The 288,358-nt window shown below is 38.6% G+C and overlaps 11 protein-coding genes across 15 annotated transcripts in view; 7 read left to right on the top strand and 4 right to left on the bottom strand.

The window, feature by feature from the left end:
* Positions 1-3,453, bottom strand: part of p2rx2 (purinergic receptor P2X, ligand-gated ion channel, 2) — a 6,868-nt gene extending 3,415 nt beyond the window's left edge. Inside the window, exons 1-4 of the mRNA XM_066688762.1 lie at positions 2,677-3,453; positions 1,334-1,658; positions 1,114-1,189; positions 543-639 (exon numbers count right to left, since the gene is read on the bottom strand). Of these exons, the coding sequence (XP_066544859.1) occupies positions 543-639; positions 1,114-1,189; positions 1,334-1,658; positions 2,677-2,816 (638 nt within the window). The 5' untranslated portion in view covers positions 2,817-3,453. The remainder of the gene's footprint in view (positions 1-542; positions 640-1,113; positions 1,190-1,333; positions 1,659-2,676) is intronic.
* A 789-nt stretch (positions 3,454-4,242) lies between these two features.
* pes (pescadillo) lies at positions 4,243-13,680 on the top strand. Its single transcript, XM_066688760.1, has 15 exons — positions 4,243-4,382; positions 5,144-5,223; positions 5,475-5,628; positions 5,745-5,854; positions 6,205-6,376; positions 6,606-6,695; positions 7,075-7,191; positions 7,385-7,462; positions 8,954-9,043; positions 10,634-10,764; positions 11,213-11,338; positions 12,133-12,317; positions 12,438-12,589; positions 12,756-12,923; positions 13,086-13,680. The coding sequence occupies exons 1-15, from the start codon at positions 4,359-4,361 to the stop codon at positions 13,164-13,166; spliced, it is 1,758 nt and encodes a 585-aa protein (XP_066544857.1). The 5' UTR covers positions 4,243-4,358; the 3' UTR covers positions 13,167-13,680.
* A 3,064-nt stretch (positions 13,681-16,744) lies between these two features.
* Positions 16,745-27,882, top strand: gal3st1a (galactose-3-O-sulfotransferase 1a). Its single transcript, XM_066688761.1, has 3 exons — positions 16,745-21,388; positions 24,582-24,717; positions 25,552-27,882. The coding sequence occupies exons 1-3, from the start codon at positions 21,328-21,330 to the stop codon at positions 26,702-26,704; spliced, it is 1,350 nt and encodes a 449-aa protein (XP_066544858.1). The 5' UTR covers positions 16,745-21,327; the 3' UTR covers positions 26,705-27,882.
* A 2,691-nt stretch (positions 27,883-30,573) lies between these two features.
* Positions 30,574-42,953, bottom strand: lztr1 (leucine zipper like post translational regulator 1). 2 transcript variants are annotated; one of them, XM_066688887.1, is made up of 22 exons: positions 42,843-42,953; positions 42,375-42,684; positions 41,990-42,052; positions 41,849-41,905; positions 41,628-41,707; positions 41,313-41,421; positions 38,585-38,668; positions 38,401-38,458; positions 37,950-38,089; positions 37,645-37,846; positions 36,853-36,897; positions 35,590-35,700; positions 35,406-35,498; positions 35,145-35,240; positions 34,814-35,000; positions 34,403-34,572; positions 34,093-34,249; positions 33,687-33,813; positions 33,349-33,498; positions 33,016-33,121; positions 32,693-32,773; positions 30,574-31,617 (listed from the first exon to the last, which is right to left on the bottom strand). In XM_066688887.1, the coding sequence occupies exons 2-22, from the start codon at positions 42,542-42,544 to the stop codon at positions 31,501-31,503; spliced, it is 2,403 nt and encodes an 800-aa protein (XP_066544984.1). In that variant the 5' UTR covers positions 42,545-42,684; positions 42,843-42,953; the 3' UTR covers positions 30,574-31,500. The 2 variants fall into 2 exon arrangements, 1 of the variants encoding a protein (XP_066544984.1); XR_010804820.1 differs by lacking the exon at positions 33,016-33,121 and having other exon boundaries at positions 33,422-33,498; positions 42,375-42,890.
* A 2,816-nt stretch (positions 42,954-45,769) lies between these two features.
* On the top strand, positions 45,770-47,338 carry cldn26 (claudin 26). Its single transcript, XM_066689295.1, has one exon. The coding sequence runs from the start codon at positions 45,847-45,849 to the stop codon at positions 46,495-46,497; it is 651 nt and encodes a 216-aa protein (XP_066545392.1). The 5' UTR covers positions 45,770-45,846; the 3' UTR covers positions 46,498-47,338.
* Positions 47,339-54,723: 7,385 nt separating this feature from the next.
* aifm3 (AIF family member 3) lies at positions 54,724-80,788 on the top strand. Of its 2 annotated transcripts, XM_066689549.1 has the most exons (21): positions 54,724-55,458; positions 59,932-60,048; positions 61,240-61,454; positions 63,294-63,510; positions 64,295-64,404; positions 64,609-64,718; positions 65,398-65,442; positions 66,511-66,607; positions 66,718-66,830; positions 67,419-67,505; positions 67,593-67,684; positions 71,411-71,541; positions 71,778-71,893; positions 74,196-74,267; positions 74,645-74,708; positions 75,368-75,444; positions 75,946-76,063; positions 76,208-76,306; positions 76,706-76,781; positions 78,432-78,536; positions 79,546-80,788. In XM_066689549.1, exons 3-21 carry the CDS (start codon positions 61,424-61,426, stop codon positions 79,586-79,588), a joined length of 1,803 nt encoding a protein of 600 aa, XP_066545646.1. In that variant the 5' UTR covers positions 54,724-55,458; positions 59,932-60,048; positions 61,240-61,423; the 3' UTR covers positions 79,589-80,788. The 2 variants fall into 2 exon arrangements, with proteins under 2 accessions (XP_066545646.1, XP_066545645.1); XM_066689548.1 differs by lacking the exon at positions 59,932-60,048.
* A 429-nt stretch (positions 80,789-81,217) lies between these two features.
* On the bottom strand, positions 81,218-96,056 carry LOC136712591 (uncharacterized). Its single transcript, XM_066689245.1, has 12 exons — positions 95,904-96,056; positions 93,591-93,702; positions 92,575-92,668; positions 91,525-91,579; positions 87,526-87,666; positions 86,776-86,936; positions 86,436-86,534; positions 84,940-85,085; positions 84,396-84,567; positions 83,888-84,000; positions 83,668-83,755; positions 81,218-83,544 (listed from the first exon to the last, which is right to left on the bottom strand). The coding sequence occupies exons 1-12, from the start codon at positions 96,019-96,021 to the stop codon at positions 83,488-83,490; spliced, it is 1,356 nt and encodes a 451-aa protein (XP_066545342.1). The 5' UTR covers positions 96,022-96,056; the 3' UTR covers positions 81,218-83,487.
* A 4,051-nt stretch (positions 96,057-100,107) lies between these two features.
* Positions 100,108-109,008, top strand: slc2a11b (solute carrier family 2 member 11b). Of its 2 annotated transcripts, none has more exons than XM_066689530.1 (12): positions 100,108-100,228; positions 101,255-101,353; positions 102,253-102,413; positions 103,131-103,255; positions 103,697-103,826; positions 103,936-104,084; positions 104,273-104,460; positions 104,586-104,696; positions 105,186-105,287; positions 105,832-105,907; positions 106,631-106,758; positions 107,790-109,008. In XM_066689530.1, exons 1-12 carry the CDS (start codon positions 100,181-100,183, stop codon positions 107,979-107,981), a joined length of 1,509 nt encoding a protein of 502 aa, XP_066545627.1. In that variant the 5' UTR covers positions 100,108-100,180; the 3' UTR covers positions 107,982-109,008. The 2 variants fall into 2 exon arrangements, with proteins under 2 accessions (XP_066545627.1, XP_066545626.1); XM_066689529.1 differs by lacking the exon at positions 100,108-100,228 and adding an exon at positions 100,260-100,736.
* Positions 109,009-111,651: 2,643 nt separating this feature from the next.
* Positions 111,652-115,668, top strand: gstt2 (glutathione S-transferase theta 2). Its single transcript, XM_066690167.1, has 5 exons — positions 111,652-111,813; positions 112,436-112,523; positions 112,792-112,942; positions 113,287-113,463; positions 113,745-115,668. The coding sequence occupies exons 1-5, from the start codon at positions 111,690-111,692 to the stop codon at positions 113,883-113,885; spliced, it is 681 nt and encodes a 226-aa protein (XP_066546264.1). The 5' UTR covers positions 111,652-111,689; the 3' UTR covers positions 113,886-115,668.
* A 48-nt stretch (positions 115,669-115,716) lies between these two features.
* Positions 115,717-124,005, bottom strand: chek2 (checkpoint kinase 2). The gene is made up of 15 exons (XM_066690164.1): positions 123,916-124,005; positions 122,974-123,262; positions 122,298-122,422; positions 122,036-122,168; positions 121,648-121,738; positions 121,454-121,550; positions 121,300-121,353; positions 120,918-120,982; positions 118,807-118,906; positions 118,500-118,586; positions 118,117-118,280; positions 117,756-117,871; positions 117,573-117,658; positions 117,131-117,193; positions 115,717-116,800 (listed from the first exon to the last, which is right to left on the bottom strand). The coding sequence occupies exons 2-15, from the start codon at positions 123,236-123,238 to the stop codon at positions 116,699-116,701; spliced, it is 1,548 nt and encodes a 515-aa protein (XP_066546261.1). The 5' UTR covers positions 123,239-123,262; positions 123,916-124,005; the 3' UTR covers positions 115,717-116,698.
* Positions 124,006-124,246: 241 nt separating this feature from the next.
* On the top strand, positions 124,247-172,700 carry hscb (HscB mitochondrial iron-sulfur cluster cochaperone). 2 transcript variants are annotated; one of them, XM_066690165.1, is made up of 6 exons: positions 124,247-124,751; positions 124,992-125,088; positions 171,383-171,472; positions 171,646-171,790; positions 172,102-172,149; positions 172,445-172,700. In XM_066690165.1, the coding sequence occupies exons 1-6, from the start codon at positions 124,315-124,317 to the stop codon at positions 172,558-172,560; spliced, it is 933 nt and encodes a 310-aa protein (XP_066546262.1). In that variant the 5' UTR covers positions 124,247-124,314; the 3' UTR covers positions 172,561-172,700. The 2 variants fall into 2 exon arrangements, with proteins under 2 accessions (XP_066546262.1, XP_066546263.1); XM_066690166.1 differs by lacking the exons at positions 171,383-171,472; positions 171,646-171,790; positions 172,102-172,149; positions 172,445-172,700 and adding exons at positions 126,255-126,344; positions 126,518-126,662; positions 126,974-127,021; positions 127,310-127,488 and having other exon boundaries at positions 124,250-124,751.
* The last annotated feature ends 115,658 nt before the right edge of the window (positions 172,701-288,358 follow it).

Here is a 288,358-nt window from a genome sequence, read left to right as displayed (position 1 = left end):
GGCTTCATCGGTGGTCACTTCAGTCATCAGTCTCAGAGGACGACACTGTGGAAATGGAGAGCATTAGCCAGGAATAATGCGCTGGGGGTCACAGCTGGCAAACCAACCTGCACTCTTGCTCTTCCAACATAACTCTTGTTATACTGTTAATGAAGGCCTTCCACAGAGAAAGGATGACTAATGCCCCACAGGACAAAAACTAAAAAAGCTTAGGAATCTATACAGGAACACTAGAATTCCTTTGGCACCAATTTGCAACATCAGTTTCTCATTTAAAAATACTTCCATACTATCCATTCTATAAGGATACCACCTTACATAAAAGTAAAATAAACTACTTTGCAGTCAACATTTTGGGTTTAGTAGAACAACTAAAAGTCAATGTTTATTACTTCATTATTATTGTTAGTTTTTGATCCATTGGCAGATCTGCTACAATAAAGGTTTTTCTTTTTCTCTCTCTCTTTCTCTCAGATCGTCCTATTAAAAAGCACATCACAGCTATCACTGTCAATTTAAAACAGCAGTCTGGGATCCCGTACTTGACAACGGCGAACTCCTCGATGGGGCACCAGCTCTTGATTTCGCAGGTCTTGAAGGTGTGGTTGTAGTATGGCACACAGCGGCCTGTCCTCTGTCCTGGACACACAGACATATAGAGCTGAGTACAGTTTACAATAGTCCTGTATCATCTCGAGAGTGCAGTTGTTTTTCAATCAGAAGACATTTAAATTAAATTTTAAGCTGAAGTTCAGGAGGAGAATAACCCCAATCTTGCGCCTGACTTCTGCCTTACCCAGCATAAATATCCGGTGACAAACGCACTTTCCCAGGATTGCTTTGCCTCAATTCTCCACCCCAAACACCACCTGTGCAGCAGCTCCTTGGCACATTCCACCTAGTTGGGAGGGGGGGGGGTTGATGGCCTCATACTCATTGCAATGTCATCTTTCCCTTAGTCTAACGAGTCCAAATACTACTATATACGTCTATTGGGGTAGTCCAAACACCTGAAATTGTGGTAAGATGAAGACTATAGACTATACCTCTGATGCAAGTCTTTCTTTTAATGGTTCCATTGAGAACAGAAGTTCACCCCATTACAGATCTTACCGTTGCCATTAAATTCAACCATGCCCTCTATGCAGTCCGAGTCAGTTGTACAGTTGGCATTTGGGACCTTATAATGCTGATAAGAGATAAGAGACAAAGAGAAAGATCAATTCTGTGTATATTTTTCAATATACTTTCTGTGGAGTAGCTCCATGCTGGATTGTACCGCAGTACTGATCAGAAACTTTTGTATTTCTATAGCTGCGGTCTGACTGCGTACCTCTGCGCACACCCCCTGCTGCTGGTCGTACGTGATCTCTTTTCGCAGGATAGTGCTGATGACATCACCGCCCTGAGGAGGTAACAGAAGGTAAAACAGTGTTATTTTTCCAGGCAACAGAGCTCGTATGAGTGTCACTTTTGTGTGAGTCCCCCTGACAGTTCTGAAAGCTGCAGGCAGACCTCTCACCTCTGAAGGCCTGACATACTCCACCATGTCCTGCACTGTGCCCCCCAGCAGTGCCATGCCCTTCATCTTGGTGTAGATGGAGCTCTGTGGGCGCGTCTCTCTCTCCTGGTAGGCCTTTTGACTGATGAAGACATACCTGACAAGGGATACCAAAGAGAGAGTGTCAGTTTGATGAGGGTAGAAGTTTTATGGGACTGGAGTGCAAGAGCTTTCATGCAGGGTTTTCATGCTAATGCTAATTACATATATATATATATATATATATATATATATATATATATATATATATATATACTATTAGCTTTTGTATGAAGCATTTCCTGTTGAATACTGATTTCAATATATAAAGTCTGTGGCTGACATTTCAGTTAAGAATATTGGATTTCTATCAAATATATTTGATCTCAGGTAAATGCCTGACCCACTCCACTGAATCTCCACTGAACCCACAATCCTGTGCCAGTTACCATCCAGACCATATCACTGCTCTAGTCTGGCCTATACTGAACTGAAGCAAAACCATTAGAAAAGGAGAATGCTTAAATGGAGACAGTGGTCTGTAAAAGCTAGCACTGCAGTGGAAAACTTTTGTTTTCTCTGTATATGAATTAATGATAGATTAGATCCAAATGTAAATTAAACAGAACTTGCATGTTTTCCAGGTCAAATGTCTAATTACATTAATTAATCCTTCCTAAGATAGTCACAGGTAGAGCATAATGTTTTTCATTTGAAAGTTCACGTCTGTATTTTGGATTGTTCATGCTGTTATTTTTTTAAAACAGCAATACCATAATATACATATTTATCTTAATCTAAAATTGTCTCCAATGTTTTCTCTACACTTGTCACACAAAAATGATTTACGTATGGATGTACAGTGTGTGATACATTTACACATATTGGTGATGCTCTGTGTTCCTGGATTGTCCATCTACATTTGGTATTTTAGAAATAATTTCTTATCAAACGTATACTTTATTTATTTTTATCTGCATGAATAGATTGACTCTGAAGCACCTATGTTATATTACTTGAATCCAGGTTGTTTCCACATACAATACCCAATAAGACATGTTCTAGTCAGCATCACTATCTAATCTCAGTTTTCTCTAGCTGTCCAACTGATGAAGCAGTGAATTAATTCCACTCACCAAATGAAGTACATGATGACCAAGAACTGTACAAGTCTGTAGATGACTCCCAGAGTCCTGTTTTTCACAACGATTACCTTTGTGGTCTCATAATCCCAGAATCCAACAAAATAATCCTTTATGAATTTCTTGAGTCCCATTTTGTCAGGATTCTCTGTCTGTGTTTAGCTCCTGGAAGTAGAAATGCAGTGTGTGTAGTGCTCAAATGCTCTGAATATGTCTTATGTCATTGCATGCTCTCTCTCTTTCTCTCTCTGGCTATGACTCCTCCCCTGTCTTTCTCTTCACTCTCTCTTTGGCTGTCTCTTCCCTTCCCAATTCCCCATCTATATTTGAATGTGGATGTCAGTTTATTCCATAATGTGATGACATACTGTATCAGAAGTCTATAACCCTGGTTCTGGAGAGCCACTGGGTTTTCTGCTTTTTGTTTCCAGCCCAAGCTGTGAATTAATGAATTGCAGTAAATTAGCTTAATTTAACATTTTCACATATAACCCCACCTTTGACAATGAATGGTGTGACTGTCGTCCTTGTGTGAATATGAATGCATCTTAAAATCTGCTTCTGTTGATGTTATATGATGGTGAAATGTTAGTAACTTTATATTAAACTGTACAAGTTTCAGGTTGCCCAATTTAATTGTGGATTAATGTGGTTTGAGCTTGAGCTTGAGATAATATTGCTGATGTGTAAATCCTTGATTATGAGATTATTTGAGAGATGCTACACAAGCCTAAGGTGTTGCTGTTATTCTGTCTTCAAAATAAATAAAAAGCAAACTTGCCATCATTCAATCAAACAAGCCACTTACTGCAGCATCACCACTTCTCACATACAGTATACTATAGTTTCGAGGACACTCTGCTGTCTACTGCTGTCCTGCCACACTCATGGAAACAAACCTAACATGTAATACTTCTACTGCTTTAGACTAACATACCAATACTAACCTGCATACTGACATCAAAATAATACACCATATTCAATAATACATTACGCAAAAGGTAGTCACATGCAGACAAAGTATCATCGCATGCAATCAATTCTAGTTATTATTATTATTATTATTATTATTATTATTATTATTATTATTAGTAGTAGTAGTAGTAGTAGTAGTAGTAGTAGTAGTAGTAGTAGTATGCAACGTAAAATACATGTCATTATTAACACAATATAAGGAAACCACAGCAAAAATGTCTTATGCGATACCATCCGGAGTTAAATCGCAATGAGAATATTTTTAATCCGAATTTGGGCATATTCTAGAGCTGTAAACCACTTCAGAATAATCATGAGCGTTTTGTCTCCCTCTCTGGCGGGTCTGGGTACATGCACACCCTGAACGATAGCCCATACAATAAATAGAGACTGCCTTGTGTATATCCTGTCTTAAACAATAAATGGTGGATATCTTCCGCTTGTTTTCATACTAATCAATGTTTTTAATAGCTATAGAAACACCGTTAATATTTTAACTTTAACTTTGGAAGTGAATGTTTTCCACACAGTCCGATTTCGTAGCGCTTTTGAGAATTATAATCAGGCAATATCAAGGAGAGTCGGTAACCCGGGGGTCCTGAGCGGGCAAGCAGAGGCGACACGTGTGTGAGGGTCGGGTGTTTGTGTGCTGCGGAGTTGTATTTGGTCAGGAAACATTTTTTTCCTGATAAATCGTAGAAATGGGAGGTCTGCAGAAGAAGAAGGTAATATTCAGAGCTTTAAAGGGGGAATACGTTATCGGTTATGTGCATCAAGTATATACGATGCGATGTAATGGCTTTTAACTTGTTTGTAGAACTCAAAACGTGGTAGGACAGCGCAGTGTTGTGCACTTCGGTGTAGAAATTGGCCTCATCTAATTCATTACAGTTAAAAATGCGTGGATTAACCATTTGGAGTTACATTTTGACACTTAGGTTTCTAATCGACATAGATATATTAAAGTTATCCGTCGTTATTTCCCCCTCTGTATTGCATTGTATAGGCTATGTGTTATGTAATTTTCTCAAGTGTCAGTCATCAAATTAACAAAAAAAAAAAAACCAAAACGTTTAACCACGTTTCAATATTTTACGATGATTAATTTATGAAAAAGTATGTAACATTTTAAAAGTCAAATTTCTGAGCCAAGAGTTCGTGTCGGGTGGATTTGACAAGTGTGTTTAACAATAAACCTTTACCGACTCCTTGTGCTAACTGTCATAATGTTTTAAAAATCATCCTCTAGACGTTGACGTTTTTTTATCTCCGCTAATCATCTGATCAATTGATTCAAAATAATTTTCAGACAGCAATGCATGTCACGCTTGCTTGACTGGGGCTCTTAGACGTCACAACTGTTGGTTGTAACTTTACTGATGACAGAAAGGCAGACATACATGTATATACACGCTTGTTTCCTCTTGCAATTGTGTATATGACTGTGAATCTATGTATAACTACTTTTTTTTTTCCTCCTTGGCAGTATGAGAGGGGATCTGCCACCAATTACATCACCAGGAACAAGGCGAGGAAGAAGCTGCATTTGAGCTTGGCAGATTTTAGGTAGTAAATCTTATCAGTTTCTCTGGCTTGCATATATCCGAGCAGAACTCCTCATAAATGAAAGCAGAACAAATGTAGGAATCCTTGGTTTACTGTTCTTAAGCAGGAGCCCATGCCCCTAAATGGACGAGTACAGTATCTGCCCTGGGTGTGCTACTGTATTCCTTCCCAGAGAGCTGTGCGTCTGTTTCAGTGCTGGTGTCCCCCAGGCCGCTGTTCCCTGACTTCCCCTCTGCTCTCTGTGTCTTTAGACGCCTCTGCATCCTGAAGGGAATATACCCCCACGAGCCAAAACACAAGAAGAAGGTCAACAAGGGCTCCACTGCTCCCCGTACCTTCTACCTGCTCAAAGACATCCGCTTCCTCCTGCATGAGCCCATTGTCAACAAGTTCAGGGAGTACAAGGTAGAGAAAGTCTCTCTCATGCGTTCTTAGAACTTTCACCTTGTCGGTTCCTTCTCAGATTCTACCGGGACAGTTCCCTGAAGCCCATTTTGTGAATTGCCCTAATTTTCTCTCAGGTGTTTGTGAGAAAGCTGCGCAAGGCGTACGGCAAAGCAGAATGGACCGCAGTGCAGAGACTGAAAGAGGCCAAACCCAGATACAAACTGGACCACATTGTCAAGGAGAGGTGAGCTGAATTACCCCTCCTGAACACCAGGGGGAGCTTCTGTTACATTTTCCTTTTTTTTTTTTTCCTAGTTAAAATGTAAAAATGTTAACATAAATCATTCAGAGACTTTTTTTATGAATAAAGTCGGTAGTGCTTAAGAATATAGACTGATCCGGTTTTGCCAATAAATTGAAATATCAAGTAGACAAAAACACAACATCTTAATTACCTTTAAAATATACACACTATTATCCTTGGTTAGGGTGTCCGTGTCCTGTCTATGACATCAGAGATGGGGTCCCCGCTCTCTGAGGTGTGTTGTGGCGGCTGCTCTGCCCAGCCCTGACTGCCTGCCTGCTGTGTTGCAGGTACCCCACCTTCATCGACGCTCTCCGGGACATTGATGATGGCCTGTCCATGTGTTTCCTGTTCTCCACGTTTGCCCGCACCGGCAAGTGCCACGTACAGACCATCCAGCTGTGCCGCCGCCTGTCGGTGGAGTGGATGAACTACGTCATCGCCTCCCGCTCCCTGAGAAAGGTACGTCCCTAGGAGGGCAGAATAACTATAAATCATTCCTACCATATCATGACTGCCAAAGAAGAAATGGAACATTATACTTGCCATATGATAAGCACTTTCCATGAGAAATCAAATTATAAATGGAAAAAGTGCGACTAAAACAAGACCCTCTCCACAGTCGGGGGGAAAGTTTTCCATCCCTGGCATGGGTTCTCAACTCCAAACTATCCTCTGTTTCCCTTCTCAGGTGTTCCTGTCCATCAAGGGGATTTATTACCAGGCCGAAGTCTTGGGACAGCCCATCACCTGGCTGGTGCCGTATCAGTTTGCTCATAATGTGAGTGTTGACACCTGAGCTAAAACTAGAAGCTTCTTTTTGTAATTGTAGATGCTTTATGGCAGCCACACTGGACTTACTTGACCTGATATTACATCACTTAGCTAACTTAGCAAATTACAGACACAATAATATATCCTGATTCACACCGTTTATGTGAATATTAAATGAGTGAAATTCAAGGATCCATCGTATAGTCGACCATTTGTAGCAGAGCAGAATAGTAGAAATGTCTTTCAGGAAGACCGATGGTCATCAGACAGTGTTTGTGCACTTTATTAAAAATAAAAATGGCTCTTTTTGGTTGGCTTAAGGCAGCCCCCCTCCTATTTCGTGAAATTGACTCATTAATGTTGACTGTTCTGGTTTGCCCGTCCAGCACCCCACAGACGTGGACTACAGAGTGATGGCCACCTTCACAGAGTTCTACACCACGCTGCTGGGCTTCGTCAACTTCCGCCTGTACCAGAGCCTCAATCTCGTCTACCCCCCCAAGGTGAGTTGGTGTAACCCCAGCTCCCCGTAGACCCCAGGTCAAGAGTGTGCGCCTGATCTCAGTTCACAATGAAGTGACTTGACTTGAATGCTTGTAGAAATATGGGTCATTGAGTGTTGTATTTAGGAAACCCTGGACTATTGACCCTTTAAACCCCAGCCCAACACTAACCTAAACTGTCCCCGTTTGCCAGCTGGACAGTAAGGCCGAGGCAGAGCTGAGGGCAGAACACGAGGAGGAGTATGCCATGGACTCGGAGAGCTACCTGGAGGTAATGAGTGCCGCAGGGTTTTTCAATATTCTGCTTTTACCTGGAGGTGTTCCTGAGGCGTTGGCAGTTTAACCAATTCAAGGAGAGTGGAATGTCTAGTTTGTTTGCTGTGTCAATAGTCCTGCTTCACAAGCATTGTCGACTGTATTTTCTGCACTTTTGTAATGGTATAAAATAGTTTCTAGTGTAAACTGTAAGTCACCCTGGAGAAGGGTTCCTCCTACGAAATCAATAGTCACAATAATAACCAGGGCCCTTGAGATGGAGATGAACATGCCAACCATTTTACATTTACGTACTTGAATTTGTTCACCCTCCTTCAGACTAGGGCTGGGCGGTATACCATAAAAAACTATATACCGGTATTCATTTACGGACCGGTTTGGACTTTTACTATACCTTCATATCGGTATTTGAAGGTATGCACAGATCTGCACAGCTCCACCAATGGAATTTGATGTTGCAGATCTGCGCATAACTGCGCAAATCTGCGCTACAAGGATGCAACCACCTTTCTTCACAAACTCTGCAGAAATCGATGTAATTGGAAGATATTATTTTTATATTTTAGTTTTTATTTATAAAAATAGAATTGCCAATCATTTAAGTAACAACTTAATTATTGTGCATCATAGATTTACATTCAGTTTTTAAAAATAATTGAATTAATTATTTAATAAAGCATTGACAAGGGTCGATCTAGAATTCTGTATCTGGTTTTGACAGTGCTCTTCACAGCTTCATTGTGTAATGGAAGTTGACATTCACCTCCGCCAACAAGGGGGCAGTAGTAGTTTTCATTCAGCTTAACACGTCCCTCTTGATTTCTGCATAATCTTTTGTCTGATAGCCACAGTTCACCTCCCGCAGCAGCTGTGCTGGGCTGTGCGATTCTGCGCAGATTTATGTGGGCGGGGCTTAGAGGCATCACGTAGAAACTGCAAGAACGCGCATCTCTGAATCTCTGTGCAGAGCTGCGCTTCTCAGCCTGACCCGTGTTTTGGAATGAATGCTGACTCAGCCAGATATCGACAATAAATTCCATGTGTATTGCGTGTTGACATAAACAAACAAACATACGTGATCAATGCACAATCAATGAAGATGAGATGGAGGAGAGTAGTGTGGCTGAAACTTCACAGCAAAGTGACCCCAGTGAATCTGTCCCGAATAAAGGTGTGTTGTTGATAGTGTGGACATGATTTTGTTTCAAGACAACTGACACAGAACAGGGAAATGTAATTCAATGTCAGGTGTGTTCTATTTTTTTTTTTTTGCTTTATGAACAGTATAAAATGGCCTTTAAAAAATACCATCATACCATCAAACGTGAAAAATACCACGATACTGTATTTTGGCCATATCGCCCAGCCCTACTTCAGACACCTTCCACAGTGAGTTCCCATCTTAGTGTTGCTCCTGTAGAACAGCAGCAGGGTTTGACGGGTTGTCTTTGTGTCTCCCGCTGTGACCGGTCCTGTTGTCTTCCAGAAACTGTCTGCGCTCAGTGCCAGCCTGGCCAGGGTGGTCTCCAGCGGGGAAGACGAAGAGGTGGAGCTGGACCAGTTTCCTGCTGAAGGGGTAAGGGGTTGATGGGTCCTGATATCCCAAATTTCTACTGATCAAGTTCAATAACATCAGAACTTTCAAAATGTTATAGTGTTAAGGGGGAACTATTGTGGTTCATAACATTATGGTTTTGAGCGTCTTAATGTGTTGCTAATAATGAATAAGTAAGATATATGGCATTTCTCCAGTTTGATTCTGTCATACATACCAGATTAATGTTCTGGTAAATGTGACGGGTCTTGGAATGAGTGACTCCAGTCATCAACCTGACTTCTCTATACTTCTACACTGCCTAATAAAGCAAATAACCTTTACTCTGCTATTTAATTTGAAAAGTAACAAAAATGACAGCTATATATATAGAACATGAGTTATAACTTACCAGTTCCTACAGCACTGTTTCACTTCAGTGTGCGTGCATTGAGTTTCAACCTTCCCGAGGCCTGAGGTTGTTTGCAGTCATAGCAAAGCTCAAAAAGCTGGAGTATATTGGATTCAAATACTAAATATTTGTATTCCAGGTTCTGTCAGAAGTGCCTGTCCTAGAAACAATAACACTTATTTCACATAACAATAATATTTTCAACCCCCCATTCAAAGTTAAAATACATATTATATGCACTATCGTCTTTAGACTTCTATTAAAGCTTTTTTTTCCTCTAAAAATAAAAGCAATGTGTCACTCCAGCACTACAGAGAGCTTTGATAGGTGTTGGTTGGGGTCTCCAAAAACGGGTTTACAGTATACTATAAGATATTGTAATTTGAACACGATTGCTTGTTTTCAGATTCATATTTTCAAATTCGCCAGTTTCTTTCAATTATTAGTATGCCAAAATTGAGTGTTATGTAAGGAAATTGTTAACATATGAACAAATACCTTCTGTACCTACCTAGGTCATTTTTCATGGTTTGTTCCTTGGGTTTCCTACAGAAATGAATGAAGATAAATCTGGTGCTTTTGTAGTTAAGACGCGACACGTCCTGAAACTCTGACTGCCGTTATTTGTTGAGCTTTACATTTTAAAGTGTTGCTTACATGACTATATGGCTTATTAAGTGTCGAACTGGAGAAATGCCATAATTCTCTTCGATATGCACTATAGCAACATGTAAAGATACATAAAACAATTCCCTTGAAAAGATGATCTGGAAAACATGAAATATTACTCAACTATTCCAAGAATAAACCATTCTAGGTCACAAAGTCTGAATATTTTTGAATCTGTGTTTCTTAGTCATTCCAGTTCTCCTTACCAAAATCAATTGTGCATATTTGTTAGAAGTTAGGCTTGGCTTTGGCTTTTTATTATTTTGAAAAGATTAATAAAAATAGTGTTGGGATAAAGTATAACTTCAATATATATTCGTACTTTGTCTTTATAAGGTGGATACAAAAGTGACATTGGACAAAAGGTGTTTAAACATTTCTCTGGGTGATTAATTGTAGGTGTGCAGAGATTTGATAGCAGATATTTTTAAATGTGTCATAAAGCAGAGATGGTGTCTCCTTGGTTCCTGGCCTAGGTGTTGACAGTGATGAGGGAGTGCCATCTCCCTGCAGATTAACACCTCTCTCTCTCTCTCTCTCTCTCTCTCTAGGAGGACGTGGAGCAGCTGGAGGCGAGACAGAAGGAGCAAAAGGAGTTGGAGGCTCAAAAGAGGCTTTTTGAAGGTCTTAAGGTCTTCCTGAACAGGGAGGTGCCTCGGGAGCCATTGGCCTTTGTCATCAGGTCAGTGCTGTGGCCGCCAGCTCTGTTTGGGCCAGTGTTTCAAGGACCATCTTGTGCGTGAGCCTGTATGGGTGACGGTGCTCCCAAGGGTTGTGTAGAGTGCACTAATCCCCCAGAGTCAGAGTATTTTGAGTGTGAGTTTGTTGATTGTAGGTCTCTGTGGAATGGGTGCTCTCAGATGCTCCTGAAATTGCTGTTTGAGCATGACATCTCACTTCACAAGCTCAGCAGCCCCATCCACCTTGATAAAATAATAATAATGATGATGAAAGCTTTAATGTGCATTGCAGTTTGATTCTCTGCAGATCCAAGTTGACTGGCACTGTTGACACTAACTCAGACTTAGAAATGAAGCTTTAATCATAGTTGTCGCTTAATAAACAGAAACCGTACACCAGCCCTGTGTTTGTGTATATTCACCCTGTTTTTTGACTGGTTACCTGTACAGGTGTTTTGGAGGACAGGTATCCTGGGATAAGTCCCTCTGCATTGGTGGTACGTTTGACGTGACAGATGAGACCATTACACACCAAATAGTGGACAGACCTATCCTGGACAAGCAGTACATCAACAGGTGAGTTCAAACCAGGTTTAGTGCAGCTATAATATGTAGCTAGTTTAGATGTTACGCGGCAGTGAATGAGAACATGGTTAGAAGTGTTGACGGTAATTGGAATCACGTTAAGCAATAAAGCTCACCCCTGCACTTCACAACAAATACTGTATTGGAGGTTTCAAAGTGTAGTGATGCAATTCAACACCCCCACCCCCCGCAAAGTAAGAATGAAAGAATGTATTGTTCTAGTTAGTCAGATACTGTCCTGAACACAGCCTGATTGTTTGGTATCTCTGGCTGAGCTCGCATTGACTGGCTGTGGCCATCTCTGGCAATCCTAGGGGGCGTGGCTGAGCTCTCCCAGGCTCTCTCCTCTCAATAGCCTTGTACAGAGTCGTCCTCCTGCCCGGAAGCTTTGTTTTTTCCCCCCGTGCGCAGCCCTCTCCGCACTGGGATCGCAGCGGCCCACAAAGAGTCCTTTCAGACCCGCGCTGCCGGGCTCAATGCAGCCCTTTCTCCTGCAGCGTCCTGGGGGAGGGAGCTGGATAGTCACGCTTTGTCATTGTTCCTGCTCTGAACCCCCAAGGGACTGCAGAAGAGAGATTTGGGAATAAAAACATAAAAAGGAAATTGTTCATTTTCAGGGGGACGTGTTTTATATTAAATTTAAATTAAAATGTAACCTGATTAAAAACACATCACATTGCTTGGTATATAGAGTTTTAATAAAGTATTGGTAGGAAGACTAAAAATAATTGTAGGACAATCTGAAAAATGGCGTTGTTGCTGACTGGTCTTGATTGTTGTGGCAGGTACTATGTGCAGCCCCAGTGGGTGTTCGACTGTGTCAATGCCAGGCTGCGTCTGCCCGTGGAGGACTTTTTCGCTGGCGTCACCCTGCCCCCCCACCTCTCACCCTTCGTGCAAGAGAAAGATGGCGACTATGTGCCTCCTGAGAAGCTGAATATGCTAGCCCTCCAGCGGGGAGAGAGGACAGGTAAGGACTGCATTTCAGCACATCTGTATTTATTTACTAACCAGTTGCCTGTGGGTGTGGATTAGTAGAAGGGCAAGTGTGAGCTATTTGTTGTAATGAGATGCCTGGCTTTGTTTCCAGAGAGGGCAGAGAGTGAGGAAGAGGAGGAGGAGGAGGAGGAGGAAGACTCTGAGGAAGAGGAGGAGGGCTCGGAGGATGAAGAGCTGGATGACGAGGAGATATCCGAAGAGAAGAACCTGAAACAGATGGAGAAGCAGAGATCTCAGGGCAAGGTAGAGACGAGTCCAGCAATCTACAGTGTGTCTAGAAAAGAGCAGGAGTTGTGTTTTTCTCCAAGTTATGAAATATTCTGATTTAAACTTCGTATATATACATAAAATAAATAAAATGTGACCACGTTCTCGTCCATATTCGTCGTATTCCCCCTCTCCTGTCCAGGCCCTCGCGGTGAAGGTGACCCCAGGCAAGGTGAAGATGGAGAACAAGATGCACACGGAGCAGAACGAGAAGGCCGAGGAGAAGCGCCTGGCCATCATGATGATGAAGAAGAAAGAGAAGTACCTCTACGACAAGATCATGTTCGGCAAGAAGAGGAAAGTCCGAGAGGTCAGTATAGCACTTCCTGGTTCGGGATGGATGCTGTAAAAGCCTGGCTGTGTTGTTGGAGAAATGCTAATGAATGGGTCTTGTGTGAAGAGACCTAGGAAGCCTGTGGCTGGCGACTTAATAACCAAAACCTTCCCCAATGTGTTTTGTCCTTCCCTGCAGGCAAACAAACTAGCAGCCAAGAGGAAGGTCCACGATGACACCACCAAGGCCGAGAAGAAGAAGAAAGCCAAGAAGCAGTAACTGTATGCTGACAGTGGGGTCTTCTGGAGAAGGCAGACGGAGCAGCCGTGTTGTTTTGCCCTGACTTAGAGGTGATCCCGAACGCACAGTCCTGTCTTTTGGATCTGTAGAGGAGTGTGGGGTTTCTATAACATCCAGATCATTGTTACTCCAGATCAGTTTATATAACCCGGTATTTACACAATTATAAATGGCCAGATAAGTTATACTGGTGTAGTAGAGGGTGAGGAACCGACTGCATACCTCTCACAAACATGAACTGAAATGCTGGAGGAAAAATAAATCAGTGCTGGCTTGTCCTGGGGACACCTTGTTAAGCATTTAAACAAATTCCTATCTGTGTTCGATTCCACAGTGAGAGTGTTCTGTTTTCTGGGGCTCTCAAATCCTCTCTTTTTGCTTTTTGGATGCATTTTCAGAGGGATGAAAACTTGTAATCTAAAACATGTATTTTATTATACATTTTAAGAAGTCTTTGTAACTATCAGTGTAATTAAAACTGTTGATGCTCAGATTCTGGGGTTTGTTTTTCTGCCTCTTATTGTCTTTTTTGTTTTAATTCAGTGATGTATAATTTTATCACTGATATTGTAGCCTTTTGTTTTCATATTATATGTTTTTGTGCTGAATTGAATATAATGGTGTTACATTACTTATGTATATACATATGAATGAAAAAAATACATAGTTTGCAACTATGCAGTCCCTTTTAATCCCTATAACTGACCAGCTGTGAGGCAAAGAGGCTCATGTAGGTGTCGTGTGAACAGAATATGTTCTTGATCCTACAGGCTGACAAGATAATCACTGTACAATAATATGGAGCTTGAGACAAGCTAAAGGGAGGTTACACAATTTAGCATTTTTGTTTAGGTCTTTTGTTGCATGACCTGAATAGTGCTGATATTCCTGGAAATGCATTGTTCTCATATGTGTTCTGCTTAAACTAACCCCATATTTAATTCTCAATTACATGGGACAGAACATCGCTTATTGTTCCTCGTTGTGATCGAGTTTCAGGAATGTGCATCTTATTTAGAGCGTTTATGCAGGAAAAATGGGATTATTGACCATGGCCATTTTTTTTAATAAATTCAGTGTTTTTTTACTTTTTCATTGCCAGTATAAATTGTCCAAAGGGGTTGCAGTTTAAAGTATAATGGATTAGTCTGTTAGTTCTTGTCAGAGCAACTTAAACGCTACACAATAAGCATTTTAAGTAGGGATGCACCGAATGTTCGGCAACCGAAATTATTCTGCCAACAATAGCAAAAAAAGCACTTTCGCTGTTCGGATGAATAAGTGAAAAGACCGAATAAATTTTACAGAACAATTACGTTTTTGATGACGCGATCAAATAGCAGCCAGCTAGTGCTATTTATTCTGTATTCGCTGGAACTCGAACGCACAGTTCTGTTTCCGAACACAGTGTGTGGTTGGGGAGAGGAAAAGTCAATCGTTTAGTCAAGTAGATTGTATAAATTAGCTAGATAGATAGGTCTTATACGTCTTGTATTTCGCTGTTGTGACCGGAAAACATTGCCACAAGGATGCTAATGTAAGGCATTTTCATTGCAGCTCATATTGCTAAACTGGGAATTGAATGAAAATGTATAAAAAATGAAAAAGAAAAACATTGTTTGGTCAATTACAGCTGTAATTGCAAAATATTCCTTTCTAAAACAAAGTCACAACCTTTATAGTTAATTTGAAATTGTGACAATAAAAAGTCGTGATAATGTCAGGAAACAATAATACAAGAGTCTCACACGAGGTGCGTGAGAGTTGACAGGTCTGCCGTTATTATGCCATTTCCGTACGTCTTCTAATAATGTATTTTTACATAGATATTTATTTAACAAAGTTGTTGTGTTAGATAAGTATTCATCAATTGCATCAATTACAACGTATTAATTTGTTTTGAAATGATTTGCGATAGAGAAATGCATGTTTTGCTGCGTAGCGGAGATTCTGCTGAAGAGAAGCGTGCGGTTTGTTTGCATTGTGTCTTTGCTGGCGTGCATGGTACTGAGCAATGGAAAGGACGTCACTGTCTGTCATCATTCCTAGAGATTTATATGTTTATATAACCACAGACCGTGACTCTATGAATATCTAGCCAATCCAATGAAATCCTTTTAATGACGTGCAGAAACCCAGAGAAGGGAGCAGCACTGAAGAGGAAGAGGAGTTTGAAGAGCAATAATGTGTCAACATATAACACCCCTTCTCATGTGTTTATACAGATCCCCATTAGCTGCCATGTTATTTCATGTGATTGATTAATTTGAAAACGATGCTCCCGCCTCTACTAGCAAGTGTTATAATTATAATAGAATGAAGTGTTTTGGTCAAAGACCAAAGTAGAAACTGTGTGGGAGCATGTTTTTTCTATCCAGATCCTTTTCCCTCATACACACCTGACTAGTCTATACAGGTGTGCAGTTAGCTTTTGTTATAGTGATTTGATTAATTACCTGAATAATTGCCACGTTTTAACATGTTCACCACACATTTATGCATCTTCATGCATTTTTGGTGATGTTTGCCTTTGGCTGGTAAAAACTCCAAGTGGCTGGTAAGTTTTTTCCTTCTACAAGACACAGTGTCTAGTGGCCGAAAAAGTTAATTTTATCCCAATTCCGATCCTAGGTACTTGTCCTGAGAAGTAGGCTTATGTCTAGGATGATTATTCATTTGTTGTGGGTTCATCCACTTTTCACACCCTTTTCAATGCACTTTTTAATGCACTTTTTTGTTGTAGGCATACATAGTATGTTACATTCTTTCAGCTGTCAGTTATAGGCCTAATTTAGGCTATTCAAGAAGAGGGGCTCAAAGATGGCCAAATAAAAAATGTTTACTTTACTAATTTATTTATTTTAAGTTATATTGTGCTTTGTTGGTATAATATCTGCTGGAATGTTATTTGAAAAGCAAGACAAAATAGTAAAAAGCACATTTAGACTTTAATTTATGCAATGGTGAAATAATTGGAAAAAAAATCGAAAAACCATGTTCGGTATTCGGCCTTCAGCCAAGTGTTTCATTATATTCAGTTTCAGCTTCGGCCAAGAATTTTAAATTCGGTGCATCCCTAATTTTAAGTGTTGCAAAAGTGCAGTAATACATTCAATTAAATGTTGCTTCACTGTACACTACTATACTAGACTACAAGCTGAATAATTAATGAAAATAGCTAAATATAGTGTCTCCTTCTAGAGTATCTCATACATTGATCTCCACTGCTGTCGAGTGCTACCTGAGAGGATATATGCTGGAGGCTAGTCGGAGAAGGTCCACGATTGTCAGTGCATTATTCATCCATTGTGACGGTCCGGTCAACAAGGCCATGAATTTGGCGCTGGTCTTCCAGGAGCGTGGTCTGCTCTTGGTATGTGTGGCGGCAGGCGCTACGATTAGTTCATCGCATCGCTGGCCCATTGTGACGCTCGCGGTTTGCTCCTTGCCCTTGACAATCTGCGAAGCCACTGTTTGGTCGGTGGGGGCAGTGCCAGACCAGTCCTGCCCTGGAGCTCAATATCTGCATTCACCCCCTGCCCCTAACCGCCCCACATGCCATTCCTCACATTCTCGCCCAGCTCACCGCTCAGCGTGGCTCTAAGATTTTTGCTTCACAGCTGGCATTTTTGGACATTCTCGCTCTCTCTCACAAGAGCCGAAGTATTTGATCTGGGGGCAGAGTAGTATATTTATTATTACGAGGCAAAGATGCACCCTGCTTTTAAGTGTATTCTGCTCAAGCTGGTTGCATCATGGGATAGCAGCTCATTGTCCAGTGTGGGGAGCTGGTACTGAGATCCCCATTCTTCACAGGAGTCTGCTCTTCACTCTCCTGAATGTTGCAGCTGGGAAGCGCATGGTTTTAGAGACTGGAGATGTCTTAAAAGTTGCAGAGGGTCTTTTGATTTCAAACTTACATTTGGTCTGAATCTTCCATTTCATTTGTTCAGTTTCAAGAGTGGTCTTGGCCAGTTTCTCTCTTCCCAAAGTCCTGAAAATAGTAATACTTCTGACACAGCAACCCGATATCCGGAGGTGGTGTAGGATTTTAACTTTTTTATTTCAAGAAAGGGTGGAGCGTAAGTTTAAACTTGTACCATGCTGTGATCCCTGTGTAATTACCTAATAGTGAGAAGGTTGGGATACTGAAAGCAGGTGCATTTAGTGCTAACAGCAGGTGTGTTTAGGACTAACAACAGGAGATACCTTGACATCCTAATTCTTGGATCAATAGCCTCCAGACAAAACACAATTTTAGTTTTTACTCCTATAGTATATTTCCTTCCTACCTAATACGCCTGAAGACAAAGACATCAGGTGTTGGTGGGGTCTTTTATTTATCGTTTCTTTATCTGGTGATAGTTGATGTTTAAGTTACCGTTCTATATTTTTTAGAGCAAGAATTTGGGCATTCCATATTCTGGTTGATTAGGTATACATGTTTGAAAAGAGTTGTGAAATAGGCTCAAACACTTCTCAACTGCTGCTATATTTGTAGTTTTAGTAAGGCTTTTGTTTCTGGCTTTAATGGGAGACTTATATTTATTTATTTTTATTCGGTTATACTTACCCTGACATTGTCCAATAGTTGCTCTCTACATTCCCTGAAGGGTTTGTGCTTTGAATAGCCCTCTGTGTTGGAGAGCACAGAAGAATAGCGCCTCAGCCACCCCCACTCCCTTTCTCTCTACATACACACTGCTCCCTCGCAATAGCAATAGGCCCTCCGTTCCAGTTGACGTCACTTCAAGGGTGGCTGTCACCAAACCTCCCCATGGGACTGCGCCGCAGTTTGTGTTACAGCCAGGGAGGGGGATCAAAGACTGGAATTTTGGAGAACACCTGACAAAGTGAGATGTGGGAAGAAACCCAACAAGAGTTGCACATATAGACACTTCACAACCACTGGAGACACTGGGCTCATATGACGGATACACTGCATCTCTGAGGGATTACAGGACTGCACACCATCCCTGGAATCAGGCTGAGACACACAACGCTGCAGGAAGACAGGAGATCAACCTGTCAATTGTGTCTTTGGAGTCTGGATTAAAAACAAACAACAAAATCTTCCTTGCAGCTTTTTCCCCATCCTGCATAAAACTGACTTTCCAGGAGTTATTCACAGTAAGGTAATCTTCCTCTACATGCTTGTTTTCCACTGAAAGTTGTAATCCACTGACTGGTTAAGCCATAAATTCATGACTACTTTAAATTTGCTTTGAAGCATATAAATGACCTACATACCATACAGTGTGTATCTAAACATGGGTGTGTGTGTCTGTACATACTGCGTAGTTTATACAAGAAAATAAACACCCCGTTATGCAGTGTTAGAGGGTGATTTTACTTGTAACAGATTTTGTAATTGGGAGTGTGTTGAGCAACTTATGTAAAGAATAACAGTGTGCACATGGAAAAATGGAAATGCACAGTGATTGTCAACTTAATACAATGTTCTTACCGCATCTAAATGATCACATCCTCTGCTTTGAAAAGTGCAGCATGTCACTTGCTGGTGTTTGTGTTTATCAGAGCCTCAGGATAGACTTGTAACCCCATTTAGCCAGCAGTGGGTTTTCTAATACTAAGGAGTGAGGCTGGAATGGGACTACAGGTCATCTTCATTTCTAAATGGGAAAGTTATCAAATTTCCTATCAACTTGTAAAACATATCAAGCTGTCAGGATACAGTCCGTAAAAATGTCTTAGTGCGTTTGTTAGGAAATCTCTCCCATACACAATACAATGCTCTCCTGCCCTCAATAGTTTACATTTGAAATTTGTCACATTTGTGGCACACACAGGATTATTTGTTAGCTTACACGATTGTTTTCCTTTGCTTTCAAATTTGAAACTCAGCTGTAAAATGTATCTTCAATATTGGAAATGTTTACCGAACATACCAGAAATGGTCCGAAATTGATATATTTATAAAATGTTTTAGGGTAGAAACATTTTGAACATACAAAATCATTTTTTATTATTAAGCGGTGGGCTCTACAACATCCCTGCCTTTTACTTTAAATACATACAATTGTGTTTTAATGATGGGATCAATTGGCATTTTATTCAATTATTGCATTAGATACATAAAGAATACATAGAGTAGACACTGTCTGTTGTACTATTTTAGAGTTTTACAACTCTATCCTTTGTAGATAGTGTAGATCAGGAACCCGTCTGAGCTGTTTTGTGGCTTTGAGATCACTGACCTACTGCATTTAAAATTAGATCCCATGGTACTCAATGTGGATTGGGATGAATAAACCCCCAGAGGCATGTGAATTACACAACAGGGAAATCACAGTGAATACTTCACCAGTGGCAGTTTTTTAGGCTATAAAAAATGTATAATAGAACATTATTAATCCATTTTAGCCACATGCACACATCAGACATGGATCACAACACATTACATTTGTAAGAAAGTGGTTTGGGTTTAAAATCATTAAAATCATCTCTACACCCCTCTTAAAATACAATGCACAATACACACCACCAGTTTGCCTCCCCTGCTGATTCTCACAGGAAATCAATGAACCAAACTAAGAAGTAAATTATTGTTTTTCTCACACTTTTAATAGCATGCAGTGGCACTTGAAATTAACGAGAGAATTCGTGAAGTGTTACCCGGTAGAGTTGATGCCTAACTAAACCAGGAGGTGTGGGGATTTTTAGGTCATTTGCAGGGGAAGCAGCTACATTAAAGCCCTGAATCAAGACTAATGCTCAGATTTATTTTGGCAATGCGCGACCTGTGGGTTAACAATTGCAAAAACGCTCGGCTTTAATGACCAATTCATATGCTGAGGGCAAAACGCAGGGAGTATTGCTTACAGCCTGTTCAAAGGAAAGAGCTCTCTGTGTCTTGGATTTCCTTTCATGAAGGAGTCAGGCAGACCAAACGTCAAAAGAAACACAGATGAGTTGTTCAGTTGCTGCTTTGTTAATTTTTTATTTTATTTTTTGGGGTATGGTCTAACTTTCACAAAACATTTCGGCTTATCAACCTGAGAAGTGGATCACATTCATGCCTAAAGCACCCAGAGAGTTGTATAGTGTCTTAGGAGAGATCCAAAGACCAATTAGCAGCATAAGTGAACATTGACTTACAATAGATGCCCTGCAGATAAGTATTATGCATTTAGAATTCATTTTAGTTTTAGTTTTAGTTTTAGTCTTTTGTGCTCAGTCAGCACTGAGTTGCGATCTGGTTACCTGCTGTTGAACAGAGTCACTTACCTTGTAGCTATCAGATTCCACAGGAATTTATAATTCATTCAATGGACAGGGTACTCTGTAAAAGGGCCATTCAGACATGCAAGCTGGCCCCAGCCAGCTGAAACTCTTCTTTCAGCAAAAAACATTGCAGTGGATCTTGGAAATTAGTGAATTTGTCACAATATAGGGCAGAGTCGAGCTTTCTGAAACAACCCATTTACATCATGATTTATGTCATGTCCGGATAATTATACGTTTAACAGCCGGGTGAAGAAAATAAAGGAGGGAAGGGGAGTGTAACAGTAAAGTACATACGGCTCTCGTTGGGCAAAGTAGGATTGTCCCGCTCATTTGAGTGCGAAAAGAACTGAAGAAGGCCAAACCAAAGGGAGTGAAAGACAGAACAATGAGACAATAATAAAATAATAATTAAAAAAAAGTTTAAAATCAGACAAGAACATCTGAAGATTATCACCTGAAACACACATACATTTTAATCCTGGGAACAATATTCATAGGATGTTATCCTATAAGAGGTCTGCTTCTGCTTGGTGCACTTCCTGTATATTTTATTGTAATTTGACTTAAATTGCATTACTCGTTAATCGTATTGTATTGTTTTCTGTGTACTGCTTCTGAGTGGTTTTCCATGTGTTTCCCCATATTTACTTTTGTCCCACTCTTGTAATTTTGTATATAATAAAGCCATTAAAGATCAACTTTATACATAGTTTTCACTGGCAGTTAAGATGCATACAGATACTAGATGCTAGAGGATTACTAGTCTAACAGGTTTAGCAGCATGTTATGCGAGAGAGTATGAACTAGTCTGAGGTGCTCAGTGTATGAATCAGACGTGCAGCTGCGATTCGTGTGATGCTCGATACTTTAGTACGGACTGAGATTATGCTGCATGATGATTAAACGTAAATATTTCCTCCTTGTATTTCTGAAGGGCCATCCAAGGGGACAAGGTAAGATTTGTAAGACACTGGCTGATATCTAGAGCTGCAATCTCTGTCAAGCCGAAACCAGGAGTTCTGATATGAAATGTCTTGTTATATCTCCTGCTAAAATGTACCAAGCTTGCTTTCAGATGTCCCTCTTTCATTTTGCGTGTCTTGTACCTAGACACATCATCATCATCAACTTGCAAAGGCGCTCACATCTTTAAAGATTAAACCTAGTGAGATGGATATGTTTATACAAAGTCTAGAAAAACATGTTTTAATGGGAGTTGGAATTACCTTGAACCTAAATCTTAAATTGAACTGTTTATTATGTAATGCTTTTGTTTTGACAAACACTTACTTACAGATAGAGCTGTAACATATATTAATTTTGATTTCAAAGGGGGGGAATAAATCACAGAAAGTAGTGTGGTTTGTTTCATGAGTAGTTTTAATGTAGTTATTATCCATTGTCTGTCAGGGTTTACTCATAGGTGTGGCAGGTGCATATATGGAAATCATTTAATTAGATTGCTCAATAGAACAAAATCATTTCACAAACTCAACCCTCCCTTACTGACACAAGAATAAAACAGACAGTTGGATATTGAGACTCACACCTTGTTGAACTGTGCCACACTGCTAAAGGTGGTGTGATTCAGACTTCAGAGAGACAGAAGCACAAGAGACACGTGGCTTACAGTAATTCATTTGTTGCCTGGAAAGCAAGGTTGCTCCCCATGGAACAGTTTTTATTCTAATAGGCAGAATTCATCTGGACAGGAAGCAATGTCAGCAGCAGAATTTTGCATTTCTGCCAGCCCCCTGAAGTATTGCCCTGACGTCACTAATAGCAGGTTAATTGAAACAGGAAGCCATAGGGCTGTGTTGACTGGCATGTTCACTTTCCACAAACAGCATGGTGAGGGACACACAGGAAGTAAGAACTCCCACAGGAGAGGCAATTCTTCTCTAACAATTGGACCCAGGTGGAAATTAAAGATCTCAGCCTTTCAAATTTTCACAAACACGGGTTTAAGCTATGGACTGTGAATACCAAGTGTTCCCTGTCTCTCCAATTAGTGGAGCATGAGCTAAGCTGTCCACTATGTGTAATCTTAAGGCGTCTGAAGACCAATTAAGATCATATCAATTAGCGGTGACTATCGTGGACCTTGTCCATTCACCCGATCCTCGACATTCTACATGCATCGAAGCGCCTACTAGAAGAAATGTTTATGCAATAGAGGTGAGGGGAGGCGCCCCTGTAGCTCCCGGAGACAAAGGCACATGTATTGAGCCTTCATGATATAGCCCCCATTGTAGTATATGGAACAACTACTGTAGGTCCCCACTAGTGGCATAAAAATGCTGCTTTATCCTATGCTTTCCCAGCCCCCCAGAAGCTGGCATTCACTTGCTTTAGCCTTATTCTCTCAGTTCCGTATACAGCGCTGAATTTGTTGCCTTTCATTTGATCCCATGGAGAGGCAAATGGATAGGCTATATTTTCATCATGTGATATCTTGAAGGAGCCTTTATTTATTCATTTGTGTATTTATTTCTGTATGTATATGTAGTGTATTTAAGACAACATAATGGAATGAGCACAGGTTCATGCGCTCTGTAAGAAGCTAGACGCCGCCTCCAGAAGCCGCAATACACCTGCTTCAGCCTTATTTCTCTCAGCTCCCAGGGGCCGCACACAGCATGTTTTAACCCTCCGGCTCAGCGCCTCCAGAAGCCCATATTGCTTTAGCCTTACTGGTCTCAGTTTCGTCTCTTACAGCCTCCATTTCCTGCATTTTGTGATCCTATCAAGGGGGGAAAATTGATAGGCTACATTTTAAACCTGTTGTGTTTTGCAGGTGCCTTTATTTAGCCTATATGTGTATATATTTATTTTAATAAACAAGACCACACAATAACAGGGCCATGCATAAAACAGTGAATAACACTGATAATCTAGTTATCATGGCACCCGTCAGTGGGTGGGATGTATTAGGCAGCAATTGAACATTTTGTCCTCAAAAGTTGATGTGTTAGAAGCAGGAAAAATGGGCAAGTGTAAGGATCTGAGGGACTTTGACAAGGGCCAAATTGTGATGGCTAGACCACTGGGTCAGAGCATCTCCAAAACTACAGCTCTTGTGGGGTGTTCCCGGTCTGCAGTGGTCAGTAACTATCAATAGTGGTCCAAGGAAGGAAAAGCGGTGAACCGGCCACAGGGTCATGGGCGGCCAAGGCTCATTGATGCACGTGGGGAGGGAAGGCTGGCCCGTGTGTTCCGATCCAACAGACGAGCTACTGTAGCTCAAATTGCTGAAAAAAAAGTGAATGCTGGTTCTGATAGAAAGGTGTCAGAACACACAGTGCATCGCAGTTTGTTGAGTATGGTGCTGCGTAACCGCAGACCAGTCAGGGTGCCCATGCTGACCCCTGTCCACTGCTGAAAGCGCCTACAATGAGCACGTGAGCATCAGAACTGGACCATGGAGAAATGGAAGAAGGTGGTCTGGTCTGATGAATAACTAGTTCAAGGTGTTGACTTGGCCTCCAAATTCCCCAGATCTTAATCCAATCGAGCATCTGTGGGATGTGCTGGACAAACAAGTCCGATCCATGGAGGCCCCACCTCTCAACTTACAGGACTTAAAGGATCTGCTGCTAACATCTTGGTGCCAGATACCACAGCACACCTTCAGAGGTCTAGTGGAGTCCAGGCCTCGACTGGTCAGGGCTGTTTTGGCGGCAAAAGGAGGAGCTACACAATATTAGGCAGGTGGTCATGATGTTATGGCTGATCAGTGTACGTCATATAATTGGGTGAGGTTAAATAGATTCATACATAGTCATATAGATATATAGACATGTATCGCTACATCGAGACATTGAGAGAGAGAGAGAGAGAGAGAGAACCTACGGTGTAAAGGGTTAAACAGTGGGGGAGCACGACTTAGTTAAAGTTATTTATGAGCGTAATATTGGCTGATTTTAATGTTTTAATTACGCATTCGTGTAATTATTGGTATTTTAAAAATAACTTTCTGAGGTGTTCTATCTTTGTGAAACGGTCCGAAATATGGCCTACCATTTAAATTACTTTTAGCTTCAGTCTTCAAAGAATATATATATATATATATATATATATATATATATATATATATATATATATAGTCTATAGTCTATAGTCTAACCCTTTTTTTTCTCATCACAGCTGGGACCATGATTGGAAACCAAGGCAAACAGTGGAAATCCATGTGTAAGGGACTAGTCCTGGGAACCCTTCTAACCAGCTGCATGATCCTGCTCTACTCCTTAACTGCTCCTCCTGTGCAGCTAAATTTGCAGGAGTAAGTATGACGAAGCAACCCTGGGAAGTCAATATTGTGAAGACCACGAGGTTTTTGTAAAATAATCCATTGATAGAGTATTGAACTAAGCCGAATCAGCAATGAATAAATATATCTTAAAGGCATACTCCAGTATTTTGGCATTTTAGCTTGATGTCTTACACATACAGAGTCATACGAATCCGTGGAAACCTTTTTAATTCTGTGCATCCAGTTTGAAGAAATTTGAATTTTTCATTTCGTTAACATAACACAATAGCTGGAAGTCAATGGTCGCAAAGCGCTGACTCAAAAAAACAGATAATAGTCCTTTTAAATACTCAAAAGCTGGGTGGATAGCACATTTGTACATGAAGTATTCTATACAAGTCTATACAAAATCACACGTAATTTGATTAATATGTTTAAAAGTATTTTTCTGTTGGAACTATCTCGCCGAAAGTAGGGAAGTATGTGGAAAATCATTTCTTATGATTACCAGTAAATTAACACATTTATTGAACTATTAATGTAGTATTTATAGTATTATAAGACTACACATGACAAACAGCCAAGCTTTTGAGTATTTAAAAGGTCTATTAGCCAGTTTTGAGAGTCAGCGTTTTGTGACCATTGACGAAAAAATTAAATTTCTTCAAACGATGCACAGAATTAAAGAAGGTTTCTACGGATGACTGGGTGAGTTAGACATCAGGCTAAAATGCCAAAACACTGAAGTATCCCTTTTAACATTATATATTTTTGGGGAGTCCAAAGGGTCAGATAATACTAGGATCTAATTAAACATATCAATTACTATTACTTTCAGCTCATATATTTTATTTTTTCTAACAGGATTCCAGTGCCTTATTCATGTGCATATCGGCCTTCACACGCCCGGGGACAGCACTTAAACACTTCCCAGAGTGCATCAGGGCAGGGAGGAAGCTGTACGCCAAAGGTAGACTTAATGTTCATGAAGACTCACAAGACGGCAAGCAGCACTATCCTGAACATCCTTTTCCGTTTCGGGGAGAAGCACCGGCTCAAATTTGCCTTCCCCGACAGCCGCAATGATTTCTTCTACCCCTCTCCCTTCCAGCGCACGCAGGTGAAGGACTACCGGCCGGGGATGTGTTTCAATGTGATCTGCAACCACATGCGATTCAACGAGCCTGAGATTTTGAAACTATTGCCAGCTGACACTGCTTACGTCACTATCCTGCGGGACCCTGCCGAGCTTTTCGAGTCGTCCTTCCACTACTTTGGCAAAGTGGTGCCGCTCACTTGGAAGATCTCCGCGGAGGACAAGGTGGCTGAGTTTCTGCGTGAACCCTGGCGCTACTACGACCCCGAAGGTTACAATTCTTTCTACCTCCGGAACCTGCTGTTCTTTGATTTCGGCTACGACAACAACCTCAGCCCCGACGACCCCCGAGTGCAGCAGAGCATCCAGGCCATTGAGAACCGTTTCCACTTGGTGATGATGGTGGAGCACTTCGAGGAGTCGCTCATCCTCCTGAAAGACACGCTCTGCTGGGACATGGAGGACTTGCTCTTCTTCAAGCTCAATGCCCGCAAAGATTCCTTGGTGTCCAAACTCACCCCTGACTTGAGAAGCCAAGCCTTGGAATGGAACGCCATCGACTGGATGCTTTACCGCCACTTCAACCTCACCTTCTGGAGGAGGGTGGAGGCTTACGGGAGGGAGCGCATGGCCCGGGATGTGCTGGAGCTGCAGAGGAGGAACTCAGAGATGGCAGCCATCTGCATCGAGGGTGGGCAACCCGTGGAGGCCGGCCGCATCCAAGACACATCCATGCAGCCCTGGCAGCCGATCGGGGAGAAGTCCATTCTGGGCTACAACCTCAAGAAGAACATTGACAAAAAGCATCGCAAACTCTGTCGCAAAATGCTGACTCCCGAAATTCAGTACCTCACAGAGCTGGGGGTCAACCTGTGGATAACCAAACTGTGGGCCCACGTGAGGGAGTTCCTAAACTGGTAGCGGCAACACAGCCATTAAGAACCGAACAAAATGGATGAACCACTTGAATCAGCTGAGCATATTCTTGCAAAGAATGAGAAGACATGCACTGCCATCATGATTTCTGTGCCTTAAATCGGTCTGCTGCACGAAGAACTGACTGAAAAGCTTCTGGTTGTCATTCGTTGACTGTGCTGAACTTTTTTTTTTTTTTTACAATCCCAGAATTGATAGTAAAAGGCATCTAGCACGGAGTCTTTTTCATTCCATCAGGACTGGGTTATCTGCTCCCTCCTATGGTGCTGTTAAACCAATGCATTGTTACAGCACGTGCACAGGAAGCCAGCAAACCGACATACACATTTAAGACGATATTTATTTATTGTTACATTAAGAAAACTGTGTCCATTGTCCAACTTGTTTTCAGGAACAAATGGCTGATTATCTTTTCCGAGTGCTCTGAGCAAGTGAAAATGTGAAATACAAGAGCTACAGTTGGCCAAACCTTTTTTTATTGGACATCTGTGTGATGTGCAGATCACTGATTTCAGTCAGGCATTAACACTCACTGTAGATGTTCCAACTCCTATGAGGACAAGCATATTAGGCTACTGTAGTCTCTGAAGATCACATATAAAGACCACTGAATTCCAAGTAATGATAATAAACAAGTAAATAAATCTGCACATCAAATCAAAAGACAACAATAGTATTGTGGGAAACCTTGAAGAGATTAAATAATTTAAATATATATATTTTAATTTGTTGTTTACTAGACTGCAATGTTAGCCCTTCTAAACTAGTATTAAAGTATTACAGGTGCTATCTATATACACTCACCTAAAGGATTATTAGGAACACCATACTAATACTGTGTTTGACCACCTTTCGCCTTAATTCTACGTGGCATTGATTCAACAAGGTGCTGAAAGCATTCTTTAGAAATGTTGGCCCATATTGATAGGATAGCATCTTGCAGTTGTTGGAGATTTGTGGAATGCACATCCAGGGCACGAAGCTCCCGTTCCACCACATCCCAAAGATGCTCTATTGGGTTGAGATCTGGTGACTGTGGGGGCCAGTTTAGTACAGTGAACTGATTGTCATGTTCAAGAAACCAATTTGAAATGATTCGACCTTTGTGACATGGTGCATTATCCTGCTGGAAGTAGCCATCAGAGGATGGGTACATGGTGGTCATAAAGGGATGGACATGGTCAGAAACAATGCTCAGGTAGGCCATGGCATTTAAACGATGCCCAATTGGCACTAAGGGGCCTACAGTGTGCCAAGAAAACATCCCCCACACCATTACACCACCACCACCAGCCTGCACAGTGGTAACAAGGCATGATGGATCCATGTTCTCATTCTGTTTACGCCAAATTCTGACTCTACCATCTGAATGTCTCAACAGAAATCGAGACTCATCAGACCAGGCAACATTTTTCCAGTCTTCAACTGTCCAATTTTGGTGAGCTTGTGCAAATTGTAGCCTCTTTTTCCTATTTGTAGTGGAGATGAGTGGTACCCGGTGGGGTCTTCTGCTGTTGTAGCCCATCCGCCTCAAGGTTGTACGTGTTGTGGCTTCACAAATGCTTTGCTGCATACCTCGGTTGTAACGAGTGGTTATTTCAGTCAAAGTTGCTCTTCTATCAGCTTGAATCAGTCGGCCCATTCTCCTCTGATCTCTAGCATCAACAAGGCATTTTCGCCCACAGGACTGCCGCATACTGGATGTTTTTCCCTTTTCACACCATTCTTTGTAAACCCTAGAAACGGTTGTGCGTGAAAATCCCAGTAACTGAGCAGATTGTGAAATACTCAGACCGGCCCGTCTGGCACCAACAACCATGCCACGCTCAAAATTGCTTAAATCACCTTTCTTTCCCATTCAGACATTCAGTTTGGAGTTCAGGAGATTGTCTTGACCAGGACCACACCCCTAAATGCATTGAAGCAACTGCCATGTGATTGGTTGGTTAGATAATTGCATTAATGAGAAATTGAACAGGTGTTCCTAATAATCCTTTAGGTGAGTGTATATAAAGAATCCTATGTCCTGCTTATGCATTGTTATTTTTTTTTCTGTAGGATAATTCTTTATATCAAAAGAGCAGTGATCACGTCTAGATAGTATCATGGATGTGTGAGCAGCGTTGAGTAATTTATGAATGTAGCGTGATTGATTTGCTGGGCTTTCTCGGTTGTACTGTGAACCACATCATAGAGGCATCTATAGTTTCCGCTTTCATCCAGTTTTGAAAGCCAGACTCCATAACCCACTCGCTATAGCTGACCAGGTCTGCTTGACCAGTCAAAATCAACTTTGACTTCCAAGCACAGCGTCGAGGTAGTTCACAACTGTGTACTGAAACGCTCTCCTAAGTGTGGGCAGATCAAAAGTGGATTTGGGAACAGTGAAAATAAGAAATACTGATGCAGTGAGCTGTCAGTGCACCAGACTCATCATGTGTGATCTGAGTGAAAATGAACAGGTTGTGGGAGAATGAGCTTGGTAGTAAGTACATTTTTCATTTATTTAATGTGTTACACTAATCTTGAGTGTTGTATTTCTTTATTGCCACTATGCTGTAAATGAAATGTTACCTTGTGTTTTTCTGGCACACCCAAAAACACCTAATCCTCATTATCTGATTGAAAGTGTGCCTGAAGGCTTCTTCAAATGAGATCAAAGAAACAAAACCTCAAAAGCATATAAAGCTGCAAATATCAGTTAATATTTTATGATTCTACTCCAACCTTCTGTTTTATCATTTTAAATCTTGGGTATTGTAGCTGTCGGAGTGTCAATGGAAAGGTTACAGAATGTAAATATATTGGGTAAAAGCTCCTCCTGGAAAAGACTGTATAAGCTTTACAAATAAGAAAGAAATCTCTCTCAAAACATACACAGTGCATATGTATATATCTGAAATCATGCAACTGGATTGAAGATGGCAATCATCTTGTGAATCGGTTCTGGTCCTTTTGCCCTGGCTGCTGCTGTGGTTAAATCAGGTCTCCAAACCCAGGTCGAGTTAATCAAATCACTCGTGCTAGTTACTCATCAATTAAGCACAATTCAATTAATTCCATTCAATTAAGGAATCTCTGGTCCTTGACAGTAGAAGTATGTTCAGCTGTGCATTACAAATGCTCTCTAAGCTATCGAATATATCAGACCACCTGCTTAAATGATCAGAATTAGATTTTTTCACGTCTTTATCAATTGAGGATTTAAGGGTGAACTATAAACCCTGTAAAGATTGAACCGCTCCAGGCCCAGAGCTGAAGGCAACTTACTTACACAATCGGCCAACGGACAAGTGTCGGGAGTTTCAGATGAAACCTTTCCACGCTACCTCCAGTTGTCCAGATCAGGCCTGTATAAATTTTATTTCATTCAAGCAATTGAGTGTGTACTGTGTGGTCTGAGTACATCATTTGCATCTTGTTAAATAAATGGAAGAATCCTCTGTGTGGATCTGATTTCCTCTCTGCTCTCATCAGGGTTTATAAACTCGTCAATGTCTTCAGTAGGTGGCAGGCATAAGCAACAAGTTAATACTCAAGGCAACACTATTTAATTGATGGGACTCAGTTGTCTAATCATTTTCCATTATATATTTTTCCATATAAATGCCTTTTTTTTAAATAATGGCTGAGAGAGTTATTGCATTATATCACAATATTTTTCTAGGGAAACATCAATGCATTAATGAACATTTTCTTCTATTCCACAGTTCACTATGAGCCAAAAAACAAAAGCATTACATTTAACAGTTACATTTTGTAACAAATCTATCAACTGAATAACCACTAAACAAGCAGCACACAGTTCAGGCAATTAAATGTAGAAACAAAATCAGACAAGGTCAGATACACAATTAGTTTAACATTTTTACTTTATTATGCTTCAAGACATGACGTTTACATAAAACACACACACAATACTTGTACATATCATATCGGAGACACAGGTGACAAAAGGCACTATACTGTTTTGAACAAAATAGCAGTTGTGATTACAGTAAAGCTTACAATAGCACCACCTTGTACAAACTGCCAACTTCCATAAACAAAGTATCCCGCATATACTTTTCCCCCCTACTAAAATGCTGACTTATAGCAAACTCTTCTGCTATACTTGACATGAAAAGCTAACCAATGGGAATTGAGCAAAAGATAATTAAATGTGAATATTTTTGCAATGAGAATACTCTTTTCTCTCCTGTTATATTTAAATTCAAATTTGGGATATTTTACATGATAAAAAAAAAGCAAATCAGCCTCAATGCAAATCTTTCAATGACAATCAAAAAACTATAATGCTTGCATGTAATAGTAATATATAAACAAAGAACACAAATCAAAGATGGGGCTCAAAGTTGTCTTTTAATTGTAACATTGGGGAATTATTAAAGAACAGAACATTCAGAGGGTTTTCTTGTTTAACCAAAGCATTTTATATTTCAATTAACCAGTTAGCCAACTTCAAAATGACAGGTGTGTTTCAAGTAATAATTTGTTTTTTTAATAATTCTGCCACTGGAATCTTTTCCAAAAATTAAACTGGGCAACTTTTTGGTTTTGCAGTCTATCATGCAAGTAAGAATCAGTATGTACATATTAAAAAGCAGATACTGTATGTAATAAATGTCCAACAAGAGGCAGATTCACGTGGTGGAGGTACTGTGTCATGCTAGTGTACTAGTCCATACAGTCACACGGAAAGCACACGGGGAATGATTTCTGGGAGAGTGGAATGGGTGTGGAGTGACACTGAGGAACTGACTAAGGACAGGCAAGTCCTGCTAAATGTCCGAGCCCATTTCGGCACACTGCTTATCAGATATGTGAGTAGCTAAGGACTCAATGATGTCGAGCAGTAGCGGCTGGCTGAGGGACCTCAGGTTTGGTAGCTTGGAAACCTTGGGAAGGTAAACAAAACTAAATTAAATAAAAAATAACAAGTAAATAAAAATCAAAACAGAACTGAAGAAAAAGCCAGGGGGCATGATTCTGCACTAGACACTGCATATATAAGACCATGATTACATAAACACATTTATTCTGTAATTGTTTTTGCCAAATATAAATTATGTAAATAAAACTTTCTACAAAACAAGAAATGGGTATTCTTTATACTGTACTGCTTTAAAGAGATTATTGATATTATTGTATCACTGGTGACAATCTAGCAAAAAAAAAAAACTTCTGTAAAGGTTAAGAGATCGTCAAAACTACCACAAGTATTTTTCTTTGATGGATTTAACCAATAAGCTTTAATTTAGTATTTTCTCTGTCAAATATCAAAGCAGAAATACATGAATTTTAAAAAACATTCATTTGTTCAATATTGGAGAGAGCTATAAACTATTAAAAATGATCAAATTAGCTTTTAAAATCACTAAATTACATTTAAATAGATTTATTCATCCAAGCAGTACAAGATGTTTTGTCTCGATTTTGAACCAATAACATTCAATCGTCCTCAAAACACAGATTTCAAGCAAAACTATCTTAGGGGATTCTCTCAATTTGGGAAAGTCATGAAAAACTATTTCTGGTCACATAAATTGGCCGTTTCGATATGATGGGAAGGGGGAAGTAACCAGAAGAAAGTTCTATCGGGGGCTTGAAAATATGTATTCCAAAATCAGAAAAAAAGATATACAACTTGTCTAACTCATTTAAAATCCTTTACAAAAATGTTCCGATTCATACGAAGAGATGCCAAACATGTAAACATCAAAGACATGATTGTTGCTGCAATATTGTGATGAAAGTGCTGAGGACGCAGGACAAGACAAGACTTATTTCACTGCAGTGGTTCACCTGCACGACTTACTGTTTTACTGCAAATAATCTGAGAACCCAGAACAAAGAATCCATGCTGGAATCGGATCAAAAGTCTACCTTCTGGCCACGGAGCCACAGACAGCTAAGTCAGCAGTGATAGAGAGGGCAGCAGACAGCCAGAGCATCAGAAACAAGCCAACCCACCTTGATGAACTGATGCACTATGATGTGAAGGCAATGCTTCTTCATGTCCAGGGCCTGCGTCTTATCGGCAGCCTCGAGGATCTGGGAAAAATAAGTATTTAAAAAAAGCGCAGATTAATATACTTGTCTGTTAATTACATAGTTTTTTTTCTTAAATTATGATCAACAGTGCATTCTGCTGGTGTGAAGAAACTGGAATCAGCTTTAAATGCAAAAACATGCATTTCACTGCTATATATCAATTTCGCTCAAAAGGAAGACTATCTTTATCATTTAACTAATGCATTACATTCCAATTAATTATTTAAAATAAATCAAAGTACCTGCAGAACATTTTCCACTGTAACATTCATTTCCAGGTTCTGTTTACAGTAGGCTTGTAACCGGTTATTTGAGAAGCCATAGTAATATGGAGCAGCAAACAGATACCTGTGATCTCGCGTTAAGGGGAAACCAATTTCATTGCAAATGCAAATCCATCATTAATTTCCATGATGCCGTTAGTCTTCCAATCACCCTTCTCTACCACATTTCACTTCATTTATTTGATTCTAGTCACAGTGTATGTATATAGAAATAAAATAATTTTCAGTGAACCGTGGAGAGCGTGGGAGAGCACGGCCGCTATGTATTAATGCACGGGTGCGAGAGGATACAGGGAATCTTCGGGAGGCATGTTGACATCCCCGTAGTAAATGTAGCGCAGCATGGACTCGAAGGCCTGCTTACTTGGAACCATCTCCCCAATGGAGATGTTCACCTGGCCATCCTCTGGCATGAAGGAGCGGAACATGGCTTCGAAATAACTAGAGAAGGAGAGGAACCAACAAAAATGACCAAAACAAACTGAGATGAAGATAAAAAGAATGTGTAGATTTTGTATTGTATAACACATTTACAAAATAAAATAACGAAGTATCTGATTAACCTTTTTCTCCAATCACAACAGATTAACGATGATATCATCGTATTAAATGAACACGTTCAGCCTTACCTGGACCGGGCAGCGAGAATGGCCTTGTGTGCTGGGCGAGGGTGGCCATCTAACAGGAGGGTGATGTCACAGAACTCCAGTCCAGCTCCCTCCAGACACGCCTTCATGTCCTGGACCAGAGACGTTCCTGCAAAGCAACACGAAGATGAAAGGCCACAAGAGCACCGCCTCAGCTTTCCAGAGGTACCATAAAAAAATCTAACAAACATCACAGCAGCATTCTGGGAAACCAAAAAACACACACTGTGCATCTCCTAGAATGTGTCACAATCTAAAAAAAGGATACATGTGCACAGATTTGTATTTATCTATGATTTAAAATGATAGGCAAATGGATGTAAATTGCCCAAACAATGTCAATGTGGTCTACAGTGATGCGAGTGGGTGAGATTCAGCACACAGGTACCTATATCCACTGGCTGGTCTGAGTACACCCGAGGAGGAGGCTGCTGCTTCCTGCGCACGATCTCCACTATCAGAGGGGTGGACAGACGCTCGAACTCTTTGGTCATGATCACCTGGTTAAAGTGAGTCTCCTTCACCACAAAGTTAAGGCAGTGCTCCTGAAATGACACACGCGAGAACATTATACAAAATCAAGACAAAGAAAAATCGGCTGATAGAAACGTGAAATGGGCCGTTTTCTGATTCGGCTGAGCTTTTGAGTCTTCATCACGTAAGCTTGACTGGACGGCAGTGAAGACAGGAGGTCCTACCTTGAGCTGGTCCAGCTGCAGCTTGTTGGCGTTCTCACACACGATCAGGACATTCTGCAGGTCAACAGAGGCCTCGATGTACTGCACACACAGCTGCTCCAGACGGGACAGCTTGAAGCTCAGGGCCAGCTTATACACATCCATGATCAAGAGGACGTCCTGAACGTGCCCTGAGGAAAACAGCGACAGGCCAGAACATTAGGGATCACCATTATTTCAGCAGCACACACAGTGGGGCAACTCAGGGCTCTAGCGCTCGCTATTCAACACTGTTAGGAAAAAACTAACTTTCATCGTTTAAAGGAAAGCAAACAAAACAATCTGCTCTACAAAACTCTCGTTGTATTTTAAGCATCAAAAACACAGAACAACTTTTTGTTTGCTGACTGTTTTGGCCGCTGAGGGCACTACCTTTGCGTGGGTATTTGATTTTGTCCGTGTACAGGAATTGCATGAGCACTTCGAAGGGCTGAGCCTCGGCCTCGCGGATGGGCACCTCCAGAAGGGGCTGTGAGCGCGACGCCCTGCTGCCACCCCCCGCCGCCTCCTTTTGAGCGCCACACACCGCTTCGTCTTCCTCGCTCTCCTGCTTACACTTCTGCACAGAGACGCCCAAGAGGACCAGGTTGGTGACATTCAAGTTCGACTAGATTACAGGTATCAGTGTTATCTAATGCAGCTCAGTCTATAGAACATGTTACATTCTTAAATAAGTATCAGAGAATACATGGGTACATATTACCTGTTTCAGTCTGTCCCGTGCTTGAGCAATCTTCTTCCTTAGCCACCTGCACCGGGCCGTCACAATCGCAATGTGGCCCTTCACGCGCTCCTCCTTCTGCGGTTGAGAAGAGGAAGACGAGACAGTGAGAGCAAGTCTCGTTAGGGAGATGGCAGTTGGGCAGCTTGTCGTCACATTTTTGCAGTCATTGGTAAAGAAACAGAACTAGAAGGAAGAACACAAGGGTTCCTGGTGACACTAGAGAAAAACACTTTGACCCACCTCTCCAAGAATGAACTCCACGTCACAGAACTGCCGGTTCTCCCACAGTTTCCCATAGTCTTCATGTAAAGTGCATTTTGGGTAGCAGGAAAACTAGCAATGAAAGACAGGGGACGCAAAGAAAATAATCAGAATTTTGGATCCAATATATACACTGAAAAGGAAGGTAGTTTGGGAGACCTACCTGGAATCTGTACATTTCTCCACTACGCACATTGTTGTCCACCGTTCCACCAAAAATGTACATTGCGTCAGAAATCACGGCGGCCGCGTGGAACAGCCTCCCACTGGGCATCTAGAGAGAGACGCACACACAGGCTCTCAAACGTGGGAACGGCTTGAACCAACTCATTTCAACTGCAGAAAACGAGGATTAAGTGGAGGGATCTGGTTCCATCAATGCCTACCTGGAACTGAAATATATATTTTCTATCCGTACATCCTGTACCCTTCTTATTAAAAATAAATTAACAAGTCGATTTCATATTATCACACATTATTGCAGATTTAAGTAAAGTAAGTCAATTAATGTGACAGGTTTAGAATAAAACATTATTTGATTTGTGAATGACCACTCAAATTTTTTTAGAGTTAAGGGGCCCTCAACCTAAGCCTGAATCTTATTTACCAAAACCCTAGCAAAGCAGCAGAGAACTTCCGGAGACAAATAGGCCTACTTCAGATGAGCGATAATTGGGCAATGCTGTACAATGTTTACATAAGTATGAAAGGACCGTTATACATTACATCACACCTGTAATCTCCTGCACGTGTGTGAAACACAAACTGTACAGCAAGCTATTATAAAAAAAACTGTAAAAACCAAATTGATAAACTGAGATAAAGGGACACATTCCTATTCTACAAGAAACCAGCAGGGTAATCAAATAACACCTGAATGATCACCCCATCCTTTCTCCCATCGATCAAAACAATGACATTCGTTAACTAAAAACAACCAACCACAACTTCACGTAAATCTCCGGTTAGGCAGTAGCCTTCAGGGCAAAGTTAAAAGTCTAAAGTATCCAAATGCCTATTAACTTATTTTCAGAATGTAATAACTTAACTTCCCCCTAATTAGAAGTTAAAAAGTAGTTTTGGAAAAATACATTAGGCTTCACTTGAATACCTCTGCTGTCTGGAAAATTCCCTGAGGACAAAGAGCATAATTTTCAAACTTAAGCACTGTGCAAGTGATTAGTAAACTAAGTCCTTTAGTTTTAATGTATACCTTAAAAACAGTACTTAAAAATACTTTCTATGCATACAAAATGAGCTATTGCAGTGCGAGGATTTTAAAAAATAATATAATTGAGGGCTCATCTTTAGAGTTATCTCACAGAAATCCATTTGAACAAAAACAGTAAGTAAAAGGCAGATGGACACGGGAACAGCATCACTATTTTTGTATGTTCATGTAGTTATTATTTAAAGTTATTTTTACCAGGATAAACCCTTGAGATGAAGTCATCTCATTTCCAAGGGGGTCCTGGAAGGCAGAAAGGAGCAGTACTTAAAATACAAAAACACAGAGGAAAAAAACAAGGACTGACACACCCTGAAGGAGGAAAAAGTTAACATTTAACACTTAAAGCTTTCCACTGAGCAGAAGCCTCCTGCCATCAAATGAATATTAGTAAGTGAGTCGAGCTTTTCATTTACTCTGGACAGGATAACCACCTGTTCTGAGACGATCTTAATTGTTCACGAACTGTCCTGACCACTATATGAGCCAGCTCCATATCCTACAGGTTTTCTTCTAAAGCTCATATATAGTGAAGAGAACAATGTTTGCATGATTGTTCTTTGCAGATACTTAAAGCTTAGTTAGATCTGCTTTGTTCAGAGGAATTATAATTACTTTTACACTAATGAATTACATCGTATTGTATATCTGATCCGCCTGATTACTGTGGAATAAAAACAATTCTAGGATTTACTAAGTTAGTGAGGGGGGAAAAAACAACACATTTCAGAATGATGGAAAGTTAATCCACACTCATTCTGGACGATGCTTCAGTAAAGAATGGCAGACACCTCAACTCTTACAAATCTGACCATTGCACAATATATGTACGGCACTAGGGATGTGAAAAAACATGAAGAACAAAAGCAATTGTGTGTTCACCAAGCAAAAGGGACAATTGTATGCAAATATTATTGCGTTACATAAAATAAAACATTGGTATCAGAGCATGTATTGTCTTTACCGCCTGCCTCTCCTCCCCCACCGTACCTCACTGTCCGGGCTGGGTTGGATGACCTCCCACGTCTGGGAGTCCACGTCGTAGCAGTGCAGCTCGTTGGGCAGGGTGTTGTCTGCGGCGCCCCCGAACACGTACAGATGCCGATCGAAAGCCACCATGGTGTGCCCGTAGCGCCGCTGGGGGGGAGGGGGGGAGCCACGCAACAGGTGCTCAGTGGGGATTCGAGTCCATCTGAGCCGAGAAAACACAGGTAAGTCGCTTATTTATAATTATTCATTCCCTATTCGTTCTGTTTTGTCATCACTGATCAATCAGAAACAGTGACGCTGCTTACACTTTGTCTTTGAATTCAAACTGGAAGAGGTTATTGGTGATCTTGGCTCCGCTCTGCCCAGAGAAGACAAACATCTTGTCCCGGCACACGGCCACAGGGAAGTTACAGCAGGACGGGGGGATCTCTCCGCTCTGCTCGATCTGCAATGGGACGGACAGGACGCCTGTGACCCAATCCATCGTACTGCTCTGCTCGAGTCCAAACGTACTCAGATTCTTTAAATATACAGTCCAGACCATATTGGCGATTTCTGTTATTATTTAAAGAGGTGATCATGGGATTTAAACTGATAATCTGAGGTGTACAAACAGGTCGTGTCTTAGATGAAAACTAATTTCTAATTAGTGCAGTAACAACAAAGCTGGTCTACATTCTTTCAGTCCCCAAGTAATTTGTTTACACAGTTTAAGTTCCTGATGTTTCCAGGGAATGCAAACCCCAGCACACTCACCTCCTCCCAGCATGCTTGTTCACGATCCTGAAGGCTGATGGTCCACATGTCACTTAACCTGCATTGTAAAAGTAAGAACTGTTGTGACATGTGTAGTACAGCAGAACACACTTCATTTGAAACCTATCAACTGATATAAAGACAGGATTTAAAAACTTCTGAATCTCTTTATGGCCCAGTTTACCTTGCATTGCCATCATATCCAGCAAAAATCCAGAGTTTATCACTGTAGACTGTTGCTCCATGTGCAGATCTGGCAACAGGCAACCTACACAGAGGATTAACAAGAATAGTTATATTGCATAAGACACTGAATAAACCTATCCTGCTTAATAGCTCAAGCATTGGGCTAATTAAAATGTGCATCTTCTCTATATCACACGTGCTATAGCTTCTCAATGTACACTCACCTAAAGGATTATTAGGAACAACATACTAATACTGTGTTTGACCCCCTTTTGCCTTCAGAACTGCCTTAATTCTACGTGGCATTGATTCAACAAGGTGCTGAAAGCATTCTTTAGAAATGTTGGCCCATATTGATAGGATAGCATCTTGCAGTTGATGGGAGATTTGTGGGATGCACATCCAGGGCATGAAGCTCCCGTTCCACCAGATCCCAAAGATGCTCTATTGGGTTGAGATCTGGTGACTGTGGGGGCCAGTTTAGTACAGTGAACTCATTGTCATGTTCAAGAAACCAATTTGAAATGATTCGACCTTTGTGACATGGTGCATTATCCTGCTGGAAGTAGCCATCAGAGGATGGGTACATGGTGGTCATAAATGGATGGACATGGTCAGAAACAATGCTCAGGTAGGCCGTGGCATTTAAACGATGCCCAATTGGCACTAAGGGGCCTAAAGTGTGCCAAGAAAACATCCCCCACACCATTACAGCACCACCACCAGCCTGCACAGTGGTAACAAGGCATGATGGATCCATGTTCTCATTCTGTTTACGCCAAATTCTGACTCTACCATCTGAATGTCTCAACAGAAATCGAGACTCATCAGACCAGGCAACATTTTTCCAGTCTTCAACTGTCCAATTTTGGTGAGCTTGTGCAAATTGTAGCCTCTTTTTCCTATTTGTAGTGGAGATGAGTGGTACCCGGTAGGGTCTTCTGCTGTTGTAGCCCATCCGCCTCAAGGTTGTACGTGTTGTGGCTTCACAAATGCTTTGCTGCATACCTCGGTTGTAACGAGTGGTTATTTCAGTCAAAGTTGCTCTTCTATCAGCTTGAATCAGTCGGCCCATTCTCCTCTGACCTCTAGCATCAACAAGGCATTTTCGCCCACAGGACTGCCGCATACTGGATGTTTTTCCCTTTTCACACCATTCTTTGTAAACCCTAGAAATGGTTGTGCGTGAAAATCCCAGTAACTGAGCAGATTGTGAAATACTCAGACCGGCCCGTCTGGCACCAACAACCATGCCACGCTCAAAATTGCTTAAATCACCTTTCTTTCCCATTCAGACATTCAGTTTGGAGTTCAGGAGATTGTCTTGACCAGGACCACACCCCTAAATGCATTGAAGCAACTGCCATGTGATTGGTTGGTTAGATAATTGCATTAATGAGAAATTGAACAGGTGTTCCTAATAATCCTTTAGGTGAGTGTATATATATCGTTAATATACACTCACCTAAAGGATTATTAGGAACACCTGTTCAATTTCTCATTAATGCAATTATTAATAATGCAATTGCGTGGCATGGTTGTTGGTGCCAGACGGGCCGGTCTGAGTATTTCACAATCTGCTCAGTTACTGGGATTTTCACGCACAACCATTTCTAGGGTTTACAAAGAATGGTGTGAAAAGGGAAAAACATCCAGTATGCGGCAGTCCTGTGGGCGAAAATGCCTTGTTGATGCTAGAGGTCAGAGGAGAATGGGCCGACCGATTCAAGCTGATAGAAGAGCAACTTTGACTGAAATAACCACTCGTTACAACCGAGGTATGCAGCAAAGCATTTGTGAAGCCACAACACGTACAACCTTGAGGCGGATGGGCTACAACAGCAGAAGACCCCACCGGGTACCACTCATCTCCACTACAAATAGGAAAAAGAGGCTACAATTTGCACAAGCTCACCAAAATTGGACAGTTGAAGACTGGAAAAATGTTGCCTGGTCTGATGAGTCTCGATTTCTGTTGAGACATTCAGATGGTAGAGTCAGAATTTGGCGTAAACAGAATGAGAACATGGATCCATCATGCCTTGTTACCACTGTGCAGGCTGGTGGTGGTGGTGTAATGGTGTGGGGGATGTTTTCTTGGCACACTTTAGGCCCCTTAGTGCCAATTGGGCATCGTTTAAATGCCACGGCCTACCTGAGCATTGTTTCTGACCATGTCCATCCATTTATGACCACCATGTACCCATCCTCTGATGGCTACTTCCAGCAGGATAATGCACCATGTCACAAAGGTCGAATCATTTCAAATTGGTTTCTTGAACATGACAATGAGTTCACTGTACTAAACTGGCCCCCACAGTCACCAGATCTCAACCCAATAGAGCATCTTTGGGATGTGGTGGAACGGGAGCTTCTCTGGATGTGCATCCCACAAATCTCCATCAACTGCTAGATGCTATCCTATCAATATGGGCCAACATTTCTAAAGAATGCTTTCAGCACCTTGTTGAATCAATGCCACGTAGAATTAAGGCAGTTCTGAAGGCGAAAGTGGGTCAAACACAGTATTAGTATGGTGTTCCTAATAATCCTTTAGGTGAGTATATATATATATATATATATATATATATATATATATATATATATATATATATATATATATAGATATATAGATATATTTGGCCAAGAATGGGGTCTGGTGTTAGAATGACTCCGATAATAAAATGTACAGTTTTCATGGTGGTTCCGAAAAACTGATACCATACCTTCCTTCTACTTTCCACTCTGTCCACTGGCCAGTCGCAAATTTATACTCAAAAAGATCATTTTTATTCTTCAGGTTGGAGTTTGAGTAGATGTCTCCAGTGTAACCGCCTGGAAATATAAGAATGCATTCATATTCTAGAAAATAAGTTCTCGGGCACATGTATTAATGTGTATAACATATCATAGTGATTTTTACATGCATCATACAAATTATACTTTTATAAAGACATATACAACAAAAGGATCGGTGTAACATCATGTGACCCGATATACTCTAAACCTCAAGTGAAGAGGAAGATCAAAAGCAGACTCACCAAATACAAACATGCTGCTTCCGTACACAACAGCTGAATGGTGGTATCGGGGTGCAGGCGGTGTTCCAGTTGTAAAAGCCCTGATTAAACAGTTAGAAATCAAACCGTGCATCATGATAAAGCAAGAAATGATAACTCACTGAGGTTACTATAACTGCTACTTTCTAAATCTGCAAAACCAGTTATTGGGAACATGTTGCACACAGGGCAGCAAGCCTTACCTGCACCAGGAGCAGTCCTTCACATCAAACCTCAACAGGTCGTTCAGCATGTTCTTTCTAGTTGGAAAATAAAGAGATGCACACAGTCACACTGTTGTTTCCAACTGAATGTCAATTTTAAAGCCGATGAAAGATACCCACCCATTGTCTCCTCCAAATACATAGATAGCATCCTTATAGGCCACAACGGTGTGCTTACTGCGCCTGCAAGATTAGAGGGGGAAGAGAAATGAGGGATTCAACACAGTAAAATACAGACCACAAGCAAAATCTGTTCAAATAAGCAATCCCATTAGAGGACATCGGTGACATACTCAATACATGTCATGCATTGTATCCATCGTTATTGCATCAATTCGAATGTTTCGAATTCGAATGACATGATGTAGCCTATTAAAGAAAAACACGTTGTTTTCTAACATTCTTTTTGTATAAATTATTTTTATGATAGTTCTTCTCCTGCAGAACACACGCAGTTTGCATAACGGCACCCGCTAGGCACCCATCTTTAGGAAGGCCACTTTACCTGGCCCCCACAAACTCATCACACGGGGGCAACCTCCTCCAGCGATGGACGGTCTCAAAGGGGCCGAAGTTCAGCGTCAGGTACTCGACACTGTCCGAGCAGCTGTGGTCAAAATCAACACTCGGGGCGACCTTGGATTTACAAGACATGGCTCCTGGAAACCATGACATTCAACAGCCGCATAACACCACACGGTTTGCCCAAGAAATGCCCCAGTGCTCTGCGGGCAGACTGGTCGCCCTGTTGATACAATTCAGTTCATACGAGGAGTCTGAGCAGCGTTACTGCATCCTGAGTCTGAATTATAATCCTGCAAAAAGAAAGAAATCCTGTTGTCAAAAGCTTCAACGACCGGGTTGGTTAAATAAAAACAGATCAAATACACATGATGCGGAAAGTGCTACATTATTCGGATAACGATTAAACAACCAAATCAACAAAAATAAAGAGCAGCGCAGTCTAACAAACCCCAGCCATTACACTCGTCTTCCACGCCCCATCCCTAACAGAGCCCTGGGACTTGTAGTTCATCTCGGCGGGGCTCTCTCCTCGGCGTGACGGGGACCGGGGAAAAGAACACGAATCCCAGAATTCAGTGCGGAGGTGAGCGCAATGCAAAGTGGGAGCAACAGGGGGAAATAGTCATGTGGGGCAACGAATGGAAGCAGAGTACTGGTCTTGTTCTTGTTGCGCAGATTTCCGCAGTTCTTCCGCAGTTCTGCTCCCATTGGTGGAGCAGCGCAGACCCGCGCAGAACTGCGCAAATGAGCGCTACACGATCGCAACCTATACTAAGCTAGCAGCGCGTTTTCCAGTTCTGACCACACGGGGGCGCGTTTTTACCACAACACACACAAGACCGTAAGAAAGTGTCCAGTCGAGAGGAGGCCATTCTCCCCATCGTGCGCGTTTGGTATCCATTAGAAACTAAGTGATCCAAGGATCCTATCCAGTCTATTTTTAATGTTCCCAAATTTTCAGGTTCACCCACATCGCTGGGGAGTTTGTTCAGATTGTGACGCCTCTCTGTGTGAAGAAGTGTCTCCTGTTTTCTGTCCACAGTATCCAGATGAGGTCTAACTAACACAGTGTACAGTCTGAACATTACTTCTCTTGTTTTAAATTCTATAATACACAATTTACAACCAGATACAGGTGATGTATATAATTCCATGGATCGGACTTGTTTGTCCAGCACATCCCACAGATGCTCGATTGGATTGAGATCTGGGGAATTTGGAGGCCAAGTCAACACCTTGAATTCGTGATTCATCAGACCAGGCCACCTTCTTCCATTGCTCCGTGGTCCAGTTCTGATGCTCACGTGCCCATTGTAGGCGCTTTCGGCAGTGGACTGGTGTCAGCATGGGCACCCTGACTGGTCTGCGGTTACGCAGCCCCATACGCAACAAACTGCGATGCACTGTGTGTTCTGACACCTTTCTATCAGAACCAGCATTCACTTTTTCAGCAATTTGAGCTACAGTAGCTTGTCTGTTGGATCGGACCACACGGGCCAGCCTTCCCTCCCCACGTGCATCAATGAGCCTTGGCCGCCCATGACCCTGTCGCTGGTTCACCGCTTTTCCTTCCTTGGACCACTTTTGATAGGTACTGACCACTGCAGACCGGGAACACCCCACAAGAGCAGCAGTTATGGAGATGCTCTGACCCAGTCGTCTAGCCATCACAATTTGGCCCTTGTCAAAGTCACTCAGATCCTTACGCTGCCCATTTTTCCTGCTTCTAACACATCAACTTTGAGGACAAAATGTTCACTTGCTGCCTAATATATCCCACCCACTGACAGGTGCCATGATAACGAGATTATCAGTGTTATTCACTTCACCTGTCAGTGGTCATAATGTTATGGCTGATCGGTGTTGTCTATACAAAAGGCAAACATGTTAGACTGCATTACAATGTATACTAAATTTAGTTTGTTTCAAGTAGGCTAAATTAATTGTATTGTATTATTATTATTATTATTTTTTTTACATTTATTTTTATGGATTAAAATTTGCTGCCATGTGTCCAGACACCACTCTATCCCACAATGCCTATCGTAAAGCGACCATGAACTGAAAACAGATATATATATATAACATATTTCATTATTTTCAGCTTTATGCAACACTAATGCAATAAATTCAATATATTATTAATGAGGATCAGTTAAAGAAATTTAATTTGTCCATATGAATATATTGCCATGTTATATTTATACCCTTTGCTTAACAAGTATTTATATAAATTATGTTAGGCAAACTAAAATTTAAGTTATCCTTATTTATTTATGTATTTATTTGTTCATTAATAAAAGCCTACTGACCCGAGACAAGCTGCATACTGAGATTTCTTACATTATAAATAAAGGAAACTAAATAAATAACTGCTAATAAAATATTAAAATGAAAGCTACCAGATGCCATATGAGGGAGCTGGAGGCAACATTTTCCTCCAGTAACCAGTTTTTCAAGGGACCACTCTGGCTACATTATAAGTCCATTGCCAAATAATGTTTTTTGTGGATAAGAGTGAAACATGGATTTCCTTTAGAGAAGTGAGAAAGCAGAATCAAATACAATGTGGAGAAATAATGTATGTTATAAAATCATACATAAACAAACAAGTAAATAAATAAATACTTGAATGTAGTTCATTACTTCTGATTGTGAGAAAAGTATTAAGCAAATATGTAAATAGATATGCAATTAAAACATATGCAGTTTATATGATTATCATCGCATGAGAAGCAGATATTTTTTTAATCCTTAATGTGTCACACTTTGTAAGTGTTCTTAATTTGAGAAAATTGAATTGTACCTGTATATAAACATTAAATCACATAAAGAACTCTATTTGTATCAAGTTTCGCTTTGTGTACAAGCTGCTATTCATTCAGGTGACACTAGAGAAGTTTGGCAAATGTGTCCATTTTCTCTAGTCTTTTTTCATGCAAAATAATGTAATTCTAAACTTCAGTTTATTCTAAATCTAATCTAAATTGTATTAGTGCTCAGTAGTGTCGTGAGTCAAGCAACGTTTTTATTAACAACAAACAAAGTAACTGTATTTAGAAATCTGCAGTAATGGCTAAAACTTGCACGGCTAATTTCATATGACCACATCACAGTCTCCAACTTTTCTTTTCCTTTTTTCCTCGATTCCCCATTCTTTGCTTGATCATGTTTCCTACCCTTGAAAACTTCTTGTGCGTGCAACTGCAGTCCATTCCCTCTTGGACATATCTGGTTTCATCTAAAACAGTGCTCATTGTTCCCTGTCACGATATTTATCGCTTTTACAAAACAATATGTCTGTTGTAATACACCGGGGATTACACTGCATTTATAAGGTGCATTTATGAGGCACTTGATGAGGAGCACAAGCAGGCTAGTGCTACTGCAGGGGACTGTGCTTTGCTGCAGCTCACAAGCTACTCTACGGATCGGAACGGCACTCATTGACCATGGTGCTGATGACTGCAAAGCTAGTGGAGCGGAGTGCACTTTTTGTCTCCTTCGCGGGCTTAGTCATCACGACAGTGTTCACCTTTCTGCCGCTGTGGAAGACGCTCAATGCGGAACTGAATGAAATGGAGAACTGGTACGAGGGGCTGTGGCATACCTGCATTTTTCAGGATGAAGTTGGCCTGCAGTGTAAAGCTTTCGACAATTTCCTCGCCCTGCCCTCTGATGTCATGGTGTCCAGGATCCTTATGTTCTTCTCCATCATAACTGGGCTCCTCAGCTTGATTGTGGCCTTCTTTGGCTTGGAGGGGATCAACCTGGGAGAAGGCAAGGAGGACCTCAAGAAGAAGCTCATGGTGCTGGGAGGGGTGCTTTCCTGGGTGTCTGGTATTACCACGCTGTTCCCGGTCTCCATGGTGGCTTATGTGACCGTGGTGGAGTTCTGGGATGACAATGTGCCTGATATTGTTCCCCGGTGGGAGTTTGGGGAGGGTCTCTTCGCAGGCTGGTTCTCAGGGCTGTTCCTCGTTATCGGAGGATCCTTTCTCTTCGTGGCGGTGTGCATGAGGAAGCACTGCCCTCCTCGGACCCCCTCCTCCAGTACAGGACCCTTAAAGACACCACAATACTTAAAGACAGAGGTGTTATAGCTTTTTAGCCTTTTTGCTTTTGGTAACATCTGTGGACATTCAATATGTGCCTTAATGTAGCTAAGGAAAATGTTCCTACAGGGGATTTGTTGATGGGGAAATTGCAAGAAAAAAGTAACTAGACTGGTTGAAGATTTTCAACTTATTATGTTCCTGACACATATTTGTAGAGTTTAAATTATCTTTTTCTTTAAACCACAAATTCACCTCTATCTCCAGTGGATTGCTCTTGCTTTGTGGGAAATGTAGCATGAAGGACCTCTAGGTTGAATTATACTGTACTTAGCCGAACTAATTGAATGTAAAATAATAGCTTGTGTTATCCTGCTGCCTGATTGATTTTTATCTGTTGTACACTCTGCTTTCCACCTGTTCTTTACCATTGCATTGTTACATCATTCCAAGGATGTATTTTGTATGCAAACTAGAAGTACTGAGTGTCTTGATTACAGTTACCAAGTTGGAAACATAAGATTATTTTTTAACCAGGAAAATCTGATTATTTTCATTATTATTACCATGGTGATTATGCATATAGGATAGTTGTATCAAATGTTTAGATGACCATACAGTATGAATATTTAGCATGCACTATTGACCATACTAAAGGTAGAATGTCAGATTATTCAGCGGTTCTCTATTCAGAACAGTCAACTTAGTATTTCTGATGCCAAACAGTCAATGAATATTGGATGGTGTATTTGCAGTGCTCAGTAATCCAGGGCTCAATGAATGCAGTATTCAGACAATACCTGCCTGCAGATTAAGATGCCTTCCTTTATTTGGCTGGATTCCTTCAAGTCTCATTGTCATGTTTAATTTTTCAAGGCAATTTTGTTAACACTTTAATAAAGGACATACTGTTTCATGAAAGAGAAGTTTCATATCCTTTGTGTCTGTTACAGTATATCCAGTATGATGTTAAGTATCTCTTTAAATACGTTGTTGCAAGCTTACATTTTGACCAGTCTGTTAAGGCTTTTGAACGTATTCTTGTAACTATGATGAAAATGATAACGTTCGTAAATAATGACAGCTTTTGTGTCATCCCTATTAGTTTGGTTGAGGGCCCTCACGTGGCAGTCTGGTTTGTGAAGGGAACATTTTCCACGTGTATGGAAGTTAGACCCAAAGGGCTGTAATTTCATCTGCTAGATGGGAACAAATGGTTTAAAACTGTATTATTCTCAGCATTTTCCATTATTATTGTTTATAACTATCTAAGCTAAAGGAAAATTTTAAATGAAACCCTATTGGGTATTTCAGGTGAAGGTAATGAAATTACACCTGTTTTATTTATGGCAGGTCAGGCAGTACTCTTGTCTGAGAACCAAAAGTCAAAAACTGTTTAGACGTAGATTAACTTTCTTACAAAATGCTGGATATTGCTATATATTGTCTGTTTATAAACATTTTATATATACTGTGTTTTCTAATGCCATTTCTTACAAAGCCAACCCTATTTTGGACTGCTTCTGTCATGCTAATTTAAAAAATGCATCAACCTTCCAGTGTATGAAAAGCCTGGTGGATGAAACATAGCCACCAAAGCCTGTCTTTAATAACAGAAGTTTGGATTTGTTTGGATGTCCGGAAAGATCTACGTACATTTTAAAACACTGTACTAATAACAGCAGTAAACAACAGTAAGAGAGTAAAAAAGGCTACACAGTGCACTTTTCAACTGAGCCACATATTGTAAGTGAAGTTATGCATTTATCTACCCAAATCTTGCCTTGACTAACCATGACTAATACAAATCTGTACTCTACTCTGGGTACTCTGGATAACTCAGTAAAGGTAAATAACATCAGAAGGCAATTGTATGAAATTTCAGCTGCAGTGCCAGTGTAAAGAGTAATGTTGGCAATTGAATATGAAATGTATTTTTACTCATAATTCTTACTTTACCCCACACACCCCACCCCACATACAAAGATGTGTACATTTGACCTTTACGATCTGGGAAACCGAGACCTTAATACTTATTTTGGCACAGTGACACAGCACTACTTAGGAGAGATTAAGCCGCAGACTGGTGGAAGGAAAGAACAAATGAAAAACCATCAGAACACATGAATGTATAGGGTTGTCTCCAGCGATCCATTGTTGCCTCTGGTGGAATGGAAGGATGGGATCAGAACTAATGTAGCAATTGGAGAAAATCAGGGTCCGTTTTGTATTGCTTCATTCATGCTTAGCAGTCCTGTCTAAATCGAATGAAGTGTGGACCAACAAAATGTTATGAGTCTCTGTTATAACCTTTATCAGGATGTCTTGAATGGCGACTGTCCGAGTATATGATTTTGTTCTCCAAGAGCTGGTGAAATATTTGATTAGGCACACATTTCAACTGGCAGTGTTGCACATAAATAAGGGCTCTACATTTTTGGAGAGCTTTATATCTGACAAATGGCTGTGCCTTTGTAAGTACCTGTGGCTAATTAAAAGAAACTGAGTGATGTATGAATGATGCAACTTGTGCTGCCTGCCCCCCCATCCCCCCTGTGCCAAAGTCCTTGGAGGGAGATGATCTGTCATCTCGCAGATCTGTCAGTCACATATTAAAATTATGTTTTTTAATTAACCTCTTTTGTTGATTTGCAGGCTCACAGGGCTTTATCTGATTCCAATAACAGGTCATCTTTCCGTGTCTGTGATGGTCCATATGACCTGTAGAGGGCGCACGGAACAGCAGGCTTGGTGTGTAACCATTGTTCTGCTGGGTTAGAACCTACTGAAGTCTGCAAATCAGTTTCTTCCAGGGATCCCTTTAAGTGCATCATATGTTGAAAGCTTACCGGTTTCAATCTTAACAGCATGCATTCTTGAAAGTAGTGTCACATGTGCTGTGTAAGTGAAGTGCAAACCAAACATGCCATACAAAACTTACACACACTAATTCATGCTACGGAAACACCCACTAAGTGAAACACAGTGCTACCTGAGGTGCAGTTTAAGCTGAAAGAGGGTCATGGGTCTCAACGTGTGACCACAAATGTCCACAGCTTCAATGCTTTCCAGAATCTAGTCATCTCAGTCAAGAGGAAACATTGCCTGCTTGTCTTCTATTTTGTGTCCATGGTCTGACTCAAGCATAATTTGAAAGAGAGCCTTTCTGCACCAGCAGGCTCAATTAATGGGAAACTGAATCTCCACATCTTTGATTATCTCACTCTAAAGTAGCCCTCGCCGCAGCCAGCCAGCCCGAGGAGTCTGGGAATTGATAAGCCTGCTCCTTCACCGTTCATATGCGCCAGGGTTCATAAAAGAAAATGTGTGTTTTTTAAACCAATGGGGACAAAAATCAGAGAAGCCAGCAGAGAAGGGGACTGCTTCTGTGCCCGTGGCATTAAACAGGATGGAAGTGCTCACAAATTGTATGCACTATTACAGATCTGACGCTCTGGGTTCCTAATTTAACTCAGCAGGGTTTATGGTTTATGCCTATCATGTTTATTGGGTTAAAGAAAAAGAACTTGAATTTAGTACACTCTAATAATATCCTTTTCAGTGCCATACAAACTGCTCCCCTAAGTCTTGTGGTAATGTGACTCTCCTAACATGCACAATCTAAAGACAGTTCTGGCAGGTTTCACAATTCCTAAACACACTCTGAAAGTAAGATCTACTGAGTTTATCTGCTCTAGTGACTCCATTAAAGTTCCTTAAGGGTCTATAGGCTTTCTTTAATGCACATATTAAATCCTGATTCATTCCATTGTCAGCCTTGATGGTATCTAAAGAAGGCAGGGTGTGTTGCTAGTGTTTCATTGAATAGTTCAATTCGAATTTGAGAAGGACTGCCAGAAAACTAGAGTATTCCCACATATACCGCAGCACATTGTTCACTGCAAATAATGGAAATATTTTAATCTCATTTTGAACAAACAAGAAACAAATATACATCCTGAAACTTTGCCTAACACATAAACCACAGTGGTAATGCAATACCGCTGTGAAATCAGCTGACATAGGATGACATCTTTTATTGCCAGATAAGATTTCGTATCTGCTTGTTAAAGAATAAATGATTGAAGAACTTAAAAATACTGCAGGCAATGCTATACATTTCAACAAACTTTTCAGAGAAACCATCCAGGAATTTATAGAAATCTCTCTACACACTGTGGCACATATTTCTATTAACAAGTCTTTCTAATAACATGAATGTTTACCTCTGCAAAAGCATGAAAAAGCTACCCAGTATAATGTGAACAATTAATTAATTTAAAATATGTATACACATCATCACAATCAGCCTGTATCAATCCACCGCTGGATGAAGGCCTCCCCAAGATGTTTCCACTTATTTTGGTCTATAGCTCCCCCTTTCCATGTCACACCTGCAAAGGTTATCATTTAATCTTCCCATCTCTTATGTGGTCTTATTTTAGGTATTTTTTCATCTGTTGGGATCTATTCAATTGCTTCCATCGTTCATCTTTGAAATTTGTCTGGGCCATTGACATTTTAACATTTTCACCCTTTCAATTATGTCACGTATTTTGGTTTGTTCTCGGGTCCATTTATTTCCGTCGCCCGCAGTTTTGCGTTTAGTGACCCTCTGTCACATCCATAAGTGAGGACTGGTACTATGCACCGATCAAATACTTTTTTCTTCAGGCAAATGGATAGATTTCCTCGTAACAGCGACATGTTTCTTCCCATTTTCACTCTTCTTTTTATTTCTTCTGAATTATCTCCATCTGCACTGATTTGTTGTTCAAGGTAGACAACTTTCACTTTTTTAAGTGTCTGTTGATCTACTTCACAAAGCTGTTAAACATTACATTGGTTTTTACTCAAGTTAATTTTTAGTCCAGTTTTCTTCCTTGCATGAGTATTTGTTTAGCATTTATTCAGAAAAAATAAATAAAATCAAACTTTATTATATCCTTAGGGTACACAGTTAGTAATTTACATACAGAACATGATGTCTCTATATTGATGAACACATGTTGTTGAATGCTGTACTTCAGGTAACAGTTACAGAATCTCCTGAGTGTTTAGTTGGTCTTTCTTGAGTAATGGATTCCTTCTTGTACCCTACCATACAGGCCAGATTTGTGCAGTGCTTGGGACATTGTTGTCACATGAACACTTTGCAAAGTTGCCATTGGTCTCTTGGTAGCCTCTCTGATCAGCAGCCTTCTTCTTGCTTGGGCACACATTTTATTTTTAGAGATGACCTGATCTAGGCAGGGTCTAGGTGGTGCCTCATCTCAACTGTGCTCCAATTGATATTCAAGGCCTTTGATAGTTTTTTTTATACTTGTGCTTTATGAATACCCCAGGTCTCCGAATAAAGGTATATGCGTGGCGTATATTACCCCCAGGTCACTTGATGAACCTACAGATGGGTGACAAATTAAAGGAAAAACCAACATAAAGTGTCTCAGTAAGGTGTTGGGCACCACGAGCCGCCAGAACCGCTTCAATGCTCTTGGCACAGATTCTACGAGTCTCTGGACTCTACTGGAGGGATGAACACCATTCTTCCAAAAGATATTCCCTCATTTGGGGTTTTGATGATGGTGGTGGAGAGTGCTGTCTAACACGTCGGTCCAAAATCTCCCATAGGTGTTCAATTGGGTTGAGATCTGGTGACTGTGAAGGCCATAGCATATGATTCACATCATTTTCATACTCATCACACCATTCAGTGACCCTCGTGCCCTGTGGATGGGGGCATTGTCATCCTGGAAGAGACCACTCCCATCAGGATAGAAATGTTTCACCATAGGATAAAGGTGATCACTCAGAATAACTGTGTAATGACTTGCAGTGACCCTTCCCTCTAAGGGGACAAGTGGACCCAAACCATGCCAGGAAAATGCCCCCCACAGCATAACAGAGCCTCCGGACCCCCTCACTGTAGGGGTCAAGCAGTCAGGCCTGTACCGTTCTCTTGGTGTTGCCACACATGCACTCACCCACTTGTCGAGAACACTAGCCAGTTCAGCAGTCTTTGAGGTCAACTGGGCCTGCTCAGCATTTTTATACACACCACAGAGTATGACAGGATGTTACTTGGGTTCATGTAGTGTACATGTATTGGTTTATCGAGAGACCTGGGGTATCCGAGATCTCAAGTTCTGAAAACTCCAATGAGTGAAATTTTGTTTGAGTTTTCAAAACACAAGGGGGGGAGGTTAATGAAGATTAATGCAGAGGTGTCCTGTGCACAAGACATTAGTAAGTGAACATGTGAGAGTGAGAGTCACTCCTGAGACATGAGTCTCATAACCTAAGCGTGAGACTTGAGGTCTCTGTGGTATTAAAGTGATCATGATTACACTAGTGTATTATTACAGAACAATCTGTGCAAAAAGAAATACAACACAATCCCTAACTATTCCATTTGGCTCAGATTTTGCATCTGTATAATAAGTAAACATAGATATAATGGAGAAATGGAGACCGAATTGACCCTTCCAGTGTTTGGATCTGAAGTAATCAGGAGTCGCTGTAATGTAGTAAAATGACAGCCACATTATTAAGGGTATAATAGAGATCTTAATAACACAGTAGTATATAATTACCAGAAAAAAACAGTGAACAAAGAAACACAATTGAATCCCTACTATCCCTTTGTTAATTATGATTATTATTATTATTTATTTCTGGGCAGATGCCTGTATCCAGGGCAACTTACAGGTTACACGAGCTTTACAAAAGTGCAGCAATACAATGCAATACAAAAATCAAATGAAGCATTAATACAAAGTACATTATAAGAACTACAAAAGTGCAGGAGTACAGTTAATAAAAAATACAAAGCATACATCTTAGATCAAAGAGGTGACAAGTGAGCTTTGTGAAGTAGATCAACAGACACTTAAAAAAGTGAAAGTTGTCAACCTTGAACAACAAATCAGTGCAGATGGAGATAATTCAAGATACGAGAGAGAGGGAGGTGGCATAGGAGAAATGTATGTGCACATTGACCTAGATTTCACGTCTCTATAAACTCGCTTAACTCAGAATCAAACCTGATAATATATTTGTCATCAATTCTTAGGTATTTTGAGTCATGACCCGAGATCTGAGATCCCAATGAAATGTCATTTGTGTGTATGTTTACGCAAGATGTGTTGCTGTCTTGAGGGCAACATCCCACTTTGTAGAGTCCCTGAGAACAGACGTTCTCTCATTTGCAGGAAACAAGTGTGCAGTTATTTATATCATGTTTCTTAAGTCCCAGCAAATCTGCAATAAGCTGCTCATTACAGAATATCCTACAAGAATTTTGTATAACAAGAGGATTTTATTTAGTAAACTTCTTTGTGATCTCTCCAAAAAATAAAACTGCACTTGTTGTTATACCTCTCTGACCTCTACTACCAGTACTTGTTCTGGTGGTTGTCTTCAGGTATTAGATGGCCCATTACATAGCAATAAAGATCATTATTTATTGAAGATCCATAAAATGACCTTTAAATGCTTAAAATATGATCCCACATAGAGAGAGAGAGAGAGAGAGAGAGAGAGAGAGATGCACTTAAGTCGTAAACAATTCAGACTATGCAGCTGACAAAAATGTAAAGAATGGGAATTTTACAGATTTTTACACCACTGTCAGAACAGTAGAGTCTGCATGGAAACCGAGTGGAGAGATCAAAGTATCTCTGCTGCAAACCTGGTGTGCGGATCTCTGAAAAATATGCAAAGCACTATAATGCTGCAAAAATCCCCAGAACAAGGCAGAAATAGACCTCAAAAGGATCCAGTCAAAATAAAACGTTTGTGTTCACCTACATGGTGTCTCAACTGCTGTGCACACACAAACAAACCCTCGCAAAGATTGTGTTTTTTGACACACCATGAATAATTCATCAAAGAGTGTGCATGTGTGTAAATGTATTGTGAATGAAGAAAACATCTGTAGGGTGGTGAAGGAGGTTCTGTGTATTTGGTATACGTGTATCTAGGTGAACACATACAAAACTATTAAATACATCTAGGTCTATTGAATTAAATGCATATATTTCTCACATTAGGGCTATAGGGGAAAAAATGAATTCAAAGAATGTGTTTATTTTGCTTGAGGTCTGGCAGAACTTGTATTAAGTGAATTTGTCCTAGGGACTTATCTGAAAAAGATATATCATACTACCACCCAAAACATCCACTCCTCTCTGTGGATTTAAAAGGCCACAGGAGGAATCAAACATATATTTGAACTCGTGCCTACTGCGCTTATTCGCTAATAGCATCTGTTTTATTAGTCCCCACTGCAGAGAGGAAGGGAGATGACCCACATCCCATTGCTTCTGTACATCCAAGGGGCTGGTGCTGCCTGGCAGTCACAAGGCAGATTCTGCAGCATTTCCCCCCCTGCAGTCCTTCAAGGTATAGAGCGTTTCTTTTTCTTTTTTCTTTTTTCTTTTTAACTGAGCTTGCGATAAAGATAATCTCATGCATGTACTCCCTGGCTTGCACCACATCCCAGTCCCCTACTGTAAAGTCTGACTCTACTGCAAGACCAGCAGGCAGGCAGGCAGGCAGGCAAGGGTCTGTAAGAGCTGAATGTGTCTTTAAGGTGCTTAAGTGGCGAGTCAGTCCTTTGGTATCTGGAGCTGAAGCTGACAGGAACGGAAAGGGCTGTTTTGGAGATTCTTGCTGTCTCTACATCCCGAGCAACTTCATCAATACTGCATGCAGCCAAACAGCTGGCAAGGGTCCCCGCTGCCATCCGGACACTGGTCCCCAGCGGGCAGCCGTGTGTTTGAGTTTGTATTGCTTTTTGGAGAGAGAAGAGGGAGTCTGAGAGTGCGGGCTGTTTTGTTGCAAGAAGAAGTGGACAAATAATAAGCCATTCTCGGGACAGGACACTGGACAGGCATTGTTGGTGGGAGGGGGAGACATCTTTACTAGCATGCCAACATCCTGCTGCAGGACAGTGTGAACACGGGGGAGCGTAACGGATCTTGATGCACCTGCTCCTAATTCGCTTGGGTAAGCCAGCTATTCTATTCCTACATGATATGATCTTAATGGGCTGTTGAAATGGTTCCTGATTACGCATTACGTATTTGCCAGACATGCACAAAGAATATATTTTATACACAGACTGTACTTTTAATTATAATGATTACGTTTTGCTATGAATGCTTATGCAGCCAGATTGTTGGGCTTCACCATGTGTTTTAGAGGTTATTTTAGTATTAGAAATGGACCACTGCATATGCTGGAGAATAGCATGTAAGTTATGTCGCTTTGTGGTCTAGAAAAATCTGAAACAAACGTAATGTGCCTTTTTAAACCCACCTCAGCCTCCCCAGGAATGTGTGAAGTACCTGTTTCAGAGGTAATCCCTGGATGGACAGGAATGCAATGGAAACCAGAGGGGGATTCCCATATGATTTAGTGAAAGGTGGTGCAGGGGGAAAGAGATCAAAACAGTCGTGGTAACATAGGTCACAAGGGCTTCCACAGAAATCCATAACTGATTCTTAATTTTATGTTTAACAGGCAGTTCATTTGACTTCTGATTAGCCTTAATCTCATGTCTAGACTGCATTTACACCCAAATTTAAATTGTACTGAAAGAAGAAGGCTGTTGCAAAATGGTAAAAAACAACAACATGAAAATCTCTCCTAATCCTGCAAATTATGATTATCATTATTATGATTATTATTGAATTCATTTCATGTATCAGTTGCCATTTGGATTAATTCAACTCTGTTTAAGAAGCCATTTTCACTTCTATTGTGAAGGAAATCCAATAACATTCAGTTGGGAAAAAACATGAAATACAATCAAATTCCCCCAAATTATCTACATTTAAATATTAAAAAACATACATTTAAATTTTGCCATGACAAATACCATGCAATGCAGTAAGGTAATATCAATGTATCATGCACGTAACAAGTAAAGAGGAATTTCAGGTAATGAAAGAAACCCAACAGGAACTGTTAATATTACAGACAATATCAGAATGCTTTTAAAGAACCATGTTGCTAGTAAGATGACAAAATGTGGTCTTTTTTTATACCTACACCCCATCAAATCAATAAGGTCAAAATGCCAGGACACAATTCTGAAATAACATTACCTCAGTTTGCAGAGTATAACAAGAAATAAAAACTGCTGTATAAGGAAAGGAATCAACTGCAAAATGTCACTCAAATCCAAATTGCTCACACTAAAAGGCTTTGTTTCTTACAGTGCACTTTAACGATCCTTATCTAGACTGGAAGACAGTGAGTGTAAGGCAGTACAGTTTTTATATTCTAAAAAGCAAGATAATGTAACACAATGTAATACATTTGTTCATGTTTCATGAAATTTTACACACTCTCTGAGTGTCCACAGCACTTTTGAAAGGTGCTAGTCAAAGATCAAATCTGCTTTACGTTATTGAGATGGCATGAGATTCCTCTCTTCTTATCTGATCTGGATTGCACGTTAGGAATATTCCTAGAGGATAAAGGTTAATCTACCCGACAAACAGGTGCTGGCAGTTGGAAAAAAAGTGAAACTGCAATTTTGTGCAAGGGATTCCTGATACGGATAGCATACAGTGTTAGACTCAGCTTTAGAAGCTTTTTACACATGAGGACTGCTGTTCCTGTGGAAACAGATTAGGAAAAGTTGAAGTCTCCACATTAGACCACATGCCATGTCTTCATTGGTGCTGATTAATTATGTCAATTTATTTTGTCCCAATATCCACACAATGTTTTAAACTGATGCCATCTTACTCTTTCCAAATATGTCATTTATTTTCAGAAAATTACATAACAATAATAATAAGAAGAAAAGGAAAATACAAAAAGGTGCGGCGTAAGGGTTAATACCTCAGAGGGTTAAAGAGTTCAGGTTGCAGTTGAGAAACTTCCTGTCTGTGATTGCACCAGGAAAACCAGTCTCTGCGAAAGCCAAGGGTAAATTACTTTAGATAAAAGTGTCTGCCAAATAAAGGAATACAGTTTGCTTCAATTATTAAACCAGGGCTGGGATTAAATCAAAACTTTGACCCACCTGCTAATAGAAAACTACAGAACTGTACTCAGTTGCGGCATCATTTTTATTTAGATGACACTTTCTTCTAATCAGAAATGTAACCGCTATGATGTACAGGTTTGTAGTTTGCTATTAGCAGGTGGGTCAAAGTTTTGATTTAATCCGTCCCCAGACCAATTCATTAAAAACTCACTTTCCTCGATTAGTAAAGCATACTTACAAACTGCTATAAAGCTATAAATGCATTTAATACCAAATTAATAATTTCAAATACAGCACAAAGAACAAAATGTACTTACTGTCATATGCATATCTATTCATAATATACAATTGTATTAATTAAACCAGAGCACAATTAAAGCTTTTAACCACAGATTGTCAATTTCAAACCCAGAAGTTGATGGTAGTTTAAGGCTTCTATTTGCTTGTAAACTAAAAATTATGTGCTGAGATTGTCTTATTAGATTGGTGAGTGATGATTAAATGTAATAATATAATCCCAGTCTTATAATATCTGCATACTTTTTTGATGGAGACAACTGCTTGTCTTTTCAGTCACTTGTTTCAATTTAGTTATCAATTTGTGTATTATCCATTTCTGCCTGCGTCAGTGAGACAAACATCAGTGCAAAGATTGTGATATAACTTGGTAACACTTTAAAAGTGCAGATGTGAAGCAAAATGGCATGGAGGACAAGATATACCATTCTTCTTCCAAAATCACTAGAGACATCATTCTGGTGGAAACAGTTATAGTGTTAATGATAACATGGCTCCATTCACTGATTAAATGACCCTCGACATTTTGATGCAGTGATGCAGAGTTAATTCATTAGTGATTAAAAAAGACTCAGGGCATTAATTATCATAAGAATGCTGAGCAGGAATAAAGTGTACAGTAACATCCTCAATTTCAAATGGTTCACTGCAGAAAACTCCCTTGGTCGGAATAGGATTTCTTATAATTATACATGCTAGGATTTCTTTAAAGATCTTAAGATCTCCAAGATGAGTCATTTGTTGATCAATACAGTATAGTTTTAGCTGAAGTGATTAAGTGAATATTAACCTGTTCAGTTAGGATTGTGTTGAAAAAGAGACATGTCTCCAACTGTTATGTTTGAAAGGGTCCTTATGCTGCTTTGGCCAACCTTAAAAGGGTGTATGCTTGGCAAAATACTTTCGAACCCTGACGTAGTCACTAATCTCTAATTCCAAGAAGTTATAAGAGAGTTCCTTTCAATAAATCACGTCAGTGAATCATTTTGTACCTTTTAGATGCAACTGCTGTTTTTAAGTGTTTTTGTATTGCTTAACGTCTAAATTAGTGTCTTGTTACCCATTCTTTTGGGGGGATATACGTCATAGTAAATAAAGCTGAAGATGAAATTTCATCTCTGCCAAACCCTGATCTTTGTGTCAGGATCCTTACAGAGATTGTTTTCTACATATATACTTTTTCCCTATATTATTTCTTCCTTTGGTATTGTAAAAGTATCTCCCCCTGTGTTTCACAGAATGACTACGCTGGCTGCACACGGCGTGTTTTCCCGCACACGTTTGGATAAATGGGAACAGGAAAAATACAAAAGTTTACAGACAGTTTGAACAAAGATTATTAGAAGAGCTTTGGGATAGGCCCACCGTTTGAAAGCAGGATCTGCGTCATATGTTGTGTGAACCAAATCTGCTTAACCTACTTTAATGTTCAGAATATTTCACCTAGCTGGAAGCCCTGGAAGGCTGCTTTTGTGATCAAATACACTGTTCATTAAAACTTAATTTATACTTAATGATTTGAAACAGCAACAGGCAATATGTGCCTTAGACAGTTTTGGCCTTATTGTACACAAATGCATCCAGACCTACAGAATTCAAAGTCCATCACATATTGACAGGACCAAGAACTTACCCTTTGGGTTGACAGAAATCACCTGACAAGCAGATTTGCTATTGTTTTTTGATGTATTAAAACACCAAATTGTTTTCTTTGTGAACATCATTGGATGATATTGCCAATATAGGTAATGTAGGCATGCATTTGTTTTTCCTTTTTTAAGCAGAAGCCCATAATGAAAATCTTAATTAATACATACACACATACACACATAAATTATACCATGCACCAGTAAGTTACAACTTGTTACAACAGATTCTTAACATAATGTCAATCGTTTTCAATCTATTTCTAGTACTTGGTCAGTTTACCAACAGGAACCTAAGTGTGCTGACTACTCCTTGACCTTTCTGTGGCGGAGGTATTTAGTTTTGTGGGTGTTTGGATGTGCTTTGAATATTAAGTATTTTTTTTAAAGAGGTTTTCTTGCAAATTCATTATATATATATACATTTTGGAAGTTTCACACCAGTCACTCCCTAGTTGACTTGCATTCCCAAAGATTGCAGTCTCTTTCATTCAAATCTTTTTTTTCTTTCACCTCCCCCTTGGAATTATGCAGTTGCAGCACGTGAGCAAAATACCACAAGAGCTTGTGTCAGCAGTGTGCTGGGGCAGGACAAGAAGACTGTTATATAAACCCTGCATCCTAGGAGCCGAGTGACAAGAAAGCTAATAGGTACCTGATGGTGTTAATGTTTAACTATTTATAGGCACTAAAATGTTTAAATGAGTAAAACAGGGTATCTAGGGAAAGTTGCCTGGGTTTGCAAGTCTGGCGAGCCTTCCTCAGACAGCTGTCAAAATACTACAGATGGATGTGAAAAGACATCATTATAGTTTGATTAACATGGGCTCTGAAGTGTGTTTGAAATGTATCTCTTAGAGGATCTCATATTTATGTCAAGGGGGTATCACTAATTAAGACTAATGATTTTTTGTTTACCTGCTGTACAATGACATCTCTCTCCTGATTAACTAACTGGATTCATATTTTACATTGTCTTGAAAAAAATGCATCATTCCTGTTTTTGAATGTAATTACTTTCACATGAATGCCTTGTTTAAACATTTACTCCAATACCTTAATTAACGCGCAAGGTTTATTCATTGATTGCCGCAGTGCTGGCTGTAGTTATGACCAGTGCTAACAGTGTGACACCGTATTTGCCTCAAAGAAAACAAAATCTGTCCTGCCGGTGTTGCCAAATGTCACAGAATGAGCACTGGATATTTCTGGCAGATTTACAGGATACAAATCCGACAAATGTAAACACTGAGCTGTTCAAAGACCTACTCAGCTATGTGCTGGTTCTTCTACTGGGCTGTTTTTAATAAAACAATAAGAAGCTTTTATAATTGGTTCTTCAAATTCACCAAAATAATATAAAGGGAAATTGATTAATCTGTTGACAGTGTATACAGCAATAAATCCAACAAATGACATATTTCACTCTTAAGCCCACAAGAGCGAAGTGCCCCACTGATGACCCCTTGTGCTTTGGATATCAGTGTCCTCGAGAGAGAGTACAGGGCAGGGTTGGCAGAAGAACTGGCAACTTAATATCAAACCTTTTTATTTTTTATTTTTTTTAAACTATGAGCCTGTTTCCAGTTCCAAGATTCCTCACATCTCACAAGGGGTAACTGTCTCAAGAGTGAATCCCTGAAAGCAGGTCTCCTGGTATTCTCAGATGTATTGTTGTCACCAAATCACACATCACTGCAGTATGAGAGACAACCATTACTGGCAGTGATTTTTGGTTCAACCAGGGGAACTGTTGTGATGTACCTGAGATCTTCAAACCTAAAAACAAGCTGAGCAAACTATTGTTGCTGTAAAGAGTGTTTCTGTTTGCTCTGATTGTAGGCTATGGAGTAAAGCTGATGTCTAAGATGGCTTGCCCAGACCTGCAGTTTTCCAGAAGAACCTGCAAGCACTGTGATTCCCCTGACAGCCTCTGGCCCGCTTGGAGTATCTGACCTCTCCCTTGCAGACGTCTCCAGGGTACTTGCTTCCATCGGCTGTTTCCTCGTGTTAATCTTTGCCCATCATGGGAGGATGTTTCTCCAAACCCAAACCAGGTGACTGGTTCAAATCCTGTAATAATTGGCACTTGTTCGCTTGCTATATATAGGTCATACACGACTCACCACTGTGCTTTGTAGAGTGGTGGTTCGGGAGGAATTTTAATGCTCTGAATTGCGCTGCTTCAAGAGGATTATAAAGAAATATGAGTTTGGTTTAACATTGCACAATGTATTTCTATTGTGCCAGACCGTAAGGCAGAGGCAATCTTTTACTACAACATGACTTTACTTAACAGTATTGAAAAACTAATGATAAGGTTAAATTTTATAGAAGGAAGTTAATTTAAAACCCTTTCCCTGGGACTCTCTCTATTGTGAAACAGCACGAGGCAGATGTCACAATTAATAATTTAGGTAATACGCACAAACATCTTACACCTGCTGTCATAGTGGAGGGAGACAGATTCGGTGCAGTCATTAGAAACCTAAAGTATAATATTAACTGAAAAAGAGGAAAACATAATAAAGGTTAATCTGAGGGCAAATTTAATTAAAGAAGCCAGAGCATCAAACCACAAGGACACAAATAGAGAAAACGATGTATTGATTGAAGGAATTATTATGAAATTGGAAATATTCCAAAAAAATACATCCAGTTTTTTATAAAAAGATGTCCAGTAAAGATATATCTGTTTTATCCTTAATTTCCATCAGACTAAGGAAGTACTTGGAAGAGGGGAAGAATCAATATCAGTTTTGTTGATTCTGAAAAACAGTTTGGCTCAATCTAAACTTCCACTGTTAATTAAGTTAATAATTTAAAATGTTTGAAGAGGCACCCTAGTTTCAGTATTAAGCTCCAAAACTCCCAAACTCTGTGCTACGTTATTATTAGACTTACAAAGCTCTGAATTATTCTGATGTAAAAGCTTTTGATTTGTTTTTGCATTGGGATTTATTGTTATCATCATAATCACAAGCTGTATTAAAACGTGCCTGCCAGACCTTTGAAATATACATGTTTTAATAATGAAAATAACCATAGGACAAAAAATATAATCTTATTTATTTATCACTATGGATGGATAACTTCTGATTTAATTCTAATAACTTATTCTTCTGTATCAGGGGAAAGACAAGTATGCAAATGTTTACGTTTTTTAATTATGTTTGTACAGCTAGGTAAGACGAACATACTGAATGTACTGAAAACAGCTATATGCTTTCAAACATAAAATAATTGACCAGAGAACCAGTTTTAATGAGTTTAAAAAGAATTTGTTAATTAATGTTGTATCTCCAAGTATTTATAAAGCTTTTTGTTTAAAAGGCTGTGAAGACAACTTTGCAACCCATGTCCCATTTTCGAAAACACCAACCTCTCAGACAGAATAACATATTAAGAGTCCTTTCTTTCCCTCAATCTGAGTAACATTTATGATTTTCCATTGATTTTAATTAAAGTATTGCTCAGCAGGTTAGCATTCCAGGCAGATTAAGGTTTAACAAGCAGAGGGTCAGCACATTTTCCAGACGAAGAGATAAAGCTGGCTCTGGGTTGCTTGTAATAAAATATTACACAAGCACCTTTCTTATATGAAGAAACACCACTTTTATGGTAGAAAGATCAAAGGCAGAACTATAGAAACTCAGCTCTAAGATACAATTGATACATCATCTTATTGATGCAGGACACGGATAAGTGATAGTCAGAGATAGTCAGAGATAGTGAGACAAGGCTGAAAATGTAAAGACAGTTGAAGGGCATCTTCAGGTGGCTCTATAATGTTATTTCTTGCTTTCAGTCATGGATTGTACTTCCAAAGAACACATTGAGATTATGATCTAGTCAGGAACTGATTGTTTCTCACCTCTCTTTTCTGTTTCTGCCAGTTGAGGTTAAGGTTGAAGTTGTGGTCCCTGCTAAGGAAAAGGAAACTGATAAAATGTCGCCCAACGGCAAGGTCAGTCCTCTACCGAACTGTCGGCCAAACGGGACAGCCAAACACTTCCACTACGAGGACAAGTCCATCACCCTCAGCCCCTACCAGAACCCCAGGGACTTTGTGGAGACAGCAGTGTGTCATGTCAAGGACCTGGAGAACGGACAGTAAGGCCCGCTGTTTCGAAAGTTCTGTTTTTGTGTGATTCAGATTTTTGTTACTATTTGCTTGTGACCAGAACAACGAGTTTTCTTTGATGACAGAGTACCCTGCTGTTATAGAGCTTTGATAGAGATTGGCTTTATTTATATGTTTCAATGTCCAGTTGAATTTCCAGTTCAATGTCCATGGAGTATGTCTTTTTGCACGTCAGTTGGCAGTTTACAGATGTCGTGAAAGGCTGCTTTTGTTGTTCTCTCTTTCATCTAGAGGTCCAGCTCTATAATGACTTGTTTTTCGAAGGAGAATTTGCCTGTGGCTCAGACAAGCACTCAGACTACCCCCTGGAGACCCCTTTTAAGCTTGCTGTCAGGACTTAATTAGCAAAGATCTGGTTGTGAACTAACTCTCACTGAGTGTAATCGGGGCCTCTGCTTTAGCAACTTGGTCAGCCCTCAGTGCAAACGATAAACAAGACGACACTGCTAACGAGATTTAATCTGAAGAGCCTGCTATCAGTGTAGCATATGTCGTTTGATACATAACAGCAAGTAATATATCAGTTTTTTAATATATATATTTTTTAGAGATGGCCCTCTGTGCACAAAATATATTCAAAATATCATTCCTTTTTCTGTTATATTTTGGGGCTTTTTTGTTTGACTACCAAGTATACTGCAACCAGCACCTGGGAAAATGTCATGTTGGATGTCACATGGCATAATTGGAGTTGGAGTGGTGGTAAATTTTTCATAAGTCTCTCAGCAGTGTCTTTGTTCCCGTTCCCGGCAGGATGCGGGAGGTGGACATGGGCTGTGGGAAAGCGCTGCTGATAAAGGACAGTGGCGAGTTCTGTGCTATCGGACACAAGTGTCCGCACTATGGAGCGCCGCTGGTGAAAGGTGAGAGAGGAGCACAGGACTCTTACTGGGGTTTTACTGTCACACCTTCGCCTTGCCTCATGTTTTACGCCCTAATGGTAACCTAACCAACTTTATCATGTACAAAAGCATCATAATCAGTATCAGGCATTGTCTGTTGGGCTTGTGTTGTTTGGGAACACCTGGGATGCCAATACAAATGAGCGTTCTGCCCCCTCTGTCCAGGTGTGTTGTCAAAGGGCCGGGTGCGCTGCCCCTGGCATGGAGCCTGCTTCAGCACCGCCACTGGAGATATCGAGGACTTCCCCGGCCTGGACAGTTTGCCAAAGTTTCAGGTAAAGTTTTATATGAACCTTCTGCTCGTGTTACAAAAACAGCCTCTTACGCCTGGAGCAAATCATAACCTTTACCTACCCATGAATGGCAAATAACAAGCTTGTACCCAGTTGTGGTTTATTATTTTATTGTCAGAGGCCACTTGTGTTGCTTAAATGTTAATATCACGATTGGGTTTTTAATTTGGTCCAGGGCTTGAGCAGGGAGCTCCCTTTGTCAGTTCTCTTGGACTCAGAACTATTTTCGCTCCAATAAACCAAAAACAGTGGCCCAATATGCCAAAGCCACTTTAACAAGAAACTTCCAGCAGAACACCTGGTAGGTTACATCTCCTTGGTCCTGCTGGGTAATCCTTTAAACCTCATTACCATTTCTCATTAAAACCACTGTAGACTGAAACTACTTCTTTGAATCATAATGGCTGTCACTTTTATTATAAAATGTGTGCCATTAAGTCGCTTTAATCAAAATCTTATTCAACAGATAGTTAGTAATACAGCACAAGCATGGCCAATGTTTCAAGTTAAATGCATTAATAGTGACAGCAATAAATGGACTTGTGAGAGGAAAAAGAGGAGATGAATGAAGGTGTTTCATGACATTCACAGACGGCAAGTTTTTTTTATATAATATAAAAGTAAATTTGGGAATATTTCAGTTTTATTCTTCTTGTTTTAGGTTAGAGTGGAAAAAGAAAAGGTGATCATTCGGGCAAGCAAACAGGTAAAATATATGAAGAGAATTTATTTTTTAGTAATTTGTGTAAAAATACATACAGTTATAAAGAATGAATGTCTTGTGTTGTGTTCCTCTAAGAAGAGAATATTGGAATTAGTATGGCAAGCCAAATTATTATTTAATTAATTTAAAGATATCTTCAAATAATTCCAGATATCTTCAAATATTTAGAGATATCTCTAAATCATTTAAAGATATCTGCAAATCACTTAGAGATATCTGCAAATCATGTAAATATATCTCATTTAAAAGTACATTTAGAGATATCTCTAAATGATTTGCAGATATCTTTAAATCATTTCGAGATATATTTAAATCATTTCGAGATATCTGCAAATGACTTCCTGTTTATTTTGTATGTAGCCCAAGATGATCACTTCCTGTTAACTTGTTCATTAATTTCTATGTAACAGAATGAAGAAACAGGAAGTGATAATCTCAGCCAACATACAGGAAGTCATTTGAAGATATCTTGAAATAATTTGCAGATATCTCTAAATGAACTGGAAGTCATTTAGATATCTTTAAATGATTTACAGATATCAAAATATTTGAAGATATCTTGAAATGCATTTTGAGATATCTCTAAATGATAATTTGGCTTGCCATAAATGTGTCACTTTTCTGTTGTGTACAATTATTTTACTAAGCAAAATAATGATATTAAAAACACAATTATTTACCTGTTGAACCCAAAAGTGCTCAGACTTGAAACGTAATTAAAATGACATATATGTGGTTTGAAGAAATCATTTTTACCTTAATTATTACCTAATTACCTAATTACCTAATTTTACATAATTATTATTACGAGATTGAATTTTCCCAACAAACCATTTCCTATGCAATAGCATGCCCTGATTTAAGTAAAAGAAGTAGATTTTAAAGAACCAGGCCTGAACACATGGCTACAAAAACACCAATTGAAAACAATTGAAACTCTGCACTTCTGGTGGATGGGGCAATGCATGTCATCTCATCAGAATGATCTTTCTGCCCATCTGAAAGTAAAACCCTATTTTACTCCACTGTCCTACTCCGCCACTACTCCAGGCTCTCCAGTCACAAAAAAGGACAAGGCTCATGACAAAATGTACTGCGCTGAGTAACTACAATGCCGGCTTCAGCAACGTCCTCATCATTGGAGCAGGTAAGACAGCCTTGACTTTTAAGGGCCAGTCAGTATAGTGGTTTATTATCATTGTGTTCCTGTTTAACTTTCCTCTGCTTCCCCCCAGTAACTTTGGCTCCATCTTCCAGGTCCTGCTGGACTGGTTTGCGCTGAGACGCTGAGGCAGGAAGGCTACTCAGACCGTATTGTAATGTGCACTACGGAGAAGAACCTGCCATACGATAGGCCTAAACTGAGTAAGGTTTGTACATGAACCCTAACTAACGTACTCGCCCCTCAGCCATTTAAAGCCATTAAGCCATTTTTAACTGGCTTGAACAAATGTAAATACAATACAAGAATCATACCACCTCAGCCCATTTTACATTTCCTCTGTGGTGGGAAGATAAAAAGTCTGTTCAGAGGTGACATTAGATGTTTGGAGTAACTTACCTGTTTTAGATTTTACTTATACTACAAATTTAAATAAAAAGTCTCTGCTATTTCGTTGGATAACTCATAGTTGGCATTTTTATCTGTCGCTTGTATTGTTTAGTGTTTGTTTTCGCTCTGAGGACACAAAATCAGGATAACACTGCTGGTATTTTTTTATGAAAAAACATTTTAATATCAGGTTATCTCAAACCTCTGCTTTCCAATTAATGTACCATCAATGTTCTTTTGTTAAATATTAACATGGTCACGGAGCTGGCTGGACTGGAATGATCTGCAAAATTCTTTAAGGCGTCCATAGCACTTGGATGATTTGTCAAGCTGAATGATTAAAGCAAGACATAGTGTTCCCATATTTTAGTCAGAGATAACAGTTTTTTTTATTATTCTCTTCCAGTCTCTGGAGAGTACTTCTGAACAGCTCACCCTGCGGCCTATGGAGTTCTTCCAAAGGCATGATATAGAGCTGCTGAGAGAAAAGGAGGTGAGACAAATGGGATAATGCAAAACACGCATTAAACTGTACTGCTGAATTTGTTTACCTATTGTAACAGATGGTTATGTATTCTAGGTAGTCGCAGTGGACATAAAGACAAAAACTGTCACATTTCGGGATGGATTGCAGTTGGAGTACAGGAAACTTCTCATTGCCACTGGCAGCAAGTAAGGAGAACAGAACTAGTCATTAAAATTCCTGTCTGCAGAGATAAATCCTGACAATTCTGCTCCAATGTCATACATATACATTTCTACCATGATATAACATGGTCCTTGTGAGCAAAAAATCTTACCGCATTACAGGTGAAGGAGCTTTATATCAAACTTACTTTGGCCTCCAGCATTTCCATTATTAATAGTCAGCAAAAAAAAATTGTTAGAGCTGACATTGTGTGTACATAAATCTGTTCTACACTGATTCAATTGAATTTCCTTTCCTTTAATTACAACAATTATGTTATAAGCTTACTTAAAAGATGCAGGGGCTGATATTCAAACTTCGTGCAATTTCCTCGCAAAATGTGTGCTGCGCAAAAAATATGCAGCTTGGCCAAAAAATCGGAGATATTCAAACATGGCGCAAGTCTTTGCGTGACATTGGAATATAGATTTTTTTTTCTTGTGTTGCCTTGCAAACCCGACTGAGCCACTTCACAGTGTGTTATTATTCCACTGTTTGAACAGTTTTTCAGTTATTGGATGAATGTGCTACGCAAATATTGCGCAAAAACTGGTATATTCAGTCTAAGGCTTTCATGCAATTCAATTTTGATGGCGCTTTGCGCATTTTTTATGTCAACCCGGAATACATTTGCATCTCATGATTCCAATTACTGAGTCATTACCATATGTTAATAAGCCATGGCATTAAAGGAACAGGACTCTGCAGGTGGATGAATGAAGGCAGTGTGCTGGACAGACTAGTGCCATGTTTCACGTTCTGTTTTTTGTACACACACACACACATATATTTATATTTAGTGCATATTTGGATGTCCTATTATTATTATTATTATTATTATTAAGTTAGTGTTTTTGATTTCTTACATTTAGTTTGACTGAATTCGATTAACAATCCACTGTAACTGGATATCAATGAGTTCATTTTCCTTGCATTTTCATACATTTGCTAGGAGTTAAAATTCCCTAAACTGTGTTACTGAAACACAATTCTAACTAAGAGAAGCTGTGAAAAAGCCTTATTAATCGCCATTTAATTGTGCGTTCTCGTTTAACTTCAGGAAAAAAATAATATTTATTATATATATATATATATATATATATATATATATATATATATATATATATATATATCTCAAATAAAATACAGTCCACTTCAGGATTTGATCTACAATGCCTGGTTCGCAGTACTGTTCATTGACTGTGCCAATGAAGATGAGTATTAAAGCGTGAAACCTGTTTTAAGTAGCTACAGCCGCCACAACCAACTGTCTTGATTGGTTGTATCTGACTCCACTACTGAAATTAGTCACAAATAAATGTATAAATTAGGAATAATTAGAAATGAGAGTAAATGTGTGTGTATATGTATGTATATATACACCGATCAGCCATAACATTATGACCACCTGCCTAATATTGTGTAGGTCCCCCTTTTGCCGCCAAAACAGCCCTGACCCGTCGAGGCATGGACTCCACTAGACCTCTGTCGCCGGTTCACTGCTTTTCCTTCCTTGGACCACTTTTGATAGGTACTGACCACTGCATACCGGGAACACCCCACAAGAGCTGCAGTTTTGGAGATGCTCTGACCCAGTCGTCTAGCCATCACAATTTGGCCCTTGTCAAAGTCGCTCAGATCCTTACGCTGCCCATTTTTCCTGCTTCTAACACATCAACTTTGAGGAAAAATGTTCACTTGCTGCCTAATATATCCCACCCACTGACAGGTGCCATGATAACGAGATTATCAGTGTTATTCACTTCACCTGTCAGTGGTCATAATGTTATGGCTGATTGATGTGTATATATATATATATATATATATATATATATATATATATATATATATATATATATATATATATATATATATATATATATCACCTATTGGGGTTGCTGTTGCCGGGTATACAATGCAGCATTACTGTCCAAATATCCACAGACACGCTGCATGCTACTAACTACGTTTCCTCTGTATGTACAGTACTGTGCAAAAGTTTTAGGCAGGTGTGAAAAAATGCTGTAAAGTAAGAATGCTTTCAAAAATAAACATGTTAATAGATTATATTTATCAATTAATAAAATGCAAAGTGAGTGAACAGAAGAAAAATCTAAATCAAATCCATATTTGCTGTGACCACCCTTTGCCTTCAAAACAGCATCAATTCTTCTAGGAACAAAGTCAGGGATTTCGTAGGCATAAAGTCAGGTGTATGATTAAACAATTATACCAGACAGGTGCTAATGATCATCAATTCAATATGTAGGTTGAAACACAATCATTAACTGAAACAGAAACAGCTGAGTAGGAGGAATAAAACTGGGTGAGGAACAGCCAAACTCAGCTAACAAGGTGAGGCTGCTAAAGACAGTTTACTGTCACTGTTACCTACACCATGGCAAGACTTAGCACAGCAACAAGACACAAGGTAGTTCTACTGCATCAGCAAGGTCTCTCTCATGCAGACATTTCAAGGCAGACAGGGGTTTCCAGATGTGCTGTCCAAGCTCTTTTGAAGAAGCACAAAGTAACGAGAAATGTTGAGGACCGTAGACGCAGTGGTCGGCCAAGGAAACTTACTGCAGCAGATGAAAGACGCATCATGCTTACTTCCTTTCGCAATCGGAAGATGTCCAGCAGTGCCATCAGCTCAGAATTGGCAGAAAACAGTGGGACCCTGGTACACCCATCTACTGTCTGGAGAAGTCTGGTCAGAAGTGGCCTTCATGGACGTGTTGCGGCCAAAAAGCCATACCTCTGACGTGGCAACAAGGCCAAGCCACTCAACTATGCATGAAAACATAGGAACTGGGGTGCAGAAAAATGGCAGCAGGTGCTATGGACTGATGAGTCAAAATTTGAAATATTTGGCTGTAGCAGAAGGCAGTTTGTTTGCCGAAGGGAGAGTGGTACACAAATGAGTATCTGCAGGCAACAGTGAAGCATGGTGGAGGTTCCTTGCAAGTTTGGGGCTGCATTTCTGCAAATGGACTTGGGGATTTGGTTAGAATGAGTGGTCTCCCCCATGCTGAGAAGTACAGGCAGATAATAATCCATCATGCAATACCATCAGGGAGGCATCTGATTTGCCCCAAATTTATTCTGCAGCATGACAATGACCCCAAACATACAGCAACAGTCATTAAGAACTATCTTCAGCGTAAAGAAGAACAAGGAGTCCTGGAAGTGATGGTATGGCCCCCACAGAGCCCTGATCTCAACATCATCGAGTCTGTCTGGGATGACATGAAGAGAGAGAAGCAACTGAGGCTGCTTAAATCCACAGAAGAATTATGGTTAGTTCTCCAAGATGTTTGGGACATCCTACCTGCCGAGTTCCTTCAAAAACTGTGTGCAAGTGTACCTAGAAGAATTGATGCTGTTTTGAAGGCAAAGGGTGGTCACACCAAATATGGATTTGATGTAGATTTTTCTTCTGTTCACTCACTTTGCATTTAGTTAATTGATAAATATAATCTATTAAGATGTCTATTTTTGAAGGCATTCTTACTTTACTGCATTTTTTCAGACAATATAGTTTTTTTTTGCAATGAAGATCGGAGGGAAAGTTGAATGTTGACTTTTTTCTTTATCGAGTTGTATCCGAATTTGCATTCTATCAGATGGCATTATAGCGAGGTAGAGGTGTTACGGATGTTATGCTGTGGATACAACTTCACTAAGGCTATGGACTTATTTGTTTTCAGGCCCAAGCTTTTGAACTGCAAAGGCAAGGATGTGGAAAACGTATTTTACCTCAGAACTCCGGAAGATGCCAATCACATAGCAAAACTCGCCAGCAATAAGAATGCCGTCATAGTGGGAGCATCCTATGTTGGTGAGTATTAACAATCGCCAATCTTTCACCACATCACAATCAGAGGTGAAGATATCAGAGCTTTGACTTAGCATTCTGTCAGCATGTTAGAGAAGTCATTGATAATTTTTTTTCATTATCCTCAAATAGATTTTCTGGTGTCATTTTTATGTATGTGGTCCACTGGTACATATATAATATTCTCTCTGGGAATGTCATCCCTCTCATCTTCAAACTGGCTTATGTTTGTCCCCCAGGTATGGAGGTGGCTGCATACCTGGCTGAAAAGGCCCATTCTGTTTCAGTCATTGGACTGGAAGATGTCCCTTTTCGAAAAGCTTTGGGAGAGAAAGTTGGAAGATCAATAATGAAGGTAAAATTACCTGAAACTGAAACTGAGTGAAGTTAGTCTTATTATTTCTGGTGCACATATTTATTTATAAATGTACTGTACTTTCTATTATTTCAGAGTATCAACTTCCTGTTTTTCCTACTTATTTTTGAGAGAATCGCATTCATTGCTTTTCTTATTCTTGTTTTCCTTCCTTTAAAGTTAACTACAAAAAGCACACAAACAGGGTCACATTGCCTGCAGCACACGTCAATTAATCTGCTCACACTGACAGTGCTGAGACAAGGAACGCCTGATGGTATCGGCAGATCCCTTAACCTTTTTGCAAGCAAAAGTCCGAAAAGGTCAAATTCGAGTTTTTTTTCTTCAGTGAAATTATATGTTCCCCAGGCCATTTCAACTGACTGACTGTCATATGAAACAGTGCTGAGTCATAGGCCACATCAATGGCTCCCATTATTTAAAAATGATAGGAATTCCAATCAGTAAATGCATACGTTTCTTATGGGTGCACCTGAAGTAATGTTTCCAACAATGGATTGATATCGGAGCTCGGGTCTGGGTGAGGCTGGAGCATGGCGGGCACAGAAAGCAGATATCCTGGCACAGAGCACTGGGCATTAGGGCATCTCTGGATGTTGGCTAGTACCCAGCTGAGCTCATATTGTCGCTTGGCTGTGAAAGGCATTGGGACACAATTAGCCTCAAACAATGGAAGACATTTTTTTTCCATTCTTTTGGTCTTGGTGGGGGAGCTTTGTTGTGGTCAGAACAGTATTTTATATGTGCCACCCATGTTACGCCATTGCTGCAAGATTTCCCCTGGCTCCCAAGATTCAAGACTCAATTAGCAGGACATTAGAGAGAGAGACAAGTGCAGATGAACGTCACAACAGTGCAGGAAGAGCAACACTACAGACCTGCAGTACATTCCTTGGTTTCTCCTTTGTTGATATCTTTACCTCACACTCTGGTTACAGGAAATATGTTCAATACATCCTTATTCTACCACACATATCAATGAAGAATTGTTAGGACTCTCAATGTGAGTGTCCTGGGCAGCATCTCCTATTATTATTATTATTATTATTATTATTATTATTATTATTATTATTATTATTATTATTATTATTATTATTATTATTATTATTATTATTATTATTATTATTATTATTATTATTATTATTATTATTATTATTATTATTATTATTATTATTATTATTATTTTTATTTTTATTTCTTGGCAGACGCCCTTATCCAGGGCGACTTACAACATAAGTGCAAAAATACAGAGAAGTACAAGGCATCAATCATTACAAATTCAACTTAGCTAAAACATAGCAATTCAAAATAATACATTTTACAAATTCTAATTACAATTTACACAAGTACAGTAAGAGACTTCCTACATCCTGGACGGTGAAAACTAAGTGCTGTCAAGATGTAGGGTTACAGACTAGGGCTACGGGAAAGGGAGCAAGTAGGAAAACAATCAAGAACGCGAGGAGCATAATAAGCTGAAGTGCTATCTAGCAGGGATAGAGGACTAATATTACAAGTGCTGTCGGAAGAGATGCATCTTGAGTAAGCGCCGCAATGAGGTCAAGGACTCTGCTGTTTTGACTTCGGTGGGCAGGTCGTTCCACCATTTAGGGGCCAGGGATGAGAAGGAGCGGCTCTGGAGGAAGGAGAGTGGAGAGGAGGCAGAGTTAGCCTTCTGGCACTGGAGGAGCGCAGTGGTCTGGAGGGGATGTATGGAGAGACGAGTGACTGAAGGTAGCTTGGTGCAGTGTGGTCAAGACAGTGGTAGGTGAGGGTCAAAGTCTTGAACTGAATGCGTGCCGCTATCGGGAGCCAGTGGAGGGAGCGGACCAGTGGAGTAGCGTGTGCGAATCGTGGCAGAGAGAATACCAGACGAGCCGCAGAGTTCTGGATGAGCTGGAGTGGGCGGGTAGTGGATGCAGGCAGGCCGGCCAGGAGGGAGTTGCAGTATATAGACCACAAGATTGTTCAGTGATTACTTATATAACAAAGTAGACTTCCTCAAGCATTCTATAATCTGTGCTGTTCAAAGTGGGGGACATGCCCAGCTTATTTAAAAATCATTTAATACTGTGGACAGCCCATTAATTTTCATTCTGACCTCAGATCAGCTTTCTCATAAGACGTAGGTCAGGGAAAACCCTTATTGACTGCAAACATTGAATTGGATTGTTCTTTGTTGAATGGAACACGTTGGACATATAAACCTACTCATTCCTCCTAGATTTAAGTATGTCAACAGCGTGCCCCCTGAACCCTTTTCTGTTTTCTTTCTCCTCAGATGTTTGAGAACAACAGGGTAAAGTTCTACATGCTGAATGAAGTTTCCGAACTGCGAGGCCATCTTGGAAAGGTACAGATAAAAAATTGACTGTGGGAGACCAACTAGCTTTACCACTAGGGAAGCCAGTGTTTACTCAGAGCTCAGGAGTGAGAGGTATCCGACTGGACTGTGTCTATGGAGTATTAACCCTCTCCATTCGCTTCAGTCATAATCCCTTAAAGCCAACTTAATCATTACACTTAGGTGACAAGCGCTGAAGCTCTATCAAAACATTTCCACAACACAACAACTATTAGAAATACACAAGTTATAAATGTCTCTTGTAAAAGTGCCATTGAAATAAGATAGAGAATATAATATAAGTATAAGATGATATTTTCTACACATCAGAAGAGACAGTGTACTATTTACACCATCATGTTCTCCTTCTTTCCTTCTCTTGGAAGTTAAAAGAAGTGGTTCTGAACAGTGGGAAGGTCCTGAGAGCTGACGTCTGCGTTATTGGGGCAGGCAAGTTGGTTACTAGATTTGCAGCGAAGATAAATCTCGCCTAGATTTCAACACTACCTTCTCAAGCTTTGGTCCACAATGCTCTTTTTAGGTGGTCTGCAGAAAGTTTACTTGGCTACAGAGATAGAGCATTAGTACAGCTTTTAAATCGTGATATTTAATAATGATTAAACTGAGACATGAAAGAGCTTAATGAAAATTAAATTCTGACATATATTGATCAACGATTTGGGTCTGGTAAGAGTTATGATTCATACTGAGTAATGTAGCTCAGTTGTGGACTCGTTTTAAGATTGTGGATCCATCCAGTGTTATATTGTGGGTTGAGCTAGGGTTAGGGTAAGATTCACTAGTAAACTGTTAGTTAAGTTTGTGTTTCTACTGAGTTAACCAAGACACATGTAGTTTCAGATTTAGCTTTGTTTTAAACATTGGTTTGATACAGTTGTGTTGTATCAAGTCTTTCTATTCGGATCTGCAATACATTATCATAGTTCAGAATAAAGTGGCAGCTTGAGCTGATTGTATCTTGTTAAATTATTCTGTTTGTTTTCTGCAAAGATCTCCCCCAAGGTTAAGGGAACAAAAAAAAAATCATTTGAAATACACTGATCTACACTGTTGCTTTCAGCCAACGTTTGACATTTATTTTGCTCCAGGTTCAGGACCTGCAACATCATTTTTAAAACACAGTGGCATTCACATGGATTCCAAAGGCTTCCTCACTGTGAACAAGGTACAGAACGTTCTGGAAAGTGTTCACATTTTATACAAGATTCAATACTCTGTATTTAGTATGCAAGGCTGCCTACAGGGACCCAGTGTAGAATGCACAACTCTTAACTAGATTAAATCCTCAAAATCATGGGTATCTGTGTGAATAACGTTGTGGTAAAAAATATATATATATTGTAACCAAATGAAATAGACATATAATATCCATGTATTCAAGTGAATGCAAATGTCTCACTGGGAGAAAATAGGGAAGTGTAGCAGCAGTTATAAACAAACATCACTTTGACTTTCACTGAACTGGCCTAACTCAATCTGAGTGGGGGGAAAGAACAGGATACAATTAAAGTGAATGAAAGGAAAAATCATACTTATACCCATGTTTGTACAGTACAGAACAGTTTAAAAATAAATTACCAGGAAGAGAGGGTTTGAATATGCCCTATTGATGCCTTCACTGTGGGCAGAGAAATATCCTATTACACAATAATTGCTTGATTCTCAGTTGATGCAGACTAATGTACCTGGAGTCTTCGCTGGCGGAGATATCGTGACTTTCCCGCTGTCTCTCCGCAACAATAAAAAATTCAATGTGCCCCACTGGCAGATGGCACACATGCATGGTGAGATCCTCCTTTTAACTCTGACAGGAGCTGAAATGCCACTGTGCTTCTGCTAGCTCAGCAGAAATTAACTGTCTGACATGAAACCTCTCTCTCTCTCTCTCTCTCTCTCTCTCTCTCTCTCTCTCTCTCTCCTCCGGAAAGGCCGCATCGCTGCACTCAACATGCTGGACCGCATGGTTGAGATTAACACTGTGCCTTATTTCTGGACAGCCATGTTTGGGAAAAGCTTAAGATATGCAGGTAAACACATTTCCACACTTTGAAAGAGGTTATATACCCACACAATGAAAAATCTAAAGTTAGGCGTTGCTGTTGCCGTTTGGTACATTTCAGATGTATCTAATTTCTGTTCAGTTTCGTATTTCATCAGCAGCCTATGGGAGAAGATAGGACAAAATCCACTTTGTGCAATTGTAAATTTCCAACATTGTATAAAGCACAAGAAGATGCTACTGCCACCTAGCTGTAAATCACCAATCAGCCAGTTTGAGAGGGACCAGGCCATTTAATATTAATACAATCTTAACTTTTAGTCTTCTATTCTTTTTTTTTTATTACAGATACATACCCATTTCTAAGAAACACTGTAAAAATCCCTTCATGTTTATATTTATATGCAAATGTAATTTAAATTTCCAGGTCATGGAGAAGGATTTGATGATGTGATTATCCAAGGGGATTTAGATGACCTGAAGTTTGTAGCGTTCTACACTAAGTGAGTATATTTTGGGTTATATGAGTGTTTATATATATATATATATATATATATATATATATATATATATATATATATAATGTAAATTAAAGCTATTATGGTTTATGGACATCAAAATATGAATTTGATTAAACTACTCAATATCTGCTTTGCACGTACGAAATGTACCTAATGTAAACCACATGCTACTGCATAACCCTTTCAGTATAATGTATCCAACAAACTATAATAAACCAGTTTTAATGTTGGCTAATTTTATTTGTTTTTAATATTTTCTATGGTGTAAGTAAATCAAAAATATACAAAGGCACAAAGATGGAGGGCTTAAAAGCTTCAGATATTAAAGACATACTATACAAACACACGGATGTGAAATACCTTTCCCTCAGATTATCAGGGCAGTTTCAAGTGATCAATCTTACTGTTTAACCTTTTCTGCACTTAAATGACCACCTTTTGTCACAATTTAGCAAGGCCACTGCAAAGCTTTCTTTCGGTAGTAATAGAAAGGTGACCTGTGTTCAGCCGTGGAGGTAACCAGAGCCCAACCTGAGACTATTCCCTGAGTCACTCTCTTGTGTCTAATGATTGGGGCATGCTGTCTTTCTGAACTAACTTCCTCAGGCCGATTTGAATATCTCTGCAAGACATAGCATGCCTTGTTCAACACACAATAGTTCAAATGGTAATGTTATACACAACAGATGAACATATCTATATCTGCACTGCGTTTGTGGGCGTTGCAAGTTTTAAGTCTAAAATGTACAGGCATCGTGTTTTGATTAGTTACAGATTTTAATCAGAAAAATGTCTTGTACAGATATTTAACCAAACTGACAGAAGACATTAAAATAAATATGTATGTGCAACATTACTAATATGATCCACACAATGTGAAGAAGAGAGAAAACCAACAACATATTCCTTTGCAAAGGTGATAGGACCATAAAGGTGCCAAGCAATGGTCATGCTTTCTATTCATGGGACAGAAAAGGGAGGAATTAAGGTTCCTACAGGTTAAGAGTGTCATTATTCATTTTGGAGCGTCTTGGAGAGATTTATATTACACTGTTTGTCTTGTGTTACTCTGTTAGCTTATAGACAATGCAGTATTGTGTCTGCTCGTAGCACAGGCCATGCATCTTAAAGCACAGTACACAGGCGTTCAACAACCGGAGCATAATAGGGTTATTGTGATTTACAACGTATTTGTGCTGAGTCACGGCGCTTTATTATGCTGTTCCTGTTATGTCCGATTTATTGAGAAAAATCGTGGCCTGTGAACCTGGCATGCCTTTGCTACTGCATTGCAATTTGTGTAGGCCTAGTCAATAAAAGATGTCTGTTTTTTCATTCCTGATTTCATAAAAATGTATCTGAAGGGGGGCACAGTTCACTGAGTGTCAAATTAAAAAGAAAAAGAAAAGATGTTAAAAGATACACACACCTCCATTCCTACAATTCTCTTTATTTTTTGCATTATTTGCTGAGTGGTAAACAGAAGAAACGTACGGACAACTCAACCGCAAAGTGGGCACAGCTCTTCCGGTGTTCTCAAGCCAACAAATTATGATTTGGTATTTTTTTCCTCGTCGTCAGCAGTGATTACATTGATTGTATTGAGTTTCCCCAAATCTTTCTCTGATCTAGGAGTGAAGATGTAGTTGCCGTAGCAAGTATGAACTACGACCCCATTGTTTCCAAAGTCGCCGAAGTGTTTGGATCCGGGAAGACTATTAGGAAACGGGATGTGGAGTAAGTTCCATTCATTTGATCATCGTTGAGTTTGTTCTTTACCTAGATATCAGTTTCCCTTCCCAAAATGAATTCATTTCGAAAACATCCGAGTGACATAGTTTTGGCGTCTAAATACATGACAGGAGCGGTATTACAAAAACTTAGGTGAAGTAGCAGCTCAATTTATGATACAAAATCTTAAGGTGACAGTTACAGACTCAATTCATTAGATATCGCATTTTAAATATGAAATAAAACCCAGTGTGATGTCAGAGTTAGGAGCGATGGCTTGCCTTCAACTGTAAGTGACTGACTTGTCTTGTTTCCTATTCTGCACACAAAAACGAAGGATGTTTGCACGACATGACAAGTACGTAAACACAAGTGCTTATCGTTTGTAATATCCTCTATAGTTAACATTTCGTTTATAGTGTCTCTATATAGGCATCAAATGCAAGATGTGATAATTGGACTGGTTCTGACCTGTATGTGGAGGGTGGGGTGAGGTCGAGTATGAGTTCTCCATGGTCTTCTCATTATTTTCATTACCATTTATTGAAAACAAAACAAAATAGTCGATTAATTGAGCAGATAGATTTTTTGTTTGCTGATTTATTGTGCCAGTGCTTTTATTTTTTTTAGTATCTACAACTGTCTTTTAAACAAAATTAAAAAGTAATTAATGCCTATTCTATAAAGTGATAAAAAAAAAAATCATCGTTTCATGTCGTTCATATTTGAATCTTAATTTGCGTTCATTGCATTCTAAGCTATAGGTGCTTGTGTAGTGTAAGTGACTAGTGGAAAATACAATAAATCAGCAATCATTTATTCAAATTCACCCCCTTGGTGATGTATATCATCATTACATTATGTGGACTGGTGTTGACCCACAGCCTAGAACTAGACAAATCTAGGTCACTAAACCATTCCAGATCCATATTGTAAGTTAGTCAGCTAGTTATTCATTTAATTATTTAAACATCTGTTCTTAGCTCAGCTGATTTTATTTTATTTTTCTTCACAGAACGGGGGACATGTCTTGGTTAATAGGAAAGGGCACGCAGTAAAACATCTGAGCGCCTGACTACTGCTGAATATCACTGGGAAGGAATGGCAGCTAAACAGCTCTTTCAAAGTCTGTACCGACAACTCTTAATTCAAACCAAACCCACTGTACTCTGATACTGACAAATAATTGTAGTCCTCCCTGGCGTACATCTGGGGAGCTTTCACCAAGACAAATCTGCAGCAAAGCCTCTTTTCTATTTTCAGTGGAGGTGTCTTCTGTGACAGAACTGTACATATTGTATAAACTTGTGTAAATGAACCAAAACAAGTTTTTAAGTAGCTACTAACACTGTTAGTACCGATCTAGTGGATGAATCTTGTATTTTGCACTTTTAAGACTAAACTAACAAGCAATACTGGATGCAGTCACTGTGCTTGTGCATGATTGACCTGTACACATTGTCTATAGGGGTGTATAGGGGTATTGTCCTTTTTTTGTACATGTATCTTTGTATATAGCTTTTACCTGTACTCTAATCATATAAAACTGTACAATTTCATTTTGAACTAGAGAGAAAAAAAGTGTTGCCTGGGTGTGTATAATATATCTTGAATGCAGATTGGGTAGCCTTTATTTAGGACTGGCTTGGTTCAAAGATGTATTTAAATCTAAATTTCATATTCTCCCCGAATGGATTTTGCCAATGGACTGTCAATTTGGTGTTGTCATCTTTAGAAGCCATAATGATACATTCCCTAAATTCATACTCGGAGCTGTGTTATGGAACTGGAAATGTAAATTTGGAATAATGCATTTTGTTTCTCAAAACCATGTAAATCTGACCTGATGTAGATTATAACTGATGATAGTTCTCACAAAGGCATTTGTCCTCTGATATCAGAGCATGATCACAAAGATAAAAGCCAATTTTTCTTGTATGCTAATACATTCTAGCATATAACTTTAAAATGTTTAACAGACCTGCTAGTTGAATGCGTAAATTATATATTTTTAAATGAATGCAGTGCATAGCATAGAGTTGGTTTGCATTAAAATAAAAAAAATAAAAAATTAAGGAAATTTTAATTTAGATATAATGCTCTAATTGGTATTAAAAACAGATTATTTTGTGATGTGGCTTCTTAAGAAAACTCTTTGTTACTAACTCAGGGAGCAGAAGTATGGGAGTCATTTTGGAATTGTTCCTGCAAAAATAAATTTGTTGCTTTTATTTTCCTACCAAAAACCTGTCCAACATGTTTATTTTAATTTGAAGTGAAACTGCATCAATGCAACTGCATTCATGGACACAAACCCCTCAGTACAACATTATAGCTTATAGCGTGTTTGGTCAGTAAGCGCACAGTGGTTTTCTGTTTTTTAAGTGTAGGGTGTCATTTATAGTTTAACACTGCCATATATTGTGGTTTTACTCATCCTAAATAGCGAGGAGATTCAGAAGTGTCCAAGGGTGGATAATGTCTTTAGTGGAATATAAACCAACTGGATTGTGAAATTAAGGTGTACTTAAAAAACGAATAAAATGCACAGAGGGCCAGATTAACAAAATGAAACACAATAACCACAGATATCTATACACATTCATTTAGGTTCAGTAACAGTGACAAGAGAGAATTTTGTTCAGGATACAAAATGAAACAAAACACATTTAAGAAAAACACCTGTATTGAGAAGAACATTTTATTGGTCAAATCTCATGTTCTTATACAAACATTTATAAAACCACATAAGACATATATTATTTTGGCACATGACTCTGACACTACACAGCAATCTGTCCTTCTTTCCAAAACTACTGTATTAATGACTTTTAACCAAAAATACTTGAATTTGGAAATAAACCACTTTTATTCATTTTATTTATTAAAACATAAAACTTGGCATTTCCAATGTTTCACATCCATGATAAATACACTTTGGTGTCCAGTAATGCCTGTTGGATGTGCTAAAACTTTAATGAAGCCGAGAGGAATTTGATCTATGAAATCAACTTGTTTTTGTTTTGTTGAAGTACTAATCAGCCACATTCAACCAGCCAATCACAGCATACAACTAAATTTCTTATAGACCTGTGACAGTTGCCAATATTTTCAGTCATCATTTAAAATCACGATCCTTTGAAGTATATATGAAGACTAACAACATTATTGCTTTGTTGCAATACTTATTGTAAACAGACCTTGGCAGAAATTATTACTTTCATAAGAGCAATAGTAATTCAATTGTATATTGTGCCTTTTCATACAAAACACTAAAAGTGCTCTACAGACATAAAAGTGATGAAAACCGTAAAACTATCATCACAAAGTAAGACCAGAGGAGCCATTCAGCACATTTTAGCTTGTTGATCCAAGAATCTCACTATGTTAGTTAATTAAAGGTATCTTGTGTTTTAGCATTAGCATTTTGCTTCTTCTAGCATGATAAGAAAAAACAACAATCACTCATTATATAATTTATATAAAACTGGCAGACACTTAGTCCTGGTGTTGGTAGACCAAATGGACTAATCCAGTCAAACAGAAGAAGTTTAAGTGTTGAGGTTTACGGTCAAGAAATGTATTTTCGGACATAACAATAGCATATCTGTATAGCAATCAAATCCACATTTAATCAGTAAGATGCACCTGAAGATAAATCAGTAAAATTCACATTAGAAAAACGTGTATAAATCAGTCTTCATTTCCCTTTGAAAAACCTAATGGCCATTGACAAAGTTCAAAATTGAATAAAAGTTTCAAAGAGCTTATCACAAATTACAAACCAAGCCCTTGATAGTGGCTTTCTGTTTGCTAGAGGCCTCTTTTGATCCAACAGGAGGGTCATCAGAGAAACCTCGGGTTTTAAAACTGAGGGGCTATGCTTTGATTTAATCTATACCGGAAGTATTCACAGATTTCATCAAAAACACAAGCCAAAACATATGGAAGTCTATGTAGATAAAAGGGAGCATTTCAAGCTTAAACTTTCTTAATTACATAGTATAATTTAAGTCACAATTTGTGTGCCTATGATTTCAAGCTGTACACACTCACACAGACACACTTATTATTAATCGGCTTATAGCTGTATGATTCACATTGTTGGTTATTGTGCTCTGCCACTCTGAGTATAAAAACGAAACAAACATCTATCAAAAGCCATTAAAGGATTTATAACACAGAGTGGCTAATCTAGTTATCTACGCAGTGCACTGTTTGGAGGATTAGGACATTGGACAAGTGGGACACTAAAGCCTCTCATGGAAAGTGACGTACACAAGAATGGGCACAGCCTGAGTTTAGGATGTTTAACCATTCTAATAGGCATTTATGGGTTTGCAATCTATTGGTTTACCTTATTTAAATGATGTACACATTTTATTTCCTGAAAATAATATTAGTACATTATACGGTCTCTAATCTATTGCTATATTAACCAGATACTACCCATCAGTTGGAAAACCCACAGGGTGTATGCATCCACAACAAGCCAAGTCACCCTGCTGAGCACCACAATTTTTTACATTTGACTTCCATGCAGAAGGCACTTAGTTATTCAAGAGGCCGTTCATGTTTCCTTCTAAGTCTTACTATAGAACAAACACATAAGTACCAAAAGTCAATATAAAAATGGCAGTATAAATGTCTATTAAAAAGCTCTATACCCAAGTGCTGTGTTTGAGAAAATCCAAGACAAACCTCTGGTTCAATCGATCGTGTTGTTCGTCCAACTGCAGCCTTGAGAGTTGTCTTCCTGATTTATCCAGAGTCTCTCTGTACTAGAAGAACCTCCACTGCCTCACTTAAATACAATTCTATGTAAGGCTGCGATTTCATCCCAAACTACGGTATATTTAAAATTATTACTTGCACATTGTCTACTCAGAATTCCTCTGCATTTTGATCGCTTTCACTCAGGGGGGTGCTGTCCACATCTTGGGAATGGCTCGCTGCTTTAGCTCAGGTCATATTCTGTGGCACACTGGCGCAGATACTCTTCATATAGCTTCCCCTGATTAAACAATTAAACAAACAATGAGGATTGGATAATAAATGTTGTTTGAATGTACAATATAGAAGACTGGATCCGAATTGTAATATCTCTCGGATATATAAAAAGTTCAATAAAAGTTACCTTCTTCGGTTTGACAACCTCCTGAATATAATCACTGTAGTCTGCCAGGCACTTCTTCTCTCTCTTTGTGAGGGTTCGGTTTGTACGGCTATGAGAAGGGAGACAAACATTGATAATTTCAGTTCAAGTCAAAGATTTCATGACATAGCAAAAACTCCTTACCTCAGCAAATTCAACCTTCTGCACTACAGGGGGAGGGGGGGGGTAAACTGTTGCTTACCTTGCAAAGTATTTTGCCAAGTATATAAACAGGTAACAGAAGGCTCCTACAATTATTATAAATAAAATCTGGCTGTCTTCTGGCATCCAGTCCCACAATTTCAATAACCATCCCTGTTGACAGAGACAAAAAATAAATAGCTCCTTAGCACAACATACATACACAGTAAAATAATATCTAGATTCAGTAATGCATAGAAAATAAGCATTTATGTTTTGATATGTCTCTAATCTCTTTGAGTTTAAAATATATATATTATATATATTAGGGTACTGCTGCAAGAAAAAATAAACAAAAGTAAACGTTTTCCATCAAGAGTGTCATATTTAGTATTTTTAGTATTATACAGCTTTAAAACTGTAGGTCTGTGGATTTCCCTGTATATTTAACTCACAGAGCCAAAATCTTAAATGTGTATGTATGAACAAGATTTACTGCAAATGGATCAAATCTTTTGTAGTTTAATTATAACTTTTCCTCATCTTGCAAGCAAAAAAAAGACACATACCGTACTCAGGTAGAGAATTGTTGTTATGCTTTCTCCAGCAAAGGCCTTCACCACCTCTCTAGTTAAAGTGCTGACTACAAAGCTGAGGATGAACAGTAAGGGGAGCAGGATCCCAAGAGCCCCGAACAGGAAAGAGTGAAGACGGGCCCTTTTATTGGAACCCATGTCCTCCCTGGAGAGAAGAGAGCCACAAGGTGGAACCCGTTCTTAGCATGGCAAATCTGAACAGAATCTACAATAGATAATCCTACATATAATCATTTTCTAAAAAGGTCCAGTCATACCCATTTAGTAAATATCATAATCTACTTGTCCAGCTCAATTTTTGTTTTAAGATCTCTGGTTACGTTAAACTTTAAACAGAATTCACTGATCTGATCAAGTCCCAATCCTTGCTCTCCAATACTGATATTTACCTTTCTGATGGACATAACCAGACAAACTGAAATGTTTTACTTATCAAAAGGAATGAGGAATGAGGAATGAGATGGAGTTAGTTACAGTCTTTAGTTTTGTTGATAGACACCAACAAATCAGGTCGCACCTGTCCTGTGCTAGTTTGTTACGGATTGTGTTGGAGATCAGGTCACAGTCCTTCTCCAGCTGGTCCAGAGTCTTCTGTACCGCCTGGTTGATGGTCTTCTCAATTGTTTGGCAGACTGTGTCAATCTGATTGACACAACGACTGGGCTGGACAAAAACACCACCAGAGAAATAGAATACGCAACCATATATACAAACATGAGTCAATATTATACAACACAATAAAAAAATGTTTATTTAACAAATCCAAATATAGAAATCAAATATATCTGTTTAAACTGAATTGCAGTCCTTAAAACAACACTGAAATATCTGAGGGCAGGATGAGCACATGATTTCTTGGAGAATAAAATGCAGCATACTCAAAAGAGCTGGCATAGCAAAGGAAAGCTAGTGTCACTAGTGTAAGAACAATTGCTTTCATCATTTTACTGTAGTCAAAAATAATGATAGGCCTTTTCTGCAGCACAAAATGTATTATTATTTTGTGAGATTTCAAATATATTTTTTGTAATATTTGGTGAAAGAACCCAATTTTCAAGTCCTTTATTCAACGTCCTCATAACATACTGCTTCTCTTTCTCCAGCCTCTTCTCCCTACTATGTCACATTTCAGCTCAACTGAAAGTGTTCTGGAATCGTCAGTTAACCACAGTTAAACATTCTTGCTTTTCACACAATGGGGTCTGGAGAGGTAGGGGGGGACGAGGAAGCAGTAATTCAGAAAGAATGAAATCGAAAATCTTTCCGTATGAGAAATTAGTATTTCTGTAAGACTCCAGTGGCTCTCACTCAAGGAAATAAACCAGGTTGGCAAGACCTGTAAATCCTAGCAGTGTAACATCACAGAGGAAAGATTAATCACTGGATGAGAGTCTGGGATGCAGCTCTAAAACTAGTGGTATAACTGCCTTAAAATCCATGGTCACACATATCAGAAAAGGCCTAGATTTTATAGCTGACGATCTGTCGACTGGTGAATAGTGGATGAACGACATATTTCGTTTTTTGGAAATTTACGAGGGTGTAAGCAAATTTTCCAAATTTACGTGGGCATACGCACAATTCCTTTCAAATTATGGAATATCGACTACACCACTGCTATGAGATCTAAACGCAAGCCCACCTTCATTTAAAAGTCCAGGTTTCCCCCTGTATGTGGGATAACACCAGATCAAATACAAAAGCGACTTCTGAGGCAGTGTATCGTGCACCTGCCTTGCTAACTCCAGATGCTCAGTTAAAGAGAAAGCTAAACTGATGCTAACTTGGGTGGAAAATTAGGGCTAAGCAAAGGAAATGAGGCTTCAATGAAGCTGTCAGTTCTGATAGTTGACCAGATATCTCTGCAATGACTGCAGAGCTCTGAACAAAGAGTAGCGTGGCAACCAACCCCCCGAGGAGCCGCTGGAATCAAAATGTGTAGAACTGAACTAAAATCAAACAATATTCAAACAAATATAGAATAACAACAAGCACATTTAAGGAAATACATACCTTCTGTGGGTTGGGTATGTAAATTGTGGGCATCTCAAAGCCACATTTGTTCAGACCTGGTCTTCGACAAAGCTCCTGAACAATCTGCATCATTACTCTCTGGAAGGAAGTAGAGAAGTAATTAAAGTCATCAAACAAATGGTAAAATTCCTGTCATTCAGATAAACTATCTGGAAGTAAACTGGATCCTTCAGAAGGCCACCACATTATTGCTCAACTTTGCCACACGGCATGAATTTCCGGGTTATGAGTTACAGTCTGTGCTGAAATATAAGGTATCACAGTAACATATACTTGTCACCAATGAGGAAGCCAGCTTGACAAGTCAGGACTTTGCTACCTGCCGGTCGGTCTCCCGGCCTGCCTCGTCGGCCTTGCTGAGGTAGAAAAGCAGCTTGTCGCCACACTTCTCGCTGAGCTTCTCCACAATGTTCAGCGTTCGCTTGCACAGAGCCTGGCCCATGGGGTCAAAGAAAACAAAGATGAGGTCGGCTTGCTCCCCTAGAAAGACAAACAGGCACCTAAATACATTACTCGGCATATTACACTTTCTTTATCAATCAATAAGTAAGTTACTCGAGGTTTTGTTTGTTTCTTTTTATCACTACTCCACAGAAGGTATTGTCTGTGCAAACTGGAATAACTGGCTCACTTTGAGGACATCTTGGCCTTAGTGTGGATCTCAATCACAGTATTGAAGAGACTGAGAACAAATGCTGCACTTGTTGCTCTGCTCTAAAGAAGTCACACGGTATCAGCACACACTAACTGAAATGTACAACATGTACATCATGTACAACAGTGATATTATTCTCTCTTTCTTTCTTTCTTTCTTGTCAGACACTCTTATCCACGGCGACTTACAGTTTCCATGCCCTTTACAAAAGTGCACTTATACAAATCAATACAAAATTAATTTAAAGTATTACAAAAGTGTAGTAGTACAATCAATATAAAATACAAAGCATACATTTTAGTTCACAGAGGTAACAAGCAAAGACTTGATGCAGTTAAGTCCTAGGTATGTGCTAAAGGGATTTGTCAAATAAATGGAGACTGGAAAGGGTTATTGCGCATTAGTGTATCTTACCAAGCCATGTGATAGCATTGTTCACATCAAAGGGGTACGTCATGTCACCATCCACCAACCCGGGAGTGTCCACAAATGTCACTAAACTGAACTTCTTCTGCTTGGAAGTGGAGATCTCAGCAGAGAGGTAGTCTGACAAACCTAGAAGATATATAAACTGCGTGCATACATAAAGGTGCACCACACGTTTTCTTAAGGAACTTCTTGAACAGAAGAACCACTGCAGTTGTGTAACACCTTTACAGCAGTGAACAGCAAAGCCATTTCTGTTTGTTTTCCCTTGTAGAAGTGCTGCACTGCGACAACCATTGAAACGTCAATCTTCCACAGGAGTGATGCTAGACATCAGCCGCGGTTTCTATTCGAGCAGCAGCTCCCAGCAATTATCAAGTGATTTGGGTTAAACTGAGGTTTGTTTTGGTATTTTACCACACACGTATACAGACGGACATGCTTTAATCTTTCTAGGCTTTTCTTTTTCTACTCTTTTAAAAACCAACTGAGTTGGGCGGTCTCGAATACCCAATACAAGTCCAGCTTGGAGCAGCTGGCAGTTTTTTGCGCCACTTTCTGAAACTACTAAATCTGTTGTCATGGTCACCCACAACAGCTCTTCAACTGGCAGCTTTACACAAACAAACAAAAAATAAAGCTAGCCAGTGAAGAACGACTGTGGAGTAACTCTCCATCATCGACAAATATTAACGTTCAAATAACCCTTTTTTTATTCTTTATGAGAAACTTACAAGAATAGCTAACAGTAATGGACTGGAACTTCTACAGTTATATTTGTTGCCAGTGTTATCTTTTCAGGGCATGTTTTACAAAGGTTGGAATTAATCAAATCCTCCACATTGAAGCTGTTCGCAGGCATTAACATGCATTACAGGTTTTCCTTTATTGTCATGGTGAGGCCTTACTGAAATTACATTATACCATCAATTTCTCCAGATACAAGTGCATCCCACAAATTTCTGCTGCCAATCTCTGCATCAGCCGAGGGCTTGGGTACATCGAGAACCTCCCAGCAAGGTCAGCACACTAAATTTAATTTCCGCCTCAAAGTCATGCTTAGAGATTTACTGTTATTACACTTTGGTGGGGAACATTAACACATCTACTACCAGTGCAAGCACCTGCTTCATTTTAATCCCTGCATCTTGGGTGATGGTAATCGCCTCTCGAACAGAAAGAAATTGGTTTTCGAAATACATACTGTTATACATCACTAACGTAGTGCTACAAAACACTTAACTGATGTGCCTGTATTTCAATTTTATGTCACTTTCTTTGTTCCTCCCTTGACAACGTGCTTTAACTTATTACTAGTTGCAAATCCATCACATTCACTTTCAATACATCGGATTATATTGATCCGGGGGTATCCTCCCCCCACTCGATTGGAGAGACAGCAAGTACAGCTGCTTTCATCGCACCAGTGTGCAGAGAGCCAGCGTTCATCTCACAGGGTGGTGCAAGACGGATCGCTGCCTCACAAACACATCTCCTGCACAGAAGCAAGCTGACATCTGGAAGCAGACTGCCTCTCACTTATAATTCATAAGTAAAGAAAACACTAAACATTCACCAGGGTATGAAGGATGAAAAGAGCAACTGGGATGTTGGTTAAACAGTGGGAGCACTGCAGCACATGGTGATGTATATTGCTTTAGTGTAGGGAACCCATCTCTGCATTCACTGGCTCAGACCTACCAAAATCAAATGTTTTAGACATAAGGCACAAGGGATCAATTAGTTAAATCGCAAAATGAATTGTGCCAAGTTTCAAGAGTACAATAATTCTGAGGGTTGAGTGAAGGAAGGAGCTACAGTAGAAGGGTACAGGTTGACAAAATTTGACTAAGAGTTGCGATACAATGATACCCAGAGGAAACAAAGTGGTACCCCCAGACCAGGGCTTCAGACCCCAGATATAAGGCTCTATGAAGCCTCTTCACAGCCACACTGCTCTACAGACAAGGTCACACACAAAGTGTGCCCAGTGTTGTGGGCGAGGGCAATGCCAGCAGAATGCCGCATCAAGTCGGGTCATTTGCAGGACAGTAAATTGGCAGTAAATTAAACAACGAGGTCTACATGTCACAGCTTCGACAGCACCGCAGTGCCAGTCCACTGAGACTTATATGCATGTAACAGGAGTAGAAAATACATTTTCGCCATTAAGATTTTGCGTTCGATTTTTATAGTCAGGTCTCGGTAGATTACATTTTATTTTTTCTGTCTGATCTTAGAAAATATAGCACTGCCTTTTTTAGGTATTAATCTGTTCAGGAAGCCGGTCTGGTTCAAATTAAATAATCTGCCCTCACTCAACTTACTCTTTGGCTGACTCTCAGGTTCCCCAGAGATGTTATACTAGAGCAAAGGCACAGGTCTGTACACAGAGGTATACATCTGAGAAATATAGCGCAGTGCTGAGTCATAATCTCCGCACAGCCCTTGCCCTTCCAGGTAGCTTTTATTTTATTAAACATGCTATTACTTTATCCTTTTCATTATTAGTTTTTGTCATTATTATCAAGCACTGAAGTCCAAGTAAAGAAAATGTTAAATATGATAAAACTGCTTTATTTAAAAGCAGTATAATATGAATAATAACTAAGACATACTGAAATGGGAAAGTGCAGAGGCCTTCTGCATCCAAGCACAGATCTTGTGCATTACAGAAAAAATGTAATTTCAGCTGACGTCTGGAGACCCCCCCTGTTCGCTATTACTCACTGCTTAGCCATGCACTAATGACGTGGGCTCTACCTAATTGAAATGTCATTTCAGAGCAGTGCCTTCTCAGAAAACCGTACTATCATTTCTCTCGACTCTCTCCCTCAATTATCAGTGGGTGTGACACTGTGCACCCGCTGTACGGAGGGATCATGGGCATCTTATACAGTCGAAAATAGAAACTGCTTTCTCATGGGAATCTTTGTGTGTTATGCCTAGATAATCAGCATAAACACCCACTAGCTTGATGCACACACACACACACACAAAAAAACATAACATGATATAGATTGGAAATAATGAATGTGCACCAATATCTCAAGGTGTCAATGCTTCTGTATACCTTGGCACAAACTAAAAACAGTGCCAATGTCGTTCTGAAAATTTTTAATGCAACTTGCACTATGCCTTAGCATTCTGTGTAATTTATGTTCATAAACATACAGTTGAAAACTATACGTCACAAAAGGCAAATCATTTGATGTATACAATAAATGTATGGTTGGGTTTCATAAATTATTTCCTCTGAACTAGAAATTGATAACCCTGGGAATAAAAAGGAATGAGTCACACAGCAGCTTTCGTCACTGGCTTGTACTGTCACAGCTCATCCGCATGTACACAGGAAGGCAAATATCAGCCTTGTGCCCTGTATTATACGCGGGACAGAAAGGGCCAGTGACTATGCAGGCTACTATTCAACATATATTGTGTACCAATTTCCATAATAATAATTAAAAAAAAACACTGTTGGAGGATTTAAATCATCCCTATATAGAATAAAAAACCACAATATTCATGTTATGAAGCTTATACCACAAACCGTATTCTACATACATTTCAGTTTATATTCTTCACCAATGCATAAATGAACATAACATCTCCAATAATCTACCACAGGGAAGTTTTGTACAGCTATCAAGTACACTCTATAAACCTCTGGCTTTGTTACTTTATCCTAATATAAATTTAATGTATACTTGTTAAGATGGTCACTAATGAAAAACACTGCTGTACATATTCCTGTATGTAGCTGTATGAAGCAGGGAATGATCATTTATTGAGGATAACAGCACTGATTTAAAATGAAATGTTACATTAGGAGCAATGTGGACCATCTATTTAAGCCTAGTGTCTAACAAGACAAAACTATAGCATATAAATGTACATACACATACATAAAGAGAGTTAAAATAAAGGAGACAAATCAGACAGAAACACTAATACACAGAAACAGAGGGGAATTACAATTCCTACCTGCAAACTCCAGAAGAGGTCGAAAATGTGGATACAGGTGAAGCGTGGCGTTGCCCTGCACAAAGACAGAAAAATGAAAGAGTGAAGATTTAAAGAAAGCAAAACCGATGTGGATCAAGTACAAAAGCAATTTGCAAAATACAGTCTACTCTCTTCTCTGCAGCCTGGCAGGCAGATTTCAGATCAATGTTGGGAATTTTAGAAGCGGAGCTAAACTGCCTCTGCCAGTTAAGCCACCCCTGTATATAGAAGATAATCCTCCTGGTCCAGGTCCTCGCTGTAATTACATTACTCATCTTCATCTCCTTTACTTGTGCCTCAACAAACTGTCTGACTGGATCTGCAGCAGACAGCAGCCAACGCCTTCCTCTTCGCTATAAAGCTCCTCTAAAATATGATGCAAGCTTAGCAACAGCCACTCAGGGAGTTTGCCATTAGAATAGTTACAGTATATTGCTTCTACAAGCAATAAAAGTATAGTTGGCAGAACTGAGCTTTACAGGCTTGTTCAGGGAAAGAAGCTGTACGGATGACTATTTCACTGCATTACGTGGAAACGTGGATTCCAGTAAATTCATTTTCTGCTGCATGACACAGAAGATTGACGCCACAGAAACAAGGAACATATCCAGTCAAATGTTAGAAGTTAATGGGAATATATCTGACACACAACACAAAAAGAAAAAGAAAAAGAAACTAATAGGTTGATGAGCAACAACACTGCACCAAGCAGCACAATCATATATTTATTAATCATAACTGACAAAAGGCTTCTATTTTTAGTAATGATTACCTGTACATACACAAATCCTGCTGCACCTTTATAGATACTGTGGTAAGATTTGTTAGATCAAATTATTTGTGTTTCCCCATACCTTGGTAGTTATTTCTTTTTTTGAAATGTAATTTATATATATTTTTTCAATTTGAGAAGGAACTTCAATTTATTGAAGTCCTAAACATTTAGCTATGGGACATAAATCATTTTCAGCAGACAAGAACAGCCGACAATAAAAGCTTACAGTGCACCCGTCTGAAATGAGGACATACCGTAAGCGACTCTCTCTTCCGACCACTCGTGACAAAGGTGAAACCTTGCGTTTCAATTGCCACTCCTGTCTTCTGAATGTGCTCCTCCACATACCTGCAAAGAAATACATTTAAACAACTCTAATGTGTACTGCGCTCAAAATAATTAAACCAAACATGGACTGCAACCCACTGAGCTGAATAATGAAATATCTTAAGAGACCAGAACAATCCTGTGTTGAAAATTCTCAATGTCACTAAAAAAGCCTGCATGGAAACCATGCGCAGAGGAGGGGGAAACAATTGGATATTAAGTAGATTCATGACAGAAGGAACTGTGAATATGTGGAAGAAGTTACAAAAGCTGTAGAAACCAGTTCACAGGGCAGCTTCACAAAATGTCCTGATGAGATTCTTGAACAACATATTTCATATTCTCTTACATTCTAAACCTGGCCAGATCTACCGGCTGTATTTATTTAATTTTTAGCTGAGGTTTATGAAAGGAGCTGTAGAACACAGTAAAGAACCCAGCCACATAACTCCCTCGTGCAGCATGTAGCTTTACAATGTGCTCTAGTAAGTTGTGGTTTGGGTTTCTTCTTAAACCTCACTGATAATCCTAAAATCTCCATTCAGGGCCATAGCCAATCCCATCAGATACCACCAGATACACAGTTATTACCACTGACGCAGCTGGACTTTGTCTATGAAACAGTATTAGCATTAATCGGCACAACCAAGTCATGGGTCACATCGAACATCCATTTATGTGGTTCAGCAAGTTAATCAGCCCTGCATACACTCTGTGTGTAACAAAGCTTTCACAGGCTTTTGAGACTGCCCTCAATCACCCTCCGTAATATAAATGTGTGAAGTCTGACTATACACGGAGACATTGCTTGGCAAACTCAGACTTTCATACACTTTTTTCCCCCTTTTAAATCCTGAATTACATGGATACCTCATTTAAATGATGCATAAAAACCTTACAATGTAATTGTGCTTATCCAACACTACTGAGGGCGGTTTATTACCAGTTAATGAAGGAGCTCTTCCCAGCTGAGTGGTTTCCCATTATCATCACAATGATTTTCTTGCGCGGAGGAAGCAGCTTGACACCCAGAGTGTTTGCGATCTTTATTAGACCTGTAAATAAAACACAACAAAGATGCCCAAAGTTAGAAAGAGAAGGCCTAAGCTCAGGCCTCAACAGAAAAACTGAAATCAGAAGAGATTTGTAGAGGAATGTAGTACAAACACACATCTTGGAATAAAGGCATGGCAGTGTTAACAGTGTGACATCTTAAAAGGCTTCAATGGGGTCAGTTTCAGGTATCAATCGTTGCCATTTAAGACTTTCATAAAAGCCCCCGATAATTAAAAAGGTCTCAACACAGATTGTCCATGCTTGCATCAACTGTAGCTTTAGAAGATAAAGAATGAACTACACCGTCCTGCGATGGACTGGGGTGCCATTTAGGGTGTACCCTGTCTTACGCCCTGTGCCAGCTGGGTTAGGCTCCGGCTCACCATGCCCCTGTACTGGATGAAGTAGTTATTGATAATGAATGAATGAATGAATGAATGAACTACATTCTTTATTCTCCCCACCACTAGAGGCCACCACATCTGAACATCCAAAACAGTGCTTTTAACATAAATTGCTACAGGCACAGTCAGTGAATAATTCCAAATATCAACAGTTAACTATTGTCAGTTTCCATGGCACTTGAAACTGAAGATGTTACAGCTTTCACAACTTAACCTGAACTGAAGAGAGAACATGCTTTAAAATTTACACCAGGATGTGTAACCTAATTCAACAGGACATACACCAACACCAACAATCTGAACTTCCCGATGTAAGCGTTTCCGTCCACAACTTTAATATCAGATTAGAAGACTATACATAGCGTAACACTGCACAAGTCACGTGTAAACAAAGTGCGAGTGGTTTAAGCACGTTTTATTTCCACTCAGGCCCAGGTGATCCAATGAACTACAAATAACAAGGTAAAGACCATGCCCTTTAATTCTACACCTATTTGCTGGTTGTCCTGCTTCTACATCCTGAATCATACAAGTCTTACAGTATGATCTCTCACCTAGACTGATTTATATATGCCAAATAAATAAATACATTAATTAATTAATAAATGTCTGGTTTGGTTTCTCTACAGATCACACCCAAGACATTTCGGTCACACTGATTATGCAAGTTAGCTACACATAAGTACACTGTGTACCAAATGGACAAATCCATTTTGGTGAATGTCTACTCATGCTAGGATATACTCACATGTCCCTAATGTACTTAAGTCACGTAACCTTTATGTCCTTCTTTTATTTTAATTTATAGCCTAGTCATTATTAAAGAACGCCCATATTTTACAAACCATGTATGCAGAGACGATTATGTGTCATATTATAGCACATAGATAGCCATACATCCATGTCTGGACAGTGTAACAATTGTGAGATCGAAGTTAGCATTAGCTAAGTGAAAGTCTCTATAGTTGAGACTATGTCACAGTGCAGCTTCACATTAAGGAATATGACACTCATAAGGGACAGCTAACCTTTGCCAGTATGGGACCACGTGAGCCTATATATAGGGAATTATTTGGTGTCCACTTTCAGCTACAGGTCTCAACCAGAACAGATGGGCCTGTTAAATAGCACTAACAAGCACCCTGCAGTTTTCAAGACAATCCACACATTTCCATGGAAAGCACAGTATTCTGAACAAGATCGACACAATGCTCAAGGTGCTCATCACCGTGTGAATGTTGGATAGCATGCATTTCTGCAATATTGAAACAAAAGATAAAGACACCACAAAAAAACGTTGCCTGCAGCAAACCTTTGGAAGAAAACAATGTCATAGATACAAAACCAGCAGATCTTGAGGGTTTTAGTTTCAGTTTCGAAACACACAAACATGGATTGAACCACAACTGGGGGGGGGGGGGGAAACCATGACGCTTTAATTGTAAAATGATTCCTAAACAGAAACATTTCATTTTAACACGTTCACTATGATGCTGGGGCCATCGCCCGGTAACACAGAAACAGAAGTGCTACTGCATCGCGTAGGATGACAGGAACCGCACCTGTCACTTGTAACTTACTATCACATTGTTATTACTCCGGCTTTGCTACAGGTGTACATCAGATGTAACATTGTAACCGACACAAACCACTTCAGAGAGTTCTCGTAAACTTCCTAGTAAACTAAAGCTTGCCTTCACTTCATATTATTACTAAACAAACGTCGCTCTGCCCCGGCTGTATTTACCGGGAGGGTACGGTTGGTTCATATTGACGGCAGTATCATTTGTATTTACCGTTGTCGCTGTCGGTATAGAGGCTGTGGCATTCCCGCAAGATGTGCTCCCCCGGAGAGGAAACAGCCTGATTCAGGGGGTTTGCCACCGACCTGGGTTTCGCCCTGCCGCCAGACATGATGGCTATATGGCTGTAGTGGGAACCATAAGCCAAGAGCAGCAACCAGGCGAGCCGGTTACACTGTGACACCAGCCCTCCCCCGGCAGGGCAGAGCTGCAGCGCCGCCCCATGGAGAAGAGGTACAAGTTAGTGATGTACAGTATTTGGTAGCAATTGCTAGTCAGGTAAAATGTAAGTAAATCTATTACTTATGTTCTGTAAACAAAACAAGTCCTTGTGATGGTTCAATATAATGAGTGAAGTTACTTAAAAAGCAACGCACTCACTACTTGTTATTATAAGCTAAGAAATTAAAGTAGTAGTCATTTGAGTGACTGAACAAGTAAATCCAAGGACATTTGCAGTAATGAAAAGGAAATGATAGTAATTCATAGTGATATGGAAGTTAATGCTGTAATTGTCACAGGGATGGCAAACCTTTTTTTGAATGAGGTGCCCAAAGTCTGGTTTGTATACTTTGCTAAGTGTGAAAGGGTGCCAATGATAAATTAGGGGTATAAAAGTTTATACAGAGGCTACATTTTTTTAACCAATATTTATACATTTTTTCTTGTACTTTTTTGTTGCAAGTGCGGCTGCAGAGTATGAAGCTGAATGAAGAGAGGCGCAAATTCTTCCCCCCAAATATAAATATGCAGGTTCCATTTTCGCCACTTTGTCAATTTACAGATATAAAAAAGCAATAGTAATAGCACTTCACTAGCTCGGTCATTTTTGGAATATGTCCCTTTTTATTTTGGACAATGAGAATCTTTAATCCTCATTCAAATGAAATCAATCAATCTTAATTGTATATAGTGGAATACCATGCCAAAGCATGCCACACATTAAGAAAGTATAATATGTGCATCATACAATGAATGCATCATTTAAATGTTGCAGTATTGCTACAGTGCGGTAAAATGCATGATTCACATTTCATTACGCATTAAGTTTGAGGAATAAAATGCTAAAGTACATTTAAAAGCCCCATTAAAATCACAATCTACCCCCAGAACAAAGTCCCACAGATCCTCCCATTGCCCTGCCGTTACACACAAGAAGTAGGAGTTTGTTCATTTGGCTGCATTAGTAACCCTTCATATTGTTTTGTGTTTTGTTTGCACTTGCACTGAATCATTACTAATGCACCTTCATTTATTTCAGCGTATATTTACTTAATATCTATTGCTTTTACATTTTGTAAAATAAGTAAAACTGGTAGATTAATATACATTGTGTGGGACATATGTTTTAATAAAAAAAAATAATGCAGTGTTATCAACCTACCGTATGAGTGTGCTCAAATGTATTCTACAAATCAAATCAGCTTTTCGCAGTTCTGCGCAGATCTGCGCTGCTCCACCAATGGGAGCGGAGGATTCTGCAGTTCAGCGCATATCTGCGAAAATCTGCGCACAAGAACCTAAAACATGATTATCATAAGTAAAATAAAAATTCGAAGTAATTTATTTTTGTGAGCATAGCATTGCCTTCTTCTATGCAACTATTAAAAAGTATGACCCCCTAAATTCTATTCCAAACGAATTGCCTCCCCCTGCTGGTGATATTATTTTAATACAAAATCTATAATTACAGTTACATCAATATTTACAATAATTTGCATTGCGCGTGTCATATAGGCGATGTGTATCTGTGTCTCTACTGTAGCTCTCCAGGAGACCTGGTCCTGGGGTCCCAATGTCCTGATAGGTTTATGTCCAACAGTTCCTTCATTTAACTAGTAATTGGCCTAAGCTTTTTAATCATTTTAAACCATTGGGGATGTCAAGTGAAAAGTATATAAGGCATCCACATTCTCCAACATTTTGTAAGTTAAACCATTTTAAAAGTCGGTTATCAATATAAGTTCAATTCATATTTTCAAGTAATTGAGAGTGCAGTTGGATCAAGACCCAGCAGGAGGCATTGGGAGCCACTGACCTATATAGATGCCAAATACTATCACCAACAGAGACTATATTTGGCAATGGCACTTTTGGGCATAGCAGATGCAGTATTGTGTCACCCCAACAGATACTGTCAAATTTGTATTTTAATCTTTGCAGACTATGTTTGTTAAAATGTAACTGTAGCACTAATAAGCTCATCAATGCTTGGTTAACCCCTTTTAGATGCTCAATACAGAGATTTTAATCTACAAACACACATTATAAGCATTTAGAAAGCTGAAGTTTGTGATATATTGTCAAACTTCTCTTCTTAGTTCTATAAATGCTGAAGTTGAAGTGTTATATGTATCATGTACTAAACTATTTAGTAATGACAATAGGAAGTTTAGCAATGTTTCTGTTCCAAATAGTCTTAATCTCTCAGGAGGTGCCGTTCAAAGTTCAGAGATTTGTATTATAATCTTTTTTGGGATTTTGGAGCTCAGAATACAGTTATACACAGCTCTATATGTGCTACAGCACATTTTAAGCATGGCATGGCATGACAATTTCAATTCTGTTAAATTAATTTATATAAATAACTACCATGTTTTATCTGTTGAGAAATTCCTAAAAATGGGACTTTCTCTTCTATTGTGAGGGCAGATCATGTGCCTTATGTTGGCACCGAAGAACCACATGCATCTGCTCTTTAATGCTTTGCCATCAGCATGTAAATTGCTGTCAGACAGTTCCTCCATTCACAGATTAGTAATTATTTTAAGTATAAGGCATAAGTACTTTCAGACTTCCAAGTCTTCTGCTCTGTTGTGCATCGGTGTGATTGATCAAGGATGCAACGTATGCTGTTATAGCTACCTGATTCTCATTTTATGGAAAGTTAGATTAATTTAATTTGATTAAAGACATGCAAGATTAAAAGTACCAGACTTCAGCAGTAATAATAACAATAATGTATTATTATTATTATTATTATTATTATTATTATTATTATTATTATTATTATTATTATTATTATAGACATTTCCCATGTAGCCTCATTACTTGTAGTACATCTGGCTGACTGATATACAAGTATGACTGACACAAATATTAATTGTAAATGCACAGACATAATAGGTATGTTTAAGACAATTAGAGAATAGCATAAGACCATTTTTTGGACAGATCACCTCTCCTCTCATAAATACTTTCCTTGCTTTTCTTATGGTCTAATGACCCATCATGCACATGCCAACAGAGCAGAAGACTTGGAAGAATTTCTGACATTCTGAATATGCCAAATCACACAGAAAACAGGTCAAATATGGATAAGTGAGAGAAGTGTCAATCAATTATATAAGATGTAGAGGATAACTGTACTTGTATCAGGGAATTCTACCTGTAACATTTACTTATAATGGGAAAACACAGTTTATAAATTATACAGTAATGGCAAAGTAAAGTTCATTCCATGTGCATTTGAAAAAATAAACTTAAACTAGCACAGTCTCTTCAACACAATCCTTTGTGAACACATTTGAGATAAAACCTCACTGGGTCATTCGCTTGACTCTTGCGACAATGGGGTCTTTGTGTCCCAAACATAAAGGCTAAAAACAAAACAACAAAAAACTAAAACGAGACAAAATGTATTGAAAGCCAATTGTGAATGGCAGCAGGAAGGTTTTAAACAGTTTGGTGGAAAACTACCACTTTTACCTAATTAACTCAAGATACTGGCAGAATGAATGCTTCCAGTATGAATGAAACAGTTTCCTCCTCACATGAGACCAGTGCAAGGTAAAATAAGTTTATATTTCTGACAAAAATAGTGCAAACTCCAATTTCTGTCCAACACAGGCCATTTCATGTCATTGTATAGATTTTAAACATGTATGCACATTGTATAAGCGTGTGCAATCTTTAAAACACCGTTCTAACTAGATAGGCTATAGTCGTAGTTATAATTATTAAGATTGTCTTATTTAGGCAATGCCCTGGGCAGGATGTCAGTGTAACTAGCATGAGAAACCCAAGAGTGCAACAACACTGTGTTATTGACTTGGGTCAGTTGCTTTCCCTGACAAAAACTCTCTTATCTTTCATACCCCTTCAGCTATGTTAAATACGTCTTAAAAAAAAAAAAAGAGCACCTATCACCATGCCTGGCAACGGGTCTAGCCCTTAGCCATTAGTTTTTTTTTTTTAAAGGTGGAGTTAAAAAGAAAGTGGCTAATCCTTACACTATTATTCCTAAACTACTTAAAGCATGTGCATTTAAAATGGATAGCCCCGATGGGACTGAGGTGTCCACAGAATTAAAGACAAAGGTACTTTTTCTTTTATTTCCCTTTTTTAATGTCACACTTTTGCGTATTTCATGCACTTAGCACAAGCCGTAATTGAACTGAGAGGACACGCAATTGTGTTGTGATCTCTGTGACACAAATTAGTCTCAATAGCAAAGAAACAGACAAAGATAAAACTGTGTGTAATTGAATTTATTTCCAGTACACGAGGACCCTGCCTCCAACAACAGGGCCACTGTGCTCCTATATATGTAGAGTAGAGGACAGCCTCCGCATCCGCAAGTCCGGGTTAAAACCCAGCTCGCAGATTGCAGATGAGCAGAAGACACAAATATAGCTACAATCGTTACCAACAATCGGTGTTTTTTTATCAGTATTAGGCTTTAGTCATTTTTTAATTAATGCATTCAATTAAATAAACATATCAGCTATAGTCGGTGAAGTCTGAGGGGGGGAAATGGCAAAAGATTCCAATGAAACGGAATATCAGCCTTTGCTAAAAGGTGTAAAAACTCCAAAGAAAGTTCTGGTAAGTTAGAAAAGTACTTGAATGAAAGAGTTTTAATAGTTTGAAATGAATGCGCATCGTTGTCTTAGTGTAACAGTGGTTAATGGTTAGGATTAATACAGTAAGATGAGGGATGTGAGCCAGATGTTTGTTTCCCATTCCCAGCTCTGTAATCCAGCGTGCTCCAGGAAAACATCACCTTTCGCTTTTGCTTTAGACAGATAATGACAGGTATTATTGGGATTTAGGCACGATTGTATTTATTTTTTAAATTGCCTATAACGTGAAGTACAAAAAATATGTAATTATATAACTGAAGTGAGCAGTGTGATGCCGCTATGTATCCTTGATTGTGTCGGTCTTATTGAGCTTTAAATTAAGTACGAATTTGAATGCAACGTGTGTCTACTGCAACATTTCCTTGGTACAGATGTGATGAATGACAAGGACCCAGGGGATCTTTTCTATATCTGAATAATTCAATCAACCGGTCTACAGCCCCTGAGATTTACTTTTTGTCTGTGTATTATTGGTTGCAGGTTCCTAACAAAACCCTTGTGCTGGCTGTTTGTGCAGCTTGCATTGGAGGGACCTTTCAGTATGGATATAATGTATCCATCATCAACGCTCCTACCAAGGTGAGTGACCACTAATTCAGAAATCATATTTTTGCTCTTTAGTTGCCTGGGTGTTGATGGAGGGTGCATGACTTGTTTTGGTCTGAATGTGAATATATTATACTTTTAACATTGCAATCTATTCGTGTTTTTAAGTAGAATTGCACAGCTGTTGACGTTATCATATACAATAGTGATCCTTGACAAATTAAACCAGTGAAGTGTTCAGTCAAGTCATTATACACTACTGAAGAGCCTATAGTTATTTCCTCTGTGGTTGGACATATATATCATGAGACCACCTTTTATGTATATACTTACTCAATCATTCAAGTAATTACATACATACAGATTGTGATCAGGTAATTCTGAAACAGCTTGTGATGGATTCGTTCACATCAAAGAGATGGTTTGGTCTAGGTCAATGACACAGTCACGCAGTCACATGAACTACGCAGATGAAGCACAGTCGTATCAGGACATCTATGCTTAGGTTCATTTTGTCACACTTGTTTATTTATTTATTTATTTATTTATTTATTTATTTGTTAAACCTTACAGAAAAAAACAACAACAACTACAAATTCATAGTCAGACTGATTCAGAGAGAATTGGATAAAGTGAATGGCAACAAGTAAAAAGAGCAGCTTTATTTAAGCTCTCAGCATACAATGATACATTTCCACAGTTTTTAAAATGTTCTAATCTGCAGGTGATTCACATAAGTGATGACCTTAAAACAGTTATTTACAGCCAGGACTTTTACTAAAGTGAAAGGAGCATATCAATAAATATAATTGATGAATATTTGCAATTGAATTAACAGTATTTTCTAAACCAAACGCATCACTGAATAAGATTGTGTCAAATGAAGAATGGGTGCTTTCAGCTGCATATGATTTTTATCTTTGAATTCAAAGCCCATACAGAGTTTCATGAATGAGACGTGGTTTCAGCGATATAACACCTACATGAGTGAAGAATTGCTGACTCTCTTCTGGTCTTCCATCGTCTCCATTTTCACTCTCGGTGGTTTCATTGGGGCGTCTATTGGTGGAGCCCTTGCTATTAGGGTGGGGAGGTAAGTGCTGTCACTTCTTTGTGTAGCACAGTACATCATACTGCAGAATAACTGGTATACAATTTTAAACAAATTCCCTTATTCATTTAATAAATGTATAAGGCGTGTTATAAACTATGTTGCAAAACAAACTTTCAGCTTTCTCCATATCGGTATGCTTAATTCATGTATCAGTATCACGAGAAGACTTTTTGAGAAGATGTGAACATACATTTTTAAAGAAGGTATTAAAGTGACCAATTATTAATTTAAGAAAATCTTTAACCTGTTTATTATTATTATTTATGTATTAGCAGATGCCCTTGTCCATATTTACAACATGCCATTTGTTAATTGGTCTTACAAAAGGAGTCAGGCTTTGCATGTTTTTAATGCACTAACTTTCTAACTAACAAATCCATCAATGTTTTCAGAAGTCACAAGACAGCTTTTGTGAATTTTAGAAGTCTTTGTGTCTATATTCCCTGCCAACTAATTGCACCACTCTGTAGGTAACATTTACCAGCAGGGTCATTAGATAAAGTGTTCAAAGTTATTGAGAGAGAGTAATAATTCTGCATTTTCAGTGATATTTTAAAACACTACAGAGCAACAGTATATGAATCAGTTTTGGAAAGTGCTTTTGTTAAAGGTAAAATAAAAAAGCAAATAAATTGATTAATCATGCTTAGCAGACTGCTTCATTTTTTATTTTATTTTTTGTTTTCTTTACTACAGAAAAGGATCTCTACTGGTAAACAATGTATTTGCCTTGTTAGCTTCATTGTTAATGGGCCTGAGCTACCCCACTGGAGTGTTTGAGCTTTTAATCATTGGACGCTTTCTTATCGGGCTAAATGCAGGTAAACCTGATGTTCAGCATCTCTTCCACTGGACGACTTTATTAAGTCTTAACAGAAGCAAAAGTGAAAAACTGTTCTCCCTGTAGGGCAGATTTTGAGGATTTATAAAACCAAAACATGCCATTATGTTGTAGCGAGTGAGAGGATTTAAAAGATTAGTCCACTTCTGCAGGAATACTAGCACTGAACAAAGAGCTATTGTAATAGGATTCAGGACGGCAAAACTGTAAAACCACAAGAACAGAGCTGAAGGGTATGGCACAGATACAGAAAATAAAACAAACGAACTGTATTCATTAGGATGGATTTTTTTGTTTTTTTGCCAAACCACAGTAAGAATTATAAATTATATTTTCTACAACACTAATGTGCAGACTGTTCATTATGACTGTTAAATACTTGTTAAATACTTATACCTGCTCTTTTTTAACGAATTGAAAGGAATTGGCATCTGTGTTCAACCTCTGTACCTGGGAGAGATTGCGCCTCGATCTCTGCGAGGAGTAATGGCCATGGGAACATCTGTGTTCATCACAGGAGGCATATTGATGGGACAAGTCATAGGACTAAAGTGAGTAAAAGGCAGGAACAAAACACACGTTTTCTGTGAAACACTCTCAGGTTTTTTTCTCATTTTCCTTTATCCATATAGCCTAAACATTCGGTCTGTATCAATTTAGAGAGTTGCTGGGCGGAGAGGAGTACTGGCCAATTCTGTTGTCTACCAGTTGCATTCCTGCAGTCCTTCAGTTATTGATATTGCCCTGGTTTCCCGAGAGCCCGAGGTACCTGCTGATTGATAAGGGGGATGACCTTGAATGCAAGAAAGGTAGGCACAGCATCCAATGACATCACTGGACCTTTCAATTATGTGGATTTTGCTGTAAAGGAATACACATAAATGATAATAAAACAAATAATGGATTTAATTAGTCAGATCCTTACAGCATACAAGTGTCTTAGACAATGTGAGAGCTGGTGGAGCAATGGCGTCTGTGTCTGAACTCCTTAAAATAGCCCTGAAGAAACTGCATGGCCCTGATGACTGCCACGCTGAGAGGGAAGACATGGAGAAAGAAAGGGTCACAGCCCTGGGCACCAAGGCTAAAAAACCCTGGGAGGTAGTGATGGACCGCAGCCTGCGCTGGCAGCTCATTTCAGTGATCATCTTGAACTCTGCTCAGCAGCTCAATGGCATCAATGCTGTAAGTGGTGTAGCATATAGTGCACCAATGTGAATACAATATTCACAATGTAATCATTTGCAGCATTTCTGATTTTCCTTTCATATTTAATATTGAATGGAAATCTCCCTTGTTTCCCGTGATAGATTTATTTCTACGCAAATTACATTTTTACCCGAGCTGGAATTCCAGAGCCCAGAATCCCCTATGTCACAATCGGCACCGGGGCCTGTGAGTGTCTGACTGCATTGACCTGCGTAAGTACGACAAGACCAAAAACAAAGAGACTGTATCACTGGGAATGTAATCTTGTCCCAAGAACTGTAGCACAATATAAACTAGCTTTAGTGGACACTTTAATCAAATATACAAGATACATTTTTTTGTATATTACTACCACAATAGGGTTTGAAGAAAATAAACTAGTATGTACTTTACATAGATTAAAAACATGCATTGATATGTTATAGGTTAACCATACATTGATCTATTTGTTATTTAAAGTACCTGCTAGCTAGAGATACAGTATCAGTACATATTAACTAAGGTGGTGTTCTGTTCCTTTGGAGTGGCACTTTACACTTTGAATTGATGCCGTGTTTTGTTTTCTTGTAAACCAGTGCCAGGTCTTTAAATGAACAGACATGCATGCAATACGTTTATTATTGTTATTATTATTATTGTTTCTTTGGATGAAAATGTGACAACGTTTTGTGGTGTTGAATGTGAAGCTTTGTGTTTTCTAGGGCATATTAATTGAATCTCTTGGAAGAAGGGTGCTGATAATTGGAGGCTATTCGCTGATGACCCTGTGGTGTGTTTGTCTAACACTGACACTGAGTTTTCAGGTAAGGTGTTTCATATCGTACCCTCACTCTAAAAAACATTGTAAAGAATGAACAAATCTGGTAATAATAAAACACAAACAGCAGGGAGTGAATAAGACCCAGGTTGATCTATAAAAGGTTGCACCATGTAACTTCATCTTTTACATTGATGCAACATCACACATTTGAGTTTAAATTATTTTACTGTTATTCATAAATTTACAACAAAATTGTGCTGTTGCAAATTCTGATAGCGCTGAAAATGTCTTGATGTGTTGTTAGTGTGAAACGTTTGCCAGTTATAGCAGCAGCTCCTGTATGCATACCGAGGTGGTTATGCAATTTTATAAATGCAGGAATGTGCCATGGAGCTGTTGCAAAGGCAGCGTTTGGGGTGGAAGAGGGATGTAAAGCAATGAATGCTGGGAAAGTGAGTTTGCTGAGGGATGCTTATGCGTATGAAGGCAGAAGTCAGGCATGAGTTTGGGGTGGTCCTCCTCTTGAGTGATAGACTCCATTCTGTGTAGTATTTAAACATGCAATTTTATGTTTATATTCCTTGCAGGATGCCAGCCCTTGGGTACCTTATCTAAGCATGGTCTGTGTGTTTTGTTTTATCCTGAGCTTTGGATTAGGACCAGGTGAAGTTTTTTATATGAATTACCAAACCTACATCAGCAGTATTCCTCAGCACATTTGTTTATCTTTATATTTTATGCTGTAATGCAAGACCATTTAGCACAAATTCTTAAACTTCAAATCTGTATAATAGGAAATCTTTGAAATAACTACAGCTAAACTAGATTCTCCTTGATAGAATCAGTGCAGGCTTAAAACACAACCAGCAAGTGACAGAAGTTGTTTTGTGTAACTGATCCAGAACAAAGAAAAATAAAGGAAAGAACACTATAATAAACTTGTGCTGCCATTTTAGAAAGTAGCTGTAATAATAAGCCTTCATAAGAATATAAGATATATCAGATAATTCGGTTCACTCAGAATAAATAAGGTAGTCTATTGTAATTTGCTTCATAACCAAGTTGATTATGGGTGCATATATTTCCAAATAGGATTATTATTCATAATGACCAGTTTTTATTGTTTGTATACTTTCAAGTATTGTTTTTAATTCATTAATTCAACTCACAACACCGGCCTCATATGAGCACTGGAGGGTTGCACAGAAAATACAATTCCTCTTAGATGGGCACTGTGGTCCCTTAGACTGCTGTCCATACTTTTAAATCCTGCAACACAGTGGCTCTGCATCTTGGGGTAACTTGGTCCAATTGCTTAATAAATAGTCCATTTAGTTCTTATTGTCTATATTAACTCTCTTTCTGTTCCTCATTTGCTTTTCCCAGGTGGCGTGACCAACATTTTAACCACAGAGCTGTTTACTCAGACAGCACGCCCAGCAGGCTACATCATTGGAGGATCTGTAAACTGGCTTAGCTTTTTTTTGATAGGAATGATTTTCCCATTCATTGTGGTATGTTTTTCCCCCCTTGTCATTTTCACTTAAGGGTTCATATTAAAAATAACCTATACAAATAGGTTTTTCCAACATTGTGGGCAACGCTGCTGTCTGATTGTTGCTGTAAATTCCTGCCACATAAGAAAACAATGTGCGAACTTCTGTTGCCAGTTCTCTGCGGCCTCATGCAGGTGAATGCAGGTGATTTTTTTTTTGTACTGAGTGGAAGAAGTAATACAGGGCCTGTATAGAATTCTCAAAGTGTTTTTTCTACTTGTTAACTATATCTCTCCTTTCGTTTTTTCCCCTGGGCCCTTCTCCTGGCTCAATCCAAGTATGTATAGCGGCAGATGGGAACATAATTTGCCCCTCTCTCTTATTCCTCTGCCACCTTTTTTAATCTGCCAGGTGCTCAACATTAAATTTAATAACATAAAAAACTAAACATTTGATCATGTGTACCATCAGGAGCCAATAAGAAGACTCTATTCTAATTGTGATTGACACGTTCTCCTACATGACCACTTTGATAAAATGTTATTAGGCATGAAAGAAAATTTAAAGAGGAAGGAAAAAACAACAACAATCTAACCATCAGGTTGTTTTTAAACATTGGGTGTTTTTTAAATTTAAATTTTAAATTATTTGTGGTGGACAATTTATTTGGGGACCTACGCCTATGGTTATGGTTTTAAACATTGAAACATTGCCCGTCATAAAAACTTAGAAAGTTAATTTTGTTTTTATAAAATGTGGGTTTTTTACAATTATATGCAAAGTTTAGGATCATCAGTGACTAAGCTTTCTAACATTCATGATTTTCTGAACATCAGATGAAGTCTAAGAAAAGGCAAAGATTTACTTTAATCAACATTTATTCCAATTTTACCATTTCGCTTAAGAGAACACTGTATATTTAAGGCATTGAAGGCCATGACAAATCCCACAGTGTTTCTGAATCAACCTAGTTATTCCTGCCTTGCCAATGAATCATATTTTTCTGAACTAACTGAAGTCACTTTCTTTCTACCTCTAATTTGTTTCAGAATGGCCTTCAGCAGTACTGCTTCCTGGTGTTCCTGGTTATATGTTCCCTGGTGGCACTGTACATTTTCTTCATCGTTCCTGAGACCAAAAACAAAACCTTCCTTGAAATCCAACAGGAATTTCAGGCTCGTAACGGTATCAAACTTGATGAAAATAACAAACCAGAGGTATTGCTGTCCACACCACTGTGAAAATATTAACTACTCTCAATTCTGTGGTGGCTTCAAATAATGTAAGGTTCTTTTTGGTTAGTGCAATGGCTCTTATGGCAAAACCCCTATACACAACATCTGTTAGACATTTTAACAACCAAATTCAAATAAATGAGAAACATTTCCAAATTGGAAAAAACAATGTTTTGTGCGTAATATTGTATTGGGGTTTGAGGAGATGGTCACCTGTACGAACAGTAGGGATTCTTTAAATGTAGATATATTTGTGCCCAATAGTTCAATACCTTTGTATCAGATAATGTCAGTGCTTCAATTAGTGATTCACAGAAAAATAAAAATGTATATACAGTACACTAATATATTTAGATTTGACATGTCCCATTGGAAGAACTAGATTAGAATAGTGGCTTTTCTGTTCAAGGTACTCAGGGATTATACTGAACTGCATCAGAGACTAACGCACTGACTGAATATATAGAAAAGTGGATAAATGGACACACTGAGTAAGATTAACAAATCTTAGAATAACGCATTTCAAAACAGTTTTTGATAGAAGTATTACAAATAGATATATGTGGTTATTAATGGAATTTCAAATAAAGGTCAGGAGGAAGACAACCCCCAATCAGGCTTCACTCCAAGCCAAGGCTTTGCTCTGAACCAATGAGATATTCCCTTACATACACACACTATCATAAGTACCACATGACAAGTTCTTTGCGTCAGTAGCTCACTTCCATCGCACCTAAACACTGATCAACAGCCCTCCGACTCCCCCAGTCTCAACCTTTGCAGCAGCTCCTTGATTCCAACCACCAGGTGGTGGGGTTTATGATGACCTCGTCCTCACGGTTAGGCTTCGTCCCCTCAGCCATAAGAATTAAGGTCAAAATATCCCCATTACTTCAATCATTACTTTCTCCACCTACTTCCATAGGAGGTTGTCTGAACTACTGAATGTCATGTCAATGTTTTATGTATTCCATTGCTCTCAGAGATTTTGTGAGCTTGTGCAAAAATATTGAAATAAACATGAATTAGTGAAGCTGGTGTGTTTGTTTGCTTTCTTGGATGCTGTGATACTTCACTTTTTTGTCATGCATTTTTAGTGGGGAAATTTACTTTTTATTTATACACCGATAAGCCATAATATTATGACCACTGACAGGTGAAGTGAATAACACTGATAATCTCGTTATCATGGCACCTGTCAGTGGGTGGGATATATTAGGCAGCAAGTGAACAGTTTGTCCTCAAAGTTGATGTGTTAGAAGCAGGAAAAATGGGCAGCGTAAGGATCTGAGCGACTTTGACAAGGGCCAGATTGTGATGACTAGACAACTGGGTCAGAGCATCTCCAGAACTGCAGCTCTTGTGGGGTGTTCCTACAATGAGCGCCTACAATGAGCATCAGAACTGGACCACGGAGCAATGGAAGAAGGTGGCCTGGTCTGATGAATGACAAGTTCAAGGTGTTGACTGGGCCTCCAAATATCCCAGATCTCAATCCAATCGAGCATCTGTGGGATGTGCTGGACAAACAAGTCCTTGCAACTTACAGGTCTTAAAGGATCTGCTGCTAACATCTTGGTGCCAGATACCACAGCACACCTTCAGAGGTCTAGTGGAGTCCAGGCCTCGACGGGTCAGGGCTGTTTTGGCGGCAAAAGGGGGACCGACACAATATTAGGCAGGTGGTCATAATGTTATGGCTGATCAGTGTATTCTTTATATTATTAATGGTTTCATATTGTTAATTCAGTTTTGTATATAAAGCAATCCGTTTTTTTTTACTTCTTTCTGGGGGCTACTTAAGGCATTTTGGTCTCTAGTTTCATACATGTAAGTCATGTTACCCTGTCTCTGTCTCAGGTTATTTGTTTCTAGAATTGCCTACAGTTCTTTTATTTTTGTTATATCAATCATCGTCTATAGAATTATTCAGTCAGCTATTGCCTTTAGGTTAATTCATGCAGCCACGGCCTTCTAGGATATTCAGTCAGCTAAAACAGTCAAACAGTATAAAGGTTGTGTGTTTTGGGGCGCAGGTATTTTATTAAGGACTTAAAACAATGTATTTGATAAACATCAGTTGCCTGAAGAATGCTGACCAGCACCAATTAACTAATCAAACACTTCAACATCAGCAACAAACTCAGGTCTATGTTAATTATTATGTATGTGATAAACTATTTTATACAACTGTATTTTAATGAGATGTAATCACTTATGACTTATGACTTATGACTTATCACTATCTGAAGATACAAAAAGATGTCTTCCAACTCACATCCTTTGTTCTTTTCTTCACTTTGGGTGAAAGGAAGGCTCCGGGTTAACCTGTATTTATGTTTTCTGTAATAAACTTGAAAATTCTTAATCAGTGTGTACTGAGAATTTACAAAACCACTACAATTTAAAGTTGCATATCAAAGAAATGAATTATCCCCCAATTTTGATTATCTCCCAGATTCCGTTTTCAATAGGATTACCTTATACTAGTCAATCTAAGCCTGAAAAACATCACTCCCAACAGTTAAAACATTAATTTGGAATATCAAGGTTAAACAACGCAAGGTTTAGTAGCTGTTAGGTTTTTATCCAACAAACTAGATACAAGATACAACAGTATTTATAATAACAATAAAGGTTACACTGCAGAGTAAAAGGCCCTGATAGTAAATAAGACCCCAGTATCAGTTTATTTGAATACATGTTCCAAGCAAGAGTCTGATAGGCCAGATCTTTATAGTCCAGCAATTGGGTTCAAAGGTTTGCTTCGCTGAGAGTCTCCTACACTTAATACAGGGCAATACAACTGTACAACACATTCCAAGGGCGAACAGATTCGTATTTAGTATTTCTAGTATAATTGTTTGTTTGTGTTTTTTAACGCAATATGGTCGTACATGCACCTCCAAGCAGAACAACGTTGTAGGTATTTGAGAAGCTCCACATGGGGCAAAAAAGGTCATTCATTCTACACTTTGAAGATCTAATGTGAACAGTTTGTACCACATGGCAGTTTTAGGAATAGAAACAATATTTTGAACCAAGGCATTGTACTAAATTATAATACAGATCAGTGCACATTCTAAACATATGACTTTATGTTAATGGCGATGAATGAAATATCTAAATAAGGGATTCAAATCAGAATCAAAAGGAATAAAATGTGAATATTTCAGGATTTCACATGCATGCATATTTTTATGCTGTAGTTGCATTTTAACGTCATTCAGAATTAGACTTTGGTCTCGAGGCGGTGTGTGCTTTCCTCTTGTGGTCTTGATTTTATGGAAGTGAATCTGTTGTCAATAACCATCTCATGGAACAAATCAGCACACAAGTCATGTTATTAGCATGTGACCTACTGTTTCTTCAAGAGCTTTTTATTTCAGAATACAAAGTGATCTTTCTACATTGAGAAAGGGGCAGTGAGGGATAAGAAATGCCATTGTTTCTCCTGTCAGTCCTCACACTATCCATAGCGCCTTGTGTTAGATAAGCATGATTATACCTATCTTATCCTACATTTCAAAGTTTTCCCATCCAGCAGAGTTGAAGGTGCAACAGTAAGCACAGCAAACACAGCAGCCAGTGATCGGTTGATCCGAGTGCGATTAAGCAGCCTGACTGCTTTAATAACTAGGCATCGCTATCTCCAAGTGCGATTAAGTGGCCTGACTGAAATCATCGTTTCAGGTTGTTGTCAAGGATTTAGTTATGGCTGCTAGAAAGGCGCTAGAGGTGTATCTGGATTTGCTTTCACAGCCCTGTAGAGCAGTGTCTATTTTTCTGAAACACACTCAGATACCGCACACAGTGAGATATGTTGCGATTCGAAAAGGTGAGCCAAGTGTGCATACATGCATATTGTTGTAGCAGCTGGTATGCGATAATTTCGTCTGAAAATAATGTAAAGAAAAATTGAATGGATTTCCAAATCAATTCTCAGATGTGCATGTTATAAAACGGTACATGTGGTGTATTCATAGGTACATATCTCTGCCTCTGGTATGCAGTTGAGCACTAGGTTGGACTCTGAACTTTGTCCTACTTTCATGTTTCAGACAGAAGTTATAACGTTGAGCACACAGTGTAAAACTTGCAACGCATTTTGGCTTGGATCCCGTTTAAACCTGTTATAAACAACACATCAAAAAACATCAGTTGATGTCGTCATTTGGCCGAACAGCAATGAAATGAGATGTTTTTGGTATGCATTAGCTAGACGATTTGCAGCTGAGTCACAGGGTAGACACATGCTGCCACCAGTCGTTAAAACCACGTAATTGCAGACAAGTAGACCTAATCTGCAGTGCATTCTGGTAGTCATATTTTCAACTGTTCTCATTCCAAAACTGTTGTTCATATATTGTGGCTTCATGGTTTGCATAGATAATTTTTCATGATCACAGATATACTTACCTGAATGTATAGGTATGCATTATGTAAAACATCTATTTCAGGTGAGAACAGAACTCCAGAGTTCTCCCAGTTGAATCCCATGCAGAAGGTCCCAGTAATGGTAGATAATGGCTTTGTGCTGACAGAGAGGTAAGTAACTGAAATGCCCAGAAATTAGTTGTAATTCCAGTGACATGTTTCTAATATTCTCTTGAAGCCTGGATCACAAACACACATGGATTATTTCATGTTCTGAATTAGCAGAAAAGAAAGGGGAGACTTTCAAGGACACCAGTTGCCCATCCTTGACTTAATTTAACGATTTGTCTTCAAGAGGCGCAATAAACCTGCTAGATTTCAGCCTTCCAGGTGCTGTAACTGCAGGGATTTAACTGCCGTGTTCATATTTTGATTACAGTGACGCCATCCTTAAGTATCTAGCCAACAGCTATGATGTAGCAGAGCACTGGTACCCCCGAGACCCTGAACGGAGGGCGCGTGTGGACGAGTACACCACTTGGCACCAGACTAACACAAGGCCGCATGCAGCCAAGGTGTTCATACTGGAGGTAGGGAATTCCACTCCCCCTGTGGATCACACTGCAGGAAGACCTTCCACACTGTCTGCAAGCCAAAATCAGTGGGAATTCAAACTGCTCAGATTCTGAGCAGCCCTGGGTATTGATCTCTAGAATCTTAGGTAAGAATGATTTAGAAATAGTTCCAGTAAGACATCCATCCCTTGCTGAATAGACACAATGCCTTTTTGTAGAATTGCAGTACCCTAGTGTGTTACTTCTTGGAAAACCATGAATTCAGGGCACCTGTTTGTTTAGGACTCCTTCCTCCCCATATCTATCCTGTTTCTTAGACTATTTACTCCGGATTAAGAAAATCCACTCCTATATTCCAGGTGTTGATGCCGCGCATGACAGGCCAGGCCGCTGATCCACTCAAGCTGCAAAGAGCTCTTACAGACCTTGATGGGACACTGGAAAAACTGGAGTCCATGTTTTTGAAAAGGCAGCCTTTCCTGTGCGGGGATGACATCACCCTGGCTGACTTGCTGGCTGTCTGTGAACTCATGCAGGTTTGGTGATGTTCACGTTCTGGTTACACAGGGTGTCCATTGGGATGGACAAATAATGAAACTATGAAAAACTAGACAGGAAGTGATATTTTGTAGCGTTTTAGCAAGTGGCCAGCACTTTATTATATGCAGCACATTATGTAACGTGCCACTGTCCAGTCTTCCCAAACATATCTTACTTGACTACAAGCCTCAGTTTGAACTTCTAAGGTGATTAAATGTTTTAATTGTGGAATGACAGCCGCTGACATCCCTGCATGTGATATGCGTTTGCTTTGCAGCCTCTAGGCAGCGGCCGTGACGTGCTGAGAGATCGTCCCAAGCTGCTAACCTGGAGGAGCCGCGTACAGTCGGCACTGAAGAATACTTTTGATGACGCACACGCAGTACTGTACCGCCTCAGGGACAAAGCCAGATTATAAACACGGCCACGCTTGCTCAGAAGGAGTTCAACTGAGAGCTGCTGTGGAAGGGAAGTCTGCGCAATATAAATGTTGAAATACAGGAGCATGATTTTCCCTAGGTAAACATTTCTGTGAATCACATACAGTACAGTGCAAACGTTTTAAGGCTGGTGTGAAAGAATGCTGTAATGTAAGAATGCTTTAACATTTTTTTAAAGATTATATTTATCAATTAACTAAATGCAAAGTGAGTGAACAGAAGAAAAATCTTCATCAAATCCATATTTGGTGTGACCTCCCTTTGCCTTCAAAACAGCATCAATTCTTCTAGGTTCACTTGCACACAGTTTTTGAAGGAACTCGGCAGGTAGGATGTCCCAAACATCTTGGAGAACTAACCACAGTTCTTCTGTGGATTAAGGCAGCCTCAGTTGCTTCTCTCTCTTCATGTAATCCCCGACAGACTCGATGATGTTGAGATCAGGGCTCTGTGGGGGCCATACCATCACTTCCAGGACTCCTTGTTCTTCTTTATGCTGAAGATAGGTCTTAATGACTGTCGCTGTATTGCATAATGGATTAGTATCTGCCTGTACTTCTCAACATTGAGGAGACCATTAATTCTGACCAAATCCCCAAGTCCATTTGCAGAAATGCAGCCCCAAACTTGCAAGGAACCTCCACCATGCTTCACTGTTGCCTGCAGACACTCATTCGTGTATCACTCTTCAGCCCTTTGGCGAACAAACTGCCTTCTGCTACAGCCAAATATTTCAAATTTTGACTCCAGAGCACCTGCTGCCATTTTTCTGCACCCCAGTTCCTGTGTTTTTGTGCATAATTGAGTCGCTTGGTCTTGTTGCCACATCAGAGGTATGGCTTTTTGGCTGCAAGTCTTCCATGAAGGCCACTTCTGACCAGACTTCTCCAGACAGCAGATGGGTGTACCAGGGTCCCACTGTTTTCTGCCAATTCTGAGCTGATGGCACTGCTGAACATCTTCCGATTGGGAAAGGAAAAAAGAATTCTTTGTGCTTCTTCAAGAGAGCTTGGACAGCACATCTGGAAACCTGTCTGCCTCGAAATGTCTGCCTGGGAGAGACCTTGCTGATGCAGTATAACCACCTTGTGTCTTGTTGCTGTGCTCAGCCTTGCCATGGTGTATGACTTTTGACAGTTAACTGTGTTCAGCAGCCTCACCTTGTTAGCTGAGTTTGGCTGTTCCTCACCCAGTTTTATTCCTCCTACACAGCTGTTTCTGTTTCAGTTAATGATTGTGGTTTAACCTACATATTGAATTGATGATCATTAGCACCCGTTTGGTATAATTGTTTAATCATACACCTGACTATATGCCTACGAAATCCCTGACTTTGTGCAAGTGTACCTAGAAGACTTGAGGCTGTTCTGAAGGCAAAGGGTGGTCACACCAAATATTGATTTGATTTAGATTTTTCTTCTGTTCACTCACTTTGCATTTAGTTAATGTCTATTTTTGTAAGCATTCTTACTTTACAGCATTTTTTCACAGCCACCTAAAACATTTGCACAGTACTATATGTGCAGAGGCTTTTAAGAGGTTGAACATCAGTACCATTGAAGATGTGCTGTGCCTTAAAATAATTGTTTATTTCTATGAACACTGCTTTGGATGTAATTTGGGTTTAACATATAAAACGTAGTACAAATTGTAGATATACAGGAAATACATGTTGGTTTCTATTTAATATAGTATGGTTTCCAGTTATCCTTAATTTAAAAAAGAATGACATTACTACTACTAATAATAATAATGAAACACAATGTAGAATGTATTTTTAAAATAAAGCAAAAAATGGCCACGAAAATGTTTGTCGTTTTAATAAAATATTTTATTCATGTTCTTACAAAACTAATAATTTATTAATGGATCATACAGAGCTTGACTAGTGTCGGATATCTTTCCTATCAAACAAAAAGGAAGTTCTGGAAATTGCACAGCTGTCATACAAGTAATGAAACCATGATTACATGAAAGTACATTTAATGGAACTTCAGTTGAAAAGAAGACTGTGGAATCATCCACTTTTCATAGATGTACCACTACCTCTTGTTTAAACTATGCATTTAATCCTATATCTGTTGTCAAATGACACTAGTGCACTTTGTTACCCCTACACAATTATAGGTGCTTCTATTCCAGAGTGGTCATCCTGCCCATTCTATATTAAATATATACATCTGGCTACAGGGGAAATCTGGCCTACATACACAAGGAAATAAAACATACAAAATGTTAAAGACTAGAAAAAACAAAGTATAAAAATAATTTTAACCTGATTGTATTTTAGTCACAAACAAAACAAAACAAAAAAACTTTTGAAACAATCATGCATCATGGTTCCTTTACATTTACCTTCTTGAAAATGGATCTGCAGATGTTTAGAACTTTGGTACAAAACACAATTAGAGATTGTCTGACCACAGACAACGTGTTTGATGTGTTTTCAGTAGCTAACCGTATTAGTAGGCATCTTAACGGTTAATGAAAGTAAAAAACACAAACATGTACAGCTATCACAAAAACATTGGACCCTGAATGTCAATCACAGTTTTTTGGGGGAGTGCAGTAAGAGTCAAGTCTTCACGATGTAGGCTCAAGCCAGTAACAGATCTCTGAAGACATATTGCTTTTATTTTATTCAAGTTTTGTACTTGGAGACAAGGTTATGGTTTTACAGCAACCAGATGGGGTGACCACAGCTTAAAACATGTTTCAATTGTGGAGTGCAGTGTTTGGGGATCCCTTAAAAAATGGCTATTCTTAAAACTGTAAAATAAGATGTAAAAATTTAAGGAGCTGTTTTTTTAACAGAGGAGGTTTCATCTGCTTTTCTTTTGCTTGGCCTTTTGTCTTCAGTGTCTTGAGATGGCCGCTTCCTGCTCGTTGTTGGCTAAAAAGTAATTCAGAATGAATTCATTACTATCATGCCTTACAAATTAACTGCTTATTGGATTCCATCATTGCAGGGACCCACACAAAATCGAATATTCAGGGTAACAGAACAAGTGCCAGTCACAGTTTAAAGACCATTCATAAGCAATATATCTACATACAGTTACGATTGCATTTTCTACTGTATAGGTTAAACTAACATCTAGGAAAACTAACTTGATATTCATGGCTTCATCATTGGCCCCATTTTTAAAGCAGTAGATAAGACAGCTTTATTTACAAATCCTTCACTGTGTGATTAGTGCCTCATTTCATCATGAATTAGTACCTTTTCCTCAGAGTCACTCTGTTGATACATAAGTCCTTTTGCTGTGGCTCTCATGCCTTCATCCTAAAAAGACAGTTTATTTATTTTTAATACAAGGAAATATATTATATTAAGTTGACAACAATCCTGCTGGATTTGTCTAAATATATTTCATTTAAACACATTGTCACATGACATGTTCTCACGCATGTAAACACCCTTTCTGGCATGTTCCTGCAAAAACAGCACGAGATGTGTATGTAGAGCTAAGTTGCATATTAATTAACTCCATTCGTTGGGTCAACAGCAATTCACCCCCAGTGCAATAAATTAAAACCACGTAAACCCAGAGAAGGAGAGGGTCACTTTGACTCAAGCATATTGTCTCCAGTAAGGTTAAACCACACATGTAAGCTCCGCCATAGTTAAAGAACAGTGTAGATGAGAAGTTAAAAAACCTTACCTGAAGCCAAGGATGCTGCAGTGCATCCTCAACTGTGAGTCTTTCCTTAGGGTTTACAACAAGCAATTTTTTCACAAGATCCTTTCCTGAAAAGACAATGAAAAGATCCTCTAAAATTGCATTTATTACTGTTGCAGTAAAGGCATACACTGCAGGAGATAAAAGCAATACTTTAGACTTTACCATCTTCCGAAATATTCTTCCAAATGGAGGGAATGAATCTGTAGTAGCCCTGAGTGATTTGCTCCCGGATGGTTAAGTCAGTTCCCTGAGTGTGGAATGGAGGATAGCCACTTAAACTGCGAAGACAAGAATCAAAAAGGCTTAGGAGATGTTTAGTATAATACAGGAAATACAAAACAAGGGATCTGTACATACATAAAAGGATTTTGTTTAAAGCAGCATTCCACAATTGAATTGGACCAAATTAATCCTTTTCCCACATCAAAAGCACAATAATTTAAAATGCGTCTCTTGAGGTCCCGAGCTGAACAACGCTGGTCTAAATGCTGGACTTGAACAGGTACGAAAGAAGCTGCCTTACCAAACAAACAACAGCACTCCCAGACTCCAACAGTCCACCGCCCGACTGTAGCCGACGGTCACCGCATCTGTAAAAACCTCGGGGGCGAGGTAGGTAGGCGTCCCACACAGCGTTTTCATCAAGGACGCTTCTTCTAAAATCTTCGACTGATTAAAATCCGTGATCTAGTGACAGAAGAAGGCCGTTTATTACATGGGTCTTGGCAAAGTATATTTGATGAGCAGATCACAAACGTATGCACAGATCATTAAAAACTACTTAAGTCCTTAAATTATAGATGAGCATTCGTCTAGTTGGAAGGCTGAAACAATACTGATATTTGACAGTGTCTGCAAGTCGAAAAACAAGCAATTACATGAAAGCAATAAACACCATTACTTCACCTTAATGAGGCAGATGTCATCACTTGAGGCGAGAAGTACGTTCTCTGGCTTAAGATCCCTGTGGATTATGCCGTTGTTATGGAGGTACTGCAGGTGATGGAGGACAAAATACACAATCGTTTTATTCTAACTACACACTGACAAACATTTGTAAACATGTTAAAATCTGCATCTACACTCATTTCTACTGACAGATTAGCATGAGAATTCAAATGTAGTCAGCGTAAAAGGAAATTTAAAAAAAAGGGCATAGAAACCGAAAGATTTATACACTAGAAACAGAGTTAATAACAGAGCTGTAACTCACCTCAACCGCAAGCAGCATCTGATAGAAATACAGTTTGGCAATCGATTCCTCCAATTTTGATTTGCTACGGATTCTCTCAAACAGCTCACCTCCTTCCATCCTTAAAGGGACAAATTTAAAATTATTAAATCTTGAAACATTTTCAAGGAAGGAATAGCTGTGTTGCAGGTATATCTTTACTGACACAAAACTACATGGAAAAAAACGGTGGTTTACAGGAAATGGCAGAACTCTTGCGTGGATGAACATATTAACCAAGTAACATTAATTGTGCAAATATTACAGCCATGTGCTTCATTAAACTGTAGGAGAACCTGCCATTAATATTAAATATGACTGGCACTACATAAAGTCCTTCTCCCACTTTAATTAATCTGTAGATCTACAATAGCAATAATTAGTTTCATATTGTATAGTAATGGTTTAGAGGAAATTGGACTCTTTAAACCATAACACACAAAGCTTTCAAATCATTTTGATGTCAATGCTTGGTGAAAAATTGCTACTATATGCATTAGTCTTCGATATTCATCCAGAAGAAGTGAAAAAACTAAATAATTTAGCATAAATCAAATGCAATCTCCATTACCGCCAATGCAGTTGAATATCTCACGATGAAATCTAATCAGCGAAGGGGGAGTTTTGGAAGGTGTCAATGAAGGAATCGGGACATTTCATTTGGCATTCAAATATCTGGAGCACATAGAAGTGTGTTTTTTGCAGTGTGAAGGCTGAGCATCTTCTCTCTGACCTTTGTTACTGAAAAAACACTTCAAATAAATAGGTACATGCTCTTGTCTATTTACCCAAGCATTCAAAGTGGCAAACGTGGCCAGCATGTATGAATGCTAATTGTCCTGAATTTATTACACTGCCTGCCTACTTAATGTTTAAAGAGCGAGAAACACAGAACAATTTTACATTCTTTTCTTAGCTCCCCCCTCTGCATAGATTTCTCTTTTTTGATGTTGACTTTGGTTTCCTTTTCCTCATTTTATCTGCAATGCAGTATGCATAATGACAGCAGCATTATAGACTACCTTTATGAGCGTCTGTTTATTTGCATTTTAAGACAAGGTTTTCTCTCTCAGACATTCAAAGATGGGACCTTTACTTTATCGCATCTTGTTTTTGCCGTTGCTCGCTCATTTGCATTTCATAATTTGAGTCAAGTCACCACTGTTTTTACCATCAAGTTTTGGTTTTACTCATGGTCTTAGTTTTTAAAAGGTCTAATTTGAATGCAACCCTGTTTAGAAATAAGTGTCTTTCTTAAACAACCTTTAATGCCTAGTCGCTAAAACCAGGTCTGCAAAATATTTAACCTCACGAAAAAGCCCGAGAATCTAACTGAATTTGACAGCATTATTTGGCAGTGTTACGCGCAGCTGCTGTACATAGAAGTTACACTGTATTGCTACAATGTGCACATCATTTAAAAGCTTATTCTCTTGGCTACCAGCGCATTTCATTCTCAAACACATCCGATTTACAGTTTTCGTGTTGCCCGCCATCATTCAGAGCCCGGGGGGTAAACGCAGGTCTGCTGCAGGGAGGGGGGGGGGCGCGGGGGCACTTGTTAGGCTTGTTTTGTTCAGAACAACCTAACGATTAATACGGTATCAAACACAGAGAAGTTCAGATCCAATTATGTAAAATCGCTTCACATCGTTAGAAAGCTGAATTTCAGCTTTCATGGGATACCAAACACTTGGCAAACAACACAACAGTGAAGAGTACACATGGGATTAAAGAGAAGCACACGGATTTGGTACCAGAGGGGTTTGTCAGCTTAAGGGGTTACATTTTGTTAAATAAAACAAATCCAATTGTTTATTTGTCCTATGCTTTAATTTCAGAGTACATTGATACTTAAACTGTAAAAATTGAGGTGTTTGTGTTCTGTTTGACTGATAGTGTATATTAAAAAAACAAACAAAAAAAAAAAAACAAACACACGAATCCTGCGCACGCATGCACACATGCACTTCAGTGCATTTTAAGTGTAATGAAAAACATTTTGCCCTTTCCCTACAGTGATACGAATACTAAACATGCTGGGGCACCACCTCATTTCCCATTTCAAACTGACCTACTAGAAACATACTTACAGTTCCAATATAATATAATAGGTATCTTCAGTTTGGAAGAAATCTTCAGTCTTTATTAAACATGGCTATAAAAAAAATGCATACAGGTTTTAAAATACTTTTTAACATGCATCATTTTTTTACATTAACAGGTAGGGTTTAGTTTATTCAGTTAAACAGTAGGAATACAAAGGCAGTATTTACAGTTGATTAATTTCTTGATACAAACTGAACACAAAGCATACTTTAAATGTGCAATGAACATTTTGATATGTAGGATAAAAATATATAAAGAAACAATGTACAGGTTATTTAAAGGGTCATTTCACAAGAATAATCCCTAAATTCATCCAGTATTATTACATATGATTTAAGGAATAGGACTTAAAACATACTTACGTACATGATCTACTTTTTTCAAAATCTCCACTTCTCTTTCAGCTGATCTAGATGCTGTCTAGTTTAAAAAAAACAAAAAAAAAAACATGGCATTTTCAGTACCCAATATACAACAAAGTTATACATGATAAACAGCCTCATTAAAAAACAATACTCACACCAATGGATGGGAAATCCTTTTTATTTATTGTTTTCACAGCCACCTTCTTACACGTTGATCTTTCAAACGCCAGCTTAACCTCTCCACAAACTCCCCTGGATTGTCAGAAACAAATCACATCCCAAATGATTAAATTCCTTTGGTTGGCACACTGAACATCACACTGAATTACTGAGGAAATTCTCTACTTACGATCCAATTTTTTTCAATATCAAGTATTTATCCTTAAATTCTTTTGGGAGGTTGGATTGTTCATCTACTGTGAGGTCAATAAACACAAACACTACAGGAAAAAAACAACAAAAACAAAATTTGAGGGCATAAAAAAAGACAATAGCACTGCTCTCAAAATATCCCCCTCAAAGTTCCACCTTCCACCAAGATTCCACCTTGGTGTTTCCTACAAAATGATCTTCAAATAAACTATTTCTTCAACACTTTTAATGAATACAAAACTTTTTTTTCTTTTTAACTTTAGGGGTTTTATGTTATCTTATTAAAGAACCAACTTTTTATCAGTTACACAATTTAAAAAGTCAAATGTAGTCCAATGACAAAACCATACAGAGGACACTCCTACCTTTGTTTTCAGGGACAGAAAGTGACAGTTCAGCATTGTTGGCCAGCGGTAACTTTCGTCCTTTTCCAATACGCTGTCCATCAAGAAAAGTCCCATTTCCACTGTTATCTTCAATGTATGGGACTCCTTGTTCCTACACAAAAAACACATCACAAAGTCAGACAAAGAAAATTTCAAAACAAAAGAGCACAAACCTAAATATTCCTCATGAATTTGGGCACATAAACCTAGGCAAAGAGAAGTACAGAAAAGCATAGCTTACCCTGTATATCTTGAAGTGTTTCTTACTATAAATTATGTAATTTTTTGACTGTTTAATTACAGGGTCATTAAAACTGTAGTCACATTTGCTATCCCTCCCGAACCAGTATTCGTCATTAATACAATCTGAAACAAAGAGAACACAAGTTACCAAGCTTTGAACACAGAGATCAAATGTACAGAAACCACTCTCGTCAAGGGACCTTTTTCTTCTTTACTAATATTTTTTAAAAGTTAGGCCTATGAAGTGGAATCCTGTTAAGATTATAGAAAATTTAATTCATAAAGTATTCACAGTAACGCGATAATTGTGTGTGATCTATTCACTGGAAAAAAGAGATATAAAATGTGACTTTTTATCACTAGTGAGATTCCACAATCAAAGCTTTTTGCTCCAGTGCAAAATTTGTTCCACTTTCATTAACTAAAAAATAACCTCCAGCTGTTTTCCAAAGAATGTGTAATTGACCTGTATCATCTCTTACTAGAAAATGTTGCTAAGGAGCAAAAAGGTTTGATTAGTGCCTCATAAATATAAGGCTGACAATGCAAATACAAAATTCACACTGCTGTTTTTGTCCAGACAGCTTTAGAAACACAATAATGGCTAGATTCCTTGACACTGGCAATGTAAGTGTACAGCACTGCAGCACAGGACAATAGATGCTGGCTCTCACTGTGGATCTTAAAGCCTTTCTCCATGGGTAGCAGGCGGCCCCAGGGCTGTGGTTGAGGCTCTTCTGACTCTTCAGGGATGGAGGCAAGTTCCCGAACTGGAATGGTGTCCACAGAGCTGAGTGTCCCGGAGCCCGAAGAGGAGGACGACTGGCTGGAGGACTGAGGAGCAGAGGAAGAACTGGAGCCACTCTGAGACTGAGACTGAGACTGAGATTGAGATTGAGACTGCGACTGCGACTCACTCGAACCCGGCTCTTTAGACATGGTACAGCCCCCTGGATACGTGTACTGTAGGGATAAAGCACAATGAAAGCACTGAATCAGGCTTCGTGTAATCTCACCTTAAAGCTGCATCCTGTGGTTAACCTTTCTTGCCTGGAATTATGCTCAGGAGGAAACAAGGTTGTTCTTTGGCCCCCTTCCTGCCTTTAATGGCGATTCAGGCTATGCATATATATAGCCTAAACACACTGTATTACTTGGCGCAAGCAAAACATAAACAAGTCTTAACTTGTCTGCACAGGAATGTATATAGGCCTACTGTCAATCGTGATATTCAGATCATTTTTAAACTGAGGCACAAAAAGCAAGATGAGGATTGAAAACTGAAATTCAAAAGTTGCAATTGTTTCTATTCGTCGCTTCCACAATTCTACCTATCATGTCCTGATCCAAGCACACTGCCTGGTTATTATTTACTAATAATGCTAATAATAATAGTAATAATAGTAATAACAATAATAATGTGCGACCTTGGCTGCACCCTTAGCTATAGCCACATGCAATACATTTCTCGATACCCTTCAAACACGGCAACATAAACAGTCGTGCAAAAGATCACTTTGCATTGGATATTTCAGTCGATGCACAGCTAGCTCAAGCTTGAGAGCAATAACGGGTAGGGATGCTTACACAGAATCTACTCATGTGCTACAACTCACCTAGATTTTAATGCAGTCGGCAAAAACCTCAACACGTTTTCCCTCAATCACTGGCACCGCACACAACAACGCCACAGAAACGTTTTACAAAATCAGCCAATCATTACATCCAGCCAATAGGAGGTGGGCGCAAGGCAGTGTGGGAAATGTAGTTTATTTTGCATCACTGTTAAAGACATGGATTAAATAATCCGCTGTTTATGTTTAGCGTGGTTTTTAAACTCTTAAAAAAATAACGAGAGACTATTACTGGTATTTCTATGTATTTGTTCCTATTATACTTCTACAGTCTGGTGTTTCAACCCGGAAATATCATATCACTTCCGGTTTCTCTGTCAGAGCCGGTGTGTTGTTGTTGTTGTTCAGAAAAACATGGCCATGGGATAGTCATATGGACTTATGACGCACAATTCAGGAAGCTCAGCTGCCAAGATGCTGGTATTATTACACAGGTTGCGAGCCGCTAGCTCATGCCGGGGTGTTCAGGGTTTAGGATTATTTCTGACGAACGAGCCGTCCCATTTCAAATGCAACCATTCAGGACTGTGCAGAGCCCTCACCTTGAACGCTAAGGACGCTTCCGCTTCCGTGGAGGTGGACACGAGCCCCCCCAGTCTGTTGGGATGCTCTGAACCGAATCAGAGTGCCTTCACCCCCCTGTTCAAGACGTGTCCACATGGGATCATTTCCAGACGTTTCTGCACTGTATTCAAACATCAAAACTGTTGGAAATGCGGGGCGCTTATGCAAGAAACCCTCCCGGCATTTTTCTGCCCTGCTTGCAAAGTCCTGCAACCACCTGACGAAGACATGGACTACTTTGACATCATGGCCTGGTGAGAAGGCGTGTCGTGTTTGTGTGTCAATCTGACTGCAATGTAGAGCTAATCATTTAATTCTTCGTAAGTTATTATTACCTCACTTTACAGTAACTTCAAAGCTATGTTAGTTGATACATATAAACTGCTTGCATTATTGTAAAGGCTGAATCTGTGCTTTTGCATACAGGATGGCTTGACCATGTGCTACTGACCACAGGTGGGGCTAATAATGATTCTGTCTCTGCACGTCTTTAGTGAGAAATCATTTGCAGTGGATGTCCAGATTCTGCAACAAAAGTACAAGCATCTGCAGCGATCTCTTCACCCGGATAATTTCTGCCAGAAAACGAAGGTAGGCCATGTTTCTAAACAGTTCTACCAAAAATAGCTTTGCATTCATTGACCTTGATCTAAAAAAAGAATTGTATTACTTTTGGGCCACTGAAGAGTCCTTTAACAATTCTAGCTAATTCGAAACTGCCTAATCCAGCAATCAGAATAAATAAACATCACTAAATTTAAATCTAAACCCATGATCTGCTAATGGATTAGTGGAATAATGGAATAGAACTGACAGTCAGAAAATCAGAATTATATTAGAATAATAGAATAGTAAAGGTTTACACTATGAGTCGCCTACAGTGTGGGCTTTTGTCCTGCCATGCTTCTCCTCACTGTCATACAGTTTTGGTTTCAGTCATTTTCTGTAGCCTTAAAGAAGGGCTTCCTTCTGGAAACCTGACCTCTGCCATTTATATGTATAGCTTTTTTCATTTTATTTTTAATTTGTGTCACACCTTATCACTGCTAGACAATAGATTCCTGTCTTATTCATGGTCTCGAGAAAGACTGTATTAGTTCTGAGCACTGTATAAAATAAATACAAATACTGAGCTGTGTGTACAAATTGGCATCATACATGCCATGTACAATATATTTTTGTCTTGCTTTTCCTACCTGCATTGCAATTCAATGTAAGAGTGTAGGACAAAGGGGAGTGTGTCAGTGTCTGAATACGTTTGAAATATCATGTAGATATGACCACCAAATATTCCTGAGGCCATTTTGCTTACATCTACTTAACTCGAAGAAGCCCTGTGCGCTGTGAGAGCTGTTGAGGATATCTCCCCTCCACATCTGAAAGCAGTGTCGTAGATCTCATGTGGACATGGCCAAGGATACGACTCTGACCGGAAACGTGTGCTTGTTGGATTGATGCTCTCCAGGTCCTGTGGAAAGTGCTTGACTGCAGCCCCACTCTGAGGCAGCACTGAGCATGATTCACATTCATTTGGGATACATTAATTATAGCTTAAAATTCATTTTATATCAGTATTTTCTGCAGTTACATCCTTTATGCACTCTGTCAATTGATTTTGTTTATTTGTGTATCTGTTAATAGCACTTCTGCACATATGATCAAGCATGGGAAGAAAATAAGAGACAGATTGTGGTGTGAACTGTTATTGTGTGATGCTGAACAAGTCTGAATGTGTGGAATATTCATTTATCTTGCAGAAAGAACAGGAATACTCTGAAAGCCAGTCTGCCCAAGTTAACAGAGCTTACAGGACCCTTCTTAAGCCATTGAGTCGTGGACTTTATATGGTAAGTTCTGTATTAAATCTTTTTAACGCAATTTAATGTATATCTGGATCAGATATTGTAAATATACTTTACATAAAAGCATTAAAATCGTTGGGTGGTTCCCTTCTAAAGTTGTGACTGGCTTTTTGGAAAGCACTGTGGATGGACTGAATTAATATTGTTTTTCTTTTCAGCTCAAGCTTAAAGGGGTGACTCTGGAAGAAGGTACCAATTCTGGGATAAGTCCACAGTTTCTTCATGAAATTATGGAGATCAATGAGAGGCTGGCTGAATCGCAAAGAGAAGAAGAAACCAGTGACATTGGACTTTTTATTCGAGGTAAAAGAACACTTAAGAATGCTACCATTGAAAGCCAAGGTTGTTATATTGCATTTTTCAGTATTGAACCTTCAAAAAAAAATTACACAGGATATGGAAGTAGAATTGCTGGCAGTATTGATTTCCGTGCCGCTCTGAGAAAGTGAATTTCGTTTATCACCGCGCTTATAAAATGACACATTGTTTTCCTTGAAGTAAAAAATATTACATTATATATAAATCACTATAAAAACATTCATTATGAAACTGTGAGGTGCAATGTATGTGTATTTAAAGCACAGGTTTTTTCGATTTCTGTTTTTCCTCAACAGGTAGATTGCAAGAACTAATTGGAGAAATTAGTGAATCATTCAGCAAAGGTATTGTACTTTATTTTCAGTTTACTACACTGCTTGTTTTTGTATTATTATTCTTCATACATTCAAGCTCGTAGGTGGGAGTCGATGTCTCTTTGGTCTGTAAGGTAGTTGTTGGTCCCTTTTGAAATGCCTTAGGTTCACAATGTGTGAATGTATTAAGTTCTGGTGGGTAAATCTCTAATCATGGGAACCTAGAAAGCCTACACTCCATACAGTGGTCTTATTTTCTCTTACAGAACATGGCATCGACAATAAATTATAATAGCAAAATGTGTTCTTTATTTTTAGGAGACCTTGACAAAGCAAAGGGGCTTTTGGCAGAAATGAAGTATTTTTCTAACATTGAGGAAAAAGTGAAAGAAAAGATTTCCCAGTCCGGATGATTTCCTTTCTACACCGCCTGCTGTCTGATAGTTTTTAAATATTATTTATAATGCTATTAAATAAGAAGACTGTTTTAACTGTAATGTGTATATTTTTGTAAGTGGAAAGAAACATGGCCAGTATGCATTTCTTAGAATTGAGACTTCAATTCCAGTAGAGTGATACAAACGAAAAGCACGTGAGAAGCACAGGTGAAATCACAGCCCAGGACTGTTCCCTGTTTCGTTACTTTAAAGGTAATATGCAACCTGTCATATGTGGTGATATAACATGTTTCTATGACACCCCAACAATCACTTAACTGAATTGTAGACCATCTGATTTAATTTAATGTAAACTGTTGTTACAATGGGGCTGTATGCTGATAAAAAATGCCTTTAAACGGATTTGGAGAAAGAAGTGGATGTGCTATGACCTGAAATAGAAACATTTACTAAAGACTTAAACATATAGCCACCATCCAGCACTTTTCCCTTCCAGACGGCTCATTTATTAAGCCAGTCCTTTCTTCTGTTTTTCTACCTCTCACTTATTTTCATATGCTTTCCTGCTTAGCTGGAGACATTTTCTATTCTGTCTGTCCCATTCCCTCCGCTTCACTGCCACTGCACGAGCTGTCAGAGTATTCGGCTTCACGTACTCAAAATTTCATTAATTAAATGTACTTCACCTTTTCTACTGAACACCTGTGGTTTGAATTGAAGATGGCAGTCCATAAGTGCAGACTGAAGCATATCGAGTATCTGGAAACCTGTGTATGGAGGAAAGGTCACAGATCCCTTCCAATGTGTTCTCCAGTCTCATATAAAATTATAGAAAAAGGCTCAGTACTGAAAACAAGGGGCCAATAATTGTCACTTTCCACAGTTTGGGAAATCAATTTATAGTTTGAGAAATGTGTAATTTGGTTGATTTCCTTATATTATTAATAAAGTACAATATTTTCCACATTTAGGAAAATTATAGTAATGGTGGAGGTGACTGAATATTTGCAAAACCATAGCTTACGCAAAGGTGTTTATGCTAATGACTAAATGGGTAATCGGGCCTCAGAAACTTAATTAATTTCAAGTATTGTTTATTACTGAATCTCTGAAAATGAACCAAGTTTAAATTTAAACCAGATTAATCAGAGGAGAAACATTAGGAACGTGGCGTGGTGCCCAGAAAAGAGTTGAAGAAACACAAGTGTAGGGTTGTTCACTGTATGAAAATGTGCAAATATTAACCAATGCGTGAATAATCCAGCCCTGTTTAAAAATGTTGTCCTGATTAATGCCAACAGAGCCTGGAATGTGAATGCAAATGTGTGCTTCACTAAACAAATAAACAAACACAAAGTCAAGATACTACAGTTTAGTTCAAACTTAATTAACGCAGTTCACCTCCGTCATCATAAGGAATTAACATTTTCTGTGCGAATGTATCTGGGGACCATTGCTTTAAAAGGTCCCATATTCATTAGACCAAGTGTTGAGATTATTTTAATGCATCTAATTTAATTTTGGTTAATGCCCCGCAGGTACAGGAATACATACAGTGAGGGGAAAAAAGTATTTGATCCCCTGCTGATTTTGTACGTTTGCCCACTGACAAGGAAATGATCAGTCTATAATTTTAATGGTAGGTGTATTTTAACAGTGAGAGACAGAACAACAACAAATAAATCCAGAAAAACGCATTTCAAAAAAGTTATAAATTGATTTGCATCAATCAGCAAGATTTCTGGCTCCCTCTCTTAAAGGGAGTGCTCCTAATCTCAGCTCGTTACCTGTATAAAAGACACCTGTCCACAGAAGCAATCAATCAATCAGATTCCAAACTCTCCACCATGGCCAAGACCAAAGAGCTGTCCAAGGATGTCAGGGACAAGATTGTAGACCTACACAAGGCTGGAATGGGCTACAAGACCATCACCAAGCAGCTTGGTGAGAAGGTGACAACAGTAGGTACGATTATTCACAAATGGAAGAAACGCAAAATAACTGTCAGTCTCCCTCGGTCTGGGTCTCCATGCAAGATCTCACCTCGTGGAGTTTCAATGATCATGAGAACGGTGAGGAATCAGCCCAGAACTACACGGGAGGATCTTGTTAATGATCTCAAGGCAGCTGGGACCATAGTCACCAAGAAAACAATTGGTAACACACTACGCCGTGAAGGACTGCAGCGCCCACAAGGTCCCCCTGCTCAAGAAACCACATGTACAGGCCCGTCTGAAGTTTGCCAATGAACATCTGAATGATTCAGAGGAGAACTGGGTGAAAGTGTTGTGGTCAGATGAGACCAAAATCGAGCTCTTTGGCATCAACTCAACTCGCCGTGTTTGGAGGAGGAGGAATGACCCCAAGAACACCATCCCCACCGTCAAACATGGAGGTGGAAACATTATGCTTTGGGGGTGTTTTTCTGCTAAGGGGACAGGACAACTGCACCGCATCAAAGGGACGATGGACGGGGCCATGTACCGTCAAATCTTGGGTGAGAACCTCCTTCCCTCAGCCAGGGCATTGAAAATGGGTCATGGATGGGTATTCCAGCATGAGAATAACCCATAACACACAGCCAAGGCAACAAAGGAGTGGCTCAAGAAGAAGCACATTAAGGTCCTGGAGTGGCCTAGCCAGTTTCCAGACCTTAATCCCATAGAAAATCTGTGGAGGGAGCTGAAGGTCCGAGTTGCCAAACGTCAGCCTCGAAACCTTAATGACTTGGAGAGGATCTGCAAAGAGGAGTGGGACAAAATCCCTCCTGAGATGTGTGCAAACCTAGTGGCCAACTACAAGAAACGTCTGACCTCTGTGATTGCCAACAAGGGTTTTGCTACCAAGTACTAAGTCGAAGGGGTCAACTACTTATTTCACTCATTAACATGCAAATCAATTTATAACTTTTTTGAAATGCGTTTTTCTGGATTTTTTTGTTGTTGTTCTGTCTCTCACTGTTAAAATACACCTACCATTAAAATTATAGACTGATCATTTCTTTGTCAGTGGGCAAACGTACAAAATCAGCAGGGGATCAAATACATTTTTCCCCTCACTGTATAGGATGAGTCTTCAATGTATTTCAAATGATATTTCCCTATATAAGGGGGCTGATTCTACAGAAATCCATTAGCTGTGGCTTTAATTCTCTGGCATTTTAATATGCATATCCATGCAGCATATATAATTGCTTTATTTTTCTCATCCAAACAAAACAAGTAGTAACCACTTTAATTATACAAATCACCTGACAGTATCTAATGATGAGACCTGGGCTGAGATTAAATCAAAACTTTGACCCACCTGCTAATCAAAAACTACAAAACGACTTAGTTGTGGCTTCATTTTTAGTAAGATGCCAGTTTTATACTTTTTTTCTTCTCAAATGGGGGAGAATTAGAATTAATAACTGACTTCTGTTTCTGTGTAATGAGATGGTTTGATAGCTTCATTACATTATACTGATCCGCACATATTGCGATAGCTTAAATACAGCAAGCTTTAGAATTGAACCAAATAATGAAGTGCCACTCTGAAATGTTTGTAAAATTTGTAGTTTCTGATGGAACAGTAGCTGATAATAAGGTGAAAAAACTCTTTGTGAACGAGGGAAATCCCCGACTCAGGCTGTAGAGGGAATCATGTCACTTACGAAGTGTGAGGAACAGATGTTGCAGTCGACAGAAAAGCACTGTCCAGTAATATTGTACATTCTAAATCCCATTTATTTATAATTGAAAATGTAGCTGGATACAGTTACTCATACCTTTATCTCCTTTTAAATGTTTATTGATTACAAGTGGCGACAGCAGTCATATTCACTTCCAGCCCAGTCTGACTAGAGAAACATCAACACAGGCCCGGCTACTGGCATAGGGGAATAAGGCAGTCGCCTAGGGCACCATCTGTCATAGGGGCGCAGACTGGCGAAAACAAAATAAAATATTTAAGTTGCTGATGCTCTACAGGCACCTCCTCCCTCCCTTCCTTGTGAATCGCAATTTGTCTCCAAATATTACTCATTCTCAACACAGTACCTGCTTTGTTTCTCCCTCAAAACAACCACAACAACAACACCGTTGCAATGTTGACAAGGTAAGTGCGGAACGACGGTAGTGAAGAGGACGTAAGTCTTGGGATGACTGAGCAGCCAGCATTGCAGTGCGAAACAGTTTACACATGTAATCGCAGACAATAACAATAAAAAGATCATCAAAACTGTTGCTGTGCAGGGGTGAAAAATGGAGGAGGAGGAGGGGAAAAAATCTCAAAACAGAGGTAGATCATCATGACTGTTCAGGCTAGTTTATCTAATCTAGGTTTGACAACATCTGTGCGATCTGCGGCCAGCAGCATGACCAGCAGCCCTGTCTACGGCCATCCCAGGAAACGGGCTTTCTGTTGCCTTTCATGGCACTATTTCTCAGTAATTCCTGGCTATAACGTTGGAAAATTAACTTCATTGCTTTACATTATTTTATTGTCTACTCTGTCATAATTTGCACTTCCTTTCAAAATATCGGTCCATTTCCACCTTCCTCTGTCACCAATAAGTTTTGGACACAATAAAAAGCTAAATGGACATTTCATATTATGTTTTATCTAAATACTGACGAAGTTTTATGATGATTAAATGATTAGCAAGTTGTCCTGTCGCCCCCTTTCTGTGGTCCATGCACCAATCACAATCATAGATTATTTCTTTTTTTTTTTTTTTTTTAACCCCTTGCAAGTAGGAAATCTACCTGCCAAGATCAAAGATCGGCATTTCTCTGCCCCCGCCACTCCCCCAAGCGCATTGCAGGCTGACAGGCAGCATAGACACATCGCTGTGTGCACACAAAAGACCAAATCCGACCATGAGCAAAGATGACATGCACATAATCCTTTGTAACAAAGTTTCCCCAAGCCACATGGGCCCTTTGCTGGACTCAAGCCCCGGTAAGCCCTTGTATTAAGTAAGGCCTGCTCATGACAGACATTTGACTGTATGTGCTTTGTGTATAATACATGTGTACAAACAGTGTCTAAACTATTGCAGAACAAAGCACAGCTAATGTGTCATGTAGCTTTCTGTATTTTTAAAGTAATATTTGTTTATGTATCTAAGATATATGGGATGTATTAAAAAAAAATGTTAGTCTGTAATCAATATATTTCTTTGATAAGTTACAGAAAATTACATGACATTTTTCTTGGTATGGGGGCCAATTTTACAGATGAGAAATGTAAGGTTCACAACACTTCTACTATATATTTAAAATATGTATTTGTTCTGTTTGGCGCCCTATGCCTCTATTTATTTAACAGAAAACTATTTTTCCCCCCTGTGTTGCTCTATTATTTATAAAATACAGAATGTTTACATGACATGTAAGCTGTGCTTTTGCAATATAATGATGGCATGTGCATAAAACATTATTACTCATCGTCTGCAGCTGCTTGGGCTTCCCAGCATGCAAACTTCACCACGCTAATCTTACACTTAAACATTTTGACAAGCAGCAACTGTGAATCTAGGATAATAATAAAAATAGAATAGAAGGGATGTGTGTATTTTTTTCCCTCTCTCTTGCTGAAAGAATAAAGATTAATTATGAAAAACCTGTAATGCCTGAAGAACTGGGAAAAAAACACTCAAAGTGAAAACTATTACATTTACTGTATATTGCTATCACAGGAATAAGTCAGATCCCCTCTAATTGTACTTATGAACAGAGTTTTTTTTTTTTTTTTTTTTTTTTTTTAACTTATGTGTATGTGTCCTCTTCACCTTCTTGACTGGAAAAATGCCTCCTGGCCTACTAGACAAGTAGGCACCCCCACATGAAATAATCATAATTTAAGCAGAGGATAATGAATGTATATGCTTTAAGATAGTAACAATAAAAGGGGATTGGTGTTACCCTCTTTCTTAATGAGCTGAACTCTGTTACGCAATGTTTTATTCCACATTAGGGGTAGTTTGATTGCTTTGATTGACTGACATATTCACTGACTGGCAGATACTCTGTGATGGGGCTTGAATTTCAAGTAAATTCTTAAGATTTCTTCAGTAACTATGAAGAACTGTCAGCCACATGGCAGTTCCCCTCCTCAGTATGGTTTATACCATGGCATACAAATTACAAGACTAGTATCTTATTCACTTGATCTGAACCTCTGGCTATTCACTTGAACTGAACCTTGTGTAATGAGCAACAGCCTTGCTGAGTGCCTGCAGTGGAGCTGTACAAGGGGAAAAATTGCACTAATTGGCAGCCAAGAAAGGCTAGACTCTGTTCTTATGAAGCATTTTAAATGGCAGGTTCACTGTGTTTGGGAGGCTTGTGGCTGCATGTGATTTAACTTGAAATGTTTTCATTTTTTTTCAAAGAGTCTATGAGCCTTTCTAAGTATTTCTTAAGGGGATCCCTTGGTTCGTGAGCAAAAGCAGAGTAAACACTACACGCTTTCCATTAGACTACACCACTGCTTTAATTCCATTCATTAATCTTTGTAAGAAAAAACATCTTGTTGCAATAAATCACAGACTTTATCTTTAATACTTTAAAAATGATATCTACAAACATGAGCCCAGCACGTACATTACAATCAATTGCGGAGCAGATCCATAAACAAATTGTTTGGGACTGCATGGTTGGAAAACAGCTGTTAAATTCATTAACCTTACCAGTGAGAGATGGATATGTCATCAGAACTAGTATGAGTAGATGTCTGGGCAAGATTTTGAATTTTGATTTTGAATTCTCCAGATTGTATTTTCATTGTTCTCATCATGACGTTTGTCCATCACACTAACTTTAAGGATATCAAACTGAACTTCATTCATATATGAAAATATTAGTTCCAAAATTTAGATTCAATTATTACTAAATTTTATTGGAAGAATAAAAAACCTCGGATTAAGTTAACCACACTACATAAAAGTAAACTACAAGGAGGTATGGATGCACCAAATTTGTATCATTACTACCTGGCTAACCAACTACAATATATTACAAAATGGCTATACTTAAATAAACAGATCAATCCCTGGATAGTAATTGAATGGTTTGTATACAAATACATTTTAATTAACGACTTACCTTTCATAAGCCCAACTGTTAAACGTCATAACTGCTTTAAGAGCACTGTATTTTCCACAACCCTGACAACTTGGTGGAAAATTTACAAAAACACGAATTCTACCATGACACCCTGCAAATTCAGGTCTAATCCGGACTTCCTGATTAATAAAACGTCAATAGTTTTCAGCATTTGGAAAAGGAAAGGCATCACACATTTACATCATATATTTGAAAATAATAACCTCCTTGCATTCAATGATTTGGAACAGAAGTTTGGTATCGGTAAAGAACAATATCTCCAATATCTTCAATTTAAAAAATGTTATCAAATCAAAAACTAATATAATCAATAACAATTTACAACCCCCCATTTTATGGAATCAATCGACAAATTAACCCTCTTCAAGAAACCATTATCAAAATGATATCTCTTATCGAAAAATGACTCCTCAATAGCTCTTCCAATCGGCGACTGGGAAGAAGATTTAGCAATCCACACTGATACCAGCTTCTGGACAAAAATCTGCAAGAATATATTTATAATGAGTAATAACACGCTCACACATCTGATACAATACAAAGTCATTCACAGAAGGCACATTACCCAGCACAAAATGTTTAGAATGGGTTTCATAGAGTCTGAAACTTGTTCACACTGTACACTGAACACCCCTGACAATTACTGTCATGTCCTTTGACTCCGTCCACTGACTGAACACTAATGGCAAGAAGTGATAAACAAAACATCTTTTATGGGCTGCAGTCCATCCACATGTCTACTCAAAGACCTAACCACACTCAACCTCCCTGAACAAAACCCCACTCAAGTTCTCATAGTGTTAGCTACTGCCAAGAAGACCAAACTCCTGAACTGGAAAAGCGGACACAAACTTAGCATCACACAACGGCTAAACCTGTTAACAGATTATATTACACAGAGAAAAAACATCACCACCAACAATAACCAGCAAAATAGATTTAATGAAACTTGGGCACAATTTCTCAATTATTTCCATTTACCATTGTAACTAATGCTTTATGCACACACACACACACACACACACACGACCCCAAACAGTCTGTTAAACTTTATTTTTATTTATCTATTTATTATTTTATAATTTATTTATTATTATTTGTATTTATTTTTGTGTTTGTGTTCCCTTTTTCTTTTTTATGCTTAGACATGAGTGATACATCTCAACTGGCCTCCTATATGCACACAATTATATGTTTGTATCTTAGTTTGTCAATGTGTCATTGGTCCATCTCTCTGTTTTTCTGTCTGTCTGTCTGTCTAATTGTCCACCTGTTGATTCAATTGTTTGTTTATTCTGCTGGTTGTTTGTCTTGCTGTCTGTCTCCTTGAATAGATTGTTGATGCACTCAATTTGATGCTGGGGTGGAAGGTGGGTAATGGGATGGGGAGAGAAACGGCTCCATTTGATGGGAACATGGGTCATTGCAGGGATAAAACTTAGTAACCGGGACTAAGCAGACACATCCCCATAGTCGGACACCCCCATACAGGAGCCCAGGTTGGCCATGGATGGTCTCGGATGGGTAGGGAAGGGTAGTAGGGGAAGGTGGGTGGAAGAGGGTGGGGTGAGTTTAGAGGGGTCGTTGGGACACAATAAAAAAAAAGAAACAATGTACATTATGTTATGTTCCAACCATTCCAACCAGAATGTTTTAGTGTATGACCTGAAGCAACTTTGTTCTTATTTTTTTGCAGGAAAAATATCTGGGGCTATATCCCTTGGTACATTTTAAATGTTGTGTATGCAAAATCTTGCATCCAAGTACTGTAATATGTACACACACAAACACAATATACTTCAATATACACTCACCTAAAGGATTATTAGGAACACCATACTAATACTGTGTTTGACCCCCTTTCACCTTCAGAACTGCCTTAATTCTACGTGGCATTGATTCAACAAGGTGCTGAAAGCATTCTTTAGAAATGTTGGCCCATATTGATAGGATAGCATCTTGCAGTTGATGGAGATTTGTGGGATGCACATCCAGGGCACGAAGCTCCCGTTCCACCACATCCCAAAGATGCTCTATTGGGTTGAGATCTGGTGACTGTGGGGGCCAGTTTAGTACAGTGAACTCATTGTCATGTTCAAGAAACCAATTTGAAATTATTGGACCTTTGTGACATGGTGCATTATCCTGCTGGAAGTAGCCATCAGAGGATGGGTACATGGTGGTCAAAAAGGGATGGACATGGTCAGAAACAATGCTCAGGTAGGCCGTGGCATTTAAACGATGCCCAATTGGAACTAAGGGGCCTAAAGTGTGCCAAGAAAACATCCCCCACACCATTACACCACCACCACCAGCCTGCACAGTGGTAACAAGGCATGATGGATCCATGTTCTCATTCTGTTTACGCCAAATTCTGACTCTACCATCTGAATGTCTCAACAGAAATCGAGACTCATCAGACCAGGCAACATTTTTCCAGTCTTCAACTGTCCAATTTTGGTGAGCTTGTGCAAATTGTAGCCTCTTTTTCCTATTTGTAGTGGAGATGAATGGTACCCGGTGGGGTCTTCTGCTGTTGTAGCCCATCCGCCTCAAGGTTGTACGTGTTGTGGCTTCACAAATGCTTTGCTGCATACCTCGGTTGTAACGAGTGGTTATTTCAGTCAAAGTTGCTCTTCTATCAGCTTGAATCAGTCGGCCCATTCTCCTCTGACCTCTAGCATCAACAAGGCATTTTCGCCCACAGGACTGCCGCATACTGGATGCTTTTCCCTTTTCACACCATTCTTTGTAAACCCTAGAAATGGTTGTGCGTGAAAATCCCAGTAACTGAGCAGATTGTGAAATACTCAGACCGGCCCGTCTGGCACCAACAACCATGCCACGCTCAAAATTGCTTAAATCACCTTTCTTTCCCATTCAGACATTCAGTTTGGAGTTCAGGAGATTGTCTTGACCAGGACCACATCCCTAAATGCATTGAAGCAACTGCCATGTGATTGGTTGGTTAGATAATTGCATTAATGAGAAATTGAACAGGTGTTCCTAATAATCCTTTAGGTGAGTGTATATGTGAAGTCAACACTTGTATGTTTTAAGAGAAAGAAACTCAACTGAATTATGACATCACTGCCATTTACAGTTTATATCAAATTATTCCTCTACTGCCTAGCTTATATTTGTATGTTATAATGTATTTTTTTATATTAAGGAAATTGGAAAGCATTTTTGTCTTCAATCGTGTTTGCTGGGACTGCTGGGGCAATTACAAATGACTAAACGTGACGTTGGAACCGCGTCAGAAATCAACGAAAGATTTGACAAAAGTTTCTTTTCTGCATTTATTTGTTAGGATTAAATGTGTGCTGAACTACTGTGACTCAGGTGCATATCTGATCTTTAGTTATTTACACTGAGATGCATGTAAATCATTATAAAGAAAGGCTTAGTAATTACACCTCTTGTGCTTTAAGTCTATTGTCTGTTGCCTTGAGCTGCGACTGCAGTTGTGTATCGCCACCTGTCCGCGGACGGGCTCCCACAGCCGCCTCCAGTAGGCATGCGCAGACTCGGGGCGGGAAAGAGGAGCGGCGGACACAGCTTTACACCGAGAGTGGCATGAGTTTACATTGCTTACTTCACAGCCAGCGGTCTGTTCTTGCGTAGAAATAGGAGGTAAGGATCCGCTTGTTATCTCGGCCGTGTTGGTTTTGGGAGGGAAACGCCGTGTGGAATAAAACGAGGGATGCTCCAGCGCTGGGTATCTCCAGTCCTGCGACTCGCTGGGACCCGGTTTGATTCGGGTGTTTCTCGGGTTTGGATGAGGTGGGTGTCGTTTGCGCGTCGACGGGGCGCTATGAATGGCAGGAATTCACCGAGACATGAGCGGCAGATGACTGGAAATATGGGCTCCTGCCGTCGGGGCAGGTTTCACAACACGGTACCGGAGACGGGCGGCCTCGACGCTGACTGGAGCTGCGACCCGGGCCCGTGAGTCCCGCAGCCCGTGTGGAGGCGCCGGCTGCTCCTCGCATCCAGTGCAGCTGCGCGGTTTATTTCCCCGTCGCCGCTTGCCGGCCTGATTGAGTCGCTGCCGTTTGTTGGGACCGGACCCGTGTAATATGTGCCGTTTGTTGGGACCGGACCCGTGTCATATGTGCCGTTTGTTGGGACCGGACCCGTGTCATATGTGCCGTTTGTTGGGACCGGACCCGTGTCATATGTGCCGTTTGTTGGGACCGGACCCGTGTAATATGTGCCGTTTGTTGGGACCGGACCCGTGTCATATGTGCCGGTTGTTGGGACCGGACCCGTGTCATATGTGCCGGTTGTTGGGACCGGACCCGTGTAATATGTGCCGTTTGTTGGGACCGGACCCGTGTAATATGTGCCGTTTGTTGGGACCGGACCCGTGTCATATGTGCCGTTTGTTGGGACCGGACCCGTGTAATATGTGCCGTTTGTTGGGACCGGACCCGTGTCATATGTGCCGTTTGTTGGGACCGGACCCGTGTCATATGTGCCGTTTGTTGGGACCGGACCCGTGTCATATGTGCCGTTTGTTGGGACCGGACCCGTGTCATATGTGCCGTTTGTTGGGACCGGACCCGTGTAATATGTGCCGTTTGTTGGGACCGGACCCGTGTCATATGTGCCGTTTGTTGGGATTGAACCCGTGTCATATGTGCTGTTTGTCCACATTGCTGTGTAATGGACACATGCAGGCGTTTTCGCCGCAGAGAGCACATGATAGATGATTATTTTGTAAATTACTTTAGCCACTTTCAATTGTTTGCTTAAAAATGTAATGCAAGAAGACAACACTCGAAATACACTCCCTTTTCAATGCCAGCTCGGTGTAGATGCAATAACCAGAGGTCCCGGGAATATCTTGATTAATGATCAGATCGACCGGACCAAATGAAGTGCATTGATGTGTTTTGGTGGAATTGCAGGGGGCAGATGCGTGGGTGTGGCGATGAGGTGATGCTGAGTCAGGACTGCTGTGCAGGATCCGCTCGGTATCGCGGTCCGTTATCAAGGATATAAAAAGTAGAATAAGTGAAGAGATTTGTATTGTCAAATTAAAGGTCTGGGTTTTGTTGTGGGTGAATTTAGTTTTGCACCGTTTGCCGGTGGAGGGTTAAAGAGACTGGGACACGATGTCAAAACTTAAGGACAAATTATCGGTCGGTGACTGAATGATCTGGGAGGTGGAGGAGAGAGTGATGGCAGTCCGGCCCATCAGAGGAGCGGGCGGAATAAGGAAGAGACAGAAGTACGAAAAAGACATTGTAATTGTAACCAGGTGTTATGAAAACATGGAAAAGGATTTAATGAAAAGCAGGAGCTCCTGTCATTAAGTGAAACCATGTTAAAGATGAAAACCGAGGCAGTAGGAGCGCTGCAGAAAGCAGGATGAGTGAAGTGGGCAGTCGGTAGGGATGCGGCTCTCGGAGCGCCTGATGCTGAAGATGGGGTTGATTGGGATGATCTGGATAAGAAGGCATGGGCGTTGCGCGTCCACCGCCATATACCCCTACATACCCCCATATACCCACACATACCCCCACATACCCCCATATACCCCCACATACCCTACCCTGACTGATGTACGAGTTGAGACTGAACGCGGCTCCTGTTGTGACCAGGACACTGCTGTGGAGGGGTGCAGATGGCACTTTTTCTTCATTTGTTATGACAGCACCAATCATTTACACCCGGCGAGCTTCACCTGATTCTCAAAGATGTGCCTAAACTTAAACCTGCTCAGGGCAAAGTGGATTTTTTCGATCGGGTGGTGGAATTGAAAGAATTGCACTCCATGCATCTTATGGAAGCATATCGAGGACTCATGTTCCATTTTGCATTACAAATTGAATTAATTATGCAATCCCACAATTGCATAATCATGTTCCATATATGCATGCATTATTTTGGACAAAATGAAAATGCAATAATCCCATTTCCATTTTTATTTTTATATACTAGTACGCACATTCGCAGACCATATTAAAATGTTAATGCAAAAGCCAATTGCAATTGCATTTTTAAAAACGTCATGTAATGTATTTGTGAAAATAGAAAAACAGCACTTACGTCTTACGCCGTTTTCTGGACAAAATGGAAATGCAAATGTCAAAAGCTATTGTAAATGCATGGTTAAAGACTGCTATTACAAATGCAAGATCCACCCGCCTTCAGTTGATAATGCAATTGTAAAATGAGAGAAACCGCACCCCTCTTTGCAAATGGATGTCATACCTCTTAAGCCGGACAAAATGTAAATGTCAAACGCTATTGCAAATACATGATCATGGTCTCCTGACCTCTGAACCCGCACACACAGGCCTGTAGCATATATGTACAGGCAATATGGAGCAGTAATGAAGTGAAGCAGCAGCCTGAGAAGAGCGTATTTAAAGATCACTTTAGTAGTGTGGATTCCAGGTGCAGTTTGCGCACACTATTTTATACATTTTCTGTCTAGTGTTAGTATTGTTAAGTGTGGCAATAGCCTGTGTTAACTATCAGTTTGCAGTGACAAAACGTGCTAGTTTTGCCGTATTTACATTTGCTAACGTATTTTACCTGTTGCTTTATGGTAAAGCAAAGTTAAAACACATACATAAAGCATTCAAAGCTTTTACCATAACTTTACAAAAGTACAGTATTTTTGCAGTCAGATTACATGTTTTAAAGGTTTCACATTCAGTTCAGGGAGAATGGCATTGCTCTGCAAAATGGTTCTGTACATTAAAAACAATTATGGATAAAATCTGTAAAATTACATATTGTTTTATAGTAAATGTCGAGGTTATTCAATGTATTTAACCATATATTAAAATACGGTTTGTAACATAGTTAATTACACGTTTACAGAATTTAACAGTGCAGATACAGCTGATGATTTACTGCAACATTTTAAAGTAATCAGTCTATTTAATTTGAAATTGATACTTGTTAACAAATGTTTGTTTTCACCTTCACATTGTTTTGCTCATTAGCTAATTGTGGTAAGGTATCATGATCTATTCAAGCAGTAACAGTAGCATAGGGAAAGCTAAAAATGCCATCATATTCAATGTCTTGTCTAATTTTGATCAGTTGAGTAGGCATTTTTACTGGACATGTTATACGTGTAATTCGATATAATACAGAACATGTTTTTTTTATTCAACCTCATTTTGACGGGGAGTTATATTGCTTACAAGTAAAATACTTTGGTTTCATTTTTTGTGATGTCATTCCCAGGGGTGTGTGCAGCAGCTGGACCTGTGGAGCCTGGTATCCATCACCATGGATGGACCCAGTGTTAACTGGAAAGGTTCTGCAGCAAGAGGATGCTGAGCAGGGTGGTGGTGCTCAGCTGGTGGTTGCAGGGAGCTGCGGCCTCCACAGCCTACATAATGCTTTTAAATGTGCCTTCTCCATGTGGTGGTTAGAGAAGGTTCTGAGGGCCATGCAGTCTATTCCACAACACACCAGCAAGGAGGGAGGACTTCACTGCTCTCAACAAATCCTCAGTCTTCCCATTACCTTTCTGTGGCCACCGGTGGATCATAAACTATAGAAGCTATAGAAGTACGGCCAACACTGGTGAAGTATGTGGATATGGTGAGAACCAAGAAGCTCCCAAACCCCTGAACAGGGTCATTTGACACCACTGAAACAGCCCAGCATGATCAGCTCATCTTGGCCAAACTGCAGTTCTTCATGGCTGTCTCCAGGACTTCACTCCCTTTTTGACCAGTAATGCCATTCCTCTGCAGGGTATTTCAAGGTAATGATGTATATGTATTCTTGCACTGCACAGTTTGATATTGCCATTTGTTTCAACCCTCTTATAATCACTGATCAGTTTATTGTACTGTTGATTATATAAATCCTATGATGATAAAGTTGATATTGAAGTAATATAAAAATATGATTAAAGTGTTAAAAGGGATTTTACTGTTTACTTGTTGAGAGTTTGCATTTTATCAGAGGGAGCTCTTCCAGGACATCGCTCCTCTGCAGCTAATCAGACTAGATGTCACTGTCCAAAAGAACCGGGTCTGCCTGAAGGAAGTTGACAGGCTGAGGTGCAGCGTCAATCCTCAAGGTAGAGTGAATTTAGAAGTATTGTTTTTCAACACATTTTGGGCAGGATGCTGTTAGCAGTTCTATTGTATACAGGTATTCAGCACTATTTAGGCCTAGTATCCCTCCGTCAGGCACTCCAGAGAGATCCCAGCAACTGTGTAGGAGAGCTCACTGTCCTAGAGTTTAGGAGGGACTGCTTGAAGGGTATGTCCAACATCGTCAAAAGGCTCAGGACAAGAGCCCCCTGAAATACCCCACCGTATGACAGATGGCGTGTTTGGACCCCACTGTCATGTACAGGGTTCGTACGGGTGCTTGAAATCCTTGAAAATGCTTGAATTTTAAGGTGGTATTTTCAAGGTTGTGAAAGTGCTTGAATTTTGAATAAAGTTCTTGAAAGTGCTGGAATTTTGTGAAATATATATATTTAAATTTGGTAATCACTGTCATAATATATCGGCAATCTGATTAAATGAATTAACTTCGGGATATAACTACAGTGGTTGGAGAGAGACAGTTGATTGCTTTATGCCGTGCCCATGCGACTCCTGTTTGATCTGTCTTTGTGTTTGATGCACTGCGAGTGTGAGCCGCTGAGACAGCGCGGCATCGGCTCCCAATGTTGCAAATATGCCAGAAAGCTGCTGTTTTAAAGAGAGGTGGCTCGATAAAATTGAATATAAACTATGGTTAAAACAAGATCCACATTTGTCCACATGTATTTGATGGTATGACAATTCCTCTTGCTGTGCACATCCATGTATCTGCACATCAGTGTGACGTGTGTGCGTGCGCACTGTACACTGTATGCGTGAGTTCCCCCCCGCGCTGTCGAGAGTGAGTTTTGAATTTCTTAAGTTGCTTAACTTTTCTTTGTGTATTAAGACTTAACAAAATAGTGTATAGGTTTTCTACAAGTATATAATATAATAATTGTGCTTGTGGATTTAAATAATCAATGTAAATTAGACTAAACGTATAAAAGTACTAGAATACAATGGAATAAGCCTTTATTTTTCAGACATGCACAGCAATAACCACAACCGCAACCAAGAGACAGAATAATAATAACAGTTGCATATGTGTATTCAATTGATCATTGTACACAAAATACAATCAATAAACATTGATTTAATTAGAATTAAATAACTAGAAAGATTAGATCGATAGAATATGCTTTTTCAGACTAGCAAAGCAATAAGCATACCGGTAGAATAACCGCAACAAAACGAGAGAGAGACACTGATACTTTCGCAGGGGAGGAGTGTCATTCAGCACTGGCACAGGGCAAAAACAAAGTAAACAGTTTCTAAAATTAGGTAATCGCTTAACCCTAGCAAAAATAAAATAATTTGTCCAGTACAAGGTATTTACAATATATTGCTGGTATGTGGACATGTTGATGGTTTAGTATTCGTATTAAATTATTATAATGTGTAATTCCATTTAAAAACATAAAAAAGTAGAGACCAGCAGATACTAATGCAAAGTATTTATAGCTGAGGGGACATAAAGACCGTCACCGTTTACTAGGTTAAGGATATAGGAACTTATACTTGGTTGTTTTGAAGAGAATAAACATGATGATGTTTTGACAGTAAGTGAACACACTGAATATACATGCATTGACTCATATAACTTTGTTATGCTCTATTTTACATTTGCTCATTGAATGTACATGGAAGTTCAATAAAGAAAAGTATTGATGTAGTTTTTTATGTTTGCATGTTTAAAACAATTGTCACTAAAGCTTTAATTCAAACTGAAGCTACTGTGTACTGGTGTTCACTAATTGTGACTGATTGCAAGATTGATTTATATTGATTTAATATCAACCTGATTTAAGCCAGGTAACAACACAATGCCAAGTGTACATGAAGGCTCTCATTAAACATTTTTGGTGTTACACCATAATAACATCTAATAGTGTGGTGAAATTATAATTTCATGTGCTTAGTTCAGTGCAGAAGAGTGTGCATTTTAGATGAGAAGGTTTAGTTTACCAAGGCTGCGAGGTGCTGGAAAAGCTTTGACCGTGCACCTTGAAAGTACTTGAAAAGTGCTTGAATTTGACTTTTGAAAAGCTGTACGAACCCTGCATGTACTCGGACCCAGACTGGTGCCAGGGAAGGATGAACAGTCTTTTCAGGAGGTGTCTCTGCTGGTAGAAATAGTTTAATAGAGTAGTTCTGGAAAAGGTTTTGTTAACAAATGTGGACACAACTGTAACTTAATGTCTGATAGTAGTCTGTCTGGTGTAATATAATGATTGATCGTAAAAATGTATGATTTTTCTTGTCTGTTTTGTTATAGGTGATGGGAAGTTCCCAAATTGTTGGGTAATCCCATCACTTGAGGCCAAAAGTGAGCACTTCCTCTCCTTCCGACCCACCGAGACAAGGCTGGATATCTTCCTGCATAGCTTCCTCAGCCAACCCTAGCCAGAACTCTGAGATTTCTGCAAGAAGCTCCTTCTCTCATGGGTAGGCAACCATCGAGAGGCTTCTCCATCAACAAGGAGGTGGAGACCTGTAACATGCAGGAGAGCACAGTCATCGCCCAGAGACTGGTGTGTGACTCACAGAGGGAGAGTGAGACCGCTGTGCAAGAGCAGAAGAGAAGCTTCAGAGGACTACTTAGGTGAATTGAAAAAGAAGAGGAAGACTGCTGGAGGTGTCTGACAGCTTGGAAAGGGATGCGGACAAGTTTGCTGAGCAAGCAGAGAACAAGTCAGGCACCTTGATGCCTCCGCTCCTCACAAAGTCCAACACCCTCAGCAAGAGACATAGTGAGAAAAGGAGTGAGCTAGAACATGTCAAGGCAGAGTTGGAGACTAAAGGCTACAGAACTGAAACGCATGCCATGACCAGTGTCTGTTGGAGCAGACACCCATCTCTCCAGGAGTTGAGACCTGCCTGCCAAAACAAAACGCTGACTGCAGAAAGTGTTGTTTCTTTAGAAATCTGTAACTGGCTTTTGAAAAAGGATTATGGTTTAAACAATGTAAGCATTTTAATTCAACGAGGTTTGCTTAGGCATTTGTTACGTTATATCCGACACGTACTATATAATATTTAGGCTATTTATGATTTTCTTTTACAGGGGAATCCAAGTGCTACACCCTTCAGGATTAGGAAATTGCTCCATTTTAGTCTTTGACACCCCTGTCTGCCTCGCAGTGGAAGTGCCATTTTGCTTGGGTGACCTCCGAGTCGGGAAATTGTTCTAGTGCAGCACCATGCTGGAGCCAGAGAGTCTGTTTGGAAACCCCTCCATCCTTGGGGAGTTTCTTAATGTGTGGCATCGAGGAAGAGGGCCAATTCCTTCAGCGAGGCATCAGTTGGCTGAGTGTAGAGTGAGTTTGCTGTACAATAACCGTTCGTACAGGGGGGCCGTGTGACCTGATGGATGGGTGATAGCCCGACTGGCTGTGCTCCTGACGTGCTTTGTGTCGAGACACTAGTGGGCAGTGTGGCCCTCTGGTCTTGAAGCCTCTGACAATGGGGGGCCTATTTGGCAGAATTTGTATGTTCTTCTCCAGCTTTGAGGCGCCATCTCCTTTTTAACAAGCAAATTATCTTGGCTAGCTTGTGGTTAGAGGGAGAGGAGAGACAAAAAGTGCACCAGTGCAGGATTTAATTAATCCTGTTGCGTTAAGGGAGGTTTCAGAAGGTCGTTTAAATTATGCATCACTGATTGAAACTTATTTTATGGATGCATGTGCAGGGAATCTTTAATTTGTTGTCATGAAAAGATGTGCAAGATGGTTTATAAATTTTGCTAATCATAACCAGGAATGAAATGACTGTATATTAATTATGCTTAAGACCTTGTCATTTCCCTGCCGGGCAGCTACCTGAAAGGTTGAAAAGTTTAGCATATCTGAAGTTTAGGGTGAAGTGGTTGGTACAATTTGAGCTTAAATGTAGCGCGTGGGTATAATAAATAAAATCTATAATAATAATGTAGTTGAGGAGGTAAAGAAACAGGCGTAGCTTGTGAGACGCACATGAGTTCAAGTAACGGGAAAGGCTGAGTACTTTGTCGTGATCGTGTCATGTGAGTTCAGCTTTGCGCGTTGCAGCAAACTGTTTTACATGGGTGTAGCTGCTGCCTCCGTCATCTCTCAAGGTTTTGTTTTAGTAGCCTTGCCCCAGGTAAACCCAAATAATCGACGATTAATTACATTTTAGGATTTTAGTAGATTTTAATAATTGACGTTATCGCTAAGTTGTTGCAGCCCCGCTGTCGCTGAGTACTATTGTATCTGTAAGTGTGTTTTAATGATGAGGCAGCTAATGCCACCTAGTAGTCGATTGGATATTGTGCCATATGAACCGCTGCAACACTGGGTCATGAACGTAATTCGTGGGACTGGTAGTTTGTTGCCTTCTCGGTTAATTGGGACAATCCACAACCGAACTACATTTCCCACATTTTCTACCATAATAATGATTAGTGTAAAATATCGTTATCATAATCATGTCAATGTAGTATTTCCTTATAGAGTTCAAATATTGTATTCGCACTGTGCACCCAAATTGTATTTCACATTCGCACAACATGCGCAAATGCGCGTAAAACACTTGCACTGTAGAGCCCTGCAAGGTGTCTATTACTTGGGTTTTAACTTGGGTTTTTGTGTTTGAAATTTTCTAATCTGTCCTGTAGACTCAAGAGAATTTTAGCACTTAGTGAGTATTCAGTTAAAGCCACTTATTCCACAAGAAGGAACTAAACCTGCTATACGTTTGAAGGCGGCAATACCTAACCTTGCTGTACTGCTCCTGTCTACTGCTGCTGCTGCTTTACTGCTCTTCCGACGGAAGGTTTGACTCTATTCTTATTGTATGTGGTATGAATTAGACCCTGTTTCAGGCTTAATGGGATGAATCGTGGGGAACGCTATACTGCCTGTTTACTGGGAATCGGACTTGATACTTGTTTTTTCTCTTTAGTTTCTTTTTCGAATGTGTTTTTTGTTTTCGAACTTTATGCTTATTTTGAGTGTGTAATAGCATTCGGTTTCGTTACTCCTAATGGACCTAGAATGTTAGACACGGACAACCCAAGAAATGAAACGTGTGATAAGTGTCAGCCCAGCTCTCTCGGGTCGCGTGGTCAGACTCTCTGGAAGATTAAAGAACGAGTCTGCCATGGAGACGATGCAGATACTTCGCAACGTCCTTCACATTGGAGCCTGCAAACATCACAGCGGTTGGTCAACACAGAGCCACAGAGGTGTATTATCTCATTGTATCATGCACCTTAGATCCATTCTAACAGTCTTAGAATTAATTTCAGTGGTGCTTGTCTGGTTGTGCTGTGCATTGGTTTTCGTCTCATTAGATATCTGTGTGTGTATAAGATGCCTCGATCTTCAGCGGTTTCTTGGCATTTACAGACGTATCCATGTTTGTGGTTTCCACCTGTGGACGGACGCACACAGACAAACTTCAGATGCCTGAAAAAATACAGGCAGGATGGAAATGGACTTAAATGTAACCAGTACTGCAGACAAGCTCCAAATGAGTCTGTATCCTGTAGTGTGAGATGTATGAGGCTGTTTAGGGGGTCGGGTTTCCCTGCTGGCCTGCCTCGTACTCTCTGGCCTCCCTTCAGGTGTTCTCGCTTTGGGAACTTCAGTCTTGATGATGGTGTCTCGGTGGCTTGGCTTTTGGTGGGTTCTATTGTCTGTGTGGCGTGGCTTGGCTTTGCTGGCACGGGGGCAGTGTAATCTGCGCCTGGCGCACAGCCGCTGCCCATAGCGTCCTTCACATCGGAGCCTGCAAACAGGCTTACTGGCACTGTCATTGTGCCTTCTCTGGAGCAACGCCAGGACAGTAAGTGCTTCAGGCACCACTAAGGTCAAGACCAACCTCAATCTCGGAACCCAGTTCTGTGCCAAAGGAGATTAGATAGTCAGTAGGTTACTTCAAATTGAAACCGGAGCAACTGACAATTCTTTCAAAGTTTTAAATGTCCTGGATTCTAGCCTTACACCGTTTACACTCTTAAAACAATTAAAATATTAAAAGCAGAGGCATGTTTTTATGTGATCAATTTTAATTATATTTGTAAACCCTACAAGCATAATAGTAATCCTAGTATAGATGCTTCCCGACTTACTTAGCGATCCTGAACTGGGTGACTGAGAAGTCTGTGAGTTAACGCTGTGTGCTAACCCAATTACTGATGGATGAAAAGAGTGTGTTCGCCATCTGTTCTTGTTGTCCTGGCGTAGACTACGGCCAATAGTAGTCTGTGTAACTTCTGTGTTGAAATAATAAACCGTGTATTCATAAACGTTGCATACATCTCTGCTGCTTTACTTTGTTTTTCTGTGCATCATTACAATATTAACTGAACTAATAATTGTTGCCCCTATGCATCTTTGATAGTCTGTATTAGCTTTAACTTTGTTTGAAATTAAGTACGAATCTAACTGCAACGATCTAACTCCAAGATATACAGAGTAAGTTAATTATTGGTTGCTAACAAAATACTTCTGCTGGCTGTTGGTGCAGCTTGCATTGGAGGGACCTTTCAGTACGGATAGAAGTAATCCATCATAAACACTCGTACCAAGGTGAGTGACCACTAATTCAGAAATTGTACATTTGTCATTAGGTGCTTGTGTTGATGGAGGGTGCATGACTTGTTTTTGTCTGAATGTGAAATATATTATACTTCTAACACTGTTGACGTTATCTAAAATAGTGGTCCTTGACTAATTAAACCAGTAATGTGTTCAATCAAGTAATTATAAACTACTGAAGACCCTATAGTTGGACATACAGCCTGTATGTAAATACACTCACCTAAAGGATTATTAGGAACACCTGTTCAATTTCTCATTAATGCAATTATCTAACCAACCAATCACATGGCAGTTGCTTCAATGCATTTAGGGGTGTGGTCCTGGTCAAGACAATCTCCTGAACTCCAAACTGAATGTCTGAATGGGAAAGAAAGGTGATTTAAGCAATTGTGAGCGTGGCATGGTTGTTGGTGCCAGACGGGCCGGTCTGAGTATTTCACAATCTGCTCAGTTACTGGGATTTTCACGCACAACCATTTCTAGGGTTTACAAAGAATGGTGTGAAAAGGGAAAAACATCCAGTATGCGGCAGTCCTGTGGGCGAAAATGCCTTGTTGATGCTAGAGGTCAGAGGAGAATGGGCCTACTGATTCAAGCTGATAGAAGAGCAACTTTGACTGAAATAACCACTCGTTACAACCGAGGTATGCAGCAAAGCATTTGTGAAGCCACAACACGTACAACCTTGAGGCGGATGGGCTACAACAGCAGAAGACCCCACCGGGTACCACTCATCTCCACTACAAATAGGAAAAAGAGGCTACAATTTGCACAAGCTCACCAAAATTGGACAGTTGAAGACTGGAAAAATGTTGCCTGGTCTGATGAGTCTCGATTTCTGTTGAGACATTCAGATGGTAGAGTCAGAATTTGGCGTAAACAGAATGAGAACATGGATCCATCATGCCTTGTTACCACTGTGCAGGCTGGTGGTGGTGGTGTAATGGTGTGGGGGATGTTTTCTTGGCACACTTTAGGCCCCTTAGTGCCAATTGGGCATCGTTTAAATGCCACGGCCTACCTGAGCATTGTTTCTGACCATGTCCATCCCTTTATGACCACCATGTACCCATCCTCTGATGGCTACTTCCAGCAGGATAATGCACCATGTCACAAAGGTCAAATCATTTCAAATTGGTTTCTTGAACATGACAATGAGTTCACTGTACTAAACTGGCCCCCACAGTCACCAGATCTCAACCCAATAGAGCATCTTTGGGATGTGGTGGAACAGGAGGTTCGTGCCCTGGATGTGCATCCCACAAATCTCCATCAACTGCAAGATGCTATCCTATCAATATGGGCCAACATTTCTAAAGAATGCTTTCAGCACCTTGTTGAATCAATGCCACGTAGAATTAAGGCAGTTCTGAAGGCGAAAGGGGGTCAAACACAGTATTAGTATGGTGTTCCTAATAATCCTTTAGGTGAGTGTATACTTACTATCATTCTCAATCATCTAAATCATTACATACATACAGATTGTGATCAGTTAATTCTGAAACGACTTGTGATGGATTCATTCACATCACAGAGATGGTTTGGTCTAGGTCAATGACAGTCACATGAACTACACAGATGAAGCACAGTCAAATTTTGACATCTATGCTTAGGTTCATTTTGTCACTTTTTTTTTTTACTATCGTGAAAGTTAGTTGAAAGGGGCATAGAAATAAATGGTGTCCACAATGTAAAAATATATAATTGATGAATATTTACAATTGAATTAACAGTATTTTCTAAACCAAACGCATCACTGAATAAGATTGTGTCAAATGAAGAATGGGTGCTTTCAGCTGCATATGATGTTTTTCTAAACTTTCAACTTTCTCAAATGCGTCAATGTCTTCAGAAGTCGCAAGACAGCTTTTGTGTCTTCGTGTCTAAATTCACTGCCAACTAATTGCACCACTCTGTAGGTAACATTTACCAGTAGGGTCATCTGTTAAAGTGTTCAAAGTTATTTAGAGAGATGGATCATTCTGCATTTTTACTGATATTTTAAAACATTACAGAGGAACAAACCGTATATGAATCAGTTTTGGAAAGTGCTTTTGTTAAAGGTAAAAAAAAAAAAACATAAACATAACCGATTAATCATGCTTAGCAGACTGCTAATTGTAGTGTGTGTATGCGAGGGTGTATCCCATTGTAATAGGGTTCAGGACGGTAAAACAATAACAGTGCTGAAGGGTATGGCACAACAGAAAATAAAGTGTATTCATTAGGATGGATGTTTTGTTTTGCCAAACCACAGTAATTATAAATAATATTTTCTACAACACACTAATGTGGAGACAACATTCATTATGAAGTACCTGTTAAATATTAATATGTGCTATTTTTTAATGAAAGGAATTGGCATCTGTGTTCAACCTCTGTATCTGGGAGAGATTGCGCCTCGATCTCTGCGAGGAGTAATGGCCATGGGAACATCTGTGTTCATCACAGGAGGCATATTGACGGGACAAGTCATAGGACTAAAGTGAGTAAAAGGCAGGAACAGTTTTTTCTGAAACACTGTCAGGTTTTTTTCTCATTTTCCTTCATCCATATAGCCTAAACATTCGTTCTGTATCACTTTAGAGAGTTGCTGGGCGGAGAGGAGTACTGGCCAATTCTGTTGTCTACCAGGTGCATTCCAGCAGTCCTTCAGTTATTGATATTGCCCTGGTTTCCCAAGAGCCCGAGGTACCTGCTGATTGACAGAGGGGATGACCTTGAATGCAAGAAAGGTAGGCACAGCATCCAACAACATCACTGGACCTTTTTAATTATATGGATTTTGCTGTAAGTTAAAGCCTAAGACAATCAAATTAGTTTTCAGGTAGTAAGAGCAACGATCTGGATAGTTAACTCTTTCTGGAACAGATAAAATTACTCGACATTCAGATTTATTAAAAGAATTGGTAGGGACAATTCGACGTTCCCTTGACATTGGTAGGGACATGTCCCTACCTAAATCTACACTGTAGAGTATGTAGTTTACATAGATTTTAAAAAGAATGCATTGATATGTTATAGGTTAACCATAAATTGATCTATTTGTTATTTAAAGTACCTACTAGCTAGAGATACAGTATCAGTACATATTAACTAAGGTGGTGTTCTGTTCCTTTGGAGTGGAATTCACTTTTAATTGATGGCAAGTTTTGTTTTCTTGTAAACCAGTGCCAGGTTATTTATTATTATATATTTTTTTGGATGACAATCTCTTGGAAGAAGACTATTCGCTGATGACCCTGTGGTGTGTTTGTCTAACACTGAGTTTTCAAGTAAGGTGTTTCATATCATACCCTCACTCTAAAAACGTCTACCAACTCGCATCCTTAGTTCTTTTCTGCACTTCATGTGAGAGGAGGGATACTTGATACTTCATTGGTGTATCCTGAGAATTTACAAAACCACTACAATTTAAAGCTGCATTTTAAATAGGAATGCCATTCACTAGTCAGTCTAGGCCTTTCGAAACAACATCACTCCCAATGGTTGAAACATTCCTTTGGACAATCAAGATTAAATTACAAGGCAAGGTTTAGTAGCTATTAGATTTTTATCCAACCGACTACCCAGATACAATAATATTTTTAATAACGATAAGGTTACACGGCAGAGTAAAAGGCCCTGATAGTAAATAAGACCCCAGTATCAGTTGTAGCGTTATGTTGGGTGTATTTTGATAAGAGCATTTGGGCTCTGAGCTGAAGCACTGATCTAAAGAAGACCTCTCCCCCCTAAAGTTATCAGATTTCCTTAGCTCATCAGCTTGGAACTGGTTTGCATCAAAGTGACAGTTTTGGGGAGGATGGCACCAAGAAGAGGCCAAATAGGTTGGAATCCTGCTATGAGATGTCTGGAGAAAGGGGCCTGTAGGTGATAAAAACTCTTTGAAGTGGACAAGAGCCGAAATCCCGACATAGAGCTACAAACCCGGGCCAACCGGCATTTCCAAAAGATGGCATGGATTGACATCAGTCATAAATCAAGCCCCCCTCCAATAGGACACTGGGGGCTGAAACCGAAATCCAATCATAAGAACTCAAGAACCAATCACCTATTGATCCTGACAGACTATAAGGAACAGCGCACGGCCTTTTTCTCTCTCTCTCTCTCTCTCTCACCTGAACCAGAAACTTGCTGCCACAGCTCAACCTGTAGCTCTGTTGCCAGAACCGGAACCAGAAACCAACCAAGTCTTTGCCGGCAACAGAAGAGTTAAACTGGGAGAAGGAGATTGAGCCGTACGAAGAATTCTTTTAAAGGACTTTATTAAATAAAGAACTTTACAGACTGCGCTGCCCGCCTGTGCCCACCTGATCAGTGGAGTTTTACAGCTGGACAATTGACTAAGTCGACTGTATACGAAAGTGTCAGTCATTTAAATAGCTATTTGAGTCTTAAGAAACTTGACCCTTGGAACAAACAGGGCCCTGCTTTCCTCAAAGACTTTGTCTTCAAGTAACTACGGTGGAACCCTGCTTACAAAGAAGATTTTGTGCACAACCTTGGAGCCTTCAAACCAGTGGAAAATCTGTTTGGAAAAGACTCTACATTCGCGAAACCCCAACTTCCAGGTGCATCGACTGAGTGGAAGTTCTTGGACAAAGCTGAACCGGACTGCCTTTGTTCCAAACCAATCACGGACCTCGTGCCGTTTGCTGTTATCTGAGCCCGAAGACAGAGAGGCCTCTCTGTGACGAAGTTCAGATAAGTTTAACAGTTTGGAGTTCATGATTCATGACATTTGAGAAATCAATTAGAAATGTTAATCTGTGATTCATAACTCTAGAATGTGTAATATAATTTAGTTTTCTTAAATATAAATGTGTGTTGCATTAAACTGTTTTGTTGATAATTTTAGAAATAAAATCTGTCAATGCCGAGAAATATCTTCTCATTCCTGTGTAACTGTTTAGTCTGAAATTGACACAAGTTAATAGGCATTAGATTATTGGTGGCCCTGCCTATCCTTAATCATTGAATAATAATCAGTTAAGGGAAATTGTGGTAACAAGTAATGATAGGATCTTTCTCGGCACCTAAACGTAAATGAGACTGATATATATATAACGAGAAGTTACCAGACATAAATACTAACCTGCGTAGTTATTTAATGTCTGACTAATAATACTAACGAGAGACTCACCTTCATCTTACTAACCGGTATTGTAGTCAATGTGTTTATAACCTTTTTTGTTTAACGATTTGTGTGTTATCATATGCGATCCCATGGTCTTTGATTTGGTCACGGAAGTGATTTGTCTTTGATTTGTTGATCTAGAGTTGAATTTTAATTAGCTTTTCCCTTTTGTATAATTAGTGTAGTGCTACATTTAGTCTTTGTCTTTGGAATTGGTGTCTGTGTCCAATTATTACAGAAATTGAGTTCTACAAGATTCCAGGATTCGTGATAAGGTGATACTATAAATTCACTTCTTAAATTGAAATTTATAAGTGTACCTTACGCTACACAGTTTATTGGAATACATGTTCCTGGCAAGAGTCCTGGCAAGCTGGCAAGAGTCTGATAGGCCACATCTTTATCTTCTGACAATTGGTTTCAAAGGTTTGCTGCACATTCCAAGGGCGAACGGGTCTGACAGTCAGATTTCTTACCCACTTCACTCATGCTTTAAAACAACTTTTTAATATGAACTAATCTGACCAGCCATAAAGGCTAAAACACCACTTAGGAACTAAGAGTGTAAATTATCGCAAACATTTTCATACATGCGCCTCCAAGAAGAACAATTTTGTAGGTCTTTGAGAAGCTCCACTGTATTTCACCTGCATGTATATTTAATGCTGTAGCTGCATTTTAACGTGTGTGTGCTTTCTTGTCATTCCAAATTAGACTTTGGTCTCGAGGTGGTATCCTACTTTCATGCTTCAGAGAAGTTATAACATTAAGAACACAGTGTAAAACTTGCAATGCATTGGTTCCATCTTAAACCTGTCATAAACAAAACAAAAATCCTGTTTATGTTGTCAGTTGGCCAAACAGCAATTAAATCAGATGTTTTTGGTATGCTTTAGCTGTAACTTGTGCAGCCGAGCAGTTACAGGGTAGACACATGCTGCCATCGGGTGTTTAAACCACGTAACTGCAGACAGGTTGACCTAACCTAACCATCGAAAGGAGAATTTAATTTAATGTGCATTATGGTAGTATAATTTTGCAGTGATCTTATTTGCAAAACTGTTGTTCATAAATGGTGGCTTTGTAGTTTGCATAGATAATTTTTCATGATCTCAGATACACTTACCTGAATTTATAGTTTAAATGGTGTGCATTATGTACATATAATATCGATTTATGTTTTAGAAAATCTATTTCAGGTGAGAAGAGAACTCCAGAGTTCTCCCAGTTGAAGGTCCCAGTAATGGTAGATAATGGCTTTGTGCTGACAGGAAAGTAACTGAAATGCCCAGATGTGTTGTATTGCAGTGACATGTTTTTAATCTTCCCTATTATAGGTTCTGAATTAACAGAAAAGAAAGGGGAGACTTTCAAGGACACCAGTTGCCCATCCTTGACTTAATTTAACGATTTGTCTTCAAGAGGCGCAATAAACCTGCTGGATTTCAGCCTTCCAGGTGCTGTAACTGCAGGGATTTAACTGCCGTGTTCATATTTTGATTACAGTGACGCCATCCTTAAGTATCTAGCCAACAGCTATGATGTAGCAGAGCAGTGGTACCCCCGAGACCCGGAACGGAGAGCACGTGTGGACGAGTACACCACTTGGCACCAGACTAACACAACATAGGGTTGGCCGTGCACCGGCTCCAGAGCTGGACTGGAGCTGGAGCTGTTGCTGGCATTGCTGGAGCCGGAGCGGAGCTCATCGGAGCACTCCGGAGCTTGGAGCCAGCGCTGATGTCATGAGCTGCTCCACTCTCCTTCCCCTCCATTAAACTCACCTCATTCACTCACTCATAGATATTGTTGTGTGTTAGGGGTTATAAAATAAGATCAGTTCTCACTCCAGCTATTAGTAAATAATACATTATTTTTTATTAATTGTAATTATACGACACCTTCACCACCTTCAGAAGTGATTCTATAATCTCAGGGCATCTCTCATAAACCACTTGCAAAAGAAGTAAAGTCCATTTTAACTGTAAAGTTAAGTATTTCCAAATTATTTTATTCCAACCAAATTCTTCATCTGCCTAAATAAACCTCATTTTATAGCCATCTGTTATCTGAAGTGTCCTGACTAGTTTGTCCAAAATTTGGTTGCCAGGGAGTTCAGGTCACATGCAGAGTCATGCCCCTGGCACCTTGTTTGCCACTTTTGAGATAGGAAAATACCGGACCCCTGGTGCAGGGGGTTGCGAAATGTCAACCCAGAGGGGGTGCTGGCAATTAAATGACGATGGGGGAGTTGAGGGCAAATTGCACACTGATAACATATTTAACAACATATTCAATAGATTACAGTACTTAAAATAACTGGACATCTTCCAAAAATACTGGACAGGGGGTCAAAGTACATTCACTATATGGCCAAAAGTATGTGGACACCTGCTCGTCAGACATCTCATTCCAAAATCATGGGCATTAATATGGAGTTGGTCCCCCCTTTGATGCAATAACAGTCTCCACTCTTCTGGGAAGGCTTTCCACTAGATGTTGGAACATTGTTGAGGGGATTTCAGCCATAAGAGCATTAGTGAGGTCGGGCGCTGATGTTGGGCAATCAGCCCTGGCTCACAGTCGTCTTTTCCATTCATCCCAAAGGTGTTGGATGAGGTATAGGTCAGTGCTCTGTGCAGGCCAGTCAGGTTCTTCCACACCAATCTCGACAAACTATTTCTGTATGGACCTCACTTTGTTCACGGGTTGTCATGTTGCAACAGGAAAGAGCCTTCCCCAAACTCTTGCCACAAATTTGGAAGTGCAAAATAATCTAGAATGTCATTGTAGGCTGTAGCATTAAGATTTCCCTTCAGTGGGACTAAGGGGCCGAGCCCTGAGACCATTATTCCTCCTTCAAATTTCAAAGTTGGTCTATGCATTCGTGCAGGTAGCGTTCTCCTGGCATCCGCCAAACCCAGATTCCTCCATTGGACTGCCAGATAGTAAAGCATGATTCATCACCCCAGATATCACATTTCCCCTGCTCCCGGGTCAAATGGTGGCGAGCTTAACACCACTCCAGCTGACGCTTGGCATTGCGCATGGAGATCTTTAGCTTGTGCGGCTGCTCAGCCATGGAAACCAATTTCATGAAGCTCCCGACAAACAGTTATTTTGCTTCCAGGGGCAGTTTGGTACTCGGAAGTGATTGTTGCAAACAACGAAAGACTATTTTTATGCACTACGTACTTCAGCACTCAACAGTGCCATTCTGTGAGCTTGTGTGGCCGACCACTTCGCGCCTGAGCTGTTGTTGCTCCTAGATGTTTCCTCTTAACAATAACAGCACTTACAGCTCACCAGGGCAGCTCTAGCAGAGCAGACATTTGACAAACTGACTTGTAGAAAGGTGGCATCCTATGATGGTGCCACATTAAAAGTCATTGTCTAAAGAGATTGCTGTGAGGCTTGATTTTACAGTGGCTCTCAAAAGTATGTACCCCTCTTGGACTTTTCCACATGTCATTGTGTTACAACATGTTCTCGGGATGATGTGCGGTGTTAGGCTTGCACCAAATGTAGCACTTGGCGTTGAGGCCAGAAAGCTCTATTTTGGTGCTCTATCAGACCATAGAATCTTCCTCTACTTGGTCTCAGAGTCTCTCACATGCCAAATACAATAATTAGAAGGGGTGTCCACATACTGTTGGCCATGTAGTGTACAAATACCGGACAGCCCGCTAAAATACTGGCCAGCTGGCAACCCTAATTGCCACAGACAACTTTACAATTTTCTACTTTTTCATGTTTGAATGGTTAAACAGAGGGCTGAAGCTCCGGATTAAGAAAATCCACTCCTATATTCCAGGTGTTGAGGCCAGGCCGCTGATCCACTCAAGCTGCAAAGAGCTCTTACAGACATAGATGGCACACTGGAAAAACTGGAGTCCGTGTTTTTAAAAAGGTAGCCTTTCCTGTGCGGGGATGACATCACCCTGGCTGACTTGCTGGCCGTCTGTGAACTCATGCAGGTTTGGTGATGTTCATGTTCTGGTTACACAGGGTGTCCATTGGGATGGACAAATAATGAAACTATGAAAAGCTAGACAGGAAGTGATATTTTGTAGCGTTTTAGCAAGTGGCCAGCACTTTATTATATGCAGCACATTATGTAACGTGCCACTGTTCCAGTCTTCCCAAACATATCTTACTTGACTACAAGCCTCAGTTTGAACTTCTAAGGTGATTAAATGTTTTAATTGTGGAATGACAGCCGCTGACATCCCTGCATGTGATATGCGTTTGCTTTGCAGTCTCTAGACATCGGCCATGACGTGCTGAGAGATCATCTCAAGCTGCTAACCTGGAGGAGCTGTGTACAGTCGGCACTGAAGAAATCTTTTGATGACGCACACGCAGTACTGTACTGCCTCGGGGACAAAGCCAGATTATAAACACGGCCACACTTGCTCAGAAGGAGTTCAGTTGAGAGCTGCTGTGGAAGGGAAGGCTGTGCAATATAAATGTTGAAATACAGGAGCATGATTTTCCCTAGGTAAGCATGTCTGTGCATCACATATGTGCAGAGGCTTTTAAGAGGTTGAACGTCAGCACCACTGAAGACGTTCTGTGCCTTAAAATAATTGTTTATTTCTATGAACACTTTGATTGCTGGTTTGGATGTAATTTGGGTTTGACATCTAAAACCTAGTACAACTTGTACTGCCACTAGTTATACAGTAAATGCATGTCTATTAAAAGTTGGTTCCTATTTAATATAGTATGGTTTCCAGTTATCCTTAATTAAAACAATATTACTACTACTAATAATAATGAAACACAATGTAGAATGTATTTTTAAAATAAAGCAAAAAGGCCACCAAAATGTTTGTCATTTTATTTATTTTTATTTTTTCACAAAACTAATTTATTAATGGATCATACAGACCTTGACTAGTGTCGGATCTCTTTCCTTTAGAACAAAAAGGAAGTTCTGGAAATTGCACAGCTGTCATAGAAAGTACATTTAATGGAACTTCAGTTGGAATGAAGATTGTGGAATGAGTATTCTTGAGTATTGATCTTGTTCATGTAAACTCCCTTTCTGGCATTTTCCTTGAGCATATTGTCTCCAGTAAGGTTAAACCACACATGTAAACTCTGCCATAGTTAAATAACAGTGTAGATGAGAAGTTAACCTTACCTGAAGCCAAGGATTCTGCAGTGCATCCTCAACTGTGAGTCTTTCCTTAGGATTTATGACCGGCAGTTTCTTTACAAGATCCTTGGCTGAAAAGACCCTCTAAAATTGCGTTAATTACTGTTGCAGTAAAAGCATACACTGTGAGCGAGTTAATAGGTCATTAATCACAATTTGAATGGAAATAATAAACCTTTGCAAAGGAAATGACCTTATTTTCTCGACTGAAGTTGTATGAATACATTCCTGTGCAGGAGATAAACATAAAACACAGAAAAAGCAATACTTTAAACTTATACAAGATTCAAAAAGGCTTAGGAGATGTTTAGTATAATACAGGAAAAACAAAACCAGGGATCTGCACAAACTCAATGGGATTAGAGTTATGGGGAAAAAAGCAAGGCCACTGTGTTAGACATCAGCCATTCCACCACTAATTAAGGATTTTGTCAAAAGCACATTAATTTAAAATGTGTCTCTCGAGGTCCTGATCTGAACAACGCTGGTCTAAAGTGACGACTTGAACAGGTACGCAAGAAGCTGCCTTACCAAACAAACAACAGCACTCCCAGACTCCCAACAGTCCACCGCCCGACTGTAGCCAATGGTCACTACATCTGTAAAAACCTCGGGGGCGAGGTAGGTAGGCTACTTGCTCACATATGCATTTCATTTTAAGTTCTTAAATTACAGGCTAGTATTTGTCTAGTTGAAAGGCTGAAACAATACTGAATTTTGAGTCGAAATACAAGCAATTACATGAAAGCAATAAACACCATTTCTTCACCTTAATGAGGCAGATGTCATCACTTGAGGCGAGAAGTACGTTCTCTGGCTTAAGATCCCTGTGGATTATGCCGTTGTTATGGAGGTACTGCAGGTGATAGGGGACAAAATACACGTTAAAATCTGCATCTACACTAATTTCTACTGAAAGATTAGCATGATCATCGATTCCTCCAATTTTGATTTGCTATGGATTCTCTCAAACAGCTCACCTCCTTCCATCCTTAAAGGGACACATTTAAAATCATTATGAAGGAAGGATACAATTAGATGCATTTTCAAACAAGGAATACCTTTGTTATACGTATATGTTTGATGACACAAAATGGTGTATGTGCCTAACCGACAGTTGAGCGGGCAGAACAAAATTCAAGATGTGTGGGAAGGAATGCCTTATAGGGTCCTTGGGTGCATAGGCCCTGGCAAGCCTGTGTACACCATTGCCCTAGTTGGTGGCTCAAGACCACCAAGAAATGTAAACCGAAATGAACTTCGCTTGGCTGGCCTGACTGCTCAAAATTGGGAAGGGAGAGAAACTGAACCACCAAGTTCACAACAAAGCAATTCAGGAAAGCATTCAAATCCTTTCAACATGCCAAATTGTACAACTTTCCATTGACCAACACGTTGGGGGGGAGGTCGGGAATTCAGCTCAATCTGATGCCTCTAGCCTGGAACTGCAGTTCTCAAATGTCGCTCAGGTTTTCCTTAAATTAGGAAGCGTGTTAGCCAAAGTCCTAACAGCCCTGGAACAGCGCTCATTATAGAGTTTCTTTTTTTTAGGAGATCATTGGGATGATGATTTAAAAATGGAGGGCGTGAGTGTTGCAGTGCAGTAGGGGAAGGGTTAATGACATTGGAGCCCCTGTATAAAAGGGCAAGTGAACCCCATTCAGACAAACCTGTGGTGCATTAGGGTGAGGGTTTGTTTGGAAACTAAGTGTCGAGCGGGGGTGAGTAAACCATGGGTTTCTTTCACTTTCAAAGCTCTCTTGTTTATATTTCTTAAGTACTGTTGGGTGATGGGTTCATTTTAATTTAGAAGGGTGAAGATTCATTCGCAGGGCTCCTATAGCCCCAGAGAGCACAGAGAGCAGGGTGAGTAAAGGCAGCACTAGCGCTCTTTTTAAACTGTACTGCACACTTGCGGACTGCTGTTTTTTATACTATAGTACCGACTGCAACGAGCACAAGTTAATGCTGCTTATGACTGGGGTAGGTTTTTTTGTTTATAAGATTTTAGATCTTGGTAACATTTTTATCTTTTTATGATTGTCATGTATTTTAAAACAGGGAGCAGTTTTTGTAAACTCTTTCTTTGGCAATTTAGATTTGGTTGTTTCATGGTTTGGGTTAATGCTGTCTTTGTTTTCTTTCAGAATGAAGTGTCATGGTTTTAATTTAGTGGCTTGTGTTTTTGGTTGATTTGTTTAGTTTTATTTCACTATATATACACCTTGTTTTTGTTCTATATCTTGATTCACTTGAAAGTGGTTTTCTTTATTATGTTCTGGGTAATGTTTTTTGGAAATGGCAACAGCTGCATCCAAACAACTGTTTATACCTTTTTCTGAAGCAAGAAAATAAACCATTTAACTGTCCCCTAATTGCTGCTTTTATATGATTTAATAAAAGAGAACAAAGTGTACTACTCTGGTGTCTTTCTTAATTAGGACTGTTACTGTACCTATGCAACACTCTCAAACAGCTCACCTCCTTCCATCCTTAGAGGGACAAATTTAAAATCATTATGAAGCAGGGATACAATTTGAAACATTTTCAAGGAAGGAATAGCTTTGTTATAGGTATATCTTTACTGACACAAAACTACATGGGGGGGGGAACAACAACGGTTGTTTACAGGAAATGGCTGAACTCGTGCGTGGATGAACATATTAACCAAGTAACATTAATTGTGCAAAACTGTAGGAGAATCTGCCATTAATATTAAATATGACTGAAGTCCTTCTCCCACTTTAAGTCATCTGTAGATCTGAGGAAACTGGACTTAAATCATAACAAAGCTTTCAATTCTTTTTGAAGTCAATGCTTGCTACTATATGCATCAGTCTCGGATATGAAAACAGCAACGTATTCATCTGGAAGAAGTGGAAAAATTAATTTAGCATAAATCAAATTCAATCTCCATTACCGCCAATGCAGTTGAATATCTCACGATGAAATCTAATCAGCGAAGGGGGAGTTTTGGAAGGTGTCAATGAAGGAATCAGGACGTTTAATCTGGCATTCAAATATCTGGAGCACATAGAAGTGTGTTTTTTGCAGTGTGAAGGCTGAGCATCTTCTCTCTGACCTTTGTTACTGAAAAAACACTTCAAATAAATAGGTACATGCTCTTGTCTATTTACCCAAGCATTCAAAGTGGCAAACGTGGCCAGCATGTATGAATGCTAATCTTCCTGAATTTATTACACTGCCTGCCTACTTAACATTTAAAGAGCGAGAAACACAGAACAATTTTACATTCTTTTCTTAGCTCCCCCCTCTGCATAGATTTCTCTTTTTTGATGTTGACTTTGGTTTCCTTTTCCTCATTTTATCTGCAATGCTGTATGCATAATGACAGCAGCATTATACACTACCTTTATGGGCTTATGTTTATTTGCATTTTATGACAATGTTTTATTTCTCAGGCATTCAAAGATGGGACAAACAAGTACTGTAACCATCTGCTAAACTTTACTTTATCGCATCTTGTTTTTGCCGTTGCTCGCTCATTTGCATTTCATAATTTGAGTCAAGTCACCACTGTTTTTACCATCAAGTTTGGCTCATAATCTTCTCAATTTTTAAAAGGTCACATTTGAATACAACACTTAAGAATTAACCCTGATAGAAATCCTGGCCAGGATTCTGTTTAAGATCCTTTAAGATCTTGAAAGATCATGCACAGGATCCTACAAGATCTTGAAAGATCATGCACAGGATCCTACAAGGTCTTGAAAGATGATGCACAGGATCTTACAAGTTCCTGTAGGATCCCACACAGGATCTTACAAGATCTTACAGAATCCTACAGGATCCTATGCCATATCCTAGGATCCTGACCATATTCAGCTCTGGGAAAAAAATTCAGACCACTCCAAATTTCTTAAATCAGCATCTCTACATGTATGGCAGCCATTCCATTCCAGTGTCTGTTGAATTCCAACACAAGCACAGCTCATTCTACTGAATGAGGTACTGATTAGGTGATCACCTGAACCAAATCTTATTTAACAAAGGAAAATAGTACCAGCTGGATGGAAAAAACAGTGCTAGTAGTACCTAAAAAGTAATTGGAATCAAAAAATAACTATTGACCATGCCAAAAGAATTGAAAAGGAAAGATTTGAGTGAGGAAACAAAGGGTTCAATTCTGGCTTTACTGGCAGAGGGATACAGTGAGCGTCGGGTTGCTTCCATCCTTAAAATTTCAAAGTTGGCGGTTAATAAAAACAAGGTCAAACAGCAGACATTGGGGATAACAAAGCTACAGACAGGCAGAGGCAAAAACGACTCTCCACTGACTGGGATGACCGCAAACGGCAGCTGGGGTGAAGTGCACGGCGAGGAAGGTTCGAAACAGGATCCTAGGGGCAGGGCTGAAGTCATGAAAAGCTAAAAAAAATCACTTCATCAATGAGAAGCAAAGAAGAGTCAGGCTGAGGTTTGCAAAAGACCATAAGGATTGGACCGTAGAGGACTGGAGTAAGGTCATCTTCTCTGATGAGTCCAATTTTCAGCTTAGCCCAACACCTGGTCGTCTAATGGTTATACGGAGACCTGGAGAGGCCTACAAGCCAGTGTCTCGCACCCACTGTGAAATTGGTAGAGGATCGGTGATGATCTGGGGGTGCTTCAGCAAGGCTGGAATCGGGCAGATTTGTCTTTGTGAAGGACGCATGAATCAAGCCACATGCAAGGTTGTTCTGGAAGAAAACTTGCTTCCTTCTACTCTGGCAATGTTCCCCAACCCTGAGGATTGTTTTTTCCAGCAGGACAATGCTCCATGCCACACAGCCAGGTCAATCAAGGTGTGGATGAAGGACCACCAGATCAAGACCCTGTCATGGCCAGCCCAATCTCCAGCCCTGAACCCCATGGAAAACCTTTGGAATGTGATCAAGAGGAAGATGGATGGTCACAAGCCATCAAACAAAGCTTGAATGTTTGAGCCAGGAGTGGCATAAAGTCACCCAACATCCATGTGAAAGACTGGTGGAGAGCATGCCAAGACGCATGAAAGCTGTGATTGAAAATCAGGGTTATTCCACCACATATTGATTTTGTAACTCTTCCCAAGTTAAAACATTAGTATTGTGACTATGAACTTATTTTCATTATATTATTCGAGGTCTGACAACACTGCATCTTTTCTGTTATTTTGACCAATTGTCATTTTTTGCAAATAAATGCTCTAAATGACAATATTTTTATTTGGAATTTGGGAGGAATGTAGTCAGTAGTTTATAGAATAAAACAAATGTTCATTTTACGCAAACACATACCTATAAACAGTAAAACCAGAGAAACTGATCATTTTGCAGTGGTCTCCATTTTTTCCAGAGCTGTATTGTATACATTGATCATGTGATAGTGTGTGGATAAATGTATATGGAACATGCTTAGCTTTCTTGAAGGAAGAACAACAAGAGTACACACAATTTTACTTGTTTGAAAGAAAAAAGGTCCATAAAATACCACGATGTCCAGCTGGCCTTTTGTTTGCGTTTGAAAAAAGAAAAAAAAAAAACAAAAAAAAACACCATTCAGTTGTTAAACATTGTGAATTCAATACAGCCACCCGTCGGGTCCAGATGCCCGGATAGGAAAACCGAGATGAGGATCCAGTTGTGGATTCTGGAGGACCAACCATATCACGGAGGAGTGGAAATCCAAGTAACCGTGCCGGAAGGGCGAGGCAAAAGGCATAGTCATGTAAACAAGCAATAGGTCAATCAATCAGTCAAACTCAGCACACAAGGCAATCCAAAAAACAAGAACGGTGATCAGGCTGGGTCAATGCACAGGATTTCAGGAAGCAGAGTAACCAAAGTGCTCAGTACAGTTGCAAGAGAGACAAAACAAGACTTTTTTTTGTGGAAACAAAGGACTATAAATAGTGAGCTGGTTAAGTGAGGACAGGTGCGGTAATTGCTTGATGGGCTGGAAATTAGAATAATAATCAGATTAGAAGGGAACAGACAACTGCAGTAAGAGTGACACCTGACGTGATCTTGGAAGGGAGATGAACCTAGGATGTGACACCACCCAAATTACTTTTCATCAGATCACTGCTATTCCTATATATTACACTGGAGTGGCCATTTTCAGAAAATAAACTCAGAAAAGGCATCGAATTAGTTTTGTAAATCAAAACAGAAACATGCTTGCATATCGTATCTTTAGTACACACACAAGCTTCTCTATTTCTCTATTATTCATATTCTCCATGTTTTCTCTATCTAAGTCAGGGGTGGACAGATTACTATGTGTGGTAGTCCAATGGGCTACCAAAAGGTAACCTGTGATACAAATTAATTGCCCACATTAATGAACATGTATGCAGCATTAAAGACAGACAATAATTGTAAAGTGCTAAAGGGCTATAAAAAACAAACAAACATGCCATGTACATACATTATGGTTCTGTAATCCAAATCAAATATTTGGTATTCTGGACAATTTGTCTGCCCCTGTAAGTATTTCTGATTCTGATTGCATGGGAATGTAGCCGCATTGCCTTCCTTCTTTCTCTTATTGGATGGTCTATCAGGTAATTGATTAATTAATCACCTATTAGTGTTGTCAGCCTTATTCGTGTGATTGATTATTTTGTCATATAAACAAAAAGTAAAGCTAGAAAGTCCCTTTCTGTCACTTTAACTTCAGTGTCATACTAGTTCTTGTGGGTCACTATCCAGAAGGTCTTATTTATTTTAACTATTGTGATTGTATGTATCTTTATTACTATTGCTCTGGTCAGATGTTTAATTTGTCCTTTACTGATCTGAATTAATGAATAGGGAATGCTAGTTCCCAAAACCAAATTCCTTGCCATATAATTGTTTCTGATGTAATCAGAAGAGGGTCACACCTCCAAAACAAAACCTACCTGAATCTTACATGTAATTATTATTTGTAAACATTGTTAAGACCTTTTGTTTGGTTCATTAGAGAATCAATGAAGTGAAAAGCTGTAATGTATTGCTAATATACATTTTCATGTATTGTTTTTGGTGCACTCGGTATATATGTGTACTTTGAACACTGAAGATTAGTTTATTTGGCACAGAATAACCCAAATATTAGTATTGATCTGTAGGAGTGATGAGCAGGTGCCATATGAGTTAAATATATATGTAATCAGGAAATGAAAGTGTAACTGAAAAGTAATATTTTCCCAAAATATTGCCCAATTTCTCTAATCTTATAAAATGTCCTCAAACCTCAAACCACTGGAGAATATATGATATTATGAAATACGTATTATTCATAATTTGAGAATTAAATTAAACTTATTAGGTATTTTAAGTGTGAAAGTCTTATTACAGTATGTTTGTATTAATATTCAGTTTACGCGATACGATTCAAAAACACCGCAACATAAACAGTCGTGCAAAAGATCACTTTGCATTGGATATTTCAGTCGATGCACAGCTAGCTCAAGCTTGAGAGCAATAACGGGTAGGGATGCTTACACAGAATCTACTCATGTGCTACAACTCACCTAGATTTTAATGCAGTCGGCAAAAACCTCAACACGTTTTCCCTCAATCACTGGCACCGCACACAACAACGCCACAGAAACGTTTTATTTTCGCTTGACTGGTACAGACGTAGCTCAAACAATTCCAACTCTTACAGCAATGTACATTGAAACAAAAATGACGAGAGACTATTATTGGTACATCTATGTATGTGTTCCTATTATACTTGTTTCAGCCCGGAGATAATCATGCCAGGCACTCCCGGTTTGTTGTTGCTGACAGAAACACATGGCCATGGGACACTGATGTGTGCTTATGATGCACAATTCAGGAAGCTCAGCTGCAAAGATGCTGGTATCATGAGGTCTAATAGGCCTGGTTCTCGGGCCTTAACCGCATAGAAAATCCAATATGGCTTCCTTACTTCGTACGACTCCGGAAAGCTTCGTTCTTTTCCGAAGCCGTAAATCAATTCTCATTGGATCAGAGGCAAACGCAAACATTTACTCTGACAGGACTCTCCATTCATTGTGAAGCCTGGTTTGTGTGAACATCCTACGTTTTATTGGAGCTTAATATATATATATATATATATATATATATATATATATATATATATATATATACACATTGATGTGCATGTAACTGTATGGAATATCTAACCTTTTATAAATTCATTTTAAGGCTTTGTATATGCACTTTTTTTTCTATATGTGGTCCCCCCAATTGTAGGGTCTCAAAAGAAATTGGACAATCTAACCTAATCATTAATTAAATTGTGAGTTTCATTACTTGGTTGCAAATCCTTTGCAGTCAATGGCTGCCTGAAGTCTGGAACCCATAGACATCACCAGATGCTGGGTTTCTTCCCTGGTGATGCTCTGCCAGGCCTGCACTGCAGCTGTCTTTATTTCCTGCTTGTTCTTGGGGCGTTATTAATTGGAATTTAATTTTAAATATATATATATATATATATATATATATATATATATATATATATATATATATATATATATATATATATATATATATATATATATATATATATATATATAAACACCAAGATAGATAGTTTACAACACCTCTTTGTTGTTTATTTAAACATTTTTGTAAAGTTTGGTAGATATGATTGTTTACAAACTAACATTAATTAATCACACTATTATGTATGAGGGATTATCAAGGCAGTAGTTCCCATTACAGGCAATCCTGTATGTTTTGGTTCATGTTCAAATGGATCCCACAATTACTTCTATGGAAAAAAGTGCAAATACAAAGCCTTAAAATTAATGTATAAAATGGTTGGATATTCCATAAAGTTACATACCTCTACAAATTAGGCTCCAATAAAATGTAGGATGGTCATACAAAAATGTGCGTGTAGCTCATGCGTTTCCCCCTCGTTTACAGTGCACATACCCCGTGTTTAAAACGGGTGCATTTTGTATGTACCATGTACCACACAACACCGGCCAAAACACCTCCAGCCAGCGCGCAGCCAGGCCTGAGCGAGTGCTTTCAGATCAGTGTTTCCCCATCGTGTGCAGCTTTATAATGTGTGTTTTATTGTTTTGTTTCAATGCAAGATGGGTTTCAAAATGTGTGCATTTAGTATCCACCTATACAAAGCTTAACAAATCCCAAAACCAGCTGCACACGTAGACATCCTGGCAGGTTTTTTTTATTATTATTTACTTCAGTTCATCAACATTAGTTTTAATGAGCTGAACCAATGAGCTCTGATCCAATGAGAATTGATTTACGGCTTTGGAAAAAGAACGAAGCTTTCCGGAGTCGTACGAAGTAAGGAAGCCATATTGGATTTTCTATGCGGTTAAGGCCCGAGAACCAGGCCTATTAGACCTCATGATACCAGCATCTTTGCAGCTGAGCTTCCTGAATTGTGCATCATAAGCACATATCAGTGTCCCATGGCCATGTGTTTCTGTCAGCAACAACAAACCGGGAGTGCCCGAGAACCAGGCCTGTGTTATACCTCGGTATTATTAGACAGGTTGTGAGCCGCTAGCTCATGCCGGGGTGTTCAGGGTTTAGGATTATTTCTCACGAATGAACCGTCCCATTTCAAATGCAACCATTCAGGACTGTGCAGAGCCCTCACCTTGAACGCTAAGGACGCTTCCGCTTCCGTGGAGGTGGACACGAGCCCCCCCAGTCTGTTGGGATGCTTAAATCTGTGCTTTTGCATACACTGCTTGACGGCTTGACCATGTGCTACTGACCACAGGTGGGGCTAATAATGATACTGTCTCTGCCTGTCTTTAGTGAGAAATCATTTGCAGTGGATGTCCAGAATCTGCAACAAAAGTACCAGCATCTAAAAAAAGTTCTACCAAAAATAGCCTTGCATTCATTAACCTTGATGTAAAAAGGAATTGCATGACTTTTTGGCCACTGACAACTTCTTCAACAATTCTAGCTAATTCAAAACTGCCTTATCAGGAATCAGAATAAATAAACATTCACTAAATTAAATCTAAACCCATGATCTGCTAATGGATTAGTGGAATAGAACTGGCAGTCAGGTTTCAGTCATTTTCTGTAGCCTTAAAGAAGGGCTTCCTTCTGGCAACCTGACCTTTAGACCACTTCCATTTCTTCCCCATCCCTCGAGAAGCTCCCATAGAGACCCTTGCTTTAGTATTTACCCTGACCTCTCCAGTGCTCTGGAGTTTGTGCTATAGAGAAATCTTGCTCTGCCATTTATATGTACAGCTTTTTTCCCTTTTCTTTTTAATTGGTTTACATAACACCTTATAACTGCTAGGACGATATATTCCCATTGATTATACCTCTGCCTTATTCATGGTCTGGAGACTGACTGTATAAGTTCTGAGCAAAATATAAAATAAATACAACTGAGCTGTGTGTACAAATTGGCATCATACATGCCATGTACAATATATTTTTGTCTTGCTTTTCCTACCTGTATTGCAATTCAATGTAAGAGTGTAGGACAAAGGGGAGTGTGTCAGTGTCTGAATACGTTTGAAATATCATGTAGATATGACCACCAAATATTCCTGAGGCCATTTTGCTTACATCTACTTAACTCGAAGAAGCCCTGTGCGCTGTGAGAGCTGTTGAGGATATCTCCCCTCCACATCTGAAAGCAGTGTCGTAGATCTCATGTGGACATGGCCAAGGATACGACTCTGACCGGAAACTTGTGCTTGTTGGATTGATGCTCTCCAGGTCCTGTGGAAAGTGCTTGACTGCAGCCCCACTCTGAGGCAGCACTGAGCATGATTCATGTGTAAGAAGGGGAAATAAAACCAAACAGATATTCTTCCTACAGTCCAGGGGTGAACAGAGTTGGATATTGTTTCCTCCCCAAGCACGCAGCATGTTTTTCACTGTACCGCTCGAAGCCACAGCTACCTTATGTTGTAGGTTTTCTTTACAATTGCGTATTGTGTTGCTGGTGAGAATTCATCCCCTAGGAAGAAAAAGAAGAATAAAGTCCTCTGCCGCCCACTGATTGTTATACCAGCTTAGTAGCCATATGGATAGGTTCTCATTAATTATTGCCTTCGGACATTTAAGTCCTTGGAGCGTTCTGAGGCTTGGGATGATCCAACCTACAAATCATTTTCAAAGAGGGGGTACAACTGGCTACCTGTATCGTGGGTAGGTTAATATGTGGACATGAAACAGAAATTGCCCAGTGGCAACTGCAAGGTTTTATTGATTCCCATTGATTGGATAAGTCTGGTGAGCCTCACAGTTCCTGAGCCTTTTTTTCCCTTCCCTCTTCTTCTTGCCTTCAAGCAGTCTCCAAACAGGAGACTTTTTCAGCACTCCATTTTCCATATTTCATGCGCACCTGCTTCCCCCTTCAAATACGAGACGTTCAGCTATTAAAGAGTGACAAGATCTTAAAAAAATCCAATTATCTCTGTCACCCAGGACTCCGCACTTGTAAAATAAGCCCCTCCAGGCTTATTCAACATATAGAACAAGAGATTTGCAAGATGTAACATGCGTTCACTGTACACTGTGCATAATCCTCTGTTTCTATTAGTATATTGATTAAAAAAGTATTGTTTCTCAACTTTTCTAAGTTTAGTCTGTATATGAGGCACATTCATATCCAAAACTGGACTGAAACATCATTAGTTTACTTAAATAAATGTGAATACAAAATAATACAAAATTAACTCAAATTCATTTGGGAAACAAAATAATTTTGGATCATACAATGTTTCCAAATAACAAAAGTGTGGCCCACATTTTATGTCAGTATTTTCTGCAGTTACATCCTTTATGCACTCTGTCAATTGATTTTGTTTATTTGTGTATCTGTTAATAGCACTTCTGCACATATGATCAAGCATGGGAAGAAAATAAGAGACAGATGGTGGTGTGAACCGTTATTGTGTGATGCTGAACAAGTCTGAATGTGTGGAATATTCATTTATCTTGCAGAAAGAACAGGAATACTCTGAAAGCCAGTCTGCCCTAGTTAACAGAGCTTACAGGACCCTTCTTAAGCCATTGAGTCGTGGACTTTATATTGTAAGTTCTGTATTAAATCTTTTTAACGCAATTTAATGTATATCTGGATCAGATATTGTAAATATACTTTACATAAAAGCATTAAAATCGTTGGGTGGTTCCCTTCTAAAGTTGTGACTGGCTTTTTGGAAAACACTGTGGATGGACTGAATTAATATTGTTTTTCTTTTCAGCTCAAGCTTAAAGGGGTGACTCTGGAAGAAGGTACCAATTCTGGGATAAGTCCACAGTTTCTTCATGAAATTATGGAGATCAATGAGAGGCTGGCTGAATCGCAAAGAGAAGAAGAAACCAGTGACATTGGACTTTTTATTCGAGGTAAAAGAACACTTAAGAATGCTACCATTGAAAGCCAAGGTTGTTATATTGCATTTTGCAGTATTGAACCTTCAAAAAAAAATTACACAGGATATGGAAGTAGAATTGCCGGCAGTATTGATCTCCGTGCCGCTCTGAGAAAGTGAATTTCGTTCATCACCGCGCTTATAAAATGACACATTGTTTTCCTAGAAGTAAAAAATATTACATTATATATAAATCACTATAAAAACATTCATTATGAAACTGTGAGGTGCAATGTATGTGTAATTAAAGCACAGTTTTTTTCGATTTCTGTTTTTCCTCAACAGGTAGATTGCAAGAACTAATTGGAGAAATTAGTGAATCATTCAGCAAAAGTATTGTACTTTATTTTCAGTTTACTACACTGCTTGTTTTTGTATTATTATTCTTCATACATTCAAGCTCGTAGGTGGGAGTCGATGTCTCTTTGGTCTGTAAGGTAGTTGTTGGTCCCTTTTGAAATGCCTTAGGTTCACAATGTATGAATGTATTACATTCTGGTGGGTAAATCTCACATCTCTAATCATGGGAATCTAGAAAGCCTAGACTCCATACAGTGGTCTTATTTTCTCTTACAGAACATGGCATCGACAATAAATTATAATCGCAAAATGTATTCTTTATTTTTAGGAGACCTTGACAAAGCAAAGGGGCCTTTGGCTGAAATGAAGTATTTTTCTAACATTGAGGAAAAAGTGAAAGAAAAGATTTCCTTTCTACACTGCCTGCTGTCTGTTAGTTTTTAAATATTATTTATAATGCTATTAAAAATAAGAAGACTGTTTTAACTGTAATGTGTATATTTTTGTAAGTGGAAAGAAACATGGCCTGTATGCATTTCTTAGAATTGAGACTTCAATTCCAGTAGAGTGATACAAACTAATACATTACTGTGTGCAGTTTGTTCATACTTTTGCTTATATATTTATATATATACAGATGGGTGACAAATTAAAGGAAAAACCTGAATAAATGAGTGGAGGAACATAACGAATGCAGATGCCTCCAAACAGGTGTACTGCATGACACAATTAAGCAATTAACATACTATCATGCTCTGTGGCATGTATACAAATGCAGATTTTGGATCAAGATGGCAAGAGGAAAGGATCTAAGTGACTTTGAAAGAGGGGTCATTATTGGGGCACGAATGGCAGGAGCTTCAGCAACAAAGATGGGACAAATCTGGGACATAGGAACAGGGACAAAAGTCACATATGCATTTAGACCTATGGGAAAGACATCAGTAAATAGGGTTGGAAATTGTGGTGGAAAGCGCACATTTGATGACCGTGATGCTCCTACTGTGATATGTAATGAAAAACATTTGAGAGCTCAGTGGTGCAGAAATCATAGGCACTGGTCTACAGAGATGTGGAAAAAAGTGATATGGTCAGATGACTCATCCTTCACCTTATTCTCGACAAGTGGGCGAGTGCAAGTGTGGCGACACCAAGAGAACAGTACAGGCCTGACTGCTGGCTCTGTTATGCTGTGGGGGGCATTTTCCTAGCATGGCCTGGGTCCACTTGTCCACTTAGAGGGAAGGGTCACTGCAAGTCATTACAAAGTTATTCTGAGTGATCACCTTTTTCCTAAGGTGAAACATTTCTCTCCTGATGGGAGTGGTCTCTTCCAGGATGACAATGCCCCCATCCACAGGGCACGAGGGTCACTGAATGGTGCGATGAGTATGAAAATGATGTGAATCATATGCTATGGCCTTCACATTCACCAGATCTCAACCCAATTGGACACCTATGGGAGATGTTGGACCGACGTGTTCGACGGCGCTCTCCACCACCATCATCAAATCCCCAAATGAGGGAATATCTTTTGGAAGAATGGTGTTCATCCCTCCAGTAGAGTCCAGAGACTCGTAGAATCTGTGCCAAGAGCAGTGAAGCTGTTCTGGCGGCTCGTGGTGCCCAACACCTCACTGAGACACTTTATGTGGGTTTTTCCTTTAATTTGTCACCTGTCTGTATATATATACAGATCCAAGTCAGTTTTCACAGCATATGAATTAAAGCACCAGCATAATGTAATTTCAGATTACACACAGGCCTGTATTGCATTCAGATGTTTACTTAATTAAAAACGAATACAAAAACAATTATCTGATTCGCAGTGCATACATTTTTTTCTAACTGGTTCACAGGAACTGATGTTCATGCCGGTATATACACTCACCTAAAGGATTATTAGGAACACCATACTAATACTGTGTTTGACCCCCTTTCGCCTTCAGAACTGCCTTAATTCTACGTGGCATTGATTCAACAAGGTGCTGAAAGCATTCTTTAAAAATGTTGGCCCATATTGATAGGATAGCATCTTGCAGTTGATGGAGATTTGTGGGATGCACATCCAGGGCACGAAGCTCCCGTTCCACCACATCCCAAAGATGCTCTATTGGGTTGAGATCTGGTGACTGTGGGGGCCAGTTTAGTACAGTGAACTCATTGTCATGTTCAAGAAACCAATTTGAAATGATGTGACCTTTGTGACATGGTGCATTATCCTGCTGGAAGTATCCATCAGATGATGGGTACATGGTGGTCATAAAGGGATGGACATGGTCAGAAACAATGCTCAGGTAGGCCGTGGCATTTAAACGATGCCCAATTGACACTAAGGGGCCTAAAGTGTGCCAAGAAAACATCCCCCACACCATTACACCACCACCACCAGCCTGCACAGTGGTAACAAGGCATGATGGATCCATGTTCTCATTCTGTTTACACCAAATTCTGACTCAACAGAAATCGAGACTCATCAGACCAGGCAACATTTTTCCAGTCTTCAACTGTCCAGTTTTGGTGAGCTTGTGCAAATTGTAGCCTCTTTTACGTATTTGTAGTGGAGATGAGTGGTACCCGGTGGGGTCTTCTGCTGTTGTAGCCCATCCGCCTCAAGGTTGTACGTGTTGTGGCTTCACAAATGCTTTGCTGCATACCTCGGTTGTAACGAGTGGTTATTTCAGTCAAAGTTGCTCTTCTATCAGCTTGAATCAGTCGGCCCATTCTCCTCTGACCTCTAGCATCAACAAGGCATTTTCGCCCACAGGACTGCCGCATACTGGATGTTTTTCCCTTTTCACACCATTCTTTGTAAACCCTAGAAATGGTTGTGCGTGAAAATCCCAGTAACTGAGCAGATTGTGAAATACTCAGACCGGCCCGTCTGGCACCAACAACCATGCCACGCTCAAAATTGCTTAAATCACCTTTCTTTCCCATTCAGACATTCAGTTTGGAGTTCAGGAGATTGTCTTGACCAGGACCTAAATGCATTGAAGCAACTGCCATGTGATTGGTTGGTTAGATAATTGCATTAATGAGAAATTGAACAGGTGTTCCTAATAATCCTTTAGTTGAGTGTATATATATATATATATATATATATATATATATATATATATATATATATATATATATATATATATATATATATATATATATTAAATTAGACTGAAAGGGTGGAAAATGCTTTTTTAAAAAGTGGATGTGCCATGAACTGAAATAGAACCATTTACTAAAGATGGAAATGTATAGCCACCATCCAGCACTTTTCCCTTCCAGACGGCTCGTTTATTAAGCCAGTCCTTTCTTCCATATTTCTCCCTCTTACTTATTTTCATATGCTTTCCTGCTTAGCTGGAGACATTTTTTATTCTCAGTCCCTCCTGCTGATCGCTGCACTTCCACTGCACGGGCTGTCAGAATATTCGGCTTCACATACTCAAAAGTTCTTCTCAGAAATCGGAAGTTTCACAAAGTTACATGCATTACACCTCTTCTACTGAACACCTGTGGTTTGATTTGAAGAGGGCAGTCCATAAGTGCAGACTGAATCATATCAAGGATCTGGAAACCTCTGTATGGAGGAAAGGTCTGAGATCTCAGGTGTTCTCCAATTTCATACAAAATGATAGAAATAGGCTCAGGGCTGTTATCCTTCTAGGGGAGGTTGCACAAAGTACTGAAAACAAGGGGCCAATAATTGTGACACTATAGTTTGAGAAATTTTTTATTCTCTTAAATCATTAATAAAGTACAATATTTTCCACATTAAAATTACAATAATAGTGTAGGTGACTGAATATTTGCAAAACCATAGCTTACGCAAAGGTGTTTATGCTAATGACTCCAAAGGATTCTGAAATAGGTAAACAGGCCTCGGAAATGTGTATTTAACACTGTTCAGTAATGAACAGTACTTGAAATTAATTAAATGAACCAAGTTTAAATTTAAACCAGATTAATCAGAGGAGAAACATTAGGAATGTGGCGTGGTGCCCAGAAAAGAGTTGAAGAAACACAAGTGTAGGGTTGTTCACTGTATGAAAATGTGCAAATATTAACCAATGCGTGAATAATCCAGCCCTGTTTAAAAATGTTGTCCTGATTAATGCCAACAGAGCCTGGAATGTGAATGCAAATGTGTGCTTCACTAAACAAATAAACAAACACAAAGTCAAGATACTACAGTTTAGTTCAAACTTAATTAACGCAGTTCACCTCCGTCATCATAAGGAATTAACATTTTCTGTGCGAATGTATCTGGGGACCATTGCTTTAAAAGGTCCCATATTCATTAGACCAAGTGTTGAGATTATTTTAATGCATCTAACTTAAATTTGGTTAATGACCCCCAGGTACAGCAATAAATATAGGAAGAGCAGTCTTCAATGTATTTAAAATGATATTTCTCTATATAAGGGGGCTGATTCTACAGAAATCCATTAGCTGTGGCTTTAATTTAATTATCTGGCATTTTAATAGAGTGTCTGTTACCCAAGACATACATGCAGCATATATAATTACTTTATTTTCCTCCTCCAAACAAAACAAGTAGTAACCACTTTAATTATATAAATCACCTGACAGTATCTAATGATGGGACTTGGTTTTAATGGTGTTCTGTTTTCAGTACATCATTTCACAATATGGTTTTATACTTTTTTTCTTCTCAAATGGGGGAGAATTATAAATTATAAGACTTCTGTTCTGTGTAATGAGATGGTTTGATAGCTTCATTACATTATACTGATCCGCACATATTGCGATAGCTTAAATACAGCAAGTTTTAGAATTGAACCAAATAATGAAGTGCCACTCTGACTGAAATATTTTCAATTTGTAGTTTCTGATGGAAAAGTAGCTGATAATAAGGAGAAAAAATAAAAAGGCTCCAAACAAACCAGAGTTTTATTTGCAGTGTATTAATGTCTTATTGTTGAGTCTGTTTTGAATGATGGAAATCCCAGATTCAAGCTGTAGAGGGAAGCATATCACTTACGAAGTGTGAGGAACAGATGTTGCAGTTGAAAGAAAAGCACTGTCCAGTAATATTGTACATTCTAAATCCCATTTACAATTGAAAATGTAGCTGTATACAGTTACTCTTTATCTCCTTTTATATGTTTATTGATTACTGATTAAGAACTACAGAATTCTTAGATAAAGCATGTGTGTGTGTGTGTGTGTGTGTGTGTGTGTGTGTGTGTGTATATGTGTGTGTGTGCATGTGCGTGTATGTGTGTGTGTTGTTTGTGGCCTTCATAAAAGCAGTTAGGTCAAATAATTCAATATCTTGCCTTCAGCATAATTCCACATACAGCGCATGAGAGAATCACAATGAATAGATTACATTTCTATTTGCATAACGATTGGCCAAACAGGGTTTCATATTATTAATTTTCAGATTCAATATACTTGAATATACTATTATTTTCTTGTCATCTTGTTGGGTCACTCAGCACAGGGACACATTTCCAAAATTCAAGATCTTCTTAACCAGATGTTCTTCAGCACGACTATTCAACTGCAAGGTAACTGGTTTAGACCAAATGTGATAAACCTACCCTAAAAGTTTATCTTCCTCTTCTTCTTGCATGATTCACAAATTCTTTCAACTTAATAACTAATGAAAGATAACCACACTCTACAGGTTGGTAAATCTTCTAAAGTACCACTAAGTCACATTTCTGAAAGCAGGACTTCAATTTCACATGTGAAAATGAATGTATTATGAACATAAGAGATTATTTTAGACCATTCAGGTTTTAATGCATCTTAAGAAAAATAAAATGTTGCACTTTCATCCAGAAATGAAAAAAGCAAAAGTAAACCTGTGGGAGTAACATTTTATTGAAAGCACCGAGAAAAGCCTACGCTACCGGAGAGGGAGAAACAGTTGCTTTCAAAGGCTAGAAAACTGCAGTCAGTTTCATTTGTAGGGGAATCCTATTCCTAATGCCTATAGACAGGAAGGAGATAAAGAGCAGAACAGCTGCAGTGAGAGCTGCAGTCTTATTTATTATTCATCAGATAATCGGAAAACATCTTTCTATGGTGACTCTAAATTAATGAGAAAACATGATTTAGCAACTGAGCGGCCACCATTATCTCTCAGGACTCTCTGACACTAAATTAATATATGTGTGTATATATATATATATATAATAGGTCTGCCCGTTGAATGGGCTTGGATGAAAAAGCACTTCAAGGAATTGTGAACATCTTTGTCCAGAAAGGTATGGTGAGCAATGGGGCAGACTGGGGAGTAGAAAGCGCACTCAATAATCAGACCTTTGTCACTGAGTGTATACTTCTCTCATAACTGAAGTTCACACATTTCAACAATAGGAATCTGTATGTTGTAAAATCCCTTCCTAATTGTAAAATGTTTTTGTTTTGTTTTTTATCCCATAATTATATCGCTATAGAATTTCACACATCAAATTGGTTTGGCTCAGCACTGAAGACAGACATTTTACTGTGTGTGCTTTGTCTAAGGAAACATGTGTACAAACAGAGTCTACATGGTCTGCATCAATGAGAAAAAATGCCAAGCAGTTAGTTTGTAAACAGATTAGGAATTTGAGTCTCCACTGAGATATTTTTACATGTATGGGATGGAAGGCAACTGAATAATTGCATTCATTTAAAATTTAACAGCAGTTAGTCATACAAATAAGCCCAATATAAGTTTCAGTACTAGGGGGGAAAATTGGCTTTTTTTATGGAACCATATAATTTGCATTTGGGTATTTAAATAAATTAACTTTTTCTCCGCTCGCTGTTTTAGACTCAGATTAGAGTTTATGAATTCACTTTCATTTAAAAAGGGCTCTTTAGGTGATTTGGAACTGAATAAAGATGAAAATGTAAAAATGGTAAAGGGGGAGAAAACAAAACATTAATATTCAGACATGCACTCTATGGAACAAGAGATTACCACTGGGAAGTTCACGTGAATAGATGATTAATTATTAGCTACCACTAGGCCTGTCAAGTAACATCAAAATCTCACTTTATAATTAACATTAAAAAAAACAACATCATATACTGACCAATTGCGAAGATATAGACCCAGACATGCTTCAGAAATAACCACAGCGCATGTTGGCAAATCTCTCACGAGGTCAAATGAATCAGTGGATTGCTTTGACCCTCTTTTCAAAGTGTTAACAGTATGAGCGACAACAACAGGAAATATTTAAATATCACTGATTCATTCGGACATAGAAAAAGTCATTTGTAATAAATATCGATAATGTAAATAAATTAATAAAGCAAGCACGCCATCCACATTTGTTATAATAATCCCGATTCTGCAGGGAAGTTAAAATATTCCATTGTGCTGAGTAACAGTTTCCGTCACAAAGCAGTGAAAAGCCTATTCATTCCAGAGTACATTACAACACATACTATTTTCAATTACTTGGGGTTTAAGGGTGATTTTCTTTGTGTGGTTTAATTATTTTCCACTAGCTTGTCAACATTATGGTGGCCTTTAAACATTTGCTGAGTGAAATTTCATTGGTGATTGGGAACTTGACAATGAGTGTCTGAATGACCCCCTAACAATAATAATGCTGAAAAGGAAATTGCTGTTTTACATCTTTGTGGTCTGCCTGTCTGAATACGCTTGGCTATTCGCATTCTTAGTGAATTGCCCCTGTCTAATGTTGCAGAGCTCCTAAATGGTTGTTGGTATATTGCTTCACAGCTCAGTTGTATTTATATTGGTGAAAGAAACATTTGAATGTTTGTAGTGATTGTGAAACCTCAGGCTGTGAAGAAGATTTACCTCTTACAGAGACAGGCAGCTATAGAAGCAGTTCAATGTGTGCCTTGGCAGAGAGCAAAGGGGCCAGAACTGCAAAAGCGGAACATGTGACAGTTTTCAAAGCTAGCAGCAGAATGAATGAGCTGTGCATTATAATCACAATGATGCTCTTTTTAAGAACACGATAAGCATAAACTTAATTACAGACCAAGTATTAAAGTTTACAAAGCTGTGAGTTTTTAAATTGCTTTTAAGGACCACAGTTTTCTATTACATTTGCCTTGTTTTTTATTGATTTTATTCTTGGTCAATTAAACATCCTAATAATATGCACTATTGTGTCTATTATTATTATTATTATTATTATTATTATTATTATTATTATTATTATTATTATGTCTAAGGATTATTATTGTGTCTAAGGACACAAATGCAGTTTTGGTTTTGTTTGCTCAAATGTCGCTCAGTTTTGCTGAAGAGATGGTCTAAGCTCTTGTCTTCAAGTTAGACAATGCTTCTCAGATCTCTTCAGGACAATTTGGGTGGGAGTTATTTTTATATAGGACCCTGGCTTCATGATATTATTGTAATTGAAACAGTCTGAGAATTATTAGGTCATTTAAATGACAGAAGCAAGTTGTTAACTGTATATTTTGTTCTCGATCCTAAAGCTTTCCACCGATTCAGTTGCAGATGCCAGCTTTGCCGTTTTAGCTACAGGACACTTCCTTACTATGTTTATTTTATGTTTGGTATCTTAGCATTGGCAACAGTACATTTTTTTACTGTCACAGAAACATCATCTTTCTTATCTGACCTTCATGCTCCTACAGACAAAACCTTAATTCTGCTTTTGTCTTTCTCAGAAGTGAATCCCTCATGAGACTGAGCCACAAAAGCCTCTTTGCAACCCATTCCGGTGTCTTGAAATGAAAATGTGAAGTTAGGTATCTTTTTAGTAAGTGTTCAAGAATCCTGAATCCAGGGCAATACCAATTTTCTCCTTTTTTATGATAAGTATTCTCAGCAGGTTTTAAATAAACAGTAAAATGCGCTTTGCCTTCAACAGCTTTTAAAAAATTAACCTGTGTGTTTCTGGAGTTTCCAGAGGGTGCATTTAAATTAAAAGAGTGCTGGAAATGCACTTAACAGTTGCCTTAGAGATGACTATTTATGCCTAAGCATGATATCACATATGAAATAAATACTTCATAATCTCACACATACCAATTTTTCACAGCTTGAATACTATACACTGTGACTCAGACTAATTGACACATTGGTAAATCCCCTGTGTTCATACAATGTCTAATCTCAGCCTGTACTGCATTCCAGTAGTTGGGTGCCTATTAAATCCTCCCAACATCAAGCGAAATAGCATCAGAATGGGCTACTCTGACGTAACAGTGGGATCAAGAACATGCTCAGATATTCTGCAGGAGTGCATAACCTATGTCTTTATTTAGCCGTCTGTTTATGTATCGGGAATCACGACACAAGCAGCCCTGACTGTGGGAGAGGCTGAATTGAAACAATCAATGAAAACCACACAACACCATCGATCTTCAAGAAAACTGTAATACATAAGTATCTATCCCCCCACCCCCACCAAGAAAAAGAATCACTGGCTACAATACATTCTTCCGATGTGAGATTTTACTCTGCTGGGAAAACTTTCCTATCTCCTAATTAAACTTTTTCAGCACAGTAGGTTAACTTCTTCCACGCTATGTTTAAGACCACTGCTGCTACGCTCTCTTTTGAACCTTTAGGATATGATTCTTTAAAAAAAGACTTGATTAAGCACAGAAGGTTGCAGGTTTACTCTTAGATACCTATTTTGATATGAAGGCTTTGATATCTATTTTGTGTCTTCCCAGCACATGAATTTACCTTCTACCTTGCATGAACACTAAAACCTCTGACAAAAGGATTTAAGGTTCCTTCTCATTCATTGCCTGGATTGAATTGTATTTTGCCCATGGAACCCTAGAGAAATGCTTTCCAATCTTTGTACCAAGAAGTTTAATTTATTTGTTTACTTTTACTTACTTTATAAATTTTTACACTGTGTGGAGAGATTCTGAACTCATGAATTCTTTATTGGGGAAGCAAGGCATGGGTACTGAGGTGTATAATAATCTAGTTTAACTAGCAGGACATTACTTACAAAAAATAGTAGGATATCAATGCAGACCCTTTCAGATATGTCTTTCAAGTCGTCCTCCAGTGAATTGTACTCCATCCAGTACAAATAAGTAAGTGAGTAGCTGAAGTCTTATAAAAACTGATTTTTAAAGTATATACATTCCAATTACACATAGTGCTGTTGCTAGACTGGCTGCATCACAGAAGAAGTGCAGCAGGAATCCCATTTATTACAGGCTGCGATTTTATTTCCTTTGCAGCACCAATCCACATCAAGGTCACGTCATTCATGCTATTCAATTTTCAGTTTTTTTTTCATTAAAAATGAGGCCATGGAATTTTAATGTTGCCAGGTCATGGCTCCCAGGAAAAGCAGACGTTGCCTATCTAAAATGAAACGAGTACTTTTTTTATTTTGTTTCAGTTCTCAAAATATTTAGAAAAAGATTCAATATCTAGACATAGAATTGGATGAGCACTTCTGAAATCTTCATTATCACTAGAGGGTGATCCCGGCAGGCTACCACAGCAATTACATGGCCAATTGTCTTAATGTTTAAAATTCAGTTCTCTTTACTTTGGCCTCAGATCAAAACATATTTAGAATGTATTGAAGGAACAGAAACTGAGGTCATTCTTAAACTGGAAAATAGAGGAAAGACATGCGGAAAATAATGTGTATTTTGAAAAATAAAAATGTTATTCGTGACCTTGCAAACATATCGACAATAACATTTCTTAAATCTCTTAAAACATCTTTTGTACAGTCAAATAGTTCACCTTCAAAAATAAGTTTCCAGTTAGTAGTGTTTTGTTCAATGATTTGTTCTGTGTAGTGTGTGCATATATATATATATATATATATATATATATATATATATATACACCGATCAGCCATAACATTATGACCACTGAAGTGAAGTGAATTACACTGATAATATCATTATCATGGCACCTGTCAGTGGGTGGGATATATTAGGCAGCAAGTGAACATTTTGTCCTCAAAATCGATGTGTTAGAAGCAGGAAAAATGGCTACAATGAGCACGTGAGCATCAGAACTGGACCACGGAGCAATGGAAGAAGGTGGTCTGGTCTGATGAATCACGAGTTCAAGGTGTTGACTTGGCCTCCAAATTCCCCAGATCTCAATCCAATCGAGCATCTGTGGGATGTGCTGGACAAACAAGTCCGATCCATGGAGGCTCCACCTCGCAACTTACAGGACTTAAAGGATCTGCTGCTAACGTCTTGGTGCCAGATACCACAGCACACCTTCAGAGGTCTAGTGGAGTCCAAGCCTCAACGGGTCAGGGCTGTTTTGGTGGCAAAAGGGGGACCTACACAATATTAGGCAGGTGGTCATAATGTTATAGATAATCGGTGTATATATATATATATTTTTTTTTTTTACTTGTCGGCATATGCCATCCTAATTTAAAGACGAAGTAATGTTTTACTCCTCATCTCTGTTGATTAACATGCTTGGGTAAAGAAATAATTTATACTACATTTTTGCATTTGCACATGATTTCCTAGCTTCAGTGTTTTATTTCTTGTTATCTGTGTTGAGTGTGATTTCTAGCTCAGATTTATATTTTCTGTGCTATAAATTGTCGTAACATAAATAGATTATGTAACACATTATGAAACAAGTAGAATATTTCCAGATGATCTTTCCTTCACTTTGGAAAGTCGATTAGGAACCAGTTTCACAACCTCAACCAAGTTTTAGTCTGTAGCACATGCTTTGCTTCACATATGACCATACTAATGTAACTCTTACATTGGTAAAAATAACCCATGAATGTCTATACTAATGTATCTTTTGAAACAATTAATGTTACTTATGGCCTTGGAAATATACTCTATATACATATTGGTAAATATTTTCTTGTTGCTTCATTGGAAGTCATCCACAGGAATGAACTGTAAGGCTTTAATTAATATTTTCTGTTCTTAGAAATACAACCCATGATGCAACGCGTATTCTATAGCTCAGAAATCAAAATAATGATGTTGCTAAATTCTTTTTTTTTTTTTGCAGCAGCAGCAAGAAATAACCTTTTGAACAATCATAGTTACCATGCCAACATAACCCTTTGCTGTAACTTCATAGCACAACAAACACAAGATTTTCATATTCATGACACATTGAAATGTCCTGGGTCTTCATGTGAAATGTTATTTCTGTGGTTCTTTGTGATACATCTCAGGTGAGTATGCTAAAATAATGCTCAGAATGACAAGGGAAATAACAAGCCAAGAACACAAACTTGAATAAATAGCTTGAATATCGAAAGGTTGTGACTGTGACTGGAAGCCATGAATGGGATTATGACTTTGACTTTAAATTGCTAGGGTGTGTCAGGACCTTTAGGCTAGATAGTCCAACAGCATTTGCTGGGGGAGGGTGAAGATACAGTATACACGTATATCTACGGTAGAGGTGGCAAATAGTTAATTAATAAACATCCCAATAGAAATCATGCAGACAATGCAGAGGTGGGTGAGTCCAGGTCCCAAAATGTTATCACAAAGAATGACAGCACAATTAACTTATTTTACAGTATATCTGTGAAGTCGTTTTTCTTCTCATTAGCTTTGTCTTTGAGGAATTGAATGCAATTTTAGAAGTAGCTTTCCCTTGTTGTGGAAATAATTATTTTGGTTAATGTTTCTCATGTGTAAAGGTTTCATTTTCTGTTTGTCCTTGCCTTAAATGTTAGAAATAGGAAAGTTATTATGTAGCTCATTTTACTGTACATAAGATGGCCTAGGTATTATTTAGCTTCTGTGTTGAATTACTTTAATGGTTTTTTTTTAATGAATATACATTTGTGTAATGTCAATTTCCTATTTTATACTTATGTTTTTAATAATTTGAATAATCTCTTAAAGTCATGACTGCGGTGTCATTGCTCAAGCATTCTGTGTAAGATGTTTAAAATGAGGTTGGAGTTTTATTAAAAGTCACACAAACTAGTGCTCAGAGCCATCACTATGTGATCTTTGAGAATTTGCAACCATTTTTTTTTTACTTCAAACCCACTAATGAGACCAATAAATAGTATATAGCATCATCATTATTATGTATAAACTGACTAAATAAGAGATTGAGTAGAAGGCAAATCTTGTTTCAGAAATGGGTCTGGCAATCATTGTGTTATGTACATATTATATCGCATCTGACTACAAGGACCTCTGAAATGAAACAAGCAGATTATGAAAAAAGAACACTGCCTTGAGCTTTTTGTCTGCTTTATTGCTGTTATTGCATTTGACAGGATTGTGACCAAATAAATCAATCCTGTCAACACTTGAATTAAGCGCAACTGAAAAAGTGTTCTGCCATTGACCTCATATTTTAAAGTCTTGTAGCTTACTAAGCAACATTACCTCCAAGCGCTAGGAAAGTTGTTCACATAACTTTTGATGCCTGTGATAAAACTTAAGTGACAATAAACAGGTGACACAATGTTGCCACCTCTATTTCAGCCCCAGTGATGTAGATTGTGGGGATACCATTTAGTGGATTTTCAAGATAGAACTGAATTTAACTAAACTGAATTACTTAAATCGACAAATGACCTACTTAAGTGGTCAAGATGAAATTGTTTTGCATCTTTTGTGGTTTTGGTGGGACCAGAGCTTGCTGGAACACCTGTTGAACTGTAGCTCTCTGGGAACTAGGCACGTTACTCCTGATACAGGCTGGTTCTCTCTGTTAGTAGTTTTACAAAAATAAAAAATACCAATTAAACCTCAACCTCATCATGCTGAAAAAGCATTAAAATCTGGATCATGCAAACGACACCTGCAAGAAACAAACCAGTGAAGGATAACACTAACAGGAATAGGGCACGACTCAAAAATGTGCCATATAAATACCAGAAGTTGTGTCTTTCACTGCAATTTATCCCCTAATTTAGCTAATTTGGTTCTATACATACCAAAAGTTGACCCCATGCTCTTTTGTTACTGTTGGATGTTTGTTCCCCCCCAACACCCCCTAACCAGATGAAATAATTGAGTGTTATGAATTGACCTAGATATCCTTAATTAGAGGGAAAATTTGATCTCGGAAGCCCCCAGCATTCTAGACTGTCTGTATGTATTTCTGTCTGTATGAGTTAATCCAACATAGATCATAGAGCTTTTGGTTGGATAATAGTCAGAAATGGTTTACTAATCTAATTTCTAAATATTGAAGAAGATAGAGTTGATTTTAAACATGATTTAAACATTTTCTCTGGTGGTTTTGTGTTATCCGACATCTTGGGTTCCTTTTCAGAATATATCATTTTAAGATAGAAAGAAAAAAGGTGAACATGAACTTTCTTATCTGTTTGATATTTAAGAGTGGTGGGTCTGGGAATTGTGGCTCATTTTAAAAAATCTTACATTTTAAGAATCTTTTGTTCTGTCCTATTGGTTTTGTTCTGTTGTTGAGTGGTCATTTACCCATAAGGTAGTAATAGACATTCCTTCATCCTTTACAAAATGCAGGATTTCCAAAACATTTTAAGAAAGATAGGCCAATCTACAGTTTATAAATACAAAAATGTCACATTAGCCGTATATGTTAAGACAACACTACAAATCTAAGTCTTCATATAACAGAACAACACAAAAATACATAGAAAATGAATACATAAAATATATTGACTTCTAACATGCATTTTATCCTCTCAAATAAAATTGAAAATGTTCTCTCTTTAATAAATCACATTGGAAACTGGTACCATGATTCATGAAAGTTAAATTAATTGAATGCGTTTTTAATTATATAAATATATTTGAGAACATTTCAATTGATTGAATCTAAACATGATTCTTTGTTGCTTTTATCAATTTTGAAGATACGGAAAGTCATTCATTCAGCTTTCAATGGACCTCTTTCAAAATGAATCCTTGAGAAATGTTCTTCATTTTGTAATAGAAAACTATGAGAGTACAAACCCCGCAGGGTGTTGCCCTAAGGATTACTTTACAAAAATGAATTATTTTGTCATAACTTGGATTCGTATTACCAACTGATAGAGCTGCTCTTACTTTACATGCAGTTATATGTGCAGTGATTTGAAAAGCTTTAGGCCCTTGACTATATAATACAACACAAGTGGTAAATTTTGTTTTTGATCTCAGAAAAAAAAAAGTTTCATTATTGCCTGGTACGAAGAGTTGATTCCACAAGTTGTTGTCCGATTGTCTAATTATATGACCTTCAGCTGAATTTTGTCCTGACCCATTCCCATTTTGAATCCCATGTTTCTCCTTGTAAATATACAAAAAAAAAAACTGTCACACAAGCTTTAAATAAAAATACTTTTTTCCCTGTTCTTTAATTATGCTTTCTAAGCAGTAGTGTAAATTATTAAAGTCCCTCATAAGGGGAGGGATGCGTATATGAATTGCTCCTACTTCCATGTCTGCAGCTGCAGATCATTTGTAAGATGCTGGGGACTATTACCAGCATGTTACACTACAGTAACATATTATAGACTACAGAACCCATTAGGAACTTAATAAATTCCACTGACCTCATTTGCCTTAACATAAAAATTCTCTGAATCTGATCATGCCAGGAATAAGGAACAGGTTTGTATTTGATGTTTTAGGAGACTGTAGACTTCATGAATAGTTTTGGTTTGATCTGAACAGATGAGAAATGTCACTTGAAACTTTTTTAACTTCACTGCTGCTTCCTCACTCTACTGATGGTCGAGGCCCTTATCTATCTGCATATAAAACTGTCTGGTGGTGAAGAACAGAAAGGCCAGCTTGTGTGTTGGTTTGTGTGCACAGCAGAGGGAGCTCCACGCAAAATGTCAGGAGAGAAAACCAAAAATGACACGCTGTTAATGGACACTACTGAGATGATATTTATTTGACTGTGCAAAACGGGGTGACATGAATCCATAGAGGGTTTTCCTTTTGGAGGTTAATTGAGCGTTTGTAACTAAACTGGCTAGCTTTGAGTTCTCTATATTATGTGTCCTCCCCTGCACTTTTCTGTGGCACAGCTATGTGTTTTATAAAAGTTCAACTCCTGTTACAAGTTCAATTACTTTTGAATGACTTAGGTAGGACCTCAAAACATGGACCCACGTGGAGAAACATGGATTGAAAACACCCCAAATCCATAGAAAATGTGGAATCCACATGAATCCTGAGATATGTTGATGAATCTATTTAAAGATTGCACCTCCTCTCAGCAATAAGAAATTTCACAAGATACTGATTACCAGGGTATGAATAAATGTGAATACCACATATGGGCAGTCAGATATATTATTGTTACACCCTATATTGATAGATATTTCTACTATAGATACAATTCTTTACATGTAGATTCATTTATATATAAATATACATATTGTGGAGTATTGGAGTGTGAATCCTATAGCTGGGACAGTAGTTTAAAGATCTTTGACTCCCCCCCCCCCCCACCCTGTTGTTTGACTGAGGGGCTCATCCCTGTCACTGTAATGAATCCATGTTGGGATACAAGCATCACGAATTAGAGGAATGCTAATGCTAGCTTCCTCTACTTCATTAGAGGGTTTGGCCCAGTATATCAGGTGTTTCTTATCCTTGAGGTAAGTATAGTCAGCCACAGATGTTCAAATGATTTATCCACGAGCTCTCCTGAAAGCAGACAACAATCCAATACTGTGCAATCAATTTTGTCACAGCTTATGAAAGCCCATAAACTAGTGAAGGATCCTAGCAAGTGTGAGATGTTAATGTGGAAATAGAGGTTGCATCACCAAGATCACGGATTGCTAAGTGTTTTTTTTTTTTTTGAGGGGTTGTTTTGTTTTGTGTTTTAGCAGAGTTTATTTTTCTTTAATACATTACCTACTATAAATAATATTACCGGGAATGTTTGCAGCAATTATACCGAAAATTTCGACTTTCTCGTTCTTCAAACCTGGGGCCATTTTGTTTTATCTACCTGCCATGAAATAGTCTTTTGATGTCAGCTCCTCTCTCGCTGTAGCTATGGTTACCCACGTCCTTTGCATTCATGTATTAATAATTTCTCATTCCAGGAGCAGAAATTAAACCTGATTGTTCTATTATCTCACACAGCATATACTGTTTATTCTTAACTTCAGAGTTTGATTAGGGAGATCTATCAATGTGTGGAAATGCCTTCAGAAGCCTCTTTTCCTTCCCCTGTAAAACTTTGTCACATCTCTGCATATCTCTATGGAAACTAGGTTACATTATATAATGCTTAAAAAAAGGCATATCACTGTTTAAAATCCGTAGTTTGAAATGGAGGTGGGGGCAACAGGACTGCGCAAGACACCATACGTAATGTATTGCACATTTTTACAGATTACACATAATCTTTTCTCCAGTCATTAAGTTACTCTCTCCATGAATACCTGACAGTCCTGTGTAATGCTTTATCATTAGCACCTTGAGGCAGCTGGTAATATAATTAAAAAGTGTTCCTATCCACTAGTCCTGTCTCCCCTTTTTGAAGAATTAAGTAGGATTTAAGAATGCAAGCAGATGTAACACCACGTTGACTCGGGCTGTACGGATTCATGCTGCCATGATAAAGAAAATAATGTTCACTCTGACTGGAAGCTTAAGATTGTCAAAAGCTACATTAACTCCATAAAGACAATTTAAGGACAAGTTATTGGTATGCTCTGTGAACCAAAGAACACTTGACACAGTGAGACAAGTCTATACAAGTGCTCAACCCCTCAACCACCCTGTTCACAAACAGTAGTTATTGATTTCAGATGCATAACTGGTAAGACAATACTATGAGCACTAATATATGACGTGGTACTGGTTCCATTTCTGATGGAATTCAACAGTGATTGGCAAGTTCCCTTTTCAGGCCGTGTGAAATTTGAGTGGTGGCCATATTATCAATAATGTCAAATGGATTTGAAATGGTGGCCATTGAACTGTTTGTAGCTCCTGCATTGTAATTGCAGAGATTGATACTAATGTTCAGTCTTCTGCCCACAAATTCTCTGGTTTAAGATTCATTTCCCACAGCATTCAGAGTATATTCTGGTACATTATTCTTTCGGGATGCATTAGGTGACTTTCTTTTTAATTCACTTTAGAGAAGATTTAGTATGTTATGCATCAGGTCCAGCAGTTGTACTGAATAGAGAAAATAATGATTAATCATGGCAGAGTATGGTTTTAATACAGGGATGCTAGAGATTTTAATTTGTATCGGTCTAAAAGAGAGAAAAATATATTTCAGGCCTGCGTTTAAATAGACTGCAGCACTATCTGAGGTAAAATAAGGTGGTGCTGTCTAATGTTAAAGTGCTTACAGAATAGAGAAATATAAGAAAAGGGTAGAAATAATAATATAATGAAATGAAAGGTTTCTCTAAAGAAAGGTTACTCTCTCTTTCTTTAAAGCTTACATTCAGTATTCCCAGCCTGTTTCTTGTTGAAGTTTCTCGTTTTGTATCCGGATGGCAGATTTCACCAGAATTCCTCCTTTTATTATGACAGTGGTAATGGGGGATTGCTCTGTTTACATGCAAAGCACAATTATGCAACAGACACACTTATTTCTCTGAATAACAATGGTGGAAGGGCAATTACTGAATCCCACACACCTGCCACAACTGCTTTTTAATAAGATTTGCCTTCAAAGTCACAACAGGTGCAGTTGTACTATTAACTCTTCGCTTCCCTCCCAAATGTGTTGAGAAGGGGGACGGAGAGGGTGTAGTGAATATAGGGGTGCAGCAATATGGATAAAAATAATTAGAGAAGGCAGACCTTAGCTACGAAAGAATGAAAGCCAAAATATTGATAGTTTGTCACAGAGGGCAATTGATAGGCAATTTGCTCATCTAACTAATTTCCTATGCAGTGGCAGCTTTCCCAAAGGATGAATAAACACGTTTTAAAGAAATGCCAGTCGTCTATGTAGTCCTTTACTTTACTATATCTTCCTTTTAAGATTTCTTCCAGAGTTGGATATTGTTTATTCTGGGATCCCCCAGAATTTCAGTTATCTTTTGACTCATTAATGGCTTGTAATTTACCCAAATTACAAATAATGATATTAGCTTAACTGACAATGAATTTGCAGAGTCAAAGACTATAATAAAATAGTAAAAATTTTCAATGCACTGTGCTTGAATGCAAGAATCCTATTGGAATAAACCCTTTCACGTATTTGAAAGCTCTGAGATAGAGAGCACTCAAACTGACAAAAGGAGATATATTTCACTATTAACAGAAAATTAGATAATGTCTTTGTTCAAATAAGTTCAGAAAATGCTCCCATAAGACTTTGATAAATGTTGTAAATTTGGGATTAAATCATTGCATTTGCCCAGCTCTGCATATTAGACTTTTAATGTATTCATAACACATGAATGATTCATTAGCAATATCTTGTAATATTAATTCTAACTGTCTGTCAGTGCTGGTGTCTGATTACCATGTGTCTGTAAACCTACACAACTTTGACCTTCCTCATTGTTAGTTGAATTAATCAGGCCGCGTATTCTGTTAGTGGCATTTCTTAGTCAGTGGCAACACAGTGTTAACAAAGCATCAAGTCTGGAATATCCGTCACATTTTCTTAAGGCTGCAGTGTAATCATCCCCTTGACTGAGCCATCAAGAAAAGATTTTAATGCCACTAAAACAGGGCTCAATGACAGCATGTTTTAAAGAAGGTAATTTACTGCATTGCCCTTGAGTAGCTGAAGAGCATAAAAAAAATAAAAAATAAAAATCTTTAGGTTAAGAAAATATACTACTCAGAAAGAAAGGAACCATCTGAATGTTTATTTATGACAATTAGCTACAGTTGGGAATACAGGATCACTATTTACAATGAGCAACCACCATTAAGAACAGAAAGTAGATATTGCTGTCTCTCGACTGGAATTCTTGTTTCGTTTCAGCATTTTTTGTTGTGAAGCAAGAACACAGGGGAAAAAAAAGCCTCCCCACCCCCTCTTGCCTACTTCCACCAGCTGAGCGAAAAGGTTCGAGAAGGTCTTGACTGGAGCGGAATATCAACGCAGGCGAGCTCATGGCTGTTTGCAAGAGCTGGTATGTGCCTTTGGTATTAGTGCTGTCACACTAACAGTGAACTGCGGCTTCCTATCAGTCAAGCGATTTATGAAAACCTCTTTAACTGGGTGTGAAAGTCAACCCTGTTATATCCGAGCATCTTTGACCAGCAATCTGTCACTTTATGTAACACACCTTTAACCCCTGAGACACCGTGTCCCTTCAAGCGAAACATACAGGAACTAGCAACCACCTGGAGGGCAGTGGATACTTATCGTGTATGCCGAGACATTCGAGAAACAACATAAACTGTGGTTGATGTAGACCATCTCTTTCCGTAAATGTCTCTGGGCTTTCCACCCCCACCGACTCTTCCTGCTTTGATTTTCTAGCAGGGCCACTGGCCATTATGCTGACCATGTACCTATAAGCATGCCTTGAGGCGGAGATTGAGTCCTTAGCAAGGGTGAGGCCTCGTGGTAAATGTATTCTAAGCCTCACGGTGAGACTGTACTGCAGGCGTAGGAACTAATGGGGCCCATCATGAGACAGAGGTTACAAAGGTTATTCTGACCGACCTCTCTGGTGTTGAAAGAAAATTGTCTTGGTGCATTATGTGTGCAAGTAGGAAGACAATTTAAATCCAACATCTTTCGGAGCCTTCAATCATGTGTGTGTTTTTTCCTGCAAAGTACTTCTTTGTTTTTATTCAGATGCATGTAAGGATCCCAGAGTCATGAAATACAACTCTCAAGGGTACAGCGAGAAACTGTATCCTTGTTTTTTCTTTCCCTCTCTTGAGGGGGGTGTGGGGATTATACTGAATACTATGAGTTCAGTCAGTAAAAAGTGTGTGAGAAAATCTTGATGCAATATTTAAGCTTTATCCAGCAGTGCTCCTGCAGCAATAATTAAATCGGCATGTCATATTTAATTTTATTTAGCTCTGCGCTGACTTGTGAATGCAGTTTAAAAACTCATTATTCAACATATATCATTTTTTGAGAAGCAGGCAGATGTTAAACTACAGCAAGGTGAGACTTCAAGTTTGAAGCTTCAGCTGTAATCCTCATGGGGAAAGTATAGGAGCTTTAGTATAGTAGTGGTTTGTTTGGTTAATTATTTAATTATTTAGTTTGTGCGAACTTTGTGAAATATTGCAAAATTTGACTCTAAATGTTGGATTTCATTAACTGAAAGTATTCAAGTATTTTCCATTACATACGGATTTTTAATCTGTATTTGACTCTCTTCTTATGAAAACAATTTTAATCTATAAAATTAAGTATGTTTAGTTCAGGTTTTAAACAAATGCACAAGTACGATCTTTAAAGAGATAACAGAAAAGACAGGAAAATCCTACAATGATATCAAATGACTTTGCTAGTCATATGTAATGTATTAATGCATTTTTATCATGCATTGTACCAGCTAGAATGTCCTGGTATTTTTTATAGACGGAAAATACATTTGAGGTAATGAGTCAGACAAGGTAAAGTCTGTCTAGTAATACAAAGTACATCCCATGGGAATTGGAATAATCAGTAGGAAGTAAGAAACATTCATATATCCAGAATCACTTTGCAAAAAATAGCCATTCTGAAATTAAATGGATGACTGTATGATTTATGCATATATTTATTCACCAGCATATAGTAATCCACTAGTGGATTGAGGCCTCCCCTATAATTACAATATACAATTACAATAATTGTGGAATATATTGTACTTATTTAATGATTCAAGGCAATCAACCAAAATTACACATTTCTCAAATTACACATTTATTTCCCAAAAAACTGTCACAATTATTGACCCCTTGTTTTCAGTACTTTGTGCACCCTCCCCTTGCGGGGATAAAAGCACTAAGTCTTTTTCATGATCCTTGAGTCTGGTCACTGAAATGTTGATTTTGTGGTCAATAAAACATTTCTTTGTGGATTTTGATGTGTGCTTGGGGCCGTTGTCTTGCTGAAAGATCCACTTGCAGCCATGTTGCAGCCCCCTGGCAGAGGAAACCAGGTTTGACTCAAATGTCCTGGGACTTGGTAGAGTTCTTGATGCCATTGACCTTAACAAGGTGGAAAACAGCCTTATAACCTATTTTACAATAAGTTCTTTTCTGCATACATCCTTTTTTCAACACCAAACCCAGGGCTGGCATGCATGGCCAAACGGTCAATTTTCATCTCATCTGACCTAATTTTCACCATAGCACCTGGTTCCAATCCAAGTGCAAATGTTTTTTTTGGCAACCCTTCCAAATAGGCTATTGGCATGGCAGTGGTGTCTAATTGTAGATTTGGAGACTCAGTGACCCCAAGATGGAACCAAGTTCTGTTATTCTCCAGTTCTGTGGCCCTTGGATTCTTCCTTGCCTCCCGAACCTGTTCCATACTATGCATGGCAACCAGGAAGATTAACGACTGGTCCACTGGTTTTGAACTTCTTAATTATTGCCCTAAATGTGTTATATTTCAATTTGCAGGTATATTTTTGTACCCATTGCCTGCTTTATGAAGGTCACCAAGGTCAACTCATTTGTGAGTTGTGTGTTCTTTCTACATGCATAGGCACACACTTGAATGTGTTTCCAGATTTTTAAGTAATAAAAAATGGAAGACAATCGACAGCAGAGATGAATGCAAAAACATTTCTAAGACTGCTTTGAATTCTTTAATGTAAAACTAACTAGGCTTCTTCCATTCTACAGGTTTTATTTTGAGAACGGTGTTTCCTAACTTTGCTCCCAGTGGATGGCAGCACACATGAAAGATACATAAATAACAAAGAAATCAAGCAAACTTGCAGGCATTTTAGATGCTCCGAACACAAGCACTGGCAGGGAACGAGGAGAGGCAGGGCTCAAACTCCTTTCCCTCTCAGTAAGTGGATAATTCCTCAAGGAACATCTGTTGTGGGGTAGTGAGGCAGACAAGACTAGGGGACATTGGCAGAGCCCGTGTGTGTTATAAAAATAACACGTTCCTAAAAATAGGAAGAAAAAGCTAAATACTAATAAAAATCAATCTGCATTTACTGATAAGCCAGGGGCAATAATTACACTCTGCACAGAGAACACCCGAATGCAGCACCTGATAAAATTCCAAGCATAATTTCTCAAGTTGTCTAGAATGGCAAGCCGATAGGGTGATGTGTTTCTACTCATTGTTCCAGCTACCATCTGGCATCATGGCTGCTGCCAAACTGAATACCAAGAGGTTGCTAGTGATCCTGCCTTTTTGTGTGTGAGGTTGCCCCAGCCTGTGATTAAATCCCAAAACCACACAAACGTATCGACTTGAGGAATGCTCACCACAACGTATAGATACCACAAGAGAAAGAGAGAGAGAATCAGGGTGAAGCTTGGTGCAGAAGCATGTTTTCAGCCCCCAAGGATTCCAACAGATGGGGCTAGAGATTCAGAGAAAAAGGAGGTATCCATGTGGGATTTCATTATTCAATCCTTCGTCTTGAAATATGTTTTTATTTGTATTTTTTTGCATTAAGCGATTCGGTATATAAAAAGTAATAAATTGTTATGTAACAATAGTGTGTCACTTTATATGGGTATAATAATACAATTATATGTAGACTGTAGAAAAGAGCTTTTTCTTTATTTTTTCTAAATTACAGTTACAGTTACAATTACAGAGGAATCTTTTTGTTTTTTTTAAATTAAACATTATGATAATTAGGAGAAGGAGGAGGAGGGGGAGGAAGAGTATTTATATATTTTAACAAGTGCATCTTATGCCATATAAGAGGAAATCAATCATTTTTTTCCTTTATTTTCTATAAACATTCTTATTATGTGAAGTTGATTATGATTATGATTATATGAATATTTCAATCATATTCAAATTGCATTCTATATACTGCATGTGTCTATGTATGTATATACAGCTGTGGAAAAAAATAAGAGACCAAAATTATCAGTTTCTCTGGTTTTAGTATTTATAGGTATGTATTTGGGTAAAATGAACTTTTTTGTTTTATTCTATAAACTACTGACAACATTTCTCCCAAATTCCAAATAAAAACATGAATAGAATGGAATGGAATGGCTGCCATTCATGTAGAGATGCTGATTAAGAAACATTTGCAGTGGTCTCTTATTTTTTTCCAGAGCTGTATATATAGAGAGAGTCACTAATAATAAGTATATCCAACCTTGATTTATTTGTTGTAGGAACTGCGTTTCACAAAAGCCACCACATAATTAATTGCAAGTCTTCTGAGCTGAGAGGTCTACTAAAGAATATGTGAGGTCAGGGTTGAAAGATTTATTCCTAGGAATCAAAGCACATCATGAATACCTGAAAAAATATTCTTTCCGGTACACAATCCTTTTAAAATGAATATTTAACAATCAAAGCAGAGGGCAGTCCTCATCCTGCTATTGTAGGTATAGTCAGAGAATGTAAATTGGAAAGACAGAGAATGAAAAGAAACAACCTATTTAGTTGAATTCTCCATGTACAAAAAGATAACCGGTTTTGTATTTGTTGCGTTTTATAACTGTTGAACTGTAAGTGTTAGATAAAATGCTGCAATTAAATGACAGGGTACCTCAAAAATAAAGAACAGCCATATGTTTGAATTTCAGTTGACAAGATATTTGAGGGTTAGCCACTCCAGTGCGATAAAAACTGTATTCACTTACAGAGGGGGGGGGGGGGGGAAATACAGACATAACTGATAACAGCCTGAGTTGAAAAATGTGCTGAAGAAAAAACAGAATGGAAAAAAGTGAAACAAAAACTGATGAAAAAGATGCAGTAAACTGAAACGAAATTGCCTTCAAATTATACTTATGACATTACAGAAGTGCAATAAAAGTACATTTTGGCTGGGGCGTGATTTATCTTGCCCTAGGATTTCCTATAGTTTAAGTGACCTAAACAAAGCCTAGGGGAGGAGGATACCCAGTTAGCCGAGGAAATTGAAAAGTCAGTGTTTTATTTCATGGTTAGGGTTAGCAAATGTTGAATGGAGATAAGATGGAGCCGGGAAAGTATGCTTGTAGTGCTAAACAGAGACAGGAGAATCAGAAACGCATCAAATGTTGACGTGTAAGAGTAGGGAAAGCAGATGGTAGGGCACCAGGTGAAACTAAGCTGGCTGAGAAGATAAATGGACCTGGTTAGAAATGTGTGTGATAGAAAGTGCAACAATGATAATCACACATGCAGGAGAAATGAGCAACGACAAAGGCATCTACTAGTAGTATTAACACTGGTAATACTACTGCCCCTACCTTTCATCACAACAGGGCCATACAACTGAGTCTGTGACAGTAGCACTGGCATTTGCTATTAAAAAAGTTATATACAGAATACAGTATACAGTCATACTTTCCTGTATTTTATTAACGGTTGACAGGAGAAACAAAATAATATATATATATATATATATATATATATATATATATATATATATATATTAAACCAGCATGTGTCATAATGTGTCATGTAACTTTCTGTATTTTTTAAATAATATTTGTTTATATATCTAAGATATATGGGATGTATTTAAAACAAAAAAAAAGGTCTGTAATCAATATATAAGTTGAGTATATATGGTTAGGTTATTTTCTACCTGTAAAATAAATATATAGATTACATTCTAAAATATAGAATATCCCATGTATTTTAGATATATAATACGACTATTTCTTATTTATAAGTTACAGAAAGTTACATGACATGCAGGCTGTACTTTTCTCGGTATGGGGGCCAATTTTGCAGATGAAAAATGTAAGGTTCACAACACTTCTACCATATATTTAAAATATGTATTTGTTCTGTTTGGCGTCCCATGCCTCTATTTATTTAACAGCAAACTGTATTTTTCCCCCCTGTGTTGCTCTATTATTTATAAAATACAGAAAGTTTACATGACATGTAAGCTGTGCTTTTGCAATATAATGATGGCATGTGCATAAAACATAATTACTCATCGTCTGCAGCTGCTTGGGCTTCCCAGCATGCAAACTTCACCACGCTAATCTTACACTTAAACATTTTGACAAGCAGCAACTGTGAATCTAGGATATAGAAGTCCTGCAATAAAAAAAGAAAAGAAGGGATGTGGTTTTCTTTTCTCTTTCCGAAAGAATAACAATTCATTATGGAAAACTTATACTGCCTTAAGAACTGGGAAAAAAAACACTTAAAGTGAAGGTAACCCCACATGAAATAATCATAATTTAAACACTGACAATAATGAATATATATGCTTTAAACAAAAGGAGAGTAACAATAAAAGGGGATTGGTGTTACCCTCTTTCTTAATGAGCTGAACTCTGTTATGCGATGTTTTATTCCACATTAGGGGTAGTTTGATTGCTTTGATTGACTGACATATTCACTGACTGACAGATACTCTGCGATGGGGCTTGAATGTAAGGTAAATACTTCAGATTTCTTCAGTAACTATAAAGAACAGTCATCCACATGGCAGTTCCCCTCCTCAGTATGGTTTATACCATGGCATACAAATTACAAGACTAGTATCTTATTCACTTGATCTGAACCTCTGGCTATAGAACTAATTTAGCATTCAGCGATTGAGGAGATCCAGATTATCCCTGAATAAGTGTCATACCTAAAGGCTTTGCGCCCAGAGGTTACTCTGATATTTACCATAGCCACTAGTACCAATTGTTTTTTACTTAAGAAGCAGATGGGGCAAATCGGATGCACTGATAGTTCTTATTTACCAAGCTGCTGGGCAAATATCATTGGCTCAGCCTCTTACTTAAGTTGGATGTCGGCTGTGCAGCCTCCTGATTTTAAATGTACATGATTCCCAGGTGAATGCTTTGTAAACTGTGTAATGAGCAACAGCCTTGCTGAGTGCCTGCAGTGGAGCTGTACAAGGGGAAAAAGTGCACTAATTGGCAGCCAAGAAAGGCTAGACTCTGTTCTTACGAAGCATTTTAAATGGCAGGTTCACTGTGTTTGGGAGGCTTGTGGCTGCATGTGATTTAACTTGAAATGTTTTCATTTTTTTTCAAAGTGTCTATGAGCCTTTCTAAGTATTTCTTAAGGGGATCCCTTGGTTCGTGAGCAAAAGCAGAGTAAACACTACACGCTCTTTCCATTAGACTACACCACTGCTTTTATTTCATTCATTAATCTTTGTAAGAAAAAACATCTTGTTGCAATAAATCACCGACTTTATCTTGAATGCTTTAAAAAATATGTCTACAAACATGAACCCAGCACATACATTACAATCAATTGCGGAGCAGATCCATAAACAAATTGTTTGGGACTGCATGGTTGGAAAACAGCTGTTAAATTCATTAACGTTACCAGTGAGAGATGGATATGTCATCTGAACTAGTATGAGTAGATGTCTGGGCAGCTAGATTTTGAGTTCTCCAGATGACGTTCTCATCATGACGTTTGTCCATCACACTAACTTTAATGATGTCAAACTGAACTTCATTCATATATGAAAATAGGGCCCTGAATGTGGCGGCTCACAGTCAAGTACCGACTCCCTCCTGGCAATATTCAAGTTCACCTCTTAGGGAAACCTATGATCTAGAGCTCTGCTTCATTATCCCTGCTCTTAATTATTTTCTTCCATCCACAATTAATCTTTCACACAATGTATTCAATAAGTCATAAATGAGTTGAAAGAGAGGTGTAATTAGTTTATCTATAAAGGATGTTGCTTGTTTGCTTTTCATCCAATTACCAAGCACCAGTAAGCAGTCACTACAAATATATATGAAAATAAGAGAAAAATAATAGTTTATTTTTAAAGAATTGTGTAGTTTACCATCTGACTCACATTCTAAGCATATTTCTATTTGTTTACCATAAGTGATAACTCTTACCAGCACTTTTTCTTTGGTTTCCATTTATCCATGCTTATGTCCTTTTTCTCTTTTTAATAGAGGAAGATTAATAAAATGTACATCATGTTTTGTTCCAACTATGCAGAATGTTTTAGTATATGGCCTGAAGCAACTATATTTGTATTCTTTTGAAGGAAAAATATCTGGGGCTGTTATCCCTTGGTACATTTTAAACATTGTGTATGCAATATTTTGCATCCAAATACTGTAATGCACACACACCAATATACTTCAATATATATATATGAAGTCAACACTTTTATGGATTATGATAAATAAAGTAAACTGAATTCTCTTTCTAGTTGGGATTTGGCTAATCTTCCAAGAAGGCTTATTAGCACTACAGTCTCTTTACAGTTTGTGTGGTAAAGTATTCCTTTACATTTCTAAGGATATCAGTCCATAAGAAAGTAATACATCACATTCAGATAGTAAAGTATGTAGATGGTGCAGAGAGGATGGTTTATATTGTTTTTTACATGTTGCTTTCTTCTGGGCTTCTGGAGAATGGAAATATAATAGAGACATTTTCTTTTTGATGTTAGATTTTCTTCTTTTTTGGTTATTGTTTCAGTTAATGAGGTTACAAGGCTATCTATTCCTTTTGCTGGAATCTCATGATGCTGTAGTTTAATCGGATGGCCCAAGGCTTTATTAGATATCTTGTGCTGATAATGATTCTCTGAAGTAAAATGTCCGCGGTCTGTTTGTTTATTTGGAAACAACTGCTGTATTGCAGATGGCATTCCCTTTAATCATCTTATAACAGTCACAGCCAAGCTAACAGTTATTTTCTATATTTTCCCTCTTTATTTCGTCAGGTCCAGCTATGCTGCTAATTGGTAATGGATTACAAAGCACATTATACACCAGAGTACACAGCACTGAGCACAACTCTACTGGTTATGTACTCAGATCTAAAATGTCAGCATTTTCCATAACACAGAATGCACTGCAACCTTTCAAGAAACCAAAACAAAAAACAAACAAAAAAGTAAAAAAACAAAAATGATGGGTGACCTTTTGTATAGGTTAACTTTGGTAAATAGAGTGTGAGGTATTGGCCTTCAGTGGCATCTAATATCTCACCTATGTAATTTATGGCTGTATATGATACACACCGAGATACAGGAAAGACACAAGCCTTTATCTTTGCTGTCTGTTTCATTAATTTTAAATGGCACAAAAGGCACAGTGCCCACTTATTAGACGGCGCATTTGTTATCACTGACAGCTACCTGGGCTTTTTGACAAACCCCAAGAAGAGTGAGGGGAGACGGGGGTGGGTGCACATGGGAGGCACTGTAACCTTTTTAAAAATACCAACACTACCGTCTGATTTTTTTGAAGTGATCTTTTCCAAACATATATGTAACTATATAATGACATCACTGCCATTTATACTTTATATCAAATCATTCCTCTACTGCCTAGCGTATATTTGTATGCTATAATGTATTTTTATATTACATTATTCTGTTCTTTCGCGCTTAAGAAAAAAACAAAAACAAACGAATTAACATGCGTAATAAACCTGCGCAATGGTGCAATTGCACGTGTTCCCCAGAAAAGTAACCACTAGTCCGCAACTTAATGGCTTGATGTGTCCTGATTCAGTGTTTTTGTAACAAAATTTTGTGTTTTTAAAATCAACACAAACAAATATATTGAGTATGCTGCGACTGCGCAATGACTGCAAACTATTGTTTTAAATGAGAAAATCCATTGACCTTTAATTTGGAGCCAGTTATTTGTTTCCTTAAGTAAACAGAAGACAAACGACAACAATGTAACAGACAACCATTAAGAAAAAATATATATGTATGTCTACTATTGATTAATTAATTGGAAAGCATTTATTTCTTCAATCGTGTTTGATGGGACAATTACAAACGACTAAACGTGACGTACTAAAACAACCAAAGGTTTGACGATTTTCTTTTTTTTCTTTTCTGCATTTATTTGTTAGGAAGACATGGTTTGTCTGCTGAACTACTTTGTGATCGAGGTCCATATTTGATCTTTGGTTATTTAGATTGAGATGCATGCAAAACATTATAAAGAAAGGTTGAGTAATTAGACCTCTTGTACTTTATGTCTATTTTCACTGTTGCCTTAAGCTACTACGGCAGGTTGTTCATGTAGACAAAAACAAAACGTGTGTTTGCTGCTTGACATTTGATTAAAACAACATTTTACTGCTTTATTTATTCACAAATACTGATATTGCAATTGCTCATCGTCTGCTTATGTCTGGCTTTGGGTCTTGAAAATGCACTTAATTAGCTCGTTTGGTACACGCTGTGCTTTGATTTACACTCCTATTTTGAAATCTCTTATAATTGTAAAATGAATTATAATAAAAAGCAGCACCTGATGTATATAGGCTACTTCTAGATTTATGTTTATTCATTGCTAGCTCTACTGGCAATCACCCTACCCACTATTAAAAATACTACAGCAATATTACTCATCAGCTGTCACTATCAGCTTTTGTCTTGACTTTTGGGTTTTACTGTAATCCAGAGCTTGGGGTTCTGGCAGACAAACCCCTGGGATGGAATTGGGACAAAACAAACAAAACAAGATGTATGATTTCGAGAAAACAGTTTAATATTTCTGAACATGCAAGATTTCATTCACGGTTTCTCTCTGCTAAGACTTATGATATTTCTAAACTAGCTTATTATAATTCCTTAAAGTGAAGGCAGTAGATAAATTATGAAAACACCAGGTGGTTGTGCTGCTATATGTATACTTTTTCTGAAATAATTTATCTGTTTAAAGAGAGCTCTAATAAATCATAGAGTGATAGTGGTGATTTTCCTGTAGTTTTTCTTTGTTAGTTTTTAGTGATTTGCTAATTGAATGCAGCTACATCTTTCTCATTCAGAATATCTCATTGGGAGTTGAAATTCAAATGGTAGCTTTTGTATTTATTTTTATTTCCAAAATGAAATGAATGGCATTGGACTGATGAAGGAGAGTGTTTTGGAAGACAGGGTGCAGGACAGTGACCACATGTTTAAGTTACACATTGCAGGGATGTGTCCAGTCAAGGTTTGTGCCAATTTGGATAGATGGAATTGATCAACATGCAGACAAAATCAGATATTAGTAATGGGCATCCAAGATATAATTCGACAATGGGCTAGACCAAATCAAAACTTTGACCATAAATTACAAACTTGTACCCCATCACTCTTGGATTTATAAGTAGTAGAAAATATCTTCTGACAATACATTAAAGTATGATGGTATACAGGTCTGTACTTTGTGATTTATGGGTAGGTCAACGTTTTGATTTGGTCTCCATTTCTACTGAGAAGCTGATCATCCCTGCTGGGATAACATTAAATGTTGTAAGATACACACTTTACTCCTTCATGGTTGGGTCTCTTTCCCTCCATCTTGTAAATCAAGTTGACGTGGTACAACAAGCATTGTAGCTGACAGCAGTTGGAAATAACTATCCTTTTTTTTATTTGATTTTGTAATTTGACATAAAATGCCGCTTCCTTTAAAAAACAGAACCCAAACAGGAGTTGAGAATGCTGCATGAACTTTACATTTATAATACTTTTTTTTTTTTTTTAATAGACAAGTACAATATGTTATAAAAGTATAAACTAACATGACAGTGTGGTCCTGTTTACAAGTCAGACCTGGAACATTGTATTGCAATACATCTCCATTCAATCATAAAATACTGTATATTTTCCTACAAATCTTAAATAATTGCCTTAAACAGCAGAGCCACAGATTCCAGACAAAAACTTTGAAAATGTTTGCAGCAAAGAGTTTGACCTTTATTTTCCTGTGTACCCTAACCATGTTCTAACATTCTGTTTAAATTATCCCTGTATGAATCGAGATTTATTTATCGATTGACTTACTGACATTTCATTCATTCTTAAAAAAATAAATAAAAAAAATAAGCCCGTTGATAAAGAATTTAAAGATGGGGGGAAAAAAAAAACACCACCAACAACCAAAAAAAAAACCAGAGTCACTGTCAGTAACAATCTTTCTTGCTTGACTGTATCTTGATCTGTCTAAATAGGTATTTAACCTCTGGCCCTAAGAAGGTTTCTAACAAACAAGTTCTCTGCATTTACTTCATTCTTGGTCTGGCACTCTTTCAGTAACTGCCACGATTAATCAGGCTGCTCTGGGCTCCAGAGAGGCACAATTCCTGCTGTGCCTGTCAAAGAGGAAGACCATGTGTGGCTGCGGAGAGGAGAAATTTTGAGAAATGCAACATTTAAATTTTTCCCAAATGTAAGCTGTACTTTTCACATCCTATAAAATGCAGTTATTGCAATTTATAATCCACAGCCTACACATTTATTACTGACGACTTACATAGTGAAGGGCATGCAACAGTTAAAATGGCTAACTATGTACCGTAAACAAACTGTGTAAACAACTGAATGTACTGTAAACTAACTGAACACTGTTTACCTACTGTAGCTTCCTTTTTCAAACTATATTCTTCAAAAGGATACAAAATAATCTAATATTTCAGTCAAATTTATGAACTTGCACTAAATTGTCTAACACTGCAGTCAAACTTGTGCCCCCACACTGTGGAAAGTTTAAATGTATATCAAACTTGCACACTGCTGCAGTGTTTGGTGAATTGTAATATCAGTCTGCTTCAGCTCTCTGCTCTGCATTCGGAAAAATACCCCCCCAAAGAGCTTAATTAAATACTCAGGATGTTTATACGCTTGATTTGGGCATTTTAATCTTGATCTAATAGGGAAGACAAAAGTTCTAGAAGAATAAAATAAAGTCAATTAACAGTTCATTTTTAATTCAGAGATACCTGTAACCTTCCTTTCACTGTGTAATGCTTTAGTAGTTTCTAAGTGTTAACAGGCACTCTTCTCAAGCCTCATTATGCATTCTACCTTCCATTAGGCACGGTCAGCCAGTAGTATGCCCGCAATCCTCTCTCCCCATTAGCTTTAAATAATAAATATAAATATAAATAAATGACTGCTCTCTTGGAATGAGATGTATTTTCATTTAATGCCTTTAGCAACAAGAGTGCATGTGGAAAGAGGTAAAGCATAAATTACCCAACAGGCTGAATGTACACACTTGTAGACTGTCTGAATGAAGTGAATCTCTAAAACCTCAGTGATGTAATTGAGTATTGGATAGGAGAGATCATTGTCCTTCGTCCTGTGCTAGGTATTAGCTCATTGTTATGCATTTTCCTGAACTGCCCAAGAACAGATCACAAGGTTAGTACAAGATACTGTTCTTGAAATAAGCTAACGTGTTGAATTGCTAGTACACTCTGCATCTCTTCAGCTGACAGAATGATTTGTCATTATACTCTACTCTCTGACTGTATATTTTGAAAATTGGACAGATCCTTGAGCTGTTTCACATGAGAGATGCTTTGTAAAGTGTGGCGTTTGATTGAGGACTGACTGAAATCGGCACGGACATTAAAATGGAAAAGGCCGAAATATTTCTGAATCGTTTTAATTTTTAGAAATGTTCCTGTTCATGAATTAAAATAATGTATCATGGATGGGCCAACCACTGAGTCAAGTCACGTTTTATTATTTAAATTAATCAATTTGCACAATCAGTGCATTTCATTGGCATGGCAGAGAAGTTAAGTTAATTTGAGTTCCATATATTTAGTTGTTCATTGACGTTCACTAAACTGATGAAACTTCCGGTCAAATAGGCAGAAGAGGTAGCAAGCCTAATACTAATAAAAGGGAAATGTATTCATTACTGCTTCATACATTGAAGACACTTCACAGCAAGATGTTTTATGCAAGGCCTGTATTCTTCAATCAGATCTAACATCCTGAGAAAACAACACCCGAAAACTACAAGCTAAAACTTCAAATGAACAGCAGACAGTGGCAGAAAAGTGATAGATGTGTGTCTGGGAAGCAGTGGAGCGTGAAGATGGAAAATGGCAAACTTTCTTTGGTGATTAAACTCCCGCTAATTGAAGGGTAATGAGCTATGACAAGTCCTTTAATAACGGCAACCTAAAATTATCAGTGGTGACACAATGAAGACATGCACTCGGAGACATTGAAATGTGCAGCTGAATTTGAAAGAGACCCACTGGTAAATACCAAACCATTCTTCTTAAATAGGAAGTACCACAAAGATTGAAGTGAAGTACTAGAGAGAGAGAATCAGTTCCCACACTCATGTTTTCAGTAACACTGTACACAAACAATGGGAGCACATACAGCTCTGGAAAATAACAGACCACTGTGAATTTTTATTAAATCAGCATCTCTACATGTATGGTAGCCTTTCCATTCCATTCATATTTTTAATTGGAAATGTTGTCAGTAGTTTATAGAATAAAACAAAAATGTTCATTTTACCCAAACACATCCCTATACAGTGAGGGAAAAAAGTATTTGATCCCCTGCTGATTTTGTACGTTTGCCCACTGACAAAGAAATGATCAGTCTATAATTTTAATGGTAGGTGTATTTTAACAGTGAGACAGAATAACAGCAAAAAAATCCAGAAAAACGCATTTCAAAAAAGTTATAAATTGATTTGCATGTTAATGAGTGAAATAAGTATTTGACCCCTTCGGCTTAGTACTTGGTGGCAAAACCCTTGTTGGCAATCACAGAGGTCAGACGTTTCTTGTAGTTGGCCACCAGGTTTGCACACATCTCAGGAGGGATTTTGTCCCTCTCCTCTTTGCAGATCCTCTCCAAGTCATTAAGGTTTTGAGGCTGACGTTTGGCAACTCGAACCTTCAGCTCCCTCCACAGATTTTCTATGGGATTAAGGTCTGGAGACTGGCTAGGCCACTCCAGGACCTTAATGTGCTTCTTCTTGAGCCACTCCTTTGTTGCCTTGGCTGTATGTTTTGGGTCATTGCCATGCTGGAATACCCATCCACGACCCATTTTCAATGGCTTGGCTGAGGGAAGGAGGTTCATGGCCTCGTCCATCTTCCCTTTGATGCCGTGCAGTTGTCCTGTCCCCTTAGCAGAAAAACACCCCCAAAGCATAATGTTTCCACCTCCATGTTTGACGGTGGGGATGGTGTTCTTGGGGTCATTCCTCCTCCTCCAAACACGGCGAGTTGAGTTGATGCCAAAGAGCTCGATATCTCATCTGACCACAACACTTTCACCCAGTTCTCCTCTGAATCATTCAGATGTTCATTGGCAAACTTCAGACGGGCCTGTACATGTGCTTTCTTGAGCAGGGGGACCTTGTGGGCGCTGCAGGATTTCAGTCCTTCACGGCGTAGTGTGTTACCAATTGTTTTCTTGGTGATTATGGTCCCAGCTGCCTTGAGATCATTAACAAGATCCTCCCGTGTAGTTCTGGGCTGATTCCTCACCGTTCTCATGATCATTGAATCTCCACGAGGTGAGATCTTGCATGGAGCCCCAGACCGAGGGAGACTGACAGTTATTTTGTGTTTCTTCCATTTTCGAATAATCGCACCAACTGTTGTCACCTTCTCACCAAGCTGCTTGGCGATGGTCTTGTAGCCCATTCCAGCCTTGTGTAGGTCTACAATCTTGTCCCTGACATCCTTGGACAGCTCTTTGGTCTTGGCCATGGTGGAGAGTTTGGAATCTGATTGATTGATTGCTTCTGTGGACAGGTGTCTTTTATACAGGTAACGAGCTGAGATTAGGAGCAGTCCCTTTAAGAGAGTGCTCCTAATCTCAGCTCGTTACCTGTATAAAAGACACCTGGGAGCCAGAAATCTTGTTGATTGATAGGGGATCAAATACTTATTTCCCTCATTAATATGAAAATCAATTTATAACTTTTTTTAAATGCGTTTTTCTGGATTTTTTTGTTGTTATTCTGTCTTTCACTGTTAAAATACACATACCATTAAAATTATAGACTGATAATTTCTTTGTCAGTGGGCAAACATAAAAAATCAGCAGGGGATCAAATCGTTTTTTCCCTCACTGTAAATAGTAAAACCAGAGAAACTGATAATTTTGCAATGGTCTCTTAATTTTTCCAAAGATGAAATATCTGCCCGCAGTACATGTACAGTAAACAGCTGGAACAGCAGTCTGATGTATAGATGACAAAATATATGGATTTGAGGGTAGTATAGATTTCCTTTTTAACACGACATTATGCAAGCAATTAAAACCTGTCTGAAAGCATTGATTTAAAAAAAATAATAATACAAGAGCTGCAAGTGGGAAGTTCTAGCAGAGAAACGGTCTCGGACAAAATGTTGATTTTAAGGTTTTAAAAGGCTGAGTAGATTAAGAAAGTCACGCCTAAATTATGGAAGTGTTGGATTGACAGCAGACGTGGGGCCTTCTTAGCTTTCACATGTCGTAAAGGGAGAGAATAGTCTCACAGCTTGTGCGCTGTGGTTTGTGCACAGAGTAACAGTAATTAGGAAACATAAATGAATATTATAATGGCTTCTTCAAACGCAGTGGTACAAATTATCAGTTGGAAGGAAATTTCTAAGAACAAGCCTTGTATCATAACAGACTCCCCGGAGAGGCTCTCTCCACGCTCTGCATATGATTATGGGCTCGGCTTTATTAATATAGCTCGCAGTGATTGCCGGCTCACTGTGTGGGTGTTGTGGTTCCTCAGCAATGTAATTTGTCTAATAAGTCGCAAATGTTAATTATTAATCGAAAAACCCCTTCTCCTGGCCTACATACTTGTTTTGATGCCATAACCCTCACTATAAACAAATGAAAATAAACAGCGTTGTTTTGAATGTCAATAGGCCGGGTCCCACAATCGGGGACAAAAGACAAACTTAACGTCACCAAGGAATACGGCATCTGATATGAACAAATATAATCACACACAATACAAATATCACAGCAAAGCACTGGTTATGTGGCCTACAAATATTGTTTACATGGGCGGACATGTTCTTGCGCTCACCATCTACGGCACCAAGCTGTCCAAGTGTCAGATAATTATTGTTTTCCCTACCCCGTATTACTGATACCTAATGAGTTTTTATTATGTGTACAGAACGGCCCATTTGGGAGTGTTTCTTTATGATAGATAGCTGAGATGTAGCCTTCAACTCAGATTATTAACTGCTAGAATAAACACTTCTTCTGGTGCTGATGAATTGTTTTCCCTTTGAGCTTCTCTTTATCTCTCCCTCCACACTACAAAGGGATTCTCTGGGACCAGTCAGGCTTTGCTTCTGTTGTATACACATGAGCACTGGACCACAATGCATAAAATCCTGTTTCAGTCCCCGAGGGCCGGCTCGAATTGAAGTATGAGAGCAAACCCTACATAATGGAAATTTGTCCGTCAGAGAACCAGCTGTCATTTTTGTATTCACCCGGTGCCAAAAAAATAATAAATATCTACATGTTAATGAAGTTTTGCAAGATGTGTTTCACCCCATATTGCGGGTTATTAATCTTCACAGAAAAGATTTATCAACTGGATCTACAATCGGCTTCAATTTTGGGAATTATGTGTATTCTTTCTTGTTTCATTATCTCCAGTTATTCCCCCTGTGTTTGCTTGTATTGCTCAATATAATTCTTCAGCATTGGCTTATTTAAATTAATTGTGTGACTGAAGGGAACGCACGGCAGGGTAGCAGAAATTAATAACCTCCCTCTGACTAAAGCTTTATCTGATCAGATTACATTTAACATCACGGAGGATTTTAGAGGTCATTAAAAGTAACGACTGACCTTTTCCAACTTCGATAAGAGGCAGGAGTTTGCTGGGACTGCGATTGGAAACGCGTCTGGGGGGTTTTTGTGTGTATGTGTGTCCCTTTTCGTATTCTTTGAGGTATTAGCTGGGTCTCTCTTTGAGACTCCACTGCCAAGTACCATGAAGGACAGTCACGCTGGCTACGGGCCAATCTTAAATTACTCGGAAGTAGCAGGGTGGACTTCAGTGCAATTTGTAAAGCTGAGCAAAGAGTATAACTGTAAAATTAATGGCTGTGTGAGTCTACAACCCACAACCCGCTCCATATACCCCTAGATTTCTAGAGTCAGTATAGGATAAAAATAAGACAGAAGCTATGATTTATTTTGAAGAAATGCATGAATTAGCCATTTCTAAAATTCACTGTAAAGAGGTTTTGCTACACTACTCTAGTCACTGTCAAAAGTAACACTGTAATAAAGCTATGAGCTGTGACAGCTGTTTTTATGAAGGTGAAGAACTGTTTACAAAGAGTAATTGGAAAAAAATGAGAATTCCGTTTCATTTGCACAAAATAATTGTTCACAAACGTACGTGAATTGAAACGTAATTCATGTTGATCCATCGTCATGTTCAATCTAGTCGCTTATAGACCCTATGTATTCATATTAGTTTAACATCTAAAAATATTCTTGCTTTAAAAAAGTACTTCTATAAAGGAAGGCTGAAATAGAAATAGCGGAACCGTTAGATTTTCTCTGATCCTTTTTTTTAAGGAGATTATGGAACGAGACTCTATTATGGAATTGATGTATCCTTTTGCTATGAAAGCAGTTCTCTAAAGCTGGATGAGTCAGTTAAATTAAATAAGACCTACCTTTCCCATACTTGTACTTCATCAATCTGGGTCGTGCCGATAAGCACAATTTGGTGTTAATACATCTTGCCCTCTCTCACAGTGAAGGACCTAAGATTTTTCATTTTTCAACAAAGTCTTATAGACCGCAGAAATGACATTTCATGTTCTTAAAAAAAATTAACTGTCTTCTTTAGCCTTGGTGACTTAAAACAATTTGTATGCATGGCTCTCAGAACTTTTCTTGAATATATTTTTTCTCAGTGCTCTTTGCCTGTGGAAATGGTGGCATTTATTTTAAAGATTAGTGTAATACCAGTGACCGCATTAGGCAGAAGGCTTTTTCCCCCCACACACAATTTACAATTTCACATTTAAAAACTATTCTGCAGCATTTTACATTTTAACAGCCAAGGTGCTCGTCAGATTTTAATATGAAATGTGAATTCCCCATGACATGGTTCAAGCTCTGTCAACCTTAACTTCTATTAGATCTTCTGTATTCTCCACCTGTATATATATTGCTTAAATTGCCTTATTGTTTCAGGCAGGTTAATTTTTCACCTGGGAAACAACATGTTAACTAGGCCACAAAGAAAGCATCACAGAAGTTCTAGTTATCTTAATTGATATAGTGCTTTGATTACTTGTTTTTAAAGTCCTAATAATATTTTTGCTTTTGAGCAATGCAAGTTGCAATGCAAATACTTTTTATTCCTTTGTTCTCACCTGTAAGCTGGAGACATTTTAGTAGAATCACATTGATAGGATGATGTTGATTGTTGCTTTTAATCAATTTTTTCATCATCAAACTGATTGAATGCATGTTAGAGCTTGGAGCTTGTTGTCATTAATGTCACCCATTCTCTTCAGAAGAAAAAGATAACCAGCTAAGAAATTATAGAAGAATAAGTAAATAAAACTAAGACATTCCATAAGATCCTGTTGGCATGTCCATGTTTTACATCTGTAATAGACCAAGATTTCGTGTTCTGGATCTGTATGTTCCTTACAAAAACTGTCCAACCCAAGTTTCACTCACTGATTAGGTTATATAAATGAGCTCCTTATTATGAACATATTAATTTATATGCTCCTTTTTGTTTCAAAGTTCTGTCTTTAGAAACAAAGGCTGTCAAGACTCAAATTAGATTTTCTTAGAGGTGTAGGATCAAGAAGCATCGTGATTTGGTTTCTCAAGTTCAATGAAATTCTAATACGGATTCTAATGTAGTCTTAAAAGCTGTGAAGAACATTACTTGGAACGAATATAGGTCCATGCTATCCACACCAGCACTAACAATGTGGCTGAAAAAATTACATTTCACCAATGTGAAAATTGAACCTCTTCATAGGTAATGGATTTGGAATGCATTTCACTTATCAACATGTATTGTGGTACAAAACATTTCTCAGTGTATTTGAATGGCTTTGAACTTTTTCTTTTTTTTTCTTTCTGGCAGTGCCTCATGCAATGAATGTACACCATCATGTTTCTATTTTGTGGCTACTTCATACATTCATATCCGAAAGTAGGTTTAGGCTAGTTTGCAACATGACATGCATGTATTAATGTGGGGGTATCTGGGGAATCTTAATAGCCTGTGAGAATATCTGAGATGTGTACCAGCCCTCAAGATGAGGACTGTGAAAAGACAAATGCCTGACTCCCCTAGAAGAAGCAACTAGACGTGTATTGTAAGTGTAAAAGGGGAAGAGACTGTAATAATGCCTAGTTTATTGATGACTTATGTGGGTGAATGGATATAAATGGTTCTTTTGAGGATCTAGTGTTGCTAAGAAAACTATAGCTCTAGTTTTCTGACTGTAGTTTTTAAATGATGGAATACAAACTGTACCCTTCTGTACCAAACGTAAGGTCATGGGACATGAATTAAAAACAAGGTGATTTGCTAATGATCATCTCAGGTGAATAATAATAGCCTACCATTGTGAGGGAATTGCAGTTTGACAACTTTTATTGCTAAGCATCCAGAGTATTAACAAGTTAGGTCTATAAATTGCTCTCTGCAGGGAATCTCAAAGCTGTATGTAGTCAATTTTAGTTTGGAGTAGACTTTGGGGTCAGATGTGTGGCTGTTACGTGCCTTACATATCTGCATACATGTACTGGTGTGTACTCTGTGTTCTGTTGTTCTCCCTAGCCCTATTGTATACAGGTGTCTGGCTGTGATTGGTTCACATCCCCATCGTTCAAACTGTCCCGTGTGCCTGTCCAATCCGATGTCTCCACTACTTTTTAAATGCTCCATTTCGAGAGAGCCGACAGACCGCAATTCCATTTCGTGTTGTTACCCTGTTTGTTTGTGTTAAAATTACCTTTTGTGATTGATTTTGGTTTCCTTGTGTAATTACCTACTGTTTTCTTCTCTGTTTTGGTTTCGTCACATTATAATCTGTTATTGACTTTTGTTCAGGGGAGAACGGGTAGATAGGTGAGATACCCATGGGTTTACACATGTACACATAGGGATATATGTTGTCTAGTACATTAGGTATTTAGGTAGGGGTGGTGATCACCCCTTTGTTTTAGTTGTCAGGGTTATATAGTTTAGTTAGTGTAGATAGTTAGGGTCTGTTCCAGAAATACAAGTCAGGTAGTGGATTTCTTTCTAGACTAGCTTAGATAGGTTTTGTTTTGTTCCAGTATTAGCCGACACTGCCCAGGGTGTTTATTAGTTGTATTATTATTATTGTTATCACGTCCCTTTTGGAATATTGTACATAATTGTATATACTCCACTCCCCTTTGTAAATAAACCCTTTTTGTATATATATAGTTGACTCTTAGTGTTGGTTTGGCACTCACCTCACTCTCACACTACTTGTGTGTTCTATGTTATGTCCCTCTCATTCCCCTACATCAGCCACTTGGGGTCGTAACAGTGGCTATGAACTATTGCATTGCAAATGCGTTGTAAATACTGTTCAATAATCTGCAAGCATTTGTATTCACCTATTTGTTACTTTTATTAATCAATTACACCTCCTAGTATTTACCATTCAGTGAACTGAGTATAATCTGCACAATGAAAGAATGAATACCTTTACATGTTTTATTACGGTGTATTTGTTTAAAAACCGTGCTTATTGTATATTAATTTAATAAAGGCATAATAGCCAATTTTCAGGTATGAGCTGCAGGTGCTGTGAAATATTCCAGACAGATGGCGCTGAGGGATCAAAGAGGCAACCCATTCAATTCTTCAAATTTGGTTTTCTACACTGGAGTGTCTCTGACTGTTTGTGTACACTGTAATGATTCAAGGACCGGTGAAACACAGTCCTTCATAATGGACCACTTCCCATATTAACTGCTGCTATATAGTATATATATAGTATATATGGCCACACAGGTACCTTGTTTTCCTGGCTAGTTCAGAGCTGTGGTCTCGGCCCCATCGGAGCAGCGGTGATACATGTAGGACTCTCAGCCCAAGGCTATACGTACAGTGCCTTAAGATGAAAATCGCTTGGCCTCCGTAATGTGAAGAATAGTACACAGTGCTGCCAGATATGTTGAATGTCACTGAAGATGGAGATGTCAGTGGAGCAGAGGAAGACCTATATCTTGAATGAGAATTTACTATAACTGTGCAATTAATAGGACCACCACAATGAGGTTTAAAATTGAGGTTTTGAACTCGCTGATGATCTTTCGCTTCTTACCTACTGTTAAACAAAATTAAAAGTGACAGCCGTAGAGAACTATTAAGGACCTATTGAGATTTTTGATTAACTTCTTGGCACGCATTGATGGTTATTGTGATCCCACCACATCTTTTTATTACTTATTCGTAATAGAAATGCTTACTTAATAATTAATAACATGAGTGAAACAATTACACTATTCATATCAAAGTCATGTAGAGTTTTAATTTTATCGCGTGGTTCGAAGAAGCAAAATTAAAAGTGTTTTATTGGTTGTGTTGCGTTTGATATTGGACACTAAAAAGGAAATGCATTTACAGGGGTAATGCACTTCTATTCTTGTATACTTCTATTATTGAATGCTTTTTTTTTTTCTAAATTTGTAAATATTTATTTAACCACTATGCAATAGACTGTAGTATTGCTTTCATTGCACAGAAACATTTAATGTACAACACACATTAGTTGAAGAAAACTATATAACCAGTCTCAACAGCAAATAAGTTTGTATTATTTACTAATAATAATTTACCAGGTTTGTGGGGTCCTGAGATTGTCAGGCAATTCTGACATTCCCTATGATGACAAATGGTACTGACAGGATTGCATCTGTCTGCATCCTCCTTTATAAACCTTTATAACAACTAAAGTGATTCCCAAAAGCTTCTGTTAACATGCAAACGTGGCATGCAACTACCAAAATAACAAAATCGGTGTGTTGTGTTGCATTTACAACATAACCGTCAAAATTATATACCTGCATTTCCTTTGCTAAATCAGATTTAACGTCCACCTATTTGATCTCAACTGTATATTTAATACTGTTCTGATATTATTCTTGGAGCAAGTTTTTATGAAATGTATACAGTCAGAGGAATAAAAACCACAATAACATCTGCATTCTGATTTATACATAAATAATTAGTACTTTTCTTCCCCTAGGAAACATGAAACTCACTTTTGCCCAGAAGTGGTTCATTGTGTTGCTTTCAGCTATTTATAGTCTACTACAAAGGTTATCTTGACAGCTGTTACAATATTAAAATTCAATTTGATTTTCAAGGAGGCTTTCTGAAACCAGTAGGTATTTAAAAAAAAGAAAAGACATTCAAAGTAGTCCTGGAAAAAGTCTCCACTATAGGTGATGCCAAGTTACAGTCTCCAGGGAGGCCCTTCTTGGTATTATGTCAGGCATGGGGCACTTTAAAACACAGTAATCCCTTTGAAGATATTCATCCCAGTGCAATATTTTTAAAGAAATTGATACGTTTCACCATTAAAACCCTCATATCTTTGGATTTTGCAAGCTCTGTCATTTCACTGTTCTCTGAGCAATGCGATCAGGTGCCACAGATGTGCATTATTCAGAAAGATTCATACTCTGCAGTGTATTATATTATGTTTTTGTGTGGATGGAAACCACTTTCTTTTCTCTTCCAGGCCATTTAAGTTTGGAAAATAGTACCTGTCTGTTGTGGACTATTATTCCCATTGCCTGGGCTGTGGGCCAATGCAACTGTTAGACTGGGTGATGACTGTGGACTATCCAGCCAACCCCAACTCTAGTATCTTTGGTCACTGAATGGCTATTGTTCAATTTGATAAATGGTTTGGCCCACTTGAATGCATTAAATACTGTGGGCCTGCAAGCTCAGGGGAAACACAATTATATAATTTTATTTTCATGAGGAACTTTTGTCGTTATGACGCTTGCTGTTTGGGATGCCTGACTATGCACGTCCATTTCTGTTTCAACTAAAACATCCAATTACAGCAAAACTCGTTGAAGTTTCCCATCACAGGGTTTAACTTTCTAATTTAGATTGCAGAGAAATTGAACGGGATATAAAAAAAATAGCAATCATTTAATGCTAAATAATCATACGTGGGATTTATTTTATTCGACATGGTGTTTTTAATGTTGTGTTCATGCATGAACCACGTTTGCAAGATTGTGATGTAATTAGCATAAGAAAGCCTCATATAGGAGGTACCCTGGAGACCTTTGTATGACTCATGCAGTAAATGCCATGTTTCATATTGGAATGGGTGGATTAGAGGGACAAATTTAGCTTGTGCCATGATTTCATTTAATACTGGAATTTGGCACCAAAATAAATAGAATAACCTTCCTTTAATATGCTGCAAGCATTTACTTTTTAAAAGGGCCATCTTCAAAGGCCACATTAGAAATAAGTATACTAATAATCTCATACATATACTGATAAAATATTTAATAATTAATGGTTGTGTCTGTATTAATTGCCAGTCTGCATGTTTGAGAAATGTTTAACCTCTCGCCAAATTAAAAAATAAAAAGTTGATGCATTTCAACATGTTTAGTAAGCGACATATGTAAATATGAATGACAATATATAAATGAATAGGTACAATTGATAACTTTGGAGCCTTGTCTTTAGTTTACAAAATTAGCATTTGTTGGCTGATTGATTATACTGCTGTGCATTATTTATTTGTGCATCTGTGTGTGTGTGTGTTGTGTTGTTTCTACCTCATCCACTGAAGACAATTTCACTTTCCTCACATTACTGGTAATAGGACATAAAATCTCATCAGTTCACCCCCCCAAGTAAAAAGCAATAAATAAATACATTTCTAACTTAATACTGTAGAGGCTTTTCCTTAGGGAGTCATAGGAACAGAGAATGAAAATCAAGACAAATCAGACCAGCTAGGCATTTAAAAAAACAAACCAAAATGTAATACTGCAGTCAGAGTGTGCCCTGTAGCCCTTTAATCTTGGTGAGATTTATTTATTTATTTATTTTTATTTTTGTCCTGTGCTGTCTACTAGCCAGGGGATGCAAGAATATTACTGAGGGCTTAAGGTAAAAGAGACTAAACATACTTGGCTGTAGAGAAATTCCAGACCCCATCCCTACACAAAATGATCTTTTCCTTCACGACAAATCTCACACACCCCAGATTTGATTATCATAGTGTCTCCTAGAATTTTAGACATTTTGGGATTTTGCTAGGGTACCTCCACAAAAAATAAAAAGTAATTTAATCTGAGTCCTAACTTCCTGACCCAAAGCAGTTAAGAGTGATGTGTTTCCACTGAAGGAGATCAAATAATGATGTCAAGGGTGCAAACCAAATTGGTTTTGAAATCTCATGAGCCCCCCTGGCAAATTATGTCAGGTTTTTCCAATCTGCGGACAAAAAAACCATCCCACTGGCTATCATTGCAAGTTGTACAGTAAGTGAAATTTGATGGTTTGGCAAAAGCAGGCTATGTGACTGACAGTTACAAGATGTGTTACAGTCGGAGATAATGAAAAGGAAGGTGATGTAAGGGCTGGTATAGCACTTTAACAAGATGGAGGTGAGCATTGTGAAGCTGGTTAGTGAGACCAGCAGGAAGAGAAGACACCATGATTTCACAATGATCCACATCGATTTACCTGAGAGTCTGTTCTGAAAGAAACCAAAAACAACACAAAAAACTGGCATGTGAGATGTGGTGGGGATGGGGGTGGGGGTCATGCCACTTGCTCGAGCATCATGCAACTTCCTTTATACATACATTTCACTCGTTACTGATTAAGACTTAAAAACTGCTTTAGTGGTCTGTTGGTTGTGACCACCATCCACAAATTGAGCATAAATCACACAAATACAGAGGGGTCCTCACAATTCATGGACTTGTTGTTTGTTGTTTCGCAGAGCTGTCACTAATGAATATAGGACGTTTTTTCATAAACAGTTTTTTCGTCACCTGTCTTCACAGAGTCGTCGGTGGCTTTTTAAGTAAAAAGTATTGGCATTTAGAATCGGTACAATAATATGCTAGATTAATTCACTGAATACAGTAATGGTTACACATTTATTTTTATTTAAAATTATCATTGTAATGAATTACGAGAGTGATTTATGGTGTTTGAAAGACATTTTTATGTTTTTTTTTATTTTGTGGTGTTGGGATATATCTAGGGCTATTCCTATTGTTTCCCATTGTTATGAATTCTTCAAAATCCGTCATTTTGCAATTCATTAAAATCTTCAAGAACTCATTCCCGACAATTTTCAAGGACCCCCTCTATTTTCTTTCTTTGGTGTCTTTATCCTAATTTGCCCAAAGAAATCCTGTGAGATGCTGTTTACAGCTGTACAAGTAATCTGCAAAACAGTCTGTTTTCATATGGCTTAGAGGTGCCTTAGAGACAGGCCAGGCTTAATGAGAGAACATCATAAAGGCTTCAGTTGTAGTTTCCCCTTATGCGCTTGGGTCCTCGTTTCATTGTCAATCTTGGAACAATCCTTTAGGTCGACTTAGTCGCTACCTGTCCGAACTTTGAGAACTCCAGTCAAATCCACCCATAATGTATTCTGTTCATAACTAAAGAGATTCTGCTCAATTAGCTGGTCTGTGCCTTACAGACCTTTCAGACCAGGATTTATTGTGGTTACTAATTTGCGTGGTCTTCCTGGAGCATCAGTAACACTTATGTGATGATTTCATAACTTACTCATAATGTGTGATTATTTAAAAAAGTTGCCACATGTAACAGGCAGTGAAAGCAATTTTAAGGTGGAAGGGCAATGAGATGTTTCATAGTTTATGAGTTCTGAATTCTACTTTAAAATAGTTGACACCATTCCAGACAAGTTTGTGGAAATTACTGAAAGTACTGTAGAAAGTATGCCCTTGTTATGCCCTTGAAATGCATAACTAGAGATACAACATGTATTCATTGCTGTTGATTATAAATATTGTGGGGGAGATTTAAGAAAGCAAAATGGAGTTCAACAAAAGGAAGGTTTTATTAAGCCTCCAAGACAGAAAACAGCCTGCGAGAGCAAAGTCATGACACTTCCACTGAACTACAGGCAGTATTTATATATAATACCCATGACTCAGCAAGCCCTGGCAATTGTCTTTCAACCAGGAACACCCATAATAGGTCACTCTTAACATCTCTGTTCTCGAGGTTCAATGTAAGTGTCTGCTCTAAAAAGGAAGTAGCAAACAGCGTTAAAAGACAAACAGGTTTCAAATGATCCTGTTCACCATTGAGGTTTTTTTCCTACCCCAGGTCAAACGGGTCAGCCTTCAGTAACAGCTGTAGCAGTTCTACCATGTCCCTGGAGTATAACTATTATCTTTTGGTGCCATAGTAAAATTGTGTGTGGCATTAATAATTTATGGTCCATCTTAAATTAGACCATTAACATTACTTACATCTCCTCTTAATGAAGGCAGGACATCCTTTGAAACCATTTGATCGATTACTGTAAATTACATATTTTCTAATTCATCCAGTGCGGAATTAATTAAAAAGTAAATGAGTGAGCACAATTAAAAACACGCACACATTTAAAAATGTCTATCTTAACCTTATTTATTTTATGATTTATGATTTGCTTTTTTAGTTTTTTTTACAAAATCATTTTTTTCTGATTTATTCATTTAATTTTCTATTGATTAAAAAGCAAGTGTTCACAGAACATCACACAGCCCCAGCAGTGAAAAACAAAACAAACTGACACTTCGAGACTTGACTTTTAAATCCCCTTTATCATCAAACTCCAATCAGTCGTTTACGTAATATTCATTTTCCAATCCAACAAAATAAAAAAAAAACATGAACAGACAACGACACTAAAATGAGAGAGAGAGAGAGAGAATATATCTGGATTCACATATGCAATACCTGTTTCTTTCCAGTACTTCACATTTTGCTGCTTGGTTGAACAAAAGTGTACTACCAATCACTTTTTAGTTTTTCACATGAATTGAGAGATTTAACAAAGGACACATTTAGATGTTACATGATTATTGGAAAAATTGTTGTTCCAAAATGAGCTCCTGATGATGTACATTAACATTTATAAATGATAATTTGACCTTCATATCCTTTATTAATGTCATATTACCTTTCTTTAATGATTAATTACAGGAATTCCGCATTAGTTATTCATACAGACATGCCTTTCCTCCCAGTTCATTTTTTGTAGTGAAATGTTCTGCATCATTAAGTCAAATTAAATATAAAACCTTGGAGAATCTTGTCTTTTAAATGCTAAAGTGTCTACAATGCAAGATTCCTGCAAGACTTAAATGTGTAAAAAATCTATCTGAAGATTTTGCAGAGAGCAGAGAATGAGCATTCCCCTTGGGAGGACTGATGGTGCAGGATGACATTTTTAGGGCAGTTGCTGGAGTTATAGATGAGCATCAGATGTTATCCATTACTCTTTGGAAAGTGTTAAAAAACAAGAAACAAACAAACAAAAAAAAGCCTCTCCATAAAACCACAAAACAAAGCATTACTTCCGAATTGAGTGAAGATGCACTGTATTTGGAATTTTAAGTATTCGGAATAAAAGTTGCTATATACACTCACCTAAAGGATTATTAGGAACACCTGTTCAATTTCTCATTAATGCAATTATCTAACCAACCAATCACATGGCAGTTGCTTCAATGCCTTTAGGGGTGTGGTCCTGGTCAAGACAATCTCCTGAACTCCAAACTGAATGTCTGAATGGGAAAGAAAGGTGATTTAAGCAATTTTGAGTGTGGCATGGTTGTTGGTCGGTCGGCCGGTCTGAGTATTTCACAATCTGCTCAGTTACTGGGATTTTCACGCACAACCATTTCTAGGGTTTACAAAGAATGGTGTGAAAAGGGAAAAACATCCAGTATGCGGCAGTCCTGTGGGCGAAAATGCCTTGTTGATGCTAGAGGTCAGAGGAGAATGGGCCGACTGATTCAAGCTGATAGAAGAGCAACTTTGACTGAAATAACCACTCGTTACAACCGAGGTATGCAGCAAAGCATTTGTGAAGCCACAACACATACAACCTTGAGGCGGATGGGCTACAACAGCAGAAGACCCCACCGGGTACCACTCATCTCCACTACAAATAGGAAAAAGAGGCTACAATTTGCACAAGCTCACCAAAATTGGACAGTTGAAGACTGGAAAAATGTTGCCTGGTCTGATGAGTCTCGATTTCTGTTGAGACATTCAGATGGTAGAGTCAGAATTTGGCGTAAACAGAATGAGAACATGGATCCATCATGCCTTGTTACCACTGTGCAGGCTGGTGGTGGTGGTGTAATGGTGTGGGGGATGTTTTCTTGGCACACTTTAGGCCCCTTAGTGCCAATTGGGCATCGTTTAAATGCCACGGCCTACCTGAGCATTGTTTCTGACCATGTCCATCCCTTTATGACCACCATGTACCCATCATCTGATGGCTACTTCCAGCAGGATAATGCACCATGTCACAAAGGTCGAATCATTTCAAATTGGTTTCTTGAACATGACAATGAGTTCACTGTACTAAACTGGCCCCCACAGTCACCAGATCTCAACCCAATAGAGCATCTTTGGGATGTGGTGGAACGGGAGCTTCGTGCCCTGGATGTGCATCCCACAAATCTCCATCAACTGCAAGATGCCATCCTATCAATATGGGCCAACATTTTTAAAGAATGCTTTCAGCACCTTGTTGAATCAATGCCACGTAGAATTAAGGCAGTTCTGAAGGCGAAAGGGGGTCAAACACAGTATTAGTATGGTGTTCCTAATAATCCTTTAGGTCAGTGTATATTCCAAATGCTCAGTTTACACGCATCAGAATTCTTGATATTCCACATGTACGCAGCAAGAGGAATATTCCAGCTACAAATCTGCTCTTCTTTGAACCCGTCGTCATGTTTTAAGTCACACCAACTCTTCCTTTACACATATGTGTTTTCGTGGGTTCACCCAAATATTCTAATTATGCCAGTTACACCACACCACATTCAGAACACTGGAGGAATATCCAACCCTCAATATTCTGATTGTTCATAGCTGGAATATTCAAATTCAAATATTCTGTTTGCATGGCAGAATATATATTTGGGATATTCAGTATTCCGAATACTAGTGGAATATCAGTGGCCATCTGTCACACAGTGCTTTCCGTGTGTGACCAAGGTAGACGGCGTATGTTCTGGACAACCATTTCCATCCAGTTCAGTGCATAAATAGGTGTTCACATGTTCACCATTGGGCACAATTAAGTGTGGTTCAAAATACAAAAGACAAACAGAAACATACAGCACTTAGGACTTCAAGTTACTGCAAAAACACAGGATACAAGTCTACTGCAGAGTTCTGTAACAACACTAGCTCCTGCTGCATGCTCTCACTCCACTACAAACAGCCTTCACACTGATTACAGCTTCCTTATATACTCTGAGCTCCTCCTGCATTTCCTGTGGATGAACCTACAAAACCCCCTTAGTCACGTAACCACCATTTTGCTTCTCACCCAGTCACACACACTTAAAGGCAGACAAATACACAGATCTTTGAACATTTCACACATAAACAGTATTTATTAGGGGTCTACACTTTGTAATCGAAATCGAAGATCAATCATAACGAGAGTTCGATTTCGAACAATCGAATCAAAAGACTGGATTGAAATTTATTTATTTATTAATATTTGAATAAAATACATATACGGCATTTCAGCCATAAACTCCTCAAAATTAATAAGTTCTATAAATACTTTCTTCTCCAACTGCCAGTTTATGCAGGCTATATTGAATATAATATAGCCGACAATTGGGGCTGATTGATTGCTGAAACACGTGAATTTCTACACATCGTATATTCATATATTATTATCATTATTTATTGTATTTGCAGATTGTATTGTATTTGCAGACTTGATATAGCTCTCGTCTGCCATCTATCTGGAATTCAGTCTTGATCTCGTTGGAAATCCATGGTCTCTGGATCAATGCTTTGATCAGTCACCTGTTTTAATCATGAATGCTAATTCTTTTGTATTAAGTGTAGGGCACTGTAGTGTTGAAAAGCACGTTTTCTGCATTGATGTAGGCAGCTGTAATCGACAGATGGAGCCATTTCAAAGTGCTTCACGTTGCATAAGATGTTGTATTTTATAATTATATAAGTCTGGTTAGATATGTGCATACCGATTTCTACACCAGTTTACACAGTTTATTGCGTAAAGTTTATTTTATTATTAGTTTTTTCATATTGATGTATTTATGCTGGTTTTGAATAAAATTGTAAATGTAAATGCAGCGTTTCTGCCCTGAAAATGTTGTGATGTTCATATGTAAAACTAGAACTACTTAAAGTCCATTAAAGTGTGTTTCATAAGCCCTTACTGTTAATTTACTGTTAATATACTGTTATTGTTGATTTCCTGGCTGACAGTGTTAAAATAATTGTTACATTTCTGTCAAAAAAGGTAATTAATTTGGAGACACGTGTCAGCACATAACCAATAAAATCGAAAATCAAACCGAACTGTGATATTATTATTGAAAGTCAAATTGAATCGAACATTTGTGGAATACTTACACCCCTAGTATTTATGCAGCTATTTACATTAATTCCTGGGAAGTTTGCATTTCAGCAAGTACTAGTACTTCAGTGTATAAACAAACAACAAGATAAACAATGCACATGTTTGACCAATTCTAGAATTCTAGAAACTTTCACAAGTAAATTATATCCTTATTATTTCATAATTTTATTTACAGATCCACAGTCCCCAAAGTAGTATCCTACGACAGGTCTGTACATTGGCCTTAGTCCTGTAATGCCCTCATCACATCACATAAACACATTGATAGGGATGTATTGATAAGGAATACTAGAGCAGTGCAATGAAAGTTACGTTCTCTCTTCTGACAATGATGCTGCAGGATTAAAAACTGCTAGCCCATCATGTTAGTACTTATGAGAATTGGAAGGATAAACTGCTCTGAAATCATCTAGACTTCCACGTTCCTCAACAATAGCAATTAGGCTATAATTAACCTACACAACAAAATCATTTGATATATGTTCCAAGCTTGTTTTAATATGCCAAATCATTCTTTTCCAAATCATGTAGCAGGGTCCACTAGGAAATCTACCTATTCATCCCTGTATCACTTTCTTTTTTTCTTCAAATGCTAGAATTATGCAGAATGCAAACTGGCTTGCTTTTATCTTTGTGTTGTGCAAAATACTACATGGCGAGAGGGAATGATGAGCTGGCATGTGTTTCATATTGCAGAGCTGCCATTTAGCACAATTATAAAGCAATTTCTCATTAATGCAGTGGCCACGGCTCAGAGTTGATTAAGTGAGTAACATCAACAACATGGAGACAGGAAAGGAATCTGAAAACATGATAAAATGGCAGTTAAAAATAATTCTTTTTGAAGTGTGATGTTTCTTCAGGTGACAAAATGTGTTTTCTTTATTGCTTTTGTATAACCTTTCACAAGGTATTATAAAGCCAATGTTGATGGAGTTGTGCTGTGCTTTATCTTCTTTATATGTGATTTTTTTTTATCTGCCCAGTACTCCATCTGACATTTTACTTATTGGATTTCAGTTAGTGACTCACAGGTAGCATCGCTTTGATTTCCCATGCTCCTTGTCACTTGGCGAAGTTCTAATTAGATGCCACAAAACAGGATAACCCTTTCCTTTAGGGATCACACATTACCATTCATTTGAATTTTAAACCATCTTTAGTACTACTAGACTTCACAAAGAAATAAAGAATAAATAGAAACAAACAATATAACAGTGCGGTTTAAGTTATGATTATTTATTTATTAACTCTTCTTCCCTGGGTGCATGTCTGCAATGTTTTCACAGCCACAGGTGTGCCTCAGGTTCTTCAAAGGAGAATATGTCAATGAAAAGGGTTCTACCTAATCTTTAACAGTCTAAATCAGTGGGTGTTGCTTCAGGCAAACCTGTAGGCTGATGGTAGCTGTGCAGTGCTGTCCCCTGGCACATCTTGGGCAGGAGACAAAGTTCACCAGCAACATAGCCCAACTCATCACCATTTCCCTTGGACATCTAAGTTCTTTCAAAATTAATTGAACATATTCCGAGACAACGTTGATCTCACCTGCTCTTCATCAGTTTGCATTTGTCAATAGGTAGTGTTGGGCTGATGGCATTACTCTATATGTGGGACCTATAATTCCCAGCTGAGAAAAGACAGCACCTCCACTCTTTCTAATTGACATTTCTATCAACCCTTCAAATTCACTTCACATACATGTGAGTGAAGAGCATGAAACCTCGTTAAAGGGAGACTTCGGTATTTTGGCATTTTTACCAAATTGCTTACTCACCCAGAGTCATACGAATCCGTGGTAACTTTTTTTTAGTTCTGTGCGTCCAGTGTGAAGAAATTATATTTTTTGTGTCGTTATCTCAGCACAATAGCCGGGAGCTAATGGTTGCAAAACACTGACTCTCAAAAAGCGGGCAAATAGATATTTTAAACACTAAAAAGTTGGGTGGATAGCACATTTGTACATTAAGTATTCTCCACAAGTCTATACAAAATCAAAAGTATTTTGATGAATATATTTAAACATCTTTTTAATTTGGAACTATCTTGACGAACAACGCATTTAATCAGCTGTGATGAGGTCGGCGCAAGTATATCCTCGCTGTGCGGGAATGAAAACGCAGAGAGCACAGGCAAAACCAAAAGTAGTGTGTCAAACTAATTTCTTATGATTTGCAAAATATTTTAGAATTTATTGAACGATTTATTTACTATGTATAGTATTTTAAGACCACAAATGACAACCGGACAAGCTTTTAACTATTTAAAAGATCTATTAGCCGGCTTTTTGAAAGTCAGCGTTTTGCAACCAGTAGCTCCCAGCTATTGTGCTGAGCTAACAACACGAAAAATACAAATTTCTTCAAACTGGATGGAATTAAAAAAAAGGTTTCTATGGATTTGTATGATCAGGCTAAAATGCCAAAATACCGAAATATCCCTTTAATCACCTCATAAGGGAATTGTATGATGTTTCATTATGGAATGGAAGCTTAATGTTGTTATTTCTTCTTTCCAATAAATACACGGTGTAATTTGTGAAAATTGTTTACCAGTTTAACAAGCAAACCTAAACTCTCTTTTCCCAAATGCAGGACACACAGTTAGTGTGGACAAAGAAATTACACTTCCTTAAGGGCTGAGAGAGACGGCCAGCATCCATGCCTGTGAATCAGTGGCTCCAAACATGGATACCACACGACATCGATGTGCGTTGCGGTTTTGGAGTGTTATTGTGGTTGTGGAGCATGTGTTCAACGCTGGCTTAGTCATGGAAACACGTGAAAAGAAGGTCATAGGGTTGAGGATGTCAATCATTTGACACTGCTGCTTTATGGGATGCATAACTGAAAAGTCGGTGTTCAGCTGGCATATGTCTCCCCTGTTTTCTTGTACAGTAGGCTGCAGACAGTCGTGTAATAAAAATCGCAGGGAAAAAAAAAAACACTATTCCCCAAGGACTTGAAAATGTAGAAATTTCTTGTGGTAAGGATGGACAGTTTTAATACCATACACATGTCTGCAGGGGATTATAATCGTTACCCTGCAGATATTACAGCACAAACACTAGTTGAATCCATTCCTCCTCCCTGGGCTGGTGACAGCAGCCTCGCAATTGTTGTCGGGCTGAGCTTCACTATCAGCACAAGCCTTGGTTAGAAGGGCTTCCTGCTTTAATTAACAATAAACCTTATCAAATAAATACCTAGAGCTCGCAGCGTATCTCTGAACGCGTTTGCAAATATTATGCCGGCTATTGCGAGGGAGCAATTTTGTCATGTTTCTCGGTTTCCATACTCATCAATCACTACAATAGCAACGTGACTCGCTCAGAGTCTTCTAGGGTTTTCTGTGTCGGGGAAATCAAATCAAAAGGACACTGCAGTTAATTATGCTGGGCTCACCGTTTCTCCTCTCCTGCCCCACAGTAGTGTAGCATCTTGACCATGAGCACAGTGTCTGGACATCTCCGTAGATTATACTGTTAGACTACATTAGTCTTCTCAAATCTAAATGTATTCACTGTAATATGTGTGTGTGTGTGTCTATATATATGTATTATAGTCATGTTATCTTTGTAATGTTGTGTACATGTAAAACATTGCATGTTAGTGATTGTTAATCCATGTACTTAGCTTGAGAGTTTCATGAGGAAATTCATGACAAACCCATCGATTGTGGAACCTAGGTTAGACAGGCTAAAATGCAACAAAAACACTTTGTAGATCATTTGTATTCTAGAGAAATGTAACATGAAGTAGAGTATTTGATGTTGTATTTTGGGGCAATAGGCACACTAAACGGGGACATTTGTGTGAAACAGGAAACTAACAAGCTAACCGACTGAAAAGTTCTGGAGTTGGACTAGGCGCCACCTAGCAAGTGTTGATGTCTTGGAGCACAAAGGTAGGAGTGGAATCAATGGACCACAGGGACAGTGATACTTGCCTCCTCAGGCTGCCTAACATCAGTGCGTGATTGACAAGGTTATGAGCCTCAGAAAAAGATCAATGACTGCAGCCTGCAGATTTCTCCACTGCTCATATAACAGCCCCCTTTGTTGAGGATACAGGAGGCACAGGCAGAATATGAACGATTTCACATGGATATAATGAATACGTACTGGATCGCTTGTTCTTAAGCTATTAATAGTTTTATTACCAAGTTCTGCACCAATTTGACTCCTGACTACAGGGTTAATCTCAGTAGTGACCTTATTTTAATGGACAAGCTATTTCTTAAATCAATTTGACCTAATTACGAATTAAAGAAAATTGTAATTATAATTGTAAGTGTACAACCTAATGACCATATTGATTATGCCCTTAAGGATATTGTATTAATTACATATGCTAAACAGATTGGATCTGCAAGTGTAAACAGTTAGAAGGGGGAATTTGTCTTATTTGATTCACCCTTGCATGACAATTTCTAGAACTATTGAACTGCAATTGTAATGGGAATGGTAGGATGCCTCTCTCATGGTTCATCCCCAAAACATTACTCTCATTTAATGTTTTCCCTCCCAGCAAAATCACAATATGCAGGAATCCCGAAGGCAGTGTCTGCCATACTGATGATCCCATAATGAAATCCTGGCAGTGAACCAGGATTGTCCGTTGAATCATTGAAGGAATCTTAGATTCGGAGATCTTGAGAAGCGCAACAGAAGTCAATTGCAGATGCTATCTTGGATCAGTGAATCTTAGATGTGATCTGATCTCAATCTCTGTATACACAATCCACATCCACCTGTTGTAGTGTTATGTTTTGATTAGGGATACAGATGACATTAATTTTAAAATTATGTAGATAAGCTATTGATGCAGATTAATGGTGTATACTGTCAAGTCTCAGTTTGCCATTACAAGGCAGTATTACAGAATAAAGAAACTGCACAATTATAAAAGTTGCCAATTATAGAACTGGATATATAGATTTTGGGTTGCAGAACTGGTACAAAAATAACCCATCTCTGATGATTATAATAATGTATAAATATATACAGCTGCACTACCCAGAACATCGATGCTTTCGGTTTCTATGAAGAAATCGCCAACATCCAATCTAATTCTTGGCACTTTGGTCTGTAGCGCAGATTGCAGTGGACTCGTATGCCTTGTTACACGAGGACATGAAAGAAGACCCTGCCCTCCTCCGTTTTGTTTGGTCCATTTTAACCAACCTTTACCCTGGACCTGCACAACTGCAAACTGATAACATTTGATGAACCAAACCTGCATCTTGCTCCAGCTCCCATAGCGGCATACAACAATTCTACAGATGCATACTCTGTTTATCGCTTATAACGGATTCTCTAGAGAGAGATTTATTTAACACAATTTATTTCACAGGAATAGAGGTGCCACAATGATAGAACATTTATCAGTTTATTGTTGGTTGAAGAATTCATTAAAACAGACATTTTTCAGCTTTAGGGTATGTTTAGTAATATACAGCGTAGTGTAGGAAGATGAACTTAGTGCTACTGGTTTAGCTGTACTGCAATACACACATACATATGAATATTTGTAACATTATTTACAGCAAGATATTGAAATAATAAGGAGAATGTTATTATAAAGCTTTGGGTGTATCTCCGCTTTGGTAACATTCATTTTATACATTTTTGTCAATCAGTCTTTTGTTGTTTATTTGTTTGTGTACATTTTGACGTCTCAGTAATTGTTGTTACCGTGGTCCTCAGCAGATTTTGTGTAGTCACATATGGCTTGAAAAATCGCTTTATATTCCTTTGTTGCTCAATAAAAAAATAATTATGTAGAGACAGCCAAAACGAAGATGAGTTACTCATCCTTTTGTTTACCTTCAAACAACAATGGAGTTCTTATCCAAAACATTCTCAATTATTTTACAAACTTTTTTTCCCTTGCCTTTGAAGCCTGTTCATGTCAAGTCAATATTTTACACTTTAAGGAGCTTTAAGGACATTTTTAGAATTTGTCAGCATTAAAGTTGGCATTTTCATGTTGCCTTTCTTTATCATTTAGTCTTTACACTAACATCAAGAGATGCATTCTTTTCAAATCTATATTGAGTCATTAGAGGTTTTGTTTGTTCTTGGTAATCACGGGAATAATTGTGTTGTCGACTGGAATCGAGGGGGGGGGAGGCTTTTGGCATGAATATAATCTACCAGTGTGCAGTTGGACTATGCTACGTTAATTTGGAAATGAAAGTGTGATATTAAATCTACACTTGTGCATTAGAAGGTGTTTAGTATAAGTCACCATCAAGTGTCAAAAGCAGATTGGCAGTTCTGTGACTTTTAAACAGTTGTCTGGAGCAGTTTCATAACCATGCTGTTACGTCTACACTTGAGTGGCAGAAATTCAGAGATTCAGTAGCGGCAAAGTGAAGGGGAGCAAAGCTTAAAACTTCATTGAGCAATCGCTGGGTTTATTAAAACTTAAACTCGCCTGCCAACATCTAAACTTGATCATGTTTTCCATTGTTTATACCTAGGGCAAGTCTTGATGTGATCGTTCATTTAGAAAGTTTTAAGATGAGCGTAGTCCTTTGTTGTATATAGACCAGGCTAGAATACAGATCTGAACACACACATGCCAGACACTATGCCTTTGTTCTTTCAAAGTCTGCTTTCTCCCTTATTTTTCCTATAAATCTAATATTCCTTAATGACAGCTGTGACTAATATGTTCTATTTTAAGCTTATTTTGAATAACATATAGGCTACCACAACAAATATAATACCCCAGTGATTTAAACAATATAAACAAACCAACACGATTTCCTTCATAGTGTTGGCAAGACTACAGCAGATCCAAATTGCTAATCTGTGCAAAGAGGTTCTAGTAACAGAAGAGGATGCACGAATGATGGTAAACTCAATTTCTTCACTACATCCACTGAGCATCCAAGGGTTTGTGAAACTAATAATAGTTAAATGAGAAGGAAAATGTAGGACGATAAGCTACTCCCACTCCGTTACTCTTCTCTAGGCACAATGTTGGGCTGCACAGTTTGTGGATGAGTGCAGAGCTTTTATTTTTTTATTTTACTTGTTGGATCCCCCCCCCACCCCTCAGTGCTTGGCCGCAGAAGACAAACTACGCAATTAAATGATGACACTTGCGTCATTTTCCTTTTACTGCAGTCATAAAGAGCGGTACCCATCAGTCACAGCCCTATGTAATCCCCTGCTATCGTTACCTGTAACACATTTGAATTGCTTGTATGAGTACCAGGTAATTAATTTTATTTCCTTGGCAGGCGTGCGACGTGCATTAGGTATAACTTTCGGTTCTTCCTGTGACTCACATGAAGCCATCTCTTGAGTTTAATGTATGCAGAGCTAGTATAATGATTCCCAAGTGTGGTAATGCAGGAATGACACATCTATCACTAAACTTCAAGGTCTTCGTGTTCCACCTACTTCCTGCTGGTCTTGCTTCTGCCTTTACTACTTCAAAGATGCAGATTTCACTCGCTGATCATTGCAATGGATTCTTGTTTCTGGAAAAAAAAAAACACATAGGTAGGCAGGGAGAACCAGCAAGATGCTCAGTTGCCATGTGGCTTTGACACGCTGAAAAAATATATATTTTCAAAGGTTATGCGGTAGTGATGACTCATAATGCTGAGCATTGTCTTCCAGAACTTCAAGAAGTGTTCAAACACTTTGTCTCTTTTCTTCTTCTTTTTAACACTTATAACTGCATTTTCAGGTGGACATTTTTTGCCGTAGATTTATGATTTTCGCTTTTAACATTTGCTTTCCCTGCTTTATATAAAAGCATCGTGATGTGAAAGAAGACAGTGATGTTCTTTGAAGAAAGAAAAATAGCACAGACTCGATTTGCCCTCTGTAACATGAGTTAATTTGAAATTCCAGTCAGTAACTCACACTCGCAAGCCAGTAACTCCCGTAAGAATAGTTTTGGTTGTTTTGGACGGTAGTGTTGCCCTTTCTCTTGCTGCCTGCTATATTGTACAATAAATTATCCTGCACAATCCATTTTCTTTCACTGTTCACCATTCTTGTGTCACAAAGATGTTCTTGAGGAGTTTTTACTATTTCAAATAAATTGGCACAATCTGACCCATATAATACATTGTATGTTTTTTACAGACTACATGGGTAAGATCAATATAACCTGTGATCAAAGAACTTGGAAACCAAAAAGGTTAATAATAATGCAGGGGGAGAGGAATCTGCAGTCAACGCATGAGTCTTCCGACTAGACCAAGTGGAAAATCTCAGCCCATCCTGCAAACACAAAAAACGCAGAACTCGATGGTAGAGTTGTTTTGGGAAGAAGGCAGGCACATTTAAAGCAGTTGTAATATTAATGCATAATTGGAACTTTAATTCATATTTCCATCCCTAAACTGACCCAACACCTGCCCTTAAACTGCCTTTGAAATTTGTGACCAATTTTCTGAAAATTGAATTAAACACTTTCGACCAGGTCTTTTAAAACCGTTAATTATAGTCCAGTCCTACTAAAGTGCTCTGTGTATTTAACAAAAACAAATAAGCAGGATGTTGTGCTAAAGCTCTTGTGTGCGATAAGAGCACTTTCCCCACTATCTGCATCTTTCCGCTCTTTAGGCTGCTAGTTATACAGACAATTCAAGGTGAACCAAAAGACAATATGCTTTTTAACTGTGACGGAGAATACAAATGAAGTGCAATTAGACAATATGGATATACAGTAGCTTAGGCAGTCACTTAGTATTAGCTGAACTTGCACAATGGCCCACAGGATTGACTAGATCTCATTCATATGCAGCTGGGAGTCTGTAGGGAAGCTGTGATCGACTCCAGCCATTACAAAGATGTTAACTGAAACTCTCTGGGAACCGAATGCAAAGAATACGGATTGAGCTGGAGACATTTAAGTGACCCTAATTAATAATTCAAATTAACTCACTGTAATGCTACAATTAACTTGCACCTGCACTTCATTAGGTGAAAAATGGCCATTAAAGATTACAATTATTTGTTTTAGCCCTTTACTGTCTCTGGAAAGGGAATAGAAACTTTGTAACAAAAGTGAAACATGGATAAAGGATGCAGCAGTTCAATATTTGGCCAGGGGCTCCTTGAGCTTTGAACAAATCTAGATTGATGAAAATGCAGGGCATGGGAATACCTCAAATCCGCGTAGACATGGAAAACCTCAGAAACCCCTGTTCAATTAACTTAACAGTCATTTGATTTAACCTTTACCATGATTTTAAATTCTGGATTGTGCTCATTGCTGGTTTATTTTAAACATTATTGACAAATTATTTTGTTAAGTTAACCTCTGCAGACTAAAGAGAGTGGTGTGTGGTTGGAATTGTATCTCTAAATTTATAACTAAGTAATCACTTTTTTTTCTTTCTTTCTTGTTTGCAATTTAATAATTGATGTTTTCCACCTGGCTGATTATTAAGCCTGATGCTGCTCTGTGGTCTGTTTTGGACTCTCTCCTTTAAGTACCAGCTCAATATCAGCTTTACATATCAGCTCCTGCAAGGTAACAGTCTCATTTGTTATTAAATACCAGCAATTAAAGGAAAAAACAATATGAGCCCACAGCATAAGCCATCAGAAATGTGAGTCTGACCACACTTTGGTCCCTTTGGTCTAAGCTTCGGCAGTCTCCTGCCTGGTGGGTGATGTATGCCCACTTTTTTTTTAAGCATCACTGCTTATCGATTTGATCATTTACAGGATCTGTATGTACAACAAAAACCAAATGCTAAATGTCGTCTTTGTCATGGGAATTATCCTTAGCACATTATGCAAACTGCCTAGAAGTCTGGCACTGCTTGATTTGTGAGAAATTGGATGTAGTTCAGAGCCATCATTTACTTTTCTTTGTCGAAAGCAGTCTCTTGACAATCTGACGCACCATTTGTGATGGCTCAGCTGTCCTCTCACCCTGCTTTGAGCAATAGACAAGGGGCACATGAGAAAAGCAATGAACCGCTTTACCCCTCCAAGTACAGATGCAAAATGGGTCTGGTCTACACTTGCTCTGAAAAGATAATTACCTGTGGTTAAAAACAAGGGCATGTCTTGATAAATACACCATAAACTAGTAACTAACTATGACCACACTCAAACCATTCCTAACAATATATACACCGATCAGCCATAACATTATGACCACTGACCGGTGAAGTGAATAACACTGATAATCTCGTTATCATGGCACCTGTCAGTGGGTGGGATATATTAGGCAGCAAGTGAACATTTTGTCCTCAAAATTGGTGTGTTAGAAGCAGGAAAAATGGGCAAGCGTAAGGATCTGAGCGACTTTGACAAGGGCCAGATTGTGATGGCTGGACGACTGGGTCAGAGCATCTCCAAAACTGCAGCTCTTGTGGGGTGTTCCCGGTCTGCAGTGGTCAGTACCTATCAAAAGTGGTCCAAGGAAAGAAAAGCGGTGAACAGGCGACAGGGTCATGGGCGGTCAAGGCTCACTGATGCACGTGGGGAGCGAAGGCTGCCGAAAGCGCCTACAATGGGCACGTGAGCATCAGAACTGGACCACGGAGCAATGGAAGAAGGTGGCCTGGTCTGATGAATCACGAGTTCAAGGTGTTGGCCTCCAAATTCCCCAGATCTCAATCCAATCGGGATGTGCTGGACAAAGAAGTCTGATCCATGGAGGCCCCACCTTGCAACTTACAGGACTTAAAGGATCTGCTGCTAACGTCTTGGTGTCAGATACCACAGCACACCTTCAGAGGTCTTGTGGAGTCCATGCCTTGACGGGTCAGGGCTGTTTTGGTGGCAAAAGGGGGACCTACACAAAATTAGGCAGGTGGTCATAATGTTATGGCTGATCGGTGTAACACAGTCTGACAAAAGGACTGAAAAAGTCAGAATATAAGACTTTAACAAATACATAACACTTTGAAAGCCAGTCTGTGTATGTAAATCATAGTACAGTAAGTGATTCCAAAACCGCTGCCATACAACCTTCTCATTTCATTACTAATATAATCAAAAGTATCATTAAAAAACAAAAGCTGTAAATGTTTTTTTACCCCTTTTGTTTCTTGTCTTATGAAATGTAAATTAGTTGTCAGAGTTGCTGTAAAAAAACAAACAAAAAAAACATTCGTAACTTCTTAAAAAGACTACAGAATCCCAGTTATTGACAGCATATCATGCGTGCTGCAGTTTCGGAGACTCCGCAGTTGTTCCAAATCTTGTTTGCAGCCGATAAAGTGAAACGTGTTGTTGCTACGGCGGCATAGAGTCTTGCTTTATTTTAAGATACAACGGTGATTTGAAAGATTGAAACGGAGATGGATATCTTTGACAGTCAAAGAGCTCTGCAATGATTTCTGAAACCCTTCTTACATTTCTTTAATGCACTGTGTATAAGAAACAGCATAAAAGCTATTCTATCGTACAGCAGGTGACTCCAAAAGGAAGAATTATGTATCACAATGAAACTTAAACTTTATATTGTCAGAATGTTGTTTATGGTATCTTAAGTTGAGTACTGCTACCAATATCTTATTTCCTCATTGATTACAGTACACATGTACAAGTAAATTTAATGCACTATTTTTCCTTGTTAGCCTTCCAAGTAGAGGATTTTACAGGAATAACATGTCTGAATGAAAACCTATGTCTTAGAATAGAATAGAATATCCTTCTTTTTATCAACTTAAAATTGTAACATGGTAAACATATTTAATTAACACTTTCATATCAGACTGATCAACACAGAGATGACTGTTTACTGTTTCTGTCAAGTTTGGAGTTGGAAATACTAGCTTATCTTCTTTTGGCTATTGAAAGGTTTCCTTTTTCAGCAAAAATTGATGGTATATCGCTACCGTATGTATATTGTACATAAATAGCTGAAGTGATATACTTCCATTTCAACATATCTTATCAAGAGTCATCTGTGTTTGGTTTAGCAAGCTTAGACTGATCCAGAATTTTAAAATCCATGTGAACCTTTGTTAAAGTTTGTTTTCAATTTACGATATGGGTGTCTAAGATGAACTTTCAGTGAGAGGAACATTTCCCATCTCTTCCTTATAATATACAGTCCAGTTACTAATTAGTTAAGATTTATGCTTTGTGCAACTAGAACTGTGTCAGCAAGAATTGGTAGAATTAGGCCACTCGTTGCATAAAGTAATTTTCTATAAGTCTCATGAGGGATAGCTTAAAAATAAATACACTTTAAACACTATATGGGACACACATTAAACTATCACCCAAAACTGTTTTGTCTTCCAATTTAATAAAAAAAAAAAACACACACACACACACACAAAAAAAAACCAGTGAAGTTCAGGTCGTATCATAGATTTTCAGTAGGCAAGCAACTCATTCTCTGTTATTGTGACCTTGATCTAAACCTACTTTATGAAATATGCAAGTCTTTCAAGGCGTTTTCCTTTCATCTACAACTTCAAACAATCATGGAAGTGAATAAAATGAAAAACAACACAAGTCCCTTAATGCATTAAGTTTATTAGTCAATGCCTCACTTTAATGAACCAATTACTGCTTTGCCCTGTCGTACAGCAGATGTGCCTGCAGGGATGTTTCCAATCCATCCTTCGATGTTTTCAGTGTTCAATCTGAGATGTTAGTGTTACTCCTGATTTCAGATGCATTCTGAGAGGCATTACCGGTTTCTTTTATTTGTGCTCTGCTAGCTGTGGTATATTTTATTTACATAGCAGAGCTGAAAAAAAAAATGATTTGATGACTTGGATTGTGATTGCTGGGAGGGGATTTAAATGACAATCACTGAGGTTATTACCACTTAAAATGGAACAACAGCTGGAAAAGTTTGTATCAGCACTTTTTGATGAGAAATGAAATGTAGTGGTTCACTGATAGGGAAGGAATTCCCCACTCAAACTCGTACTGTTTTTAGGTCTTGAATTGTTTTTGCTTACCAAATGCAAAACTGTTTTTAATTAACAATTTTTACTTGATTTTCATGTTTGAACTAACTAATTAAGGCACAGTAGGATCAATGTATCAGCAGCCTTCAATCATTTTGAACTCTTAATTGCTGAATATTTGTTTTGTGAAGACCTTAAGTTAAGTTTGACTAATCAAGTTGGGTGCTTTCTTTCCCCCTGGGCGAGATTTTTAGACACGGCAAACACAATGTAATGCCCCTGTATATAAGGTGAATAATTTTTTCCCCAGATTTCATCTGTCTGAGCTTGACAGTTTGTTTATTCATGGTTTCTAGTTTATGCCTGTCACATCCCCTATCATGCAAAGACAGAATTTTCCACTGGATCAGTTCTGTATCCACCCGACAGGTTTCAACATGCAGTGACCACATGGCACATCTGTCTGTGAGACGGGTTCTTTTATTTTATGCTTGACCACACTCAACCCTTGAACAGCACTGAAGCTAAATGGCAACACCTAGACTAATTCAGGTTTCTCAGGTTGACAGTCCGACATAAACCAAGCACTTAAAGATGAGACCATGGAACAAAAAGTGCTTTTTCCTGTGATGCAGACTCGCAGAAGCACCAGGCGTGATGTGCCAGAAATTTCTCTTCTCTGTAATGCTGCCCCAGGGCTATAAGTAGGACAAGGATACTATAAACTCAGAAAGGCTAATTGGGATAATCAATAGGGGGTAGTTAAACACTAAAGCACAGCGAAGACATCAGCATCCTTTAAGCATCCCAGACATTAAACCAAACAGAGTGCAGCGATGCCTGGAAAGCATGCTGAGAAGCAGGAACACACGGTACACAAGTGTAAACATGCTTTATAATAGATTTTTGTTCATGGTGTCGATTCTCCTCTAAGTGCAGGAGGTTACTGCTTGTATCATGTTGCGGTTTATCACTTGAAATGATAAAATAATAGTAACCACAAGATACATACATGATAACAGTACTTTCTCCCCTATAAATTAACATAAAACACTATTCTGTTATTCAAGTCTAATTAGTATGCTTCACTTATTCCCAAGCTTGTATCTCATATGATATATTGTGTGTACAATGCTGAAATAGGTTAGATTTTTGCCTAAGTTATATTTCCTTCTTTAGGGTATACAAGCACTGAATATTTCAAAACCTATAGGGATCTGCTATGTCTCCACGGTTGGACATTTTGAGAATCCTAATTATATTCATCTAGTACATTTTGATAGGATGAATCTGCACACTTCTTGCAGTATTCATTACAACTCGGTACATTCAATCTTTGCGAACATGTAACTGAAACATAGAGATTTTGGAGGTTAAATGTTTCTTGCGCAGAAATTGAAGGTAATCCCTTATTATGCACATTGGGACAGTGTAATAACGATGTTATAACACTGGTGATGCTCTTTATGCTTAATCACATTAATCGCATTGTTTTTTTTTGTTTGCGTCTTTTAATCTGAATAATAATCTTTAAATTCAGGGGCTGAAATAAATGGTGCTTAAAATGCTTATTGAAAAGTCATTAGAAGGCTAGTTATATAAGAATCTGCTTCTCTTCATGGAACAAGGAGATACTCAGACACAATCTTCAAACAGATGTTGCAATCTTTAAACTCTCTGCTCATGCATTTGCTTCCCCATCCGTCTTTCAATATGCACTTCCCGATTAGATTTTTAACTGTGTTGTTCATCTAAGAAATGGTCCTAGTTGCTTTATTATACAGACATGACCTTGACTAAAAACTGGTTATTTTATTATCCAGGCAAGCAGTTTCAATTATGGAAGTAATAGAGTCTGTACTATAATTTACTGCTGCAGGTACACTCATTTATTTACAGCAATGGTAAGTGACCTATACAGAAACAAATTATATTATTTATTTATTTGTTTATTTATTTATTTATTTTTTCCTTAGGAGTAAACGTCTTTCAAAGCTTTGGTGAAATAGGAAAAGGCAATGTGTCTCTTTGCTGTAGCTATAATGTAGAGATCTCATTCTCGTTTTTATTTAGAAGCAGCAGGAAGTGGCTTCTGACAATATGAGTCAGTCAAAGTTTTCATTGGGTCTAGGACTATGTTAGCTTCCCCCTGGAGGAGGATTTTGGGCTGAAACATACAGAACGGAGAAAAATCTATTATCAATAAATCATATTTGTCTGCCATATGCTTCTGTGACCTGAGAGATATTTAAACAGATATTGAATCCCACCCAGAACAAATCAAAATGTCAGCCCACCAGCCAATCAAAAAATTACAGCAGCAAGTTTGCATTAGATAGAAGGAAAAACTCGTACGTCAAACAAAAAGCTGCCATGAAATATTGCAATTGTAATTTGTGACTGGTGAGTGGGTCAAGGTTTTGACTTTGTCCAAGTTATACACTGTAAGATCCAAACTGTTTCATCTTCAGTATTTCAGCAACAATGGATATAGTTATAATCACAGGAAGGAAGTATACATAAAATTAATTTTGTAAGCCTTTACTGTAAATAAGTATCAATAGTATTGTTTCTCTTTTTATCTCATTCTTAATTGACCCTCTTTTAAGTCCATTATTTTAGTGCCTTCTCATTACTGTTTCTGGAAACACTGTGATACAATTGTAATGTGGTTTGGAAATCATGCTGTTCTGAAGATTTTTTTTTTTTTTATGTGATTCAAAAGGGTCAAAAGCAGCTTGAGATGTATATCTTGTTTCTCTACACAATAAGAATGATACCCTAAAGTATATTTTTCACTTTTACCTCAGAATCTTCAGCGGGAAAATAGACTATACTGATATTTTTGATTTACCTTTTCGTACATACAGGTCTCTCTCCTGCATTGATATAAATATATAGCATATGTCGCCACTGATCACACATGTTACACAGATAGAAAGATGAATAAACCTTGATTCTGTGTGCAGTCATATCCACGACATCAGTATTTTATTTATTTATTTATATTTCAGATGAGATCCTCTCAATTTAAATGCAAATTCTGACTTTTACCAAGCTCAAAAACACCTTTCCTAAAAAAAAAGGAAGAAAAAAAAATCAAGCCACCATGAAAGAACATTTTAATTGAAGTCACTAATCAAAGGGTAGGTCAGTTCTTGGTAGCTGCTGGGATCCCCCCCCCCATAGATTCCTGCTGTGGTAGAGACATTGTCAATGTTGATTCTAATTCAAATGTTTTTGTTTCCCCAAGCTTTGCAGATGTTCATTAAAACACCTCATTATATGATGTTAGTTTGGGTTGTGATATTATTTTTGTCAAAACGTATATAAACAAACAGAATAATGCGTTCAAATTTATGCATATTATTTGTTTAGTTTTTGTATTTACTTAAGGTGGTGCATAACTAGGTGATGCTTTTTTCAGATCTAGGATGTGCAGGAATGGGCAGAGATTTTGTTGATTTGTTTTGTATACTAAACACTTTTTAAATTTCAGATCCAATGCCACAACAGGTCTGCAAAAGCATTTTATTCATTCAGCTGTTTTGATTTTAAGTTCGGTTTTTGATAATGTAGCAAGGCTTGAAATGTCTCTGGTTCTCATGCTAAGGTCTTGGGTTTTACGTCTACATGTTCTGAAGAAGTGTAGATTTGACGGCAATGGTACAGTTGTTGAGTGCCGAAGTACTGACACTTTTTATTTACATTTTTATGTAAATGTCCTCTGTATCATCCGTCTTGCATACCAAACAACGTCTTTATATGCATTTTTTCTCTGTTCTTTTTAGATGTAAATTCCTTTTTCATTCCCTTTTTACATTATTAGATGACAGTTGGGCTTTAGACTTTGTGCAAACACAGGTCAACAATACTAAGGGAATGGCAGAAACCCATGTTTCTTGGTAAACTTGTGTATGCTGGTGTACTGTATTAAAACTATGCATTTGTTGTTTTCAAGGACAAATACACTGTTTTATTCTAATCATAATTTGTTTTTATTTTTGTAATTGGTAAGTTTGTGGATTTCTTAATTGTGAATTTAATTATCATAACTGTGGAGGCGGCAGGGACATCTAGGGCATAGCAAAAAAAAAAAAACTTTCTTTTTGTTTTTAGGTGACTGAAATCAGGTGTTCAGTGGAGAAGTGAATATTGAAATCAAGTGACTGTGCTGTTATGATTCATTTACCATTCAGAAATGAATGTCTTCGATTCCACAACTCCTGGCTATTGATCACAATTGTACTTGACAGAATAGAAGGGCAGATGCATCTTCAGTAAATTACGGTATATATAAGAAAGTTACACTTCTCAGACAGAACAGACTTCAAAGTATTCTTGTCTTCAATCTCAACTAAATTGACAAAATTAAGGAACTGAAAGACACAAAGTGAAGGAATGCAATGAAAGTGTTTTAATCTAGTGTTGAGGAGAGGACAAAACTATAGATATTTAAGATGAATTTTCAAGTTTTCACAGTCATGGAAAATCCTGTTTCTTGTTTCCACAATCCGTCAAGTGTATCTTCACACTTAGCATTCCAGGCCTTCTCTGTCTATGGAGCCTCTGCCTGCTTGGTATGCACTGCACCATTTCAATGCAATGCATCAGTTACAATGCTCCTCTCCCTGGAGCGCCGGAGAGAAACCTTGGGGTAAGAGGTACCGCCAGTAAATAAAGTTTATATTTGAATCACAGCCGAACAATTACTGCAAGACATTTTCTGAATCAATCTGGAGGGTCAGTGTGTATGGAGATTCAAATGAACGATGTGCAACATGGCATGCAAGTCAATTCTGAAATCTGTTGAAAAGCACATCTGCATGTTTATGAAATGCAAATGTATATTGTCTTTTAAAAATCGGGACGAGTCTGAAAGAGAAAGCAGAAACGCATCTAATTTCCTTAAATTGTATGCTGAATATCACTACAGAACATACTCGACTACACTTGTCACAGAGCTTTATGCCACCTATATTGGGGTGTATTGGAACTGTAACATTATTAAAGCTCAACAATACAATTAGCAAAAATAAACAACTTATTTTAAACCAGAAGACATTTAGGGTATCAGCAAGGAACAAGGAGACACCAAACAATATGTTTGAAGATGGTCTATTGCTATGTTCTTCTACAGAATATAGTTTGAGACAAAGCCGTAAAGGACAAGGACGGGAATAAATCATAAATGTGATCTTCTGTTTTTTGTTTCTTACAAATCCCTATCAGAACTGAGACATAATCAACCTCCAATCAGATCTATGATCCAAAAACTGTAAGTAGTATCATTGGCTTATTGGTGTGTCGGTGAACTCTTATCCCCTGTTGGATTTGCTGTGAGAGTAAACACTTGTAGGTATTGAACGAGTGATCCAATACCGCATGTCTGTGAGCCTCTATAAATAACTAAATAAATGAAGTTCAGATTTGGGATTTCTTTCAGGAAAATGGAACATTTGATAAGGATTAAGCAGTGCCTTTAAAGTAGAAGTGAGAGTCTGAACCTTGAGGGTAGGACTGTTACAAGATTGCTACCTGGGCTGATTCTATTTTAATACCTGTGGCATGACTTTCAGTGCATTACACTATTGGTAATGGATGAGCTCCACTTTTAACTCCGATTAAGGCAGAACCTTGCTTTACCTCATTTCTATTTTTCCTACTGCCTGTCTGCTGTAGGAAGTGGACGAAAGTACTCAGTCAAGTTAGGCAGCGCAGGGGATAGCAAATTTAATCTTCGACATTTGTGGGAAAAATGACCTTAATAAACGGCAGTGTAAATAACTTTAGTGTGGTACTGTAGTTTCTTCTACATTGTTTATTGTGATTTATTATGTAATAAAAATGGGCCTCTTAGACTTGGCTCAGTGAAAGTCATTACTATAAAAGAAAATATTATATTTGGGGCTTATTTTGTATTGACAGGATCAAATGAATAGATGTTAATCCTTCTTTCAATGCAAGGTTTGTCTCTGGGATATCTGCCATATGGCATAATAAATATTCTCTGTATTGAGCCTGTCCTGCTTTAATGTGTAGCGCTGGCAGACATATAGATGGAAGCCCATAGCATAATCTTCCTTTTCAACTCTGACGGTGGGATATCAGCATCTGCTGATTCATATTTGGCACCATGATCTGGACTTTGGTGTTTCTTATGCTCAGCACTATGGATTGTTGGACCTATAACATGTAGTCTTCACCATTTTTGTGAGTAAAAGTAAAGTAAACTTTGTGTAATTAGTTATTCCATTCCACCACTTCAACTCATCCACATTTGATATTTTTCTGTGTCTCCTAGTTCCATGTCAATGTGACTTTAATAAAAGAAAATGTTGAATAATTAAAAATATATTCAAGTTCCAGTGCAGGAGTTAAATCTGGCATTTACTGATACTTGAACTCAGATTACCTTGCCAAATCCCTTCCCAAAACAGTTTCATGGAAGCTAGCATTGCAACGTTAAAATTCACTTGCACCACATTTGACAATGGAACAGATAGGGGAAAAATAAGGAGGACCTCTATCTAACCAGGTCACCTGTCTGTAACAGAGTATTTTCTCTTGTTCAGAGATGTATGAAGGGTCCAATCAATGCTCATTTTACAGTAGCAAGACCCCAGCACATAGAAGAATTGCACATATAATAAGGTAAGGGGAAGTATGACCTCTATTAAAATGACGACAGATGCCTCGCTGTTTAAAAGCACATCAATGCAGAGGTGAGGTGTCACTTTCTCACCATGCATTACGACAACCGGGCCTTTTCTCAATTTAATTGAGCTTCACCAGTCATTCATCTTAACACAAAAGGGAAGTCCTTGCAGTATCATGCATGAATGTAAACTTTTTAAATAACCGAAATACATCTCCATTAGTTATGACATTGTTAACTGAAATAGGTCTGTGTGGATGTACGTATGCAAATTGCTCTTTCCAATTAATAAATGAGTGCTATGGTCTTAAGTACCATTATCTGTGGTTGCAGGGATGTCATCGATTAGTGTGTACTGCATATAGTGTATACTGAATATAATATCCTGTTGATGACTCTCAGATTCAAGGAGTAACCGTACATGGTAGAGCAGAAATAATTTAGTTTACAATTCATATCAGTTATCATAGTTCATATTGTAGATATTATGCAAATACATTTCCAGCTCCATTACTGTAGAACTTAAAATTGCATGGAGAAATTTTGGGGTCACTTTGAAATTTCCTTGTTTTCCATGAAAACATACATGAAATGAATTTGAATAGGACATATAGTCATTGACAAGGTTAGAAATATTTTTTTAATTATTATTATTATTTATTTCTTAGCAGACGCCCTTATCCAGGGCGACTTACAAAATATAAGCGCAATACAAAGTGTAAAAATATAGTGCAGTTCAAGACATAAAACATTACAAATTCCAATTTACATATTACAGTGCAATTCAAACCATAATACATTTCACAAATTCCAGTTTACACAAGTGTATACAATATATGAGGTCTTACATCCTGGATTGTAAAAGATGAGTGCAGACATGATGTTAGGTCAAAGTCAAGGGCCAAGGGAAAGGGAGCATAGGGAAATCAAAATAACAATATGAGTACTAGTAGCGCAAGACAAGTAGTATGATAATACATTGTAAAGTGCTATCTTACAGGAGAGTAAATGGCTAAATTACGAGTCGAGTCTGAAAAGATGCATCTTGAGTAAGCGCCGGAAGGAGGTCAAGGACTCTGCTGTTTTGACTTCGGTGGGAAGGTCGTTCCACCACTCAGGGGCCAGGGATGAGAAGGAGCAGCTCTGGAGGAAGGGGAGTGGAGAGGAGGCAGAGTCAGTCTTCTGGCGGGTAGTAGTTGCAGGCAGGCCGGCCAGGAGGGAGTTACAGTAGTCCAGGTGGGAGAGGACCAGGGACTGGATGAGCAGCTGAGTCGAGTAGTTGGTGAGGAAGGGTAGGATTTGGTGTATGTTGCTCAGGAAGAATCTGCAGGTGCGTGTCAGTGTGATATGCTGGGTGTAGGAGAGCACAGGATCTAGGGCGACTCCTAGGTTCAAACCTACCCTTGACCCCAACTCTTCTCGTTTCCAGCTACAATAGTCATTTACAACATTAACAATGTCTACACTGTAATTCAATTTTATGTTATTTTAATGGACAAAAAATGTGACCACAAACTTTTGAATGGTAGTGTATGTGTTAGAGCTGGGCGATATGACTTAAAAATAATATCTCTATTTTTAGAAGTTTGGGCAATGCACAATATATATATATCGATATTTCGTTAATCCTCCAATAAGCAAAACTAACAAATACTACATGCAGGCTGTCATGGCAAATATATGCAGAATGCAACACATTACAGGGCAAGTGTTGTGTGATTACTGTTACATGCGTTATGTTGTTATGGGATATAACATATATAACATATATAACATATATATATATACACTCACCTAAAGGATTATTAGGAACACCTGTTCAATTTCTCATTAATGCAATTATCTAACCAACCAATCACATGGCAGTTGCTTCAATGCATTTAGGGGTGTGGTCCTGATTAAGACAATCTCCTGAACTCCAAACTGAATGTCTGAATGGGAAAGAAAGGTGATTTAAGCAATTTTGAGCGTGGCATGGTTGTTGGTCGGTCGGCCGGTCTGAGTATTTCACAATCTGCTCAGTTACTGGGATTTTCACGCACAACCATTTCTAGGGTTTACAAAGAATGGTGTGAAAAGGGAAAAACATCCAGTATGCAGCAGTCCTGTGGGCGAAAATGCCTTGTTGATGCTAGAGGTCAGAGGAGAATGGGCCGACTGATTCAAGCTGATAGAAGAGCAACTTTGACTGAAATAACCACTCGTTACAACCGAGGTATGCAGCAAAGCATTTGTGAAGCCACAACACGTACAACCTTGAGGCGGATGGGCTACAACAGCAGAAGACCCCACCGGGTACCACTCATGTCCACTACAAATAGGAAAAAGAGGCTACAATTTGCACAAGCTCACCAAAATTGGACAGTTGAAGACTGGAAAAATGTTGCCTGGTCTGATGAGTCTCGATTTCTGTTGAGACATTCAGATGGTAGAGTCAGAATTACATATACATACACAGTACACAAATACATATACACAGTATGATTTACTGTCACATAACCACAATAACACAAGTAATGTATTCACGCAACACATGCGCTGTAAAGGTACAGTTTCAGGTAGATTTAGCACAGCCGGGTTTATAGTGGCGCATTAACATCTGCTAGACATAGACATTTCTCCTCTGACTGTCGCGTCTCGATTCTACTTACAAATACAGCACGATGTTAATACAATAATAATAATAATAATAATAATAATAATAAAACTGTTGAACCACTTCATCTTAATAAAAATAAAATTATACTTTCTGCATGTGTTTGCATTCCTTTCCAATTCATTAAAATGCAAACAAACATTTATTAATTTTATACAAATTATATCAGTCTAAATTAGCGGGGGTGGGGGGGGCTGCTTGCAGATCGAGTTCAGCCCGGCGACGAGAGCGGGCGGACCGTGTGCGCTTGCGCATTAAAGTATCTCTTGGTTGTGTTGGTTATTGTGTGTCAGTTCACTCTCCTCATGTCTGTCTGTGTTTCTGATGCTCATTTCTTTTGAACAACCATTCTCTACATGACAACTCAGAGTTATCTCTACCTGTTAAGCAGTGAAATATCCATCTTTGAAAGTACGCCCATCAGCTGTGTAATATACTCCTCCTATGAAGGTATTTGCTAGCTTATCTTTGTATGTTATTATATAACGGGCACCTCAGCTGATTAAATTTGCTTTTCCAGTAGATAATGTACACATTTTCAGTGTGACCTTGCTTTGAAAGGCCTTTGGAGATAATTATGCCTTTTCCCCCAATCCCTTATACTCATGGAAGAATTTAATGCATGCTGAATTGTGTGTGTGTCAAGAGAGACAACATGCTATGTCTCATAACCATCAAAAATTTCCTACGATGTCCTTTGGTAGGAAAATCTATACCCACTCTGTTGGTATTCCTGTATTACGGCTAGATCTCCAAGATTCTTCTCTGATTTAAGAATTTTGTTTTCATTTAATTAAACACTGATGTTTTATTATTAATAACAGTAAACAGCAAATGGTATTTTTGTAAGCATCTAGATATATAAAATTACAATGTTATTACAAATGCACATACTTACAATCAGTGGTGGCTCCAGTATTTGAATATTGTCTGGGCAGGACAAAATCATTGATGGACAACAAAAGATGAAACAAAACCTAAGGTCCCTGGACAACTGACACGCAATAACGGAAACCTATATATTTTTATGCAAAATGCATCTAAGGCTGCAAAATCAATCTAATATTTATCGCTTTAAGAATTTTGCTATACTGATAATTGACCTGCTTTTTTGCGTGCAAGAAATTAAGGACTCAAAGTACATAAGTGAAGGCAATAAGCAGCATTGAATACACATGTTTATCAATGGCATAGTGTTTTAAAACCAATAAAATGAAAACTGAATTACAACAGTTTTAATGTTTACTTCAAACAAATGATTTATTATGCCACAGGTTAAACATTTTTTTAATTCACTCAATTCTCTTAATGGTTTACACAATATGTGGGCATTAGGTAATGACAATTACTTATAACATGAATCACAATGCCATGTAGAAAATGAACTAATTAACCTAGAAATTTTGAAAACCTCACTTAAATGAGAAGTGTTGTCTATTTTCAGCAGATCGTGAATATGTGGATATTTTAGTAGTAGCCTACCAATTAAGAGAACATATCCATTCCAAACCCAAATGTACTAGTCCTACTAATTGCTACCAAAGTTGGAGGCGGCGAGGTTTTGTTTTAAATATGTCTATAACCTCATCATAATTTAAGCTGTCTGTAAGGTTCCTCTCGAATGTCAACAGACACTGTGAGTTCAGGCACCCTGTGAGCATGGAGCTCCTACCCGCTGTCTTTATACGGTTGACGCTGGAAAAGAGTCGCTCAACAGTGCATGCAGTCATTGGAAGGGTAATAAGAACCATGAGCAAATTGTGTATGCTTGGAAATATCTCGTCACTGCAGCAGTCCAACACTTCGACTAGAATTGGAAACATCTCTCCGCGTGCAGACTTGCAAATTATGTGCTGCATGAATATAGACACCTCTGCCTCGGTTAGATTGATGCCATACAACTTGGTTGCCTCATGCAGAATGTCCATGAGATCTGGAGGTTAGACACGTCATGCAGTTTTAAAAAGGCTGCTGCAGCCTTCATAAGGCCATATGAGTCTGATTGAAATCTACTGTTCAATTCACTAATCTGGCAGTCCAGGATTTCGTTGGCCATAGTACACAGATCAGTGTAGCTGTCTACAATTTTCCTAGGGAAGTTGCACCAAAACCATCCTCAAGCTGACCGGGGAGCTTTCATTTGTGCGATGGGTGTGCAACTTCTTAGTTTTTAATGTCATTTTTCTCAATTAGTTCTTGTGATAATTGCACAACCTTTTGGTAGACATTGCTGTCACTTGAATGCAAATCACTAAATGACTGACTGTAAGCCTTTTGTGACAAAATCAGATAACTCAAATAGTTGTCCAAATAAAATGAGCAAGAAACTGGATGTTTTAGTTAGTGTCTGCTGTAGTAATGACTGCATCCAGCTGTGTTTGTCCCTCTGAATATTTTGACAAAAAATCCACAATTACGTCAAAAAGGTTTGAGCACCTTTCTCACTGAGGTTGACCTTGAGCTCCCCATTGAAGTTCCAGTGGCCTGTGAACAGGATGCAACTCATTCTGTAGCTCCAGGAACCGGGCGTGTCGCTGAGCCCCATTCATGTATGTGTGTAGCAAGTTCAGAGTGTCAGAAAAGCAGCGGCGTCAGCTGACGTCCGTGCCACAGCTGGTGATAGCACCAGGTTTAAGAGATGCGAGTGACAGTGGACGTACATGGCATTAATGAATTTGTGTCTTAGGATGGCTTGAACTCCCCCCTTCTGCCCAGACATGACCGACACCCCATCAAAGCTGAGACCAACGCATAATTCAGGGTCTAGTTCAAAAGGGTTAACAATCTCTGTTATTTTTTCTGCAATGCCCTCCGCTGTCATGTCAGCAGTCTCCAGGAAGCCAATAGCCCTCTCTTTGATCTCCCCATTATAAATATAACGTAGACAGACCAGCGCTACCAGCTCTCGTTTTGAAATGTCCTTACACTCATCAGCTAGGATAGCAAAGTAGGTGTCCTTTTTCTCGTGCAGCTCCTTCTTTATTCTACAGAGCAAGAGAGTTGCTGCAGAATCAATGAAATCATTTTGTTTTCATGGATGGTCATTGTGGCATTTTTAAGGATAGCGTCAAGCCTACTTTGAATCTCTGGATCATATAGTTATATCTCTGGATCATATTTTCACAACAGTTTAAATAACTCCCAGATTGCCCATTATGCGCATCTTCATTTTCCTGATGTCCTCGAGAGCGATCTCCTGTTTAGCACACAGCATCACAATATCCAATACAACTGTCATATGCTCCTGATTAATTTATATTCTTTTTGAATTTATTGTTTCTGAATTTAACTGGTGGAGCACAGTTCCTCAATCAGACTTGAGGGTGTGTTTGTAGCCATTATACTTGCTGACAGCTATGGCGTAAGCCTTGCTAGTTTCATGCTTGTTGCAAGCCATTTGTGTGTGTTCCAGTCTGTGAAACCATCACGGGTGAAAACATCCCTTCCAAAATTCTCCCCAAAATACTGACACATTTGACAAAATACAGCATCTTTTGATATGCTATATTCAACCCATTTGAATTCTTTAAACCAATGGAATGAAAAGCAGCGGGCCTTACCGGCTCTGCGCATTGTAGTTGGATAGCGCTTCAGTATTGGTTGGACTGGTGGCTCATCTACACATGACAGGTCAGAGGCTGGGCCTGGGGCTGGGGCTGGAGCTGAAAAGCCGGCATCGCTGGGTCCCTCGATGGTGGGCGGGGTAATCACCCCGTTTGTCCCATTATTTTCACCCTTTTTTTCCACCAATTATTGTGTTTCTAATTCATCATGGACAAGGTATGCTGTGGAGGTGGGGGCAGTATGGGTGCAGTGTTGATTGCAGAGCCTTTAAATTATAATCTCTCTATGGCTCTGGATTGAATTGGCCGCGATAATTCTAATATTTTACATGTTTATCTTCTGTTTCATAGCAACTACAGAAGGACAGCATGATTGAGTATTGTTTCGATCAAGATCCTTACAAATTTTTAGGCGAGCCAATGAGTAAATTGGTCATGCCAAGGCCCGCCCAGGCCCAATAATGTGTCTCAGTACAACATTACATTATCCAGGAATCTATATTAAGTAAAGTTGTCAAACAATGGTATGATGCAGTGAAAAGGTTATTCATGTTTTGCAATTAAACTTCTTAATTGCAATATAATTGTCTCTTGTATAGATACTATCCTATTTAAGACATTCATTTACATGTAGCAGTCTGATATTTCTCTTTTCTGAGTACAAAACACTTCAGTGGTTGATAATTTCCATTCAGGGATTTTCCCATTAGGTGTCCTTGGTTTCATGCTGCAAAGCTTATGTGCACAAGAGGGCATTTTAGCCTGGCAAGTCAGTCATTTGTTTTTTTTCTTCTTCTTATATCTACAGTTTCAAGTTTTTATATCCACCAAGCATATTTCATAACATAGCATAACATTTATTGTGCACGGCATTTAATCAATATTTTACGACATCACCTGTCACCGGTTCACAATTCCACATTTTTTTTCTTCTTCTTTGAGAAATGAAAGCTCTCCGTGTGTTTATAGGGTAATAATGCATGAACGCCACTCTGGGGTAACTTAAATGGAGGCTTAAGCACCAGAACTGTAGAATGAAACTTTTTGTTTAAGTCTTTTAGGATCAGTCAACTTCAAGAAGAAAACTTGCCTTTCAGGTAATTCCTTGAGTGTCCCTTTAAAGAATACACAGCTAATCCTGCAGCCTTTTATTTTTCATACACCGAGTAAATATTTCAACAAAATATCTGGAGAGACGGCCTCACTCTATTCCAGGCATTAAGCTATTCTGTTTGTGCTGGTTGTGAAGAGTAACAAGGAGGATTGAAACAGCATGACCCATATTCCTTTTTTAAATATAATTGGATTTGACTGAACCTTTACCTCTGCTTACCAGGCATATATTTGCTTGTTAAACACTCTTATCAAGCAGATAATTAGCACCTAAGTACAGGCTTAGGTCACTCTCTACCTTTTGACCAGCCAACCTTACTCCAATTTTTCTTTGCCTCTAAATATATATATATTAATTTAGCCGACATTCACTGATCCCCTGCTGGCCTAATCTTAAGCAGCTGGAGTGTGTTCGAAATGTGTGTTTTATCACTCAGGGTTGTATAAACTTACTCTGCATGCATTTGCATATTTGCGAGTTGAAAGTCTGAGCTGAGGTAGAGGGGCTGTAATTACATGCACAAGCAAATACATAGTCACACACGATCACCCACACACAGACGCGAACACACTCGCACGTACACACACACACACATGCTGTTCATTGTGTGCATCTCAAATTGCAAACATAAAAAAAAAAAAAAAAAAGTCAAAGAGTTGGCAGAGCTGTGAATCCTAAATGACATCCCCACTTCCTGCGTTGATATTGTTTGCCTTTGGTTTCCCTGCTACACATTTTACTGACATTTCTTTTGAACAACAAAAGCACTGTGTCTGCTTGTGGAAATGAAAATATAGTGATAAATTAAGTATGTTGAAGAAATGCATCAAAATATACACAACGATCATCTTTGCCTCTTACAATTTCAGTTTCAGTCAGGTGTAGCTGTAGGAGTCATCTTGGATTTGTACACAGTAAGTAATTTAGATAAACAAATCTAACTGCAATACCTTGTAATTTAGTTGTTTTACTTGTCTGCAGTCTTCATGGGCACTTTTATGCAATTTCGTTTTTATATTATTGACACATTCAGCTAGATGAAATCATTATTTTCCTTTATTTATTCATTTTAATGTATTTTTCACCTTTATGTCCCAAAAAACTTATTTTTTTACTGGAATATAAAAGGTATTTTATATTCTGCCTTCAAAGGAATTAAATGTATTTTAAAGTTTTCAGAACTAAAGATCAATCTGTCCTTTAAGGTAACCATTCATAATATGACTCCAGATTTAAAATCAATATGGACAGCCTAGAAATGCCTATAGACTTGGTTGAAATGACGTGAATATCAATGCATGAAGCAATTGAGTCAGCAGTCAATAGCTTGACCTCCGCTGTCATTATCAATGCCTGGGTCAATCGGATGTGGCTGTGAATGAAAAAGGATGTGATATATAATTAATGTAATGGATGATATTCAAGAGCACATAATGCTAATTAGCATGGCCCCCGAAACACAGAGGACTGCTTTGTCAAACAATCTATTACTGCCTGTGCAGCTTTAGATTGGCTTGGAATGTGATTCTATTATATTTAACATAGCATTCTCTTTAATGTTATAGGGTTATTCTTCCACATGGTGATCAGTATATCATTTAAATTGCTTCCTAATCCCTTCCCAGTTCCGACATTCGTAGATCGGACGGATTGATCACAATAAAAAATGTTTTTTGTTAAACAACTCATTGCTTCATGAATAAGTCTGATTCCTCCTCATTTATTCTTCTGACACACAGCAATGTTTCTTTTCTGTCCCTTAATGGCAGACACATGCAATTGCCCATTATTTGTCTTCCAGGCCAGGACTCACCGTGCTTTGAGTTTTAGTCTGAAATGATTGAATAGTTCCCTGGAGAAGGAACAATTTCCCGCATTCTCTTCCCTGCTTTTCAGAAGTAATCTTTTAGTAAGAAAGATCAAATGTATTTTGGTTACTGAGCTTTTTAAGGACTTTATTTACCACCGGTTTTCATGTCATTCAATGTCATTATTTTAATAGGTTGTTTCTAGACTTGAAGATTTTTCATAGTGTAAGAGGAAATTCTATGAGGGGTCGCTTAAGTGTTGAACTATAATACAGATGATCTAAAGCCCTGGAGTGATTATCCTCACCTCTCCTCTTCCGTTTAGAGACCTCTGAGAAGTCTTTTCAGGGGGTGTTTTGCAACTACTTAATTAGCCTGGTGAATATTGCATATGAAAAACCTGTATGATTTATATCTACAATATTTTGATTTTTCATCTCGAGCAATAGAATAATCTCAGTGGTTTCAATAAGGAGCATGGAAACATGAAGTTAGGTGACGTGGGCTGTGAAGGATTTCAGAGCAGCCACAGAGTGGAATAGGAAAGGGACTCATCAAACGTTATTGGAGTATTAATGTAACCTCTGGGAGAGAGCATGAGGACGCCGGAATTGGTTAATTTAAAATGATGAACCTATCCAAACGACCTAGCAACCTCCAAGCACATAGTTTCAAAAATGGTTTTCAAAGCTGGGTCATGCACCTATTTCTGTTTCTCGTCAGATACCAGGTAGGTACAAAATAGTGTTATTCAATATTTTTTCTAACCTATGGACAGTTCTTTTATCTTTTTGTAGCACAGTGGGATAAAAGCACCTTCAGCTGTTTTACGAGCAAGTAAAATAATAGATTACATTCAGTGCAACCAGGGGTGCAAGCAAAAACATTTCTATGCGTTTACACCATTGAAATGTTATCAGAAGGGCCAAAAAGGGCAGGAGAAGAGCTGTCACTTCTGTTTCTCTCCTTGAATTGGCAAGCTATAGGGGATCATTGTGCAGTTAATGCATTGTTTCCAGGCACTGATGCCTGTAAATTGCTCTGGGGCATTCGTGGTTATCTCAGAGACTATACCTTAGGTGTAGAGGATATCTCGTTAACCGCAGAGAGTGTATTAGGAGCACAGGTTGTAACATGGCCAGTATTTAATACAACATCTCTATAGAGTATTGGCAATTCGACCTGGCTGGGCTGTTAATTGGCTCAAGTTGGAATATCACCATACATACCTCCCCCCTCCACACACACTTAAAAATAAATCACAATTTCTTTTCCTGCTCATTTTTAAATATAATGAGGCTTTGAGGCTCTCCAGGTGTACTTTTCTAGTCTTATTGAGGTAAATACAATACATTCATTTCTACAATTGAAAGACTTATCAATCCTCATTATATAAGAAGTGCGATGGATTTCTGAATTACTTTCAAACTCAGATTGGCACTCTTCAGGATCATGGTTGATGTTTGGTCCAACACCAGGCAGGCTGAATGGCAGTTGGGTGTTTTGACAATGATTAGTGCCGAAGAGTTCAATATGACAGGGATGCAAATTAAGTCTGCCGCCTGTTCATTTTATCTTTTACCTGCAAAGTTTTCTTTTGCAGGATGTGTCTGGTACCAGTGATATCCTTCTGATTATTAAAAGCGCTTTATTAATGGGGGTGTTTACATCTGCCTTTGAGACTGCTCTGCTAAAGCCTTTATTTAAGAAATCGAATTTGGACAGTTCAATCGTTAATCATTTCAGACCTATTTCAAACACTCCTTTCCCAGCTAAGGATTTCAAAAAGGTTGTATTCAAGCATGTCAATAGATTTCTAAGTAATATCCTTGAAATGTTCCAGTCAGGGTTTAGGCCACATCATATCACAGAGACTGCGCTGGTCACAGTGGTAAATGATGTATTTATCATTTGCTATCAAATGCTAGATCTATTTTAGTATTTTTAGATTGGCGTGCTGTGTTCGATATTGCAAACCATGCTATTTTACTGACTGTTTTAAAGAGGGGCTAGGCCCATCTGGAATGTATCTTTTCTTACAAATAGACAATGCCTTGTTTCCTTAGGCGAGTCCGTTTCAAAAAGAGCTGGTATTCTGTGTCCCCAGGGTTCTCTTCTTGGTCCCTGCAATTTATACATGTTGACATTAGGTGTAATTATCAAACAACGTGGGGTAACTTTACATTCTTATGCTGATGAGCTTTATATTTCTGTCAGACCAGGAGACCTCAATAGCATGTCTGGTTTATGAATGCAATCTCGGAATGTTGTGCAATTACATCCAAACACTAACTGAGATATTATTATTATTAATTGGCTTTCAGAAACCGATTGAATCTTGTCATATAGATCTAGGAATCCTGAGCTCTGACATTAAACCAGAAGCCTAGGAGTTGTATTTGATGCAGCTTTAACCTTTGAATCTAACATTGAACAAATTACAAAAGTGACATTTTATCACATCAGAGACATTTCCGAGGTCAGGCCATTTGTTACATTTTCCTGCGTGGAGGGAAGTTAATTCATGCGTTTATTTCATCCAGACTGGATAATTGCAATGCCCTATTTTCAGGTATTGCTTGTCTGGCTCGGTGGCGGTTATGGCGTGTACAGATTGTAGCTGCTAGGTTCCGTATCTCTCCAGTGCTGGCTTCACTACACTGGCTTCCAGTACATTTTAAGATTGATTTTTACAATTATTAACATACAGAATGCTAAACAGAAAAGCCCCATGAGTGTTCAACAGTGGTGCTTATGTCTCATCAGCCTGTATGTCCACTGAGGTCAACTGACCGTGGACTTCTCTGTATACCAAAAGTGAAGTGCAAAAGAAAAGCAGTGTAACAATGCACAAAGACAGTGGGATTCTTTGCCACATTTGATCAGAGAAACATCAACACTGAATACGTTTAAGATGCATTTACTGATCACACATTTTCATACATTAGCATTTTCAGATTGATTTAGTTGAGCTTTTTAGGTTCATGCCTCTGGTTGATTCATGTGAGGTTTGATTTATATTTTGTTTGTCTTCACTAATCTTGTTATATTCCTTTTACTTGTATTTTATTTTAGTGATTTTGATTAATGTTCAATGTAATTTCTCTTGAAAGCGCTCTTTGAGTTGCCCTTGGCCTGAATGGCGCTATATAAATAAAGTTTACCATTTACTCTATCAACATAAATTACAAACGGCTGCAGCTTTGCTTAAGGCTGAAAATAAATTGAAACAAATCTAAACTAGGCATGTAATGAGAGTTGCTTGGATTTTTTTTTATTTTTTCTGCAGGAATATTTCAATTAAATGACTGCATGACCTGATAAAGCAGCTTGATTCCCAAATCAGAATTTATTGTCCTGCCATAATCATTATAATATGGAGAGCGATGGAAACAACAAAGTGGTATTACTGTTTGCAGGGCCCAGTGAGTCATAACTGGAGGAACAAGGCATTCAGTAAAGACATGTCCATGTGTACAGAAATGTGCAGCAATAGAGAGAGAGAGAGAGAGAGAGAGAGAGAGATGGCTGTGTTTGTTATTGTTGCTATTATATTACTTGACATACCTACACATAGTACATAATGGTGTTTTTTACACAACCTGCCCATATCTGCTATTAACCTCTTAAGCATGGTTTGTTTTGCTCATTATGGTTGATTGCTAGGGTCAAGGGGTACAGCACCACAGAAAAGAACTAGAATGAAACCATTTGCAGGGTTGCTTTGCTGTGTAAAATGGTGTTCTCGGTTAGAGTGCACAATTTCACTGCCTTAACAGGTTTTGTATTTAAAAGCCCTTTACATTTTCAAGTAACCTATATTTGATCCGTTCCAAAAAAAAAATATCTATTGAACAAATAGAAATCTAGTCCATCTTCCCAGTGGCTCATCACATAAAAGGTTTCATCCAGCACCCTGGAGATTAAAGGTTGGGATGCAGACTGGCATTCTCCATCTGTTGCCTGAAGTCCTCAGTAACAGCAAAATTGTACAATTGCCACTGGGATTCACTGTGGTAGAGGTCATACTGGAATCTTTGGCTTGTAGCACAAGTATCAAACTATATTAAAAGGCAGATTTTTCCTTTTAAAAATACATCAATCCAATAACTAACCTAAAGTACCATCTAAAGTAATTTCAATTGATCTCTTCAGACCCAACAAGGCAAGTTAAGAAACCATAAAAAGAAGCATTGCGACCTGTTAAACTGAACTTCTTATTACAGAAGATAAAGTTGTCCATGTTGCTTTGAAGAAACCAAACAACACTTACACACCCTTTGACCCCCTACCCCCACTTCCAGAAAACAAACATAAAGAACAACAGATTTGTAAATGGTCTTTGTTACTGTTGAGTGGTTAATAGAAATTTGCATCAGGAAGCCCACTGGTTTCGAGTCGCTATTTCATAATTTGAAAGAGCTGATTATGATTGAGTATTTATATTTCTTCATGTGCTGTGATTATCATCCTCTGCAACATGACATTTGTAAGGACTGTTCATCTGTTGTGAAATTATTAAATTCTACTCGAAAAAAAACACCAAAATGTTAATCACAAGATATGCATGTACAGTGTAGTGCAACGCAATCAAGCTGGTTGAGACCCTGCTGACTCCTCTGCTGCTGTTTTTTTGATTTACTGAAAATTAAAATCTAAAAAAGCCATATGCAGTTTGTAGAATGAAAATGGTAGGTTTAAAAGTCAAATTGTATGTTAGCAGTGACCAATCATGTATTTCAATAATATGCCCTGGCAGCAGTGTAATGTATTCCAGTTCTCATAAAAAGCATGCATAATATATAGATTGATGTAGTGTGTGGGTGTGTGTGTGCGCGCATGTGTACAATAGATTGTGCAATTTCTTATTTTGGTTTATTGATGTGTGTATTGTTGATAGGAATGCATTTGCTGTTTTCAGCTTAAATAAACTACGGTGATTTTAACTATATAATATGTAACGATTGCCCATTTCCTTTCACTTAAGAAAGCAGTAATTGTGTTTATGTTTAAGCCCTCACAATGTGTGAATGTTAATTTGTTATAAAGCTGAAGAAAAATGTGAGGTCTGAACTCAAAACAACTACATTTTATCAATTGCGATACAATTATGCACGTCCTAATTAAGCTAGACCAGGAATATTGCATTTTGTCTATTATGTTAATATTGTTTTTCATGTTCCTAATGTAAACAGCCTGATTAAACAGGAGGCACATTAGTACTGTAGGCAAACCTCAAAGGTTGGATGTCTATCTATGTACCTGTCTATCTGTCTCTCAATTAAAACATATATGTTGCTGTGTGCTGCGAGACGCCGCATGTGGCCTCGACTCAAGTCCCTTCTGATTAATTAAAGGGAAACATTCATCCTAAATTGATAAAACATTTTCAAGGAAACGCTTAAATCATATTAATATAAGTAAATAGGATAGGATCTTGCTTGTTGTCACGTTGACCTGGACAGGGCAAGGGGAACCCAAGCGCAGACACGATCACAGCAGCAAAACCAGGCAAACAGTACAAAGGGGCAAATCCGGAGGCAGAGTTAGTAAACAGTCCAGTGGTAAATCGAGGGAGCAACCAGACCAAACCAGGAAATCCAGAAGAGTAGTCAAAGAAACAGAATACAAGAGTCAAGGCACAGAAGGACACAGATAGTGATAGTGGTCAGAGATGACTATCAAAGATAAGACAAAACTTCGCAATAAGTTAAGGAAACTGAGGGACGTGTATACGTAGGCAGAGGGAAGCAGGTAACAGAGGTAGGGGGTGGGAACCAGTGGGAGAAGAGAGTGATGGAGGAAGCGCACATGGTGACTGGGAATGTTAATTGGGTGATTGAAGAATGTCAGAAGGCGAGTTCAGTATTTTGGGGATGATGACCTCTGGTGGCGAGCTGGAGAATAGGAGGGAGGAGAAGTGAGAGGAGATGTGACACCTGTAAAGGATCCCATAATAGGATCTTACTCAGAAATCTATTAAATGGAATTATAAATAAGATGATTATTATTATTTTTTTTACATGGTGGGCCTTCAGTCTGACTCATCTGACAGCACCTGGCATGCTCTGCTCTGAATCATACTGTACTTCATTGAATAGATCGGCTGCTGTGGCTCCTCTTTGATCCTCATGACACTTATCTGCTGAGCACCTGTACCCTCACAGTCTCTTACAATTACTCTCCCTATCATTTCAGCTCCTCCAGCACTACTATTGTTGCACTTTTTGCACAGTACATATTATTATATAGCAGTCCGTCTTTTTGATTTTATAAACTCTATTCATGCACTTGAATATATTTTATTTCTTGTATACTATTGTCAGTCACCCTGGATAAAGGTTGACTGTGAATTATAATTTGTTAATTATTTTTCGATCCGCATGGAACTGGATTCTTGAATGTTTGGATTGTAGGATGTGGGTAGGATCCGGTTCCCATCCTGAATATTGACTAATGTGTTCAATAATCTTTGTTCAGATTGGTTTATTATAGTTAGCTAGCTCCAAGTACTACTGAAGATTGTTTTGTGACCCCAACCCAGCTGCAAAATCTCCTGGGGAATCAACTCGACATCCTCTGTCCAAGAAAGCAAAAGCCACTGCTGAGGTTTCAGAGCTGGGAGTTATTTTGATTCAGTCATGTGGGAACAGAGCAAGAACTGAAATAATTTCAGTTGTGATGTAGTAAAGACAAATGGTTTGGAAGTAAAGAACCAGTGCCATTTTGTAACATACATTGTGTAATGTGGAAAAGCAGTAATTAAATATAGAGCTAAATAAAAATTGTGCAAACGGGGCCAGGAACTCCACATGGGATTCATAGCAAAGCTATCATGAGTTTTGCATTACTTTCACATTTTGACTCATATTTAAAGTGCAAATTACCATTTGCCAGTTGTTCAGGTCAGGGTTACAAAGGCATATCACATTTACATGTGTTAGGTGAATTATAAAGTATGAGTCATCCCTCCTAAACTCATAACTTTGTGTTAAGTTTGATATTTAGATTTCTCACCTAGCACAATTTGTGCAATACAACATTTATGTGTTTTGACAAAAAAACAGCAACTTAAATGGAAAAATGGTTTAATATGATTAATTTGATCCATGTAAAACTGACAGCTTTACAGCTAATTTAGATTTTCTTTACTTTTCACTAAATTGTATGATTCCTAAAAAGTACAATTTGTGTGTTTTTTAATTTACCACCCTGAGCCATATCAGTAGTGCTTTATATTGCCCCCAACACAAATCTGCTTATAGACTGTTATTACAAAGGGTGTTAACAATAGTATATAAAATGTCAGGTTGGTACAATATAACGACATAGTAATTAATTGTTAATTACAATGCATTTGTAGTTCTATGAGAAATAAAGTAAATATAATAATGCATATATATTCAGAATACATTCATTTCAAGTATTCAATTTAATTTACCTGTCATACCCTAAAAACGTCAATACTCAGATATGCCTTTCAACAATTTGGGTATTTTCAGGTTGGGTTAATTTGCAAATATACAAATTTTAGCACCAATCAATGGAAAATAGGAAATGTGTGATATTGTTGGTTTTATTATTACTTTTATTTTTAAACTTATTTCCTCAAGCATTTGTCAGAGGTGCTCATGTTTGCTAAAATATTCTTGAATCTGTAGAATGGAAAGCTGCCATGAAACCGAAGGACTTTGAATCTTGTGACTGGTGGGTTGGTCAAAGTTTTCATCTAATCTTGGCCTTTGTGTGAGCCACCCGTTACCACTTTGTTCTTTTCCCAGAATTGCAACAAAGAGTAAAGCTTGATTTCATGGGATTTTTTTCAAGCACTCAAAGGATATCAACAGCCTGTCTGGAGAAAAAAAAAATGTTAACAGCACTCAAAGTTACTCCAGATTAATCCTAGACGCACTAAAGTCTCTTTGCCCTGTTGTAACAGCTTTAGGAGTTTGGCTGACCAATCCACTCCAAGGTTTTGAAGAAGTTGTTTTATATGCTGTGCAATAGTCTTTAAAACTATAAAACTACTCCCCCATCTAAGAATTTAGACGTTCCTCTGCAGAGTGTTGGTTTCATTTCTAACAGTCCCTGCATTAAAACTGAATTGCAAGCAAAATCACCCAGAAAATCTGTGTGGCTATTGCACAGCATGGCTTGTCACATTAGTGACACACAAATGAAAATTTGCTGTATGTAGTTTGAAGTTGGTGGCATCCAGTTTAAAGAAGGTTGATTATATCTTTATTAACCCATTTAGCCTTTATGAGAAGAGCTGTTATTATTCCATTATAGTATTCAGCAACACGTTACATTGTTGTGTTTGCTTAAACGCTATTAAACGGTTGCTATGCCAACGTGTGGGAGTCCGTTGCATTATAATTTACTTATCATGGTGGCCTTTCAAAAATAAAATAAAATAAAATAATGATGCTTTAAGATACACTTCTGTTTTCTGACTTTGTTAATGTTTGTAACTGGCAGATTTTAGTGGGCTAGCAGCATAAATTATGGGTCCTGTTAACAGTTAATGACTTCTACATTAGTCATGCACAATTGCATTATATAAACACAAATCAGATAGTTAACAAGTACAAACATGGGGTGTTTTTTGGTGTTAACAACATGCTTATTATGCATTATTGGCTAAAAATTGATTTGGTTATTTTTCTCTCCCAGTAAGTTCACTTTACACTAATAAGATTATGATATTGCTTACAGAAATGCAACTAATATATATATGCTATATTGCTATATATTCTTGAGAAATGGAATGTTGACGATTGATAATTCTGTCATTTGATGAACAGAAAATTAAATGATGTGGAATTGTACTCCTCATCCAAATAAGTATAGAAAGAGGTATCAATTTCTAATTTCTGCATTATTGAACAATAATCTTCTAAGGCCATTTGTATGCCTTGGATACATGACAGAACTAAGACATTGAAACAATAGGGGGTAGACAGAGCTATATAGATGCATTAGTAGGTTGATTAATCCTATAACAGATTGCTTAATGACTGTACTCAGCACAACAATGCACATTTAAAAACAAAAGATTTAGAACATAGATTTTTTAAATGAAAAATGTTTTAGTGAACCTTTAGTAATCATTAATTATACTGCTGAAAAAATATCACTTTGACTTTAATCATTCCAGTGTGCCCAACACTGATTCATAAAATCACGTTATGTACTTTACAGGAACGTTTTAATGCTTTACCCAGCTACTGCCACCTGCAAGTGTCAAAGCTTTCTCGTTTCAGTCCCAGTGAGTGACATTTGTAGTGTGAGATGACAACATCATGAAGTTTGTAAGTCCCAGCTGTGTTGTAGTATTTTATGACGACCCCCCTCCACCCTCCGTCCCTACAGTAATTTGACCTCAGACATTTTTCAAAGAGTTTCTCTTGGGTAGTCTGACTGAACTGACCACTGCACTGATCTACTAGAAAGCATGCAGCATAGTTGTTGTTTTTCCCCCATAATGTTCAGGAATTTACAGAGATCCAGAGATGACATAGTTTGGGGAAAAAACTAAATGGAAACCTAAGAGCGGAACAAAAATGCATACACTTTTTCAAATGTATGCAAGGTTTTTAAATCCATGTCCACAATTTAGGAAACTGTGTGCTTGAATTAGAATCCATAACAGTTAAGATGTCTTTCAAACTCATGGGCACAAAATAAAAATAAGTTTGTGCAGGAACTAATGAAGTGTACGCACAAATTCCTCTCACTACCATCCCTCCCCTTCCCCCCCAACTGTCATCTTTGGGGATCCGTACGAATTTGCTGGAAGCAGTACAATAAGAATAATTTAAACCTCAATCATGTTCAGAATGCTCCCAGTGTTTCTGTGAAAAATAAGCATTTTCACTTTGTAAAAAATCAAGTTTCGAGATGTTTTTTTCTTCTGTATTGTCTTTACTGTCAACACAGGAGAGATGCACAGTATGTTAGTTGCTTGAGTCTTCCTGGTATTACTCTATTGTGTATTCTTAGAATATAAAGTGATTGAAACTAATCTACAATAGTTTGCTTTTCAAATCTGAAGAAGTGTATTCATTCATTTATTTATCCATCTTTCTATTTATGATTGTACCAGTATGAAGGTCAAGCAATACAAGTTCATTCCACCTACAACCTTTATCGTTGTGAAAAGAAGGGCTTTCCCAAAAGATTTTCATACAGATATCTACTATACATTTCAAGAGCTGATTCTGTTAGATGCATGAATTAAACTGTAACTGTTTTGCCATCCTCTCTTCTTGTAAAGTAAATTTAAAGAAGCTTAATGTTATTACACACAGTTGCTGCTGTATTTAGGGTTAATTGTAATCTAATACATATTGCAGATGTGAATGAAGGTACAAGTATTTTACCTCAGAGAAATTAGAAGTGTACACTAACGGTGCAGCTAAGTCATTTCTCATAGAATTATCTACTTAGGGACTGAGTGATAGTTTTAATACTGTATTTCATATTTTACAAGAAACTTTGTTATTTTGTTCTACATGTATAATAATAATAACAATAATAATATAGTTAATCATCACCGTAATCTTATTAAAAAATGGTTTGTACTTTGTTTTCATTAAAATACAAATCTGTAGCAGACATTGAAGAAACCTATTCACAGTCTTATCTAATAAATGAGTTTATGTGCTGAAATTTGGAGGGCAAATATGATTTGGCAGGTTTATAAGCTTAAGGTAACTTCAGTCCCTAGGGCAGCTGTAGAATTGACTAATGTGTTGTCCCACGGTGGCGAGGTAATTAAAGGCAAGAGAAAACATTTGGGACATGGCAAACAGAACGCATGAATCAAATTGATCAGAGTTAATAAGAAAACGAAAACAAGTGTTGATAAATTAGTATTTGGCAAAGAAACCTGATATTGGATTGTCCTGTTGGAAAATCTTTACGCAATTATAGGAACGTTATAGGAATTCAATTAAACCATCATGTACATTGGGAAATAGAAGCATCAAAGCGCCAATGCCGTTATTCTAATTTGAAATGAGTCATTTCCAATTGACCATGTCCCCCCACCCCCACGTTAAAAAACAAACCTTTTTTTGTATCAGATCCGTTTCATAAGTCAGCTTTTACTGGCACCCTGTAGTTACCTAAGCATGCCAGTTTGAAGGTTTTATCTCCTTGTTTTTTCAATGTTTTTAAAAAATTCTAGTTTGGAAGACAAGATGGATAACACAATCTAGCTCTCAAACAGTGAATCCTTCGTTCCTCGACTGCTGGATGGAAGAAAAGTGTTCTGCTTTGATTTCTCGCATATATGGGAGCCAAAGAACACAGGGCTATAGTCCTGCTGGTTTCCATTTGCATCAAGTTGCATATCAAATTGATTTCTATACACCTACCATGTTGTCCATGGGTTGGCACCAGAGCACTGCAATGACCTTGGAGTTGTGTTCACGCCAGGCGCCGCTCAGAGGTCAGCTATTGCTGGCTTTCTTGCTATTCCATCTGTCAGGTTGAGATATGCAGCCCTTGCTATGTATGCTCCCCAATTATGAACCACATTTCCCAGAAGCAGTCACAAGTGTCAGACCCTGTTTGCTTTCAAGCAAGGCGATATGCTCAGCTGTTACGAAGTCTTTCATTCCTTTATTTATATATTTGTGGTTTGCTTAATTTAAGGCTATGGTATCTCTGAGGTTTTCTGCCTGCTAGGGGGGTTTCTTTTAATTAGAAAGACAGAAACCAAGAAACTGCACATTGCTCGGAATGCCTGCTTTTTTTTTTCTTTCATCTTTGCTATTTACCTTGACTACCTCAGTCAGCTATTTTAATATATGTTTTTAAATTCCCCGTCACAAACAGCAATAATGTTCTTAACGCAGTGTAAATGACAAGACATTAGTGTAATTATTGAAATGTGTAGCACATATGTAACACTGCCAGATCCATTAACATTCGTCCTTTCCAGAGAGGCTTACATTTCACATTTCCAAGGTGGTGTGTGGTTTCTTTGCTCAGTTTTCTGTGACACTTTCGTTGCAGTGCTTGTTTTTTTTTGTTTTTTCTAGTCTTTTTTTCCCTGCTTTTGCTTGCATGAACCCCTCGGAGGAATTGGCTGTATAGCAGCAACCCTGCTGAATCTGCTCACAGCAGTCAAAAGCCTAACTCTTTATTACTGTCAAATAATGAATGCCCTTTTGAATCAATTCTTCTCTGTGTATTTGTTAGTCCTCAGGGTTCCCCCAGTAATTGACACAAATAACAACGCAGTGCAAGACGACGGATAGACCGTAAAGTTTGTCGCTCCCTAATTGAAGACATTAATTTGTTTTATATATGCTGCCCCTTCTTGTGCATGTCTTGTGTTAATCCCGGAATAGAAACCGGAAGCTGCTTACATAGCCGAAGATCAGAAAGATCAGAAAAACTGATTTTATAGACCCTGCTTTGAACAGTTCATCACAATATGTATACATACTTGTGTGAGACAGATGATTGTATTACTTGAGTAACAGCTTGGGCTGTGTTAGGAGCAGTATTTACAAACGTGGGCTTGTGTTGAAAGTGGAATACATTGGAGGAGAGAAATAAAGCCATGGAGATGTCGTTTTTCTTGTGATAAGTGACAACAATTTTTTAATAATATGTATAGTTCACAAAATAACATTTTAAGGGAAGGCAAACTATTTTGTCCATACTGGGTTTGCTGTTACTGCTCCAACATTTCAGGATGGTTGTCTCCCTGTGGCAGAAATCACACAGCCTATAGCTTACCCTGCTGTTTACATACGCTCTGCTGATCTTTTACTATTCAGTCCTCTAATAAAAACGTAAAGCGTGCTACCTGCTCAAGCCTAATGTGTCCTATATTCCAGATATTTAATAAATGAACAGGTGCCATCTTCTGTAATACATCTGAACAGAGATGTATATGAATAAGGGGCTTTGCAGATTTAAATGTAGGCCTCTTATCAAAACAATACTTCGGGCATGTGTTTTTTTTTTTTTTTCTTCTTCCCCCTTTCTTCCTTCAGCTGCATTCTGGATTACTGCCTGTACCAGATGGATGCGTTGCTGTCTCTCTCCTGTGACGGCTGGAATATCCTCTTGTGCTGCCCGAAGCTTTGCTGTCATCTCTTCTCAAGCTCCGCTTCCTTTCCTGACTGCTGTTCGTCCCTCATCTCCTGGAGAAATCCCAGGACCTGGCACGGCTTTCTTTACGCTGCCATCTCTCTTTCTCTTCACCCCAGCTCTTCACATTTCGCTCAGAACCGGCAGCTCACAGTGTAGTGGGAAGCCCCACATTATAGAGCTATTATGGAAAGCTCTCTTGACACAGCACTGTCTGTTGTTGTTCGTTTGTTCAAGCAGCGTGGCTTTTCCCTGCATGATACACATACTGAATTTAAATTTGCAGACTCTAATTAGTCTTTCACACTTAATATACTCCATGATGAAGCAAGATTCCTTTTGAAGATCGTTCCAAATAATTTAATTTTTCACAATTCAGTAGCCTATGTTAAATACGTTTGTCAATTAAGGACACTGAATTAAAGTGTTACACACAAAAAATAAGGACCATACAAATGTCTATTTTTAAGCCTGTCCTGAAGGTGGTTGGCATTTGAGCACTGTACTGCATCTCCATTTTTCCCCAGAGAACTTGGGGTTTCAGAACAGCCACAGCAAGCTACAAGATTGACAAAGATTTAATAAAGGGATTTATATATATATATATATATATATATATATATATATATATATATATATATATATATAAGCAGGTTTTTTTATTTTTATACACTGAGGTGCATCTCGGTGACAATGACGTTTGACAAATATGTGAAGACAAATATGCTCACATAAGCCATAACATTGTTTTCCTTTTCCATCTACCCCACATGGTAGGTTTTTGAGACCCCCGTTTATGGTTTTTCCCACTGAGGTCTGGAAAGACCTTTTCATCAATGTTAAAAATTCCCATTTGCCTCCCAGAAGAAATAATTTACTCATGTAGGAAATACAATAATACTATCACACAAACAATCTTCCAATCTGCAAACCTGTGCCATTACACCTTATAGTGACCCTTGCAGGAAAAATCTGTTCTGTCCTGTCCCTTTTGGTGTAATATAATTGAAAGTACATAATTGATACCTAGTGTGATCATATTAGGCTTAGACTGCTGTCTGCTTTCAAGGGTCAGCATGTTTTAATGTCTCCTTAGCTTTACTGTTTGTAGAGAGCTTATTTAATTAAGCTAGCCCACATTATGCTTGTGCTTGTGAGTAGCTCAACCTGTAAAGACCTCTCCGTAGAGGATAGGTTGGCTCACAGTCCAGAGATTGGGGTATATCGGCACCATTGACCTGGATTCTTCAGGGGACAGTGGACGATTGACCAAGCATTGCTGGGGTTTGGTGGGCTTTGATGTTGTCCAAGTCGGCCCAGTTGAGTAGTTCACATCTTGTGGAAAACTCCTTGTAGAAATCGTATAGCTGGGGGCTTTGCAGACCCAGTTCCTCACTCACCAATGTCCTTGTTTTGGGTGAGCTCTGAATTACATACCTAAGCAGTTATCCGTACAAGAAATGTGCCGAGTTAGATGTTTACCTGTACACTCAAAATCATCCTTTAGATACTGAAAATATTAAAAATGGTGCGTTTTCTGATGAGTCTGCAGAAAAAAAGGTAATGCAGATATGCTTTGAGAAAGATGTAGCCTAATTATTACCTGCTCTGTGTGCTTACATAGCCTTCAATATCTGCTACACACAGGATTTTCTCTGGTATTTTGATAGATCCTGAACTTGAAAAGGACTGTATTTCCAAGTCAAGGCCGAAGGCACCCTGCCTAGGTTGGTTGCAGGACAGTACTAAAATATTCAGGAGTGGGAGTTGTCGTTAAAAATATCTCTTTGGAGCTAATTAGCACATTACCATTAGGCAGTGCTCTTCATGCTGGTCTCAGCTGGAATAAAATTTTAATTGGCACTTCTTAATTGGCAGACTGAACTTAGCCAAATTAACTTAGTTCAGCAGAAATGTGCTGTGTGCCTGCAACACTCCTTCACTTGAACCCAGGATCGAACCCCTGCATAGACAATTTCTGATCACCCTCTGTTATAGCTTCCGGTGGGCTGTGAATATTTTGGTTGTAAAAGAGAGAACCAATTCACTCACAATGTTGCATTGTATACCTCGGATTATTATTCACAAGATTTGTTTTTGGTATACACTCTTCTGCTTTCTGCCTATCTTTCTGCATTTTCCTGTCAGACTTTGGCATGCTCCTGGGTATTTCCTTAAAGAAATGCAGGCTTCCTATTCTCCCTCTCTCCCTGGGTTCCTGGGTTTGCCTTAGACCAATCCACAGAGTATTCATCAACTGCAGGGACATGATCTTCAAAATAAATGTATAGATGGGTAAATATATAGCATTGGTAGGTAGATTTTTCTTAGATTGCTGCAAATAATAGAGAATGGATTGCACAATGCATTTGGTTTTCAGTACACAGTTCAGGCTTATTTTATGCATTATGGTACCATAGTTTGGTGCGTGATTGAAGTAAGCTGAATGGGACATAATATTGCATAACATGAGTGGCTGAAAACACTAAGCCGAGATTTCCATTTGTCATTATACCCATTTGATTTCATTGTGCTTATAAGAACATCCATTATTTTAAGTGAAATAATATAACTAAAACTCTTCTGTATGGATGTACTCGGTTTTATCAGTTGTTCAAATCAGGCATTTCTAATATTCATAGATTTAGATTCTCTTGACTGCAGATTCCTCTTAACGTTTGTCATAAAACACAAATTTCCATTCAGAAAGAGCTCCTCCCAGTTTCTCCTCTTTTATTACTCTAGATTCATGACGAACAGAATCTGTGACACTAATAGCTTTGAAACCTGCGCTCTTGCATTCTCTCAACATGTAGCAGACCCTGCCAGGTGCATTACGAACGCGTTTTAATGACTTTGCAAACAGTGTGTGGGGATCATCTGGTAATTCTTCAGTGATAATGAGTTACTGTGCAATAATGAGAACAGAGAACTAGAGGGAAGAAAATGATCTTTTGGAGTTTTCAAGAATATCTTTATAGTAATGAATTCAGAATGAGTTGAATTTTTTAAATATATCCCTTTTTGATAATTTGTTGGTTTCCGTCAGCCTCCATGTGTGGGAAATAATTATAGTTTATTCAGCTTGAGTGTGCAATGTATGCATGTGACTGTCTTTATAAACATCTAATCTACATTAGGTAATTAGAATACCTCAGAGAATATTTGTGAGGAGGCTTTAGTCTGGTCTTCTATTAAATGATCTACAAAGAAACGGGAAGTTGCATTTGAACTTGATTTGTAGTCAACAACTTCCAGCTATCAAAATACAATCATACTTTCATATTTATGACCCACCAAGTTCAAAAGTCACACATTTAATGTTACATAATCATATATAACATTTTCTCATAGTGCAGTTTTTGTTTTGTTCTTAAACTGACGTGAAGCTGTAGAGAATAACCACATCTCTGTGTTACTATCAACAATCAGTTAAGGCCTTATGAAGCCTTCATGTACTTTCTGCACTGTTTTTCTCCTCTAATTGTGATATCGACAGCTGTAATTTATTTCTATAAAAAGCCCTTGATGATTTCAATGTATTATTTAACACAGAACTGAAGTAATTTGATAAGTGAGTGAGTAAAACCATGTTTTAACATTCAGGAGTGTTAGACCGAACTGAAACATAAATGTCCAAAGTTCTTCATATGAACCCTCCTTACCAAACTTTAAAGAACGAGCCCTGAAATAGGCCTAACACCATCGTGCAGCTGCTTGCATCATCAGTAACCAAGCCAGAAGGCCTGAAGTCATGTTGAATGTGTTAACAGTATGTACGCTAGGAATCTGTGACACAAACATTCATTAATGGTAAGTAGTATCTTACATGGTCAGTATTGCTCATAATCCAATTGCTATTGATGTGTCCACAATAGCTAAATATCAATAGGCATGAAGAATGTATCCAGATTTCTACGGAGTTGTTTAGATGAATGCAGAAACATTCCTATCTCTTAAATGGGATAAGTGTATTTTCTCTTTACTCCAAACAGTCAGAGGTCCTCTAGATATTCACTCGCATATTACAGGAACATACACTATACGCAATTATGCCTCATTCTTCATTTTATTCTTCCTTTTCTCTGGTATAGGAATTTTTTCCTTTTTTATTTGGTGCATTTTCCCCTTGACATTCTTTTTGAAGTCATTGTCAAGGTTTTTTCTCATCTCATGATTTTTTATATTGCTGTACCGCTATGATTAAAGATTCACCCATTTGGCCTGCATTCACTACCTGGCTTTGTACATTCTACCAAAGAATATGGGGATTGGCAGCAATATACATGGAAATTGATCCTGTTGTATGAATGTAAATTTCAACAATTGTGGAGAACCGTGCAGCAAATAAATGCAGGAAGTATGAAAAGCTCATTCTGCTGATAATTAGATTTTATACAGCTAACATCCCAAATATTTTAATTTCACAGCAATGATAAGCAGGCAGAGGACCTTCAAAGAGGTGCAAATAAACAACGTGAGCAGCTTTCGCACAGGAAGTCAGTCTTAATTATCCACAGTAAGCATTTTGTCACAACCTTTTTAACATTGGGTCAGTGTATATTAAATTACTGTCTTCAGAGCGTTAAATACCTCCACGTGTTATGTATACCTTAATTAAAATTGGTGAAAAAAATAATTATAATGTGATGGGGGAAAAAAAATGAAGCACTTTAGCAGTTATCAGTATAAAATAATACTTCTCAGGTTTTTGAATACCCTTATTTTCTAAAACCACATTAATATATTTTATACATTGATTTCATGCTTTAAATTCACTGCACTGTATGCTTTTATAGCAGAATAATGACAATTTAATTAATATTAAATATTAGTGTTTCACCGCCAAATTGTTTTGGTTAAAGATGCATATGCGGACAATCTGTATTTCTTCTGTTTGCTATCTGAAGACCTTTAATGACTCCCTCCAGAGCTGGCATTTCCTTTCGTAAGCATGTTATCACGGTGTCGTTTCGCGCTGATTGCCCACTGAGCCCTGAAGGATGGCATCTGTCTGCCCTGCATATGGGGGGGATGCGGTACCATAGAGTTTTTGGCTTTTCTCTACACAGGAAAGAATACGCCATCCACTCGACGGAAAGCTGTTTAGATAGCGCTGTGCAGCAAATGATTAGAGACCGAGCAAGCCAGCATACTGAGCCCATTATCTCGCTTAATGCACTGGGGATAGGTGCATGTCACAGTTTTTAATCTAGGAAGCTTTTTTTTGGTTCAGCTTTCTTTTGTTGTATTATTTTATTTAAATGCCTCCAGGAAATATCTATAGAAAGGAAAACTAACACATAATGTCACTCTCTCTATGAGCAGCTACCTATATTTCACGTTGAAACCACATGACCTTATACTTGATCACCTACATGATGCATGCGCCGATGCATATAATACACATATGATCTTTTGTGACAGTCATTTTAGGTTATTCTTACTGTCAGAGCACATCTGGAATCAACGTTTATTGTTCTGCTTGCAGGTAGTTTGAATGATTGTGACAAATAAGTTGATACTTTACTTTCAAATGTTTGGTTGTGGCTCAGTGTGTGCAGGGCTATGTGTGGTAATTTGAACTGTGATGGCTCTCTGATCAGTCCTATCAGGTTTTTGTCACCAGTTCTCCCCGATGGTTGCTCTACCGCACCGCGAAACAATCAGTGTGACACATCTTGGCAAAACTGGCATTCAAGGAAAAAAAATATATCATCTCCGCATTGAATTCACACTTATCTGTGCTGCTTCAGCTTGTTGGGAGGTGGTCCCTACAGGACCGGATCAACTCATATCAGTGAAGCGGTATGTGTTTGCAGGGCCATCTGTTATTTACATGCCCTGTGGACAAATAGAGGGCTTCAGTCTCCGGTGACTCGCCTCCATTCACGCCTGCCTTGCAAGCCGCGCATTTAGGACAGCAGTTGTAAATTAAAAATAAACACAATATACGCATTACCTAAATTTGTGTTGCCATGCCAGAGACACATCCGCCATCCACAATTATCTGGGATGAATCTCTGCGGCAGGAGGCTGCAAAGGTGGAAGTGAGAGAGGGAGAAAGGTGATGTGGTGACATTAGACATGATGCACAAAACCTGCCCCCCACCCCACACACACACAGACACTTCCTTTTTCTTCAATCCATCACAAAACGCTGGAGTTAAAAAATAAATAAATACATTCATTAAAAAAAAAGGTTTGGATAGATTTAAAGAAGTAGAACATCTTGTTCAAGATTTGATCTGGCCTTGTTCCATTGTGAGTTTACGGCGCAGCTCAAAAAATATCAATGGAGGAAACCAGCTGGGATGAGGCGGCACACACTGAGCGAATGAAGGTTTCCTTTCCAAATGAAGGACCAGTACAAAACCCCTCGCTCACGTCTCATTCTGTGCCATGTATTCATTATGATTCTCCGTGTAAATGCCTGAGAGAGTAGGTCGATCATCAAGCATTGTAGAAACTTGTCTGGTAATACAACCCACAATTAGAACATCCTGTTTATCTCAGTCGAAGAAAATTAGTAATTGCTAGTATCTATGACTGTTTAACCACCCAACCATTTATTTCTGTTAAAGCCTCATGAGACGCCTCTCTGAAGTTCGGTCCTCACTTATAAAGTGCCCTGTAGACATTTTTGTAGATAATTAATGCAAGAAAAAAAATAAAGTGATTTGACTGTTCTCTTTAATCAATCTATTCCAATCAATTGAGCCCCATCTCAAAGAAATTGCATAACTAAATATATTGAACGCAATTTACGCCTATTAGTGTGCATTAAACTGATTGAGTGAACATTTTCTGTTCGGCCTTTTATGATTATAAATCTAATTTAACTTTATGAAATTGAATATAGCTGCTATTCACCTGCATTGATAGCACCATATGGGTTTGCAGCTCTCCATTTTGTTTAGCTTACTTTGGAAGATTGGTCCCCTGGCAACATTTTCTGCAACTCACTCCAGGATCTATATAAGCTTGTATCTGTAAAATGTTAGGCTAAATCCTGTGTTAAAGTTATATTTGAAAATGACCTGTTGGAAAACATTGCCAAGGCTGCTGAAATGACAGAGGTATATATATTGATCCATTTTAAAAGTGAATACCCTCTGGTATGCTTTGGTAAACTTTTCTTAGGGATCAAAAATCCTTTGACTGTGTTAAGCAGAAGAAACATACATAATCATATTGAATGTGCTCACAGCGAGAGGCAGTTTTGGGAAGCAAAGTTCTTATAAACCTTATGTGCTACATTTATCATTCTTGCAACTGGATTAATTCAGTTACTCGTGAATCGATAAAGAAAGGAAATTCTGGAAAGCTATGTATACATTGAGCAAGTCCCCAACTACCGACTCCTTAAGAACAGTTTATGTATGTATTACTTGTAATTAGAACCAGAATGAAATTAATATTGAAGTAGATTAAGCAAAACATGAGGAAATCCTGATAGTTATTTCCTGATGTATGTTTACAAATGTGTCATCACACTGAATAAAACATTGCCCATGCTGAACTTAACCGAGCGTATGGGTTTGCATTAATTGTACACTATTTATGATGCATGCCAATTTTATAGCACTGTGTTTATTGGTATGTAAACTAGTAAAGTCCTATTCGGTAAGTAAGCAGCAAAAGTGGTTTTGAAAATATGTGAAACACAACTCTGTCTGTCGTATTAAATAAAAGGATAGCCAGCCAAGGTATTTTATCAGCTGGCAGCAATGGTGCCGGCAAAATCCACAGGTAGATGTGTTTGAAGAAAAACCATAGCAGAACCTGTCTCCCTGTGGGAAGCTTTATGAGCTTTGAAGATCTTTAAAGTTAAGATTGCAAGCTTTGATTTATTTGGAATACCTTGTAAAGCAATGTTTGGGTGTCCTACCTCATTTTTAACCAAGGTCTTTCTGTTTAAGGATTCAGAAAAACTGTGAAAGTGAAATAGATGTGTTGTAAAATAGCAACCGTTGAATTATTTGTATCTGCCACCATTTAATATCTTTTTACATTTGGTTAAAATCAATGTCATTTGTACTAAAACTTTACTGGAGATTTTTTTTTATAAAGTGACTTTGGAAGTTTATAATTGTAACTTTTACCCAGAAACTCTATAAATGGTCTCCTTGCATTGCATGGGGAGGTGGCTGAGAACTTTGAAAAAGGCAGTCCTCAATAGTTTATGATTATGACAACACTTTTGTAAACCACAGAGAAGTAATCCAGAAAGTGTAAGCCATTTGATTAATTCCATACCAATTACCCCATCTAATTAAACTCCAGCTAAAAAATTTAAAGGAACAATTTTAATTGAGATGTTGTGATCGTATATCCAATTAAAAAGCAATAAAACAACACATAAAAGCAAAGAAACTCATTACCAGTCCATCAATGATCCAGTACGATATTCATTCTTCCAATAAATAAACTGTGTAAGAGATGAGACCCTTCTTAAATCAACAGTAGGAAAGAAAAGTAAATATGCCAATTAACTTATTCAGAACTAAGTAATGAAATAAGGTAGTGTGATTGTCTTGTTAGTAACTAAACTAATCTGTAACTAAACTAAATAATAAGACTTGGGGAAATCTGTTCCACATCAATGAGTCTGAGAAAACATTTAGTCGAGGGAGAAATTTAATCTAAAATAGTGTTAAAACAAAAATACCTACCTAGAGAGAGATTGTTGAATAAAGATTATTGGGGTCACTTTTTAGTTTTGCCTATCAAGTTTTCACTGCAACTATTTTCCCTCCATGTTCTTGAGTAAGGCAACTGGAGCACTTATTTTATTGGATCTCTACAGTATGTTACTGAATGTGAAAATATTTGTAACGCCAGTGTATTGAGAGCCAAAGTCTTTTATTAGGTTTGTAAGTGTAGGCACTACAAAATTAAACAGAAGTGGCATTCAGACAAAGGAAACGGGCAATGCCTTTCCATAGAATTAATACATTGCATTGTCTGTCTAAGCTGCAGTTGTGTTGTATTCATAATGCAGAATAATGAAACCCAGATTCTGGCCCTGGCCCCAGCCTTATGCATTGCACTTTCATTTGAAGGAGGACAGAATAATACAAATTAAAATGTTTACTGTGAATGAAAAAAGCAATGCACGTTAATTAAAAAAATAATATAATTTTTTTTCCCAAATTCATCCCTAGTTCTCAGGTAACTGCTATTTAAAATTGGTTTCTATCTGTGAATAAATCCAAGGACTAAAACTTATGCATTTTTGGCACGTGCAACTGGAAATAGTCATAAGGTCTGCTGCTGCTAATGTATATTGTATGTTGTCAAGGTTCACCTTTGTCCCTCCTGTGGGCACTTTCTTAAAAAGGCCAAGACCTGGCAGTACCTGTCATCTAATCTGATTGATATATTCCCCACTCTTATGTCTTGGGGGTGATTTGGAAGTAAGAAACACAGCCAGAGAATAGAATATTAACTAATTTATCAGTTTAACTCACTTACATAAGAAGATGGAATCTGGACCTCTTCATTAGTCATGCAAACATTTCTGTTCACGCATATAAATAAAGTCAAGTGGCTTTGTTTGTTGATAGTACACATACTGTAAATGTGTTAATGAGGAACTGGGTCTAGAGTCTTCAACTTCCTTCCACTTTATTCTATGTATAATAATATGGCAAGAATATCTTTCTTGTGGGGGATCTCCACTTGCTGATGTTCATTTAACAATCCAGTCAACACTTTTAATCATCTGTTTCCTCTCCGTATATCACCAGGGCTGAAGAAAATCCCTGTCGTTGTAGCACCGGTCTTTTAAACTCCGCTCTTCAATGGCTACCAATGGGAAATTCACTTGCAGTTGCCTTAAAAGTACAGGAGAGGATCCTACAGAACGTGAAGTCGTGATATTGTCTGAAATTGTCGTGGTGAAGGTGGGATCATTGTTAACTTTTTTTTTCTTTAAAAGGATCTTTTTACTCCCTCGGACTGGTACAGTAATCACTAAGTGCTTACTGGGTGTGTTTGTTACAAATAAGAACAGCGAAGACCAGCTAAGCCCCCTTTCTATCCCACTGCTTTGTTTGAAATGTGTGAAAGGCCAAAGCTGCCTGACAGCCAATTAAGAACCATTCGTGCCTGTGGAAACTGCCTGTGTAGGCTCACTCCTGGCAGTATTTTTGTGCTTGCTATTGTACACCAGGGAACTGGTAGCATTTTAAACACAAATCCGTCTGCACTGAAAGTCATCTTATCAATAAACCTCAATATTGATTTACATTTCGCACTCTGCTTAATCCCGACGTCTTGTGTAGCGTAGCAGATGACGACTTTAGTTGGAGCATTTAATTAAAACAAGATGAATAGGCGAGGGCTTCCTGTTTAAACGTGACAGATTACGTGCGCCACGTCCCTGACTAATTTAAATATCAGTCCTCTGAGACATAAAGGTGTGTGTTGGGGACTTTTTTTAAACACTGCTTCCCAAAATAACCTTCATGTTGCTGTAATATATAATCAGTATTGTCATCTCATGATCAGATGATTTTCAAGTTTTCGTTGCTGGAACCTGTACTTTTGCCAGCACTTGTGCATCACTGTGCTTGGGATGAAGGTTCTTGGTGGACTGTTGAGAAACCCTGCACATTTTAAGGAAAAACAAACTACCTTTATTATTAAAATGCTTAGATGTTTTTGTAAAGCATGCAGGCATTTTCTAATAATGAAGATCATTAGCTTTTAACTTCAGGGTGTATTCTAAAGTAAACATTTTATTCTTCCGTTTTTTAATTTACCTACAGAAAAGATCCTTGTTCTGTTTTGAACAATCCTAACTTCTGAGCTGTCCAGTCCTGATGTTTGCCCAGTAAATGCCTCATGCAGTTTAAACCTGAGGATCTGTCTAGTGGTTTCACAGTGTTGACTGTGTTGAGTGTATTAGTACTGATCTAGCTGGTAGTACTCATAGGCCTAAAACATCTTACAAAAGAGGATACACAATATAATGGATCTACATATGTAACAAAACATTTATAAGGAATATGGAAGAATATTTATATCAAACACCAAAGATCTGTGAATAAAGAATTCTTAAAATCCCTACCTATTCAAGTTTTGCATTAATTTCAAAAGCTTATAGATATTTTTTTAAAGTGTGGCAGATCTTTGCAATCTTAAAATGTAGTGGAAAGAAATGCTCTGGATTTTCATGGATAAGTGAGCATCTCCCACTGTCCCTGGGGACATTATTAGGCACATCTGCATAGCATGGCTGCAGTCCATGAACTGAGGGACAGCTCCCAGAAGATCATGAATGCTTTTACACCGAACTTGGATTTCCTAAAAATACAATACAAAAGCACTTAGGAGCAGATGCTGGGCAGTTGGTTTTATTTTATTTGTTCATTGTTGCATTTTACCGATTTTTGTTTCTTTTTATTTCATTATTTTTTCTTCTCAGGAAATCAGGTTTTAGAAAATCAGCCTTCATTTGAATATGTCAGAGGAAAGCAATGCCAAAAAACATTCACTATTAATTCTGCTGACTTTACACTCTACAGCATAACGGAGCATTATAAATGACTCTGCTGGAAATGCTCTCGGCGTGTTAAATCTCTCACCCATTTCTCTTTGGTTTCTTTCTTTTTTTGTAATGTCTGCTTGATCTGACAAGAATCAGTGGCTTCCGTTGAGGTGGTCCACCGGGAATGAGAAAAGTAAGCACGGCTATGAATGCTCCTCACTTGTTATTCTCTCTGAAATCTGCAGTGGGAGAGGTCTTTGACCCTCTCCAGATGTCATATGATTCAGCCCACGATACCAGCCACTGCAGATGTCTTCAAAATGTTTCATTTAACTTAAGCTGGTGGAATCATATGTTTCAAGTTAAATGCACCCATGCGATACGTTTCATATCTCATTGTACCAATTCTTTTCTGAAGGAATTGTTCTCTTTGAGACACAGATGGACATTTGTGGGTTTGTTTTCTTGGTTCAACTAATTATTTAATGAAAGAGCTGAATAATGAATCAGTGATCAAATATAATTCTGATTGGAAACTGTCTGCCGGCAGCCAGTCACGAATCCTGCCATTACAAATAAGCAGTAAAGGTGCGAAGAGGGGATTCCTTACCCTCAGGATGCTGTAGAGCGAATACAGGAGGTGCTGACTAGCCTAATCACGAAACAGACGGAGGGAAAAAAAATGAGCACGGAGGTCCTCTTGGGAATGTGTGAGCGATCTTCTTTCAAAAGAGAACAACTCTTGAGATTTGAGGGCTGTTTTTTATTCTGCTAGCAAAAGCATTTGTGCTTGTCAGTTGTGCTGGCAATCCATATGAAAATGGATAACTAAATTTTTATATTTTAATATGATTTAATGGTTCCAGGGCACAGCATGATGTCACTTGAATCCATTTTAAGAGGAATTTGAGCATTTTTCTTGAGCTAGAATAGCTTCTATTTGAACTCTACACACAAAGAGGTAGAAAAGCCCAAGGGATACTTTCTAATAAACACTTATTTGAAAACAGTTTCACAGTTATGTGTTAAGTAGAGAGGCATCTAATTGCATTTGTGATATATAATGTTGTCTGTAATCATGTGTGTCTGAGGAGATGTGTGAAGGGTGAACTACTTCAACAAGATGAGTAACAGAACAGTAATACTATTTCTACTACTTATAATAATAATACTGTGATCAGGGCTTAAATGCCCTTATTTTAACATCAGGACAACATTGACATATAACTGGAAGGTCAATTACAAGTCTCAGTAAAAAATATAAATCAGATTAGATGACAGGTACTGCCAGGGCTTGGCCTTTTTAAGAAAGTCCCCACAGGAGGTACAAAGGTGACTAAATGCTAGGTCTCCTTTGCATTTAATTTACTAAGTCAGATGCCAATAAATGTTGGATTGCTCTCGGTTTTAAGAACAACTGCTTCATGATCCTGTCATTACTGAAATGAGCTGTGGTTCAACAATCCAGAACTATAATATAAAGTAGTCTCCAAACTGAGCCAAATCTAATCCCTGCCATGTCTTATAATTGGCATTATATAATGAAGAACATGTGCAGAACAACGTGTTAATTGCCTACACCTTGTTTAGCAATCCTCGTGCATTAAAACGCTTAAAATACCGTTTAGTAGTCTGTTTATGAAGCAGCAGTGCAGGTCATTTGTGAATTATTAAATAATCCAACAAATGGAGGTTTAACATCTGAGGGAGGGAAAACGTCTCCCAAGGCAGAACATGGGCTGTTGAAAACACAGGTGCACTTACTGTGAGGTTTATTGTTATCATTTTTGTTGTACACCCTCTGAAACACATACTCTTCTCTTCTTTCACAGTTTAAAGGAATTGTTATCACAGTATTAAAACCCTGATTGGCGGACGTACTTTGACTGTTTATTTAGTTTAATAAATGTTCAAATACCCCATGAGACTGGAAGTTAATTAGGGTGCTGCCACTAATTCCTGTGCCTGTTAAACCAATTAAACTGTATAGCAACACTCATAGAAAGAAGAAAAATCAGACTGCCACTGATTCTTCTTTTCTTTTTTTCTTCTTTTTATTGGCTGGGAACAGACCACAGTACTGCAATCACCAGAGATAGTCACGACAAATAAATCAAAAGCTCGTGTTTTGATGCCCAAGCAGGCTTTCTTTTTATTTCATTTGCAGTTTTTTTTGTATAAAGCTGAGAGGCAGGCTACTTTTTAGTATGGATCTTTTCAATGATCTTAGAAGTAAGACAGGCTTTCTCAAGAGAGGAGCCTAAGGCAAAAGACCTTGCAAACCTAATAGATGAAAAAGACTAAACAAACCCAAAAGTTTGGAGAAGGGAGAGGTCAGTTTTGCCAGATATATTTCAGTGTGGGGGGAAACGAAGCATGTATTGGTGCCAGCTGTGCGTAGGTAATGTGAGGAAAGCAAAACTAGTGAAGTGGCAGTTGTGCGGTTAAGTAATTATCTAGGTGTTTATTTTTATTTTGAACTGGGTGAAAACATCTTACTCCCCTCAGCTGTGACACAGAACTGTTTTACTGAGACTTGTAATGGACCAGAAATATCCTACCTTCAGGAGGGACGTTTATTTTTATTAAACATGCAACATTGATCCTCTGGTGAAATTATAGTATACGTCCGATTTAGTTTGTTCAACACCAAAATAATTATGACATTTTAAAGAATAGTTTAGTGCCTTTGAGGATTAAGGCATTCAGTTCAATATAGCGATTTCTAAATTACATTTTGAAGTTTGTCCAGCCTGCACCTTTAGTTTAACTTCATAACTATGGTGATTTTAGTTTGTTAGGTAAAAAGGAAAATTAGTTTTCTGGGATTAGACCTGTATTTAAAGTATAATTTACTTATTATAGTAATCCAACAATTCTGTGATACAGACCTAATAAAAATAAAAATAAATAAAACTGTAAAATGTAAATTAGCAGTGAGATAGATGTGTGTGAGAGCTTGCGTGGGTGGCGGCTAACAAGCTCATCCTGGAAAAAGGAAACAAGAAACTCAAACAAAACTCGGCTTTCTAACTTGTGTTGGCCTTCAGCTGGGAGTGTTTTGTTTACACATATTTTTGGAGACTGGCCTGACACCTGACAGGGAAGGTTAGCCATCCATGTTTTAGAGCAAACCTAAACCCATTGCCATCCCCACATAATGCCTTTCCAAAACTTTGCCAGAAAACAGCTTGTAAAGGATTGAACTGGGAATCTCTCCATAGTCCAATTGTTTTTTTATATATATATTCCTCCCTTTTTTATTTCTGCTTAAGCTAAAAATGAACAAATGCCACACAGCTTTTTGCTGGGATTATCTGAGAAACAAATGCTTTTGATGCTACAGAATGTTTTTTTTTTATTTCTAAGCATGAAAAAAAAAAAAACGATTATTTTTTGCTCCTGGGATAGATTTGATTTTATTATTTAATATCAGCAATGAAGTCAACCTTATAAAAAAAATAATAAAAAAAAATGCAGTAATAATGCTCAATAGCACCAGCAGGTGGAGTGCTTCCACAAGCCTATAGATGCATATTTAGTACTGAGAACATAGAAGAGTTTGCTATGTGATATAACTGATTTTATATCGAAGTAACACAGTCATAATTATGACCATTTGTTTTAGGGAAATAGGGAACATTATAATCAGTTCAAATCTGGCTACCATGAAAGTCATTATGCAGTATAGAATGTATTCAGAGGCATCATGGGACAGTTTAAATAGATTTAGTTTTAGGATACATTTGCAAGCTGTACATGTTTATGTACTAGCACCACCCCCTACAGTATCAGACTATAGTCTAAGACCTATCACATCATTTATTATTTTCTACAAAGACTAGTGATTTAGTTTGCACCCCTTACTGTTATTGTTTCACATGACCTCTGTTCACAGTTATTGTCTTAATAAATCATAGTTTAGCTTTGAAACTGAAGATGGCAACGCTTATTAATTCACTAGGCTACACTTGGTTTCTCTTCTGTTTACATACCATTAAAAAGGAGCATCATTTATGAGTAAACAGATGCATGCTAAACCTCTGAGTGTTTGATACATTTTCTCTCCCTTTTTACCATGCAGTCCAGCATGTGATATGCAATATTTTCCTTATTTCATGACTATATCCTTATCCTTTCGTTCTGGAGTAACAATTTGACTTGCAATCTCATCAGTGGCAAGACTGATGCAAGTCAATGGAAAAACAAGATATGGTTGCTTATTTAATATCTGTGAGAAAGGAAATCAGGTAGAAGAGACTGATTTGCAGTCTGTGATGTCCATTAGAGGAAGTGAGTGTCTTCCGTTTCCTTATTGTACTTTGAATAGCTTGAAACTTTATTACTCTGCCAGAATAATACTAAAGATGCTCTGGGAGGAAATTTACTGGCTGCAGCAGAGCACAATGTGCTATTTCATTAGCCTAATATATTCAACACGAGGCATAAAAACTGGTTCAGACACAGACCTGCTACAACATGGTTCAATACCACCTGCCTGGCCTCAATCGGCTGTTGGCTGACTAGAGATGTATTTATTATTTAAGATGTTTTATGTATCTTTATGTTTGAGTTTATACTGTACAGTATTCTCTCTCTCTCTCTCTCTCTCTCTCTCTCTCTCTCCTTAGATAGATTGGTCATAGGATTGGATGATGATTTAGCTAAAGATATAGAGCTATCATGCTGGGGGACATGATTTGTGCTCTTCAGGCATAACTCATCAGCGTACTCTGATGTGGGAGACGGTACGTGTTAAACTTAGCATCTTCGGTGGCTTAATAGACTCAGTGCCAGCAACGGTTCAGCTCACCTTTTCAGAGGCCCGCTTCTGGTTTTAGTTATCCAGTCCTGTTGCACTTTCACGTATCAGTGATTTCTTCCAGGATTTTTTATTTTTATATATATTTGCCCACAGTAGATGGTGGTAAATTGACCGATTTTAGCAATCTTTGAATGTTTGAATCTAGGCCTGTTTGAGTGTGTCATCTTTTTCAGCGATGAAGCCCACAGGGAAAGAAAAAGAGAGTATGCTAACCTGTGTGACAATGAGCTCTCGTACTTCACCTCTGGAGGCAAGAACAAGATGATGGAGCTGACGTGTCTCTGTGTTGATATAAAATCTGATGTCTGTTTAGCAGAGTGCTTGGAGCCAAAGCTCTTTAATTGTGAGAGGTTATTTCAATAACTGTTCCCGACTTGTGGATTCTGTGTTCAACAACAAGAAACATTGGGGGGGGGGGGCGGAGTATAACAAAAAAAAGTGGGCGACATTTCACCTTATGTTTGCTTGAACTATACTACATCATTGAATGAATGAAGAGAAACAAAACCTGATAGAACCTAATATTTAAGATAGTGTCTTGTTACTTGTCTTAGCCGTTATCCGTCTTAATCTTTGTACTGGTATCAACAAGTATCAAAGAGTGCCTGTCATACCTCTACAAGCATTAGACATGTTTGTGTTTTTTAATTGTTTTTTATTCGTTTGAAGTTGTTGTTATATTCGTAAATAAAGGACGCAATAACCTCAGGTATGCTTAACATGCGACTGCTTTTATTATTCACTCTCATCTCTCTACCGAACATAACTTGTGGTCATGATGGGGTCGATGGATCCTGACCCAATCCTGGACAGAAATGCCAAGTGCTTTCACTCTATGTGAATTATCGAACCACAGCTTCATTTGATGCTGGCGGCAGTCAACTCTGCTGTGTCCATGTGGAAGAGGGGCTGGTGCTCTAGGGGCCCGGAGCCTATCCAGAGGAAGCTGCAGCTCACGTCCTAGCATAAGAGATACAGGTGAGTAGCCAATTGTGGAGTGCTGCGTGGCTCTGTAATGTAACAGAGTGCATAAAAGTGCCACAGAGACAGAACACCCCTCGGCCAGATGAGCTCTGATGCCATTCTTCAGGGTCCGGTTCAGTCTTTCCACCCCCCTTTTGCCTCGGGATGATAAAAGGCTGTGTGAATGTGATGGATGCCCCTCTGAGCCAAGAATGCCAAGAACTCTCCAGACACAAACTGGGGCCCGTTATCTGTAGTGATAACAGCAAAAAGATTGTCAAGGAAGGCAGTGACCACTGACATTGTGACAGACCCTGCAGAGGTCACCTCAGGCCATTTAGAATGTAAATGATGAGGAACCGATGGTGATGTGGAACCCCATGTAGCTCCCAGCAGATGTCCAGCTGTAGATGCTCCCAGGCCTTAGCCGGCCAGTCGAAAGGGCTGCAGTGGAGGTGGGGTAGGAGTCCCAGTTTTTCCACTGATCAAGCAGGCTGTGCAGTCCTTGACCAGGGCTTCGATGGCCCTGTCAGTCCTCGGCCACCAAACCAGGTCCAGACAGCGTTGTTTACGTTGTACAAAGTTACCCTCATGTGCCATGGCTAAGATGCGTGCCTGGAGCTCGCTGGGGATCACAGTGCGATGCATGAATCATTCCAGCATGTGAGCTTCTGAAGGCAGTGAGATTCCGACTGTCAGGGTGTAGGGGAACCTGCAGATATCCCTGCCGGAGGTCCAACTTTGTGAAGACCTTGGAACCATGGAATTGATTGGTGACGTCTTCGGCTGTGGGTAGGGGATACTTGTCTGAGATGACTACCTTGTTCACTGCCCTGAGGTCAACACACACATGCAGTCCCCCTGATTTTTTTCTTGGCGATTGCCAGGTTGGAGAGCCACAGGACAGCATTGATTGGTTCGATGACTCCGGCCTCCAACAGGTTCCGCAGCTCTGTGGTGACGCCATCACACTGAGGGGTCAAAGAGGGGCTGGTGGTTAAATGCTGATAGGCAACCAAGGCCATCGAAAAAAGCAGGCCATAGCTGTTGCCATGGTGAGCCCAAAGCATGGATAGCTGACCCACTTTTGTCAAGGAGAGCAAAACCCAGGCCAATAAACAAGTCGAGACCCAAGAGGGTGGCACTGTGGTGGGAAATTTGGAATGTGAATTCCGACAGGAGCTTGTAGTCGTAGCACACTGAGAGCCGGAGGGAGCCCACAATGTCAATTTTAGAGCTGCCATAGCCGCACAGGGTGGTAGAGGGAGCAGCAAGGGTCGAGTGAGAAAATAATTGCTGAACAGTGGACAGATTCAGCAGGGACACCACCGCCTCAGTGTCCAGCAACAGTGGTATATGTTAATACATTGTCCAGTTCAACTGTGCAGGTTTTTAAAGCTAGTGATGTGGAGCTCACTGTGTGTATTATAGGCATCTGTGAGGCGGAAAAAGACTGTGTTGTGTCAGTAGGGGTGGAGTGGCAGACTTTGGCGACGTGGTTGATTTTTCCAGTTCTGATCCTGAGTAGTGTGTGAGGAGGAGCCACAATTCCCACAGTGCGTGCCGTGATGCCCGCAGCTGACGCGTGTGATTGATGTCTGAGCCGTCAGAGAGCGAGTCAGGACTGTCAACATGCCGTGACTGAGCCACCTGCTGCACCGCAAGCGGAGGTGGAGAGGGGCTGAAGCGAGCAAATTTTGATGCGAAGTCCGCGGCAGACTCAATTTGAAAAGCTATTTGAATAGCCTCAGTTGAGCGTCAGGTTCTAGGAGCAGTCTTTCCCGTACTTTGGGATGATTAGAATGTTCCGCAAGTTGATCTCTAATGAATTCGTCTTGCAACGCTCCAAAATTACAAAAACTCGCAAGACTGCGCAACTCCGCTATATAATGATGGACTGACTCACCCGCCTGTTGTCTGCGCTGACGGAAAATTATTCTCCAGAGAAGGATGTTCTGAGGTGAAGTAAACTGTGAGCTCAAAAGCGCAACAGCGTCAGTATACATTGCAGCAGGACCAAGGGTTTTAAAAATGCGTTGTCCTTCCGTCCCCAAGCAGTGCAGAAGCAGAGCCTTTCTGCGGGTGTCACTCACTTCCTCCAGACCGAGAGCTGTGAGATGCATCTCGAATGATTCCAGCCAGCGAGTCCAAGGCACAGGAGGCTCGCCAGCTACAACAAGGAAGGGAAGAGGCGGTGGAAGTGAAAACACCATCCTTGTCACCAATGTTATATTAGTAAATAAAGGACGCAATAACCTCAGGTATGCTTAACATGTGACTGCTTTTATTATTCACTCTCATCTCTCTACTGTCCTCACTCTCCTGTAACACTCTCAGAACTTGCCGTGCATCGGCATAACATTTCAGCATTGTCAGAACGTTCGCATATACATAACAGTTGTGTAGGTTTTGGCTAATTGTTTCACACTTGGTCATTTTATGTCTTCCTGTTGCAGCTATTCTGGGTACTGTGCTATAATGTTTGTGTTATGCATTTACTCTCCCTCTCCTGTCTGTCTCAGGCGATGCAAGGGAGGGAACTTGAATGTCAAGTTTGTGATGCAGAGAGAAACCGAGAGGAAGAGTGAGACAGCCCTGTAATGTGCAGATTTGGTTGCGATAAGTATTGTGTTGGTCACATGGAACAAAGTGACATGCATAGATTGAGTTGTGTTCTGTTAGTGGACTTGAGTGTGAGTCACTGAACCTGTCAGTATGTGGCGTACATTGTAACAAATGACTTGCACCCCTCTCTCTGCCTTTCTCTCTCTCTCTCTCTCTCTCTCTCTCTCTCTCTCTCTCTCTCTCTCTCTCTTTCGCTCTCTGCCTCTCTCTCTCTCATGTTCCCATCCTTTGCACAGGCTTTGTATGTGATCATGTGGTTGGTTTTAGACTGCTTTGTATTCTGATTGTGACTAATTGTGATTGTGAATTGTGTCCAATGACTGTGAATTAATATTGTATACACTAAGCACTTTCACCATTGAAGGCTATTGTAGCATGGACTTTTTAATATCCTGAAGGCAGGCCAGTCATCCCTGTGCACAAACCTCAGTGTGACCATAGAAGAACTTGTTCAAACCCTAAGACCATCCAAAAGTGATTCCATACATCTTAGGGCTGGGCAGTATACCATAACAAACTATATACCGGTATTAATGTACAGTTTGGACTATTACTATACCTTCATATCGGTTTTCTATGCTTAATTGAATAATTTACTAATTCACTGTGTCATTCAGCCATAGCATTCACGTTCGCGTATCCCACAACTGTGACATTCTATATCTATTCTATATCTATGGTGTTGACAATGCTGTTCACCGCTTCAGTGTGTGATTATAAGTTGACCTTCGCATCCGCTAACTAGAGGGCAGCAGTAGTTTTCATTCAGCTTAACGCATCCCTCTTGATCAGCATCGTCTATTCTCTCACAGCCACAGCTCGCCTCGTGTGTTGTTTTTGGAGTGCGCTGGGCTGCGCAATTCTGCACAGTGGGTGGGGCTTAGTGATGTCACACAGAAACACTCCCCGACCACGCATCTCTGAATTTCTGGACAGAAGTGCACTTCTCACATGCGACCCTTGTATTGGAATGAATGCTGCCTCAGCCAATTAACAAAAATAAATGCCATGTGTATTGCATGTTAACTTAAACAAAGAAATGTCCAAAATGCACAATGAATGAAGACGAGATGGAGGAGAGTAGTGCGGATGAAACTTCCCAGCAAGGTGACCGAGAAAACAATATTTTGTTGACATTTTATGGTCATGAAATAGTGTAAAGATATTTAGACCTTTTTGTTTTAAAAATCAAACAATCAAAAAAAAAATGTCATACCGTCCAAATGTTTTAAAATACGGTGATACAATATTTTGGCCATATCGCCCAGCCCTAATACCTATTCACACTTCATAGCTGAACATGAGAGGACACTTAATCCTGAGTTAAACCTAAATTGAGGGCTCAGGTACATTTAAATCTAGCAGTGGAATTAAAAGTAACATTTCTCTAACATTTCGAGAAAAAAATGATTATAATAAAATGTAGGGTCATAAGAAACATAAGGAAGTTTACAAACTAGAGGAGGCCATTCGACTAATCATGCTTGTTTGGTGTCCATTAATAACTAAGTGATTCAAGGATCCTATCCAGTCTATTTTTGAATGTTCCCAAATTTTCAGTTTCAACCACATCGCTGGGGAGTTTGTTCAGATTGTGACGCCTCTCTGTGTGAAGAAGTGTCTCCTGTTTTCTGTCTCGAATGCCTTGAAGCCCAATTTCCATTTGTGTCCCCGGGTGCGTGTGTCCCTGCTGATCTGGTTTGATGTGGTCGATGCCTTTCATGATTTTGAAGACTTGAATCAAGTCCCCATGTAGTCTCCTCTGTTCCAGGGTGAAAAGAGTTATGATGATGTTCAGATTACAATAACAATTTGAGCTGGGTTAGGGGTATGTTTCCAGTTTAGTTTAGATTGGTTTTGTTCTTAGGATTTAATGTAGATAGTTTGAGTGTCTGATGGGACAACAATTCAAATTTTATAGTTGTCCACAGTTGGGGTTGGTCTATTAAAAGGCTCATGCGGTGGCTATTTTTCCACTCATCCCCAGGCTTAAACCTACATAGAACTGTTGATTGGATGATTTCCAGACACCTTGGATTTATTCATATTTATCTGTCCTGCATGCAAAAAACTAATATTGTGCTTAAATCCAGAGCATTTGTATTTATTTAATCAGTATTTTAAGGACAAATGGAAGAACTACTGTGCAGCCAGATGCTAAAAGGAGATAAGGAACAATCAATTATATTCTCAGCCGTTTGCCGGGAAAGGGATTCGATATATAATAAAGGGGTTATCAATAGAACTGGAAAAGAAAATCTGTATCAAAAGCAAACCGTGTTGAAGTGTTACATCATTTCTGAAAAAATCTTCCACTGATAACTCTTTTTAGAGCTTAACACATTTATTTGGTAGAAAAGTGGCAAGCCGCTTGAATCAGATGATCAATAAACCTTAGCCCAATGTAATCTATAAAGAAGGATTAAGCAAGAGGAGACATGTAGTGAGGCTGTGTGACGCAAAGTGGTTAGTAAATGCTTGAACATTCAGTGCTTTGTTAATATGTCCAATCCTCTGAAAAGCTTAAATTTTGGCATGTTCATCACATAGGATATTGAGAGAAAGATGTCAGATAACCGCACACGTGATACTGTATGTTCTCATTTTAAAAACATTAATCAGACTAGAAGGAACTGGATTTATTGGTTAAAAGATTAAAAAAAAAAAAACGAATGTTCTTCACTTCTACCAAACACGTGCATCACAAACAAAAGTAATCACACATGACCACTCTTTGGTACTGGGGTCCATAATAAAATGTATATTATTCTATTACGTAGTATATTATGTGATGAGTTCAGATTTATTTAAAAGGGTCATTTTTAACAATTGCAAGAAAGGAATCTAACTGTATTAAATGTTTAACTGATGACATATGTGCATGCTGTTTTGGCAATGGATAATACTTTAATGAAGGGAATGAGAAGAATATTTTTTTTTATAGAATATTAATAACAACAATCAAGTAAAAAATAGGATCGGGAACTAATTTAGGGCATTACAGAAGGTGGTATTATTATTATTTGCTGTTTTTTTTTTTTAAGTCCAATATCCTTTTATAATTAGGAATGAACAAATGTATGTGATCTGATGTAATAGAACTCTATCAGTGATGTGGAAATCTAATATATTTCTGAAATTACTTTCTAA

This window comes from Amia ocellicauda, chromosome 17 (genome assembly GCF_036373705.1).
Source record: "Amia ocellicauda isolate fAmiCal2 chromosome 17, fAmiCal2.hap1, whole genome shotgun sequence".
Taxonomy (NCBI): Eukaryota; Metazoa; Chordata; class Actinopteri; order Amiiformes; family Amiidae; genus Amia; species Amia ocellicauda.
Note: the sequence above shows the minus strand (reverse complement) of the source record. Positions and strands in the feature narration are given on the sequence as shown.

What these genes read in the sequence shown, in the direction of transcription:
- lztr1 (XM_066688887.1), bottom strand. Translation starts at nt 42,544, where the DNA reads ATGTCATGGTTTCCAGGAGCCATGTCTTGTAAATCCAAGGTCGCCCCG. An exon ending in GATGAGTTTGTGGGGGCCAG is followed by an intron (nt 42,053 to 42,374) that starts GTAAAGTGGCCT and finishes CTAATCTTGCAG; the next exon opens with GCGCAGTAAGCACACCGTTG. An exon ending in GTATTTGGAGGAGACAATGG is followed by an intron (nt 41,906 to 41,989) that starts GTGGGTATCTTT and finishes TTTTCCAACTAG; the next exon opens with AAAGAACATGCTGAACGACC.
- pes (XM_066688760.1), top strand. Translation starts at nt 4,359, where the DNA reads ATGGGAGGTCTGCAGAAGAAGAAG. An exon ending in GACAAGCAGTACATCAACAG is followed by an intron (nt 11,339 to 12,132) that starts GTGAGTTCAAAC and finishes TTGTTGTGGCAG; the next exon opens with GTACTATGTGCAGCCCCAGT. An exon ending in AGCAGAGATCTCAGGGCAAG is followed by an intron (nt 12,590 to 12,755) that starts GTAGAGACGAGT and finishes TCTCCTGTCCAG; the next exon opens with GCCCTCGCGGTGAAGGTGAC.
- hscb (XM_066690165.1), top strand. Translation starts at nt 124,315, where the DNA reads ATGACGCACAATTCAGGAAGCTCAGCTGCCAAGATGCTGGTATTATTA. An exon ending in TGAGTCGTGGACTTTATATT is followed by an intron (nt 171,473 to 171,645) that starts GTAAGTTCTGTA and finishes TTTTCTTTTCAG; the next exon opens with CTCAAGCTTAAAGGGGTGAC. An exon ending in TAGTGAATCATTCAGCAAAA is followed by an intron (nt 172,150 to 172,444) that starts GTATTGTACTTT and finishes CTTTATTTTTAG; the next exon opens with GAGACCTTGACAAAGCAAAG.
- gal3st1a (XM_066688761.1), top strand. Translation starts at nt 21,328, where the DNA reads ATGATGATTAAACGTAAATATTTCCTCCTTGTATTTCTGAAGGGCCAT. An exon ending in GGGCCATCCAAGGGGACAAG is followed by an intron (nt 21,389 to 24,581) that starts GTAAGATTTGTA and finishes TTCTCATCACAG; the next exon opens with CTGGGACCATGATTGGAAAC. An exon ending in GTGCAGCTAAATTTGCAGGA is followed by an intron (nt 24,718 to 25,551) that starts GTAAGTATGACG and finishes TTTTTCTAACAG; the next exon opens with GATTCCAGTGCCTTATTCAT.
- chek2 (XM_066690164.1), bottom strand. Translation starts at nt 123,238, where the DNA reads ATGTCTAAAGAGCCGGGTTCGAGTGAGTCGCAGTCGCAGTCTCAATCT. An exon ending in AACACTTCAAGATATACAGG is followed by an intron (nt 122,169 to 122,297) that starts GTAAGCTATGCT and finishes TTTTTTGTGTAG; the next exon opens with GAACAAGGAGTCCCATACAT. An exon ending in GAAGAATATTTCGGAAGATG is followed by an intron (nt 117,659 to 117,755) that starts GTAAAGTCTAAA and finishes TTGTCTTTTCAG; the next exon opens with GAAAGGATCTTGTGAAAAAA.
- LOC136712591 (XM_066689245.1), bottom strand. Translation starts at nt 96,021, where the DNA reads ATGTCTGGCGGCAGGGCGAAACCCAGGTCGGTGGCAAACCCCCTGAAT. An exon ending in CAATGCTATCACATGGCTTG is followed by an intron (nt 86,937 to 87,525) that starts GTAAGATACACT and finishes TTGTCTTTCTAG; the next exon opens with GGGAGCAAGCCGACCTCATC. An exon ending in ACATACCCAACCCACAGAAG is followed by an intron (nt 85,086 to 86,435) that starts GTATGTATTTCC and finishes GTTTTTGTCCAG; the next exon opens with CCCAGTCGTTGTGTCAATCA.
- aifm3 (XM_066689548.1), top strand. Translation starts at nt 61,424, where the DNA reads ATGGGAGGATGTTTCTCCAAACCCAAACCAG. An exon ending in GCTTCCTCACTGTGAACAAG is followed by an intron (nt 75,445 to 75,945) that starts GTACAGAACGTT and finishes CTTGATTCTCAG; the next exon opens with TTGATGCAGACTAATGTACC. An exon ending in GAAAAGCTTAAGATATGCAG is followed by an intron (nt 76,307 to 76,705) that starts GTAAACACATTT and finishes TTAAATTTCCAG; the next exon opens with GTCATGGAGAAGGATTTGAT.
- slc2a11b (XM_066689529.1), top strand. Translation starts at nt 100,665, where the DNA reads ATGGCAAAAGATTCCAATGAAACGGAATATCAGCCTTTGCTAAAAGGT. An exon ending in GAGCTTTGGATTAGGACCAG is followed by an intron (nt 105,908 to 106,630) that starts GTGAAGTTTTTT and finishes TGCTTTTCCCAG; the next exon opens with GTGGCGTGACCAACATTTTA. An exon ending in TGATTTTCCCATTCATTGTG is followed by an intron (nt 106,759 to 107,789) that starts GTATGTTTTTCC and finishes AATTTGTTTCAG; the next exon opens with AATGGCCTTCAGCAGTACTG.
- cldn26 (XM_066689295.1), top strand. Translation starts at nt 45,847, where the DNA reads ATGGTGCTGATGACTGCAAAGCTAGTGGAGCGGAGTGCACTTTTTGTC.
- gstt2 (XM_066690167.1), top strand. Translation starts at nt 111,690, where the DNA reads ATGGCTGCTAGAAAGGCGCTAGAGGTGTATCTGGATTTGCTTTCACAG. An exon ending in ATATGTTGCGATTCGAAAAG is followed by an intron (nt 111,814 to 112,435) that starts GTGAGCCAAGTG and finishes CATCTATTTCAG; the next exon opens with GTGAGAACAGAACTCCAGAG. An exon ending in CTGTCTGTGAACTCATGCAG is followed by an intron (nt 113,464 to 113,744) that starts GTTTGGTGATGT and finishes TTTGCTTTGCAG; the next exon opens with CCTCTAGGCAGCGGCCGTGA.